Source organism: Drosophila eugracilis, unplaced genomic scaffold (genome assembly GCF_018153835.1).
Source record: "Drosophila eugracilis isolate 14026-0451.02 unplaced genomic scaffold, ASM1815383v1 contig_2088, whole genome shotgun sequence".
NCBI classification, from domain to species: domain Eukaryota; kingdom Metazoa; phylum Arthropoda; class Insecta; order Diptera; family Drosophilidae; genus Drosophila; species Drosophila eugracilis.
Genome location: NW_024572964.1, coordinates 5,533,595 through 5,765,241, shown reverse-complemented (window position 1 = coordinate 5,765,241; position 231,647 = coordinate 5,533,595). Strand labels below are relative to the sequence as shown.

At 39.0% G+C, this 231,647-nt stretch overlaps 20 protein-coding genes across 30 annotated transcripts; 13 read left to right on the top strand and 7 right to left on the bottom strand.

The window, feature by feature from the left end:
- The first annotated feature begins 11,046 nt into the window (after window positions 1-11,046).
- On the top strand, window positions 11,047-12,364 carry LOC108108235 (chromatin modification-related protein MEAF6). Its single transcript, XM_017216202.2, has 4 exons — window positions 11,047-11,258; window positions 11,327-11,540; window positions 11,601-11,732; window positions 11,893-12,364. Exons 1-4 carry the CDS (start codon window positions 11,112-11,114, stop codon window positions 12,096-12,098), a joined length of 699 nt encoding a protein of 232 aa, XP_017071691.1. The 5' UTR covers window positions 11,047-11,111; the 3' UTR covers window positions 12,099-12,364.
- LOC108108234 (probable G-protein coupled receptor Mth-like 2) lies at window positions 12,176-14,731 on the bottom strand. Its single transcript, XM_017216201.2, has 7 exons — window positions 14,064-14,731; window positions 13,847-14,003; window positions 13,613-13,789; window positions 13,291-13,539; window positions 13,053-13,224; window positions 12,808-13,002; window positions 12,176-12,689 (listed from the first exon to the last, which is right to left on the bottom strand). The coding sequence occupies exons 1-7, from the start codon at window positions 14,556-14,558 to the stop codon at window positions 12,566-12,568; spliced, it is 1,569 nt and encodes a 522-aa protein (XP_017071690.1). The 5' UTR covers window positions 14,559-14,731; the 3' UTR covers window positions 12,176-12,565.
- Window positions 14,732-15,269: 538 nt separating this feature from the next.
- Window positions 15,270-18,403, top strand: LOC108108146 (transmembrane 9 superfamily member 3). Its single transcript, XM_017216075.2, has 5 exons — window positions 15,270-15,586; window positions 15,647-16,204; window positions 16,337-17,070; window positions 17,198-17,428; window positions 17,493-18,403. The coding sequence occupies exons 1-5, from the start codon at window positions 15,461-15,463 to the stop codon at window positions 17,635-17,637; spliced, it is 1,794 nt and encodes a 597-aa protein (XP_017071564.1). The 5' UTR covers window positions 15,270-15,460; the 3' UTR covers window positions 17,638-18,403.
- A 1,432-nt stretch (window positions 18,404-19,835) lies between these two features.
- On the top strand, window positions 19,836-20,972 carry LOC108108194 (collagen alpha-2(VIII) chain). The gene is made up of 2 exons (XM_017216146.1): window positions 19,836-19,942; window positions 20,000-20,972. The coding sequence occupies exons 1-2, from the start codon at window positions 19,906-19,908 to the stop codon at window positions 20,902-20,904; spliced, it is 942 nt and encodes a 313-aa protein (XP_017071635.1). The 5' UTR covers window positions 19,836-19,905; the 3' UTR covers window positions 20,905-20,972.
- Window positions 20,973-21,937: 965 nt separating this feature from the next.
- Window positions 21,938-23,793, bottom strand: LOC108108193 (membrane-bound alkaline phosphatase). Its single transcript, XM_017216145.1, has one exon. The coding sequence runs from the start codon at window positions 23,778-23,780 to the stop codon at window positions 22,227-22,229; it is 1,554 nt and encodes a 517-aa protein (XP_017071634.1). The 5' UTR covers window positions 23,781-23,793; the 3' UTR covers window positions 21,938-22,226.
- Window positions 23,794-24,096: 303 nt separating this feature from the next.
- Window positions 24,097-26,632, top strand: LOC108107601 (alkaline phosphatase). Its single transcript, XM_017215166.2, has 3 exons — window positions 24,097-24,236; window positions 24,998-26,142; window positions 26,272-26,632. The coding sequence occupies exons 1-3, from the start codon at window positions 24,152-24,154 to the stop codon at window positions 26,611-26,613; spliced, it is 1,572 nt and encodes a 523-aa protein (XP_017070655.1). The 5' UTR covers window positions 24,097-24,151; the 3' UTR covers window positions 26,614-26,632.
- An 838-nt stretch (window positions 26,633-27,470) lies between these two features.
- On the top strand, window positions 27,471-29,458 carry LOC108108047 (cytochrome P450 307a1). Its single transcript, XM_017215921.1, has one exon. The coding sequence runs from the start codon at window positions 27,525-27,527 to the stop codon at window positions 29,142-29,144; it is 1,620 nt and encodes a 539-aa protein (XP_017071410.1). The 5' UTR covers window positions 27,471-27,524; the 3' UTR covers window positions 29,145-29,458.
- Window positions 29,281-35,974, bottom strand: LOC108108046 (serine/arginine repetitive matrix protein 2). The gene is made up of 3 exons (XM_017215920.1): window positions 34,992-35,974; window positions 30,882-34,937; window positions 29,281-30,823 (listed from the first exon to the last, which is right to left on the bottom strand). The coding sequence occupies exons 1-3, from the start codon at window positions 35,678-35,680 to the stop codon at window positions 29,797-29,799; spliced, it is 5,772 nt and encodes a 1,923-aa protein (XP_017071409.1). The 5' UTR covers window positions 35,681-35,974; the 3' UTR covers window positions 29,281-29,796.
- A 6,620-nt stretch (window positions 35,975-42,594) lies between these two features.
- On the top strand, window positions 42,595-53,304 carry LOC108107861 (putative uncharacterized protein DDB_G0268364). Its single transcript, XM_017215628.2, has 6 exons — window positions 42,595-42,808; window positions 42,996-43,099; window positions 46,279-46,476; window positions 50,634-50,878; window positions 50,985-52,222; window positions 52,587-53,304. Exons 2-6 carry the CDS (start codon window positions 43,004-43,006, stop codon window positions 52,607-52,609), a joined length of 1,800 nt encoding a protein of 599 aa, XP_017071117.1. The 5' UTR covers window positions 42,595-42,808; window positions 42,996-43,003; the 3' UTR covers window positions 52,610-53,304.
- Window positions 53,305-53,507: 203 nt separating this feature from the next.
- Window positions 53,508-54,923, bottom strand: LOC108107864 (bladder cancer-associated protein). Its single transcript, XM_017215633.2, has 2 exons — window positions 54,773-54,923; window positions 53,508-54,618 (listed from the first exon to the last, which is right to left on the bottom strand). The coding sequence occupies exon 2, from the start codon at window positions 54,533-54,535 to the stop codon at window positions 54,296-54,298; it is 240 nt and encodes a 79-aa protein (XP_017071122.1). The 5' UTR covers window positions 54,536-54,618; window positions 54,773-54,923; the 3' UTR covers window positions 53,508-54,295.
- Window positions 54,924-55,446: 523 nt separating this feature from the next.
- On the bottom strand, window positions 55,447-56,634 carry LOC108107863 (CAAX prenyl protease 2). 2 transcript variants are annotated; one of them, XM_017215632.1, is made up of 3 exons: window positions 56,173-56,634; window positions 55,603-56,110; window positions 55,447-55,540 (listed from the first exon to the last, which is right to left on the bottom strand). In XM_017215632.1, exons 1-2 carry the CDS (start codon window positions 56,576-56,578, stop codon window positions 55,608-55,610), a joined length of 909 nt encoding a protein of 302 aa, XP_017071121.1. In that variant the 5' UTR covers window positions 56,579-56,634; the 3' UTR covers window positions 55,447-55,540; window positions 55,603-55,607. The 2 variants fall into 2 exon arrangements, with proteins under 2 accessions (XP_017071121.1, XP_017071120.1); XM_017215631.1 differs by having other exon boundaries at window positions 55,447-56,110.
- A 230-nt stretch (window positions 56,635-56,864) lies between these two features.
- Window positions 56,865-58,761, top strand: LOC108107862 (succinate--CoA ligase [GDP-forming] subunit beta, mitochondrial). The gene is made up of 4 exons (XM_017215630.2): window positions 56,865-57,058; window positions 57,144-57,273; window positions 57,341-57,440; window positions 57,673-58,761. The coding sequence occupies exons 1-4, from the start codon at window positions 57,008-57,010 to the stop codon at window positions 58,640-58,642; spliced, it is 1,251 nt and encodes a 416-aa protein (XP_017071119.1). The 5' UTR covers window positions 56,865-57,007; the 3' UTR covers window positions 58,643-58,761.
- A 175-nt stretch (window positions 58,762-58,936) lies between these two features.
- Window positions 58,937-61,065, top strand: LOC108108185. Its single transcript, XM_017216130.1, has 2 exons — window positions 58,937-59,759; window positions 59,824-61,065. Exon 1 carries the CDS (start codon window positions 59,013-59,015, stop codon window positions 59,751-59,753), a length of 741 nt encoding a protein of 246 aa, XP_017071619.1. The 5' UTR covers window positions 58,937-59,012; the 3' UTR covers window positions 59,754-59,759; window positions 59,824-61,065.
- An 8,784-nt stretch (window positions 61,066-69,849) lies between these two features.
- On the top strand, window positions 69,850-82,834 carry LOC108108090 (cuticle collagen 1). 7 transcript variants are annotated; one of them, XM_017215986.1, is made up of 13 exons: window positions 69,850-69,892; window positions 70,105-70,230; window positions 76,084-76,213; window positions 77,306-77,634; window positions 77,826-78,054; window positions 78,116-78,760; window positions 79,966-79,971; window positions 80,130-80,270; window positions 80,336-80,389; window positions 80,452-80,595; window positions 80,657-80,725; window positions 80,977-81,049; window positions 81,393-81,484. In XM_017215986.1, the coding sequence occupies exons 2-12, from the start codon at window positions 70,207-70,209 to the stop codon at window positions 81,000-81,002; spliced, it is 1,797 nt and encodes a 598-aa protein (XP_017071475.1). In that variant the 5' UTR covers window positions 69,850-69,892; window positions 70,105-70,206; the 3' UTR covers window positions 81,003-81,049; window positions 81,393-81,484. The 7 variants fall into 7 exon arrangements, with proteins under 7 accessions (XP_017071475.1, XP_017071474.1, XP_017071472.1 ...); XM_017215985.1 differs by having other exon boundaries at window positions 79,966-80,004; window positions 80,073-80,270; XM_017215983.1 differs by having other exon boundaries at window positions 80,657-82,834.
- Window positions 82,835-85,358: 2,524 nt separating this feature from the next.
- LOC108107586 (prisilkin-39) lies at window positions 85,359-87,165 on the top strand. 2 transcript variants are annotated; one of them, XR_005993672.1, is made up of 4 exons: window positions 85,359-85,512; window positions 85,583-85,688; window positions 85,812-86,345; window positions 86,409-86,705. XR_005993672.1 is itself a non-coding variant. In XM_041817948.1 (4 exons), exons 1-3 carry the CDS (start codon window positions 85,483-85,485, stop codon window positions 86,075-86,077), a joined length of 402 nt encoding a protein of 133 aa, XP_041673882.1. In that variant the 5' UTR covers window positions 85,359-85,482; the 3' UTR covers window positions 86,078-86,099; window positions 86,676-87,165. The 2 variants fall into 2 exon arrangements, 1 of the variants encoding a protein (XP_041673882.1); XM_041817948.1 differs by having other exon boundaries at window positions 85,812-86,099; window positions 86,676-87,165.
- A 5,105-nt stretch (window positions 87,166-92,270) lies between these two features.
- LOC108107597 (RYamide receptor) lies at window positions 92,271-110,138 on the top strand. 2 transcript variants are annotated; one of them, XM_017215161.2, is made up of 8 exons: window positions 92,271-92,351; window positions 102,583-102,788; window positions 104,383-104,585; window positions 106,045-106,193; window positions 106,280-106,401; window positions 106,479-106,705; window positions 106,776-106,967; window positions 108,437-110,138. In XM_017215161.2, the coding sequence occupies exons 2-8, from the start codon at window positions 102,716-102,718 to the stop codon at window positions 109,127-109,129; spliced, it is 1,659 nt and encodes a 552-aa protein (XP_017070650.1). In that variant the 5' UTR covers window positions 92,271-92,351; window positions 102,583-102,715; the 3' UTR covers window positions 109,130-110,138. The 2 variants fall into 2 exon arrangements, with proteins under 2 accessions (XP_017070650.1, XP_017070649.1); XM_017215160.2 differs by lacking the exon at window positions 92,271-92,351 and adding an exon at window positions 97,935-98,216.
- Window positions 110,139-111,509: 1,371 nt separating this feature from the next.
- On the top strand, window positions 111,510-118,586 carry LOC108107624 (fatty acyl-CoA reductase wat). Its single transcript, XM_017215193.1, has 11 exons — window positions 111,510-111,578; window positions 111,640-111,998; window positions 112,111-112,239; window positions 113,757-113,876; window positions 114,341-114,439; window positions 114,561-114,717; window positions 115,909-116,098; window positions 116,522-116,665; window positions 117,093-117,212; window positions 118,007-118,270; window positions 118,445-118,586. Exons 1-11 carry the CDS (start codon window positions 111,557-111,559, stop codon window positions 118,554-118,556), a joined length of 1,716 nt encoding a protein of 571 aa, XP_017070682.1. The 5' UTR covers window positions 111,510-111,556; the 3' UTR covers window positions 118,557-118,586.
- A 4,643-nt stretch (window positions 118,587-123,229) lies between these two features.
- LOC108107519 lies at window positions 123,230-125,375 on the top strand. Its single transcript, XM_017215060.1, has 2 exons — window positions 123,230-124,127; window positions 124,197-125,375. The coding sequence occupies exons 1-2, from the start codon at window positions 123,230-123,232 to the stop codon at window positions 125,087-125,089; spliced, it is 1,791 nt and encodes a 596-aa protein (XP_017070549.1). The 3' UTR covers window positions 125,090-125,375.
- Window positions 125,376-140,094: 14,719 nt separating this feature from the next.
- On the bottom strand, window positions 140,095-143,715 carry LOC108107626 (mucin-2). Its single transcript, XM_017215195.1, has 2 exons — window positions 143,659-143,715; window positions 140,095-143,524 (listed from the first exon to the last, which is right to left on the bottom strand). Exons 1-2 carry the CDS (start codon window positions 143,663-143,665, stop codon window positions 140,115-140,117), a joined length of 3,417 nt encoding a protein of 1,138 aa, XP_017070684.1. The 5' UTR covers window positions 143,666-143,715; the 3' UTR covers window positions 140,095-140,114.
- Window positions 143,716-181,526: 37,811 nt separating this feature from the next.
- Window positions 181,527-200,158, bottom strand: LOC108108143 (lachesin). Of its 2 annotated transcripts, none has more exons than XM_017216072.2 (12): window positions 199,905-200,158; window positions 194,516-194,994; window positions 192,556-192,662; window positions 191,040-191,244; window positions 190,802-190,963; window positions 190,470-190,598; window positions 188,551-188,641; window positions 187,819-187,902; window positions 187,466-187,575; window positions 186,124-186,186; window positions 184,480-184,761; window positions 181,527-184,415 (listed from the first exon to the last, which is right to left on the bottom strand). In XM_017216072.2, the coding sequence occupies exons 2-12, from the start codon at window positions 194,628-194,630 to the stop codon at window positions 184,354-184,356; spliced, it is 1,410 nt and encodes a 469-aa protein (XP_017071561.1). In that variant the 5' UTR covers window positions 194,631-194,994; window positions 199,905-200,158; the 3' UTR covers window positions 181,527-184,353. The 2 variants fall into 2 exon arrangements, with proteins under 2 accessions (XP_017071561.1, XP_017071560.1); XM_017216071.2 differs by lacking the exon at window positions 199,905-200,158 and adding an exon at window positions 199,846-199,862.
- Between the last annotated feature and the right edge of the window lie 31,489 nt (window positions 200,159-231,647).

Below are 231,647 nucleotides of genomic sequence, written 5' to 3'. Positions count from 1 at the left end.
ATCCGATGATGATAATGATGGTTGTAGATGATGCACAATGCGTTGAGAATTCTAATGTGGGTCTTTCTTTCTGCTGTCTCTTTCCCGCAGTCTTTCTTCAAACGACAGCAGGTTGAACCCGATGTCTTAGAGGATAAGAGCTGGCAAGCATTCTTCGAATGACTGTTTTGAAGTAGAACAAAACTGTGCAGAAATTATAGTGAGATAATCTATAAAGTCAAAAGGAAAGTCTAACTAGTTGAGACAATTGTGGGTCTCGGGGAGTCATGATAATTGTTTGTTCTTAGCCTCTGGAGGGATCTCAGGCGGCTGCCTTTTAAGTTTTTATTGCCACAAGATCAGATATCCATAAGGAAATGAAGTTCTAGCCATAAAAGTGTCTAGGAATAGCAAAGAACGTGCTGAAGCTAAGTTCCAGCGGTTTAAGATCATATAACTTGGAGGGTATGGAATGTATCTTGTCGCATTTTTACTGTCAATAATATTGCTTAAGTAGATACTCAATGGGACCTTATCATCTTTAATCCACTTAATCCTTTTACTAAGTCAACCCAAACATCCTAGAAGTAATCATATAAATCATCTTAGACCAACCAAAGGCGAAAAAAGCCTCCTGCAACTAGTGGTGGCCCACTTAGCTTGGGGAAATTCCCCCACTCATCGGTAGAATTCCCCAGAATGTTTACGAAATCTATCAAGTTTTCTTCTGGACGGCCTGCAGTTCACTCACATTTGGCCCTAATCAAAACGGAACAAAACAAATGAGTCAGAGATCTTGTTTACATGGATGTTGTTATGGTGGTTACAGTTGTTAATGCCATGGTCAGAATTAACATGCTGAGCCAAGAAGGGGGTTTCTTGTTTGTTGCTGGTTTGTTTGTGACTTATTTTGGCCAGTACACTTTCAGTTAGTTGGCTGCAAGTCTGAGTCAAGCCGTTAGCCCAATTCCTTATGCGCGATATTCCCCAATTCCGATTCCAATGAAAAGAAACTCTCAAAAATGAGTCAGTCGCTGTGTTATCGCAAATGGTGATGATGAAGTTGTTGATCAGCACAGAAGTCGTTGACTTCATGAGGCCTCCGTTGGTTGTTTACACGCCAAATTATTACAGATGAACAAAAGGCGAAGAACCGCAGCTCCAGCTCCAGCTCTGAGAGTTGGAGTTTTCAAGTCTTTAACGGCAGGTTCAACGACCGTTTTTGTAACACGAACGAAAAGAATGGCTCGAAGAGAACCTTCTTTCTTCTGTGCAACGTTTGCTGTTGTTGCGAATAAGAACGCGAATATAACGCAAAACAAAGCGGGCGACGATGGCCAACAACTTTCACCAATTTGTTTTGCTTTCGCAGTTCTGGAGACGTCCACGACAACGACGACGACGTCAACGACGAAGACAGCAAACGAAAGACTTCGACGACAAACAATTGACAGGCCAAGTCAATGAGCCAAGTTGTCAGTTGGCCAATGCGAAAGGCATCTCCCACGAAAGAGTTCTACATGGATTATAGGTACATAGGCTAATGCACTGTGGAAATGTATTATAAAGGAAAATGCTTACTAGCTATAAGAATTGTCATCAAAATATGTTTTTTTTATTGATATAAAAAGTTAAAATCGGCATAGAAAAGTTTTAAGCTACTTTTTTTATATATTTGTCTTTGCATCACCGATTCTAACCTACAAAGTTTCTAAAATTAATTTACAAATATTTATTTATAAATATATTTTATTTTTAACCACATCCCCCACAAGTTCTTTGACTTTAATAACTTTCCCATTAAAAGCTAATAAAGCCGCATGCAACTTCCGCTTGGGTCTCGGTTTGCCTTCATTTGATTAGCAGACAAATAGAACGTCACGTTCTGTTCGGGCCAAGTCAAGATCCACCCCCTTCGATGATATTTTTACCCATGCTCGAGGCCGTGCTCACTAATCAAATGCCTCGTTCAATGTTCTGGAAGCCTCGTCTTCATGCGTAGCGGTTAGCTTACGGTACTTTTCGTTTTCATTGCACGTCAGCAGCAGCAGAAGCAGAAGCAGCAGCAGAAGAAGAAGCAAAAGCAGCAGCAGAGGAGCTGAGAATGTTTAGCCTAGATTCGAGCGCAGGTTCGTTGAACTGACTGCTGACTCTGATGGCTTCGTGCGCCTTCGCCTCGACGAGTTCGCGTCTGCGGCTCTGGTTCTTCTTCTTGTTGTTGTTCTGCTTCTTCTTCGTATTGCCGCCTTCTGCTGCCGGTGGTTCGGCCAAGTTCGTTGCCTAAGTCTTTTGTATTTGCTTGCGTTTCGAGCGGAAAATTAAAGGTAATCATTCGATAATTTAATCAAAGCGGTTAAGTGGTAGGGAGATGGTAAACAAAACAATTTGGAAAAATTAAAAATCGATTTTCAAAATAATTTGTTTAATAATAAACCAGATTTACAAACCTATTCTTCTTTACTTTTCTCGTTTTCCTCTGCTTTTACATCTAACAAGTTCATCGCCTAAGTCTTTTGTTTTCCAAAGGATTTGATACACTTGAAAATGAATAATATAGTTTATAATTTTTTCATTCTTCTCAGCAAATCACAGAACTAAAAATTATAAAGCTATATTTTGATTCTTTTCATGCGATACGTTTATCAGTTAAAAAACAAAGTTAAAACATAAAATTCCTATTACTTTTCGCTGTCCACGAAACCAGCTCAGAATAGAAAGAAATTTGCAAAAAATGCAAACCAAAGACGAGGCAGAAGGAAATGCAGCATAAAAATAAGTTGAAGCAGTCGGCCGCAAATGCAGTTGCACTCGAAGAAAAAGAAGAAGCTGAAGTCCAAGTCAGCAGAGGAAGAAGCAGAAGCAGTTAAAGCCAATGACCGCAAGTAACTTACATTTGAAAAATGTGTGCAAAAAGCACAGCGAAAGGAGACTTGCATACAGATGCATTTCGCGGAAAGAGGGAGAAAGGCGAACGGGGGGAGAAAGAGAGGCAGAGAGACAGATGCAGCAGAATATAACAGTACTCCGCGGTAGCTTCGCGATTCTTTTTGCTGCCCAAAGATGCAAACCGGTCGCCAAGAAGCATTTTCCAAGAAAATTATTGAGGGAAAGGCGCATAGCAAAAAAAAAAAAGAGCCAACAACAACTTTTAGGCAAACGTCGGAAAAGTTTTCCAGAGCCAAAAGTTCTTGGGGAAACATTCACCTCGGCGCGCTGATGATGGCAATCTCCGAAATGCAATTATGAAATACATTCCGCTTAATGAGCTATTTATAAGTTTAGATGATGTTTTTAACTAATCAAATTATGTTCGTCCGTTGGGAGAATGTTCAGGTTTGCTGAAAGTTCTTTCAATTGGTTTTCTTTGGCTACGTGCATTGGGAATTGGAAGGAAATGCAGAAAAAAGAACTCTATGAAAATCTATAAATACTTCATTAGTAATATAAGTTTTGATATCAGCTTAGAAGTTCATTCAAAGTAATACGGCATTTAGGATTTTTAACATTTAGTTAAGTAAATTCATAATTCAAAATTCATTAAAAGTCCTTACGATATTTTTGTTTTTATCAAAAGAATTTAGAACAAATATCGACTGAGTTGGTTTTTCAAAATGACTTTTGTCTCCTCCATCACTTATAGTTTTCCAAAGATTCCAGATACAACCTTCATAGAAGACCCTCAGCGAAACTCTTCTAGACTTATCTATCTCTCCCAACCACAACCCACATATCATTACTATCTCCCGGCAATCGCACATCTTCATCTTGGCCAAAATAACCTTCCAACGACCGCAATTGATGTCAAAAATGCATTTTGTTAACCACAGGAAAGGAAAAGAAAAACGTTAGCAACACAAAAAAAATTGCAACTAATTGAAAATTGGCAAGCAAAAGATATTTCTTGGCCATAATCACACTCAGTGCAGAATGCAGCTGGGAACGCTTCCCAAAACAGCAACAGCAGCAGCACAACAACAACGTTAGGAAAAAAAACGTTCTAACCACAAAAACAACGGCGCAGCAAAATGTTGCACAAAAAGAATTCCCAGTGACCTAATTTTGCACTCAGATGCAGTTGTTGTAGCTGTCGCTTTGCCATTGTATTTGTTGTTGTGGCTGTTGGCGTTAGTTGGCCAATGCTTCCCATTGCTGTTGCCACTTTTTTGTTGCCATTTTTTATTTCTATTTTGTGTTCTCGGCCCGGAAGTTCTTTGCCCATGCGCATGAGAGGCCGAGGAACTTGCAGCTTGCAAATAACTGAAATTATGCCCACTCTGCTCCAACCAATTCGACTTTTCTACATCGACTTTTACGCCAGCTAGCAATAAAATTATAGAGTACAGGAACTGATCGAATCTGCGGGAAGAGGCCAGGTTTCCATAGAACGTTTTGGCCATTGGCGCTTTTGGGCAATGCACAAACGTGAAACTGTTCGAGTTTGAGTTTCCTTAGCAGCAAATTTTCGTTGCCCGCGGCCAGATATGGAAAATTACCTTTTACCAAACAATGGGAAATAGGAAGAATATTAGTTTGGTATCGTCAGATGAAATATTGTCATATGCTGAAATTTGGCAACTGATTTCCAAAAAGGAAACTCAATCTCTCTGGCCGTTAAGTATAATAAGGAGTAACTTTTGAGTACCTTGACTCAAAACCCTATTAATGTTCTTAATCACGTGATATCCAATTGATGTGCTTAAAAGTCTTTTTAATTTTCTATAATATATCCTTTAAACTCTTAAATACCATTAGCTATAAAGTTCTATATGATAAAGAAACAAATGAAAAAATAAACAAATTAATAATCATTTCCTTGCTATTCTTGAATATTTCCAAAATAAAATCTTTATCGTTACAGAAAAGCAGCTAAAATGGTACATATTTTCTCTGCCTGCGAACCTTTCTTCTTTTCCCTCTCTCATCCCCACCTTTCTTCCTTTCTGGCTTTCTTTTGATTTTCCCCTCGATTTTGAAACCCTCGCTCTCGTCTGTCAATTGTTGCCCACTTTGTATGCTGTAACAGGAGCGTAATAAACACTCGCCTAACGGGGCTTTTCTTTATTTTCGCTATTTTTGCCAGAGAGTGTGCAACTGCAACTGCAACTGCCACAACAGCAAAAACAACAACGAACGAGCACAGCCAGAACGAATGGCTGGAAAAGCCAGAGAACCGATCGCTAAGTGAAATGCTGCAGCGAAGTGCATTATAACCGTACTTTTTTGCACACAGATACAGAATCACACATAAACTAGCATAGACGAGAGCAATGCAATTTTCCACTTTTTGCTTTTAGCGTGGATGGAATACGGATTCTGTTTGCCTAGAGCTGCGGCAAGGAAAGCTAAAACTACTCAGCTAAGGGATTTTTGGGAGTTTGCAATGTATACATTTTATTATCATTGATTGCCTTAACTAAGACATATAAATCTTATATTCCCAGAAATATATTTCTTAATCCGAGATCGTTCTGTATTGGGAAAAATATTTCTGCATGTTTTTATACTTTTATCCAAATAGATGTTATTTTCGTTTCTTTATTAACTGCTTTTTGTCCGACAAATGTTAAAACCAGTCAACGAATTCGGTCTTTTCTTCTTTTGCCAAAAATCGATATATTTTGTATCTTTGTTTAGTTTAAACTGCAACTCCAACTTCATCGTAAGATACCGAAACATTTTTAAACCACCATAATCAGAAATGTAGAAAACATTTTCATGCATTTCTTGCAGAAACTTCTTTTGCTTGCTCTTTGCCTTAGAAGTTTGCCATAAAGTTTAGCGAATTTGATTTTGGACTGCAAGAGAAAGCAGTTTTTTTTCGCTTCTTTCTTTCTGCAAAGACTGCAACTGCAGCTCCAATACCACTACTAATAGACCATCGGATTTTGTGCTGCGCATGCGCAACTCTGTTAGAATGCAATTTTCTGTTTCGCTTCTCTTTCTCCGCGACTGTGTGTGTGTTTGAGTGTGCGAGTGTCTGTGTTTGAACTTTGAAAAGTGGGTGAATGTACAGTAATGTTTGCTGCATGCTCAATTGCAATGCTGCAAGCAACAACAGCAACAGCAACAAAACGTGGCAAATTCGTGATGTTCTGTCAGGGCCAAAAGCGACTCAGGAAAAACCCCAAAGTGTAGAGGGCCACAAAAGGAAATGATTTAGGGCTACAAGAAAATACATTCTCCCAGGAAGATAATCGAAATGGTTGAATGATAATAAGAATTAGAAATTTATAATTCTTTAAGTTTTTATTTACTATTTCTGAACCATTGATTGAAACGTTGAACGTTAATAGATTTTGTCAAAGAATTTTCAATCTGCAGAGTATAAGAAAAGCGGTTTTTTAATTTCATGGAAAACCCTAAAGATTATGACTTAAATCTAAGTTTCTTGCAATAATGTTATTATTTGATATTCATACCTCTTTGGCATTATTCGGAAATCATTTTGGAATAGGTTTTCATTTATTTTGGACATTCTATTCTTTTTTAATCTGTGTACTGATAAAGTTTATTATCAATTATTGGTAGGGTTTGTATATTTATAATAAAGTTAATTAATAATATTATTACTAAATTATGATACATAAAAACACCTTCACAACGAATTCCATTTGTTTAATGTGAAAGTTATGAGTGTGCTAATAGTATATTGTTGCTATTTTTTGTACTCTTTGTGTTTATTGTGTCCCGTTGTTGCGTTTGTGTTCGATCTGGTGTTGAAGGCCACGTTAATCTTGAACTGTTTTATAAATTGGCACACTTATGCAAAGTCAACGACTCGTCGGCGCTGCTTTCCTCTCGCCATCTCCCTCTCTCTTTTGCCTCCTTCGTCACTTGCTGCTTCCTCTATCCGCAAAACAGTTAACTGACTTCGTAGGGGCTCGTGTAAAAAGCCGAAAGCCGAGCTCAGTCTCTGTGTAAATCTGAGCGAGTGTGTATGTGTGTGTGTGTTGCGTTGCATAACTTTCATGCCAGCGCGCAGACAGCATTAAAACAGAGCGCCACGAAAGTTCATTCGCCTCGTGCACTCCATTCGCTTCGTCTTTTCCCCTTTCTCCCTCCCGCACTCTCCACGTCTTGTTTTCCTCTCTTTCTTTTGGCCGTCTGTCTCTCTGTTAACTGATTCTCAGCCTCTTAACCATGCAGGCGAAAATACAACTGCGGTCATAAGAATAGCAGCTTAGGAGTAATTTACTTATTTATTGGCTTTAACTGGCTTAAGGATTAGCAGAACCCACAACATTTTTAAATCACCTGTAATAATGCCTAAAAGCACGCTATAATATACTTAGGCACTTAAGATATGATCTCAATGAATTTAATATAATATTAATATATTTCTTTCTTTGTGTCCTTGACTGTCTTCATATGCCTTTTCTCTTTTTACTGAGCTTGGCTTTCGTTTGAGTTTTTGTTGGCTAAGTCGCTTTTGCCTTTGGCGCGTAGCCTGAAGAAGTTTTTTTGGTGTGTGCGTGCGTTTGCAGTGTTGTCTCTTGAAAAAGGAATGTTTGTTGTTTGTCAGCGGCGACGTTTTTGGGTGAATGTGTTTTGGATTTCGGGCGGAGAAAGAGTGAGGGAGATGGGGGAAGTGAAAGAGCTTGGGATGCGATGCCAGAGATGATGACGTCGATCTGTGCAGCATTGTTAAAGGTCAGTTCTCTTACCTAACTCTGATTGCATTTTTTTTCGTTTTTTCGTTTTATTTTTCTCCGAAATGTTTGCGCTTGTGCGTTATTTGTTGGTCAACAGTTTGTTTTTTGGGCAAACAATGAAAAAAAGGGTTTGGTAAACCAAAGACTCGGATAATAATTAATAGTTGGCCGTGGGCAATATCCAAAAAGTGCGAAGTGCAAACAGAAATTCAAGTGTCCATTAGAAAATTTTCAAAGAATTGCTTAGAATTATTTTTGAATTAACCAAAGGCGGCACGCACAGAAGCGGATGATTAAATATTTAAACATCATATTCAAAGACTTTTAAATTTATTATATTATTTAAGGTAGGGAAAATTATTCCTTAACAATGGGTAACAAAATATTTAAAACAGATAAGTCATTGAAACCTTTTTAGAATCAAGATAAATGTCAAAATGCATTTATAAAAAAATATAGAAATAATAATAACAATCAGGAACTAACAAAAATGCATGCGAAAAGCGCATTTACCATGAAAAGCTTTCAAATCGCTTAGAACAAATCTAAAATCTGAAATGCATGCGAGCCCACACAAAATAAAGGCAACAACAAAAGCACGACGAGTGCAAATTGTGACGCCCCACACACACTCCCACTGACACACACCCACATGTGCAAGAGGCGCTCTCAAGAGAGAGAGACGGAGAGAGCGCCACAATGGCCGCGACATTCAACTTGAACTTTTTGCGCATTCGCGTTCTCGCTTGCTCGCACATAGAAAATAATCAAGATCAAGTTTCTTCCGGCATTTTGCTTTGCCCAACAACAAAAACTAGAGCTTTGCGCAAAGAGAGAGAGAGAGAGAGAGCGGAAAAGAGAGACAAAGAGAGCAAAGCTAAGTCGTTTAGGAAAGCTTTGTCACATCAGTGTGTGTGAGAGTGCACGCTAGATAGCAAGTGCATTTCTGTTATCAGCACTATGATGTCACTGCTGCCGCCGGTTGCCCTCTAAGGGTTAAGCTTAAGTGATTTCAAGACAAATTCCATCTGCTTTTATTTTAAATTGTTTAATTTTTCCAATTTATTTAGCTCTTGGAACATGTAATCTGTTGCTTGTTATTTTTTTAAGACTTTATTAGTCTTAAGACTTTATTAGTCTTAAGACTTTATTAAGACTTAATAAAAATGGACCTGCTTAGTAGATTTGAAGCATTAACATTAGACATGTTTAAAATTTAGATAATCGACCAAACAATACTATCTTCTTAAGTGAATATCTTGTTTAAGTTTTTAAATATTGAATATCAATTTCTTTGCTTGACTAACTTTAATATTAATAAAGAACATATTAACCAGATTAAAATATGATCAATAATTCCAAGACAATGTCGTGGCTTAACTTTTCATTTTGCAGTTTTCCCTAGCTGCCCAAAAGTGAAGCAGACTCATTTTCACTCGGTTGGCGTTGGGAAAGCGCTGCATCGGCCTATGTATGCTATATGTGAAATTCTCGGAAAAGTCGAAAACATACTACGAAGAGAGCAACAACAACGTCATCGTTGCAAGCATTGAACTCGATTTTGTTTTCATTGCCGCCTGAATTTCTAAAACGCAGCTAATTAGTCGAGAGTGTTTGAGTTGCTGCTGCCACTGCAGTTGTTGCACTTGCAGCCGTTGCTGATGCTTCTTTAGCTGTGTTCCACTTTTCTGGCAGTTTTCCACTTTTCCACCGGCCAATGCTGCGACTGCTGCAGATTTCACACGCGGCCAAGCAATTCATCATAAAAATTATTGTATACTGCCATCAATTGGCTGCACTTGTCAAAGTAAATCGTTAGAAAACAACAAAACTATTTCATCTTTTAGCTAAATATATTCCTCATTTAAATTAGAATACTTTTAATCATTGTGATAAATAAAATTAAAAAAATAAAATACAAGAATTTTTATGGAATCCATTTTAATTTTTTCCAGTGCAGACCAGAAGAAGATGGCTAATACCGATCGACCGTCGGAGTTTTCATTTGGCAGATGTTTGCTTAAAACCGAATGAAAATAAGTTTTTCCAAGTCTAAGCCCTGGCCGCGCCTTGTGTGTTTGTTTAAATAAAATGAAAGTTTTTTTGCTGCACTTTTTGTTGTTTCGCGAATACGCGCGCGCCAATGTTTGACATACATAGAAAAGACTGCAGTTTGTGAGTCGGTCACTTAGTCACTAAGTCACTCAGTCACTAAGACGATTGTGTTAGTGGAACGTGGCGGAATAGCAGACTTTGTTTAGTCAGCGACTTGCAACGGTCGTTGCCGTTTCGCTTTTGCTGGCCGATGTGGCCGCTGCATAATGATTTCATTTTCTAATCGAGTTCGTCTTCATCCGCAGCCTCACTTTATATTGCCTTTGTATATGGTCAACATGAAAGGCGATGTGCTGCAAAAATAAAATCACGCATACGCCGCGTATGACGAAAGTGAAATAGGCGCGACAACGAAGGCCCATAAAAAGCGGCAGCCAAAAAAAAGCCAAGTAAAAGAGAAAGAGCAAGCGGCAAGAGAGCGAAAGGCGGAATAAAAAAGACAGAATGAGGGATCGGAAAGAAATAGAGAGCTGGAAGAACGGTAGCTTCACTTTTTTTTCGGCAGTTCAACAAACTTTGAAACGAACTTGGGTCAATAAACTATGCAAGAGCCACGGGAAGATCATTAGATGATCACCATCATCATGACGATGGTAATGGTGATGGCGCTTGAGGTGAACCGAATCTTTTGTCTGTGGCAAACGCATAAATAAAAAAGAATAACAAGACGAGAGGTCAATGGCAGCCAAAATGAATGCAAAGTGGTGAAGGGCCGATCGGTATAATAAAAAAAATCGGTGGAAAAGGGAAAATAAGTTTTCTCGGTGAAGAATAATCTTACAAAAAATAGGAGAACAATTAAGGCTCTTAATTTAAGTAATTGCGGCCTGCATTTATTATACTTTTAACTTCATTTTTATTAGCGATTTTATATATTTTTTTATATTGTTGGGTATTTAAATATAAATAACATTTTTGCGATAATTAATTATTATGGAACTCCTTCACCTGCTAACTCCTTAAAACTGCAAAGTCTAAAGAACTGCACTAAATGATCTTAGAAGATAAAACAGCACCACCTATACAACCAAGCAGTTAACTAATATGTGTTAGGTTTGAGTCACATCTAAAAATTTAGTAAGAACAGCAACAGTTTAGTCATTCCAACAACCGCCAATAGTTCAATGCAAAAATTACAGCCATAATAAAAATATATTTAAAAACTAATATCATAAAAATGTTGAATATTATAAGATTAAGAATATTAAATGAAAAATAAACGTTTTAAAGTACAATTTTTTTTTAATTGGACCGCGTTTCAGTTTGTCCAAAACGCTTTACAATGATATTTGACATTACACCATCTGGTCACACTTATCAAAACAAAATATAATTTCTTGAAATTTTGTGAATATTTATGAAAACATGAGCTCACCCACAAGTAAAAGTGTCACCGAAACTAATGGAAACAAGCCAAAAAAATCTGGCAAAACAAATTCTAATGCTAAAAGTGGATCCATGGACACACGCGCTGAATTGGCCGACCTCATCAAAAAGAAGGCTGAGACATCGGTGAGACACAACATAAACAAACACGAAACTGCGGTATAATATGCTTATTATTATTGTATGAATGACAGGAACAACTGGCCAATCTAGAGCGACAGATCTACGCCTTCGAGGGTTCCTATTTAGAAGACACACAATTATGCGGAAACATAATCCGCGGATGGGAACGCTACCTGACCTCAAACAAGGCTACCAATTCCAAGGCCGACAAGCGGAATCGCAAGTTCAAGGAGGCCGAACGGCTCTTCTCCAAATCCAGCATTACCTCAATGGCTATATGCAATCGTAATATATTTTTTAAATTAAAACCAATCAGTCTATATTAAAATATTTATTCATTTACAGCTGAGCGCGCCAGCGAATCGGATTCCATTACCAATGAAGACTCCAGCGACAATCAAATCTCCATCAATCAGAACACGACGACGGCCCACGATGGAACCACGACAATTAAGAGCACGCCGAAAGATGAAAAGGGTAAGGCAGATCAAAAGTTCATAGAACTTAATCTTAAACTTCAGCTAACATATTAATGATAAATATTATCTATATGAAAAATTTCAAAAAATAAAATAGTATTATTTTATAAATCCGAATGTTTTTCAAAAACCCCACGAACATATGCGTGACGTTACAGATTCGCCGTCACATCGGAATGATGGAAGTCTGATCAGCGGAGGATCCGGAGTAGTTGCCGGATCTGCCAGCAGCGGAGGTACCGGCTCTGGAAACAAAGATGTCCTTGGTACACCCACATCGAATACAAAAAGCAAACTATCCACCAACTCCAGTGCGACAGCCAAGAAAAGCGGGCACATAAACAAAAAGATTCGACATCGATGATGACTGGTGCTGTAGGGTTCGCATTATATAATCTGCTCTTTAATTACAATTTTTACAAGTAATAATACGAATGAAACTGTACAACTATCTAGATTTATTTATCGTAACACAAGTTTTCTGATTCATGGACCGGAGTCCTAAATGATATTTACTGCACTGAAGCGGAAAATATTTTGATGATAACGAATGTAAAACTCCCATAATTATTACTCGACATTTTCTCTGAAGATTCTGAGTATTTAACTAAAGATTTAATTTTTGAGTGATGTATTTCTGAGTTATCACTACTGAAAATACATTTTTTTTAAACTTTGGAAATGGTACAGGAAATTATAAAAAAAGAATGATACGACTTGCTTTTGTGTTTTCAGAACTGATTAGACTACTGGAATTTTCATGAATCATTACTTTTTGTACTTCTGTTTGACTAACAAGTCATATAAAAAACATTAATTTTTTGTACTTCACTACAAACAAGATGAGTCCTGAGAAGTTGTTCTTTGGGTTGGGCGCTTATTGCCGCATCCGACAATGGAATTTTGAGTTGCTCTTGATCTCATACTAGACCTCCATGCGTTGTTCGGAAAGATTCTAGGAAGAAAGTATCGTTAAAAGTCGGACTTAAAAATGGTTGACACTGAACCAAAGTTTCGTTTTTGGAGACAATTAAGGGTCACTCTAGTTTTTTACTGAGTTGCAGGATACTAACTCGTTCTTTATGAGTTTTAGCGTTGATGGCTTTAGGATAAACAGCACAAATATGAAGATGCCCTGGGACCAATTAACGTAGTCAGCTACCAGAAACACTCGTGCCCAAGTTTCTTTGTCTTGCACCGTGTAGGATATTATTTCAAAAATCCACGACACTCCCATGGCAATGAAGAGCATAAGAAAGACTGTGTAACTGCAATGGATTCTTGAAAAGCACTTCAATATTTTAAAATTATAGCTTACTTCCGTTTGTCCGATTTGAGTTTTAGATCTCTGCCATCCTTCATGGCGGTATTCCTGATATATGACTTCGAACTGAATATGTAAAAAGCTGTCGTTACAAACATGATTGTGTTGAGAACAATCAGAATTAACATTGGCCCGAAGAAGTAGATCATGGCCGACCATTTTTCAGCTGTGGATGGAAGAAAAACGTTAAAGGATATCTGCCTACAAAGCTAAAATAGTATTTGAAACAGACTGGAGATCCAACATTGTTCGCCCATATTAGGCTTAATTTCCTGGTTTTCTACGACCTTATCAGCAAGATAGACGATTCCCGTCATTGCCATCGGAATTCCCCAGGCGTAGCAGCTGTAGCCGATAAACGGACGTTCTGAACTGAAGCATTTTATGGATTTAAAGCTATTGGTCATATTTTTGCAGAGATATTGACTGATGACAGAGAGCCAAAAGAACGCGGCTATTACGAAAAAGTAGCCCATGTAAGCTAAATAATAAATAAATGAAAAGTGTTAAAACGTTAATGTTCCATTGATCATAAAGTCGCTAACATCTCTAACCTGCTAAAGTGCAGAAAGCTTCTGATAAGTCCCACAGCTGAAGTAGATAGAAAAGGAAGCCGAAGAAAAGGCTGATCATGTAACAGATCAAGCATTTGCCGATCAAGATTCTCAATTTCTTGATAACGAGGTATATTGTGGTCGTGAGAGCCAAAGATGTCATCGATATGATCAAAACTACAAGAAGAAAGGGAAGTCAGAGTATGCTTAAGCTTGTAATAACTATTAAGTTACCGACGGTCCTTCCGGTTATATTATCGGGTTCTATTTCGCAGTTAAAGGGTGCCATTCGGATAGTTTGAGCACCATCGACATTGAATGTTTGATGCTGGAAGCAGTAGTTGTGCTTGTTAAATACCTTGCCATCGAAGTGGCGTTGAAACGTTCCATTCTATGGAGGAGAAATTCAGATTAACTACGAACTTATGGCATAATCTAAAGCATAGTAAACCTCAAAAATTGTGTACTGTTGATCGTTATACCCGACGTCAAGGAAAAAAGTTTTGTTACAGGCCATTGGAAAACCCCATTGCACTATTAGATCATTTTTAAAGTGCATCTTTGTCACGGATCCGTTGTTAAGGGTTATGTTTACGAAGGGGTCAAGAATTTTCATCTCATTTTTAGACATGTTATCATAACAAACATTTTTATACATTATGTTGTCATGGGGGCAGCAAAACCTGATGCATGTTTTTAGTTTGCAGACACATCCTCTAATGTGGCTATCTACTTTCTCTTTCAATCCGTTTGCCATAAGAATGAAATCATATTCCCCAGTCAAATCGTCGGGAATGAGTAAATCCTCATAGATATATGACCCGTTTGAGAGTTTTGTAGATTCGGTTATGTTTACAGTGTCAACAAAATCACATCCGATTATCTCCCCATCCGATTTCTCTATCATCAAGTTATATGTGACAAGCACTATTAGAAATAACCGCATTTTTCTTTTTTATTTGTATTCAATTTTATTTTAAAATTCGGAAAACCGACAAATAGTTTAAATTTATTTAAAAAAAACAGTTCTTTAAAGTTAAAATATAGATTAAAAAAAACAGCGCGTTAAGCTTGTGTATCCGACCACTGCTTCTTAATGACTGATCGGAAACATAATTTCCTCTTAGTGTTCACTTTATCAAGGTTGATTACTCAGTCTTACTCTCACTCTCTTTCCCTGAATTTAGAACTAGTTTTATGATTAAATTCATTTCATTCATTGAATTAAATTCTAATAATATTTATTATCATTATGTTTTCTTAAGTTTTTAGGATTTCTGAGGCTTAAAGAAAAATAAAAAATGGAATCCAAAATATAATTTAGTATAACAAATCTAAACTTAAAATTGGAATAAGTTTTTTTACTTACTTATTTACAGTTATTAGTAAAACAAAGTTATTAGTCAGCTCAAAAAATAAATTTTGATAATCCAATCGGTGCTGCTACTTAATAATTCTAAATACTTGCATTGTGTGCAGGTTTAGTTGATGAACCATCTTAAGCTAAAAATGTCATACATAACTCCTAAAAAATAAAATGCAGTACATTATTTCAAAAAACCAACTGAATTTTGAAAATGGTCACATAGCCTCTCCGAAACAGTGTTGTACAACGTTTGTTTGAGCCAAGTGACGTGTGTTCTAGTTCTATGATTTAGTTCGAAAATTCGGAACTAGCACAAATGAGCTGACTTTACGTTTACGAGATATTTTTTTCCGCTGTCGGCAAATCTGTGTTTGCCACAAAACTTTTTGAAAGGCAATCATAAAAAGGACTCGAGAAGCACGCCGGCAGAGCGAGGTCACGCCAAAGTATTGCAATCGAGGTCACTACCTGCAAAACCTACGATGGGCAGAGCCGCCGCAGCCAGCGCAAACACCATAGTGGTTCAACCGCTTCGTGCAATTTGTTTATGTCTGCTCATCGCCAGCTGCTACGTGTCGCACTCTCAGGCGGATGAGCATAATCACAAGGTACGTTTTGGCCCTTAATATCGTGCAAGTTTGAACTAAATCTGTCATTTCTCCTCATAGTATAATGACCGGGAGGAGGTGGTCCTTTGGATGAACACGGTGGGTCCGTATCACAATCGTCAGGAAACCTACGCGTATTTCTCCCTGCCGTTCTGCAGTGGCCAAAAGTCATCTATTTCGCATTATCATGAGACCTTGAGCGAAGCACTCCAAGGTGTTGAACTCGAGTTCAGCGGCTACGAGATGGAGTTTAAGATCGATGCTCCGCGATCGGTCATCTGCATGGTAACATTGCAGGAGGAGAGTGCCAAGGCGTTTATATATGCCGTTAAGAACGAATATTGGTACCAGATGTACATCGACGGCCTTCCCATATGGGGAAAGGTCGGAGAGCGGGACGAACGAGATGGAAAATATTATATCTTCACTCACAAAAAGTTTGACATTGGCTACAATGGCCAGCAAATCGTCGATATCACCCTGACCACCGAAGGTAGGGAGGAACTCAAACCGGGATCCCACATCAACTTCTCCTACGAGGTCAACTGGAAGTCTAGCAAGGTGGAGTTTAAGAACAGATTCGACAAGTATCTGGACCCTAACTTCTTCCAGCACAGGGTGAGTATTAAATATAGTAAAAAAAAAAAATAGAAGATAGTATATGACATAGTTAAAGGAAAGAAATTTAAAAATAAATAAAGCGATTCAATTGAGGATACATAAACATATTATTTTCCTGAACTCCTTTAGATCCACTGGTTCAGCATCTTCAATAGCTTCATGATGGTCATCTTCCTGGTGGGCCTTGTGTCAATGATTCTGATGAGAACGCTGCGCAAGGATTATGCCCGCTATAGCAAGGACGAGGAGGTCGACGACATGGAGCGCGATCTTGGTGATGAATACGGATGGAAACAGGTTCACGGCGACGTCTTCCGTTCACCACCCAATACGCTGCTCTTTTCTGCATTGGTGGGAGCTGGTTACCAACTGATTTCGGTTGTTTTCTGTGTAATTATGTTCGCCATTGTCGGTGAATTGTATACGGAACGCGGTTCTATGCTGTCGACGGCAATATTTGTATACGCGGCCACTTCTCCAATCAATGGTTACTTTGGTGGATCTTTATACGCACGATTGGGAGGACGAATGTGGATCCGACAGATGTTAGTGTCCGCTTTTACAGTTCCAGTAGCCGTGTGTGGCACTGCATTTCTGATCAACTTTATCGCCATCGGTTATCACGCCTCGAGAGCCATTCCCTTCGGAACTATGGTGGCGGTTACCTGTATCTGTCTATTCGTGATCCTGCCTTTAACATTGGTAGGCACTGTGGTGGGTCGTAACCTGGACGGTCAGCCAGACTTCCCTTGCCGAGTCAACGCTGTGCCACGACCCATCCCCGAAAAGAAGTGGTACATGGAGCCACTGATTATTGTTCTTCTTGGCGGCGTTCTGCCATTTGGATCCATCTTTATTGAGATGTAAGTATTGTCTTGTCATTGGTAACTTCATTGTATTAAAAAACTATATATAAAAGATTTGGTGGAAATTATATTATTATCGCTCTTTTAAAACATTTCACTAACTTGCCTACTTCCTTCTGCACAGGTACTTCATCTTCACCTCCTTCTGGGCGTATAAGATCTACTATGTCTATGGCTTCATGTTGCTGGTGTTCAGCATATTGACTGTGGTCACAGTGTGCGTTACCATTGTGTGCACATACTTCCTGCTGAATGCTGAGGATTATCGATGGCAGTGGACGAGTTTCATGGCAGCAGGCTCAACGTCCATTTACGTTTATGCCTACTCCTTTTATTACTTTTTCTTTAAAACCAAGTAAGTCACGCATTAGTAGTTTTAATTATAGTTATGCTAAAGAATCGTTTTAATTATGTTACAGAATGTTCGGTCTGTTCCAAACGGCCTTTTACTTTGGCTACATGGCGCTCTTCAGCGGCGCCTTGGGAATTATCTGCGGTACCGTCGGCTATGTGGGCACGAATCTCTTCGTGCGCAAAATCTATTCCAATGTGAAAATAGACTAAGAGCCGTGCGACTCACTGCGCCGCAACCCGCCCCCAGATCTGTATATCATCCTAATCGATTTACACTTGTATTTATTGAGTAGAGTTTTAGTTCTGTGTGTTTACTTTTGCTCCAGTTGGCTCTCCTCTATCCGTCTCTTTGCGTTTCTCACTTCTCATGTTGGTGTGAAAATGAATGCCAGTCCAATGTATTCGCACCAAAGATTAAATATTCAGTTTATCGATGTATACGCAAGGCACATATATTACTTAAATAGTGTTTTTCGGAATTTGTTGATAAGAAACTTAAGACCGACAAAAATTGAATTCAATTCTGGAGAAATTTAAAGGAAAGTAAAATTAAGATATATTTGTAAATTGAAATCGGATTATTTTGCATTTACTTTGATTAGATTTAAGCGTCAATTACTTATATACACAATTTTAATTGGAATCTCTTTTAATTCCATAAAATCACTAATTACAAAAAAATATATATATATTCTCTTCTTTGCCTTTGGAAATCTTAAACAACTAAATTTTTTTTATCACATTAAATATGTAGTTCCGAAAATAATATTTTTGACATATATGTGCTTTGGCATGACGTGTACATCAAGTATTTTATTTGAATTGTTTGCCTAGAAAACTTATCAATCTATGCAATTGCAACAAAATGTGACTTGAACTTGTTTGCGCCAATTAAGTTTATGTACGATGCAAAAAATGTGCTGATTAGCAATAGTCGATAATCTAATAATAAATTCAATATATAAAACCAAAAAAATTGTTTACTCCTTTAGATGTTACCCCCATCACGGGCATTATCAAAAATCATCAAGATCGTTTAACGACTAGTGATCCGCTCAGTAACATTGACCCTCAAACTGCTCTTCAGTTTTTCGGAGGCAAACAACTTCTGCGGTGTTTCTATATTTTTTATTGGAATTTAATTGGTTTGGGCGCCTTATCTGCCCATTTATTAGGGTGCCAATTGCTAATTTTCGCATTCTTATTATTTTCCTGTGTTTTTTTAGGGAGAAACAATAGAAACAATGCCAAGAAAACACCAGGTTGGATCAAGTACTTTGGGATTATTCCATGACAACACAATTGATAAAGCTTTTTAGATTCCTGTCGTTAACTGATACAGTTTGGTTTTAGCTTATGTACTTGAATTATGATTATTACTTAATCACTGCAGTGTTTACAAAGTGTTTTATACCCTAAAAAGTTGGGGAAGGTTCCCGCAGTGATTTATTATATTTCAATGAGATTAATGGTATCAAATATTTATGTCACTTTAATTTAAATCTCTTTTTTGCATTTTATTTGTATTTGAATAATAGCTCTTTCAAATATTGTTATAAAATGTACATTTAAGTTGTTTTCAACTTTAATACCGTATTTGATAGACTATGGAAAATCGTTTCCTAGTGTATTTAAAGATTGTGGCTAAAGAAACCAGAAATCCTTTCATCCGGTTTTACTTTTCTGGTTATCTGGGCTTGTCAAGAGGCCCAATGTCACCAGTTCTCAAGCGAATGGCGCTCGTTTGGAAGTGAGCACTTACAGAGTGGACGAGTGCCACTAATGACGCGTGTTTTCGGGGGCTTTGTCTTGTCAATGGAATTCTCAGATAAGTCGGAAATGTCGCAGAACCTTTTCATTTCAATCCGTCGTAGCATGGTACCTGATTAAGAACATATTGATTTTGTAATTTATGCTAATTTCGGGGGAAATGGAAACTGTAACGGCGCTTGTGAAAATGTTTTTCTAGAATTTCTGTTTCCCCACAAAGGTGATGAAAATAATTTCCTGCAGCGAATCAAAAGTCTGGGTGTCATTTTGATGGCTAGCGCCCACATTTAGTGACATAAATTATCTGATTTAATCACAGTTTACGACTTGATTGACATTTGATGCATTTTTGAAGTTTTACTGCTGATTGTTAACCAAGAATCCAGAACCCTGCTGACCCAGTTTAAAGGCTTGTGTTCAGGCCTAATGATCTTCGTGTAAAGATTGTTGCATAAATTATCATAAATGTCAGTCGACCGCCTTGGCGATGATGGCATTTTTCCATTTGATCGCATAACATTTCCCTTTCGATTTTGGGCTAGGAACAGTTATAGAGACGCGGGAAATGTGTTTTGGGTTCGATCTTCAGATTACTTCGTTAATGTTATATGCATATTAAAATTATTCTAGAGTTTTCCAGCTTATAAAAGCAGCTGTCAAGTTCTTGGCTCAGCTCAGTCTGTTTTGGGTTGATTTTTCAAGAGCACTATGGATTTCTTGAGTCTCTTGGCTGTCTTCGTTTTGGGTAAGTTCAAAAAAATTCCTTAATTATAGTTTCATATCAACACACATTTTCCTGTAGGCTTTTCTACTACTGCCCAGGCTTCATTAGTGAAATGCTCCTGTGATCCTGGTCCTGCGGGTGAACGAGGTCCTCCTGGTCCACCAGGTCCACCAGGAAATTCGAATGGTCTTGCCGGCAGTGGTTCCGGCTACTGGGGCTATCCACCCACTGGTCCCTATCCTCCAAATCTTCCTATTATTCAGGGACCTAGAGGATTACCAGGTCCACCGGGTCCCCCCGGATATTGCTTCCCCTGCCCGGCGGTTCCACCATTGAGATCTTTTCCACCTCCCGGAGTTCCTGTTCCACCTTTTGTTTCTACTCCAGCTGGCGGCGGATTTGGGGGATCCTCTGCTTTGACCTCCGCAGTCGGCAATATTATAGTAATTCCTGGTGGTGTTGGAACCGGATTAGCTGGTCGGGCCCAGTTCTTCCACATTTCTCCCGATGGCCAGGTAATGCAGATAGATAGACCGCAAAATCTGCCAACTGAACTATTCGATTCAGCGGTGAATCAAGCGGCAGCTCCAATTCCACCACCTCAACCCACATCGTCATCTCTGTCGGCGATTACACCTCCGGCAGTTCAAATGGCACCCACTCAGCCCACACCTGGAGAACTGGGAGCTGCGCAGACCACATTACTTCCGGAAAACATTGAGGAAACTGTATTCGCGGTAGGAAATCGCAAGGACTTCTTGAGAGGCAGCTCCGATGCAAGCGATTGGCGGAGAATTCTCCTCTTGGGCGAGCGATCCCACGATGGCTTAATGACTGCCAAGGGTCACTCCGTGCAACAGCATAATCCCAACCAGCTGGAGAACAGCATGGAGAACTTTCAGAGGGCACTGGTTGAGCTGAAAGAAAAGTATGCCACTCTGGTACAACCTCGTAGTGCTAATCAATATGCAGTCATCATTTGAGAAGAAATGTAGAGATTGGAGTTAGTTGAATATTTTAATAAAACAGTACTGATAATGTCTAACAAGGAGATGATTTTGGGATTTCCCAAGTTTGTTTTAGCTTTATTTTAAAATTAAATGAATAGTTATGTGAAAGTTTTTATAAATTGATAAGAGATTTTTATATATATTAGATGGTAGAAACCCGAAGCTTCATTCAGTTGACTCTAACGTGTTAATTGTTTAGTCGCAAAGTAAACAAACTCAAAGACAAATTTTCTTGGAATCGATGATCAACGGCTAACTAAAAATAGAAACACTTCCCAAAGGGTATTTCCCAACAGAAATCCGCAATGACAATTGTCAACAATTATATTGCGTAAAATATAGACCCTAAATATAAAAGTTTCTCAAGAAAAATTCAATTGTCATAAAGCCATGCGATATCAAGAACTTGATTAGCATAATAAGCACAGGTACTTTGCATTTTATTAACTGCCCAATCATCCTGACAGCCAATTGCGATAATGGGAGTTCTCAAGAAAAACAAAATTGATTTAAATCAAATCGTTTTTAATTGCCTACAAAAATGGCATTGCTTATCATTTTTTGATACACCGAAATCAGATTTAATTTTTAAATGGACATTTCTAAGAATCAGTGGCCAAATGATCAATAATGATAATGATCTCAATAAATTCACATTACAAACAAAGGCGATAATATAATTTCTTAGTATTGATTAGAAATATAATTATAAGAGATACTGCCCCAATTATTTGTCAACAAATATATCTCAAATATCTTTCTAATATCTAAATATATTTATTAGCCCTTTCACCAACGTCATCTTTTTGCGTCAGACAAAATAATCCATTTTATAAAATTAAAGTCTTTATCAGAAATAACATATAATATAATCAATATAATGACGTACAAGCTTAACTATCTAGACTGGAAAATCCACTAATGGAAAGGTACTCAACCGATAGATAAACGTCTTCAAAGGCAATTCTTTAATCACGCCACATCCATTTCAGTCAAAGTCGAAAACTAAGATGTTACTTATTAATTTAATCAGATTTAATCGGATTCTCTAAGTCTGCTCATAATCAGACAATACAAATAAGTATATTTGGTTCTTTATATTGATAGGAAAACACTTCTTGTAGAATGTGCGAGTAGTCCCCGATCGAAATTCCTTATTTTCGAGGGGCGTGTGTTCCAGCACCTGTCAATTTTTGAGTATTCATTTAAAGCGATAAAGCGTACGTGAGAATTATTTTAGTGGATAAGCTAATGAAGAGTCCTTTGGCATGTCAATCAACTGCCAATTCCAATTCCTAATCGCAAGCGGTTAATCCATCACCCACACAAGCAGCAAAGGCCATCATATGTGGAATGGTGTTCTGTTCATAGACTCCGGTGAAAAGATGAGCCCAGGGCCCCGAGGCAAAAACACCGACATCTTCGCCACCATGAGTTTCTGATTCCAGGGGCACCATAGCAGGGAAAAGCTGATCAAAGTCTCCAATGGTGGGCAAACTGGTGGGATCCTTACGTTCATGGGTCTCGATGTTGTAGTAGTCCTCGAAACTCTTGCCATTCGCATAACTCAAGGCCAGATATGGTTTGCCATCCTGGCCCTTCGCCTTGGCAGCTCCAAAGATATCGCTTCCTCGTGGTTGATAGCCGGAAACACTGAAGGTGTGCGAGTGATCTGAGGTCACCACAATGAGGGTCTCCTCCGGATCGGTCATCTCCCTAGCCTTCTTAACAGCCTTCGAGAGTTCAGCGGTCTCATCCAATGCAATTCGTGCCATGGTAGAATGATGGCTGATATCAATCTTACCGCCTTCTACGAAAAGGAAGTAGCCTTGTTCTTCGGTTTCTAGTACTTCAATAGCCTTCTGTGTCATCTCCTCCAGAGTGGGTTCATTGTTGTCCGGATCGGCAAGTTGTTCCAGATGGTAGTGCATATGACTTTTGCTGAACAAGCCCAACAATCGTCCAGTTTCGGTGGCATTTATATTGAGCAGTTTCTTTTGTGTTTTCACAAAAGTATTTCCCTTATCTAGGGCCTCGAATTCCTCGACAAGATTGCGACCATCAGTTCGACGACCCTTGTCGTAATGCTCCGGACTGTAGAAGCTTCGCTTGCCTCCGCCTAACATCACCTTGAGTTTGCTGCCCACTTCGCCGTGGATTAATTGGACAGCTATATCCTGGAGACCCTCTGATAGCTCACCACAGTCTTCTTCCAGAACAGCATTATTCTCCCATTCACGATCGGCCACATGGGCATAAACTCCAGACGGGGAAGCGTGAGTCACTCGGGTTGTGGTCACCAGTCCAGCAGCTTTGCCTGCATCCATGGCCCACTTTCCCAAGGAGAATACATGGTTCGTTTCGTTAGCCATGGCCAAACAGTCGCCTCGCTTAACATGGGCATTGACGCCAATAGTTCCGTAGTTGGCTTTCACTCCGCAAAGATATGACGTAGAAGTACAGGCACTGTCGGGGACTATTTTGTCCACGGAATAGGTTTTCGACAGTCCGGTGAAGGGAAACTCCTCGAAGGAGAGCTTCAGTTCCTCACCTCCAATGTAACTCCTAGCAGCTGCCAGAGTAGCCAGTCCCATGCCATCGCCCAAAAACAGGATAATGTTCTTGGCCTTCTTTGTGTTCCTCACAAATTCCAACTTTTCACGGATCAGTTTCTTACTGGCTGAATGCCAGAACTCCTGGGTTTCCTCTCCGGAAATAGCACGAAGTCTGGGAGTACTTGGCAGATGGGGGTGCATTCGCTCCTCGTCCACGGGAGCTTTTCCAGGCACCGCTGCGCCCCAAGCGACGGTCAGCAAGCCCAAGCCAATCCAGAACTTCAGACTCAGCATTTTCGAGATGCTTTCACTGTGCCAGCCAAGTGAATACTGTACTTCGGAGTCACCTAGTGCCCATTAATATACCATCAGGTGCAGCTCGTGTGAGGAGTCGATAGGGCAGTTTGGTGGGGATCGGGTAATTTACGACACCTCCTTGTCCAGACCGTGATACTCACGTTTTTAGGCACTTGAGATAATTAATCGATCGCCACTTTAGATTGCTCAAATCACAAAAACAATCATATATAATGCGTATGTATATTACAGGAAGACCGCTTTGAAAATCGGAGGCTATATAACCGGGCCAATTCGTCTAATTTAGCCAGTCTCGCGGTCACTCTCGAACCGAGCATTTCTCAGTTTTAAGTTACCGCCCCCTCAAGATGGTGAAAAGTTTTCTGATCTTGAGCTTTTTCGCTCTCCTGTTCATCCAGGTTCAGTGTGATCTGACCGATGACCAAGAACATGGTAAGTGGAACCGAATAACGAAGCCGATATAACGAAGAGCTCACCCGAACGAATCCGATTTGTCGAGAACCCGGCTTATCTACAGCCAATTGAAATGGCCCACTCGCCTTATCGCAAATCTTGTTAGCTCATTAGACTTGGCTAATCTAGATCTATTTTTAAAAGGTTTCAGTCATCGACGAGCTATATTATGATTTACGAACCATTTGTTCACGTGACATGAAGTTGAGGTCGAAGAAAGATTAAAAAAAGAAAATATTTTGTGGTAGTAATCAAACAGTTTACTTACTTACTTAAAAAATGGTAACTTTATTTAGTTCAAATTGATTTCTCAGATAATCAAAGAAGAAACTGAAACGGTAACCAAGACTAGAATGTTAATTGATTAAGCGAGTGAGAGGAAAGGTTAAATGAAAGGGATATTAATTTGACAATATTAGGTATAACATAAACTAAAGTCAAATACTGTATGCATTAAACCCTAGAAAAAAAAGTAATCATGACAGCACTTAATTTTAGTGATGAAATCATTAATCACTTCCAGAGGTTGAAACGTTTTTAACACGTTTTATTAAGGCCTAATCAGGTGCGATTTTCCAGCGATAAGACGGTAGCCCAATACCCATAAATAGTTATAATTAAAACTGATTTATAGATCTAATCAAGATAGCTAGAAAACATGTTTACCACTTGAGAAAAGCAGTTTTATTAGACGAATTTTCCCGCCGATTAGTTGCTAACCCAAAGTCCGGACTTTACAGCCCAACATCCCCGTCTGCAATCATCACGCGACTTCGAGGCCCTCGACGAGGAACTGGAAACACGATTCTGGCACGATAAGGCCCAATCGATTTTGGCCGATAAGCTTGCCACCCATAAAAAACTTAACGAAAATCGAGCCAAGAACGTGATCCTATTTTTGGGCGATGGCATGTCCATCCATACGATTGCAGCCACACGTGCTTTTATGGGCGATAGCAACAAGCAGGTCTTCTTCGAGAAATTCCCCTATTTGGGTCTGTCCAAAACTTATGCCGTGAATGAGCGTACTCCGGACTCGGCCAACACAGCTACGGCCTATTTAACTGGAGTCAAGGCCAACTATGGTACCCTTGGAGTCAACGCGCAGGTCCAAAGAGGCGATTGTGTCACAAATTCTAGTAATCATGTCGAAAGCATTGGTAAATGGGCCCAGGACGCCGGCAAGTGGGCAGGTATTGTGACCACCGCCAGAGTGACACATGCTTCTCCAGCTGGTGTTTATGCTCATGTGGCGGAGAGGGAATGGGAGCACGATGGTGAGATCATTAGCTCCAACTGCAGTCCCGAAATCAACACGGATGTTGCCCGTCAGCTGGTGGAATGGCCAGTGGGCCAAGAACTTCGTGTTATAATGGGCGGTGGTCGGTCGTACTTCCGTGATCAGTCCCAGCCCGATGAGATTGGAGTTGCGGGTCTGCGATCCGATGGTCGCGATCTGATCAAGGATTGGCAGGAGATCAAGAAACAACAAGGAGCGGAAGGCAAATATGTCTGGTCCCTTAAGGGTCTTAGGGATACAGATATTAGCAAGACCGATTATCTTTTGGGACTCTTTGACACTTCCCATCTGCCCTACCATGGTGATCGTCGCCGAACCCATTACGAGGAGGCAGAACCATCTCTTTCTGACATGACAGAAGCAGCCATAAACTTGCTCAGTAAGAATGACGAGGGTTACTTCCTGTTCGTTGAGAGCGGCAGAATTGATATGGCCCATCATGCCACCAAGGCGAAGAAGGCTCTGGAAGATACTCAAGAATTCGCGGCAGCCGTGGAATTGGCCAGGAAAATGACCAATGAGGAGGATACTTTGATTGTCGTGACCTCGGATCACTCGCACACCATGTCTATTAATGGCTATCCGGTGAGTAATTTAAATAGAAAAATTTAAATAATATTAAATTAAAGGAATATTAATTAGTTATACACATCAAAATAAACTATTTCTCACTAATAACTATTCTAAAATATTTTTTTTACTATTATTATTTAGTACCGTCGTCAGAACATCCTGTCCCTGGCTCCCAACCTCGCTGATGACGAACTGCCTTTTACCGTCCTGTCTTATGCCAATGGTCCAGGATTTACCGATACCTACAACTCGGAAGACGGACGTATTGATCTTTCCCATGTGAACACTCTGAACGAAGAGTTTGCTTTCCAGGCCACGGTTCCCTTGAGCAGTGAAACTCATGGCGCCGAAGATGTGGGTGTCTTTGCTTCTGGTCCCTTCGAGCACCTTTTCACTGGAAATTACGAACAGAGTTCCATTCCTGCCATGATGGCCTATGCAGCCAACATTGGACCTTTCGCTAAGGATAAGCTTAATGAATAATAAAGTCCCGATTAAAGTTCCATACTCACACGGAATACTCAATAAAAATCCGTTAGTTTAAGATAATACCCTAGAGGAGTGTACAGTCGATATAATTAAGGAAAAGTGATAGCAAAATAAAGTAAAAATGCCAAATAAATGGAAAATGTAAAAACAAATTGTATATGTATGTATATGTAATTAAATTGTAGTCAGCCAGATCCGAGTCGTTGACCACACTTATATCCGAAAAATAACACCGTCCGATTTGCTGACCCAGCACAGACGACAAAATACAGAATATTTGCTAAGTCGCTGTGAGAATATGTTAGCTTTCAACTAAGTTAAGAGTTAGCCAAAACTCCATTGACATCTCGGATAATTCTTTGGTTGCTTTATCGGTAAATTAAGCTATGCCTTAGGGTACCGGTACAGACATGATTATTTAATGACCTGCGACCTTATCCCACGATCAGCGGACAAATGGTTCTTGCACTGACCGCATGGTCAGCACTATCCGTCGGCTTTTCGCAATTCAAAAAGTATATTTCCTCATCAATTTCAGTTTGATTTTGTTTATAGAGGAATAAAGAGCAGACGCTTTTAAATTATAACAACGACTACCGTCAAAAATTAAGAAATTATTATTACATTAATTTGTATAAAATATATTGCTATAAAAACAGAGCCTTATCAGTTTTCATCCTGATGATTCATGTTGTCCTTTAAAAGGGAAAAACAAATCATTAGGACCAAAGCAAACAGGTAGCAGCCCACTGAAGTGACAGATAATTTCTTAACCCACAGATAACGAAGCAGATTTTCCAAAAGATGTTGAAAAATATCAGCCTTCTGCTTACCTGTTTAAGTGATTCGCTTTGTCATTGTTAGTTGTGTTTTGTACATCGACATTTCAAGAACCTCGCGAAAAGATGTCTCTTTTGGTTTATACTGTTTTGTCCATTTTACTGAGTGCTGTGGTCACGTCTTACATATTCATCATTTATGGAGTCAAGCGTCGAGTTATTCAAGCTGTTAAAAGCAAAAATTCAAATGAAACAAATAGGACAGTTTGTGAAAAATTTAAACAAGCTCCAGGACCCCGACCATGGCCCATTATTGGCAACCTACATCTGCTGGATCGTTATAGAGATAATCCCTTTGCGGGATTCACTGAGTTGGCCAAACAATACGGTGACATTTACTCACTGACTTTTGGACACACCCGCTGTTTGGTGGTAAATAATCTAGAGTTGATCCGAGAGGTCTTGAATCAAAATGGCAAAGTAATGAGTGGACGGCCGAACTTTCTGCGGTATCATAAATTATTTGGCGGCGAGAGGAGCAATTCATTGGCCCTCTGTGATTGGTCACAATTACAGCAAAAAAGGAGGAATCTCGCCAGACGTCACTGCTCGCCCAGAGAATCGTCTTCGTTCTACATGAAAATGTCCCAAGTTGGCTGCGAGGAAATGGAGCATTGGAATCAGGAGTTACGCAAACAACTGGTCCCTGGAGAACCCATTGAACTGAAACCTCTGATTCTCAAGGCCTGTGGAAATATGTTTAGTCAGTACATGTGTTCCCTGAGATTTGAATATGATGATTTAAACTTCCAACAAATGGTTCAGTATTTCGATGAGATTTTCTGGGAGATCAACCAAGGACATCCACTAGATTTTCTACCCTGGTTATATCCCTTCTATCAGCGACACCTTAATAAAATTATCAACTGGTCCTCGACCATTCGGAAATTTATAATGGAGAGGATTATCAATAACCGAGAGCTTAACATCGATTTGGACGAGCCGGATCGAGATTTTACAGATGCCTTACTAAAAAGTCTCATTGAGGATAAAGATGTCTCTAGAAACACGATTATTTTTATGCTGGAGGATTTCATTGGCGGACACTCGGCGGTAGGAAATCTTGTGATGCTGGTACTCGCCTATATAGCAAGGTATCAGGATATAGGAAACAAAATCCAAGAGGAAATCGACGCCATTATATCGGAGGAAAAGAGAAAAATTAATTTACTGGATATGAATGTGATGCCCTATACGATGGCTACAATATTTGAGGTACTGCGGTATTCATCCTCACCAATTGTCCCCCATGTGGCCACCGAGGATACAGTGATCTCTGGCTTTGGGGTAACAAAAGGCACTATTGTGTTTATCAACAACTATGTGCTAAACACAAGCGATAAATATTGGGTTAGCCCCAAGGAATTTAATCCGTTAAGGTTTTTGGAAAGACCGAATGAGAAAAGTCCAAAAAATACGAATGGCTCTGATTCGGGCATCGAAAGCGATAAGGAAAAGTACCAACTAAGGAAGAATATTCCACATTTCTTACCCTTCAGCATCGGAAAACGTACTTGCATTGGACAGAACTTGGTCAGAGGATTTGGTTTCCTCATCCTGGTCAACATAATGCAGAGATATAATATAAGCAGTCACGATCTATCAACCATTAAGATTAGTCCAGAGAGTTTGGCACTGCCTGCCAAATGTTTTCCATTGGTTCTGACACCCAGAGAAAATATTTAGATTTAGTAATAATATAATACAACCGACATTTACAAATATTAATAATAAATTAAAAAGATCATCCTTAAATTCTATATTACCAAGACTAAATCGAAAAGTAAAACTATTTCAATTGTGAGTTTAATTTCAAAGATTCTTTTAACGCATATACGTAGTTTTTATTTCATTTTTCTGCATTTTGTACGATAACATTCACACAAAGCCTTATAGTTTCACACCACACTATAAAAATCTCACATACATTCGACTTATGAGGGCTTAATGCTAGATTAACTCGTTATGAATTTCGTTATAATAAATGACTCATATATATATTTATAATGTTTTTCAATCTCTATGCCGAATGGTAATTCATGTTTAATTCTTAAACACACTGAACTATTTACAATTTTATTTTCTTTCAGAAATCAATGATCTTGACCAAAGTCGAACCGTGTATAAATGACATAAACTTAGAGCTCAGTAAACCTAAAAAGACTTCTATCAATAAATGCAATTTGTTTACAAAATGGTCAATTAAAAAAATTTAAAAGCAAGCCTTTTAAGAAGTAAAACTTAAAGTAAGGGTACAGGGTTTCCGTGTTTATGACTTAAGAGAATTATCTAAACAAATCTATTGGCTAAAGAATCAAACTATGCAAAGATGGATCTACTACTGGGTCTCGACAAGGAGCTGCGGCTTAACATCCACCATTGGTTGTTCGCCTGAATCTGCTTCAGCCTCCTTGAGATCGTTACCGGCATCTTCCGGACTAGCTTCTTCTCCTCCATCATCTACATCTAACGTTTTTGGCAGTGGTCCCAATTTCTGCAGTATATCCACTGGCATTATTTCCGTAATATTGGGCACCGAATTTACATTGAATTGAGATGACAGTTCCGATAAAGATGGCAGATCGGGCAGAGGTGGTGGTGTGAAATAAGGAGCTATCGTTGCAGGAGGTGGCGTAGGATTAGTTGGAACAGGCACGGGCACAGGTAGCGGCACTGGTAGAGGAATAGGGACCGGAACTGGCGATGGTACCATGGCAACCGGCTGAGGGTAACTCTGATAACCACTTCCATCCAAAACGGGAATGGGCTGCGGCAGCACATTAATAGGTACAGGAGAAAGAACAGCTCCACTTGGCATTGGCGGCGGCGCACTCAGGTAATTGGGTATTCCATTCGACAAAGACATGGGCATAGATAGCGGCGGCGGTGGATGTTTGCTGAAGAAATCTTTGAGGATTGCTGCCCTCGTTGCGGGATCCACATGTGCAGGAATTATTGGCGGGCGGTGGCGTAAGAATCCGACCGGAATCTGTGGCAAACGGCCGGTCTTCATCAGCATTGCAAAATGCTTTGGATCGAATGGCGGGCGTAGTATTCTTGTGTGCGTCTTCACTATTGCACATTTGAAAGGATCAAAATGGAAGTATCGCATCTTAGGTTTTTTCTGTACCAATACAGGTTTCTCTAGATTGGCTGGCTTCGGCGTCAGAGGCGGCGGTGGCGGAGGCAATGCAAGCAATTCTTCTCGAACTTGTTGTAGCTTGGCTGCGGCTTGGGAGCGTCGCTCCTGATATTTTCGTAGGGCGCGCTCCACAGCCATTCCAACGACGACGCGATCTTCGTTGTCGCTCTCGTAAGTGGGCAGCACGTTATCCACGAAATTAACGCTCTTCCGCTTAGGTTTACTAAAAAATATATATTGTTAGGATATTTGATTTTGGAATTTTCCTGAAAATAGCATACCTTGTGTCCTCCATTGGCTCTTCTGTTGGAGCTGGCAGTGTGTTATCCTCCGTTTTTATAATTTCCTCGCTGGAGGGCACTATCTCCAAAACGTTTCCCTTTTGGACAGCCACCGGCATCACCGATGCCATCGTTGGCATTGTACCCGTAGATGCCATAGGCATATACGTTTCCAAGGGCACCGTTGGTGCCATTGGAAGTTCCCTGAGAACCGATCCAGTTGGCTGAGGTGAAGAAGCAACTTCACCCATATATTCACCATAATTGTAATAATCTTCGGAGTACTGTGCATAAGCTTGCTCCATGTTGTATGCAGAGTCCATGTAGGCGGCATATGCATCATAGCCATCACCCATATCCTGATTCTCCTGCTGCATCAAAGACATGTTGTAGTAGTAAGCAGCGGCTTCCATATCCTGGTTCTCCTCGAAATAGTTCATGAAGCCTACGTCTGCGGGTAAGCAAGATCTGGGAGATATAGAGCGAGATCTAGACCGGGAAAACGATCTCCTTCTAGTTGGTGATCGTGTCTTGGACCAACTGCGTCGCATTGGCGGCGATGGTGGTTTGAAGGGCAGTGGTGAACGGGATCGGGAGAAGCGTTCGCGTTCCCTTTCACGATCCCTGTCGCGACTAAGTGAACGACGCATGCGGGAAGGAGGCGGTGACCGAGGTCCAGCCGTTTTAGATGGGATAGGAGACAACGAATTTCGTTTTCTATTTCCAACTATTGGTGGTGGACGTCTTCGTCTACTTGGACTCCTACTGCGTGTTCGACTTCTAGATAGACTCCTGCTGTGACTTCTTCCTATTTTAGTTCCTCCGGCTGTTTCTGCTCTCTTGGTGTATCTTGAACCTCTTCTCGGCGATGGAGGGCGCCAACGTCTGGGGCTAGGAGAACGAGACTTGCCTCTCGAACCACGACGGCGGGCTCTATTTCTGGATATTGAACGCGAACGAGACCTCCGACGATTTACTTCTGGCGGCGGTGGACTCCTCAATGACCTAGACTTCGACCGGGACTTGACTATGGTGGGTTTCACGATGGCAATCTCCTTTGGTGGCTTTTTCAGAGGTGCCTGAGGAGGCTCCAACGCAAGTTTGGATGTTTCCGGTTGGTCTGGTTCATCCTTGTCAAATATTGCCGATTTCCTTGTTAGTTTTAAAGGCGAAATTGTAAGCTTAATAGCCTCCCGGTTGGCATTGAATATATTGTTCACAGGTAAGGTAGACTGTTGAACTTCCACTTTTTGCTGCACATGTTCTTGTTGATCCATTGACTGTTGATCTTCACCTGCACTACTCTTCAGTTCTTGTTTGCGATACTTATCCATTATTGCATTTCGCTGCATAAGGAAAAGGGATTCCATTTTGAGCAATTCCTCGGATATCTCATCACCAGCATCGTAGTTTTCACGCATCATCTGAATCCTGGCCAGATTGTCTTCGAGGCTTTTCAGTTTTCGTAGATCTTTGCTAACATTGTTCTTCTTTTGCTGCTGTTCTTTGCCAAGGTTATCATCTTGGTTTGTATTGGAATTACCTGATGCCGCGAGGGATTCCTCATCCGAGGCGCTTTCATTGGCATCATCGTCTTCGGAACTGGAATCCTCCTCGCTTCCGCTACTACTGCTACTTGTTGAGGATGTCTCTGTACCCGAGGAACTTTCTTCGGCAGTGGAATTACTTAATGAACTGTTCTTAGACGTGTCTAATGGTTCTTGCTCCTTATCATCGTTAGACATTTTAATTATATTCATGAATTTATCATATAACTCATGGATATTGCTTGTTGGCAGGTTCGATTCTTTCGCTCGAGGAGGTGGCGTGCTATTGGCATTCCACAAGGCATTCGAGTCCTCATCATCATCATCGTCATTAAATTGAGTAGCTGGTGGTGGGAGAAGCTTTTTGGGGTTGGGAGCAGGTGTTGGAGTGGCAGGAGGGGCGTTCTTCGGCATACTGGCCATGGAGTCGTCGTTTTCCCAGTTGTCAATGTAGTCATCGGTATCAGGACTTTCCTGCTCTGAAGATGGTGGCGGGGCATTGGCTGCCACTGCACCATTTCTCACTAGCACCTCTTGCTCTGCTGACCGGGGGGGCGTGGCATTGCGTTCAATTTTGATGGTGGTCAGAGAAAAGGCTGATGGTTGAGAAGGAGGCGTAAGATCCTTTTCAATTTTTATGCTGATTTCTTTGTACTCATCATAGCGACTTTGATGACTAATTGATTGATCTCGCTCTCGTTCCAATTCTTTGTCCCAATCCTCTTCACTTTCACTGTCTCTTCTTTGAAGACGCCTCTCCTTGCTTGAGGGACGCGAGTGAGATTTTCTCCCGCTTAATACTGATTCACGCTTGAACGGATTTTGATGTCTTGGTTGAGTTTTGTGATGATCCACCTCTGCCCTACTAACATCAGATCTGCTATAGCTAGAATTTGACAGATACTCAGTTTTTATCTCCTTCGGCGCCACTTTTCTTTCCTTGTGTTCATTCGTCCTTCGTAACAGCTGCTCCTTGGTAGCCAATAAGGCCTCCAAATGTAAATCACTATCATCAAGCAGGGCGCCAATTCTACTGTGAATCTCGCTGGCCTTAAGCAGTGGATCCATTTTTTTGGACTTTAATGTTTTAGCAATAGGAACTGCAACTGGGCTAGCTTTTAATGGGGGCGTATTACTCCTTTCGATAAGTGCAGCTGGTAGTGTAACGGCAGTGTTTGGTCTTGGAGGTGATTCAGCGAATATATCGTAACCCTTGGGTTTCGAGGTTTCATTAGTTGGAGTTTGATAGAGTTCACTTTGGGGCGGCGTCGTTGGTGGTGTTCCTTCTCTGGTATCCCAAGAGGAAGGCACCTGACTCTTTTTCTTCGAGTTGTCTATATCGACGGCATTTTTGTTGGTGTTATCATGCGCTCTTCTGGACCCCTCCAAACCCTTTTCCGTGAGACTTTTAAAATCATTATCTTTTGAAAGGTTCTTGCCTTTTTCATCCGTCCTTTCCTTGGGTTTTTCCCTTGAATGCTCCCTATATTTTTCAGTGCCGCTTTCTTTTGAGCGCTTCGTTGTCGATTTTTCTCTAGATCGGTTCCCTTGTGAACCATCGTCAAATGATTCGTCTAATTGACCAGACAGGTCTTTTTTACGATCAGCTTCCCTTTCCTTTGCATTTTCTAGTACATTCGTATTTTGCTTTACTTCCGATCTTTCCTTAGATAGTTTTCTGCCTTTTTCTTTGGATCCTTCGCGATGCCTTTGGTTCCGGTGTTCCTCGTGCGTTTCCTTATAGTTATCCCTAGATTTCTCTGTATGATTATTCGATTTATCTTTCGATTTCTCCTTAGATAAGTCTCGCTTCTTATCTTTTTCGTCTAGCTTTTCTCGACGTATCTCTCTGGATCTGGACCTTTTCTTTGATTTTGCTCTGATGGGGTCTCTGTCCTTTGTCCTTCGCCCGGTTTGATCTCTGGCTTGTGATATTTGAGGTGTTTTCGCCCTAGTTCTATCTCTCTCCCTGGATCGGTCTTTTGTTTTGCCTCGGGATTTTCTCCTTTCAAACGTCCTAGTTTCACCTCCAGCTTGATCTTTTTCCATGGATGTATTCCTCGGTTTTTCTCTTGTCTTATTCTTTTCTTGTGATCGTTCCCTAGTTTTTCCTCGAACTAAATCTTTTTCTCTCGACTTTTCTCTGGTTTTTACTTTATTTGAGTCCTTGTCCCTGGACTTTTCACTCCTCTTTCCTCTGATTGAATCCCTTTCCTTTGATCGCTCCCTAGTTTTCCGTCGGGTTTCATTCCTGTCCGCAGATCTTTCTTTAGCTTTTCCTCTATCTATGCTTTTCCCATCGCTGTGCTGGGACTTATCCCTGGTTTTGCCCCTGGATCGATCCAATTCAGTTAACTGTTTAATGGACTTATCCGTTGTTTCGCTAGGGTCTCCTTTGGATTTGTTAACAGCATTTTCTACTTTACTCCCACAATTATCATGCTTTGAACTAGAGCACCCGGAAACCAGATTGAAAACAAAAGACACTGGCGGTTGTAGGGCTGTCCACCTGAAATTAAATGGTTATACCTTGATTCCTAATATAACTATGGTAGTCACTTACACAACTTCTGATTGGGGTATCTTGGGGCGATCTGAACTGCTGTTACTTACAGGTCCTAACGAGTTCTGTGGTCCATAGCCTCCCGTCGGAGGTCCTTTAGTTGGCAAACCACCAATCATGGGTGCTCCCACATGATTTTGCATGGGCGGGCACCCAAAGAAAGGAGGTCTCATGCCTCTTGGTCCACCTCTGCCCATTCGGGGCATGAAGCCCATGCGGGGGAAGTCAAAGCAAGGGGCTCTCATGTGAAATCTAAGTGGATTAATACCTACAAAAGGGGTTGGTGGGGCTTGAGGAAGGGACGCCGCGGCAGCCTCTTCCTGCTTTTCCTTCCTAGCCTTTTGCACATCTTCCACATTCTTGAGATCTTCCCCAGAGGAATCCGATTCCGAATAAAGACCTTCACTATCGTCAGCCTCTTCGGTTTGTTTTTTTGGTGTACCCAAAGAGCCGTTCTCCTTGCGAGACTGTTCCTGTATACAACCTGATAACTTTCTTAGCGTTTTGCTTATTACCAAGTCATTGGAAAGATGCTTCTTTATTGCGGGGCTTTCAGAATCATCATGGGGCGGGGTCACTACTTCGCCCGGCTCCAGACTGTTGGTGTCATTGTCCTGGAGATCCTCCGGCGGTTTGCCTGTTGTTGACTCCTCCATTTCAGTGGTAATTCCTCCAGCTGCTTGCGACATTTTCACATCCGGCGACCTCAAATCGGTTTTCCCCTCACTCCACTCCCTTTTCGTTGATTTTTTCTTGTTGTTTGCGGGAGCACACGCTTTTCTTTCTGTGCTTTCTCAATGGCGGCGCCGCGTTGCTGAGTTTCCACGCTACGTTTTCCCTCGCCGAGTGGTAATATCGATTGGGCGGCGCGGGCGGACGTCCTCGTCGGTTGCAACAGTGCACCAGCTCGGCGTTTGCGGTTTCATGTACGTTTCCGTATAATGTTTATGCCATCATGAAAAACCAAATAGAGCTGACTTCAGTGTTACCAGATACTGAAACGGTATGAAAACTAAATGCTCTCGACCAACCCTGAGGTAGCGCTTGAAAAGTACCATTTTGCTCCACTTATTCGAACCGTCTATTAATGAGCAGGTATTCCAAGCTTTTATAATTATAAATAATTAGTAATTTATAAATGGACAATAGATAATAAGTAGACATCGACAAATAGTTAAAGTAGTTTAACGCAAGTATGAGATGTTATCGATTACGACTCTCACCACCCTGAAAGTAGACTATCGATAAGTCAGGTGCCCTTTTTGCGTTGCCACACTGACAATGACGATATGGCAACGTAAATTTAAATTTAAAGTTAATCAACTAATGTTTTCCTAACAACGGACTTTTACATGCTCGAAGAGTTTTAGTAGCTATGTGAAATGCAATCAAACACCCCAACGCATTTTACCGCTGCTGACTGCACTTATTTCCGCTTCCTCCTAATGTCGAGCGGCAATCACTCAAATGCGAAGTGCAAATAAATGACAAATTACGATTACCGTTGTGCCCGCTAAACAAACATAAACACAGTAACTAAATATTTATATATATATATATATATATACAATAGGCTCGCAGATAAGTCAAGCGAATCGTGGAAAACCCCGCTATACGCAGAGATTATGACATTGCCCGTCGGTTAAGGGAGATTTGAAAAAGACGGAAAAGTTTCCATCTGGCATTTTGAGATGCATCGAAAAATGAAAACAGCCTGCTCTGGATGCTGCACTTTTCCAGTCACGTTATACTGCTACGGAGCACTGAGAAAAATATTTAGTTATGTAAGTCAAAAAGTAAATGTGCACTTTACAGGGTCGCAACATTTGTAAAGAGGTTTTTAACTTGTAAAATGGACTTTAATATTGCTTATTCATTGTATCATATGACTGAGGTTGATATATATAGCTTTATAAGTGCTTGGAAAAATCTTTTAAGAAGTCACATTTTTCATTATCTAAAAGGTTTAAGTCATAATAACTAATAAACAAAGCAATTTAAGTAATTTGGGCATTTATCTTTAAACTATGGATAAATCTGATCTTTATTTATTTAAATTTCTATATCATATTCCATTTAATTGCAGACCGTACTTCTGTGGCATTTTCATCTCAGTGCAACAAAGTCGCCTTTAATTGCCGACAGCGTTCGCAATTTTTCTTTCTTTTGTAGATTTGCATGTGCAACTTTCACCGCTGCCACGAAATCTGTCGACGTCAACGTCGCTGCTGCAGCGCTGCGACAGAGGCGAAAGGTGCAAATTAATTCGTGGCGCCCCACGCCTAACCTTTTTCACTTTTGTCCCCATCATTACGCCCGGCATAATAACTTGCGTTTGAAATGAATTTTCCATCGTTTTCTTCTCAGCTTTGTCAAGTCGGCCGGCAAAAGCTCAGCCAAAAAAAAAAAAATAATAAAAACCCATCCCAAAATGTAAGGTGTTATCTCATTTTGAAAATCTTCAACTGCTAAGTGGATGCGCAATGAAAAACAAGGCGAAAAAAGTGCCACCATTGTTTGAGAATGTTGAAAAATCAACTTGTATGTCCCCGAGCAACATTTGACTTAAACCTACGTACAAAACTCATTGTGTCTTCAGGCAGGGCTTTGACTTTGGATTTTCATGCGACGGTACATTGGTGACCACGAGACTTCTCAAAATTGGCACCTGGGTGCGAAAGCCTTGGACAGTATAGTATCTTTGGGGTTGCTTTGTCCTGAAGATCAAATGGGGATAAAGGAGGGACAAAGGTTTTTATGCGGAAGAAGATGATATATAGTATACCTTTTAAAGAAAAGGGTATAACAAAACCCCTTAACGATACTTCCAAAACAAATTACTTTAAGGTCGATGTGCATCATTAATCAATTGATAACTTCCTGTGTCCGTACAAAATGTAAAACAACTTATCGTATATGATCTGTGAAATATAGGTAAATAATCTATAGTGATCTGATAAATATTGATTATTCATATCCTTAAACTCCTCTTAATAAAGTAACCCGGTTAAAATCTACTTTTCCAAGCATATCTCATTCTTCTCCTTGAAAACTTTCATAAATCACTTTCCTAAGTAACCCACACCTACAAAACGGAGCTTCCTTCATTACCGTAACTCTTTTCAATTAACATTTTTAAATACCGCATTAAGCCAAATATGTACGGCTACAAATGGAGTTAATTTTTTCTTCTACGATCATATATATATTTTCGTGATCTGGACGGCAATTAATACCTGAGAAGCGTTAAAAGCGCAACGCTCCGTGGGCATTGAGGGCGGCACTTTTGTATGTACTTAGTTGTACTTGGAGCTGTTATGCCGGCGTTGACAAATGAGAGCGGTAAACGCTTCAAACAGCGGCAGTTCCAATCCAAAAAGCTTAGAGCAATGACGAGTCATTGACATTCGCTGGCTGAACTAGAAAACTTACAAATCCGCATTCGAAAAATGTGATAATTGCAATGGAGTACAGTGTTAACGAAAAATGTTATTTGAGAAGCGAAAGATATGGATAGTTAGCCGATGGTGGATATACTCTATAATATATATCGATTTTATTGTTGATTTATGACAAAAGATTGGGTTTGTGTCGATTTTTTATCGATCTCGATCGAAAATATCTCCTAAAAGTAGGCAATCTCTTTTAGAAACTAGTTAAGGATCATAAAACATTATGGGTTTTCTCTTATGTAATTTTGTATCATATATAAATATAGATAAGGATAGAATGTCAAAAAACTTCCAAAAATGATTTGCTTTTTAAAAAATGTAAAAACAATATTTGTTTGGTAATCAAACCAAAGCCCATGGTAGCCTTAGCTAGGGTATGCCAGAATCCATAACAATATCCGTTTATGTCCATGATAATTTATATATTTTTGTATACCCAGAGGTACACACACCTGTAAGCGTTGCTAATTGGCAGATTTAGAGAAACAGAGAGGAAAACACGAACAACACAAATGAAGATCTCTGTCAATTTACGGACTGCTAGGCATACAAAAAACTTCTATTGTTCCTGCCCAAATTGGCTTAATTTATTTGGGCATGCTTTCATCACATCCCATTGCCATAAGGATGATAAAGAGCTTGAGGGGCAGCTTTCAAGACAAGTAACTCCGGATGAGCTTAGTTTCTAACGATGAGGTGTTAATCGTCGGTCCCACGTTCGTTCCAATATAGCAGGCACAAAAAAGCGGGGCAAAGATGCTTAATTCTAAGAACGCAGTTTCTCTGAGAGACACATATATAGTATACTAAAGTATTGTATATGGAAGAACACGTATGAAAAATTAAATAAAATCCCCTCGGCAATCGTTGAAGCATTTGAAATCCAATTGTAATTACTGCTTCGTTCACTCTCCCGTGACCAACTCGCATCAAATGCGATACAAATATCTGCTGCGGGCCTAGGAAGTTGGGATCACTAATTGAGTGGGGAAAAGTTGTAAGCAAATGAAGTGGAATCTAAAGCGAATACTGTATAATTTTATAGTAGAACCTTCTTGAAAGTAAGGTGGATTTATAATGGGGTTAATAACTGAGTATGGTTATTAAACAAAGTTTATTTTTAGATTTGAAAAAGTAAGTTTAATATTTAAATGATAGCTGATTGTAATTTTAAGAGAAAACTATTGTTTCAAATTTATAAAATATTTCTTAAAAAATTTAACTTACAAATAAAATGTATAATAAGGAAATATTTCAAAAATGTAGTTAAAATCAAATAGCTATATATTCCAACATTCAAGATAATCAGCAAAAATTTGCATTTCCCTCTGCTTTTCATATGCTTGTAACTTTTTGGGTTTATTTTGGTTTTCTTGTTTACCATTTTTTTTATCGTTATTAGCTAATTTTAGCCAGTCCAAAATGGCGAACTACGCTAACGACCGAAAACCTTTGTTGTTGTCGCTGCCGTTGTTCATTTGTGTGTGGCTATTATTTATGAGCTTTTTGTGATTTGTTTTGATTTTATTTTGCACATAGACACTCGAAATCAACTTGTGTTCAGTTATTAGGCACCGGCGCATTGTATTTCTGAGATACTCGCATGTATCCGTCCGATACCTGCATTGAATTTGCTTTTTTTCATTCATTTTTCTCGTTTTTAGTTTTGTGTTTTATGTGTTTGTTTTTCTGTATTTTTTTTTCTGTATTCATTTTACACAATTCCCAGGCCTAAGACGGTGCCAGTTCGCCGCTTGGTACCTGGTAGCACCCGGCATTCCCCTTAAACCCCTTAGCCAGGCCAGTAAATTCGCAGTAGTTCCAGCCGGAGACGGAGCCAAAATCCAAAGCCGGGTCGCAATTTGCGAGTCTAGCTAAGCGCATCTTTCTCTCTTATTTTCCCATCAAGCTTAGCTTCAGTATATGTGTTTATATTCGGCGAAAAATCCCCGATCGTAAAGTTTTAAAGCTTCCGAACCTTAGGGTAAATAAATAAATATCGCAGTATATATACACAGCTCTAATTTTGTTTACTTTAAAAAGACTTATTTGCACTAAACTACAAATATTTCTTAAGAACTAGAAGTCGCTAGTTATATATTATAAATACTGGTCCATTTAAGGGAAAGGTTAATAAGATGCTAAGGCAGAGAACATTAATATTTAATCTGTTTTAGTAATATCATCTTCGTTTTGAAGAACCTGAAAGTTTCAGTTTGGAATTTCCATTGAAATAGAATGCTGTTTTGCTAGGTTTTGCTGTAATAGTATCTATAGAAAACCAGCAGCTTTACCTACTTTTCCACCTTTCCAAGCCACATTTTCAATTGGATCGCACAATCAGTGATGCAATGAGAAATTAATTTGGTTGTTCATTGTGCCATGCAAATTAGGGGACCCAAAAGACAAACGCAAAAAAAAATACAGTAATTAATAATGTGGTAGCAAGAAGTGAAAGAAAAACTAAATAAAAGCCATTGGATTAGCTGTGGGATGATCGCAATTAGAGGGATGCTGTAGCCCATCTCCACTTTCATGTTGCATAAACATAAAGATAAACATAAACGTAAACAAAGAAAGCCACTTCGTTTTATTGACTAATCACTTGAGTTTGACCAACTTGAAGCGAGGTTTTTATATTTCGTAGGTTGCCCGTTGTTGGTTCGTTGGCTTGTGACATTTTAATCATAAACCCTAGGAATTATGCAATTAACGAAGAGAGTCGGAAAGACAGATCTTCGGCTGGTTATGTAACCCGAGGCGGGTCCACTGTTGGGTCACCAAAAAAATAGATAATAAACGAGCATCTAGCATGATTCAAAGCCATGGAGAAGGTAAATATCAAAACAAAAAATCAAAAAACAAAAAAAAAATGAAACTGGTTCCCGGACAACATGGCGTATGAGCAATGTCCGACTAACAGAACTAACATACAGAGCATCGAAAGTCTTATCAATCAAGACCAGACTTGGTATTTATTATTTGTATTAAAAGCGATTCCCAGAATTGTTCAAAATAATGGGCAATGCAAGCAAACAGCAGGCGGCGGCAGCTGTTCGAGCAATCAAGATGATCGTCGGCCGACTATATAGCATAACTAGTGCCCAGGTATTCTGCATCTGTGTTTGGGCAAGTGCAACGCTTTGGCCAGCTACAATCACAATGGAAAAATTACAGAAAAATACTACAAAAAAAAACGTAATGTTTTTTTTTTCGTAAGCAACTTGAAGTGGTGCAACAACAACAACGGCAACAACCAAGTTGCAGCCAGCAACTTTTAAGTCGGGGAGCAAGTTATACGAGGTCTACATCGTTTGTTAATATACGAGAGTGTGTGCGTGTGTGTGTGTGTGTTGGCGGAGTTGTGCGAGTACCTTTAATTTTTTAGTGTGTCGCGAGATCTTTTTTTCCATACTCTACTTGTATATATATGTGGAGTACATACCCTACATATCAATGGGGCATATTGTTAGCTTGGTATTAACTTAGCTTATATGTTTCTGCCTCTGAGCCACATTAGCTGCTTCTAATTGCGGGAATGCCTAACGAACCGCTTGGTTCTATTTATAGTTGTGTGTGTACACAAACTATTAAATCATTTAATATAATTTTATTTTTAAATTCAATTTAATTCACATTCAGCTAATTGGTCAGCGTCAACGCACAATCACGTGTGTAGCTCAATTGCAAAGTCCACATCAGCCGAAAGCTTTTTCTATACCTGAGCTGGGCTTCCAAAAGGTGGAGTAGTTACTCGATAAGATGGACTATAATAAGTTAAAGTTAAATAAATGAAAATGTTCTTAAAATAAGTGGTAACTTGCTTATAACAAATAAGGCAATTCAAGGCAAAGTTATCTTCAAAAGTTTGCACTTCGTGAAGTATCACTGTACCCAAGCTCCCATGAATGTAGCACAATTGTATTAGTAAGCCAGCCAGCCAGCTTGAGTGTTATTGTTGATATATTTTTCTTATTTTTTGTAGTTTAAACTTTTGTTTTTCGTTCGTTTTTGTTCGTATTTCAGCTTCGTGTTGATCATGCAGCTGCTGTCTCTGTCTCTTTCGGTTTGTTGGTGTGTGTGAGAAGCCGCTCTGCCGGCGTCGCAGCCGCAGTCGCGTTGAAAAAAGTTTTAAATCTGGTAGACAAATCTGAAATGAAACGCGTTTGTGGCTTCAGACGGCGAGTGGCAGTCGTACAACAAAGACGTAGTAATCCAAAGTTTCCAGAGGCCAAAAATCCCTCCTGCTGAAAAGTTGGTCAGGCAACTTTTTCAAAAAAAAAAAAACAACCAACAAACCCGCTGCTTAAAAACGTACCAAGAAATTCCTTTTACTTTTTGTCCAATATTTGGAAAATCCTCTACGTAAGTGAAGGAATATAAAACTATATGCTTTGAATATTACTAAAGCAAGTGAAAAGTGATGAAGTGTGGATAAAGTGAAAAATTTGAACTGTTTGCTTGCCATCAGTTTATCCTTGCTTGGAAATTAATATTACGTGGATTTCAAGTCCTTAAGAGAGTTAACCGATTGTTCCCCACTATTTTGTAGTGCTATAGATGACCGAGAAGGATACCGTCTCGATGGCTACCGTGCAAATGAAGCCTGATTATGCGGCTAGCGAGGTCTACAGCACCGCCAGCGAACCGCCACCGGTGAGTACAGTAAAGCTTTGATATGTTCGAAGCGTTCTCTTTGTGTGTGACAAATGGCGAAACTAATTACAAGCAAAATTCCTCATTTTGTACGGCAATTATTTGCGGTAATTACGGCTATGTACCGAAAAAATGTTAAAATCAGAAATAGCGATAAATATTTTTGTTAATAACTGCGTATATGATTAAAAAATCATCTTTTAGCTTTTAAAAGTTTTAATGAGCTTAGAAAAATTCCTAAGTGATCTTTTAAAACAGATCCACATTTTTTGTTTCTGCGCAGTTACTATTTCTACTAGCTTAACTGACCCGTTGAACGTTGATTGGTCGGCAGCCAAGTGGGTTAGAAAATGCCAGGGTCACCCTTTGACTTATTGCATCCGCTGGCGGACAACAGAGCGTATGCGCAATGCGGACTCTTTTCTGCAAGCAGTTGCAAACGTGAGCTGCATTTTCACCAAATCAGTCTGCATTGCATGCATAAGCAATTTGCACAGCCCCCACCATTAATGTGCAATTTTAAAAATGATTATTATTGTCTGACAGCCGAGAGGGAATCGCATGCAACGTGAGCGGCTTTGACAATTTTCTGCGGCTTGACATTTCCCTGGGATAGTCCATCGTATACTCATTCGTATCTGCAAGATACAAGATATATATATATCCATATACTGGTATTCATTTCTCGGCAAGGTGTGAATGGATCTGTGTATCCGATATGGTTGGACAAATAGAAATCCGCCTCAATCCCAATCTCGGAGAGCTCTAATGTTATAGTCACGACACGCTAATAACGCAAACCTAAACAAATACCATATCTATATAGACTGCGCCATCGCCGAGTACTTTGACTTGTTCAACTTGTTTTCCCTGCCATATATATATATATATAACCATACTTATTAGATCTCTGGGTGTGATTGAGAGTGTGTGTGTGGGGGTAAAATTAAAATAAAAATAAATGAAAATTTGCATAAATTGCACTGTAAGTTTTGCATTTGGCATTCAACAGTCAGCATCCGCATCACCCATAAAATGATTTGTGCGGTTCCATTCACGCGAGGGTTTTCCCCTTCCATTATCATCGCCTTACCAGCGGAGTACAGTGAAAGCAAATAGTTATCTAACAGGCTCAATTGAAGTGGCCGCTTCCATTAACCCCAAAGCACAAATGCGGCAAACCTGATTGGTTAAGGTACTAAAAGTGGAGTTAGAAGCTTTAAAAACTTATTAAAAAGATATTTATGCGTTATGGAAATTATTTAATCTAGTAAATATAGTAAAGAGCAAGAGGATAGATACATTTTTAAAGCACTGTTTAATGAATGTATTTATGAAGTATTTGTATAATTAGCATTTTTTGTTGCATTGTTAAACGCTTTTAATACGTCTTTGTGACCATAAGCCAAGCCATTAGAAAAGCCATTAGGCATAAAACGATCAGCTTTTAAAATCAGTAAAATGAATTATCATCATTATTATTTTTAATGAAAAAAACTATATATTTAAGATGATCTTTCTGATGGGCAGTAAAAATAATTATGCACTACTATATACATTTTATAGATTAAAAACAAAGCCAACGACTTTGATTTAATATAGAGCCTATGGCCTGACCTTTCTAATAACTCAATCCATCAATCAATGAGTTACTCAATACGTCAATAGCTCTGTCCTAGCCTTCACAAATCGACCCTTGACCAAAAGCTTTCCCTTTTGTGCATTATTTACGTTTAAGTCATAAGTGTTAGGTTTTTACCTCAAGTATTATTAAGCGACACCACACAAATGCAGTAAAATCTCATTAACTTTTTGTCTTTTCTTGTTTTTTATGTACTTTTCCCTTAATATCATGGTATATGTGTGTGTGTTTGTGTGCCCAACACTCGAATCAAAAACCACAAAAATCGTTTTTCTTTCATTTGGTTGTGAATGCAAAAAACCAAAAAAAAAAAAAAAAATACTAAAAACAAAAACCGAACCCGAAACCGTGATTGACAATATGAAATTTTCTCTATTTCCCCCGCACTCGCCACAACACAAAAACCAACACTCAAAACCAACCACAGATGGGATTTTTTAACTTTAATCATCAGGTTTGTCGCTCAAGTCTTTTGTCTGCACAAAAATCTTCACAAAACAAAGAAAAAAATAATATTAAAACCTCATCAAGTAGAGTAGAGTAAAAAATAGAGTGCCAGGCGATCCATTCACTTCCACTTCACTTTGCCTGGTGTTGATGATGATGATCACTCACTCCGATCGTAGCTCACTCACAATTCACTTTCGCAACTGCATTTTGGGGCCACACCAGCCACGCACGTAAAGGTGTTAAAAAAAAAAACAAGAAAAAAACATTGCACATTTCGAAAAAAAGATATAGATATAACCGAGAAAAAGCTGCCTCACCTGACTGCACCCACACTTCGGTGTCTTCGTCTTCAGTTTTCTCTCTTGGGCCTGCCATTTCCTCAATTTCGGCTTGGGGTTTCCTGTTACGTAATCGTGGGCTCCAAATGCGGAATCCAAACATTTTTGTTGATATTCCTATGCTGCGGCTTTTTGCATTAACCTGTAAATTTTTGCACCTTACGCGGAAAGCTTTTGTACATATTAGTCACGGCTAAAATCTGCTGGCAAAGTCAAATATTTGCGATGATCTAAGACGCAGTTTAGTTGATTGAGGCACTTGCCAAAAAACTTAAATGCGCTTAACAATCACTTATTGTTTATTACCTCATGTCTCTCGCCTTTTAGCTGACGGCTGAGTTTCTTAATGATTAAAGTACAAAGTCACCTAGAAATTACTCTACTTTTGAATCACAGCACTTTCAAATCATCGATAACAAATTGTTTAAAAACAAAATGCATGATCCATCTTTTAGAAGACTTAACTTTTCTGTAAATAAGCTAGTAACTCTTTTTGCACCTAGCACATCTTTAAACTATATCTAAAACTTCAAAATTTTGAAGGGGAAAACGTGCTTGGTCATGTTAAAGAGTATTTTGTGGAGTAAGGTCGACGCTTTTACCTGACCCCCAAACAAAAAACTGACACACTGAGAGGTCATAGACAAAAGAGCACGTAGAAATATTAAATTTCATACACAAAAAAAACTAAATCTGAATGTGCAGCGATAAACCTAATGGCTAATATTATATTTTTGTACTTTTTCTAGGCCTACAAGCGTCAGGCGAATTCGGTGAAAATTGCCAAGATCACCGCCTTCACCATCATCGTGTCGTCCTTCGTTCTGGGATCCTTCATCCTGGCCTCATCCTATCTGCAGGCCAAGGCCTCGTGTGATCAGGTTCAGGCCCTCGATTCGGTGCTGGAAAAGGAGCTGATGCTCGAAACTCTGCAGCAGGTGGGCAAGGTAAGTCCAAAATATTATACATATATATATATACCGATATGCCAATCTCAACGATCCGTTGTGCTTCAATGATCCGCTGCTATGGCAGATTGGTATCGTGCTCGGGCTCTGGGCTTCAAAATTATATAGTTGGGTAATAATGGCCCGCATCGTTTGGCTGCACACGCCACAGATTGGAGTGAACTCCCAAAAAAACTTGGAATATTAAGCCAAATTAAATATAATTACCGGAAAATGTAGGTTTAATCTGAGGTAGCCGAAAATATATTCGCCGTTCGTGTGGATTTGATTGTAATTTCCCTGAAATGTTGTTGACTGCACGCGCTATTAGGTCCATGGTATCGCATACTTGTGACAGGCACTGTAAGGGGTGTGTTTAAACACGATATATGATATGAGATATATATGTACACGTATTAGCTTTCCATTAAGTGGGAATTCGGTTTGGTAAATAAGTAAACAGTTTTTACTAGAAAGTTTAATGGTTAATAGTTTTAATAGGTTTTAATATATAACTTAAAGCTATGTTAAATCATTTACGAGCTGAACTAAATCTAAAATTTATAAGCCACTGAGAAAATTGACCTGTCTAACTAACAGCTGATACAATTATTGGCACATTTGCTTGGCCGTAAAGTAGAGTTAAGTGTTTCCTGGACATTTTCTTATACACAAATCTTGCCACATAACTGCCAGTTCAATCAAATTGATTGAATAAGCACCTCAATAGCAATTTCGCATATTCACATGTAACAGCGGGTAACAAATGTTCAATTGTTAGCTTCCTTGAGAAATTTCACGCATGTAACCGTAACCAAATGGCCATTATAAAAAAAGATATAGACACACCATAAAACTATGGATATAAAAAAAAAGTCTGATTGATGATTGGATGACTGGGCAAAGAGCATAATTCAAAATTAATGACTTACGGTCGTATCATTTGCATTCGTGTCATCAATATTCAATTAGCCGATATGGAAAGTGCAAAATGAAACAAATTATACAAACATATAGCTTATAATGATCGGTAATCAGGTTATTCAACCCGATGTGCAGATGGCTTATGTAAACGAATGAACGAACAAACTCAGCGAATGCAACGATAAATTCAATCAAGCGAAATTCCCATAATTTGACGCTTAAGTGGACACCAAAATGGTGGAGTTCGCTTTTGGAGCTTGCGACATAATAACCAGAGAGCAAACAATTGCGAATCAAATGCCAGACAAAGTGAAAGCAGCAGCAGCAGCAGCAGCAGCAGCATTCAGTAGTAACAAAACATGTTGCAAGCCACATACAAAGATACGACTATTCGTACAACAACAACCAAAATCCACTCAACCGGGCGTGGGCGCAGCAATTGTTGCTGCTGCTGCTGCTGGGGCATCCAAAATGCCAGAGATCATCAGCTAAAAGAGCAGCTGCAACTAGAGATGGTCGGAAAATCGTGAAAGTGATTTTTCCCTATACTACTTCCCTTGCTGAACTGAATGCAATTGTTATGTGATCACCCAAAAAGCCAAACCCCCTAAAGTACACCTTTTTATAAAGGCTCATTATTGGGAATATATGATCCCAATTAATTTGATTGTGCGGCGATTTAATGGATAAGAGTGAAAGCTACCAATAATTGCACAGCAATCTTAATGAGCCATTGTTGCACTAAAGTTTGAAGTACACTATAAATTACTTTTTTTTTTAGAAAAAATAATATCAAATTTCGTGCTTTTTTAACAGTAACATTTATCATATAAAGGTAGAATATTATGAAAGGCTTTCTCAAAGGCAAATCTCAAAATGCCATTTCATCAAGACAATTTTGTTTCCTTAAGATTTGAAATGCAGTCAATGCACTTTATCTTAAAAGCCTCTCCACCTTAATGGTATTTCTCAGAATCCAAACGGAGTTAATAAATCCTCCACCTTCCAAAATCCAATTCCATACACCTCCACTGGCGTTGATATCTCCTGCTGATGAAGATCTTCTCACGTGGCCATCGCTTGCAACAGCCGTTCCATAATGCAATTTTGCTGTCATTTTGTGTCTTTTTTTTTTGGTTGGTTTCTTTTTGCCGGCTGGCGCCGCTTGGTACCGACCAAAAAAAAAGGAGAAAAACAACCTTTCAGGCAAACATCCCAAGCATCCAACAAAAAGCCATCAGCCAGCTCTCAGAGACCAAAGACCGAAGACCAAAGACCGGAGTTCCATTGTGGTTTTGGCCATTTGCCGTTGACTGTTTGCCATTTAAGGCGAGTTGCGCGCTTGAGTCTTTCGTTTTTTTTTTCTCAGTTTGTTTGTCGTACTTGGTTTTTTTTGTTATTGTTGTTGTTGTTTTTGGGACACAGCAAATGCTTTTTGGCCTGACGATTATGTAATGTACCGACATACAGGCAGACAAACAGCCAGCATATAGGTAAATATAATTTATCTGCTGTTGTGCAAAATCGTTTGGCACTTGGAAAGAAGAGGCACAGAGAGGAAAAACTTATTATGCTGGCTAAGCAAATGGATTTTTTTTATGGATGATTTCCCTAAAGAAATTGCCGTGAGCCGCCTCTAGAATTACAATTGCAGCCGGCGAGTGACGTGCGTCAGTCATTCGGCGGGCTATAAATAAAAGTTTTGCAAATTAAATGCCTACCGTCTGAGTTCGGACGGTTGTCTGTCATTTTAATTGCACAGAGCATTCAATTTGTAATCATTTAATTGTCATCTTAATGCGACTCGAGTCGATTCTCCACATGTCCCTCGCAATAAAAAAATTAGGGACAGACAAATGTTCTCTTTGTATTATAATAGATCTTATCTCCAGACGCGACTGGCCTTGAAATTCAACTACAAATGCGAAAAATAAACAATCAAATCGAGCGAACTTGTTTGCCGAACTGGTTGGGGTTTGGTTTCGATTTCAGCTGATTTTTTTTTCTGTATTTTTTCTTACTTTTTTGCTGTTTTCCTCTTACACATATGATTTTAAAGTGAAATTTACGGATTGTGTGTCACCTGGTTGGAGAGCACATGACTCAAGATTGACTCAGTTTTTGGTCAATTTTGCATATAGACAGGTTTTTGTGCGGCTTTTCTGAGAAGCTGTGGAAATTTTGTGGCATTCGTCACAGCGCTAAATTACTTTTGAAGTTGGAGATAGTAAAATAGTCATAAAGAAAATAAGCAATTAGTTATTATCTTAAATATTTAAAATATACACGACAGCATCCCCTTTCTGAATTTCCATTTTAAGTTCTTTCTTTTCCGTCTAAAGTGAACGGCAAACATCCAACTTTCAGCTCTATAAACTCAGACTTCCTGTTATATGAAAACATTGAAGAATCTTTAAAAATCTAAATACATAACTCAACCATCTAGAGGAAATCCGAAGAGAACTCGTCTCAGTTCAATGTCAACATCTTTTGTCAAGTACACGGTGACCTGCAAAATAAGCCATCCACAAACCGGATATATAAAACATTATCCAAATCAGCTTTATCCCGCTTTAACTCCACCCAACTCCTAACTCCCCCTCATTCGCCGTGGCTTGGCATTAATGAGGTTCATATAATTTAAATTTATTTTTCGTTTGTTTATTTCTGCGGCCATTGTGGCTGGGCATGAATTTTTGCTTAGCCACGATCCACTCGGTTACAGCTCAGATATAGCCATTTGTTTGAGTGTGCGATTATGTAATTTCGTGGCTGTTTCGTTGTTTTGTTTAGACTTCTCGAGCCGCGGCAACAACAAGTTTATTCCGATGGCATTTTACTTTTGGTTTCCAGCCAGTATGTAGGTTGGGGTCACATCTCCGCCGGGCAATTGACTGCGATGACTGCCACCGGGTCGGGTCTCTGCCCCTCATTGTTTCGAGCACGAAGAGCTGGCAAGAAAACCAGTAAAAATCACAGTCAAGAAAATAACGAAAACAAACAGAAACTCAGTTTCAGTTGAGGGCCTCGAACAACTTTGACAATTTTACGACAAAACGGTGGAAAATTGGGGGATATAAAATCGTACACGATGATCTAAGACTGAAAATTGGGGTTCAGTAAGAGTTGGTGATGTAGGGCTGTTTGGTTAAGGAAGTGACGTAAGCAAATAAGTACTTAAAGTTATTGATTTTATTATATTATTTAATAATATTATTATCTTTGCTTTTCAGGAACTTCCCCGTGCTGAACCCCTGCTGGGCGCTGCTGCTGGATCATCCGATGACTCCGAACTGCAGAATCTGGAGCCAGAGAGTCGCAAGACTGTAGCCACCCACGATACCGAGGAGCACTCCGACAAGGATAACTCCTACTCCGACAGCGATGAGACCGATGAGCTGCAGAAGTACCCCGGCAAAATGCCGCTCGAGCTGGACTTGAGTGACCTGGCTGCCGCCATTCTGCGCAACAACAAGAAGTAAGTAACAAAAAATGGATAATAAAAAATAATATTTTAAACTATTATTAGTTAGATATCCTAATGACATTTCTAATTTCTATAAAATTATTCACTTTCTCTACAGATCTCGCATGAACTGTGTGGTGGAGCGCAAGCACGCCGAGGAGATCGTCGACTCGCCCTCAAAGACGGTTGCCCTGCCCTTCGGAGTCAACCTGACCACGGATCCAAAGAAGGCCCGCATCACGGGCGAGCGTATCTCGATCTTCTGCGACGGCGGCGATGACAAGGAAAAGGAAGAGAAGGAGGCCAAGCGTCAGCGTGAACAGGAGGAAGAGGATTCCGATGAGGATGCCGAGCCACTGAGGCCCATGTTCATTCCCTTCCAGCGTGTGCCCATTCCCTTCGGACGCATTCCCGATCAGATGCCTCTGACCCATATGCCCCAGAGAATGATGCCTCCAGCCATGCAGATGCACCAGCAATTGCCTCAGCAACAGCAGGGTCCCATCATCATCCGCCAGCTGCCTCCTCCATTCCAGCATCTGCCTATGCGTCCACCAATGCCACCACAGGTGATCCAGGCCCCTCGCATGGAATCCTCCGAGGAGATGCAGATGCCCAAGGTCCAGACTCTGCGTATTCACATGCAGCAGATCCCCTTCCGTGAGATCCATGTGGCCGATGATGTGCCCGTCCAGATTCCCGCCCAGCAGCAACGTCAGGAGATGCAGCAGCGTCAGGAGATGCAGCAGCGTCAGGAAATGCAGCAGCGCCAGGAGATGCAGCAGCGCCAGGAGATGCAACAGCGTCAGGAGCAGCGTGAGATTCCCCAGATCCAAATCCAGCCCATGCCTTTTGGAATGGCTCTGCAGCGTGTTGGCATCACCGCCGAGGATCTCAGGAACATCCAGCGCATGGCTGAGGATCGCATCACCGATGAACTGCGTCGTCTGGCCGCCGAAGAGGGTGCCGAGTCCAACGAGGGCAGTGATGAGGATGTCTCCAGCTCTGCCGAACAGGCCACCACCGAGGCCCAGACCACAGTGCAGCAGCCACAGCAGACCACCCAGCCTGAACAGCATCAGCAGGAGGAGCAGCACCAGGAAGTCAGCCAGGAGCCGCAGCAGCCACAGGAACAGCAGGTGCCCCAGATGCGCATTCAGCGCTTGATCCTGCAGCCCCTGCCTGAGCAGCCACGTGATACCATGACCCCGCCCATGCCCGATCAGCCCCAGCAGCTGCCCTTCGGACGCATGGTCTATGGCCGTAGTCTGGCCCAGCCTGTCCGCATCCCGGTGCCCATGATGCAGGCCATTGAGGGAGGAGCCGCTGCCCCTGAAGAGTCCCAGCGACCTCACTGTGAGTACTTTTTCTGTTTTTAAATTAAATGTTAAATTAGCAATTTTTACTTTTTTAACGTAATCAATTTAATGAATATTTATAAAAAAACAGATTAGACTTGAAATTAAATCTCATTTTTCATTTTTTACTTAGTTTTTTATCCAAAGATTGGAAATTGAAATTGATTGAATTTTAAACCAGATTTAAGAATTAATAGTCTTATTAATTACTGCTAGCAAATGTAATTAATCTTTAGACAGCATTTTACCTTCATTAAATCCCTGATAAAAATGAGAAAAAATATAGATTAATCACCGAATAAATATGTATTTTTTTCTAAATCACAAATTAATAATCACAAATTGTTAATTTGTATCCACAGTCGTCCAGCCTCGTTCCGTTTAAGTAACAAGAAGACCACGCCTGTGATTGCTGCTGTGCGAATCGAATCTCGACGAGAGGGTAGAACGAGAAGAACTAGGAGAAGGAGTCATCATGTCCCCAAACTAAACCCCAAGAATCTATTGAATTGTAACCAGGTCGTCTCGATTTGTTTTGTTATTAAAGCAGCTTAAAAAAGTAAACGTAAAAACCAAAACAAAATCAAAAAGTTTTAAATATTCCTTTTAAACATTTTTGGCCTTCTTCTAAAAACGTTTTCTCTATATATCATATTTGTATATTTTATAATAACTGCGTGTATAACATTCCAAAACAACAACAACAACAACAACAACAACAAACACAAAAACGGAAAGCAATATCCTGTGAAAAAAAGGAAATTTTGAAAATTTTCTAAGTGTTTTTTTTTCTTCAGTTTTTTTTGAATTGTCTACAGTTTTGTTTTCACATACACACGAATAAATCCGATGGAAATTTTTGTACATAAATTATTATCGTATTTTTAATTAATTAATTGTCTTGTGTAGTTGATAGTAAATTAAGAAAGAAGCTGAAGCTGATCTGATCTTGATATAATCAAATTCTAAAACCAACGACAGCTAAGAGAAATTTGTACATTTTATATGAATATATATACTATATACACACAAACACACATTTTGAAGCGAATAAAATTGTGGATAATTGGAAATCAAAAATGAAGTGTTTTTTATTTAGTTCAGGGGAGGAAACTTAAAACTCCTACAAGAACTTTACTCACTGCTTATTCATTCTCGTTGTTATAAAAAAATATATTCAAACACCCTTTGATTTTTTAAATATTATTTTATTACCTATTTACCCACGATTTTGATTCTTTGAGGTATCACCCAAGTCATGCAAATTCGCATAAATCGAACAATGTTTTTTGTATATCCTTTAATCTCCCGCATTTCCTCGTTTTTACATTTTTGTGCTTGTCTCTCGTTTACAGTTTATGTATATAATATATATATATATATGTATATATATTGATCAGTGTAAGTTATATGCTTGTATATACAGTGTTGCATGTGCACAAGACAGGGTAATAACAACCGATGTCAGCAGCTTCCGTTGGCTCAGCAAGGATGCGCAATGGATTTGTTTTTTTTTTCTTCTTAATTTTCTTTACAATTACTTCTTGTATAATATAACATATATGACTAATCGTATGTTGCATTGACAAGTGGGGTGTGTAGCGGTTTGTTTTGATTTTTAGAGGGTTAGGGTTAGGGTTTTGGGTGGGGTGATGTACAATACGTTTTCGTAGCGTTATTATTTTTTCTTTAAAACTAAATTTGTCTAGGCCTTAAAAACAACAAAAAGACACGCTTGAATACAATATTACATGTTCATAACCAAAAGAATTATGAAGGAAACATATATACGGCGGTGGAAATAATATAATGGATCTAAACGCACAATCTTTGTTCCTGGTCGGACTCACTCATCACTTGTATCACTGATTTCACTGATTTAGTCAAGTTAACCATATCCTCTATATCTGCCTTTTCTCCGCCGATTTTCTCTGATTTTTTTCTAGGATGTAAAGCTGTAACAACGCGAACGTAATTCCATAATTAGGTAGTTATTATTATTAGCACTTCATCTCTTCGTTGACTATAACTACTGGGGTACTTTAATAATGGTTGAATGGGATGACTTCTTCTAGCCATTCTCACATTGATGACCCTCACAATTGCCCCAAAAGATGCAATTTCCGACGCCACTGTAGCATATAAGTGATACGGCTGTGAGAAATACAAGGCTGCAGATGGTGCAGGGTTTTCGCTCGAGGAAGAACCCAACCAGGTAGAGTACTATAAACATAACGTGGGTTTCCATTAGCGCCGGATTCGTGGGTTTCGGTATCAGTAATACGGGTAGCAGGCATTGTAGGCAATACATTCTGTGTGCGGGTGGGTGTGTTTTTGTTTTGTTTAGGTTCTGGGTTCTAGTCGCGAGAGCTCTGACGTGGTCTTCCGCGCGGCCTGCAAGAGTCCCAGGAAAACCCAGGGGGTCGAGGTTAGTCTTAATTGTTCTATAATTACTATCTACAGTAGTCCTGGGCAAAGACCAAAAACGTCAGCAGTCGAAAGATGTGTTTTGACTGGTCTTAAATGGATCTTTTCTCGCTGGGATTACCTCTTTTTGGGCCTCCTGGCGCTGACCTCTCGGTTTTCGGCTCGTTTAGTCGTTGGCTTGTTGTGCGTCGTTTAAAATTATCACATATTTACCCAAAGTACCTTAAAATCTCTAAACATTGTAAAGGTCAGTGTTACCAGATTAAGTCAAATGGTTCACTTATTACCCCTAAAAAATCCGTATTTGCCTCTAAATTCAAATGAGCACTGTTATTGCGTCAAAAGCATTTTTATAAAATTGCAGTTCATTATATAATTTATTGAAAATAATTAGTTAAAAAAAAAAACAAATATAAACTATTATGTTAGCTTCCACGCCAATAAAAATAAGGACAATCCGTCTCCTTATAAATAAGTGTTGGTAAATGACCGATTCTAATTCATTGGTTCTGAGGAACCAGTGGTACTTCTGCTGCCCGCCAAGAATGTAAATTTAAAGTCAACATTTTTTTTTGAAAATTAAGAATTATTGCATTGTTTTTTATAACAAAGTAAAAATACGGCATTTTATTTATTAATAGATAATTCATTTAAAACAGAATATAGACCTCATCCACTTTAAATTTTCTATTTGATAAAACAATAAAACTTAGTCTTTTTTAAGTCCAGGTGAAAACTGCTTAGGACTGCATGGACTTATAGTCATATATGTAGCTATCATGAAAAGAATGCTTCTACAAATGCATTTCGTTTTTATAGTTCTTACTACGGTTATATTGTGCATACTATCAGCTTGTTCCGATATGAATTTCAGCTCTGGCCATGATACCTACAAGAATATTTCTGTATATTTTAATTTTCTTTATGGCAGCGGTTGATGAACTCCCTTACTTAGACTAAACATTCCAGTAGAGCGTGTTTTCGTACATCGAAGGAACAGTAGCCAGAGGCAGCAGGAAAATCCATCCAACAAATCCAGCTATGTAAAGGACAATAGCCACAATTCGGCGCCAAAGATCCTGTTGCCACAAATCCTGCAAATCTGGAAGACCCATGTGATTGCAAAATGCGTGAACCAAAATTGGTGCCACAACGTGACCCGTTCGGGCAAATAAAAAGGCGGAATAGAATCCAAACAATGTGGTGTAGATGAACTGAAACAGTCCTATTAACAAGGCAGTGCTCAGCTCAACTCCCAAACTTAATCGCTCGGCTATATGATGCAGATGGGCAACTCCAAAGAAAAGTGGAGTTATAAAAACGGCGACCAATGGGGAGAAACTCTGCAGGATCAGGGGCATCATGCAGGCTCGGAAGACAAACTCCTCGCTTACAGGGGCCATCACATGGTTGCGCACCCAGATTATGCTGCTAAAAGATCCTCGCCAGTAGTCCAGATCTAGGATAAAAAAATTGGTTTCAGTCTCTTGTAAATAGACTAAGTATATATTATTAACAAACCGAAATAGGAGCGAATTGACTCATTTTGCATGTTGACAAAGATGGGTCCAATGAAGAGTAGCACTGTCAGACTATAAGGTATCACCACAGCCTGCCATAATCCTTCCAATCGGAATCCCAATAACTTGGGAAATGACTCCCGGCTAAGAAGTTCTGGTGATGAGAAGTAATAAACAAATAATGGTGCCACAACCATCACCATGGAGACACTGACAAATCTTCTTTTTATCGTAGTTGGATGATCCCGGTTGTGTTTTGTGCTCCAAATGTAGAGGCTTCCCACGTAGAGAATGGCTAGCGCCAAGCAGCAGATCACCGAGGTGACCACCGGGATCTGGGGCAGCGATTCGTAAACTACACGTTCCGTCATGGTAACTGCGGCTTCCACCTCACTCAGGTTTTGCATTCAATATAGGTTATTGCTCATTCTTCGGTGACCATAAGCCGAAAAAAGTACACAAAGCCAGCTGGGATAAACAGCTGATATCAGAATTGAAATGGTATTTACTAGTTCCATTTTGGTATTTTTACTAGTTAATAACATAATAATGTTTATGAAGAGAACATTTTTTGTAATAAAGAAACTACTTTATTTCTGTTTTAGGATAAAGAACAGCTTCATGGCAATTTAAAAATAATTTACGTGGTGAATTTAAATCACTTCGTACAAAATTGAATGTACTTGGTCACATTGAAATCTGATAAGCATCGTGGGGACGGCGGCGACTTTTGGTTGTGTTTTTAAACAATTATTGCCGATAAAGTGGGCCGGTTATAAAAATAAATTAATAAACATTTTGCAAAAATAATCAGTTAACAGCCAAGAACAACCGAGATGTCGTTCCTAATTAAAGCAGCCGCCGCAGCCCGTCAAATCGTTCATAAGGTTTCCGAACATATGTTCCCAACTCTTCACAAAAGAGAAGTTGAGTTTGACCTTTGTCTTCGCTTTGTTTATCTTTCCACGATAGGTGCCCGTTCGTCATCTGAATCTCCTGGAATTCCAAAGCAAAGATCTCCTCCAGAAATATGGAGTGGCCATCCAGCAATTTAAGGTTTTGGATAACTCCAAGGCCGATGCAGAGGTGGTTAATACTTTTGGTAAGTGGAGGAACCATGCCGGTGTTTATGTAATCTCTTGACTAATTTATGTTAAATGGCTTTTCAGAGTGCCCGGAATATGTGGTCAAGGCGCAGATTCTTGCCGGTGGGCGTGGAAAGGGAACTTTTGACAGCGGTTTCAAAGGCGGCGTGCATATTACCACAAAGTAAGATAAATAGTATCCGTTCCGGTTTCACTTCAGAGATTTTCTTCAAATTTTTTATATTTTAAATATTTATATTAAAAGAAGTTTTCCTGAAATAATAATCAGTTCCTAATATGTTTTTATAGTAACTTGTTTATAATCGAGTTTATAATTTTATGTGAAGCCGAGAACATAAATAATATAAATAATAATAGATAAGGCGAGCTAATATAATTGATTGTACTTTCGGCAGCAAGAGCGAAGTGCTTTCGCTCACCCAGCAGATGATTGGAAACCGGCTGATAACGAAACAAACGCCGAAATCGGGAATTCTGGTCAACAAGGTCATGGTGGCACGCAGTATCAACATCACCCGGGAGACTTATCTGTGCATCTTGCTGGATCGCGAGCACAATGGACCCGTGTTGATTGCTTCACCTGCCGGAGGCATGGATATCGAAGCAGTGGCCGAAGAAACCCCAGAGAAAATTAAGACTGTCCCCCTGAACATTGATAAGCCCATTCCGGAGGCAACGCTCTTGGAGGTGGCCAAGTTCTTGGAGTTTAAGGGAGATGCCGTGAAGCGTTGTGCCGAGGAAATCCAGAAACTCTATACGCTCTTCAAGGCGGTTGATGCCGTACAGATTGAAATTAACCCGCTGGCGGAGACCGATAAGGGAGAAGTGATCTCAGTTGATGCCAAGCTTAACTTTGACGATAATGCCCAGTTCCGTCAAAAGGATATTTTCTCCATGGACGTCACCGAGGAGGAGTCTGATCCCCGTGAAGTAGAGGCTGCCAAATATAATTTGAATTACGTCGCCATGGATGGTAACATTGGTTGCTTGGTGAATGGCGCTGGTTTGGCCATGGCCACCATGGACATCATTAAACTGAATGGCGGCGAGCCCGCCAACTTCCTAGATGTAGGAGGTGGTGTCAAAGAGGATCAGGTTGCCAAGGCTTTTGAGATCCTTACCGCTGATCCGAAAGTCAAGGGAATCCTTGTCAATGTCTTTGGCGGAATTGTCAATTGTGCCACAATTGCCAATGGCATTGTGGCTGCCTCGAAGAAGTTGCAACTGAATGTTCCATTGGTAGTGCGATTGGAGGGAACCAATGTGAATCAAGCTCGAGAGATCCTGAAAAATTCGGGTTTGCCCATTCAGACGGCCAGTGACTTGGATGATGCCGCCCACAAGGCCGTGGCTGCCCTTAATTAAGGGTAATTTTGATCAAGGAGAGAATGTCTTCCAGATTATCACGACGCACATTAGCATTTAAAACGGATAGGCCTTTTTAATATAAGTTTTTATTGACAATATAACCAAAATATATCATATTTTACAAGTGTGATTTTAATTTATGAAAATAATTTTCAAATATAATTTATACATGTAAAAGTGGCGCCCTCGTGTGTGCAGTACCTGAACCCCGTAACAGAGCTCGGCTCTGTAATGTAGCGAATGCAACCCTGCTTGTTATCGATAGCCAGCTTGAGCCAATCCGATTGCCAGTCCACACCCAAAACAGCAGCCAAACAAACATTTCAGGGAAGCAGTGAAATTCCAATAGAATTTCCTCAATCAAAGGATGCAAAAATCGTCACACTTTGCCCGCGAAGATTCCCAGGAGCGTCTACCCAGCAGCCAAACGCATACCCACATTGTGAACATGAAGAGACGTACTTTATCCGGAAGTTGTGGCGTTGGCGTCTTCGTGTTTGCTTTTGCCTTCATTGTGATTGCATTTGCAACGCCCAGTTGGTTGGTCAGTGATTACCGCATCACGGGCGCCAAGTTGGATCGCCTGGGATTGTGGGTGCACTGCTTCCGGTCGCTACAGGATGTGAATGACGATAGTCAACGGAGGTTCTTCGTGGGTTGTCGCTGGGTGTATGACCCATTTACCCCGGGCTACGATGAGATTCGAGGATTCCTGCTGCCCGCTTTCATGATAGCCACTCAGTTCTTCTACACCTTGGCTTTCATTGGAATGTTACTGTCTGCAATTGGGGTGCTCATATTCGTCCTTTGTGCTGGTCCGGATCAGAAGCATTTCATAACACTGATCAAGTCAGTGGGATACGTGCTACTTGGAGCCGGGGTAAGTGCAGCCATTGCGGTGATAGTTTTCGCTGTATTTGGCAACCGGAATGGTTGGATGCCGGAGCATGCAAATAATTGGTTCGGCTGGTCCTTCGTCCTGGCATGTGTGGGTACAGTGTTTACCCTGGTGGCAGCCACTTTGTTCCTTACTGAAGCTCATGTTCAGCACAAAAAGAGGATACAGTTCAAAGAATCGCAGACGCGATTCGAACTGGTGCGCGGATAGTCGCAGGTGAGTACTTGACTATATTAAAGTCAGGGTCAGTGGCTTAACCTTCTTGCATTGTCTCTTTCAGTCGCAGCAACTGGCATACTTGCACCAAGGAAATTACAAGCAAATTAAGAGGAAAACAAAACAAACACATTCCGTCCCCACGAAGAATTCTCACCCCAATCATTACAGTCGAACTTCTAAAAGACAAAACATCCAAACTCACATTTTCTGAAAGTTAAAGTTTCGTTCTTAAATGTTATATGTTTTTATGTTCTTAGCTCGAAAGTATTAGTAATTCTTCTAATTAGTTTTTCTATAATTAGAAACCTCTTAGGAAGATATCTTCATAAGGCTTGTCTTCAGTTTTTCATAAACTTAATAACTATAAAACTGTTTATGCAGAAGTGTGTGTTTGCCATATATTAGTTTCAAAAAAGTATTTAACCCAGAAATGTAAATTAGTTTAACTGAAAAATGTCATGTCATGTTTCGTGCCTAGAAACCTAAAGAAAATTGAGTTCAGAGAAGTTCGACTGTAAATGTAGTTTTTAGATAAGAAAGTTTATGCAATTGACAGTCGCACTCATATTACAAGCCTTCAGTTTTTGGTACTTATTAATCATCCATCCAATCGACCAAATCAGTTCCAAACGAAGACTGAATGTTTTTCCGAATGAAAATCACAAGCACCGCTACCATCAAACGAAGACGCTCAACCAGATGACTCATGTTCATGTAGAGTATTCTACAGTATTTGCATATCAATTTTCGCTCAATTGACGCCCTGAGACAACCACCACTCCCCCCTCAACAATTGTACGTATTTTTTTTGCAAAGTCGCAGGCTAGTTGAAACTAGCAACGAAATATTACACTCGTGCCTTAATTAGAGAGAACTATTTTTGTATAGTTCATAGTGCCTAAAAACCATTTATTGTTATATACCTGATCGGCCTGCCTGCGATGATGCCCATAAAACCCATTGGATTGCATAAACTTCAGCTAAGCTAGTGCCTTAATTAAGTGACCCAGAGAAAGCTAAGCGAATTCTGTCCCTTATCTATAAGAACATTCTCTTTTGTAATCGAATATTCCGCACAAAAATGCCTTCTTTTAAAGGTAATTAATAAGTAAGTTGTACTTTTAACCGTCCAATGCACAAAACTAGTATTTGTAACATATCTAAACTTCAAGAATTTAGCAATGTTTTTAAAAGCAATACAAACATCTTTTACCCCCTTTTACAATAATATTTGTAACATGTTTTATGTACAAACGACTTTTAGCTAAAGCGAAGAATAATAAAGTTTTTATTGTATACAACAGCTGAATGCATCTTTAAAGCGGGTTCAAGGCAGTTTGGGTCCAAAACTAAAACCGAAACAATGCATCTCATCCCCACTTTGGTGCATTCGACTTAGTTTTCCCATGGCGTTTGCATTTTGGGAAAACCGAAACAAACTTTTTGTTGTCAGCTTTTGTAGCAGCTGAGGCAATGAGTCGGATATGCATCAGTTTACTGGGGTAACAATTGATATGCCAGCGATTGTGGGCTGCACCATGTGTCAACCCAACGATTTCGAAGTTATCTTTTTGTGTCGGATTATTTGTTAATGATTGATGAAATCAGGGTATCTAAATAAAAAAGATATACCAAATTGTAATGGCTTTTGTATAAATTTAACAATTCTGATTGTTTCTAATAGGATATTGTTACGATTTCAATGGGCTGAAGGCAGTCTACTTGGTAAATGTATCATAGATTAGATTACTTAAGACCAGATAAATTTAAATGAGTGTGTCATCCAAAGCAGGAAGTAAAATTTCTAAGAATCATAAATTTCTATAAACGAATTCAAAAAATCCCCGAGAAATCATTTTAGAACAGTAAATGTCATCTCAAAAAATTATTAATAAGAACTAGTTTTAGTTTATGATATGTTATACTGCAAAATAGAAGGCATATTAAATTTAATTCAATAATCGATCTTCGGCAAGGGTGACTTTCAAATATCTTAGGCTTGCGACACGGACATACGTGATTAATGGTGCATTTAAAAAGCCATGGAATAAAATATTTAACCTGCGAAGGTTTAAGGCCTTTTTAAATCATCCGAATACCCACTAGACTATTAGATCATTTTGTCAACAATCTCTGACTCAACTCACCCGAGTCACTTAAAAAAGTCTTTTAAATGGAAACCATAACAAAATGAAATATATTAATTTGTCAGACTTATAAAGGCATAATTAGTAAGGCAGGTGGTAAGAAATATCGATCAGAAAAAAAAACCCCACCCACGATTTTGAGACCCGACTTGGCAATGACATTCAGGGAAGAGACGGAAAGAAAAATGGATCTTTTAAGCGATTAAGATTGTGAGGACTTGGTGAAGCGTGAAATCTCGCCGAAGATAGTTCGTTCGGATTGATGATGTTGATGGATGGATTAGCGTGCACATTCGCTATAGATCTGATTAGCGCAAAATGAAGTCGATTCAAACCGGATGCCTCGATGCCACGATGCCCCATGACTGACTCAGTCGCCCGTAGCCTTGGTGTTGAGAAAACTGCACAAAAATATGTGCTAAACGCAAATTTATTTACGGTTTTTATTATTATGGCCACCATATCGAGATATATCCACTACATCGGTGGTGACCTCACTTTCCGTTAGACTGGCAAACAAATCGGCTTACTTCACTTATCACACGGAACGGATTAAGAACTTTTGAAAAAAAAAAAAATAAACGCATCTTAAACCAAACTGACTGTGTGTGAAAATTGTCGAGTTTTCGCCGCACGGATTTCTTGTTCAGGGTTCTTCTGCTTTGCACATTCAATTTGATTGACTGACAGCTTTGAAATCCCCTTTGGGAGCAAATCGCTGATTACAAGTGATTTAAAAGCCGCGGTAATTATAAAATGTTCATGGGAAATTAACTTAAACACCGAAATCATTATTATTTATAATGTGGCCAAAGTATATGTCTTAACTAATTTATACATGAATTCATCAATGATAAATTAAAATTAATATATTAATTTAATACATTTTATTAGATAAAAAGAAGAATCAAACTAAAGGAGAATAAATTTTTTCTTAATTTGTTTAAAGAGGTTTCAAGATTTTCCATTTGCATAAAATGCTGCCATCACAACATATTCGTACAGTAGAACATGATGAGAGGAACCAGAATCTGAAGTTAATTTCGTGCCCGCGACGGGGCTTCATTAACAAAAGGCAATATACCTGTTCTTAGGCGCTGGCCAGAGATTAATTGCCATCGCTTTGGCCACAAAGAAACATTTTGCATAATATTTTCAATCAAATCGAGCGTCAATGAACGCTTATACACATTGAAATTAAGAGTTGTCGGTGGTATTTATTTTGTTTTGTTTTTGGGAATAAGAAAACTTCAAATCGAAACTGAGAGTTTGGCCTGCGATTACGCAAAAGTCACAAAAATAAACTGTTTATAATAAATAAGCAAAGCCATTAGATTGATTACTATTTGCCACACGCAAACTTTCCTCAAAAACCACTCTCTTTTTGTGGAGTTTGGTTAGTGCGGCTGCTGGTCATCAATAAATATTGATTGAGTCTGGGCTCATTAAAACTTTATGGACATCTCGATTTAATTTTATTTTCGAAATAGAACAACTTTTATGGCACTTTACACAAATTGGTCGGAGGCATTTGGAACGACTTCTGCCGGATTACCTTGTCCAGTTAATGGGTTTCATCAGTTTTAAGAGCTTTCCTTTCTGGTATTCTGATCTTAAATGTTTAAATGGTTTTTTTTTTTTTTTGTTTAAAGTCCAAGAAAAAGGACTGACTGTCTTGTGGAATCTTGATAAACTTGTGACTGCTGCTGACGTGGGTAATTAATGAGGAATTTATTTAATTTCTTGTTTTGGGTATTTTCAGTGTAAATCCTAAACGAGATTAGCATGCTTATAAAAGTTTCATAAGACCTGCGATAGTGTTCATAAAAAAAAAGCAAGTTTGCATCATGAATATGCAATCGAAAAGCTGGAACATTTCTTTATGGAGTTGAATGAATCTGATTGTCTGGTTTATTTAAAAAGGGGTTTGTTCTTTGAAGCCAAACGAAAGCGGAAAGATAAAATGAAATAACTTGTATTTATATGTGTTAAGACAAGGAATTAACTGTTTGGCTTATAAAAAACCCCAAAATTTTAAGTTTGATTTATATGTTAGGGTATTTAATGATTTCTATTTATATTTTCAACGAAAGTTCTTAGGGAAACAAAAGTGAAAGTCTTTCTTCAGAAATTTTGAATTATTCAAATTTTTGTTCTTTGCCTTGCAGACTTTCGCTGAAATCAAATGAATTTTTAAGCAGATTAGCGTTTCTGTAAATCTTCGTTGGCCAAGTTTTTAACATATGTTAAAACACTGCTTGACAGGTGAAATGTCACATCCAAAAATAAATCTTGAGAATCGTTAGGACCACCCGTGAAGTTAACCATTCAAAGTTTCACCTCTTATTTGACACCATCTTCAGAATAAGTATATACGAGGGGCGTGCGTCAGCAAGTTCCTTGAACTTCACACAGTTACCTAAAATAGACGAACGTGGCAGGGCGTCTGAGACAGTTTGGTGGCTTTTAGTTTAACTCGATGCTTAGTTATTATAGAATATTATATCACAGCATAACCAGTATCCTCTGGCTGACCATAATTCTGTCGCTCTTAGATATTATCATTCAAATGACCCAGCCCCAATAGCCACAAGTGGCCAATCCGGACACGCAACTTTGGCGTCACCAAAATAGTGCTGAGCCAACAGATCATTAGATATGCCTTTAAACTTAGGAAGGATGGGTGGTTTTCGGAGGGGGCAGCAACCTAATACAAAAACCTGAGACAATGCCATAACTTTTATGTAAAAGACACTTCATAACACTTTCAGATAAGAAACTCGTCTTAGTTATGGAAGAAAAGTCCTATTAACACTCAATGGCGGCCAAAAACAAGTTCAAGCTTTTAAAACTAAACTAAAATTTCATATTCTAATTTATGCGCACACATTTTGCCCGCATCAAATCAGACAATTTTTTTTGGCAAATAAAACCAGCTACCAAACGAACTTTGATTAAAATCAAAATCACAAAATCAGAAAGAAAAAAAACGAACAAAAAATAGAGAATGTGGTTTTGTGGTCCGCCCATCGAAAAAGTTCAGTTGTTTGCGACTGTTCTTGATTGGGTTTTAAATTTTGATATTTTGCAAGATTTTTTTATGATCTGATTTAAAGTGATCTTTGTGTGCTAATGACAAACCTGAGAATGGATCAAAGTTACCTAATTGAATTATTTCTATGCTAATTTTCTGTTTTTCCTACCCGAAATAGATCGTAAAATGTTTGCTGTTGTTTTATGTATATTTTTGCCTTTTCGCTCCCCATTAATATCAAAATGTGACAACGGAGATGGTCAACTTTTTGGGCCTCTAAAATGTTTTTTAGTTTGAAATCTTCTTTACTTTAGTTTAAATTAATCTTTGCTTTTATTTTGTGCGAAGCTTCAATGCCACCGTTTTTATATGTTATTTTGCTGGTTTTTTTAGTTCAGGTTTAAGCGTTTTTGGGCTTGTATTTCCTGGCCAGAAAATAATATCTAAGCAACGCATTATATTTCAATAAATCACAAGATAACAAATCTAACTAGCAGGTGAGGCGTTTGAAAGGTATTTTAAGTGGTGGGACCCAAGGAATCCTCAAGCTTTGTAGACAATCTCTCATCTTTAGGTATTTCTGAATCTTGACCACTTAAAGTTGCGGCTTATTTTCGTGTGAGCTTAATTTGGTGTCATAATTCAAACAAATACGCTTCGCTTATAAATTAATAAATATTTATAGTTTTAATGCCGGGCTTAGGCAAATATTAGCCCAAAACGTAAGCCCACATAAGCTCTGGTCAAAGTGTATCTCCAGTTTTTGGGCACTCGAAACGGAAGTAAAAAATTAAATTCAATCCATGGAAGTGAATATATTTCGCAATGGTGTTGACAGTCCAACGAAACAAAGGTGTATTGATTGATTGCAACATGTGGAAAGAAATTTGTTTGCAGTTTTGTCTGACCATGTTAGGCCTTGAAATGTGCACCACCCTCGGAGGAGGTTCCCTCTACCACAAATTAACTTGGCTACAAGAGGTTTTAATGTTCCCCTTAGCGTTTGGCAACAATTTGTATGCAAATGATTTGTTTATATGTTACCAGCTGCTACTACAACCTCCACCTTGGCCAAACAAGTTCTTGGTGTCTGATATCATTGATAAGATGGCCAGGCGGATTATGTTTCTGGCCAACTGCCTAAGACAATTGCGGGCTGTCACTCCATCAGAGCCGGTCCTCATTTGTCTTGGCATTATTTCAACTCTTAATTGGCCGCGAATTCTTTTTCACTCTCGTGAATTTCTCACGTATTGTGTGATGACCAGAGCTGTGAACAGGGGCGGATTGGAGGTACTAATTGGGGGCTTTTAAAAGGAATAAACCAATAGTAATAATAATAAAAAGAAGAACAATCATATTTTTAATAACAGTACCTGATATGTACGCCGTAATTACTATTTTAACACATTTTTAAATAAAGTAACCCAAAACGAACTCCGATCTTTTGACTCCGCTCCTGTTTTAGCCGAAAACCACATCATAGGCCTGTTATTCTTTTGATTATTACAAATTTGACTAATGCATTTATAATGAAACATCTTAGATGACATCATGCAAAATTAGTTCGTCTAGAAAAATAGAAACTACCAGAAAATCAAGCTAAGTTATGCCGGTTAATTAGTCACTCCTTAAATATGAAATCCAATCTGCTCTTGAGAAATTCCAAAAGAATTTCATGATATAATTACGAAATTATTCTCAAGACCGTCAATTGGGCAAAATACCCAGCTGTCATTAAACTCTGCGAAAATTGCAAACGGATGTAAATGTATCTTTTGCTTTGCATCTCTGACGCATCCGCGAAGATACTTTTTTGCCTTTCACTTTGGGCAGCCCCTAAAAAACTTCTCCTTTCAACGGTTAGCCTGACATTAAAGGATTACAGGGCGTTCTTTTTTTTAATCAAACTGAAATTAAAGTCCACACGATATGCCCGGAAGTGGCGGGAGAAGAACCATCGAGAAGGGGCGATTCAGGATTTCATAGTTGATTTATTTTTGGGACCAAGATTGCACAAGGGCAACATGGAAAAGTCATTCAACTCCGGTTACATAAGCATCGATGCGTGCGACTGCAGGATGGAAACAGCTGCTGGAGATGGGATGGAGATGGGAATATACGTTAATATCTGATATGTGAAGGTCGTCGTCGTCGAATGCAACATGCAACATGGCCAGGGATCAAGGGACTTGCCCTGCACACAACCATGACTCATTGGCTGTAGATCAAGCCATTCGACTGAACGATTTATGGTAACGATTCCCCCCATCTTGACGCAACATCTCATCTCATCTCATCTCATCGACTTGAGTCAGAGGCGTTGACTTTTGGTATTTTGTCAGTGAGACTGCAACAAATTGGTTTTGGTAGGCTTTCTAAATTTGGTGCTCAATGTACATATTCTGTGTGTGTACCACAAAAATGTTGGCCATTGCGTAGCTCACTCACTCACTGACTCGCCTCGGATTCTTTGTTCGGATGAAATATTGATCTCGGGTTAAAGTTGCTCATTTCTTGTTCCTTTTTCCATATCGAACTTGACTTGGGCTTGTTAAAATTGTATATTTCTATTTATATTTTTGATTTCTTGATAGTTTCGCCGGCATATGAATTTGATTAACAAAAATTTAACTTGTTTTGCGACTGATGATAGCTAAAAGTTTTTCGTTTTGGGGTTTTGTTCTCTCAAAGGTCGTTTCCAAAAAAAAATAAAAAGAAACTCATGTATTGTGTGACTCGTTGTGGTCATAAAAAATAAATTTTGTGTGGGCTAAAATTTGCAAAAAAAAAAATATATATATATATATATTTAAATTCGACGGAGCTCAAATTTGGATTAAACTCAATTTAAATATTTATGTGTAAAATTTCTTTGTGCCTTTTCACTGCTTGAAAATTACTTTGCCCACTTGCTGTTTTTTGAGGCTTATCTCGAAATTATGTTTAATAATTTTACTGTCAATGAAACGCTGTCAAAAATGCATTTACATATGAAATAAAATTAAAGCAAAACAAAAGCAGCGAGTTTTAAATGCTTCATTTCGTTTTTCCTTTTTTTCGGTCAACTTAAAGCTGCAAAAAAAACCAAAAAAAAAAAAAATCTTAATAATGCTTTGAGAATGTCGAAGGCTTTGGAGGATATAGATATACCCCGATTACTAAGCGATGTCAAGGTCATCATTCTTGGCCTGTAATTTAAAAGGAATGCTGAGAATGCATTTAAGTATTTGACTCTTTTTCATGTTTTTCTCAGTGAGTTGCGTGAATTAAGTTTTATTATGCATCCTTGCTTAATATTGCCTTTGGCATATTATTTAAAATTTATATGTTTTAATTTTTAACTAAGCCCACGTAGATATATTTTTCAAAAAGAGACCCAGCTGCGCTGGAAGATTGCATGCTGAGCCAATATTCGATTTCACTGGGAATGCTCTTTGGTTCAGAAGGGTATAATAAATTTATTAATTAATTAATGTAATATATATGGTATTAAAAATAAGTATTTCTAATATGTTTTAGGTAATAAAAAGGCTTTTTTATATAATTTAAATTATTTTATCATCTTAAAGAGCTTTTTAAGGGTATTCAACTTTCGTTTTCTATCCAACAATCCTTACTTATTTTCGTTTTTATAGTCGAAAATACTTATACATTGTCTTCACTTGGTGGGCTTTGGCCTTGACTTAAGCATTGTCATTAAATTCATCCTGTTTTAATGTCCAAGAGCGAAGAAGCTGATTATTTTCTGTGTCAATTGCTGCATTCAAGAGCAAGCCAAGTTTTCGTATTAAGCTGAAATTGCTTCCCCGTTTTCTGCCAGTCGAGCCATTTAATCCGCAAAATTTGCTTTAAATGTCAGCAACTCTTAAAGAAAAAATGCAAAAAAATATATATTGAGAAACATTCTAACTAAGCGGATCATCAAACGGAAGCGTTTCGCAACTAAATGAAAAGGTGTCTGAATTATGGCAAATGGATTGGTAATCCTATCTGACATTGGGTTCGTGATCTCAGAGATTAATTTCTTGGCTACTGTGTGAGTTCATTTCAAGATTTAGAAATATCTAAATTCTGGCTCATTTTGTGATCAATGGCTAGCAGCAAAGTTATTTTAATTATGCCCACTCCCCTCCCCCCCTGCATACACAGGAAGAAAAATTAGTATATACGGAAATCATGCAAAAACGTGCGTCAAACATAAACTTGCCTGGTTATTTCTTTTTTTTGCAGAGCTTTAATTAAATCAATAAACCATCTAAATAATTTTTAGCAAAGTATAAAACCTCAACGTCGGGAGCCAGAAAAAAACAACATTCTATCTATCTATGTATAGCTAAGATATCGCTCTTCGATTAACGATAAAATTAAATCAAAATAAACACGAAAAACTCGAATTTTCAATTAAAGACAAAAAACGTTCTTTGAACAAACAAAAACGCAAGACAATAAAACATAAAAGAGAATAAATAAAATAAAAACAAACAACAACAACAATAAGAAGAAAGAAAAAAATCAATCTTTTAATATTAATGAACCCTCAAGAACCTGAAAGTGAACTTAAATTCTTGAGACACGCAAGCAGATCCTAGAGATTTCTCAGCGAGAACATATCGAAAGACCGAGCGATTCGAAGAGAGTGATCAATATATCACGTATACGACCCGCGTCTCCGTTTCGTGGCTTAGTTCAAGCTCATCTCTCCGGCGCTTGGCCAAATAAATTAACGAATCCGGCGAAAAAAAAAGCAAACTCGTTCCACTCACACACTCACGCACTTTAAGCCAGGTTCGTGTATTGGTTAGGAGCTGCTCTCAAGTACGATTTTTAGTCTTTTTGTGTCGAGTTTGTTTTTTTTTTTTTTTCGCCTTTTTGTTTCGCGTCTGCCTCTGTTTATATGGCTAAGACCCGATGCGTTCATCTTCAGTTCGTCCACATCGGTCACCACGGTATGAGCTCTAGTTTAGGCTCCTAAAAGTAAATACTAAACAAAATCACTGTGATCAACGGCCATCCGAGCCTCAAGCGAACTGTACTAATTGCAAGGATAAACAAGACGGAATATTTTTGCTAGATTCCCAATCTTATAGTGCTAAAACTCTGTGTGCCTGTAATCTTCGATTTGAAAACAACTAAAATATCAATTTTCTTCTTTTTCAAGATTGGAAAAGGGATAACTGAGTTTATTCCGTTGTTAAATTCTAAATACCTAAATATTTACTGGCGTTTCTTGTGTCAAATAAACCATAAAATTCATTGCAAAATGACGCGTGCAGCTCTTTGCATGGTAAGTTAATCTTAAATAAAAAAAAAAAACTATTATTGAAAATGAACAGAAAATAACACCACTAGTAGGTTAATAAACCATTAAAATAACATATAGACAAAAAAGCCTTGTAGCCTTTGAAATGGAAATAAGCTATAAACTTTATGAAACTTAATTCGTGTTATTTAAAATAAATTGATTTCTTCTGCCGGAGGCTGGCTACCGAAATAGCTGTTATTTAATTTCCTATTTTGTAATAACATTTAGCACCTGGCTAAAAATAATGTCAAACATGAGATGCCAATAAATACGTGAGAGATATGTCTGCTTCGCTTGTTTGATTACAAACGAATAATAATGCATGGCAACCAACCAAGTTTGAAGGCCTCGGGCTCGAAACTGCATATAGAATATTTGTAGGCAATATTTAAGACGGAATTCCTCGTTTAACGAGCGTTAACAAGTCCGGGTCAAATTATAACTATTTCGGTAACTGTTTTTGTTTGCCAAAGTGCGGAATTGAAGGCAACTTAGTAAGGGGGGGTTGATTATAGTAATAATAATAGGCAACCGGCATTTTTCTAGGCAAACAAATACAAATACCGGCAATTTCGTAATCAACCGATGCAAACGCAGGTACTACTATTTGTTTAGCCGAACAACGCAAAAGCAAAAGTATTGCCCAGTTTTTTATTTGACTGGAATTTTTTTTCGATGAGCTCCTCACTTTGCTGGATTTTATTGTTGTCATTCGAAATCGAATCGATATTCGTAAATTCTGTTGTTTTAAGTCAGACGAGAAGTCGAAGTCAACGAGTCAGCGGACAAAAATGTGCCATTGGGGGAAAAACGTTGTTTACCAAAAATAACGAATTTCTGGGTATCTAACTAAGATTCAGAGAGAGAGTTAAATGCAAATTATTGCCGATTTTGTTATTGTCTGCACTATGCAAATTCGTTTTTTGTATCATTTGTCACGTTTTTTGCCAAAGGGAACTATGCTATATAATATATATGTGCGAAAGTTAAGGCTAAATTAAATCGTGAGTCAAGGACTTGCTTCATTACGAAAGACTATCACAAACGAGTGCTAATTTGATTATGGCCAAAAAAAAAGAATTCTTAGATAATATTCAGCCAAAGCTGTTAATTGTTTTTTTGCTACTCTTTTTTATGGGCACCCAAATTCCCCAAAAGGTGCCATAATGATGCTCTAAGTGAGCGCCGATATAATCTCGATTTTGGGATAGAAAAAATGGTTTCAGTCTGGCGCTCTGTCACCTGCCAAAATGACCCCTTCTACGGTTGGTCTTTTGGGGTTAAGCTTTTGGGTTTCGGAATTTATCACCGTCGCCTGCGGCTTAAGCCTCAGTTTTGGGCCAAGATAGTCTGTCAGACACGTACACTGGGCAAACAAAAAAAGTTAAGAAAAAAGTCCAAGAGACGGGGGCGAAAAAATATTGTTAATGCCCAGCGGCACGGCGTTGACAGGGCATCTCATCTTGGCCCACAATTCTTTTTATTATAAATTTGTTCTCCGACTTTGTTTGTGCGGAATTTTAAAGAGTCCGCGGAATTTTCTTCATCCACGCTTTTTCTGCTTAGTGCAATTTGAAGAGATTTAATCGCCCAGTAGGCAAGTTGAGTCATAAAATGGAGTAGCAAAAGTCGAGTTTGGCATGACAAACAGCGTTGGCTGCTGACTTCTAGGCAATTGAAATAAATTACCGCATTTATTTGGTTGTAAAATAGAGCGTTAAGCGTGTCGAATGAATAGTTAAATCTTTACAGTTACAAGGGGAGATGGGAAACTCGAAGAGAACATAAAAGATTTTACACTAATTGGGTTGATAAAAAAGTCCCTTAACCAATCGGCAGGATTAAACTTTCCTTTGAAGTAGAAAATTCTTAGCCAAATAACTTTTGGCCTACCCTTTAATGAACTTCTTTGACCTGGGCAAACTTCTACTCAGAACAAACTTACATAAGAGTTCAGGGAACTTTATTGACTATCCCATTCACTTTTATGGCTCATCAGTTTTACTAAATTTTTTGCTACTCCTCGCTTGACTTTCGATATTTAGAGGCCCAAAAGGTCTAGTTTTTTTTTGTTGTCGCATTAATTTATGGAGCTCCTTTGTTGGCATATGTCTATGGCAAATTTTTAATTTGAAACCTATATAGAGGGGGAGAGAGATGAGTGTGTATCTAAAATACAAAATCTAGAAATGCAAATTAGGTCTTGATCGCTTGTCGGTGATTAGAAAAAGACAATCGCCAAATGCGGCGGCTATGGAGATATTTATGGAGGCGAAAATAGAGGAAGTCTTCGGGGCGGGTTTAAGTAAAAACGAAAACGTTATACAAAAAGTATTTATTAAGCACCAGCCACCACACAAATGCCAAAAGTTGAAAGTAAAAGTTTTTAAAAACGAAATGATGTCATTCGGGATGTTCGAGCGTGCCAAGCCCAACGGTTTATTTTTTAATTGCTTTAATAAATCAGAACAAGTCCAGTGGAAGTTCACTGACAGCTGCAATGTTAATGAGCTACATTCAGTGGACAAATTCTCAGCTTTGTCTCAGATCAACCTGGCTAATTCATTTGTCTATCGATGACGACGAATTGGACGACTGTTCATTAGCACGGTTCTGCTCTCAAAGAATTCTAGATACGGTGCTAATTAAATTCGAGTCTGGATTAACTGGAAAATCCGAACCGAAAAGGCCATCGCCCATAGCTGGTTAGACTCGTTTCCCACCGAATTTTATCGCTCGAATCGGAATTGAATTTTTTAAACCAAAGTTTGCCATATTCTAATAATTCCTTTTGTTACTGAGGTGAATTTTTTGGTTCGTTGCCGGGTAGGCTTTCATCATGAGTGTTTGTTAGCCATTTTTATTATTGTCTAACTTTATGTAAATGTTTGGCGGGGAGTGTAGGCATATCTTGAAACAGGAATTTCACAATTCCCCAACAATGTTTCGTTGGAAAGAAATTTCACAATTTCATGCAGCCCGAAACTGCATCCCAAAAACACATAAAATAAAAATATAAAGATGTCATCGATTAAGGTCGCCGTCCCACAGCCAGTTGCATTTTGATTCGATTTATAAAAAAACAAGCAACATACATATTTTCTTGTTCAATTTGTTGGCCGCCGGCAAAAGATCGACCTTGAAAAGTATAAATACTTACACGAAAAAAGTTTCGCTCCAACCGCCAAAGGGCAAAAGCAGTCAAGACACTTCAGCGAAAAGTGTGAGGATGACTAAACCGGTTACTTTTCGAATGATGGTTATTATGACTATCGTGATGATTACGATGAAGAAGACGATGTACACGAGAAACCATGTAAACAGCCATAGGAACAACCGTCTTGTGCGTGCGACTAAGTCGATTAATAAATTGTTTTCTCAGATGTGAGTTATGCAAAACTCTTCAAGATTCATTGGCTCATTGTGCATGCGCTCATAGAACGCTTTGGTTCTCAAGGCGTAGCTGCATGCGTTTTTTGGGTCACAACGTCAGTTGCCACTCGGTTGCGCATGATCTATGCGACTTGGAATTGATTTACTGCATTCGCAACTTGAAAATCACCTCTTCGCACTTCTTTTATGGGCGACGTCATGTATACATAAATTTTGGCCCACATTAGTTGTTTTTTTTTTCTTTCAAAGTTTAATTGATTGGCAATTGATGTGCGGCTTTGTGCAGCGATCAGCAGCTGAGAAGCGGGCTTGGCAGCCCCTTCACTCAATCTGATAGTTTAATTACCATTTTTTGGGCTAGCCCAATTATGAGATCAGGGTAAAGTTTTGAGGGCTTTTCAATAGAGAGCAATTGGCTAATAAAGATGAAATAAATATCTTTAAAGAAGAAGATGGCTTTGAAGAACTTGATTCAGGAAACCATAGTCCAGCCATTTCTGATCAATTTAGTTGGATTTATGGCTCTCCTGTCACAAAAGTTTCTCACCCACTTCATTGACAATTCAAAGCTCCTTGTCCCACCTTACCAAAAAACATAAACGACATCAATCAATCCATCACTTTTTCCTTAATGTCAACGAAAACAGTTTTCCTTGACTTTAAGTAAAGGGAAAACTTACACAATATGTTAGTTTCCCATGAGTGAAAGACAAAGTTTCGAATGTAATCAACTTCCATAATAAGTTAAAAATCAATAAGGATCGAATATACGGAAAAACTTTTGTAATTTTAACCAACAGTTTTCACTTGTCTTTCCTGGCCAGACACGCAATGGTGAAATTGTTGAACAAAAAATGCAAAATGGGGAAAAAAATAAAATTTATTTATGAAAAACTTGCCCTCCGGCTATGTGGGTGAGATGGAAACGCGACCTTTTGTTGTCAGCAGCTGCTAGATATCATGGCATAATAAATTAAAAACAGAAATGTATTTTTTATGAACTCTCAAAAATTTCTGTATTATTGATTAGTGGTGGAGATTTTGGAGCAGGCGATTTGGCAACAATTTAAACTTGGAGATATGCCAATCAAAAGACAGTTATCCGTCGAGCCACCGATTTGCATTAATGAGATTTCATATTTCTTTTGCCTTTTTGCTGACTTTGGAATCTCAATCAGAAATCTCGAATTTCGAGCCGTTTGATGGCCGCGATAGGCAAATAAATTTGTTTTATGAGAAATTCATTTGTTTTGTCGCCGCATTTTTTGGTTTCCTTCACATGGTTTGGTTTCCACTTTGTTTGCACCCACAAAAAGACGCAAAATTATTGACCTTATCGCAAAGCCATTGATAGATACGAGTAGATGGAATCTATGGCGGGTGTTAACCATAAAATGCCATTGTTTCCCATTTAATTACTGCAATCCCTCTTTAACCTTAAGCCAAGCACACCCTCATCGTCGCATTGATGGCGGCTCAATTTGGCTATGAACAAATCTATCAAAAAATTAAATAACGAATTGATTGTTTAGCATATTGTGAAGGTCATTTTCCGCACCTGCTTTTTTTCTTTTTGGCCACGAATTAAGCGACATATTTAAGAATTATGACTCGTCTTTTGAATTCTATATTAGGATGGGGCTTTTAAATAATTAAAATTTGGTAAAAGAACTCGTTTGTATAAGGAAGTCTTGGCCATACCGGAACTTGGCTTGATTTTATTAATTCTATGGGCAATTTATGCAAATTAATAAACGAAACAATTTCGTAATCTCAGATATTAAGGCGGAGATCTTCGGCCACAGAGATGATCCAACGATTTTGTGGCACAGTTAAGAGCTAAAACCTGTTGCCATTGGTAATCGATTTGCTGCTGCCACTCCGAATGCCATCAAGTGCATTTAGAACTAAGCTAATTGTCCATTAATGTCAGTGGAAGCCAACTAGTTTTTCGTTTTTCGAACTATGACAAATCTTGGGAAATTAGCATCTGCTAAACAAAATTTCAAAAATCCAGTTCCAGTTCGCTAAAAAGTCCGTCAACATTTGACGAGCGGGCCAAGAATGCGTTGTGGTTTGATTATTATGCCTTTGACATTTTGCCAACAAAATCGGTGAACGGTTTTTATTTTTTTTTTGGTACTTTTCGCTTTGGTTTCGAATCGAACCGGATCTAAATGGCTGCTGATTTGCTTGGGCCTGTCGGAGATACAAATAACCAAAAACGAGCTCGAGTTTTTGACTCATCTCTGGCCATACAGTATGCAAATTGAGCTGCGGTTAGCCGAGCCAAGCCAAAACTTTAATCTTTGAGATACTTTTGTGGGGGCGTGCCATGAATGTGACAAATCTTTCGACAGTTGTTGTAAGTTTTGGTTATTTTGCTAGACACATTAATTAATCATTCGCCTTCGTGCTTTTTTCTTACTCTATTCATTTCAGGCCGTCGCTTGCATCTTTGTGCAATGCGTCTACTCTGCAAAGTTCGACGAGCAGAACCGTCGTCTTATTCTCGACATTAACGACCAAAAGACAACGAACCGTCAATACTATTCGTCAAACGTTGACACAAGTAAGTGATTTTGTTTAACAATTTTCCTATCCGTGTCTATCTAAGCCGCTTGAAACCATTCCAAACATCCGAAAAAGTAAAACTTAGAACAATCCCAAAAAAACCATTAACTATGTAAAAAATCAGTTGAACTTTGTACTGTCCATCCATTTTTGATATGACCCATCCATGCAGTTAGTTAGTCCTTGTTTTTGTTATTTATATACCACATAAGTAGTTAATTTGACCAACCAACATTGTTATTGTAGTTGTTAGTAGTACCTTAGACGTAAGTATTTGTATTTACAACTCCCCCGAAAACCCACCCCTTTTGATAGCTCAACCAACTTACATTAATTAATCTATATCCCAAAATCGAAACAACAACCAATTGTAGTACCCTTCTATATATATATACATTTATATATATCTCCGTAGCAGCTTTACTAAACTCACCCAGTAGAAACCGTAGTATGCGTCGTAGCTATACTCAAATTGTAAATATATACACGCTCAACAATCAATCAACCATTTACCTATATCTCTCTCTCCTCTCTCTCTCTCTCTCTTATTCTATGCTACTTTCTCCTTCTCTTACATACAAATATATACACTTCTTTCAACAGTTTTATGTAGGCATTTGCGTTCTTCAGTGGCCAAAAGTTCTACATGAAACCTCTTTAAAAATGCTTCGCATACTCATAACTCTACCTCACCACCTCAAAATTGTTTACTCCAACAGAAATCCAGAAAAAAATGATAAAAAAAAAAATTAAAAAACAAACCAACAAACAGCACACAACAAACACCAACATCTTCTTTATACAAAAAAACTCATCTGATTAGGTTCTTTGTGAAACTTTCAGTTACAGCGCCCTTTAAGAGATGTTAGTTCAAAGTCAGTTAGTTGAGAGTCTTAGGGTTATATAAACACCACATTTACAGGTCCTCACAGCACTACAAAAACTACTAGTACTCGTCCTACTTGTACTATTCAAATTACACCAAACAAAAACGTTATACTCTAAACATTACTCTTCCAAAACCCAAACAAATCCCCAACAAACCACCAAAAACCAAACCAAAAACGACACGATCATGATCATCCAAAAGATGCCTATCGGTATGGCTACGATGTCGGCAAGACCGGCAACTTTCATCACGAGACCCGTGGTCCCGATGGAGTTACCTATGGCTGCTATGGCCTCATCGATCCCTACCATCTGCTCCGGGCAACACACTACGTGGCCGATGCCCACGGTTACCGCACCGTAGAGCCAGAGAAGCCAGTGGAGACTTTCCCGCCACATCTGTATAACGAGACTGACGGCGGTCCCTCACAGCCGGGTATTCTGCTGCAGTGGGAAGAACTGTATTTCCCCATTGGATGTGGAAAGTTTGCGAATGGCGCCCAACACGGTGTTCCATTCTTCCTCGAAGATGTAAGGGTAGCAGGAGGAATTCCCTCGGCGGTTACTGGTCATTTCCTAGAATTCTACTTACCAAAAGGCAACTTATGGTTGTTTGCATGCATAGATGACAAAAGAGTTGCCCTTTGGATAAGACCATTCTGGAACATGACCAAGATTACCACCTGGGAACCCCTTCTAACCGGCCAAAACATATTTTACAGTTCAAGAACAAGGGCGGTAGCAACGATGCGATACCATCGTTCTCAGCTAACACAATTGTGATCAAGGGCTCCGACCAGAAGAGTCTGCCCATCCACAAGCCCCTCGGGCCATTGGTGCCCCAGGGCACGGGAATCTTTGGCACGGATAAGGGTCATTCGGATCTCAGCCATCCCGGCGATCAGGCGCCGTCGTTCCATTCGGTGAACACCCTGCTACCGGGCAGCAATAGTGAGCAATGAGCTATAGAAGGATCTACGGATCGGAAACTGCAAAGTTTGTGTCCTTTTAGATGATGGCCAGTACGTGCCGGACAATAATCCCTATGTACATGTGATTGGACCCAATGGTGGTAACGGAGGCAGCGGCTCTGGAGGCGGTTTCGGTGGAAACGGCGGATTCGGAGGCGTTGGCGGTTTCGGACCCAATGGACCGGGTGGTCCTAATGGACCAAAGGGACCAAATGGACCTCCGGGACCACCGGGACCACCTGGCGGCTTGGGTCCGGTCGGCGCGGGAGGAGGAGCCTCAGGAAAACCGGTCTACAAGGACGGCGATCGCACTGGCCTGGGCAGCGGTTCCGGAATCGGTTCTGGTGATCGCATTAGCACCGGTAACGGTGGCGGTGTTGGTTCCGGCGATCGTTACATCACCGGAAACGGTGGTGGAGTTGGCGCCGGTGATCGTTACACCACCGGAAACGGTGGTGGAGTCGGCGCTGGCGATCGTTACACCACCGGAAACGGCGGTGGAGTTGGCGCCGGCGGTCGTTATACCACCGGAAACGGTGGAGCCGTCGGTGGCGATCGTACGGGAGCCGGCAGCGGTTACGGAATCGATGCCAGTGGCCAGTATCGCCCGGACAATGAGGGAACCTACACGAGCACCTACACGCAGACTGAGACCGGTTTTCCTGGGGCCATTCCATATCATCCAGGTTAGCCCTCCAACGATTTCTCTATTGGCTATCGCATGGAGAGCAAAATTTGAACGAGCTGCGGATGGAGCGGATTAAATGTAACCTCATATTAAATTATCCAATGACAATCAAGGTTCCACTCAAAAATATCGAAATATATAAATCATACTAATGCGCGATCAGTTCGTTCAAATTTCTCTCTTCAAGGCTTTTAGTTTGTAAGATAGGAATATGTCTATTTTACCATAATTCTTACTTAAATTTTAAACTATTTTAAGGACTTTTCGTTTATTTTCAGCAAAAACAAAATGATTTCGCACCTAATTTCCAATATTTTTTCTATAATTTTATTTTGCAATTTTCCCAAAAAAAAAAAAAACAAAAACCAAAGAACATACTCGTACACACACACATATAAGTCAGGCAATGCTAGGGCACGTTTTTTGATTTTTAGTTATCCTCTACAAGAGCACCTCTCCCAAGAGCGCACAATCCCAATCTATATCTATATACCTCTATACCTCACTCTTTCTATCCCTCCTGCACCAAAAAAAAAAGTTATCGAACGAAAAGAGTTATCGAACCAATTCCAATTCGATCACAAATCCTGTTTCTCAGCACCTTCATTTGGCTGAGATCCATTCACAGTTATTTCACCCATGCTTGCACCGATCCTTCATTTCTACACCCACCCACCCACACACACACACCCACACACAGTTACACCCACACAAAACTCATATTTATTGTAAAATAATAACACGGCACATACAACAGAAAAAAAAAGGTGAAACAAAAACCCGCTTGAGCAATGACTATTAATCAACTCTATAACTGCAACTAACAATTAATATCTGTGATTTATTTTAGTCTGGTTTTCGGTGTTCCTGATCCCCCTCCTCCTAAACTAAACCCATAGTTTAATACTAATTCCATTCTACTTGTTTGCTTTTTGTTGTTATGATTTTTGTTTACTCTGGTGGTGTTGGCCTAGATCGATTAGCATGTAACCTTTGAATGTACTCTAATGTTATGTAATTGTACTCGTATATAGAACAGATTTTAGTAAATCCATTGTTGTAGTTAATATATTGTTTAATTTATGTAGTTACTAGTAGCTAGTAGCTGTAACTGTAGTTAAATCGTGAGCATGTAGAATTTAAACTTTATGCTGCACAGTTTCTAATCGAACGATTTTTATGATCTTCAAATCTACTCTCTAGATAACGGTAAATATAACGATAACAGCGGACGCTATAACGGTGAGTTATACTAAAAGGTATAAATAGGAATATGAATACTTATGTTTTCCCATTTACATCATCATCAGGTATTAACGATGGTCGGTATTATCACGATGATTCGGGCAAATATGTTCACGTTGAAGGCCCCACTGGACCACCGGCACCCCCATATGTCCATGTTGTTGGACCCGAAGGCGGATACGGCGGTAACGGCGGCAACGGCGGCAAGGGAGACGGCGGCGGCGTAGGCCCCGGCGGCCCAGGCGGACCTAAAGGACCCGGCGGTATAATCCTCGATAGATCTTTGGTTTAGAAATTACTTTACTAATATTTGTTGATCGCTTTCTAGGCCCCAAGGGACCCAACGGACCTCCCGGACCTCCCGGCCCACCCGGACCACCTGGTAAGTTTTGGATAGCTAACTGATAGATCACAGATCTTACAAACTTCATTCTAATCATCTAGGACCTCCCGGACCTAAGGGACCAACCAAGCCTGGACCATTCGGACCCCCGGGACCTCCCGGCCCACCCGGACCCACTCGTCCTGGACCTTATGGACCTCCCGGACCACCCGGCCCACCCGGCCCAACTCGTCCCGGCCCACCAGGTAAGACCCCTCCAAGAAAACAGCTAAAAATTCTGAAACTAAAAAAACTATTAAATTTCAGGACCTGCTCCCAACGATCCCCGTTACTCGGACAAGGAAACTCCCGGCTATCTGCCACCAAACCAACCGGGTAAAATCTCCAAGCCACCACCACCTCCATCCTACTCACAAACCATTGAAATTGAACCACCAAAAACAGTTTTTAAGCCGAATTACGAACACAATAATGATTATGCTATTAAGAAAGTACCCGTAACGACAAAGCCACCACTAACCTATATTCCTCCTTCTTTCCCAATCACTCCAAAACCCTATGTTCCCGTTCCCGTTCCTGCTCCTCAACCTCCGCCATCCCAAAAAATAACGACGACGATCGTACAGCCAAAGGTCCCGGCTATCACTATTGAGAAGGATAAGCCACATAAGAGCGTTACTTCACCGCCAGTGACAACGGGTAATATAGAAAACCATACGTACTTGCCACCACCACCACCGACTCCCAAATACGTGACCAAGACTCCGACTCCGATTCCGACTCCAAAACCTACTCCGAAACCTACTCCAAAACCGACTCCTATTCCGATTTATTACGAACCCTCGACACCACGACCTTTCGAAAAGGTGGTTGTGACCTCACCACCACAAATCCAGTACCATACACCACAGGTTCCCAATGTGGTTATTCCCAAACAACCCGTGACAGTACCGTACAAACCTGTGACACGACCTCCTCCAGTTTACGTTGAACCCAAAGTAACGCCACGTCCCTCTCCCCCATTACATGTGCCATCGATCAGCGATCAGTCCTGTGTTTGTAACGCCGATAAGACACACTCATCGAAAAGCACCCTTACCTCAACCACAACCACAACCACCACGAACTCCTATCCCAATCCCGCCTCCGTTGACTTTAACAAACAATTTTCCGGGTTCAATGGACAAGCAAACTTTGGCAGCATAATAAACGCCATGTCACTGACCCAATTGCCAGTGATACCTCAGGCACCCGGACAGCCGGCCTTCTATCCGCCGGACAAGATCCCCAAGGGAGCTGTTATCGCTTTAATGCCCGTGGTGATCCTGCCGCAGGAGTACTATTCCAACTGTGAGGAGAACTCAATTAATCAACACTCGAACATCGATCCCTTCCCGCTGGGCGTTCAGCCTGGTTCATCATTTAGCCTTCATTCGGTGCTGACGGGTTCGGCACCCAAGGATCAGTGCATGTGCCCATGCTCATGCACCCAGAATCTGCCGGGAAGATTACACAAGAAACGCGAAGCCACCGATGCTGAGGCTCCAGTGGAGGCCAAGGCAGCCGAACCCGTTGCCGCTGCCTCTGAAGAGGTGAAAGTTAAGGCTGAACCCGTAGCCGCCGCTTCCGAAGAGGTGAAAGTTGTGGTTGAACCCATTCCAGCCGCCTCTGAGGAGACCAAGGTTAAGGTTGAACCTGTAGCCGCAGCCCCCGTAGAGGTTAAAGCCGAGGTTGAGCCCAAGCCCGCAGCATCTGAAGAGGTTAAGGTACAGGCTGAACCCGTTCCAGCAGCCTCCGAAGAAGTCAAGGTAAAGGCTGAACCCGAAGCAGAGAAAACTTTGGCTGACTCAAAACCAGAAATAAAGGCTACTAGCGAGACGAACTAAGACAAGGACAAGAGAGGACAACCCAATACCCAATCCCAGATCCCGCTTAAATCCCATCCTAACCTCGATCCTACCTCTTCCCAACAAGAAAAAAAACTAAACCTAGTCTAAGTGTTTTTAGTGTCTGCCAGGCAGGGCCAAGCCAACCAGCATTTAAGAAGGGCAAATCGAATGGAGAGCCCAGCTAATGTGTTCGCATTCTTGTGTTATATTTCGAAATCGATGATATTGTTTTTAAACTCCTTTGGTAAAAATGCACTCCAGACCGCCTGTCCACGATGAGTTTCGGAGCTCTCTTATGTAATATCTCCTTTAAAAACTATTTGTAATCTAAATGTTTCCTTTGAGAGAGCACTGCAAATTGGCAAGAAAGAAAAATGAGATGAGAAAATTGTTTTGTGACATGTTGTTTATTATGCATTTGTGTATTGCTTTTTATTTTTTTATGATTTTATTCAGTTTTATTTCTTTATGATTTTTTATCAACTTTAGTTCTTAGTTTATTTAATGTCTACTCTAATAATGATTGAGACGGAATAATGAATTGTTATGTCAAAAGAGAAATATTGAAATTAAATAAAAATTAAGAAAAAATGCATTCTGGCCTTATTAATTTATTTAGCGGTTAAAAGGAAAACCTTTGGCATCATCTGCTTCGATTGGTTTGAATACTAAAGCAGCTTTAGCCAAAATGGATACCGAAATCAACGTATTAAATATTTAGCAAGCATAAGGGTCAAGTTTCTTCGTGTTAACTGTATATTAACTTATTAGGTCAAACTTTTTGGGGTCTAGACTAGGGCCACTGCCCCTCATGAAATCATGGCCTACATATTTGCTCTCTCATAGATATATGTACATGGCAAAGGACAAATTGACTTGTGTTACAGATTTTCCTTTCTTTCAGGGTCGTTTCAAAATAACAAACAATAGAATAGTCGACCATGTAATACTTACGACACAAAATATGTTGCATACCCAAAGGTCGTTTCCGTTGGCTTAATTAAAAGCAACTAATTGTGGTATGCTTTTGGCAAGGGGTTTAATATCATAGTCTACACTGGCGCCACTCGGTAATTTTGTATACCTACTTCTTACGGCACATAGTTATGCCTAAAAGTATGCTAGTAACCGTGATATACCTTACCCTGTTTCGGATTAACCGAATTGTTTCTCCGCTTAATAAATAATTATACAAAAAAAAAACGAATTTTTATCTTAAAAGTAATCTCTTTAAAATTGTTTCACGTCCTAATTACAATTTATTAAGAAAAAGCTTTGCTAGCAAATCCTAGCCGCAATCGTGTTAACATCAAGTTAAGCCTCCGCCCAAACAAGTTCAAGAATCCAATTTGGAAATTAAATCTTTATAAAAAGTAAGTGGAAATGATGTTTATAATGATTGGTGTATCCCGCAATCATCAGTACTTGCCACGAATTACACGGTAATAAATGGGTATACAAGGCTTAACAAGAAGCTTTATTAAAAAATAAATGAAAATAATTTAAATATCTGTTAGAAATTTTTGAATCATCTGAATTTTTATATGTAAAATTTTCCAGGGTTCCTTATAGTCGACTCCTATTAATTACAATGTATCTGTCGCTTATGGTGCGTAAAATGGCTGTCGGCATGAAATATCTGCTAACGAAATTTCCCATTTGCAAATATGTGAAAGGCTCTTTTTCTCCCTCTTTCCCTTCTCCATTTGACTCGGTATTCAGTCAGCTCCTTGGAAAAAGACCCTAAAATCAATAGACGAACAAAACAGGGAGTGAAGCCACATTGAAATGGAGACTTTTGTTTATATTTTTTACTCTACTGTTATTGCTCTTTGTTGTTTTCAAAGGTATGAAATGGAATTCATGCAAATGAAATACCTTTAAGGTCGCAAGGCTTGGCAAAATTTTGCCGAAAGCTTAAAGAAAACATCTCTTATTATTAGCATTTGTATAATGAAAATTTCATAGCATTCCGAAAAACAAAAAATGTTTTAAGAATGTAATATTGTCTAAAATTCAAGAAAAGATGACCCACAATCTTGTGGGCTTGTAATATTTTTATCTTGGGCCAATTTGTAACCCAGTTTTGGGATCTGTTTTACGACTTTGTTAGGTAAATAGCCAAAGAGTTGCAATATACCCGCATGTCGCAAAATACCCGATACTTTTCACACATCGTATCTTCGTCTTTAGCTGTGAACTCTTCGGTTGGTTTAGGGCTTAGGTGGAGGTCAAAATTCGGGTAAATACAAATACACTTTGTGATTATTTTCAAAGCTTTCTAGTTCGAGTCGGAACTTGAGTTTTATGAATGAGTTTACAACTCCTCAAGGTCTTTAAAGATTATGAAACACTTTGCGTTCTGCCACGTTGTGGCACGATAGCCGGCGATTATGCAAGAAAATAGTCAACGAAAAAAATTCAGAAAACGCAACAAAAAGTCAAATAAGTTAAATATTTATACAGCAAACTCTCTGTGGATAATTGGAATTAAAGATATACTAAACAAACACGGCCGGGCGAGCAGCGTTTTGGTATTCTCATTCATTGCGGGATGGCGGTGAAACTTGAAAGAAATGCGATCTGTGAACTAAGGGTAAATATTCAATGGTTTACCGGGGCGGGGCTTTTCACTGTTTTCTGTTTTCATTTTTGTTTTTGCTTTGGCTATTTGTGTTTGTTAAAGTTTTGCAAAGGCAAATAGCTAAAATTAAACTCAGCTCACGCACTGGCAAGATGGGCATTTATTTTGTCACCTGCCTCGTATAATTGAGAATATTACTCGTATTATTTAATAATAATCCATAATCACTGACAGAAAAGGTCTGCCCAACTGACTGCTCAAAATTGTTAGAACTCTTTAGGGCTGGATTCCCACCTTCTGTACTGAAGTTTCGCTTTGGCCACACCAACGTGTCGTATGAGTAATAAAACCAAGCTTGACTTCCAAGTGAGATGCAAAAGTGCGACAAGTGCGAGAGTTGGGGGCTTTGTTTTGTTTCTGTTTTTGTTGCGGATTGTTTGTCTCAGCGACGTCGACAGCGACTTCAACTTGAGCGTAGCAACTCAGCCGGAAAATGAAAAATATAAATTGGCCCCTCGTCTGAGAAACAGAATTATTTAACGTCCAACAACCGGGCCAAGCAGTTGTCTTGGTTTCCAAAAAGCTCTCTTGCCGGGAAGTTTCTATATTTTGATTGTTTTAAAAATAGTTAAAAAAAAAAAATAAGAAAAACCAGAGCCATGTTCATCGTCAAGCTATTTACTCTAATGGTGAGTTCTCGGAGCGATATCCAATTTGCGTAAATACCCGAAAACAAAAGCCCTTAAAATGGCATTTCAGTTGGCTGTGACTGGAGCCTGGAGTGCCGCCCTCCCGGAAAATCAGGTGGCAACTGCCAGGACGACGGCAACAGGTGACTTGGCCACCGCGGAGACTTCAGCTAAATGTGAGTATAAGAAATGAGGAAGAGGAACAATTTAAGACATAGTTACCTTAGGGGGGAAATATGTCTATATAGGATTTGAGTTTATTTAGCATCAAATTCACATTTTCCCTCTCAATTTTGTAGTGCTAAATCTCTTTGGAACCGGCTCTGGATATCCCAACTATGGCTATAGCTACAATCGTCCGACCAACGGATACTATCCCGGCTATAATACGAACTACTATGGCTCATCTAGTTACTATCCAGGCTCGGGATATGGCTCTAGCACTTACTACCCAAGCCAGGGAAACTACGGATCTGCGAACTACTACCCTACCCAGGGCTATAACTATTATTCCACCAGCAGTTATCCCACCACGAACATTTTGGGAACCCAAGGAGGAGGCTAAGGTGGATATGGAGGTTACGGAGGTAATGGAGGTTTGAAGCAGTATTCGGGATATTGGCAGCGGGACTATCAGGGTCAAAGGAATAGGGGCTATGGCTATTACGATGATACAGATCGTTATGGGCTGCCCTTTTCCAGAGATCGTGGATATGGCTCGAGTTCCTATCGTGGCTATAACTAAGATTCTGCTTTTGTGTGTTGTTATTGCATTTTTGTTACCGCTTTTACCCCTTGCCACCCTGACTAATAATAATAAACTAAAAACAAAAGTGAGTCTCAAGTGCTACTACTAATTTAATGTGTAAGTTGTCGCGTAATTAATTTGCTTCTAGGTTACATTTCCATGAGGCATTCAAATTACCTGCGGACACGCCCAATTGCACACTCAAAATTGCCCATTTGTCATTCGTTCATATTCATGCTCTCAGTGCTGGTAGAAAAATGTGTGTTATTGTCTCGTCCGAAGCCTAAAATTAAATGCATTTTTGCAGCTTCAACCTGAAAGTAGACTACATATATTTTTTGTTTTGTTTGGCTGCCTCGCGTTGCCAACTTTTTCATATTTCTTTTTTTACCAAAAACGCTCTCTTCATTTTCAGGCTATTTGCGCACCACTTTTGGCTAAAACCACAAAAGAACTTAACCAAATGTTACGCTCCGGCACGCATCAAAATCAACGCACAAAAAGATCGTAAAACTTATATAAGCAATTTATTAGCAAACCCACACACATCTCCAAAGGCGAAATAACCTCTGAGCCGGAATATTTGGCGAGCCACTTTAACTGCATCGCCGCCCAGAAAGTCACTTCAAGTCTCTTGCGGCGAAAACAAAGTCTGTGCAGCATCTTGACTACTAAGTCTTAAATTTTAAGTAAAGTAAAGTCATGTTTATGTTTTCCCTTTACCCTCTTCCCCTTTTTGGCTTCTGTTGCTTCTGCATGCTCGTAAATGCAGTCGAGCAAACTTTTCAGTGAAATTTTCCTGGGAAAAGTGCCCGAATCCCTCTGCCAGTTGAGCATGTGCTGAGAGCAATTTGTGATAAGTTAATAGATTTCCCTTGTTAAATAAAGTAATATTTTCCAACAAATTTATGTGGGGCTATCAGAAAATTAATTAGGCTTAAAAGAGCTGTGGAGTTGTTAAGGTTTAAATTTTGGCTAAGGAAAATGGAAGAAAAATGCAGAAACTCAATAAAAATATACATTTTTCAACAATCAAAGACTTTTCTTCAAAGCAAAAATTACATTTTTGCAAACATTTAAACCATAAAAAATCATCAAATGAAATTCCAATATTTAAAAGCTAACAGAAAAAAAAACAATTAAAATGTAGATCTTGATTTTGCTTCGCATTCCTTTCAACATAAACAATTGCAGATGACAAAAATGCTGAAAAGCATTCAACATGCCGAGAATTTTCCATTCATATGCGAGTACAATCTGTGAATGTTTAATCTATTTGCTCATTCATTTGTCGCTTTTGGCTGGTTCCATTGAATGCGCTTCTTCCTTCCGTGCAGCCATAAAAATAAAAACAAAACTGGAGATACAAGATACAAAGATACATAACCCGATGAGAAATACAGGCATTTCATATGGAATTTTTCTTAAATTTATCGCCAAATTGTTTAGAATAGGTACCGGGGCATAAAAACAGAATTCCTAGGTAATTAAAGAACAAAAGTTATGATCTAATGGAATTGAGAGAATATGTTCTTCTTTTTGCTTTATTTTTATATTGTTTTGGTGTTCATTTATTCTCTGCTGTTTATTATGACCCGGCTGTACGCTCTACATTAACAGCAAATAGAAATAATTAAGCGGCGCAAGCTATAATAAATAAAAAAATAAGGAAAAGTGATAAAAATTTCTGGCCCAAGGGGGGCCAATGGGAATATTTATTTGCCAAGCGGATTAAATGCCGCATCGGGCATACAAATCTAATGTTAACAACATTTTAATTAACGAACAACGCCGGCAAATAATGCAAAAATTATTGCACATAATTGCTGGATATTGGATAAATGAGCACCGCGTCAGTTTATTCACAGTAAATATTTGCCTGGCATATACAAGGGAGACCAATATTTTTCGTTTTTCCTGCCGCTGCTGCCCTTCGACGGAAAACAAAAGGGGGGAGAACAAAAGAAAACTGAAAGAGTGTTCAATAAATACGCGAATAAAATTGCAATTTCTGTAGACATTGGTTACACCATCGAGTCTACGCAATTCCCCAGTTCAATATTAAAGGGTAAAGCAAACTAAAGGAAGCCAAAGGAAACTTTCAAGTGGAATCAAAAGGAAAAGGGTCGAGCTAAGGACCACTTACTGAAATTGTTGTATATTTTAAAAATTTTATCAAGCCAGCTGTCTGCAGGAAATAGTCCCGGCCAAGAGTTGGGTTTCGTCACGTCCTTATCAGTCTGGAGAAAGTCTTTCTCTTCCTCTTTTGCTGAAAATGGGGCAACTTTTATATGGCAGTTCATAATTTGCCACAGCTGCTGTTGCTACTACTGCTGCTTCTGCTGCTTGAAACCAAAACTAAGACCAAGTGTGGTAATTGCTTGGGAAAACTTGCACAACAGCTCAAATAGCGTGTGAAGGTGGCACAAATTCATTGGAATAGTTGTCAAAGGACAAAGTTTCACACTTTACCACAAAGATTTACTTTTGCCAAATGTTGTTCAATGAAAAAGTTAAGCCACCATATAGGCAACAGCTTTAAACGGAAATATCAGCTAATAGGAAATATTTTCCTACCTTTTCTGTACTGGCAGGTTGGAAATTTAATCTGCCAAATTTGACGTTTGAGTAAATAATAGACAGCAGTTGGCCTAAGTTATCCATCTAAACGAAATTTTCTCAAGAAAAAGGGTCAAAGCTTGCTTGTTAAATTTATTATAGACCCATATGTCAGTTTCAATTTCGATAACTGCACTGCGGCAAAGGGTTAAAATCAATTTGTATAACTGAATTATTTACAAACTTGTTGGCCAGCTTAGAAAAGAAAGAAAAGACAGTAAGCTCTTGAAAATTAACAGCTTTTCAATGCCAATGGCTAAAAGGGAATATTGTATAATTTTAGCTTACTGACATACCAACAAAATGGACACTTTTTCGGATTGCCATAAAAACCTCTGCTAATCAATAATTAGATGCCTTTTTTTCTGGGCGTTTCAAAGCTTTTGCTCCAGATAATCTATAGTATAAGCCAAAAACTCGCTTTCATCGCATTTTGTTTAGATCGTGGATTTTTGGCTAATTTGATATAGAACGCGCCCGCCTTTTGCATGTTTCGTTTTTCGCCTAAAGCGAGTTCATTATATGGCATGCTTAATCAATTAACACCTGAAACGGCGCCACGTGCTTTATTTATTAAAGCCCAGAAAAAAAAGTGTAAGTCCAAAGATCACAAAAACCGACATTGGAAAACCAAAAACGTGTAGAGTGAGAAAAACCCAATTTGACTGACTGATTAGGCCAGAAACCAGTCATAAATTCGTGTCTGCAAAACACACAAATGCAATCCCTGTTTCGGAATGATAACTTTAGCACGTGCCGTCGGAAGGAAGCCAGACTATAAATGATTCAAAATCATTATCATATCGCACTCCGTGTTGTTTGTATATCCCATTAACAGAAAACAAGGGTAATATTCATAGAGAACTGAAAGAGATCGATAAATGCGAAGTGAAAGAGAGAGAGAGAGAGGGCAAGCCAACGCCGATGGCATCAATTTAAGCTATGTAATTTATTACAGATAAATCAAAACAAATCGCTTGTTAACATTCGCCGTTTTGCATCGAAGCGGAATTTATGCATAAATGCATTTAATTATATGCATAAAAAACGTAACCCAAACAATGAGTAAAATCGATGATTGCTGGATTTGAGCGGTGATGCCGATTTAATGGGCGAGTTTCGAAATGGATAAACCTCAATTTGGGCATTTTCATTTTGATTCATTCATTCGATTTCAGGAAGAGGAGGCCATAAAAAACACACTTCACAAGCCAAATAATCAAAGAGCAAAGCCAAAGCCCCAGCCAAAGCCAGACAGGTAAATCAATCAATTTGTGTTGTGTACATTATCAAGGAGAGAAAAATGTTTTATATACTTTTTTTTTATATTGGCTTTCAATGATACATATTGACAAGATGCCGAAAATGAAAATGTTTTCGGGGCAAAACACTTAAACTTCGTCGGTGGGCTAGGCTATAAGCAAAAATAAAATCAAGCCATAATTAAATTAATTTAAACAATTAACAGGTTCTCGGGCTAAGCAAGAGACCTGTTGGCTGGTTCAACTCGGCTGCGAGTTGGGCCAAACTTTTGTGGTCTCGATGATAATGCGAATTTAGTTAAATTAGTTTGTATTTAATTCAATTCGCACACGAGCTCTAATGGACGCCATGATGCCACCGACTCCGAAATCCGTTCAAATAACAGCCTTAACTATGTGTCGAACTTGGCTGTGATTTCCCTGTAAGAGCTTCCAAACTAAACTACATTTTTAAAATATTTTTTGTTAATTGGCCAGGAAAGGGCTGGCCAAACAAATTTATTGAAGCCGAAACTTCAAGCCTAAGCTGTGTTGAATTGCAAAATCGATTTGAAGTAATTGAAAGGCAATTAAATTGATTACTACTCAATGGGAAATCTAATTTGGCTGTGAATTGAAAAGCCAGTGTATATATCGGAATATATATTGTAATGAAGTTCACTTTAAATTAGTTGAATAGTTTTCCTGCAAGGCTTAGGCTGAGAAACTCTTATACACTTACCCTTAAATCCTCTTAACCTTTGGGTTCCATTACTTCTAGGCCTTTCGATTTTCCCAGTCTCGTTTGCTATCTAAAAAGCTCGTTGCCTTCAGGCGGCCTTTCTGTTTTTCTATGAGAAGACAATCACTGCTCGTTTGGTAGCCCAAAGGTGGGTCAATGATGGACATTGTCTTGCATGTGTCTCCCTTGATGTGTTTTTGTTCTCAAATTCAATTTGCTCAGCTTTAAGGAAAACATGAACATGACATTTGAGGAAAATTTCATTGTTCAAAGATTTACAGGCATGTCAATGTAGGTTTTGCAAATTAAATTTTAAGTAAATATGAAAAGCTGAGAAATTTACCAATTATTCTTGATATAAAATTAGTATTTAAATGAAGAAAACCACTGTCGTTCTTAATCAAACTTAATCTGTGGGATAAATTAATGAAACACTTGGCCAAGTTCTAATTGGTTTTGTCTGGCCTGAAACCACAAAATCACATAAATCATTTAAAGCCAGGTAAGTTGGCCTAATACTTAACAAACAAGACTTGTTGTCTGGGCCGGATAGAATCAGTGGGCGCGAAAAACTCCACTAGAAACGCACTTAATGCGGCATTTAATGGTAATTACTAATTCAACAATACTCAGACATTGAAACTTTCACTTATCTGTATCAATTTTGTTGAGGGGGAGGCAATATAAAGGTAAGTATGACTTTGTTGTTTTTGCTGTTTTGGGTGGGTGGCAGCTCTAATCAGTAAGCAAATATGCGAGTGAAACAGTCGAGACACGCCCAGACTCCCAGCTGAATTGGCGTTGGATTTTTATTGATTTATATTAACAACACCGCGAAAACAAGGTAAATTGATTAAGATTTCTTGCGGGGCTGCACCTGAGTTTTTTTTTTCTTCATGCCTACTCTGACGTATGCGTAATTCTGCGAGAGATAAGAAATGAAAGAAAAAATCATAAAAAAAAGGGGGGTTATGTGTGTGTGTGTGTGAGTGCGCCTGCCCCTCTTGGCATCTGTATGGTGGGTATCAATAGAAGCCGGCAAGCAAAGAAAAAAATTAACAGGCTGCCGAGTTTCCATTGGCATTCAGTTGGCTCCGGGAGCTTTTATCGTGCGGTTGTATCTCGCGATCGAAATTGTATCAAGCCAAAAATTATAATCAAAAATATTCGCAAAAAATTTGTTAGCAATAAGTTCCTAAAATATATTTCACAAAGAAATGTTTTTCAAATTAATGTAAATAAAATCCATCGAGAAGTGTGTTTATCGAAAAGGCTATGTAAACATAGATAGAATTCTGTATTTGTTCACCTGCTGATTAAGAAAAATGACTGCGGAGTCAATAGCAAACTAACCAGAAGGCTAATTGCATTATCCAATAGTGAAAAAATAAAAAATATTAACAGTCATCCAATACCAATGTGTATTAATTAAATTAAAACACAAAAAGCGCATTTACATCCATCAGACAGAGTAATTAATTTTCGAGGGGTAAGTTGGTGAATGACACCTAGCATTAAATGGGTTTCCTTTACTCGGAAAATGGTAAAAAATTCATTAGCATTACAATGAAGAGCATTTAATGCACACTTTGTTGGCATATTAAATAGTTATTGGACAGGCCGAGCTCTCGCCTCAATAAACAAATAAAAAATCTATTAAAAAGCCATACACTCCGTCGATTTGTTTGGCAATTGAGCAATTCAAACGTACTCTCGCGCTGTCTGCCAGTAAATTTTTCGTTCTCTGTGAAATTTATCAATGAAATTTTAGCATCCAATAGACTTGGATCACGTGGAGCAATAAAAGAGCTCTGAATATAAAGTGTTTTGTTTACTGGCGATAATCAAACATTTTGCTTGGAAAGTTTTCTGTTATGATTGACTCACCTTGAACTTGAAGTAATTAATTAATTACTCAAGTAAAATGGATATATCTTATGAAACGAGGAAGAGCAAGACTTAAAATTTCTCCAGAATTCCAATACTAAGTACTATTTTCATTGGCATGACAGCCAGAATCCTGTTCGTAATGCCCCTGCTCCTCATTGAGTGTTTCAAATATCAGATAACAAACTGTAGAGTCAGCTTGGTAAGCTGTCTGTTGGTTTTCCCTCAAGGGTCCAGCAGTTCGGGAGAGTTCTTCCGTTTTAATCTGTTGCTTAAATTGCTCAAACCCTTCTCCCAGACTCAGACCCAGAATACATTACTTAGTGAACTTTGTTGCCAGGACCAGAGAATTTCAATTAGAGGTGGCAGAACGTTATTACAGGTGCGACAAGCGCAGCCTTGACAAGGAAATTAACCAGCGAGAAAGGAAAGGCGAAAATAATAAACAGAGCAACAACCTTCTTTGTTAAAAATGATAAAAAACAGACCAAGTGCATGAAATGTTTATAAAAACTTAAAGCAGCTTGCTGGCATTTCATTTGTCTTGCAAAAGAGCAAGCTCATTGTACATTTTAAGCCAAGAAACAAACATGAAATATTTAAAATTTCAGTTCAGAGAATACAAGCAACAAATGTGCTTTTCCTGTTCTGCTCTGTTTGTCTTGTTCTTGCTAGAAGTTAATAAAATGAAGACATATAGCCAAGAATTCTACTTGCCTTTCTAAGCCAAAACCTCCGCCTTTTGCTTTGCTGTTTAACCCTTTTGGAATTTGGTTACTAATTGCTAAGCCACTAATTACTAGAGATAATGACGATGTCCATTATGGGCTGTCCATGTTGTTGTTATTGTTGCTGCTGAAGTGTTTGATTAAATGTATTTATCTCAGGTTGGCCTCTGTTATCTTACCCCACTCGGCCTGTCTGTGTATCGCATAACACAATTAATAACATTATCCGTTGAGCTTTAAGGTCTGAAAATATTGGGCGAAAGCAGCGGCGAGATATTTCTACCCACCTTGTTTCATAATTTACTGGGATTATTAAATTCACTTTTTAATTAAGCTGACGATTGAGAGAGAGCCGCGCACAAAATGCCGGAGGTCATGGCTTTTACTTTACGGGATTTTAAAGGTATTATCATAGTCTACTTACGAGAGCTTCAATATGGCTTTAACTTTCAAAAGGCTGCGTAATAATTTGGTTATTAAAACACTTTTTTAAAAGCAAAAATCTTTAAAAACTTACAAGTTCTGCTTTCATTTTGATAGGCTTTTCTCTGCCTTTTCAAGCCATCTTTTATTTATTCCCTTAGCCTTTGTTCCAGTAATACCAATATTGTCATTGCCTTTCCACACACACACGGGAGATTTTGTCATTTCGAAAAATCCCAACAGACCCGCTCATCAGTTGGTAATGCTTTGTCAGGTTTGCATCGTTTAATTGGGCCATTGGGAGGGGTTTTCCCATCTTGGTCGGCTTTGTTGTTGTTCCACCTTCTGTGGAACCTCTGCGACCTTATCATTGTTTGGCTGAAAAGGTCAAGGAACAGCTGGAATTTGTAATGGCAAATTGCATTAGCTACGAATGCTTGCTCAAAAATTAGCCGAACTTGTAGAGATGAAATTCAATTGAATCGAGCTCGAGTCAAGATTGTTGCAAGGTTCACTGAACGGGTAGCAAATGCTTTAGGTAATTAAAGAGTTTTTCCTTGGCAACCAATATATATGTGAGAAGAGGGCTTAAGGAAAAGTTTAAAAGACTTTCAAGGGTGGGCTTAATCAGAAGTGCACAGAACTCCAAGTGGTTGCAATTTAACAGATGTTGAAGGCAACTTGAAAAGTTGGGAAGAAGTTTAACTTAAGGTTGGGCAAAATTTCAATCTGATATGGTAATGATATTAACCGCTATTTTCGCTTTCCTTGGAAATTTAATTCTCCTATAAGTGCTTGTATCTATCAACAGGCTTCTGTTTACCGTCTGCCAAAGTGCTGTTCATGCACATGCCGACGCGAACTCAGACACCTAAACTTGTTCTTCCGCTTGTTGACTTTTATTGAAAAAATGCCATTTTTCGTTTGCTTTTTTTTTCGTTTATTCTAACAATTTTGGAAGGAAGGGTTCTCCCTGTCACAGCTCTAGGCCAATGCAAATTTTCCACCCTCCACTGCCAGAATCCCTCTACTTAAAATGTCTGTAAAATTGTAATATAGCAATTATTTGCAAATCTTTGACATTTTTCGTCAGGGGAGGGATAAAATCTTAACAGTAGCAGTCAGCAGTAGAAACTTTTCTTCGATGCCTCCCCTTTATGCATACATTTTTGTTCTATTTTTAGTCGGTAAATGGAAATCTTTAACTTAAAATAAACTTGGCCAGCGAAGCCTTAAAGTGACGTCTTTCAACTTTGTTGAGCGACAGAAGAAATCCTAAGCACTGATGTAAACATTTTAGCCAGAATTCATTCTGATAGAACACAAATTGACTAAGGCCCATGTAAATCAGAATTATTAATACATATCAAAAGGATATTTTGTGAGAAATTAATAATAATAAATATGTCAAACTGATGGACAGCGTAATAGCTCTATTGAATTAATCCCATAAAGGGCAAAGTTCATTTGGTTTTGCAGGGCAAATATGTTTAAATATCTACAGGGTAATGCCAACAAGAATAAGTTCAATTAAATTCGTAAATGTAATTATTCAATATGAATAAATTGTCCCCCAAGAACGTTCTACCTTCAGGTTATTAACAAAACCATTTCTCAGTATCTCCCCTTCATTATTTCAAATAAGTGATTATCTTCACGTGATTAAATATTGATTGTGACCCTTGTCAGGTATTCATTTGACCCAATTTTTGATAACTCCAGCGAATGTCATTAGCGACTTGACTTGCTGAATTGAAACATCCATCAAGGTCTAGACAGTTTGTGCCACAAAATCTATTAATATTTATAACATTTGGACAATAATTAGCTGCATTCAATATTTATATTGTGTAGGTATAGTCAGGCACCGAAATAAACTGACAATGGACTATGAAAAATGTTCTTTCTGGTCGTCTGTCTCGGAGTTGGCCATATACCACGTGGAATACATTTTTGGGGTTTCTTTTCGCCACTTGAGATGTCCACTGAGATATGGGTTTTCTTTGGCTTTTCTTGTGGCTGGGAAAGAACGTGCCAAATGGTATCTTGTTTGGCTTTGTGCCCTTGATGTGCATTTAAATCTGCTGATTATCTTGATTTAGGTCTTCGATTGCCACTGCCATTGCAGTCCCTTGTCTGGCATTAAGTGCTATGAACTGTAAGCTGGCAAAATTAGATGCACTTCAATTGCTTCGTCGATTGCCAAGCGATGCAAGTAATATGTGCCCGATATGCAAATCTGCTTAAGTCAACAGTGTTTCCCAGACAGTCCGTACTAATTTTCCCTATCAAAAACTAAATCTTAAATTCAATTAACTAAGCAAACTGAAATGGCGGATAGTAAATACATTTTTGGCATATTCAAAAACTTTAATTGCATTTTTCAGAGCTGTGTTTGGCATATTTGTATATTCCGACATTATCTTGACGCTAAAGGAATGTGTTTTAGTTTGAAATAAACGAAATGCCAATCCATGTGTGTGGGTTCAGGGGTCAAGTCTGGTGTGCGGCCATCTCATGCTGAGTATGCGTGAAATGAAATGAAATCAATTTTTATCGGCCCAAATATGTTTCAATCCCCAATAAGCACACTTCAATAGCAACATTTACGGCCTATTTGCACCTGTCGTGTGGTAATTTCGTTTGCCAAAAAGAGGAATATATATGAATTTTAATATGACGAGGCAGGCACCCCCCATAGACAATGATTTTTTCATAGCCTGATTTCCAATTTGTGTCGCAATCATTTCCAGACGTGTGACTGCTGTCTACTTGTTACCTGTTTAACCTTCAGTTAACTTTAAAGTGCCGCCAAAAGTTAACCAGAATCTCATCAAAAGGTTTTCTATTTCGTTTGATTAAACTAGAGAAGCGCACGTGGGCTTAACTTTTTTTTGCTGATGATGTCTTGGCCTGCCTTCAATCTCAAACTTTTACCAATTTAATTAAGAGCACATGTCCTTTGTCTAAAGGGTTTCACATTTTAATGAGTTTGGAGAAAACGTGATATGTTTTGATAAAAAGCTAAACATACGTGCTTTAAAGTAACAGCTAGAAATGTGTTAAAATTTGCTAACTTTTAAGTTAAACTCTCGTTAGGAAAAGGAATTTCCGGTTGAAGGAAATGTTAATTGCACTCAAATGTATTTCCAAAGATTTCCGCGGTTCATTTGAAATGATTTTCCCACACCGTTTGACATCCATCAATGGGAATTATTCTGTTGTGTGCCAAAGAGCACTTCTCAGATTATCTGTTTTCAATTTCCGCCACATTTTCCACGAAATTTGCATATGTTCAGTCAAACAAAAAAAAAAAGAGAACCGAACAAGAATGGTACAAATTTTGGCATTTTCCTTCCGTTTACTCAGCATGATATGTAATTTAATTCCCATTCAGAAAACGCCAGCATCCCACAAAAGGTGTGTGTCCTTATATAGTAAACATAGTAGGTATGCAAATCAGAATGTGTTCAGCGATTTGGATTTAGTGGGCGATGTCAAGGTGCCGAGAAGCGTTAAAGCTGATGACATGGAAATGTCGAGATAAATGGAAAAACAAAAAGAAAAACCACAGACGAAGCCTTATAGTACAAATTTTTGTTCAACTTATTAGAGCGTGGAAAATTCCCTTTAATTGCTTATTACTTTTCTTGCTAATTTTTCACTTAGCTTCATCAGCATAAACTTGCCGGCTGGAATGGAAATGAGCATCATAAATTTATACTCTTATATATAAAGAAGGCGAATTACTCTTTTTTCTTTTTGGCCATCTAACTTTTAAGGCGAACTTTAAAGATAAACGGAACCATGTTCGATGGCCAACAGGTTTGAAGTGCAACTTGTTGTGTTTTGAGTGCCAAAATCCCCAACTTGAGTTTTCCTTTTGACCCGCCGTCGTCGTTTCTTGTCCTTTTGGTGAAAACTCCGGCATCGGCTGTGGGTTCGTACAATTCGGTTCGTGTGCGTATTGCCAACAGTTCAACAGTTGTGCCAGCCGAAGAAGAACCAACTGCCAACAGTTGATAACGGGAAGTCGTGCGGCAAGGATGCTTAGCTGCCTCATCTAAGCCGAAAACTGAAAACCAGAAAAAAACCCAGTGAAAATACAAGAACTAAAAACCTACGAAAAGAGAAATATTCAAGCCAACTCGCTAACGGACTTTTAATTAGATTTTTACATGGCAAAGTTTATTGTGGCCCATGGCTTAGTGAACCGAAATAAAACTATATTAATACAAATTTTCCTAGAATCCCCTGTTTGGGACGTGAGTGCCGGAAGGCGGTTTTCCTAATTCTCGGATTCACAGCACCTGCGGGTAACGCGCACATTTATTACAATTAGACTTTTAATGGCTGAGAGAGTGTCCCCTTTCTCTGCTCACCTTTTCGAATTGTATTTTTATGTTACCTCCTGATGAGGGGTTCCTTTCATTCGATTGTGGTTAAGATGATCGCGTGACGTGAAAAGGGGTAGTAAAAACTCTTTCACAAGAAGTTATAAAAGTTGAAAGGGAAGGTTCTAATTACTACTCTAATAACGTTATTATAATCATGGTAGTTTGCATGGAAAAACGAAGGGAATGCCAATTTGATGTGTTTATGTGTAAAAGGGAAAGTTTTTTCTAAGCGTAGAAAGTTCGTAGAATAACGAAACGAAAAAGGTTTATATAATATTTTGATACTGAAATTAACCCTTCTATAATTCCCAAATGTTTTCAAATCACTTGGCATTTCTGTGGTAAGCCCTCTTCCATTTCCATTCAAAGGTCGCGACCTGTTCAATAATTGCTCGCCGCCATCTCTGTTATTTTTTACGAGGCACGTGTACAATGGAACAGGACACCTGGGACTCGTTGTTTTTCAAATTATTTTTACAGAATCCTTGCCTGTAATGCGCAATTTAATGCCTGGCCACAAAAGGTAATCGGTGTCCAGACATAATTTGGTTATTAATTTTAAAAGAATTTTAGGCTGGCTAATTTTAGCATTTGTAAAATTGTCCTGAAAAAACGGCAGGGAACCATAAAAAAGGGAACATAAAATAGACAGGATATTACGAACACAATGTCAAAGGAGCGGCGACCATAATGAGAGACACTTAACAAGGTCCTTTGATGGACACTCTTGGGCGAGATAGCCCCCGAGGCATAGAAAGAGAATTGTATAAGAAGCCAGTTAAATGGACTGTGGGAAAGTTCTTTTCCCCGCCTGACAGCTAAGAGCATTTTCATCAAGTGTTTTGAACAGAATTCTTGATGCCTTGGCCAAGCCTTTTTTGGTCAGCGATTGTGCGAAAACATTTTATCTGGCATTTTGCAAATTAGCAAGCAAGCCAAACAGCATTTATGCTTAATGAATTTTTAATTGATCTGACTTTAAGTCCTGCCGTGAGCCCAGACTCGAGTGGCCTTCACTTTGACGTTTCCTAGAAGAGGGTCAAGTAATTTCCGGTCTTCTTGAACTCCAAAATGTCAATTCCACGAAAATTAAGTTCAACAAAGCCAAGTCCCAGGCTAAATAATCAGACACCAAAAGGTTACGAAAAGTTTCTTTCAAAAACAATTACGTCAGTGAAAAGCCAGCTGTAAAGATTTCCATGTCCATGGGTTTATCGAGACTTTGTGTGGCATTTACTTAAGCGGTCATAATTTATCACCACTTCTTTGACACATTAACTAAAATAACAACATTCTTAATTACAAACCTCGCTCAACCGAGAGATTATTTATTAAAAAAAGAAAAGAGCAGACAGCTGAAAACATTTGTCCCAAAAGACCAATCAAACCAGAAACCGTAAACACACGCCGTCTAAGATCAGGCTTAAGTCCAAAGTCCGTTGGCATTGTAAACAAAGAGAGACCCATACGACCCCTGGAAATTACACGCTCGATTCCTAAGCCAAAAGCTTGTCCCTTTAACTCACTCGCTCGGTCTAGAATAAAATATAAACCAGAAAAGGGAGATAAGTTCTTTGGGCCGAAATTTCAAATACTCTTGCATATAAATTAGTCCATTAAAATGGGTTTGACTGTGTCTTTAACATTTTAAATACATAAAAGGAGATAAACTGAGCTAGGTTTACTCTGTTTTGCATTTCAGTTTTAACTTTTAAGTATCTGTATAAAGGTTAAGTAATGATATTCTTATAAAAGGAGGGTTAATGTATGATTTCTGGGCCTATAAATAAACAGGGAATGCAAATTCAATCTTATTTGGATACCTTTAAGTTGAAGAAAAGCTCTATAAATTATAAATATATGCCAAACCCTCTCCCAATCTCATTATACCCCAAACAAGCAGAGGGTATCAAAAAGCGTCGGCCTACAGTTGCGCTTTTATTGGACACGCTGTCTTTTCCTTTCCTTTTTCATTATATCTGATGCCTTTGCTTGGCGATGGTATAAGCCTTGCCATAATGTGGCTGTTGTTGCTCGGCTTATGTGTCGTATGCGCAATGTTCAATGATATTTAAAAGGACGAGAACGTGGGCGCCACATTTCGTTGTCAACTGGCCCGGTGATGGGCCAAAACTTTTTGTTTCCTTTTTTCTTTTTTGATGCTGCGCTACACGTTGCCATCCAATATGAATTTTCACTTTGATGTCCTACGCCCCACTGGCGGTCTCTAATAGGATACACTTTTAATAATATTCGCTGCTTGAACAACAATTTTCATTGAAAAATTTGTTATTCAATTCGGCCAGGTCTCAATTCCTGAAATTTCTCCACTCTTCCCTATGGCATGCACGTGCGAGCCGTGTTGCTTGTTTGTGCCAAGTCAAAAGTCTGTAAATTTTCGCAAATTAATGGTTACGTCCTGGGTGACATGAATCCCTGTTGCTTTGTTCTCGAGTGTGTTTCGATTGAATTTCATGGGAAATCTACGGCAGCACTTTTCCCGCCAGCTTGGGGTTTTAGGCACAGAGGAAAAATATTAGCCGTTAAGAGATTAAAGTATAAGTTTGGTAAATAATATTTCTAAGGAACTTTACTTCGGAAACGACATACTTCACTTTTTTATTTGCTGTGTACATTTTCAAAGCCAGCCACAAGCCAACATATACGTCAGCTTAATGGCCCGAAAATCTTTGGCTCTCAATTAGTTGACCATCAAAATTCAAGCCAAGCAGCAAGAGAGAGATTTTCCTTTGACGTTAATTAGAAAATCTTGGCGTCTCGCATGGCCAGACTAATTGCACTCACTGTGTACCATAAACGGATCCGACAGTTTTCCCGATTTTTCCTCCCCCTCTTTAGCCACTGAAAAATTGTATACAATTTTTCAAACAGCTCGCAGCGATTCTTTGCATGGGACAACCCACATGCAAACAGAAAACCACTTTCTGACTTGGTCTTGAACCTTTAAGCTGATGAAGCGTCAACTAAATGAGTTAGCGGTGGCGATGATATGCCACACACTGGCACACACACACGCACCCAAGTCACTTCAATGGAAATTTCAACAATGAACCAGAGTCACCATTTAGTTTTCACTTGAAAAATCGAATTAGGTCCTAAGCTGGCGTTCTTTCTGCTTCCCCGGCTGAGCCTCGCAAATGGGTCTAATTTTAGGATTTTGGGACTGCCAGCTAAAGAGGATTGGAGAGCAAATGCTAATTCAAGTGAACGCCTCGTTCCAACTCGAATTCCTGACCATAATACCTACGAAAATATTTCCACATATGTTTGCCTGCAACTACAAAAGAAGGAAATTTATGAGTGGTTTTTGGAGATTTTGTTGTCTTGCCTCAGGGTGGCTGCTTGTAGTTTTTGTGTCCGGTGTAATAAAACGATAATGTTTATGTTTGAAATTAGCTATATAATATTTCAGTTTATTTTTATATTCAGTATGTAAGAGGTAATGTGTAACTTTTATGGAAGTTAGCAGGATACGTTTGTGGATTTCTATTGGTTAAAAAGTTGTTATGATTTTTATATTATTTGATTAAAGTAAAGTGGAATGAATATTTCCGTTTATTAATAAGAAAACAATACTATTTTTATCCCCTACTACAAGCCTTCAATTTTTTATATAAACCCCCCTTTAAATCAATCTATAACAATGCCCTCTGACGATAAAATAAACATTTAGTTGCCCAATAAATTAACAAGTCTTGACAGTGTTTACACAATAGAAGATAAATTAACAAGTCCCCCGATGTTAACAATTCGATAAATGGTCAATTAACCGCACTGAGAATTTTATTCTTCATCATTCAATGAACTCTGCCAGTTTTTTTTTGTTTATTTTTAAAGAGCCACCCTAACACGTTTAGGCCAGTGCGTTGGCGTGACTTTCTAATAAAAACAAGAAAATATTATTAGTAGAGAAGCCGAACTGTTTTTCTGAGAAATGAAAATCTGTTGCAATGCCCACGGTGAGCAAACGAAAAGTGCTGGATTTTGGTGCACTTTCAATTATACAAAACAAACTTTTCACATGAGAAAGCTGACAGGTGATGCCACCTGAGCCATTACTCATGTCCACCCTCGCTGGAAGTGGTCAGTTCCTCGAGGGAAAAACTGAGATTGCTTGTGTTTTGACTTTTCAATGCTATTGCGGATCATTTGTTTTTCTTGTTGTCTGCATTCTTGATTTACACCGACCACAGACAACTTTTTACCAATTTCCATTGAAGTTGGAAATAAATGATGTAATTTATAACTTCCTTTTTCTTTTCAGATTGCAATGTTGCCCAGAAGTCAGTGAAGATGTACTGCACACCATAAACCAAGAAAGGTCGAACTTAAGTACAAGTTTTGGAGTATATTATATCCTCGTTAGGATAGTACAAGCGAAACAAAGAGATAGTGCCATGGCAATGGACCTAATCGAGCAGGAACCCCGCCTGGAATTTTTGCCCGGAGCAGAGGAGGAGGCGGAATTCGGTGAGCTTCTTCCCTTAATCCCTTTAAGCAGCTGGGGACACGAATCATTCACTTGGATTAAATTGAGTTGGCGTATCATCAATCAAAAACATTGACAAGTTTGTTTTTGTTTTGACAGTTCGCCGTTAGTTCCTTTGATCTTTGAATCATTCATGAGTTTCTCGCGTGCCGAATTAAACTCCAAATTTGTTCATTTAAATTTCATGAATTTTGTGTGAGTTAACAGGTGATATTCGGAAAGATGAAAAGTTGATTTGGTCTATCAATATACTATCTGGCTTATATACGAGGTGTGTTCAAAAAGTAAGGTGACTTTTCAAATTTCGCGGGCAACATATTTTCGATTATCGTTTTTTTTGTTTTGTTATATTGGTACACTCTTCCCTAACATCTGTACCAAGTTTCAATGGAACATCCTCTTTTGTTTGGTTGTGAGAGGCGTAAAGTTACAAGTTGTTTTGCGAGCTCGGCGATTTTTTGCTTTTTTCGGTCTTGGCTCGTCTGGGCTCTTCCATTGGGACGATTGGGCTTTGGTTTCGATATCATAACCATATACCCATGATTCGTCACCAGTTATGACCCTTTTGAGTAAATCTGGGTCGTCGTTGACGTCATTCAACAGCTCTTGAGCGATGCTCATGCGACGGTTCTTTTGCTCAAAATTCAGCAATTTCGGAACAAACTTCGCTGACACACGACTCATACCCAAAACGTTTGAAAAAATTTCATGGCACGAGCCAAGCGATATACCGACATCTTCAGCAACTTCTCTGATAGTGATTCGACGATTTTCCAAAACAATTTTCGTCACTGCTTGAACGTTTTCATCAGTTGTTGACGTGCTTGGGCGTCCAGAGCGAGGCTGGTCATTGGCATCTTCCCGGCCATCTTGGAAGAGTTTGTACCACTTGTACACATTTTTTTTACTCAGAACAGTTTCACCGTATGCCACTGTCAACATTTCAAGTGTTTCAGAGCACTTAATTTTATTTTTTACACAAAATTTGATGCAAATCCTTTGATCCATATTTTTCGATAGCAAAAAATCGCCGAGCTCGCAAAACAACTTGTAACTTTACGCCTCTCACAACCAAACAAAAGAGGATGTTCCATTGAAACTTGGTACAGATGTTAGGGAAGAGTGTACCAATATAACAAAACAAAAAAAACGATAATCGAAAATATGTTGCCCGCGAAATTTGAAAAGTCACCTTACTTTTTGAACACACCTCGTATATTTACATTATTTCTATCTCTGTGGGATTTTAAATCGGATTCAATTTCCTTGACGTTTGCCACTCAGCGGGGATGTCAATGTCGTCTGCCCTGCCAACGACTGACTGACACATGACACTTGAATTAATCTGCTACTGTCATCCTACCGAGATTTTTCACAACTTCAGCACTGAAACTCGGGGTTTTAAAAAGTCAAAACGGGAAAATGGTTCTTATTTTTGTGGTTAAACAGCGAGTGTTTTTGCGCAAATATAAATAGATTTCTATTAATATTTAGTCGAAAATGAGAAGAAAATTATCCCTTTTTTAGAGTGATATCCCATCCATAGCCATAACTATTTTTCAATCCACTTTACAGAACGCTTGTACGCTGCTCCCGCTGAGATTGTGGCCCTGCTGTCCATCTTCTATGGCGGAATCAGCATCGTGGCTGTCATCGGCAACACTCTGGTCATCTGGGTGGTGGCCACCACCAGGCAAATGCGGACGGTGACGAATATGTATATTGCTAATTTGGCCTTTGCCGATGTGATCATTGGCCTCTTCTGCATACCCTTTCAGGTGAGTTAGCTCCTATACGGTGTGTAATTGAATTACAGGTAACCAGGCCTACGTTAACTGGCTATAAAGTGAATGCATTAAAATGCATTATGCTGAGCTGGTAAATGGGTTTTGACTTAAATGAATTCTGTATGGGCATAAATCACACAAGCCAGCAGCATTAGCATTAGTTTTCACTTATTTTCGCCCCTATAGATATAGGTAGTTGTCCTTAATGGACACAAACACACAGATACCGCATTGCACAGGGCTGAGGGACATCAATTTTGGACATAATCCAGCATCAATTTAATTTCCGGATAGCGAGCGCTCATGTTTGGAATTAGAAAATTGGCACAGCCGCCCCCCAATCTCATTTCAACGCAATGGCAGTGGTAATGGAATATTACCTACATCAAATTTAAATGCGATTTTCGGTTTATGTGTTAATGGGATTAGTATTCGGTATAAGCCACTGAAAATGAAGTGCTAAAAGCCAAGTGACCAATTTTCTCAGCTCTCTTTTTCTTTGGCGGCAGGCAATGAAAGCGCTTTGAATATTTTGTATGCGATATTGGGAAATTGTAAAGCGATTATCAGCAATTCCATTCACTGTTGTTAGTCAGGGGAAAATGCATACAAAGTTGGCTTTGAAAAAATGCTGGTAAATAGTTGATAGAGCAACATAGTTGCTCGTTTTATAGCATTTTTTTGTTTGTTTTTATTTACAAACTTAATGACCTTTAAAAGTTATACAAAATAAACAGCTTTAGTAACTCATTGTTAACAATTTTAGTTAAATTTTCATAGACTCTTTTTAATAAACCCTTCGAGCCTTGCACTTGACCCCAAGGCAGCCTTCACTTTCCGCACATAATTTTTATTAATTCCGCAATCAAATACAACTTTGGCCCTGTCATAGCCGTCAGTGAGTGTCATCAATAATCTAGCGAGAAAATTGCAATTTGCGGCGGCAATTAAGTGGAGAAAGCGAGTTCCTCAAATATCCGCAGTAACCACACGCACACGTTTCCACTCCCAGCCACGTAAATCAGAGTCCAACAATATATATATTTGCTCTCAAATTGCTGGGACAGGGCCAAAACAAAACATCCTCCAACGATTCCTGTTGTTTGGGGTCCAGTGTCCATTAATGATGTTTGCCATGTGACTTGAATGGAGTCGCAATTTCGGGTTGATTTAATCATCGCGCATCGCACCGACAGTCGCACGTGCTGGCCCTTTTTATGTGCACTGAGAAAAGCGAATGGGAGGTGTGGAAAAATGTTTATAAAAAATCATATAAAATTCCTGATATAGAGGCAGAAAAGGGTTTAACCTTAAAATATAGGCTTAAACCCTTAAAGGTAACTTTTTAAAATGATTCTTTCAAAGGTTAACCTTTCTTGCAGAATTTCCTACTTTAAAATAATAAATGAGAATATGTAGTAATATTTTCTGTATTTTTTTCCCCATGTAGTTCCAGGCTGCTCTGCTGCAGAGTTGGAATCTGCCGTGGTTCATGTGCAGCTTCTGCCCCTTTGTCCAGGCCTTGAGTGTCAATGTCTCCGTATTCACGCTGACCGCCATTGCAATCGACCGACATCGAGCCATCATTAATCCACTTAGGTGAGTAGAGCCCTACCCGCCCCCCACATATCCGAAATGCGTTTCGAGATTGGAGAGAATCATTAAAAATCGGCTTACACATGCAGGGCACGTCCTACCAAGTTCATATCGAAGTTCATAATTGGTGGAATTTGGATGTTGGCCTTGCTCTTTGCTGTGCCCTTTGCCATAGCCTTTCGGGTGGAGGAGTTAACCGAAAGGTTTCGTGGTAAGTTAATATGATTTGCATGGATTAAGTGCCCACGACCTTACCTTAATTTTCACCTTGTTTTACCCGTTAAATAGAGAACAATGATACCTTCAATGTGACGAGACCATTTTGCATGAACAAGAACCTATCGGATGATCAACTGCAATCCTTTCGGTATACCTTGGTCTTTGTGCAGTATCTGGTTCCATTCTGCGTCATCAGCTTTGTCTACATTCAGATGGCTGTACGTTTGTGGGGCACTCGTGCCCCTGGAAACGCACAGGATTCACGGGACATAACCCTGCTGAAAAACAAGAAAAAGGTGAGTTTCCAGCACGGGAATGGCAAATCCGTTTGGGATTTAATTTCCTCTTTTGCTCTTCCCCTCGCAGGTCATCAAAATGCTGATCATCGTGGTCGTTATCTTTGGCCTGTGCTGGTTGCCACTGCAACTCTATAATATTCTGTATGTTACGATACCGGAAATCAACGACTACCATTTCATTAGCATCGTCTGGTTCTGCTGCGACTGGCTGGCCATGAGCAATAGCTGCTACAATCCCTTTATTTATGGCATCTACAACGTAAGTAAGAGTCTGAATGATGATGATGATGATTGTGTGTCCTGTTTGTCGAGTGTTTGAATTTGAATTTGCATTTGCCTGTCTGGTCTTGGATTTGCGTCCTTTTGGCTCACAGTTGTTCCACAGGGACACGTTTTTCTGGGGTCACACTAAAGGGATATGAGTCTATAAATGGGAACTAAATTTGCCAGGGAATAGTGAGGATTGATGTGGGACTTAAGGCTGTTTTTCGTTTAGTTTTGGGCATTTGTGTTTCTTGGGCGGGGAGTCAAATATTGACAATGGGATTTGGCAAATAAATTCCAGGCACACGGGAAAAACCTTCTGACCTACTTCGACTGGCCTTTTCCCTTGTCAATATAAATGTCAAATTTTCTTAAATGGTGAAGTTGTTTTCCAGAATTGGAAGTTCTAGATAGCAATTTATCCTTTATTAAAAATGCATTTACTCTTTAAGTATTTTCTTTTTGACTATTAACACCAGATAACTCAATTTCTATTCCTCATCTAGAAGTAAAATAACCTTCATTGGCGTTAATTTTGTAATTTGGCTTTTCCTATTATCTCATCAAATCAAACACAAACAAGCAGCGAAAGTAAATGAAACTTTTATGGAAGTTTTATGGGCTCGCAACTCAAAAAAGCAAAGGAATGAGGAAAATTCGTCTCACTTAATTTCATTGTGAACGAATCGATTACTTTGTTGATTTTTTCCCCATTTTCCTTTTCACTGATTTATTAGCATCCGCGTGGTTTTCTTCTTCTTTTTTGCAAAAATAAAATCCGCCTTACTTTGAAACAATTTCCAATTTCTTTTCACCGTAAAACCAAAAATAGCTGACACAAGAAAATACTTTGTGAAAGTTAATTAAAGCATCGCTCCACTGTAGCCAATAAACAAACACCTACAGTCTGAGCCGCAAAATGTAGGCAAATCCACAAAAATCTTCGAAACGGCAAAGTGGCAAACCGATAAAAGCGAGGAAAAAAACCCCCTCGGCTGTTTGCTTTGTCACTTAAATTGTCTGTAAAAGATAGATTGAGAGCGAGATCTGCGAATCTGCTCGTAAACTTTTTCCTCAGCCGGCTGTTCGTGGAAACTTTGTCAACAAATATTCTATTTTACTGTCAGCGCAGAGACAAATGGCATTTGTCAACGGAGGTTGAGGGTTTTTCTAGACCACGTTCATTAGCCAAAAATATGCCTTAGCTGGCGGCAAGTTTTCGACTGTCTTGAAATTTTTCCTGCCACTTTTTCCACTTTTTAATTAGCCAGAACGAAGACTAAAAGTTTGATTCAGCAGCTTGTTCAGCGAAGGCAAATATCGAAAAACTTGAGATAGAAAGAACTTTTATTTTTGGCATATGAAGAAGTTTTTAAGGAAGATTATTTAAGCCTGAGACATTTCTAGTCTAAGTATTTTGAGCTGTAACATACTAACTCTATCGCATTTTCTCTCTCTGCACAGGAAAAGTTCAAGCGGGAATTTAATAAGCGCTTTGCCGCCTGTTTCTGCAAGTTCCAGACAAGCCTGGACGCCCACGAAAGGACCTTTTCGATGCACACCCGCGCCAGTTCGATAAGGTCGACGTATGCCAACTCCTCGATGCGAATCCGGAGTAATCTCTTTGGTCCAGCACGGGGCGGGCTCAACAACGGAAAGATGGGTTTGCATATGCCGCGAGTGCATGGTAGTGGAAATGGAAGTACCACTAACAGCGGGATTTACAACGGAAGTGGCGGTCAGAACAACAATGTCCATGGCCACCATCATCATCAGCAACAACATCAAAGTGTGGTTACCTTTGCTGCCGGGCCAGATGTATCGGGACCAGGTGGTGTTGTTTCAATGCCACCGTGGCGACGAAACAACTTTAAGCCACTGCATCCGAACGTAATCGAATGCGAGGATGACATGGCACTCATGGAGTTGCCATCAACCACACCACCGAGCGAGGAGATGGCCTCCGGCGGCGGCGGAGTTCAGCTGGCCTTACTTAGCAGGGAGAACTCCAGCTGTATATGCGAACAGGAGTTTGGCAGCCAAACCGAGTGCGATGGCACCTGCATACTCAGCGAGGTGTCGCGAGTCCATTTGCCCGTCGGATCACAGGCTAAAGAGAAGGAGACGCCGGGCAAGTCCCTGTGGCAACCACTTTAATTTTAACAAGAGTGATTTAAGTTGTAGTCGTGTTCCAATGGCATGTATTTGAAAAATTGTTTCTAGGGGAAAAAACTGTTAGCTGGCAGGTCAAAGTTGGAGTATATAACTTTAGTTTCCAGTCATTGTATATACATATATATTTCTCGGCTAAGAAGAACTTAAAACCAACTTAATTTGCCATTGGAACATGACTATTAACCTCTGTGATTTCGTCTTAATGAATTGTGATTACAAGTCCCATTGCTGATAATTGGTTTGCAGAAGGATAGGTATTGATAGAGTGTGAATGCTGGTCGTGAACCATGTACAGTATTATAATAATTCTAAACTTCAAAGAGCGTTCCTTAAAGCAGAAACTAAAGAACTTTTATTTGATAGTCATTCTTGCAAAGCCAAAACTCACCAAATTCGTATTAAAAGCAGAACAAAAAACAAAAATATTCAACTTAAATAAGCACCTGAAATCAATTAAGTAGCGTTAATTTAAATTATTTAAATAGTTATTTAACGAAATCCGATTATGTATTAAAAAACTGCACAAGCACCCAGCTGGATGTTTGCAAATGGAATGTACAATATTTGTCATTAAAAGAATAAAACAGAAAGGCTAATTAATGTAATTATTATTGTATTAAACTACCAAACGAAAACGAATAAACATTTCGAGTCATTAAGCAGAATAAAACCTCTTTTTTTTCTTTTTTTTTTTTGCTAATTACAATAAAACGCAATTTTTATTGTTTATGCGCGGGCCATAAATTGTGAAAATAAAAATGGTGGGCTATTTCCGCTTCATTTCATTGGGTTTAATTTATGTGCCGGGTTAAGCTTTTAATCTTTTTATGATGCTGCTCTGCCATAAATCTAGGAAATTAAGAAATTGAACTTTTCAGTTTTGAGTTTTTTCTACTTTTTACTTGAAGATTTTCAGTTAGCGGAGACTGCAACCGGAAATGGCCAATCAAAAGCTTAAGATGGTGGAAAAGCTTTAAAGTTTCTTGTTAGCGCAGCGAAGACATGGTTAAGCTTTAACCCTTAGTTGGTGCTGATTTTACTTTAAGTTAGTTTTTGTGGTGTAAAAAGGAAACTTCCTTTGCCTTAAGTTAGGTAAAAACAAACTTCACTCCGTTTTGGTAAAATAAATTGATCTTAAGCTGAGCTTTGTTTTACATTTTTACATACTTAAAAAACAAAGAAAGTCACGAATTTTTTAGACTATTCAAATTAAACCTTTTTACGGACTAAACTAAACTCCAGAAACTTATAACTTATTAAGGACAAGAATAATATTAACAAAAATAGAATAAAAATATGTACATGTTTTTCATAAATTTTTAACATTCCACTTAAATAGATCAAATGCTCTTTTCTAATTAAAATTTAAAGTCCATTTCATAACCTGCCCTCCTCCATTTGACCAACAGTTTTCCCCTAATACCCAGGCAAACAATAGTAGACTGAATGTGGACACTGACAATTGGCCACAAATATATGACGGCTGCAGCAACAACCACAACTATGTCACGCAATGAGGTATGCAGTTATGTGTGTGTAAGCAGGGTACACAGAGAGAAAAAGGAGATAAGTTACAGTTCATAGTAGCAGAAATGGTAAGTCTAACTCTTCTAGTGTCTGCAAAGAAAGCTGACATTGGTGATTTTTAATACCTTAATGTAACATATAATATTTTAACTAGTAAATAAGATGATCAAATAAATATTAACATGTCATAAGATCATCATCTTTTCTCTCACTGTATATGTGTATGTTAAAGTTGCGCCTCATTTTTGGCTTGCAATCAAACAACATATGCCGTGCACTATGTCACGCGACGAGCAAAGACCAACTGTGACGGAGGATACGTTCACGCACACACACACACACACACACAAACACAGACAGGACCACGCACACTCACACTCAAACACACACCGTCAGTTAGAAGGACACATGGTCACATGGACATGGCCGCATTGGCTGTTGATAATTGAATAATTAACATTGTTTAAAATGGCTCAACAAGCAGAATGGAAAGAGAGTGAAAGAGCAGAATGATCCACCGTCTCCCCATCGCCAGACATCCGGCGGGCCAGGTCATCAGGTCAAATGCAACCACAATGTCAGCCATGCCCCGCAGTCCACATTTCATGCTTTATATATATTATATATTTTTGTTGGAAAAAGTGCAAGGGGTTGTTGTACACACAAATAGATATAGTATAATTGGGTTAGAAGGGATATATATCGTGTGTACTTCATATTAAAATAATTGACTTGCGGTGGGAAAATCTTTTCGATACATGTCTGCCGTTTATTGATTAAAATCCCAGTTTTTAGTCGCATTGAAATTGAAAACTTGTCAATGTGCTTTTTACCCTTGAAGTGGACGGTTCGATTTTTGGATAAGCAAAACTATTTTCAAATATGCATGAAGGAAATCCTAAAAGTAGGTTAAGTTAGTAGTTAAGATAGATAAAAAATAATATTCTTTATTAAAACCCAAAAAGCTACTCGCAAGGCCTTCTCCTCAACCAGCTCATCGCGACGCAGCAGCAATGGCTGTGCCAGTGGCCATGAAGTTGAGGAGGACGAGGAGGAGCAGCTCTTCCAGGAGGCGAGCTCCAGTACAAGAACAAACAGCGTTGATGGGAGTGGTACCCAGTTCACTAGCAGTGTCAGTGCTACACCGGTTACGGATTTCTATAGCAATGCCACTGTACTCATTACGGGCGGTACGGGTTTCGTGGGCAAAGTGTTAACAGAGAAATTGCTTCGCTCGTTTGGATTGCGTAAAATTTACATGCTGATACGCAGCAAGGACAACATGAGCGTGCAGGAGCGCTTGCAGGGGTTTTTCAATGAATCGGTAAGTGTCAGGACAGGATGCGGGAGCCTGTCAGTTCTCATGCTCCATGCTGGCAAGGACAATGTCGGATAAAATGCCAACCGCCCAATACCCATTACCTATCCCGTAACAGATATTCAATAGGATGCGCGAGGAGTCACCGCAATTGTTGGAGAAGGTGCATCCGATACGCGCTGATTACAGTGCCATCGACCTGGACATTGATTCCGCCGACCGAGCAATGCTCTCGTCTGAGGTCCAGGTGAGTAAGTTCTGTTGATGTTCCACCAACTGTCTTTCCTCCCACCCCCCAATCACCTGTTCCTCGTCCTTATCCACATCCACGTCCACGTCCAACTCAACCACTCCTCGGTTGGCAATTCAATCAATGGACTTTTTGTGTGAGAAACTTTTCATGGGCCTTTGTTGTGTTTGCCTATCTGGATGGCTCCCTCGATTCCTGTCTGTTCCGTATCTATGTGCACTGTGAAAAATATTTGGTCGAAGGAACTTATTTTTAAAGACAAAATGTACCTAAAAATTTTAGGAATTTCCAAGGGCTTTATGTATAAATACTACTAAAACGTAAATCTAATAATTTGCTAACATTTTCCAACGTGTATCGTAACCTCCCTCTCTACACCTTAGTTTCTGCATTACGTATACGTAAAACGTTGCATGCCAAAGGCAGGCGCAATGTTTACGACAACACCAGCCAGGCAGTCAGTTTATTTCTTTCGTTTCTCGCCCAGTTTATTTTTACATTTTTTGCTTTGTTTTGCTGATCACAAGAGGCAAACGATATGTATGCATGGGCATCTATATATAAATATATATATATGTATATATTTTACTTTTCAACAAAAATTGAAAAAACCCGCCGCCACGTAAAACTGTGAAAATGTGTAGAGGCATCCTGGCGGTATTGCTGTGTTGCTCCTCCTGCTGGTTGGTTATAAAACACAATATATAAATAAATGAAAATTCCTGTGCATGCTTCAAGTGCTTGGCATGCGCGAGCCATTGTCCTGCCATCCGGGCGCATCCGCATCCGCATCCGCATCCCTATCCGCTTCCATATCCGTTGGTCGTTTTTATTTTCCTCTCTCTCTCTCTCTTCCTCTGTTTGGGAAAAACATTTTGCATACAAGTCACTCAGGCCTGGACGGTCTGCTTAGAGTCCGCTAGCACTGTTTTAAGCTGAAATTGCTTTGTTGTCGATGTTCAATGCACGCGTGGCACTGCAGAATTCCCGCCACCGCGTCCTATGGACAGGGCCTGCTGCCATCTGCCACAGCATCTTTTTCTGCATTTTGTGTGCTGACTTTGAGGTTATCATAGAACGCAGGCCAAACATTTCCCAGTAGAGCGCTGTCTAAGCGGTTGGCAGTGATGGAGGAGGTACAGTTTTGAGATAGATTACAGATTTTATTACCGACATAAGTTAATATTTAAACAAAAGTATTGAAAACTAACTTAAAGTTAGTATGGAGAAAGGGATGAAGTCTTGAAGAAGTAATATTACTATAAAAATCCTAATTAAATACTAGGAAAAGTACATGGCCTTAAGAATACAGTGTACCTAAATCCCTTTTCGTAAAATGTATCTATTGAAAAAGTACTACTGCCTTGCCATCACTGACTGCTGCTGTTTTGCATGCACATCTCTTGTGCATTTTGCATGAGATTCTCTCTGTTACTGGGCCCTCGTCTTTTTGTTCTTTTCATTTTTAATATGCATTACAATTCACGGGTCTGGTTTATCTTCTTCGCCTGTAGATTGTCTTCAATGTTGTGGCTTCGGTGAAATTCAATGAGAAACTGAGTGACGCTATTGACATTAATGTCCTGGGCACGAAAAAGATACTCGACTTGGCCATGGAAATGAAGCAGTTAAAGGTAAGGCTTGGAAAATCAACCAAAATATCAACAGTCAACAAATTGTCATTCACCGCTGCATATACATTTAAAGCCGATTAAAACCACCCACTGACATTATATGCCACCCACTTATCATGCCTGGCATTGGCCGCAATTCCATTAGTGAAAATAAACAACGATGAAATAAAAGTTAAATATTCACATATCGCGCTTTTAAGTAACCAAAATACATAATTCCCATGTCTGAATGCATGCGAAAATATTTGAGTATGAATTGTAATATTGACGAACTGTTTTCTCTCTTTTTCAACGCAAATTTTCCCCATTTTCCCCCCGAAACTTATTTGAATGTTGCATATTTTACGGCGTTGGCGGGCAAACAATTTCCAACACAATTCAATCAACATTCGACATGCGTGTTTCCCTACCGATTTTGATGTTCGCCGTTCACAATTTCCATTCTCCCACGTGGGTACCCATAGTCCTTCGTGCACATTTCAACACTCTACTGCAACTGCAATCGCAAATTCATCAAGGAACAAGTGTACGAGAACGAAATTGGCTACGAAAAAATCATGCAGGTTGGTAATGCTTACATAAAAATGTATAAAAATAGTTTGTGAATATCATATTTGATATGCAATATGACAGTTAACTTAAATTGGAATTTGTTTTTCCTCCGCACAAACATTTTTTTTGCAGATTTATCGCACTTTCGACGACGAAACGCTGGAGAAGATGCGGCACTGTCTAATTGGCCAGATGCCCAACACCTACACAATGACCAAGAAGTGTGCCGAGAATCTGGTAAATCATCGGGCATTCCACATGCCGGCAGGCATCTTTCGACCGCCCATAGGTGAGATGGTTGGGATTGGTTGGTTGGGCTGGGCTGTTGCATGAAATATTTATTGCGGTTGCAGACTTGACTTAACAAACTAATTGTCAGATAATTAGCACAAATGCCCAGGGGCAGGTAATGTGTAAACAAAAAACACACAAGAAACATTTTCTGCTCCTTGCTTGGATAGATCCCCTGGAGGATCTCCGTTTGGCAAAAAAGGAATATTTAAAATTTTGTGAAAAATGGCCAACAGAGTTGTCTTCATTCCATAGCAGGAGATATGGTGGGGAGGGGGATTCTCAGGGTTTACCAGATAAAATGCATGTGGAAAAAGTTTTTATATTTCGGGTTCGTTTTTGTATCTTTTTTTTTTTTGTGTGATTTTGTTTGCTTCTTTGTTTGTGCTGCTGCAGCAACAAAACGCAACGTAACGTAACGAACGAAACGTAACAAAAAGTCAGAGGATGGCTGACTTGGTTTTCGCATCGTCTCAGTGCTCAGGGGAGGGGAGGAGACTGGTGGTTGGTGGATGGGAATGGAGATTCTGGCTGCCGAAGCTCTCGAGGAACAAAGCACAAACAAATTTTCATTTATTTTAACACAAAAATGCCAAAGCATCGTCCTCATGCAGCTGCAACCTAAGCTGCCTGTGCAAACGAGAATGGCAATGGGAAAAGACAATTTTCGGTTGATCTGGTTGATATTAAAATGCCCTAACTTGATATAAAGTTGATTAAATTTGTTGAATTTTACAATAGGTTAAAGAATTACTTTATTAACATTTGAGTTTAAGTTAAAACTACAGCAAACTTTTATTTTAGTAAGAGTTCTTAACCTTAAACTGAGATTTTAAGAAAAGGAAGCAGAAATAATATTTAAAATATTCTTAAAATATAATTTCCCATCTTAACGTATTAACTTCAATATCAAAGAGAAGATCGGGGAAAAATCAACTCCAAAACTCACATATGGGACTCAGGCATATCAGTTAGGAAATGGCAAATGGAATGAGAAGTTCGGAATGAGTTGGCGGGGGAGGGGCGATTGGTAGCAGAGAGTGGTTGCAACCATTATCGCTTTGACGTTGGCTAAAATCAACAAGGATACACCCGCAGTCGCCAGAGCGAAAAAATCCTTCGCCAATGTCTGCGATTCTATGGCCGAGAATCCAGAACAAAGCAGCCATTAATTCTTATTTATTCGCAGTAATGTCAACGTACAAGGATCCATTTCCCGGCTGGACTGATAATTTGTACGGGCCATCAGGTTTATGCACTTGGTCTGCCCGGGGACTCGTCCGTTGCATTTACGGCACGGCCAGCTGCAAGGCGAATATGGTGCCCGCCGATTATGTGGTGAATGCCATGATAGCAACCGCCTGGGACATATCCCGAAGGTTAGTCCACAAGCACACACACTCACATATATTTATATATAGAGAAGCTGAGCACATCCTGCTGAAGCGGTGCCAGAGGATGTGTAAAAGTTGTAAAGAGTTCCACCGCAAGCTGATAGCAGTTTTGGTTGTTTGCAAACGGCAGGAAGAAGGTGAAATTTTGTAAATACCAAGAGCAGAGAAATTAAGAAGGGCAAAGGTCAAAAGAGATAGTGTGGATGATGCAACTTTGGGGATTTTATTTTAATTTTAAAGTATTTTTAAATTCATTAATAAAAGCATTTAGATGAGGCTTAACGAATATTTATCTAGCTTTCTTGTACATATTTTATTATCTTTTTTGTAATAATAATCCTGCTTTGATACAGCAGCAACTCTAAAATATTTTTATTATATTTTTTTACCATATTTTTCCCCCGTCAGATTTAAGATCCGTGAAAATAAATCAGATGGCAAATCCGAGCTGCCCGTTTACAACTACGTGTCCGACGTGAACAATATAACCTGGGGCCAATATATGCATCTGTCGCGGAAAGGATTTCACGAACCTTTCGACAAGGCGCTTTGGTGAGTTTAACACAAACACGCACCACTCTGCCATCCTATCTCTGTGGTATCAAACTAAATATTTTTTATTGAATTTTTACCACCTCGTTTCTCGTTCGGCTACCGTATGGATGTCTAATCCAACGCTTAAATATTGCCGAATTTTTGTGAATGGAAAATATATCTATGCCGTGCTAATACCTTGAAACAACGAAACCTGAACAAAATTCCAAACAAAAAACAAAAAAAAAACTCCTCTCAAACAATGTTAAAACCACCGTACACAAACTGAAAACACAACACGAACTGGGGGATTGCGCCAACTAAACCAAATCGAACCCAAATGCCGCACGAAATCGTTGGAATCGCTGGAATCGCTATATCCATGACCCCCTACCAAATGCTATCGAATGTATATATCCTTCGATCGACCGCATTATTGTCACAGGTGCTTCTCGTACGTTATAATACCATCGAAGCCTCTGCATTGTGCAATTGCATTTTTCTTGCACAATATCCCAGCTTATATTTTAGATTTAATTGCCATGGTCACCGGACAAAAGCGCATGTAAGTACACTCACACATCGATTCAGCTGCTCTCACACAACCTACCCTAACCCCTTCCTATTGAGAATATGTTCACCAAGTTGGCATTGTATTGGTGTGTGGGTTTTTTGGGGGTGTTGGCTACATTGAATGGATTTTAAATGGTACATGGAAAGGCAATCGAATGACCTGTTCAGGGTATCCAACGGGGGCTTATTTTTTGACATCGAATTTGTTAAGGATAAAGAAGCAATCAAGGGAGATTAAGTTGGGAAAATTCCATAAGCAAATGAAAATATATATATTTTGTAAAAGCAAGTTTCCTATTTTTAGCAATTAAAAATGCAGCTAAAAGACCTGAAAAGCTCTTCATTTTTAGGAAGTTCATATAAGCTTACATCTAAAAGTAACAAAATACTTTATTTTCTTAAAAAGATAATTAGTGTACATAATGTTCGTTGCTTCCGTACTTTTAACCCTCTTGGCAAGCTTCTTAGTTCCTATACGTATACGTAATATTTAACAAATTGCAATTAGAGCGCATTAGCCTCAGCATTTGCCATTTATTTATGTAGGTGGACCAAAGCCAGAGTATATAGCCTCACTGGAGCCCAACCCAATTAGCAAACATATTGACAACAATCTCTGCATCCTTGGTATCCCTCAGTGCCTCCTCTGTCACTTCTGGCATTTGTACATAGAGAGAAATTATTAGTTAAATCAATTTGATATATTTTATAAATGTCAAATTATGTTATAGAACCCAATTTCTCATATAAAATGCCTTGTAATCCCACGTTTTTCCCTTTCTGCAGCTATGTGAAGGCATACAGAAAGATCTCCCGCATAATCGACATGATGGCTTGGTTCGGATTGAAGGAGTGGAACTTTGCCCATAGCAACATTGACGAATTGAACGAGCTGCTGCCGCGTGAGGAGCGTTCGGTGCTGCAGTTCAACATTGCAACGATTAATTGGAGCGAATATTTCCGCTCATACCTCAGCGGCATCAGGCGCTACTTCTTCAAGGATAGCGCTAACGATAATAAATTACAGCAGCGCAAAACTATTTATCGCAGGTGGGTCTGACTCGGCAGGAGGGCAGAAAGCAGGCAGGCGGGGTCCTTCGTCCTTTGCTAAGTAGTTTTTAATTACACTTTGTTTACTCCCTTTTTGCATGCTGCTCCTTCTACTCCTGATGCTCTTACTGCTCCTGCTGTTCCTTAAATGCATCTGTAACTGGACTCGTTCAGGATGCTCCTCTTGCACACGCTGCTGAAGACGACATTTGGTCTTTCATTAATTATGTGCATGCTCAAAGTTTATCTCAGGATTTTCAAAATTATGCCAAAGATTGCGCTCTAAGCGGGCAGCCATTACAAATTATAATCAAACGCGTGGGTTCTTAATAAATTTGTGCGATTCTTAAAGTATATCTGACTGTTGTCTGGCATTACTCATACGCCGTGTGGCATGAAACTTTTGACAACTTTTTTCCCTTGCTCGTTCGCTTCCTCTTTTTTCGCGCTGACAGACGTCTTAGTTGGCCCCCTCATGGTGCCAGGTGAGTAAAGTTACCTTTCCCGAACTTTTATTCTCTGCTGTATGTAAGAAAATATCTTACATATATATACTATATGTATGAATTTTCTTGTCACGCTGAGGTCCGTGAAATATGATGCAATTTCTGGCGCGATAAAGTTGCAAGGACGCCACGATCTCGAAGCGCATCAAAATGTGAGCTATATATGTTGACTTTGAGTGCGGGAAAGTTTAGGAATCCTTGCGGGTGAAGTTGCTAGATACTCTAACGGAAAAAGGTTTAGGAAAGGAAGGTTATTCAGCTGAGGGAAATATACGATTTTATAGAAAATAAAATAAAGGAATTTAAGTAATATAATATTAATATTTAAAATGGAAAATAAGGGATCCCATCAAAGCAAAGGTTTTCTGGAAACTCAACTGAATTTTTAGGTTTTACTTAAACTGATTTCCTGAAAAATGGAAATAAAATATCGAATTAAGAAATAAAATCAAAGTTAAGTAAATTTCTTATTTACTAAAAACCAATCACACATCTTCAGGGTATTCTACCAGTAACAAACCGCTTCGTCTACCTTCGCATGAAAGAAATATGGTTAAGAAGTGAACGTAAACAACATGACAAATACAAACAGACACACCTACCATAAGCAACATATGTAAGTGGCTATATGTACGCTGCACGCTCTATACATATATAATTTTAGTTAAAAGTTTTATTTCTCGCATATTTCATATTCTTGGCTGAAACTTTTTTTCACCTCGAGCATTTCCTTCTTTCATATTTCATCCCGAAAAAGAAGGACAAAGAAAGGGACAGGGCAGGCAGAGTGCGGGAATCTAGTGAGAGAAAGCGAGAAGGGCTTGGCGGCGCATTCATTATTGTGTAATATTTTTACATTATTTTATTATAAATCAACAAAATGCACTCAACGCGCCAGAACAAACAACAAAAAAAAAAGAAAATAACTTAAAAGTTGCATCTACGTCGACGCCGGCAGCGACTGCAGCTTCTGCCTCTGACAGCAGAAACACATTAAACGTCATAAAATGCACAACGCAGCGAAAAGTCGCCGACAACGAGAAGGGGGGTTGGGGGCATTCAGGCCCTTTGCCTTTATAATTTATTTTTGCTTGAATTAATGTGAATACTTTTTACCACTTGGCTGCACAGAGTTGCCCCAGCTACCTGATAGTGCGGCATCCAGTTCGCAGTCTGTGCCTCCTGATAAGGAAGGTGCTGAAGGGGAGCCCCGAAAAATACTTAAAAATTATCAGAAGTGCATCAGGAGGATCCTTAAAGGATGTGTAAGCGAAGGCAGGACATATAATATTGCTAATTGAGCTAATTTAAAGTTCTTAATTGACTAAATTGGCAGGCTTAAACATAAACTCTCCTTTCATGACATGTTCAAAGCACAATCGCAATGAATACTTTTTCCACAAGAAATACCATATCAGTTTTAATACCCAAGCTTCGCTACCAGCTATGCATAATTAGTCTGGTCATGCCAACCAACGAGATTTGGACTGTGTTTAGGGGGGGTAGCTGAAAACTCACCGACCAGTGGGAAATGTGCAACATCATCAGCTGTCAACTGCCAGCTGCAACATGCAGCATCAGATGCGAGCATGCAAGATGTGCAGCGACTGTTGATAATCAAGTCAACATTAGAGAATATCCGCTCATGTGGACACAGAGCTGCGCTGTCCGGGCATTGTGGCATGTGAGTAATATTCCACTACCACCGCCAGCAGCAGCAGTAGCAAAATCAGCTCTAAAACTCGTACAAAACCAATAAAATTATTGAATGGAAACCAAGCATAAATCACAAAAATTCAGAACAAGCATGTAAGGAATATTTAGCATGTTGCTCGCTCGTTCTATGTATTTTTACGTTCGTATAGATTTTTAATTTAAAACAACCTGGCTGAAGGTAAGCCCGAGCACCTGTGACCAGGAAAAATGCCCTCGAAAGGCCATTAGTTGTTTGTTCAGAGCCCAGCCTAATGTCCTCTTGTCAAAGTCCAAACGCAGACAAAGGCAGGGCACCCATACTCACGGAGGGAAATACAGACACTAAAAAGAAATTTTACTAAGAATTAATTTTTAGGAATAAAGCTATAAGAAGTTGTTTATTTATTTTATTAAAAAAGATTTAAAGATATTTCCAACTATTAAACTCATTAACATTTTTTTGATTATTTAGTAATTGCTTCTACACTATTTTTCTCAGTGTTACAGGTCAGTCTGTGCATGCAAAACGTAGCAAGCAATAAAGAAGATTTGTGTCGCCGTCGCATTTTGTGGATATATTTTGACCCCTTCACATTCTCCTCTCGTCTGTTTCTTCTTGTACTCTCCTTTTTTTTGCAAATTCTGCAGAAAATCTCAGTCCAGAGTAGAAGTCAAGTTTGGTTTGGGCTAATGACCACAGAATGGCTGCTGGTTGCAGTCACTCAGGTTGGCCCAAAGGACAGGTACAGCACCGACTTTGTTGGGCTTCTGCATATGTAACTTAGGTTTGAGGCAAAGAAATAGGAAAGGAGAAAGTTCCTGTACATGTTTCGCCCAGGTGATGAACAGGTCCTACAGAATGATGACCGAAAATGAAATATGTTGACCCATTGGTCGAGTTAAAATCATATTAAAGAGGACTTAAATTAGATTTATGTGGTAATAAAGTTTGGTTTATAGTTTCTAGAGAACTACAAATACTCGTTTGAAAATATTACTTTCTATATATGCAGTTTTAAGTTCCAGAAATCATCACGAGGCTAATAGCATTGACCAACTTCTGGCCAAAAACCAAAACTTTATGATTTCAATTAAGGCATAATGCAATTACCTTTGCGCCTTTTCAATTAGCTTTCTGCAACATGTGGCTTAAATGCGATTCCACCCACTCAAACATTATCGATTGGGCTGCCATATCTATACCTTTTAGCCCCGTTTCAAACTGCCAGCCAGTCCAGTCTGTTCCGTTTTTGAAGCCCATTAAATTCTCCGTTTGCCCGGCCAACTCAACTTCCAACGTTTGCTCCCCAAAGATTACCGCAAATGCACAATGGTAAAATAATCATAATTGCATATAAAATGTTAATGGGCAATGGACCAGGACCCAAACGGCAGCGAATGTTTGGCCAGCTCCGCCTCGCCCTCTCTAAAAAAAAAACTGGAAAACTTTTTAATACACCAAAGGACACATTTGGGCCCCTCCTCTCTACTCCGCCCATCGAATGTGAGCGCCGCAAAATGCAAAAACAATTACGAAAACTTTGTTGCCCAGGCCCAGGCCGAGGACCTGGAAAAACAAGGGAAAACTCAACTCCAAACCAAATGTGGGAATTTTCCCAAGCACAACTTCACGCTGTTTTTCCTTCGCCCTCTCACACCCCCGCAAACTGGCTCGTTGCTTGTTGCTTTTTATTGGTTATTTGTTGGCATCTTTTCAGCGTTTTCTTTTTTTTCGCTGTGTGGATTTTTGCTTTCATGTTTTCATTGCTCAAAAACGAGCGGTGGGCGTTGGTGTGTGGGGCGGAGTAGCAGCGGCCAACACTTAAATTTACATAATTTCCGCTCCAAGTCACCAATGTAAAAGCTTTGGCCAGAATCAGCTGCTCTCTTGGTCCAAAGGCAACCGTCCTAACTTTTCCCCATTCCTTTTTTTTCGTTGGTTTTTCTTTTCTAAAAGCGCGGAAATGTTGGCAATATTTTAACGCTTCTATTTTAGTTGAATTTTGCGCCGTGTTTTTTGGGTGCCAGCTCTTGTTTTTGTGGTAGACCCAACACGTTGCTGACTTTTTGGCCTTTGGCAAGTGCATGAACCAAAAGTGCAGCCCAACTTGTTGTGGGCCATAATACACCAAGGGCAACTTTATAGACGCTTAGCAATTATGGCCACGCCAACAATTTTATCCCCATTCCAAGCCTTGTATCCCCTCGCCTTCGGGTCACGTGAACTATGAGTCCATCGAGTGGTTCGCCAAATGATAAACGATAGGGGACAACGGGTTCAGCGAAAGGGAAAGGGTTGTGCTCTATCGATCTGCTTGACCATTTGAAGTGTAAAAAGTGCCCCAGGTGATGGAATCGTTTAAAATAAAAGCTGTTCCAATTGGGCTCGATGGTGGAAGTGCTGTTAAATATCCCATTTTGCCAATCGATTTGACTAGCTAATTTTAAGCTATTATGACTCTCACTAATCTGCTTAAGCAATAGTTGATTTTTATCTTTTATAGTCTCATAGTTTCAATATCAATTAACTTTGCCTTAAGCACAACATCAAGGGCATTCTGAAAAAATAAGTTTATTTCGATATCTTCTTAGTGTGAACGTACCAAAAACTTGATGTATCGATGTAATCGATAATTTCCAAGGTCATACTAATTCTGCAAGATTTTTTTGACATAAGAAAAAAAATAATTCGTAACAAAGAGACTAAGTAAGACTAAGAATGAAGCGATCTTGTGGATCAAATTATCCTTTAAATAAGATGGAAAATCCGAAAACAACCAAATTAGTGCTATCGATTGGGTCGCTGATGGATAATGAAGAAGCGGTTGTGGCTGATGAACCTCCACGAGACTTTGAGGACTCTGCAGTGCCTTCTAAGCCACCAGCTCTCTCCCCAGTTGAGAATATTGATATGGATCTTGAGTCAGCAGAGACTATCTTGGCAATAGATGCCCAGGCAGAAAAGCACGGCTTGGTTTTGGAAGCACCCAATTTTGAGCCATCGATTGAGTCGCTTGTGGAGAATGGAAAAACTTCTGTTTCTGCTGAACTTCCACGACGCATTGAGAACCGTAAAGTTCCTTCAGATCCACCAGCTTTGACCGCAGGTGTGCATAATGATCCAGCTAAGACTATCTTGGCCATAGATGCAGAGGAGAAAAATAGTTCTCAAGGAGATAACCAAGTCTTGGTTTTGGTAACACCCAAATTGGAGCCATTGACTGGGTCGCTGATGGAGTATGAAGAAGCGGCTGTTCCTGCTGAACTTCCACGAGACTTTGAGGAGCGTACACTTCCATCTGATCCACCGGCTCTGATCCCATGTGTCAATAATGATGTAGATCCCGAGCCAACCAAGACTATATTGGCCATAGAGAACAATAGTTCCCAGGGAGAGAACCAAAGCTTAGTTTTGAAAACACCCAAATTGGAGCCATCGACTTGGTCGCTGATGGAGACTGAAGAAGCTTTTGTTACTGCTGTACTTCCACAAGAAAATGAGGACCGTACAATTCCCTCTGATCTACCAACTCTGACTCCAGGTGAGAATAATGATAAAGATCGTGAGCCAGCCAAGACTATCTCGGCCCTAGATGAGAATGAGAAAAATAGTGCACAGAAAGAAAACCAAGGCTTGGTTTTGGATTCAACAGCAAGTAAGTTTAATGTTCACATCCGAAATTTAAACTTGTATTTCAGCAATATTACATAATATAATGTTGCAGATACCATGCCCCTTGAGAATGCTATCGAGAATCAAGATGTTCCTATCCCAAAATGTAATCCTGTATCATCGGAGGAAACGGAGGAGGACTGCGGCGAAGAACCTTTTCTAGATATTACCGAAGAGGATCTTGACTCCATCTTCTCTGATAACACCACTTCCACGGAAAACGAAAATAGCAAAATCCCATTCAAGGCAATCTTCAGGAACCGAAAGAAGGATTCAGATCGCCGCCGGCAGTCGAAGAGCAATCTGAACCACTATTTGTGCAAGACATTGATACCCAAGAATGCCCTTACGATACTAAATGAATTGAACGGTGTGATTATTTACAACACATCCGTTAAACGCGACCACGAAGAACAATTCAAGGCTTCTATGATTATCAACTCAAAGGAATATGTTGGACAGGGCCCTTCAAAATTGTCCGCCAGAAATGCGGCCTCCGAGAAGGGCTTACGTGATATTTTTATAGAGAAAATTAATGACGGTAAAGATTCTCTACCCATGAAGCAACTGGCCTCATACGCCCTTTACAAACTTTTTAAGGAGTGGCAGAATGAAGGTTTCAATAATACAGCTTTACTTAGTGATATGCAGTGTGGCCTAAATGGTTTTCAACAAAAGCCGCTTTTACGCACAGAATTGCCCAGCAAATGGAAGACCATGCATCCCTGCGCTATTCTCCACCATATGCGCCCTAACTCTTCTTACAAGTTTTTGGGACCTACTGTCTGTCAGCATACTATTATATTCAATATGGGAATGAATGTCGATGACCAGGAGTTTAAAGCTAGCGGAACATCCAAGAAGATTGCACGCCACAATTTGGCCGAGCTAGTGTGCAACAAACTGTTTGGAACCAATCTGCCTGGAATAGATACTGAAACTTAAAGAATTTTATGCTTTTAGAATTTTTTTAAATTTAATTTATTACAGAATGTCCTACCAGTGCTTTCATTAAGAAGCTTAAGACATTTTAAGCTATCTTGTAAAGTATTTGATTTTACTGCCAGCGAAACTTGTTCAATCTTTTCTCATTACAGCACTCAGAACCTATGCAATTATTTGCATTCAAATCTCACCCCTCTACTCCACCCTGTCATCATAGAAAGACAAACAAAAAAGCGACAGAACAAAGATCTTGGATATTGAATTTAATTAAAAATGTTCATGACAGTTCAACCAGCTTATTATCCTGTCACACTGAGTGAGCTTTGCAAAATTAAACAAAAAAAAAATGGTTGTAAAATGAAAATGGAAAAATAATTTCAACGAACTTAATTGAATTCGAATTCGAATTGTTCAGCTGGACTGGGAAGTTGTCTATACTGACAGAAAAAGGACACCAAAGAGTGTTAATTTTATTATACGCTTCATCAATATCCAGCTAACTTCCGTTTGGGTTTATTAATGCCCTTCTTTCCCTAATGGTTATCCCTGGGAAATGGGCTGGGCAACCCAGTTTAATGACAATTAACATTTTTCTAATGGCCAGCAATTAGAGGAATCCCCGGGCTTTAAGCAAGATTTATACGAATGAGGGAGGCGGGGCGCTCAAGTCGAAGCCAAGTTCTCGCACAATGTTGGCCTTATTATTACATTGTTTATGAGAGCGCCTTCTCCTTGACTTTCTCCCTGCTCGATTTATTGTTTTGTGTTGCGTTGTTCTTGTTGCTGGCTTGTTTAACAAGACCGTCTCGCCATGTTTACTAGTGCAGGTCCCAGGTCCCAGAGAAACTCCCAAAACTCCCAGAGCCACCCTCTTTTGAGGTCGCAGCATCTTGCGGTCCGCCTCAAGTCATATTTCCTTATTATCTGGGCGGTTTTTGGCTTTGTTTTTTCGCCGCCCCTTGACTTTTTTGCGGCTGACCTAACGAAAAAATGGAATTATTAATGGCCTCGTCCATTTGCTGCTAAGTGGCGCAAATTGTGTGTTTGTTTATATCATTTGACAGGCCAGGGAATCTTAAAGCGTTTTATTTTTTCCTGTCTTTCGGTCTTCCGGTACCTTTAGTTAAAATTTTGTGAGGCAGTCGAGGGAATGGGGTACAGTTTGTCGAGAGCATTGAACCTTACACTTTTTGGTCCTTAAAGATGTTACAAGAATCAACATTAAAGTGATTATTAAAGAATCTGTTAAAGGATAAATAATAATCTAAACGTTAAAAATTCAGACCTTTGAAAATATATGCAGTATTTTGCCTATCACAAAGCCAACAGTATGCCCATAGGTATTATGGCCATAACTTAGCCAATAATGGTCCGAATATGGAATTTCATACCTCGTTGAGCTTGTATTTTAATCTATATTCATAATATTCAAGTGCCACTGAAATCTAAGCCAAAAAATATTTTTGCAAATTTTTCGAAAAAATGACGATGGTACCCCTTACAAAAAATTAAAAATTTGAGAAAAAATTAATTTTTGATAATCAGCATTATAATGATACAGAAAGTTTGTTCGGGTCGTTAGCTTCATAAAACAGTTTTCCTTTTGTTTGTGCCTTTTAATTTGACCAAATTATAAGCATGACACTGGGGGAAAATATTTCAAATTTAACTAAAAACCCATAATTTTGATGTTCCACCCAAAATATCAGTATTTTCCACATTACAAAGCCAAAAATAATCATATCATGGAATGTTATAACTCGTTGAGTTCCTATTTAAATTCCCCGTCGAACTGTGTACCACACTCAAAAAGTACATTTTTTGAGTAATTTCGTAAAATTTTTCGTCTTTCAAAAAACGCGAAAATCGGTCTGTCCCGATTTGTGTCTCAAAATATCAGTATTTTCTTCATTACAAAGCCAAAAATGGTCGAAATACGTAGTGTCATACTTCGTTGAGCTTGTATTTTTATCCATTTTCAAAATATTTAACTGTAATTTAAATGTGAAGAAAAAAATATTTGTTAAATTTTTCGGAAAAATGATGATGGTACCCCTTACAAAAAATTCAAAATTTGAGAAAAAATTAATTTTTGATAATCAGCATTATAATGATACAGAAAGTTTGTACGGGTCGTTAGCTGCACAAAACAATCCTCCTTATAGCTGGGCGACCTATTTTGACAAAGTTATAATATTAATGCTGGTAAAATTATTGCAAATTTTACTCAAAAGTCATGGTTTTGATTTCAAGCTTAATATATTAGCAAATTTCCTACAGCAACTCCCAAAATTGTCCAAATATGGAATGTAATACATCATTGAGGTCGTAATTTAATGAATATTAAAATTGCATTCAAATCTGGATAAGTAAATTTTTGACCGATTTTATCAAAATTTTCATGTCCTGAGTAAGAAAATGGGTTGATCTTGATTTTTACCACCAAAAATCACTATTTCGTCCAAATAAATCCAATAATGGCCAGAATGTGGAATGTGATATCACGTTGAGTTTGTTTTTTAATTCCTAGTCGAATTGCATTCACAGTTTAAAATGTTAAATTTTTGGCATATTGAAAGAATAAAGAATTGGAAATATTTATGTAGAAACGTAAATCAAATGCCCGCTTATTCAGGCTAACTAATTAAAAGTAATCCTCCAACTTGAGTCCCTCGTAAATACCAGCTTAAAGTATCTGTTATCCTTTGCCCCTCTATTGCATAACCTGGTCAATACCATAGACATGACCAGCACCTTTCATATAGCGGTAGAACAAGCCTTGCGTAACTTTTCCACCGCCCACTCACTTCATCCCACCCTCATTGCATTAATTACCGCATACTTGGAGAGCATCTAGAGGGCAGAAAGGGTAAGGTAAATCTGTGGCTGTGCTAAATTGCACTTCAAAACGAGAGCAGCTTCCCTCTAGATGAGGATGTGGATATGGATGTCCTGGATGTGCGGCTCCTGGAACTCCACCTCGATATCCCCTGCCCCTTTGAAAGTTCCTGTCGTAAAGTGTTTGCACGTGAGTTTGTGGGCGCCAACATGCGCTGATTGAGAGTTCCTGCCCCTCCTATCCCCATCCACTCACACACTCTCAATGGAGAAAGGATAAATGAAGGACGACGCTTAGATCTGACGTTGAAAAAGAGAGCAACCAGCTAAGCTATATGTTTTCCTGACACACTCAACAAAAATTTAATAACAACATTAATTTTAGATCAATAAAATCATAAAAGATAAATACAGTTTTATATTAAATATAATTTTTGAAGAATTCTATTTCTGCTCACTTTTATTAATTTTTATTTAGTTTTTTAAGAACTCTTTTCCTGTGCTGCTTTCCATTTTTGTTGTACTTTTTTTGAGATTTCCGGTGAAGTGTTGTTCAAGCGCTTTGGCAAATATTTGATTTTAATTTTTCCAATTAATTGGTTTTCCCTCAAAAATTAAACGTCCCAGCAGGCCGGGATTCATCTATACTTTTTTCCTGCCACCTCAACTACCTGGCATCATTTACATGCCACAAAAAAATAGAGATTTTATTTGCTTGTTTTGCTCCTCTCAGACTTTAAATGTCTGACTTTAAGCAGGAGGAGAACGAGTTGGTGGTATAAACACAAAAACTTTGTCCTGCAACCGCAAAGTGTGGGGGCGGAGGGCGTGGCAAAATGTCAACTACAAGAAAATTGTCACTAATGAGTGGTTAAAAGAGCGAGTCGAGTCCGAGTAGGGACTCTTTGTTTGCATAGGCCGACAGAGCCGGAAATAAGAGGGGAGAAACTAAGAGGCGGCTGGAAATTGTATAAAGCGAGTAGCTGGATGTTGGTGGTCCACTGTGTACAGTCAATATTGGCAAATGTGTCCGTTGCACTCTGCTTTGAGGTGGGCCAAAAACGGAAGGGTTGCTGCGGCTTATAAGCAGCAAAAAGCCAAACGGCGAGGGATAATGAAACCACGACAAAAGCGCAAAAGTTACACAGAACAGAAAAGTAGCCAGGAAAAGGACATGAAGGACTCTCGGCAACAGTGACTCTCCACACATTCGGTGTATTTACATGCAAATTATGTTGGGGGAAGTGACTTCCTGTACTTGGTACAGGATTCTTAAAGTAAAGAAGGGAACATACATCTGCTTATATCATAACCAGAGCAACATTAAGTTTGGGTATCTCTTAAATAAATCCAACCTCTGGCCGGAACTCTAGTGTTTCGTGTTAATGAGATAAGCATGCAAATGCCCTAATAGAATGAGCTGCTTCAGCTTCAATTTTCCCGCCCCTTTGTCTTTTATTCAAGGTTCTGATGAGCGAGAAGGAAAATGGAAAAACGTTGGAGAGCTGAGCAGTCAATTAACAAGCCGAACTGAGCTGCAGGTGGATAACCATAACCCAGACAGGGTTCGGGGGAAGGTGCAAAGGGGAAAGACAGCTCCGCCGTTCATCATCGTTTATCTTAATAAACCGCGCACTCAGTCAGACATTAAGCCGTCGAAACCAAAAAGCAGCCAAAAGTCCTTTGGAAAATTGCTTAATTTGCAGTTGGCACTGCCAGCCAGAAACAGAGTAAGGAATATCAGATTCAGATGGTAAAGCTTGGGGCCAGACGAAGTGAGTGTGGCAGATTCAGTGCAGCGTTAAGGCAAACTTGAAGCGCGGCACGTAAAAATGTTGATAAAACGCACAAAGCCAGTTGATGATTTCAATTTATATTTCCAAGTGGAACTCATCTTTAGTGCCGGGCGGAAGAGCATAGCATTTTCCAGTATTTTTACCACCCACTACCACCCCCACCCGCCATTACGCGTTACATGTAGCGAATTTGCTGAAGCATATCACGTGCAACATAATTTTTCCAAGCGACTTGCCACTTGCAAGTAGAAGTAGGTAGGGGCGTGGGGGCTCAAAGCCTGGCGACTGACATGAATGCTCGACGTCACCCAAGTCTTTTTCCCCACATTTTCCCCTTCTCGCTGGAGATGTGTGGCATTATGAGCGTAAAGTAGACTAAATAAATTACGTTTGAGCACCAAAGGTGTTATGCACTGGAAGAAACTAAGTGCAGGGATATGTTTCGGAAGCTTTAAACTAGAGAAATTTTCAGGATGGATAAAAATGTGTTAATAATCTTTCAGATATGTAACAGATTAACATTAGAATCCTTTAAGAAGCAAATATTTAACGTTATTAAAAGTAAAACAACTTAATCTACAAACATGCAATCGACTTTAAAGTTCCAGAGAAGTTCCATCTATTCCGAACCAGAACCCACCTGGTTACCTTCCAGAAGTCGTAAATAGTTAAAAGTAGTTAAAAAATGCTAATAACCATAAAGTAAGTTTAAAAACTTTGCTCTGCTGGAACAATTTTCAATACGTTTTTCGACTCCATCCTTATTTAAATTTCACATCGAAGACAGCGCCACGCCCAAACTAGAGCCGCCTTCCCTTAACTTCAACTTCAACTTCAACTTGAAGTTGGGAATGCATTTGGTCCTGGTAAAAGTTTTTGGCAAGCAAATGGAGCAGGAAACAGCTGTCCCTTCATATCTTTTGCATATCAAAAGTATCGACATAAGGAAAGGAGAATCTAGGGAGAAGGATGAAAAGGACATCTTTCCAGCACCTTCTCATTCTCTCTCACTTGCACTCTGTTGTAAAATATATGCAAAGTTTGCCCAGAACAGAGTGAGACGACGAGAAACGCCCAAAAAATTCTTGAAATTGCATTCGACTTTTTTTATGCAGAAAAAATTGTATGAATGGTCTATTCTAGGGATCGAAGAGGGTTTTATTCTTGGGGATACACATGAAAATAAAAAAGGATATAGTTGCTATGAAAAGGTTATTTGTAGAAATTCAAAAAGGGAGTCTAAAAATATTAATAATCATAATTACTAAACATATTATACTTTTACAGCCAAGAGAGGTATACAGAAAAATATTTTGGGGTTAAATATTTAAAAAAATTCCCAAAAGGGCATAGAAATGTCCCCATACATGCCAATACACATGCAGGCCGAGGGTGTATGTTTGTATAGATGAGTGCAAAGTTACATTCAATTTATATGCACTTGCCGAAAAGTTTACACCGAAAAAAGTTTGAGCTGGTACGAAAACTAAACATTTTGTTATCGCTTTGATAATGGACTTCAGATTCCCACCCACACTTATACACATATCCAAAAAGAAGGACTTTATGTATATATGTATGTGAATGTATGTTTTTACAAGACTTCCCGGGACATTGTTGGTTTTTGTTTGGATTTTCCGGCTGTTGTAGTCAAAGTTTATTGCATTGAGGACAATTGAATTGCCGGCATGAATTTGGGCCAATTTTTCACTATTTAAATGCAATTTGCAAACTTAGGAAACACACTTTTAAGAGGCACTCTCAGAAAATACAAAAAAAAAACTATAAAAATCGAAATTTACACCATTTTTTACTTTCAACACTAGTCGTAAAGGCACTTGGGCGTGGACTAACTGCCATTTGGGGACTATTTTACTTACTTCAAGTCATTAACCTAACCACAAAATGTGTATGTAAAATTCCCGTGTGAAGAGACTGTAAAAAAATCGCAATAAAATTCAAATTAAAAGTACTCGGCGATTATATTGTGCAATTAAGAAAGCTCAACTGCCAGGCGATCAAAAACGTCAGCCTTGACTTATTAACTTTGCCGTGGGCTCAAAAGTTGAAATTTCAAAGGAATTTAGTAAGAACAAAAAAGAAAAGGGCTTTCCCTTGCCTCACCAAGAACAAAAATGCATCGATTATGGAAAGTCAGACATCAAAATTAATAATCTCAGTTCGCAGTTATGCTGAGAAAAAATGCCAGACGACCGAAATGAGTTGCTTTGAAGTTTTTTACTGCAAGAAAACGGAGCCCAAGGCTAGAGATAGAAAGAAGAAAGAAGGCAAGCTAAAGAGAAGAGGGTGATGAAGAAAGTGGGAGGAGCAGTAGCAGCAGGAGAAGAAAAGGCGCTTCATTTTTCGCATCATTATCTTCATTTCTAGGATGAGCATCCTCATCAGCGGCAGCTTCATCAATGTGGATTTTATTTCTGTCCCTCGGGGGAAAATGCAGCCACCTCCCGCTCACAAAAAAATATGAGAAAAATTGCGTTTAGAGCTATCAGAAGATGGGAATATGCTTACAGATCAATAAGATGCCATTAAGATGAAAGATTTTGGAATACGATCATGAGAAGTGTAGTCGTATGTTTCTGAATTTTTAATAAGCTTGAATAAAAACCAACTTAAAAAGTATTGTAGGTAAGGATATTAAGTATATTAAAATCTTATAAAAATCAATATACCCTCTCCAAGGATATAAGTAGAAGTATAAAAACGGAAGCAGCAACAGCGGACTGCAATTTAAGTGGCGAAAAAACAATGGAGCATGGCAAATGTTGTTATTGCCTTCAAACGATGTTCTCAGCAGATTCCCTCTTATTTTCCCGATTTTCCCAGATGGCAGCTTATTAAACATCGGGCAACTTGCCACTAACACTAATGCTTCAATAGACTGCACCACCGAACTGCATATCTGTGGAGAAGAGGAAGTAAAAAGCAAGGTGAGCAATACCTTTACCATTCGTTTTTGGGTTGGAAATGATAACAAAAAGGGGAAACTCTTAAAGGGTGAAAATCGAGAATCAAGTTATTTCTTTTTATCTTAAGTTTGAATGTTTAAAACAAATAAATATAAAATGTTTAGCAAAGCAAACTACTTTAGGAAAATAGAAAAAAGCTAACATTGCAGCAGTATTTGAATATTTGATATTTAAATGAATTAATATCCGAGGGACCACTGTAGAAGCTCGACTGCAGTGCTACCAAAAACTCCCCCCCTCTGTTTCGGATGTTCTCTTTAGCGGCGATGCTCTGCTTGCATATTACTCATGTGTGCCTGGGGCAGCGAGTGGGTGGTGGTGCTGTTGCACAGAGGGTGGTGGCAATGCAGCTGCTGCTTTTGTTCTTGTTGCTGGCCCGTGGCTGGTGCTATATACGTTTTTTAATAAATTATAAATTTCTGCAAATATATTTGCAAGCAGGGATTACATTTATCCCATAGCCATTCCTCTTTACCATCCGTTTTTCCCCATCTTTGCATTTCACAAGTTTTTACCCAGGCCCCATGAGTGTGCCACCATACCACGCCCACTTTTACCGCCCAAAAAGCCCCCCATCTGATTTTCATGTGTGCTTTTGTATGCACTTTGGAATTTTGTATTCATGCTTAAGTCACGTTTCGCACATTTGTTAAGCGAAGTTCTTAAGGCGATTGCAATGTCGCTACTATTCGTCTCTCCCATCTCACTCAGGCCTTCTCGCTCGTTCGTGTTTGTATAGCAAACGGAAATTATGTGAAAAGTCTTAAATTAACTGCAAGTGGCAAACGAAACGCCGGGAAGTGGTTAAATGAAAGGGTTCGTCTCCCTTTTTTTTCAGATATTGCGTAAATTGTCTCGGAGATGAAAGAACGTATTTTTTTAATCAATCACAGATCCGTTTAACTCAAGTCGTTTTGTAATCCAAAGAGGTAAAGTTAAACCTTAGGAGAAAAAATTCTATACAGACAGCTTTTCTTTCTGTCAAAGTAAAAATATACAAGAATTGTTTCAAATTTTGTGCAAAGCTTTGTTCAAGTTCAACATAAAAATTCTTCTTAGACTGTCAAATTTAAAAATGTGTGGGCGCAGACTAAAAAATTCCTTAAATTCAGCCGAGCTCGACAATAAAAATGTCATTTTAAAAATGATATATGTGGACTCATATTCCCCCTTGGAAAAAGCTTGGCACAAGCAAAAGTTGCTATGTACCATTAAAATCACGTAGTAAATTTTCTTTCGTTAAACTTGAGCCGCTTCCGATAATTCGTTGTGAGTGAAACATTTGCATAGGTGAAGTTTTTCCGCTTTTCTCCGGAACTCGCAAATATCTTTGCTGCATATTAATATGAAATTTGTAGCATACTTTTGAGCGACCGTAAATGTTTTTTCGAGTATGTGGGGGTGTATGGTATTAACATAGTCATAAATTTCCACCAATGCTGACAGTTTTCATATTTGACTTTTCCTATGCATGTTCAACAGGAATTGTTATCCCAAAAAATAAATTGGGGGAATGGTGGCTTTCTGAGTTTAAAGGGGATTGAGGGTTTGAGGTTTCCACCTGCATTCTGACGAAGGTGTGGAACAACTTTTTCTCTAAGTAAATGGGAAAGAATGGGAAGAAATGTCTTGCATATGAAATGAAAGTATTTTCGGAATTTCCTTATTTTTAGAGGTTAAATAGAAGGAACGGAATGATTTATTGCACCTAAAGAATCTTTTTCATGTATGGGGGATCAACTTTGTAAAAATACTTAAAAATGTATTAAACAATCCAAGTAACGTATTTATCTGCAAACTGACAAAGTGTGTCAGTCATTCTTTCAAATTGACAAGCCGAAAACAGAATCTTGCTGTGAATTCGGGTACGACAGATTTTACCATTCGAATCTCAATCAGGGGCACATTCAATCACACGCAGACAACCAACTAACACGGCCAAATAAACGCACAAATATTTACTGAAATTGATTTACTCCTTTTTTTTTGGGGTGTTGCATTGAATTACATTTTCATGGGGCTGCTATGGGGCTTTTCCGACAGCACGAACCGAAAACTTTTCAACTGCAGCTCCAGTTGCAAAGCTTCCAGAAAACTTTTTACGCCATTTCCGGCGTAACGACATTTTTTGGCCAAATTGTGTGTGAAATTGAATTGCAATTGTCAATAATTCGTTGCCAAAAATGTATACACATAGGTATATTGAATGCATCTTATGTATAAACGCTGTGAAGGAGAACTGATTCTGGCAAAGTTGAGTGCGTGTGCAATGTGATTACCAAAAAGTTGAGCTCCAGGTTTCCAACTTTTCCTCGCTCAAGATGGGGACTCGTGACTCTAATTAAAATCCAGCAATTCCCTCAACTTGATTGAATGCCACAAAGTCCTGAGCAAGGGGGAAACCCTTGTTCAATTTTCAACAATGCTCAGTGGATCTAAATCATTTTTGTGCCTTTTTCCCCATTGCTGCAGTAATAAAAACCAATGACGTGTGTAAAATTTATTTATTTTTTATGTGCTCACAACTAATGTCATGCACCAGGAAAAAAGAGAAGAAAAGGAGACACAAAACACATCGAACACTAGAGGTCGAAGGCAGCTGCAACAACTTCGTGCCTATCCAAAGTGGCACGTACCGAAAAGTTCCGCAAAGCAATTTTTGAGTTTCCTTTTTGTTTGAGGTTGAAGAGAGGGTATGTTAGATTGATGAATGGGAATTTTTAATTCATAACTTAAGTTTTAAATGATAGTTCATTAAAAAAGTTTGCTCCTTCGTTGAGTAAATAATCAGGAATCCTCTTTTATATATTCACCTAATAGGTATCTGCAAGTCTGTGCCTGAGGTTCAACTTTTCTTATTTATTTTTTATTCTAAGCATATGGGCGAATTCAAACGTTTCTGTGTGTCTGCCACAGTTTGTCATAAATTTTGGAAAGAGAACGAGGGGCAGTGGCAGGTCCTGGGTGTAACTGACTTTGCTTTTTCTTTTGGCCGCAACATTTGACACCTGCTACTACTGCCCACCTCCTCTTCTCTTTTTTTTTTTTGGCCTGGTCCTGTTTCGAATTTTATTGTTTGCTTAAATATTTACACAACACACGAAGCATATGTTTGTGTACACTACCGAAGGGAAGTGTTTGCGGTTCTTGCTCAACTTACAAATGTTTTTTCCATGGCTTTGGGGCATGTGATTTATGTTGGCTTGCTATGTGCCCCTGTCTGGCCCCCAAAGGTTGAGCTTTATGTATTTATGATATTCTATATTATACTCAATTGCCAATTATGAGCTGTTAAGGTAACTGGGCTATGATAAATGGGGCGTTTTTCTCGAGGCCAATTAAAGTAGGGCCAAAAGTTTTGCCTAAAATGTGTGTGGGCCAAAAGTGTCTTCGACAGCGAAGGCAACACTTTTGCCAATTTGAATATTTCATGACATTTGTCACTCTCTGCATGCAACAGACACTCGTTTCCTGTTTACAGACCGATGTGGATGACACAGCCAACTTTTCACTCCATTTTTTCGTTTGCCCAACCTGCTGGGTTTTCCACCCTGCCTACATGACTCGCGTTTTCCTCTGGCATTCTACAAAGTTTTCTTCTCGGTTTTTTTTTTCATTTTTTTAGCGTGTTCAGCATGTCAACTGCGAAAACTCAATTTGCCTAAGTAAATAAACGGAATATGAATGTTTAATTTATTTTATAGATATTAAATAAACACACGACTCCTGACAGAGTTGAGAGTGCACACACATTCAGAGGGTAAAAACTTTGACTTGTAGCTGAACTTCGTTGGGTGGCAAGGAAAGAAAGCCAATTGTGGGTGGCCTGGCTTGTAATAACAAAATTTTTAATTCCCCAACTTCCAGTCAGTTCTTAAAGGGGAAAAATGTATGTGGTTAACAAACCTCAAAGCAAATTGCAGTCCTGGTTAGCAGTTTGCTTAATCTTTTACTCCTCCTCTTTGGAAATCTATCGAAAAACGGTTTAATTAAAAATGCGCCACGGAAAGCCAACGGAAATCAATTCAATTAAATTTGCACTCACTCTCGCTTTCTCCGCTCACTTTCTTCAGTGACTTATTTTGGTTTCGTTTGCAAAAGCGAATCACTGACAAAGGAATGTTCAGCATGCAAAGAAGGAGAAAAACTGTAAAGAAATGTAAACAGTTCAGGGATTTTTAAGACCAACAGGAACCACCTGCGGGTAATTTACATTTTGTACTTTCTCCTTAATTAAAATAGTCTTCTTTGCCTGAAAACAGCAACTTACGTAATGGCAAGGCGAAGATTTAAAAACGTTTTCAGAACAAAGGAAAAAGATCTCCTTCTAAAATATAATAATATTATTATTTTTTAATTTAATTCCATTTATTGAATGCGAGTTAGTCTGAACTCTATAAACTCTATAAATTATATTGAAACCACACGCTGACTTTTAATTAAGCCACAAACCATCACTCCACGTTGCGTATACGCAATGCCATGGTATCCTTTTTTCTCGTCCCCTTCAGTTCATAAAATTTTATGCGTGAGTCATGATTTTTGTCTTTCGCTTTCTTTTTTGTTGACTTGTTTACATGCACCCATGACAAATAATGATGAGACGCTGCCTTTTATGAATATGAATGCTGTGGATGAGGTCCTTCAAGGGCCGGGCCATAAAAAGCTAAACGTCTGCCTCGGAGGCATTAAATTTGTGCAAATTTTGTTTTTATATGACCGGATCGTGTTATGACAACGCTTACATGCTGTTATCACACTCAAAGTGGGTGGAGTTTTCAGAAAGGTTGAGCTTTATCTTAAGTGGTTGGATTGCTGTGGGTATCTGGTGTAAGAGTGTGGATAACCTGCAGGTGAAGTTGTTCCAAAAGTCCAAAGAAAGTTTGCCAAATAATTGGTCAAGTATTTTACGATGCCTTCAGTTTTGGAAATTCGATCAATCTGGGCTTAAATGTCATCATAACTTCTTCTTGACTGAAGTTAGAAGCTGGTTAGAAGTTTATCCTATATTTATGGAAAGCAACTTAGAACTTTATCTTCCTTTTATCTTTATAAATCTTTATAAATAAATACCCATAAAATCCAACATAATTTAAAATTACCCATAAAACATCGATTATTTCTAGACCATTTGCCTACGTTCTTAAATAAAAACATTTAACAATAAGCAAAAATATTTATTTAAAATCCCAACAAAGTTTTCAGTTCACTGAACTCAAAACCAAAAGCCAAACTAACAGTTAAGTGCATTTTCCCCCATCCGTCTAAAAAAAACTCAGCGCTTGCCCCTAACTGGCCATAGCATTTGATTATGTTTTCATAGACACGAGTAAACCATTTTTCCGGCCTTTCCATACCCATTTATATTGTATAAGCTTTTTATGAAATTTTTGCGAATGTAAATATTTCAAAGTTAACAATATTCGCAAGTGAATTTTTTCTCTATATTCAAAATGCCATTTAATACAGCATAAGCAAAACAGAGAAGGGCCAAAACTTTGGCTGTCTGTCTAACTAGTGGGGCATGCAACATGGAGTTAAATTCTCGCGGGAAACATAAAATACATTTTACATAAATGGATGGAATTGCACATTAATATGCGCAAAAGCCAAGTTTCATAAGCTAAAACCCATGCAGCTCCAAAATGCCAACGAAGGGTAAAGGGATTGCCACAGTTTGGGGAATGGCAATTTGATAAACCAGCATGTGTCGAGTGCTTCGAAAATGTTTTCGTTGCGATTTGTCTCTCCTTCAACTGCAACGCTTTGAGATTTTGATAATTGTTAGTTATGTCTGGATATCGTTGCAAGTTGAGAGTTTTCGGTAAGTTTTCCCTGTAGCCGTCCATTAGGTTGGCTTCGTTGGGCAATTAGTTGGGGAATTCCTACCTGTAATTAGTTTTAAGTGTTGTTTATGCCCCCGAAAACTTTCACTATAAAATTGTAATTCTACTGCATTCTTGGCACAGATTATGCATACACTAAATGGTACATTTATGAGCTTTTGGAATGGTTTGGCCTTTTGCCAAATGTGGGTTTTGGTGCCTTCAGGGAATACTTTTAAGTTGAAAAAGTTGTCTCGCCAACAAATATAATTTTTAAAAATAGTAAGTTAATAAAATCTTATAAGTCAGAGATCTTGTGGGATCATTCAATGTATTACAAATATTCTATAAAAGTTTCTTCTAGAAAAGAGTGTCTCACTTAACGGATATTGCCTGTTCAACATTTTTTGGCACCACTTGACTTTTGGCTGTGATTCAACTAAGCCCAGCTAGGCAAATCTAGGCGAAATTGTTTTTTTATTGCCCTGCTTGGCATCGAGATTCAGTTTTTCAGGACACCCAGCCAATCAGCATTTAATTTACGAGCATTTAATAAGAAAATCACAGTTTAAAGTCATTTAATCTTGTCTCAAAGGAAAGTCTCATTTTCAATTAAATAAAATTCTTGTGACTTGTTGCTCAATTTTGTGGTCTCCTCTCCTTGATTATCCCTGTAGACACAAGCACAAATCCTGTTTATCCTGGGGAGCTATCAAAGCGTTACAAATCACTTGAAGGAGGGCCTTCGCGCGTGTCTATCGATTGAAGTGCGACAAATGGAACGCATTAAGTTAACATTATTGCCAAACAATTTGCTCGAATTGTGTTCATTTTGTGTCGTTACTGTCATTGCTACTCACATACATAACTTGCTTTCTTTTCTTCGATTTCTTCAGCACCAACAGCCATATAACAACAAAGCTGAACAACTTATCCTTGTGCTTGTTATATTTACCCCCCAAGTTGTATATGTGCTGGCTGCCACCTCACACTCCAAGGATAATTCCATGGCAATTGTGTTTTTATGTGGCCAACCCCAAATCTGATTAGACGAGTTTCCGGGGGCTTTGAGCTTTGGGGCACGAAAGGCGGTATCAAACTACGATAAATGGCTGAAACTTGTAAGCGAGCAGATATTAGACGTTGGCATTGTCATGGGGAAATTGCTTTTAGCCTGTTGCTAAAAATCCTGTCCCGTGCTTGAGGCCCCTTGAGGGTCTTCATTGGCAATCCTTTCGCCAGGAGGCTCTACAATTCCAATCGGCTTGTTACCTGTCAGGGGAGTTTACTGTGTTAAGTGGTAAATTATCTTTTTTTCTCTTGCTGGTTTGGTTTTCATTTTGTTGCGACAAATTACGGAAAAAGGGTTTGCATGTAATTGATACTGCAACCAAGTATATGTGAAAAAAGTTGAACACTTAAAAAGGACTTACAAAGCCTTAGAAGTGAAGGATGAAAGGAATACATTAAGCGATTCTCAATTACTGAGCATTTGTGCATTTACACAATTGATTTTGAGGGTAAAAAGGAAATAGTTAACTTAGTATTGCTTTGCTTTTAGCTTTATTAAATCATATGTTTAATAATCCACGTACAGACACCTTTCACTGGTCATAGCTGTGCATTGGAGAAGCTTCTCATCGAAAACTGTTCCCTCCTCGCAAACCACCGCATATGGAATTGGATAATCACAAACGACATAACGACTGCAATCATTGGGGTAGGGCAGCAGAGTTCCCAAACGCTGACCACAACAAATATTGGGGGTATAGGGATCCAGAGTTGTGGGGGGTGCCACAGTTGTTGTAGAAACGGTGGTGTATTTTGTTGTTGTTGATTCTGTGGTAGTTGTCACTGGCGTTGTTGTAATTGTTGTGGATTCTGTAGTGGTTGGTACGGGCGTTGTTGAAACGGTTGTTGATTCTGTGGTGGTTGTCGGGGGTGTTGTTGAAATTGTGGTGGATTCTGTGGTGGTTGTCACGGGTGTGGTTGAAACCGTTGTTGATTCCGTGGTGGTTGTTGTTGATTCTGTTGTCACGGGAGTTGTTGAAATTGTAGACAATGGTGTAGTTGTAGGCTCTTCAGTGGTAGACGTTTCTGTGGTCAATGTTGTCGGACCGGGTGTGGTTATCTTTGGACTACAACCAGCTAATTCAGGATCCATGCAAGTTAGTTCCGTGGGACTAAATTCCAAGCCATCTGGACAATCATAACCAACGGGTATCGGATATTGGCACTTTATATACTTGCTGCAGTTTTTCGGATACGGAACCAAGGAGTCGTCTGTCTTGCCTTCACATACTCCTCCCGAAGGTTTAGCTGTGGTAGTTGCTTCCGAGGTAGATGTTTCCTTTTCTGTTGTGGAAGATTCTGGCTCTGTTGTTGTAGAAATGGCTGTCGATGATTCAGTTGTTGATTCTGTTGGAGGTTCAGTAGATGATGTGGTAGATAATTCTGTAGTTAAATCTGTTGATGAGACTGTAGATGAGTCTGTAGATGATTCTGTAGATGATTCTGTGGATGATACAGTAGAAGATTCTGTAGAAGATTCTGTAGATGATTCTGTAGAAGCTGCTGTAGATGGCTCAGTCGTCGGTAGGGGTGTTGATATAGTAGAGGACTCAGTTGTTAGTTGAGAAGTGGTTGATGAAGGCTCCCCGTCATTTGGTGTCGTCGTCGTATCTGATGGCTTAGCCGTGGTGGTAATCGAACAATTGGCCAGCGAAGCATCCACACACATTCCCAGCTCCACACTAAACTCATCTCCCTCATCACAATCGAAGGCTACCGCAATGGGTCTATCGCACTTAATATATTTGGAGCAATCGTTTGGATAGGGGACCAAAGCACCATCCTCGACATCATCACAGGGTCCTTTTTGTGGTGGTGGCCTAGTGACAGCTGTGGTTGTGGTCGGCTCACTGGTAGTGGAAGTGGTTGATGTATAATCCCAACGACAGGCATCTGATGGGACATCTGCTCCACATTTTTCCGTTATAGGATCGTAGTACTCCCCGCAATTACAGACGTCCATCATGTAAATATAATCATCCACACAGCGTATGAACCATTGACAGTTATCCGGATATGGGAAAGTATCCCGACTGCTATTTGTGCACATGGTGGGTTCAGGGGGAGGTCTGGTATAGCCTGGTTCTATAGTCGTAGTGCTCTGATCTCCCTCACAATCACTCTCTTCCCAACTCTCGATGCACTTCTGTAACTTTGAACTGAAGAATGTGTCATCCGGACAGAAGAAGGCTATGGGGATTGGAGAAACGCACACAATGTACTTGTTGCAGTTTTTGGGGTAAGCTATATTCTCGTTCTCATTCCGACCACCACATATTCCAGTGGTTGCAGAAGGAGTTGTGGTTGTACTCGTAGTGGTTGAAGGTTCCTTAGTTGTGGTTTTCGGTGTGGTAACCTTTTCGGTTGTTGTAGTTTCTGTAGTGGTTGTGGTGGTGGTAGCCTGTGAGGCTTTACAAGCATCGGGTGACACATTAGGTCCGCACTGTCCTGTCGTTGGATCGAAATAGCTGCCATATATGCAAGGTGCCAGAGCCCATTTTCCATTGCCCAAGCAGAGATAATATTGGCTGCAATCTTGCACATAAGGAAAGGAAGCTCCCACCTCTTGATCGTGGCAAAGCTGATCAGGTCCCAAAGTTGTTGCTTCTGTGGTGGTTGTTGGAGTAGTCTTCTCAGTGGTTGTGGTTGGTGGGGTGGTTGGAATCGGTGTGGTGGTACGATCTCCAAGACAGACAACATCATCTGGATCATCGCAGACCAGCCAATCGGGATTGAAGAGCGTAGAGGGCGGGCAATGACCCATTTGCACTTGATCGTCTTTACAAATCAAGTACTCCGAGCAATTTCCAATGTAAGCGAAAATAGTGCCATCTGGCTTACCCTTACAATCATTTGGATCAACATCTGAGGGAAGTCCAGGTGTGGTCGTGGTAATCGCTTCTGTTGTACTGGTAGTACTTTCAGTAGAAAAAGTGGTGGGATCGAAGGGAGTTGTAGTGACTGGAGGAGTGGTCGGCTTATCGGTTGTTCGTGGAGTCGTGGGAAAAGGTTTGGGATTACACCAAACCGAGTTTGGAGTATCGCAGATGTGCAGCCAGTCATTAAAGAGCTTATCCGGCTGGCAGTAATCCAAATCCGTGCAGCCATTTCTACATTCCAAGTACCCTTTGCAATCGTAGGGATACTGATAGAATCCATTGGCCAATGTCATACAATAATCCTCCTCTATTCCCTCTGGAGTTGGTCCACATTCTACATCCTCCTCGGTGGTGGAAGTTTTTGGTATTTCTGTTGTGGTTGTGGGCAGGGGCACTACCTCACATTCCACTTCATCGGGAGTATCGCAGATGCCAAGGAATACATTAAAGAGTTTATCCTCAATACAATATTGCAGCACTGGCCAGCCATTAGTGCAGTTTATATAGGCCTGGCAATCATAGGGATAGTAGTGTACCGAACCATGCTCAAAGTTACGGCAGTAATCCTCAGAAATTCCAGGAGGTGCCGGTGGTGGATCCCAACTGGAAGTTGGAGGAGTACTTCCAGTAGTAGACGAAGAACTTTCCGTCGTCAACTTTTCCGTGCTGGGTGTTGGTTCTGTTGTGATTTTGGTAGTTCCTTCTGTAGGTCGCGGCGTTTCGATCGTATAGTAAATGCAATCCACAGCTTGGGGGTAATTACACAGCTGAGTATCGTTGTCCCACCAGAGATTTGCTGGGCAGTTCTTTACCGTTGGATATAGGCAATCGCAGACCAGGAATAAACTACAATTATCCGGATAGGGGACCAAAGCTCCAAATTGCTTCCCATCGCACATCACCTGGTTCTCGTATCGCTGCTCATTGTTGCAAGTTTCATGGCGAGGTTCGGCTCTCGGCAGGGCCAAGACATTCAACTGCCAGCTCCAGAAGAAGGCTATAACCAGCAGAAGCCCTGGCAAGAGGTTCGAGGTCTTAGCTGAAAGAAATTAGAACTCAAAAGATTAGAATTAATTACTCCACTTCATGATGCTTTGAAAGATAGCTAAGCCAATTTAATGGTTTACCTATTACTTTCTATGTTAAATGTTGTTACAAAATCAAAAACTTTACCTGGCATAACAATTTTTCTTTCCAAATTTTAAAGTATTTTTTAGAAGTCTTTCCTCTTCCGCTGTTAAATTCAAACTAACTTAACTTGGCCCGCCAGCTTGTCTATATCTAGAGCTGTTTTTCTGATATGATATGTGGTTGGTTTGTATTAATGACATCTTGATTAGATTTAATTAGAAATTTCTTGAAATTCATTAGAAATCGTTTTTGGTGGCCTTTCATTATTAATCATTGATTGTGTGTGAATTTTCGTTATCTATAAGTTATGAATTATTTAGTTTAAATACTATGGTATATCAACACGTGCGTAGGTGGAGACGTTGATTGATAAACCAATTACGTAGAGAAATCTAATCTTGACGTCATAGTTTTGTTTGCAGAAAACAGACAGACATTTCTTTAGACCTTTCCAGACACGTTTCGCTTTGAAAATGATTGTCATTTTATATTCTTTCATTCGGAAGGTAAATCATTTTATCCTGTTCGCATGTGTTGAGTGTATGCGCCCCCTTTGTGACTCTTATTACTCTTGTTATTACACTTATTGCTCTTGTTCGAGTTCCTGCTTTTGTTGGGACTTTAATGAGCCAACGTGACCTTTCCGACACCGGAGTTCGTGTCGCAATTTATGATCAGCACTCGTCGCGTAAATTACACAAATAAAAATGCGAACATAAACATAAATGGAGCTAGAAGCTTAATGCGCAACAAGCCATTAAAATTAAGCAACAGAACATGAGTGGCAAACAAAAAGAGCCAGCATAAAAATGTATACAAAAGTATATTTATTTGCAAATAAATATATAGAGATTAGAGAAAGTTCTAGCTTTAGATGGAGAAATAAATGCAAGCTGCAGTTGGGGATTTTCAATTTGTGTGGCAAATTACTTAAAAGCATAAAAATCTATTTGGCTGAAAGCTGATGTTTTTATGCCAGCGTCTGGCTAAGCTGTATTCCTCGCCTCCCTCAGGCGCCATTCAGTTGACAAACGCTCACGAACTTGGCAAATATAAAGTGCAGCCTGAAAGGCCAAAGCCATTAAAATAAATATGAAGTTGCATAAAGGAAAAATGAGTGCGGATTTTTAAAGAGTTCTTTAGAAGACTTTGTTTTGAATAAGTTTCTTTCCTTTTAAAGTCTATTTAATTTACAATATTTTAATCTTATTTAATATATATATCTAAGATTATCTTAACTAGTTTAAGCATGACCTCAACCTCGACCTTTATTTAAATTGAACGCAACAAAAGGCGAGCTAAAGATACCCATAATCAAATGTTAACCCCTCTCTCGTTTTGGCCAAACTTGGTCTTGGGCAATTTTTCAGCTTGATCTGTTGGCTGCTGTCAAGCGTTTGATCTGCAACAGATTGAACTATCAATTATGCCCCAGCATCCGACGTGACCAGCAACTGACATTCGCCACATGCCCCAACCCCATCCAAAATCCAGAAAGTAAGGACCAGGACCATCAGGTGGCAATGTTAAAACGGACGTTTAGTTACAGCTGAGCACCTGCTCGCTCTTTCTGCCCGCCTGGCTGCCTTTCAAAGGGAAAAGCTGGGGAAAAGCGATGGGAAATCATGGAAAAACGAGTGAAAACGTGTCCTCCATGCAAGAAAGCTGTTCTTAGCCCCTGCCCCGTCGACCCGTAGTCCCCTTCTTGTTTGTGTTGCATGAAATTGACCCGGTGCGTGTGTCGCTAGCGACTGGAAAGGATTCTCGACGGGCTGATAGGGGATTGTATGTGCCGCAATGCATCCTGGGGGCCTTGATTCATTGCCGAGTCTAGCGGCACTCGTGAGTTTTTCCAGCATCCAGAGATTTTAAGTAAGCCCCTGTGATGCTTATAGAAAAACGTTGAAAAACGATCAGAGGGGCCGTTTTTTTTAAAGAATATTGAAGGCAAAAAGTAAAAGTGGAAGCAAAATTAATGTTTTTTACAAGAATTTTGTCAATTAAATTTAGAATCTTTTATTTTTATGCATTTACAAACCATTTCCCAACTTAAGCTGCCAAAGAATCAAATGCCTTTTCTGATTACCGCTGACTTTAAAATCAGGTGAAGGAAAATTCCACAAAAATGCAATCAGGCAGTGAGAGGCCAAAATCATTGACTACAAACCAAGAGCCAAAGTCACAGAGGAACTAAAAAGACAAACAAACATCGAAATCACAAAGTGCACATAATATGTGTATCTACTTTTTTAGCAATGCCAAAGGTCCTTTGGCTTTGTTTCCGGTATCTCTGCCCCTATCCCATTTTTTCCCAATGTTAATTAAAATCCAATGATTCCTGCTTTGGGCTTCTTTTAATTTCTCTTACGTTTGTTTTGCTGAATTTACATGTTTTGCTGGTCTTGCCCCAAAGTCTTTCTTTCTACTTGTTTCTTATTTTTTGTATATTCTTTTTTTTGTATTTTTTTGGCTGTTGCATGCTGAGAGTTTTTAATTGCACACATTTTTGCAACGCTTGATGATAAGAATTTCTTCGTTTACCTTTGTAGCTGTACATATTGTTGTTGTTGTTGTTATAGGCAACTACAATCAGCAAAATTAAAAATATTTTTTTACCCTATCCAGATTGAGGAATTTTTATCTCTTCTTGTGGCTGTGAATAAACGTTGAGATTTATTTTTCTAATGAAAATATTTTTATATGGTTGAGATGGAATGCAAATTGAAAAAGGAAAGAAAGAGCTAGAAAAGAAAGTAAAGAAATTCATATATTTCATGAATTCATGACCTAAAAGTTTTACCAATATATAAAACTAATTGAGTAAAAGCTGTGTGGCGTGTAAATATTTTTAAGCCGCAGGGAAAGTTGGTATATTGAATTGCAGAATGTGTTAGGAGGATCAAAATGCATTTTAATTGGAAAACCGAAACTAGGCAGTGGATTTATCTGTGTGTCCTCTTAGTTAATTTTGGTAATATTCAAAAATATTAAATTGCCTTTTTATATTTCATATTTTAAAATATTTATATAATATTAGATTACCAAAATAGTCGAAATCTTCGTCAGGGTTTGTGGACATTTTAAAAAAAAAACAAGTTTTCCCTAACCAAAGTCTTAATTAAATATTTTTTGTTAATAAATCATCAAATTTTTCATCAATATGGTGCAATATTAGACTATTGCAAGTCATAAATCTCTTACTGAGCTTTTCTAACATTTTTGTAGAGATTCTCTCGGTTTTCGAAGTTGGAGTCCGCGCCTGCGTCTCATTTCAAAGGGAGAATTTCATCGTCGGCTTTTTGAGCGGCTGAAACGAGGCAAATTTTATTCTATTTAGCCAAATAAGAAATCAGTTGCTCTTCAGCTGAGACCGAAAGCAAAAGGTCCTAGAACTTAGCTCTACCTAATATCTTTTTAGATTTCTCTCTACCCCAGAATACGTAAATTTTACTTCGAATGAGGGTCAGCTTAGATAGACCCACAAATGCAGCGGCAATTAAAATTATCTAGGTAGTAGATATAACCCAGGTTATGTCTTTCACCTGCAGTGAAAGCAAAAATTTACATATTTATAGGTGTGAAAAGCTGAGGCAAAGGCTGAAATTGCGGCATTTCGTGTGAAAATGCAATTAAAAATGCTTTCTCTACCGGAGACCAAACATATTAATTGCCCGACAAGGCGAACCCGAATTTCCCCCCCAAACTGGAGCAATTTTTTAATTGAGCAAGTACATGAAAGGCATACAAAGGATGCACTTGCCACTTGGCCAGGACGAAGATTAGCTGCATGCAGTAGGAGGAGCTTGCGGGACATGCAAATGCCAGCCATGATTTATGCCGGAGTCAGGGTGAAATCCAGAGCTTAGAGAGCCTGCACAGAGGGAAATTCTTTGGTTGTTTCAATATTTAAATATAATTTTACATAATCTAAAACACATTTTATTTAAATTTAGTTTTAGTTATTAGAATAATTATTATAAATAATGAGGATTTTTTCTCTCTTTCTGTACACTTTTCTTTCTCACCGTGTACCGCCTGGCAGGCTGTTATGCACTCGAGGCATTTGTTGCATGCTGACAGCACGGCAGAGTCTGGGAAAGCGGGCGGGGAAAGTGGCCAGGATACACGGTGTCGGATGTGCATTCCTTGGCTCCGGGGGCATACTGTGCTGATGATTGTTGTTAGCTCGTAAGCAAAGTGAAACAAAACCAAACCAAAGACCTGCCCCAGGAAGCTTCTCAACACGGAGCTTCAATCACACTTCATTCGGTTTTCCCGGTTTTCCGTTTTCCCTTTTCATTATGTTAAATTAAAGTGACTGCGAGAGGTCTCCATCCATTCATCACTCTCTCAAACAGCTTGACGTTGACAAAAAAAAAAATAAAATGAAAACAAAAAACAGGTTGCGAAAATGCGCTGTGGGAAATGTGTGAAATTTCCCAGCTGCAGCAGCAGCGACAGCGCCAGCAAAAACTGTGGCAGCAAAACTTTCTGGCCAGCCTGCTCGGCGTTGGTTAAAAATTTAAATTTTCATTTTCTGCAGCAAATTGGGAGGCAACAACAACAACAACAAAAACAAAAAGAAAAACGAAGTGGCAGCAGTTTTCTGCTGAGAAAAAGAAAAGTGGAAAAGCAACCGCGGGAAGTTTTTTTTTTTTGTTTCTGCCACAAAAGTATGCTTGTTGTCTCCATCTCGCTCTGGCAAGGATCTTTCCTTTGCATTCTGGCGTTATTGTTGTTGTTGCCATGGCTGTTGTTGTTGGTGCCACAGAGTTTCAAGTGCGAATTGCATTCTGCTTTTGTCGCATTTGCGGTTTTTGTTGTTTTGTCGAATGGAGTGAAGTGGAGCGGATCACCGGAAAACGGGGAGGAAATAGGTAAAGTGAACTAAATGTTGCTGCCACCTGAAAACCGATTTTCAGCACACTCATGCACTGAGAGAAATGTGTTTGTGTATCTCAGAAAATATTAATAAATATGCTTAGTTTAGTGAAAGTGTCTAATCCTTCTTTAAAGCTTCGTAAAAAAGATACAGAATTTTATGTATTAGTTACAAATATTTCTGTGGAATTATAAGATATTGAGTTCCTTTAATAAAAATATTTATTTTAAGCTTATTTAGAGACAACTTTCTTCAAGTGCACTTCTTCTGTTGCACCTCCCCCTCTCTTTTACCTCTCCCCTCTTAGATGCTGTCTTTATCTATTTGCTGTAGGCAGTCTTCTTTCCAAGTGCCTGGCACAAGCGAATTTTTTCGGTTTCAATTTATGAGGCAACTGCTGCCGAAAGAGACAGATAGAGGGTTCAAAAGGGGTCTATGAAAGGGGATTCCAAAGGGGTTTGAAAAAGGTCGGGGGATTCTGAAGTGCCGAGAGGGGGGAGGGCAACGAAATGAAGTGCACTTGCAGCTCCTTCAACTCCACTTGACTCGAGCAAACGACAAACGACAGGAGACGATAGCAACGAGAGGAGTGTGCTCTGTTTTTGTGGTCCAACCGCAGTTTTCCGCTCTTCCCCACCTCGAGTTTTCCAACCCCTTGGCATGTCATTTACAGTTTTTCGTCGTCTGTGCCTGTAAATGTTTTATTTGAGTATTATTACTTCTACTCTTTAACCCCGCACAATGCTGGAAAATTGCACAAAAAGCGACACAAAGGCGAGTGGAATAACATTTTTTCATCGCTTTATCTGAGTTTTTCAAAGCTAATGTAGCAAGTTTTGGAAATAACAGGCTAATTAACAAAGCTTTGTTGAAAATACATTTTATTTTTAAGCTGTTAAACTTTAATTTTACCATTTTTTTGCCCGAAATCCCTTTGGAAATATCAGGCTTAACAAGACTTAAAGCCTCCACACATTTCATTATTGCATTAAGCATAAAAACAATTTACATTTATAATCAGATTATAGAAAATGTTTAACACTTTCGTGCCACTGCATTCATAAACAAATTATCGAGTGTCAGATTAGAAAATAATTTGCATATTAACTTTGCCCAGTCCTAGATTAGACTAATTAAAGGTTACCAATTTAGCTGAAAATTCACTTTTAAAGTACTCAATCACTTTGTTTGGCTTTTTATTAAATCAATTAAGGAACTTTAGCGCCGGGCAAACGAGCAAAAAACTGAAAAAATACATTTTTGGCTAATACCTGCCTATAGTAAATTTCCCTCTAATCCTTGTTAGCTTGTCTGCTTTGAGGTTTCCTGTTTTTTTGGTTATCTTTTTTGTGATTTTTTTGGGAGTGTTTTTTTAATTTAATTTGCATATTAACTTTGCCCAGTCCTAGATTAGACTAATTAAAGGTTACCAATTTAGCTGAAAATTCACTTTTAAAGTACTCAATCACTTTGTTTGGCTTTTTATTAAATCAATTAAGGAACTTTAGCGCCGGGCAAACGAGCAAAAAATATATTTTTGGCTAATACCTGCCTTTAGTAAATTTCCCTCTAATCCTTGTTAGCTTGTCTGCTTTGAGGTTTCCTGTTTTTTGGTTATCTTTTTTGTGATTTTTTTGGGAGTGTTTTCCGTTTTATCAAGGCCCACTTCCACCTGCCCCATTTGCTGATGGTGCTGACGATGGCGTTGGAGCGTGATGAGTGCTGTTGTGGTTTGTTGGCACTTATATTTAAACTTTTATTGCTGCTCACTTTGCCAAAAAGGTCAGGCCAACCAGCCAAACAGCCAACCAACCAGCCGTCCAGCAGCTGGGATTGGTATCGAGCTGCGGGTGGCGATTTCCAGGTCATGACCCCATCATGAACCTTCGAAGCGTGTGAATATTAATGCTTAATATTTTATTCGGCAACCACTTCATGGTTTTTAGTTTTTACTTCCTGCCCATGGTCGCAATTTGCTATGCCCTCAGACCATTTAGGCAAATGTTTATGATTTTGATTATTCAGTTTTCTGCTCTTTCCTGGTTTACTGGTTTCCTGGCTTATGGGGTGTGGAAAAAAGGTTTTTCGTTGATTAAAGTTTACTAAGAAGGAAGTGCTTTGCGGTTGTTCTTTAAGTTTGTTTTTAAGTGCTTATTTTCGTGGTCAAAATGGGAATACTTCTGAAATTTTAAGCTGATTATGGCTAACACCTTAATATTTTGCCTTACGCACATGTAAAAATCGCTTTTCTCAGTTTAAGTTACTGAAAATATTCCTTTTAATAGTTTTCTGCAACTTATATATATTTTCAATCGCTGTTTAAATTAAAATATATTTATAGTAACCAAACAATCCCAGTTTGCGATTATTTATAACGAGTCGCAGTACAAAAAAAGTGAATGCATTTTCTTTATTATTTGCCAAGTCAATTAAAATCTGAATGCAGATGTAAACAAGAGTCGGCACCAATTGCATGGCACATTCCGCTTACATATGTTGTTTAATTTATACGCAAATAAAAACGAAATTTTAATTAAATATGTATTTGGCAGAGCATTGTATTTTAATCGCATTTCATTTGCCGGGATTAATGCCGACGAAAGATGGATATATGCACCGTGAACGTGAGCCTTCAATTAAATAATATTACGAGCACTTTTGTGTGCAATTTTATGACTCAATTTAAAGTTTGTAATTTGAGGAATTTACGATCCTTGTTTGTGGATGGGGCAGGGGGGTTGATAATTGAACTTTTTAATGACAGACAACAATTTCAGGGACACAAATGTCATTTTGATTTAACGCAAATTTATTACCCAACTGGGATAAATGCATTTAAAATGAAATTTTCCAACGCCCCCAGGAATCACTTTTGCCTAGCATTGGCATTGGCAATTTAATTGATTTTAATAGGTAGCCGCAGCGTTTCGCTTTCCATTGGACATTAATCGGCTTAAAGTTGACATAAATATATATATTTTTTCCATATCAATTTTTACCACTCTCGGCGTTTATTTGTTTTTGCCGTTTCGTGTTAATTGGAATATGCGGGTTTATTCAGTCAGCGCCACCTGCTAAATAAACAATTCATTGAATTTAATCGTTTTTTGTCCAAAATTATATACATGGATACATTCGGTAGTGCAAATTTACTCAACGACCGAACGGCAAAAGCATTTTGCTTAATGGAAATGAAATTCTCAATTTTACTCACAACCTAACATAGTAATCCCCCCCACAAAAATGTGATAATCTTTTCCCCATACGAGTATATCTCTCAGTTTTGCTTTAGTTGCAGAAAATTCTGAACTGGCGGCCGTGGGTTAATTGAAAATTGCACCCTCAATCCCGCATTCTGTGACACACTCATTATCGAGTTAATTGAATTAATTTCCAATGCGAAATGTGAACTTTGAGCATGGGATACATTTGGCTAATTGGCTCTTAAAGATTTCTGCTGAATTTCCATTTTGATTATGTTCCAGCCGAGATATTAACGAGTAGCGAGTTGTCCCTCTTAATTTAATAAACACCAAAAAATAAATGCCTTAAAGGGTTAACACATTATAAGTTTAAATAACAATTAATTATTTATAATGCGATATGGTAGGAGAAGGTCCTTAATGGCTGGAGTTAGTCCTAAATACTTCCCGCAGGCCCAAGTTTCAAGCACTTGAGCTTGGGCCTAATGAGTTTCCCTTTTGGATATTAGGCCAGGATATTTTAGCGTTGGCATTGCGACATGGTTTAAACAGCTCACATGCATTTGCTATTTGCCATCTGCTGTTTGCCATTTGCATTGACCTGCTACTAATTTGATTAACACTCGACTCTGCGAAATCCCGGGCCTGTGTCAACACGAATGCAAAATGTTCATCCGGCGCTCTGGCTGAGATGCCAGTTCAAATATTATTTGATATCCTGCGGTGCGTGCACAGATAGAAAAATATACTTATATTTATTTAGATATATCAAAGATTTGTAAAAATAAAACTTTGCATTATCTTTGTACTTGCTTTACCTTTGTCCAAGAACAAACTGGTCGGAAAATTCTTTGTTTAAATCATTTTATAACCATACTTAGAAAATAGTTCAAAATTATTGTAAAATCGTAAGATTTTCTCTCTCTGCCGTTGGCACTTGCAATGGTAACACTCACTCACTCATTGTTTGCCCTGCTTTCGCATTCAACTTTTGATTTCTGAAGAGGAGTGACTGCCTGCAGTCGGCAGGCACGCAGAGATTGAGTGCGAACATCGCTGGGAATTGAAGCTGCTGCTGGGGACTCAAGGATACTCTTGACACTGGGACATTGTTGTAAGCCGGCCAAAACGACGAGCTCTAAAGGAGAAGAAGACTCCTGTCCAAATATATATATATATATTCCACAAGTGTTGGCTTGCTTTGAATGTTAATATTTGCACTTTCAATTCAAGCAACTGGCAAGTGACAATTTATTCGCTTTCGGTTTGTTAGATGTTGGCTTTTGGTTTCAATTTCGTTGGAATTTTCTAACACTTAAGTGGGAAAAACTAAATGCCATTTGCTCTTTTCCTGTTATATATTTTTAGGTTTGAACTTTTGCTTGACAATGACAATGAAAGGCTTTCAATTGTCCTGAAATTGATGTAATTTTGTTGGAAAAACTTGCAGTTCTACATGATAAAAGCAACAATACTAAAGGTTTGATTGAAGAATATATTTTTTCTCCTAACAAGAAGTACAGGAAAGTAAAACTAACATCTATTTTGTTTAATTGGTCCTCCTACTTGACCAAAGTCCTCAATGAATTAAAGTTAGATTTTGGCTTTAATTGAGTTCGAGAAATCTCTTAACACACAATCGAGCACTTGGCCACACAAATGCTTGTTCAGCTGGCAAATGCACACACATTTTCCACTGCCAACCCCTACTACTCAGTTAGTACTTCAGTCAGTTAGTAATTCATTCAGACTGTCATTCATTCAAGCCCTAATTGCGGACAAAAGTTGCTGCTCCTTGGGCTTAAGTGTTGCCGCCGCTTCAGTTGACATTTGTTCGTTAATTAAACCTTTTTGTTGGTCTGCCAACTGGCAACTGGCAAGCAGCAACCAGCAACCAGCAAGCGGCAACTGTGCAACAAGCAAATTGATTTATCTTCTCAACACCTTTCGAGCCCAAGGTCTGTCAAGTTTCGCCCACCTCTTTTACGACTACGCTGCCTTTTAATGGCAAAACTTTTTCACTTAACGTTTACTCATAAATTGATTTTTACTTTTTAACGACTTGCACTGGTTGAGGTTCTCTCCATGTGGCAGGGTGACTAAGGGATCAGTGATGGCAACTATATTCTTTCAGGACAGGGAAATGATTTCCAAAAATAAGGGTAATTATTCTCCTTTTTGGTTAAGTAACTAATAAAGTTAGAAAGAGGTTTCTTACTATTTGCGGAATTAAAATCATAATAAATCCTTTTATGATATCAAAGATCCTATTAAGCTTTCATATTTCTTATTAAAATCTACTTAAAACTTATATTCCTTATCAAACTTAACTTACTTGACATCACTGATAAGGATGGTTGCTTGCCATTGGTGAAGTCTTCAGAATCCAAAGTTGTACACTAATGTGTGGAAGTCAGCAGGCAGATTCTGGAACTTGTGGGCCTTGCCACATTATCAGGAGACACTTGGAATTTTCAATTAGTCAAGTCAAAGGTCTTGGCCTGAGGTCTGGTCAAGTTTACCCCCCACAAAATAGGACCAACGTGTTTGGTAAACAAATTATGTGTTAATTTCGCTTATGGAAAGTTTCCCATCTTTGATGTTGTTGTTGTTTAATTATGACTTCCTCCGGCTTCTAATCAATGTGCAAATTTTCAAGGCATGCCTGGGCATTCGAAAGCAGCTTTTCCTCGTCTTGTCATCATCTAAAGTTTTGATGAGGCAAGTGCAGAATTTATGCAATCCCCAACTCTGACCCCCATCCTTTTAGCCATTTTGGGGGAAACTCCTTGTCATCCTCTTTGGGGGAAACTTGTGCGCAATTACATGAGCATTTTGTGGCTGCACATATGAAATATGCATGCAATTTTGAATTTGCCATTCATTTAAATGTTTTCTTGATTACATTTTACGCCAAGGCGAGCGAAGGCCATGCCATGGCAGGATATCTCGAGCGAAATGCCATACCACACCACAACACAAAAACAGGACCTTCAAAGGCTCACAAGTAATTTTATGAAACATTTTCATTGTTTCTATCCCTCTCTCTCTCTCTGTTTATGTGTTTTTGTGTGCAAAGGTTGTGGTTAAATTCTAAGGATATGTTTAAATGAGCAGCAATGCCTTGAGGTTGAAAGCTGAGAAGACCAAAAGATAGCTAGGAATTGGGTTGAAGATGTTGCTAAAAATAACTTTTAGTAAAATATTTAACTGCTTTCCAAACTGTAATTACATTTGTTGCAACATATTTGCACTTTCAATGCCATTTCTTGGTCCCAACAAAAACCTGCCAGTCAATCAATCAATTGTTCTCACTTACTCGTTTAGACTTTCCTTCAATGTCTTTGAACATTCTTTATTTTTTATATATTGATATATATATTCTTTACTGAGAAGTTTTTCCGTGTCTGGAGAAAAGTTTGCCGTCAGCAAAGGCAGCGAGCGACAACCCTGAAGCGAGAGGCTAAAGAAAATTGAAAGTTTTGATTTATAATCCGTAAAGTTTTTCACTTGCTTGCGCGAGCCCGACTTGGCGACCAACCATCCTCCACCATCCATCTATCTAACGCCATTCAAGTGCATAAATATTTTTTATTCAATGGTAATCTTTTCCCCTTCTCTGGGCCAACTTCGTGACCAGGGCCTGCAATCAGATTAAAAGCATTTTCGGTGGCCTAGAGCTGTGGCTTTTGAGAGTCGAGTGGATCCCCCTGATCCCCCCGGATATCATGTCAGCGGGAACCGCACCCTCCATCAGACCATTATTGGGCAATCAATAAATTCATAATAATTGCCGCTGGCAATAAGAACGAAACGAAACTATCCGCCAAGTTCCTTGACTTGGCGGATTCATATTTATGGCTCGAAAGTTTCGCTCTTCGTGGCTTCATAAATAGAGTGTGGCTATAGTAGGAAGCTGGGTATAAGGATATTACCCAGAATGATGTGCAACGTATCTCTGGCATGGAGTGTGTCATTCTCGATGCCCAACAGAGAGTATATTGTGCAATCGGCCTTTTGGCTCTCGTCTGGGGAGATGCTGTTCCATCCTGTTCGGCTCTGTGCTGCTGCTTTGGTAGCTGCTTTCAACTGACGTTGGCAGTTTTGCGGCACTGAAAGAAATACTACCTTATAGTACATATAACATATAATTTCATTAATAAAAATTAACCTAATGATTAAACTAGTAACAGCCCCTGCTTAAAGGTGTATCTCTGTAATATTATTTATTCTTTCTAGCTTAAAGTTGACCAACTTTGTTGCCGTGTTGATTCCTGATTAGTCAGTACGCGGCTCTTGTGTCAGGAAATCGATAGTTTTGACATTGTATGAAGGCTCATTATTTTGCATTTATAATGAGAAACATGGCACAATAGATAAAATTCTGATGGATCAAAATTGTACGCAAAATAAAGTAAAAAATGTTTAGGATATCATTGAATGAAAATGAGAAGATTGAAAATTAAGTAACCAGAGCAGGACAAAGATTTCCCTTTGTTGTTTCAGCTGTTTTATGTTACAGAGTTTCCAATAAATCTCCCATGTCCGGATTTCACATATGCGTTTCTTTTTCCAGACCCAAAATTTAGATTTATTTCGTTCGGAGAAGCAGTTGAGCCGCAGCAAAACTTTTGACATATTTCACACAGCCGCAAGACAAATGCGATTTTAATGTCAATAAATTTGTTGAACCGAACTGTAAAAAAATATTTATTTGTAATACAAAGGTAGACTGTGTTAGACGTAAACAATTTCACAAAATATTATTTTATTTCTATTCTTTTTTGCTTTTATCTCTGAACTGTGAAACAAATGCGAGATATAGAGCTGCATGTAAATGTCACTTTGGCTGTTGTTATCGAAGCTTGCGCTGTCACGAACAGCACAGAAATGTTGAAATTATTTAGTTCTAGGTTCAGACACATAAAAAATCATTTTAAGCAAAAGGGTCAGGGGTTAAAATTATCTCCTAAAGTTACTTTTTACTTTTTAAATAGTATAATTTAAAGCTGATATAGGAAGGAATAAAAGGAGTATGATAATACTCTTATGCTCTTTATGTATGAGAAAACATGCAGCCTGCACTCTACCACATTCGTTGGACATTTTCATGTGTCTCATCGTTGGTATGTGCGGAAATTTCCCAAATCCCCCTGTGCCCACCTAAATCTTCTTGTTTATCTCTTGTGGGGCAGACCAAACAATGAAATTAAAAACATATTTTCTGCTCATTCTGTTCGGGCACAGTCGGGATTTAGATTCAATTAAACTGTCAACGGGACAGGGACTCTCGCAAGAACCACAAACAAGCCGCACTCCTCCTCATCCTGCTCACCTGTCGCCACTCACCTGGCAGACAGGACACGTGCAATGCTTGTCATGTTGAGCAGAAGCCATTAAATTCGAATTAGCAGGTGGAACACGAAGGAAGTCCCCCACTTAAACTAAGCACTTGGGAAAAAATTGAATTCTAACACCGCCCAAGATTTATAGGTATCGATAGAGGAGAAAAGGAGACCTCTCAGCGGGTACAACAACCACAAAGGTCAAAGACTTTTCAGGAGGCCATTGAAGGACAACAAAGTGAAAATTAGGCCGCGAGGATTTCGCAGATGGCGACCGCAATGTCTGTCAAGGGGAAGGACAGCCGAGGACGGCAATTTTCAAAGGGATTCGAGGCAAGGGGAACAGGACTTGGAACATGGACACCTGTGGCTTTTGGCGCGGCAATAAATCAATTTGCTTTGACGTCTTGACATTGTGTCTAATGGGGGGAGGGGTCAGAAGCAGCGGGGATGTTTGTCCAACCGAACTTTACTCAGTTCGTGATGTTTGTCCTGGGAATTTGGTTTGACTCTTCCACCATTTGCATTCGGCTTTCCCAAGAACAAACATCCGAATATACCCAAAGGTTTCAATTTCACTTTCTGGTTGTTGTATGGAACTGATTCTTATAGTTCCATTACAAAGAAATCCTTGATCTCCGAATATAGAACCACTGAAAAAGAATTCTCGTTACGGTCAGAAACTGTCAATTTCAATGAACTTTCCCCTCTTTTCCCATTCTGATACTGTTTGTATCGTATTTAGGTTTTGGTAAGCGGAAAGCCAGAATCCGGGAGACCAAACCGTTTATTCTGGCCAAAGTCAGACAGAAGTGCGAGAAAGTTTCACTCGGGAACTTGGCCTCTGTCTGCCCCCTTCCACATTAATAAAGCGCTTTAAAAGCATCCCCCACTTACTAGGATTTGAATTTGAATTCGAAATTGAGTCTCCCAGGGGACAGATCCGATGCCTATGAATGCCAACAGCAGGCAGAATGAAGTGCACACTCCGGCATTAGCCGCTCTCGATTTATGACCCCCACTTGACCATCCTGGCCAGTCAGCCTCCATGTGCTCCTCTGCTATACATAGACCGACATCCTCCCAAATGTTTGCATTGGCGAGTCCTTTGTCCACACTCTCCAGCTGAATCATCCTCCTCCTGTTCGCCAGTGCATTTCGGACATGTAATGAGCCGCAGCGGGTCTTGAACTTTGAATAGGCCACGCTACGTCATCTCTCCCAGTCAATGCAGATTCAGAATGAGTCCTGCAATTGACATTTATCGCTGCTGGCTGAGCACCAGACAATGGCTAAGGGTTAAGGTGCGTTCAGGCGGGGTCGAAAGAGTGGGCGGACCCTTTCGGGGAACTTAACAACTCATTAACACGCTCCGGACAACAATTGCTGTCACTGCCATTGGCAATTGGAGCGCTTAAAACGCTGTAACTCACTTGTATCGCGCAATTATTCGCTCATTTGTTGGATAACGAAAACCGGATGAAGGTAAAAGCGCGACCCATGTCAGTTAAATTTAATCGGAAATGAGGATTGTACTCAATACAATGAGTGAGGGGCAAATAATCCAACCGAAATGCCTGAAGGCTGCTAGCCAAAGAGATTCGAGCAAGAGGTAATGGCTTCATTGTCTTAGCCATTCAATTGGTTGTGGATTTATAATAATCCATCAGGAAACAATGGAAAATTGAGGTTATTAGAGGAACATCTTCTCAAAACTTGGACTTATATCAGATTAAATCATTAGGCGAACCACAATCGAATCGGTTCCTCTGAAAGCTCTTAAAGCCACCCGAATGGTCAGCAACTGCTGCAAACTGAAAACACAAATTTCCTCTTAAGGTCAGGTCACCATTTCTGCCCCTTGTCATTCTGTTACTCACCAAGATCCACATGTGCACTTTGCTTCTGGCCCAGGACAACCCAATCCGTCCTGACACGACTCCAGTTGGGCTCCACCTCTGCCCCCCCTCCATCTGACCATCTCTCTTCCGACCTCGACAATTTTTGAATAACTAATGAAGGTGCCAGTTAAACGAGGGCATCAGCAGGATGGCAACAATAAAACAATAACTGGCAAAACACTAGGAATGCGTCAGCGCTGAGGGTCGAGTCCTAGAAGTCCTGGCCTGAATATGAAATTCGGATTCGGATTTCATCCGACTGTCGACATTCATCTTGCCAACTGTCTGTCTGGCAGTAGGAGTCGCCGTCCAGGACTTATGCATCATTGTCAAAATATTAACAGCTGGCACATTCCAAGAAGGATCCTCCCTGTCCCTCCCCCCATGTGAGCTCTTAAGCTCCGGGCTGATGCAGATGATGATGAAAAATAGAAATGGAATTTAAGTATTTCGAGATACATTTTACTGGGCAAACAAACGAATTTCCGACTGGCCAGCTGGACGGCGGACAAATGGGTCAAATCCTTTCTGACTCGGACTTGCTTTCGTCTGAGAAGCGTCAAGAAGTTTGCTTTGCCCTAACCTCTGCCTTGGCCCTGCATCTGGAGTACATAAATCTGCGAGGAGGAAGGTCCTTGACTAAAAAGGATATTTACGCATTTGCATGGGCATGTGGAAAGCTGCTTAACTGTGGGCATAAATAATAACAGATCTTTATAAATCAACACTGGGAGGATTTGTGAATGGGAATCAGAGAGTCTTCTAGCATTTCCAAGGAAACTCATTAGAACGGAAAAGTTAAAGAGGGATGGAGTATATCTTTGGAAATACAAAACAGGGCGATGTATTCCGACTCCTCCTTTAGGTTTAAGTCGATTTGAGTGCAGTGTCGGTGGCAGGACTTCATCCGAATATCGATTTCCATCAATGGAGTGCATCAGACGGCAGCTGAAGGGGACTAATGGGCGGTGCTAGGGGGAGAATGACTTTCATCTGCTGCTCATGTGAGTAGGGATGTGAGCTGGGCATTGCTAAACAAATTTGCTTTCGAGTAAATTAAAAATAAACAACAAAATCAAATATTAATGTTCTGTAACGCGTTCCAACGATATTCAATCGGATCAGTAACAAAATAAAGACTGCCGAACAGGGAAAAAGTGCAGAGCAAACAGAGCAATTTAGAAAAATCATTCAGAACTTTGGTTCAGTTTTTGTTTGTTTGTTTGCTGTCTGCGAGTGGAAACAACTGCGAAAAAAGTGTCACTTATCCACTCAGTCGCAAATGAAGAAACACTCCCCCTCCCAATGCCTCCAAATAGAGTCGTCTACATTTCCATTTCACTGCGACTTCTCAAGCCTTTTTCCTCATCCCCATTCTCGTTAGTCTGGGAAGAGGCTGAATAAAAACCTTTCTGGTATTCAAATGTTATTTTTGGCGCAACATTTGTGGAATTCAACCCACTTTTCCCCTTAGAAACTTCAAGCCTGGGAAAAACGTGTGAAATGCGGAAGTGTTTGTTGCTTGTTGTCACTGAATTTGGGAATGGAGGACCGCAGCCACAAAAAACGCCTTCAGACTCTTCCTTTTTTTGGATTTGCGATTCTTTGGATTGAGATTTCTTGCTCCTAACATCCGGGTTAAATATTCCTCCGGCTTAGGAGGCCACTTGAGTGCTTCCCTGATTGATGGAAGTCCTTAGGAGGAAGGAAAGGGCACGTTCCTGGTCGCAGCTCCTAATTTCATTGTTCATTGATGAGTGGCCTGCACCTGATGAGCTGCACTATCGGCCTGCGACTCGCATCTAATATATATACACTCTGGTATCGGGCATTATGCGACGATTTCTGGCACAGAGAGCCCAACAATAACTTCGATTACGGAATGTGTGGCCCTAAATTCGGGCAGCCGCAAATGCAATTAAATGTTAATCGATTGAGTTTGTGCATTGGGGGCGGTTAGGTAAGCAGCATACTTGAGTGAGATAATCAAAAGGGGGAGAGGACATTGACCTTTGGCATCCTAGACGGACGAAGGGTGTTGCTGTATCAGAGACGTAATTAATTGTAAATAATTGTGCACGTATCACCTGCAATTTATTTATTTGCCAAAGACATCCGTAAACAACGAAAGGATAATGGGAAAATGGGAAATAAAGTTTAGATTGATCTCTAAAGTCAAGTTAAAGTTTCCCAGCTCATTGGTATGCAGAGCACTCTCTGGAATATTAGGGACATCTTACAGTGACCCTCATCTAGTGATTCCCCTCGAAGGAACAACTTATGGGTAGCATATTGCGCATACGCCACGTTGTCTGCTGTAGCTGTAATTGCCAGCTGGGAGAAGCAGTATCAACTTGTTTCCCGATATTTGCATGTCAAACGCGTGCTAATTTCAAATTACTGCGACACTTCAACTTCCTCTGCATATCCTCCTTCGCCTACCACCTTCTTTATACCCCGTTTCCACCAGCTCGAACGCATTATTTATGACTTGGACGCTTTCTGCGTCATTTTATAAACATTTTCCAAGCATGTTCGCCGACCTCGGAAAAGTTGTCGGAGGCTGCAGTCTCGTATAGAATGTATAAAAATAAAAAACGGGAGACTTTATGTTTTATTTATGAGCCACGCACAAAGTTTGCACGGGACTCCACAATGCGTGTCGCCTTTTAATGTGGCCAGATCAAGGAAACTGGTAGTAAGAAGAAGAAGGAATAAAGATGCTACAAAGTGGTAAGATTAGTTGAATGGCTCGTCCAATCGATATGCAGATGCCTCATTATCCCACAAGTGCCCGCCATATGTTCGTGAAAGGGTCAAGGGTTAAGCACTGGCCCAAGTCGAGATCCCCGAGCAGCTTTAGCTAACCGCAAACCACAAACCACAAATCGCCGTTTAAATATTAATACATCAATCCACTTAATATGCGAGTTTGTGCCATCGAATGATGTAATAAATATAAAAGAAGCAGCCCGCAGACACTGGCATAAAGATGATGCCCATATGCGGATGCTGTAAATCCTTCTCCAGCTCCATCTGCAATGTCCGTGGGAATGGGCGTCTCTCATCCACTTCACTTTATGATGAGTTTTTCACTGGTTGGGTGATGAATGCACAGACACACACGCTGTAAAGGGACCTCAAAGCGATTCTCCATTAAAGTTACGGCCAAACTTCAATGGGTTTTCATACTCTTCCTGGCCAAACCACAAAATAGTGGAATATTTCAGTCCAGTATATTACGATTCTAATGTCCTACCTCAATAAGTTTTTTTCCGTACCATTCCCTTGGTTTTGCTCTCTTCGTATTTGCGTTGCCTTCTAATTTGTGACATTTGTTGGCCAATGAAATTTAAGATTTTTTTCTTTCCTTCCTTCCTTCTCTTTTTACATTTTCCTCTGTACTCACAATATGTGTGATTTTGGCCTAAATCATCAACAACAATATTGTTTTGATACTGCGAGAGCTCAACTCTCCACAAAATGTTAACTCTCACGCTTGCGCAGAAAAACTCTTATACGAAGCGGTAAACTCAACGAATATAAACCCGAGTGGAAAATGGTTCTCTGAAAATGAAGTTTAGTTTGTTTCGAGCCTCGGAGCAAAACAGTAACAAATTATCTTTTGTTAAAAAACAATACTTTCTTTTCATTAAAAAGAACGTCAAAAATATATATCTAAATAATTTAATATTTACTTTTTTTATAAATAATTTCAGATATTCAAAATAAAGCTTCTTTTTCTACATATCAAAGAAAAAGTTTTATATTCTAAGATGAAAACTTTTATAAAAAAAAGGATTTTTCGTCTCATAAAGTATACCAAACTAAAGATAGTTTAAAAAAGAAACAAAAAATTAAGGAAAATTCAACACGCTTCATAAAAATTTAAAGAAACCAAACAGAGTCTCTGCCAGCCAGGCTGACACTCAACTTCATCCTCCTGCTGCCATTTTTCCACACATTTTCCCCTTCTTTTCCCAAACCCCTTTTCGCGGGACCAACTTCTGCTACTCTTGGATAGTTGGCGGCAGCTCGTTGCCATAATTTACTCAACTGTTGTCTCAGTTGCATGAAAACTGAATTTAATGCATTTTCCAAGGCACTTTTCAAGTCGGCCATCCTTCTTTTCTCAGCGTTTCAGTTCGTTTGGCTGTGGAGAGAAATTTCAATGGCTGTAGGAAATGACAACCATAGAGCCATATTATTCCGCAGCACGGCTACCTTTTGAATAATTTACATTTTATTCGCTCGGGCATTGTCTGGAGATTTCGTTGTCGTGGCATCAGCTTTCCATCTATCTATGTTCTTAGTTATTTTCCACCTTCTGCGGTTGAGAGTTTGGGGAAGTGCAAATGAAAGTTAATTGCTAGTCCAAGCACTTTCCTCTTTCGAAATCCGCTTATGACCGGAAAATCGATTTGATTCCGTTGGTCAAAAGAGCTTGAAGTATGGCTGGTTATTGGAGATTACTTTCCGTGTGATTAGCACTTCAATTTGCCCAGCTTTGTCAATCAATTTGTGATTTTAAGTAATATGTTGTAAGAGCTCTTTTGGGGAAAAAGCCTTCGTTAAACTTGCACTACCATGCAAATATTAAATCTTTAAATTCCCCCTTTAAATTCGATTATAACACATCCCCCCAAAAAAATCGCCATATAACTTCATCAATGCTGTTCAATCAGGCTTATATGGCAAAAAAATAAATAGAATTCTTTCGTTGCCTGGAAAAAACTCTATCCATCAATCTTGGCCAAAGAAAAACAATTGGAATCGCGCAAAAAATGAAAAATATTTCATGTTGAGAATGAAGCATTGCTGAATTATTTGTTAATGAAACAGGCAACAGGAGCTTTGTATTTACATTTGAATGGAGTCAAGAAAAAATGTATGAAATTATATATTGACAGTGCTTGCTGAAGCTGCATTAAAAACAAAGCTGAAAAAATGAATATTCTGAATAATTAAACGAGCCGAAAAAGCTTTGTTTTAGTAACCACTTTAAGCAGTTTTTTGGCTTTTGTGTTTTAAAGTAATCAGCAAAAAGGTAATTAAAATTAAAGAAAAACCCTACAAGCAATATTAATTTTGGTAGAAATCCCTTATGATTTACCGATTTTGAAGTTAAAGTCCTTAATAAATTTAAAAACAAATTTATTAAAAATGCAAATATGAAGAAGACTTTATTATTCCCACAATACTCACCCGAACTGTACATAAACAACTCTTTAAAATGTGACAACAGGCCATGAAAAGGGGCTGTTTAAATAGCTTCTTTGTCACATTTCATAAATAGAACAATTTCATATGAATTATGCGAGAAATTTGCATATTTTTTATGCCTCCATCTGCCTTGCTCGCTTCCACACGCCAGCTATCTCGTTCGCTCTTCGAATATTTTGATGGTTTCGTTGGTCTGATGATGTTTCAACTTCTCCTTATTGCCAATCTATATGCAAGCCTTTTTGCCATCATCATCATCGTCGTCGTTGTCGACGTGGGCCTGGGTTTGGACCCTGTCCCTTTCTGAAGAGTCTCTTTTATTCTATTTCTTTATTTTTGGTTGCCAACAGTTTGCCATGCGTTTTGACTTTTAGTGCTTTTTATATTTTTTGATAAAGTGTTGCCAATTTAACCGGCAGCCATTTGCAGTCGCCCCATACGAACACATACACACACACTCGTAGTCACATACTGAGTCAGCCTTTCTGTTTGATTGCCTTGTGCCCCATTTGGGGGGATTCCCCGTTTTCAGCTTCTTTTTCCGCCTCTACCTCTGCCGCCATTTATGGGTTTTATTTTAGTTGAACGCCTGAGGAAGGGACCGCAGGAGCACAAGGAAATATTGGAATTTGTGGCTAGCCTTAAATACGCTTTCTCATCAAGTTTATTTTCTAAAGAATTTATGGTAAGAAATGTGATTAAAAAGTAGCCTTCAAACTTGATATAAATGAAAATGAAAAAGACAATATTTTTTGTAATATTTATTCTGAATATAGAAAATCTTAGGAAAAGCTTTATACCTTGAAAAAGAGTATATAAAAGAGCTGGCAGAAAATATTGATGGTCCAGACCAAGCGCCTTTTTAAGGCTTGTTTATTGTATGCCATTGAAGACCTTTTTGCGGCTTTAACCGAATAAAAGAAAAGCGGAGTCCTATAATCAGCTATTGATAACATTACCAGAGCCAATAATTGACTGACACAAGTTCAAAGGAAGAATGTTTGCCTCAAAGATAGACTTAAATACAACTAATCATTCTCGCCCACTCCAGCACCAAGGGTAATCTTAATTTGTGTTTTATCATTCGTGAAATTGAAAGCGGCCGAAACAAAGTGGAAACAACTTAGACAGGTGTAATTATGCCCGAGAACTCAGCAGGCTCTGCGTCAATATCTTCAATTAAACTTTCGCTTCGGCATAATTAATTTGAAATAACGGCGTAGGCAGGTAGCTCAGGTAGAGATGGTTTACCAGGTAAGCAGGCTTTAATTTATGGGAGAGGCTTTAAATTTTATGCTGACCTTTCACCCAATGACCTCTCTCACCACAGATTCAAGAACTTGGCTAAATCAATTTGTACGCTTTTAATTAAATTCAAATCAGCTTTGAGGGCGAGGGCTTTTCAGGTTTGGGGCGGCTCTTGTTGATTAGAACCTATGATATTTGATTCCAAAAACGAGTACGAGTTTAATGAGCTTGTGGGAGGATTTACCACTTGTAGTTTAAAGCGGGTAAAGTTAACTTAAAGTAGAGGTTAGGTATAAACATTATTATTAATTTATTCTATGTAAAATTGACTGATTTTAAGAATTTTTTAAAGTATATTTAGTGGGAAAACATTCCATAAGTTTTTAATTAATATTTGTTAGTCCACTAACATCATCAGTTCTCTAAATTAAATATTCCACATAAGCGATGAGCAAACATAGAACTGAAACAATTTATTTTCAATACTCGACTGTTTAACAATTTTCCAAGCAAATCACTTCAGTGGCTCAGCAAACAGATCGCCATTGCTGATGATGGCGGTATGTAAACAAAGCAAATACAGGCAGAGAAAAAAGCTTTAGCAAACAGCCAGCGAAACACGATTTGATGCAAATGCAACCCAATCGAAATGTGAGACAAATGCTGCAGGGAGTAAAAATGGGATCCTCGTTGGGGGAAATGGAAAAACAGGAGGTGGAAATAGGAAATGGTAGGGGGTACTCTTTTCAACCCAGAACGGAAATTGGAAATTTCACACTTGATGATGGCCCACAAATTGGTCAACAGCCGTTGCCACGCACAAACGCAAACACACACACACAGAGAACAACAGGCTGTCAGCCAGTGGCATTAGTTTCTGCCGCCTGCCACTAACGGGACAAAAAGAAAATAAAATTGACTGGTTGTCACATGGCCGGACTGGATTCTATATCTATTCTATATCGCTAACGGAGTGTATTTGGTACAGAAAAAGGTAGCCTGACATTTTGCGGTTGCCGATTGTGAGACTTTCGCCAACGGCTATACAGAATCAATGGCACTAACGACCAGTGAGCTATAGAGCCCAAAACCAAAACTCACAATGTTCTTTGTTACCACCACTGGCTTTGATTTCCCACTACGTTTTTCCGATATCTCCGTTTTTGTGCCAGGTTTTGTCTGAATGATACCTGCGGTTTTCGTTAGGCGGTGAATAGAATAATTGCTAGGCGTTAGAAGGATTTAAAGGATAGTTCTGAGACTTTTTATAGGAAAACTATTTTGTCTGAACTGCATATAACATAAAGAACACCTAAAATATAGAAATACATATTTAATAAGTTAAATTTTTTCGTTTCTATTAATAACACATTTACCTTTCGTCTTCTCCCAGCCAGACAAATAAAATCAATGAATATAACTAAGCCTGTCTCAGACTTGTCTGGCTTACTGTTACGAATATGTCATAAAATGATGCACCTTAGAGCCACAGAAACCCAGGATGTTTGGCCTGTGTAAATAAATATTTATGGGCTTTTAAATTTCGAGCATCGTGTGGGCGCAGACGTTCCCTAATTTACTTAAAATAGAATAGAACCCGACCCGCTGCTGGGCATGTAAATTCTTTTTCAATTTTATTTCAATTCAACATTTAAATTCAATTTGAGCGCACACTAACACAGAAACAAACACACACACACAGATACAGGAGGCAGACGGACAGGAGGAGAGGGACATGCATATGGCGGCTTTAACTTAATCTGATTGTAATGCGATACACTTTACAGTTTGCAGATACAAATCAGCGCCCACATCTCAGCTGCCATCCCAGCGTATCCTTTGCACACATACAGGCAGACACACACACACACACACACACAGGCGCGCACAAACATACACATGCTCACAAAAGGACGAGGTCCTCCATCAACGCAGCTGTTGCTTCCATTGTTGTTGATATTGTTGCTGCTGTTGTTCTACAGCTTGCGGGGGTTTCCAGGATTCGCGCGTACAAATCAAATAAATTATCTGAGGATTTACAGTAATAAAGTAGTAGATAAACCAAGCCAAGCTGAAGCGCCAGCATAGGACAAGTGCTATGCACTAAGAGAAAAAGATTAAGTTTAAATTTGAGAACAAATGGGTAGATTTGTAAATTTCCGTTTAAGAACTTCCATAAACTTAAAAATTATTACAGAATAAGTTAAGCTACTTGCAAACTACTTCTTTAACTTGTTTCTTTTAGTGTAAGAACATAGCATCTTGAGGTCTAAGCAAATGGAAATTTAGTTCAGGGTTCACTAAGTTCACAATGAGTTGTTAATGGGGTGGAGGTCTACCCAGAAGTGTTACAGCAATGTGGGTGTAGGCCACCGTATAAAGATAAAATCATTTGATACCCTTACTCAATATTTCCTCAACTTAACTCAGGCCTTATCAAACTCTGTCCAGCAGGACAAGATGAAAATGCCCGTTGAAATGAAGGAAAGTCGCCGAGTAAAGTCATCTTCATTTCGTCCAACTTAATGACAATGACCGACAATTGCTGTTTTGGAAGGACGAAATGGGTCTGGGGCCTTCAAGTTCTACGGTGTCTGGCATCAAATGTCTTCATCTTTACGCCGCTTAAAGTCAAATACAGCCACTCAGAGAGTCAACAAACGTGTTTAGCAAACAGCAACAGAGATTCGGGAATATCTCCCACACAGCGGCGAATGTAAATGCCGTAATGGAGATTGTGTTTGGGAAATAACCGCGCTGCGTCAACAGTATTTATTTTATTGACATTCCCGCCCTTTTCTTTTCCCTCCTTTCCCGCCTTTCCACAGACATACAGACAATGAAAAGCTATTTTCTGTTTTCTTTTTTTTTTTTGGGCGACAAACCAACCTGACAAAGTCAAAAGGGAGACGGGGCTTTCCCGGCGAAAATGAGCGCGTAAAAGTTTATGAGGCGAGCGTCATCATCGTGATCCTGGCAGCAGGAGCATTCAAGTGATTTGCCTGTGTTTGGACCATCAAAAAGTTTTCAACTTGCATTACAGAGAACTTGAAAAGCCAGCCAGGATTTGAAGGAGCAATGCTCCCCGGTGACCATGGCCAAAATACCGAGACCAGGACCAAAGAGATTAAAACAAAACGAATGCCGGCCGAACGACGGCCAACTTGTCAAAGTCAATTCCAGAGCAGTTTTGGAGTTTGAGGGCTAAATAATACAATAAGTGTGCTGCTTCTGCAGGACGAATGATAGCCGCTGGCTCCCAGGACATTTGAGTTGTGCCGGCCAAGAATCGGAAATGAATGGCATTTGTTTTCGGCCAACCTCCAGGGAAACCCGTGACGGGCTCTAGACCATCATCTCCCCGAAGAAGGAATACAATTTGTTTGGCTAATCAATGCTAGAGCAGTCAGAACCACTGAACAGGATTAAAATAAATGTCTTGAGGCGGTTGAAAATTATCTTTCTTAGGAAATTAAGTTGGAAAATATCCCAACATTGAGTGTTGAGATTTATGTCGCTTTTTGGGTATATAATAATTTATAAATATTAATTAAGATTTAGATAATTATTTTTAATGAAAACTAAGTCTTAAAACTTTACAGAAAATAATTATTAAAAGTAATTGGTTATATAAAAAATAATAAAAACAAAATAAATACTAATATTATTCTAACTTAAAGGATGAAATAACTTACACATTATTTTACTTTACTTGAAATCTGAGATTAAAAGTCTGAAAAATGCTGTCAAAATAAATGGTAAGAAAATCAAAACGAAAAGTTATTTACACCCAACAAGATTTTGTTGCCTGCAGTCCTTTTGACCAGGACATTTTCCTGGTCCCGCCACCTCAGACCTTTTCTGTGTGTGCATCTGCTGGTTCATGTATATTTCATGCAATATCCTGTTGAATATTTAAATTTGTGTAGACAATTTCCGTAGCCGATGGCTTTGACAATGGAATCATTAAGACAAGATAAACCGAAATTCCCGGCCAGCACTGAGATAAGAATGGCTGAGTGAGCATTTCGGTCCAAAGGTTGTTGGCCCAACCCAAGAAGCTAGAACCAATTCGACTGCATTTCATTTTGGCCTCTTAATTGCGGCTTCAGCAGTTCAGATGAACATAATTTATCAGGCAACAGGCAACTGGCAAAGGCATGGCCAGGAATGGCAGGGAGTAGTCGTCAGACACACGCCGCAACAAATTGACAATTAAATAGACTGAGGAGCGAGTGCCGAGCGGCGTGGCGAGAAAACTTGATTAAAATTTACCAGGGCAACGGGGTAACGAAGGCCCTCGATTCGAGGAGTCGTGGAGTTCCTTTTCCGGGCCAGTCACGTGCGTCAAAGGCAGCTGTTGCACACTGTGGTCATCATCCCTCTCAACCGTCTTTTCCTACTACTTTTACCCCTCTCTCGACCAGCAGCCAATATATGGCAGCCCCGACTTGTCCACGTACGTGACCAACTGCAAAGCTGTCAAAAGTTGTGAAAATTAAAAAATAAAGTCGAACAAATATGCGCACAAGACAGAAGAAGCTGCTGCTGCGAAAAGAAATTCATTGTAATGCGGAGCCCAGTCAATGGATGATGTCTTCGTAACTGTCCTTAAATAATTTTGTATTTATAGCTATTGCACAAAAACATCTAGGTTCTACAACCCAATGGCGGATTCAGTCGGCCTTACAGATTTTGTAACGCCTTTTGAAATATAAAATGGACAAAATTAATATATAAATGGACAAAAAAAAATATATACAATAAATTACGACCTCAACGAGGTATTACATTCCATATTTGGACCATTTTTGACGTTGCTGTGGGAAATTTACTGACATATTAAGCTTGAAATCAAGATCATGACTTTTGAGTAATATTTGCAATATTTTTACCAGCATTAAGATTATAACTTTTTTAAAATAGGTCGCCCAGCTATAAGGAGGATGTTTTGTGCAGCTAACGACCCGTACAAACTTTCTGTATCATTATAATGCTGATTATCATAAATTAATTTTTTCTCAAATTTTGAATTTTTTTGTAAGGGGTATTTACATTGACATTTTTTTCCAAAAATTGAAAAAATATTTTTTCTTCACATTTTAATTAAAGTTAAATATTTTGAAAGTGGATAAAAATACAAGCTCAACGAAATATGACACTATATGTTTCGACCATTTTTGGCTTTGTAATGAGGAAAATACTGATATTTTGGGCGGGAAATCGGCACAGACTGATTTTCGGATTTTTGGAAACACCATAAAAATTTACGAAAAATCTCAAAATAATCACTTTTTGAGTGTGGTACACAGTTCGACGGGGAATTTAATTACGAATTCAACGAGGTATGACATTCCATGTTACGATCATTTTTGGCTTCGTAATGAAGAAAATACTGATATTTTGGGACACAAAGCGGGACACACCGATTTTCGGATTTTTGGAAAGGGGTAACATCATAAAAATTGACGAAAAATCTCAAAAAAACACTTTTTGAGTGTGGTACACAGTTCGACGGGGAATTTAATTACGAATTCGACGAGGTATGACATTCCATGTTACGATCATTTTTGGCTTCGTAATGAAGAAAATACTGATGTTTTAGGCCACAAAGCGGGTCAGACCGATTTTCGGATTTTTGGAAAGGGGTAACATCATAAAAATGTACGAAAAATCTCAAAAAAATCACTTTTTGAGTGTGGTACACAGTTCGACGGGGAATTTAATTACGAATTCAACGAGGTATGACATTCCATGTTACGATCATTTTTGGCTTCGTAATGAAGAAAATACTGATATTTTGGGACACAAAGCGGGACACACCGATTTTCGGATTTTTGGAAAGGGGTAACATCATAAAAATTGACGAAAAATCTCAAAAAAACACTTTTTGAGTGTGGTACACAGTTCGACGGGGAATTTAATTACGAATTCGACGAGGTATGACATTCCATGTTACGATCATTTTTGGCTTCGTAATGAAGAAAATACTGATGTTTTAGGCCACAAAGCGGGTCAGACCGATTTTCGGATTTTTGGAAAGGGGTAACATCATAAAAATTTACGAAAAATCTCAAAAAAATCACTTTTTGAGTGTGGTACACAGTTCGACGGGGAATTTAAATACGAATTCAACGAGGTATGACATTCCATGTTACGATCATTTTTGGCTTCGTAATGAAGAAAATACTGATATTTTGGGACACAAAGCGGGACAGACCGATTTTCGGATTTTTGGAAAGGGGTAACATCATAAAAATTTACGAAAAATCTCAAAAATATCACTTTTTGAGTGTGGTACACAGTTCGACGGGGAATTTAAATACGAATTCAGCGAGGTATGACATTCCATGTTACGATCATTTTTGGCTTCGTAATGAAGAAAATACTGATGTTTTAGGCCACAAAGCGGGTCAGACCGATTTTCGGATTTTTGGAAAGGGGTAACATCATAAAAATTGACGAAAAATCTCAAAAATACCACTTTTTGAGTGTGGTACACAGTTCGACGGGGAATTTAAATACGAATTCAACGAGGTATGACATTCCATGTTACGATCATTTTTGGCTTCGTATTTAAGAAAATACTGAAATTTTGGGACACAAAGCGGGACAGACCGATTTTCGGATTTTTGGAAAGGGGTAACACCATAAAAATTTACGAAAAATCTCAAAATAATCACTTTTTGAGTGTGGTACACAGTTCGACGGGGAATTTAATTACGAATTCGACGAGGTATGACATTCCATGTTATGATCATTTTTGGCTTAGTATTTAAGAAAATACTGAAATTTTGGGACACAAAGCGGGACACACCGATTTTCGGATTTTTGGAAAGGGGTAACACCATAAAAATTTACGAAAAATCTCAAAAAAATCACTTTTTGAGTGTGGTACACAGTTCGGGGAATTTAAATACGAATTCAACGAGGTATGACATTCCATGTTACGATCATTTTTGGCTTCGTAATGAAGAAAATACTGATGTTTTAGGCCACAAAGCGGGTCAGACCGATTTTCGGATTTTTGGAAAAATAAAATAAAAATTTACGAAAAATCTCCAAAAAATCACTTTTTGAGTGTGGTACACAGTTCGACGGGGAATTTAATTACGAATTCGACGAGGTATGACATTCCATGTTACGATCATTTTTGGCTTCGTAATGAAGAAAATACTGATGTTTTAGGCCACAAAGCGGGTCAGACCGATTTTCGGATTTTTGGAAAGGGGTAACACCATAAAAATTTACGAAAAATCTCAAAAAAATCACTTTTTGAGTGTGGTACACAGTTCGGGGAATTTAAATACGAATTCAACGAGGTATGACATTCCATGTTACGATCATTTTTGGCTTCGTAATGAAGAAAATACTGATGTTTTAGGCCACAAAGCGGGTCAGACCGATTTTCGGATTTTGGAAAGGGGTAACATCATAAAAATTTACGAAAAATCTCAAAAAATCACTTTTTGAGTGTGGTACACAGTTCGACGGGGAATTTAAATACGAATTCAACGAGGTATGACATTCCATGTTACGATCATTTTTGGCTTCGTAATGAAGAAAATACTGATATTTTGGGACACAAAGCGGGACAGACCGATTTTCGGATTTTTGGAAAGGGGTAACATCATAAAAATTTACGAAAAATCTCAAAAATATCACTTTTTGAGTGTGGTACACAGTTCGACGGGGAATTTAAATACGAATTCAGCGAGGTATGACATTCCATGTTACGATCATTTTTGGCTTCGTAATGAAGAAAATACTGATGTTTTAGGCCACAAAGCGGGTCAGACCGATTTTCGGATTTTTGGAAAGGGGTAACATCATAAAAATTGACGAAAAATCTCAAAAATACCACTTTTTGAGTGTGGTACACAGTTCGACGGGGAATTTAAATACGAATTCAGCGAGGTATGACATTCCATGTTACGATCATTTTTGGCTTCGTAATGAAGAAAATACTGATGTTTTAGGCCACAAAGCGGGTCAGACCGATTTTCGGATTTTTGGAAAGGGGTAACATCATAAAAATTGACGAAAAATCTCAAAAATACCACTTTTTGAGTGTGGTACACAGTTCGACGGGGAATTTAAATACGAATTCAACGAGGTATGACATTCCATGTTACGATCATTTTTGGCTTCGTATTTAAGAAAATACTGAAATTTTGGGACACAAAGCGGGACAGACCGATTTTCGGATTTTTGGAAAGGGGTAACACCATAAAAATTTACGAAAAATCTCAAAATAATCACTTTTTGAGTGTGGTACACAGTTCGACGGGGAATTTAATTACGAATTCGACGAGGTATGACATTCCATGTTATGATCATTTTTGGCTTAGTATTTAAGAAAATACTGAAATTTTGGGACACAAAGCGGGACACACCGATTTTCGGATTTTTGGAAAGGGGTAACACCATAAAAATTTACGAAAAATCTCAAAAAAACACTTTTTGAGTGTGGTACACAGTTCGACGGGGAATTTAATTACGAATTCAGCGAGGTATGACATTCCATGTTACGATCATTTTTGGCTTCGTAATGAAGAAAATACTGATGTTTTAGGCCACAAAGCGGGTCAGACCGATTTTCGGATTTTTGGAAAGGGGTAACATCATAAAAATTGACGAAAAATCTCAAAAAAATCACTTTTTGAGTGTGGTACACAGTTCGACGGGGAATTTAAATACGAATTCAACGAGGTATGACATTCCATGTTACGATCATTTTTGGCTTCGTAATGAAGAAAATACTGATGTTTTAGGCCACAAAGCGGGTCAGACCGATTTTCGGATTTTTGGAAAGGGGTAACACCATAAAAATTTACGAAAAATCTCAAAAAAATCACTTTTTGAGTGTGGTACACAGTTCGACGGGGAATTTAATTACGAATTCAGCGAGGTATGACATTCCATGTTACGATCATTTTTGGCTTCGTAATGAAGAAAATACTGATGTTTTAGGCCACAAAGCGGGTCAGACCGATTTTCGGATTTTTGGAAAGGGGTAACATCATAAAAATTGACGAAAAATCTAAAAAAAATCACTTTTTGAGTGTGGTAAACAGTTCGACGGGGAATTTAAATACGAATTCAACGAGGTATGACATTCCATGTTACGATCATTTTTGGCTTCGTAATGAAGAAAATACTGATGTTTTAGGCCACAAAGCGGGTCAGACCGATTTTCGGATTTTTGGAAAGGGGTAACATCATAAAAATTGACGAAAAATCTCAAAAAAATCACTTTTTGAGTGTGGTACACAGTTCGACGGGGAATTTAAATACGAATTCAGCGAGGTATGACATTCCATGTTATGATCATTTTTGGCTTCGTAATGAAGAAAATACTGATGTTTTAGGCCACAAAGCGGGTCAGACCGATTTTCGGATTTTTGGAAAGGGGTAACATCATAAAAATTGACGAAAAATCTCAAAAAAATCACTTTTTGAGTGTGGTACACAGTTCGACGGGGAATTTAAATACGAATTCAGCGAGGTATGACATTCCATGTTATGATCATTTTTGGCTTCGTAATGAAGAAAATACTGATGTTTTAGGCCACAAAGCGGGTCAGACCGATTTTCGGATTTTTGGAAAGGGGTAACATCATAAAAATTGACGAAAAATCTCAAAAAAATCACTTTTTGAGTGTGGTACACAGTTCGGGGAATTTAAATACGAATTCAACGAGGTATGACATTCCATGTTACGATCATTTTTGGCTTCGTAATGAAGAAAATACTGATGTTTTAGGCCACAAAGCGGGTCAGACCGATTTTCGGATTTTTGGAAAGGGGTAACACCATAAAAATTTACGAAAAATCTCCAAAAAATCACTTTTTGAGTGTGGTACACAGTTCGACGGGGAATTTAATTACGAATTCGACGAGGTATGACATTCCATGTTACGATCATTTTTGGCTTCGTAATGAAGAAAATACTGATGTTTTAGGCCACAAAGCGGGTCAGACCGATTTTCGGATTTTTGGAAAGGGGTAACATCATAAAAATTTACGAAAAATCTCAAAAAAATCACTTTTTGAGTGTGGCACACAGTTCGACGGGGAATTTAAATACGAATTCAACGAGGTATGACATTCCATGTTACGATCATTTTGGCTTCGTAATGAAGAAAATACTGATGTTTTAGGCCACAAAGCGGGTCAGACCGATTTTCGGATTTTTGGAAAGGGGTAACATCATAAAAATTGACGAAAAATCTCAAAAAAATCACTTTTTGAGTGTGGTACACAGTTCGACGGGGAATTTAAATACGAATTCAGCGAGGTATGACATTCCATGTTATGATCATTTTTGGCTTCGTAATGAAGAAAATACTGATGTTTTAGGCCACAAAGCGGGTCAGACCGATTTTCGGATTTTTGGAAAGGGGTAACATCATAAAAATTGACGAAAAATCTCAAAAAAATCACTTTTTGAGTGTGGTACACAGTTCGACGGGGAATTTAAATACGAATTCAGCGAGGTATGACATTCCATGTTATGATCATTTTTGGCTTCGTAATGAAGAAAATACTGATGTTTTAGGCCACAAAGCGGGTCAGACCGATTTTCGGATTTTTGGAAAGGGGGTAACATCATAAAAATTGACGAAAAATCTCAAAAAAATCACTTTTTGAGTGTGGTACACAGTTCGGGGAATTTAAATACGAATTCAACGAGGTATGACATTCCATGTTACGATCATTTTTGGCTTCGTAATGAAGAAAATACTGATGTTTTAGGCCACAAAGCGGGTCAGACCGATTTTCGGATTTTGGAAAGGGTAACACCATAAAAATTTACGAAAAATCTCCAAAAAATCACTTTTTGAGTGTGGTACACAGTTCGACGGGGAATTTAATTACGAATTCGACGAGGTATGACATTCCATGTTACGATCATTTTTGGCTTCGTAATGAAGAAAATACTGATGTTTTAGGCCACAAAGCGGGTCAGACCGATTTTCGGATTTTTGGAAAGGGGTAACATCATAAAAATTTACGAAAAATCTCAAAAAAATCACTTTTTGAGTGTGGCACACAGTTCGACGGGGAATTTAAATACGAATTCAACGAGGTATGACATTCCATGTTACGATCATTTTTGGCTTCGTAATGAAGAAAATACTGATGTTTTAGGCCACAAAGCGGGTCAGACCGATTTTCGGATTTTTGGAAAGGGGTAACATCATAAAAATTGACGAAAAATCTCAAAAAAATCACTTTTTGAGTGTGGTACACAGTTCGACGGGGAATTTAAATACGAATTCAACGAGGTATGACATTCCATGTTACGATCATTTTTGGCTTCGTAATGAAGAAAATACTGATGTTTTAGGCCACAAAGCGGGTCAGACCGATTTTCGGATTTTTGGAAAGGGGTAACACCATAAAAATTTACGAAAAATCTCCAAAAAATCACTTTTTGAGTGTGGTACACAGTTCGACGGGGAATTTAATTACGAATTCGACGAGGTATGACATTCCATGTTACGATCATTTTTGGCTTCGTATTTAAGAAAATACTGAAATTTTGGGACACAAAGCGGGACAGACCGATTTTCGGATTTTTGGAAAGGGGTAACATCATAAAAATTGACGAAAAATCTCAAAAAAATCACTTTTTGAGTGTGGTACACAGTTCGACGGGGAATTTAAATACGAATTCAGCGAGGTATGACATTCCATGTTACGATCATTTTTGGCTTCGTAATGAAGAAAATACTGATGTTTTAGGCCACAAAGCGGGTCAGACCGATTTTCGGATTTTTGGAAAGGGGTAACATCATAAAAATTTACGAAAATTCTCAAAAAAATCACTTTTTGAGTGTGGTACACAGTTCGACGGGGAATTTAAATACGAATTCAGCGAGGTATGACATTCCATGTTACGATCATTTTTGGCTTCGTAATGAAGAAAATACTGATGTTTTAGGCCACAAAGCGGGTCAGACCGATTTTCGGATTTTTGGAAAGGGGTAACATCATAAAAATTGACGAAAAATCTCAAAAAAATCACTTTTTGAGTGTGGTACACAGTTCGACGGGGAATTTAAATACGAATTCAGCGAGGTATGACATTCCATGTTATGATCATTTTTGGCTTCGTATTTAAGAAAATACTGAAATTTTGGGACACAAAGCGGGACAGACCGATTTTCGGATTTTTGGAAAGGGGTAACATCATAAAAATTGACGAAAAATCTCAAAAAAATCACTTTTTGAGTGTGGTACACAGTTCGACGGGGAATTTAAATACGAATTCAGCGAGGTATGACATTCCATGTTACGATCATTTTTGGCTTCGTAATGAAGAAAATACTGATGTTTTAGGCCACAAAGCGGGTCAGACCGATTTTCGGATTTTTGGAAAGGGGTAACATCATAAAAATTTACGAAAATTCTCAAAAAAATCACTTTTTGAGTGTGGTACACAGTTCGACGGGGAATTTAAATACGAATTCAGCGAGGTATGACATTCCATGTTATGATCATTTTTGGCTTCGTATTTAAGAAAATACTGAAATTTTGGGACACAAAGCGGGACAGACCGATTTTCGGATTTTGGAAAGGGGTAACATCATAAAAATTGACGAAAAATCTCAAAAAAATCACTTTTTGAGTGTGGTACACAGTTCGACGGGGAATTTAAATACGAATTCAGCGAGGTATGACATTCCATGTTATGATCATTTTTGGCTTCGTATTTAAGAAAATACTGAAATTTTGGGACACAAAGCGGGACAGACCGATTTTCGGATTTTTGGAAAGGGGTAACATCATAAAAATTGACGAAAAATCTCAAAAAAATCACTTTTTGAGTGTGGTACACAGTTCGACGGGGAATTTAAATACGAATTCAGCGAGGTATGACATTCCATGTTACGATCATTTTTGGCTTCGTAATGAAGGAAATACTGATATTTTGGGCGGAACATCAAAGTTATGGCTTTTTAGTTAAATTTGCAATATTTTCCCCCAGTGTCATGATTATAATTTGGTCAAATTAAAAGGCACAACCAAAAGGAAAACTGTTTTATGAAGCTAACGACCAAAACAAACTTTCTGTATCATTATTACGCTGATTATCAAAAATTTATTTTTTCTTAAATTTTGAATTTTTTGTAAGGGGTACCATCGTCATTTTTTTTGAAAAATTGAAAAAATATTTTTTGGCTTAGATTTCAGTGGCACTTGAATATTTTGAATATAGATTAAAATACAAGCTCAACGAGGTATGAAATTCCATATTCGGACCATTATTGGCTAAGTTATAGACATAACACTGTCCTCCAAAGGTTAAAATCTGAAATAACAAATTTTCGCACTAACCATACTCAAGATTCATTATCGGTTCATATACTTCCGCTAGAAGGTAATAAATAATGAAATAACGCCATTTCTCTTTCCTTAAAATAAATGCTAATAACGAAAACCAAAATTTGATTCATAAAGCTGTCACTCATGACTCATTTTCGCTCTCCGATCCACACTTTCCTCTTAAATTGCGGTTGGGTGACAGTTCTCCTGACCACAATGTCCATATACAAGCTGCAATGATGTCATTGCCCTGGCCTCTGCATAACACCGAAATAAAAAGGATCTGAAACAAAAAATTGGACAGCAGAGTTTCAGCGCGCTTGTTGTCACAGCAGACCCATCAATGGGTCCCCACACAATGCAACATTTTTAGAAATGCCAAAAACAGAGCCACACACTCAGACGCACTCGATGTATTTTTTTTACTCTGCCCTACCCTCTCCTCATCTAGTGTCATACAGCCATCAAAGTCCATTCGCGAACAATGTACGATGTAATTTTTATGCAGCAAACACAAATTTCTCTAGGGTGCACTATGTAAAACTGACAGATGAGTTTGCTCTCCTTTCCACCCTTGCCAAAAAATGGTGAAAAACAAAGAAAAATATAGAAAATGGGTATCCTGGCTGTGTGTAAATCTCCAATATATCATCCAAAAAAAGAGTGTGGACCCGGTAGACCAAAAATGTTAAGCTGTAATTTGCGGCAAAAACTGTTTATTGCACCAAAAAAAAAAAAAATGCACACAAAACTAACTTTGAGCTCAACTCTAACTAGGGGAGAAGTTGTGATTTCGTAATGACTTTCGTTGCTGATGAACTTTGACAACTTTGAACAGTCCGTGGACTGAATAAGGGTCGCATGTTTGCAGTCAAAATGATGGATATGGCAATGTAAGTTCGCTGAAAGTCGGATTTATTAATGGAAAATGAAGCAAGAAGATAGAACCCTTTCAATTATATCTGTTTTAAAGAGATATAATCCAGTAAATGCATATTATTACTATTTTCAATTCCAAAATCGTTATAAATTAAATTTTACATTCAAAAAGTTGTGATTTAATTTAACCGTTTGCTCCAACTTTGCCAAGTCAAACTCATTAACGCCTTTCTACTATTTTTACACCCTCTTACTTCGAAAGTTCAAAGTACACATGTACGAAATCTCAGCCAAAAATAAAATAAAGACTTTTTTGTACAGCTTTCACCCGACCAAAAGAACTTCAACCAAAAAGATTTCTATCAGCATCCAGCCCAGCATCCCGCCGTAAACCCCTCGTTTCACCACTTCATTCAGAGCTGGGGAAAGCTAACCAAAGTGTTGCACTTACTGCATTTAAATGAAATTAAACATATTTCCTGCAGCGACAAAGCCAGAATTAATTTGTTGAATGCGTTCTCAAAAGGCCAGGGGCGTAGAAGAAAATGGGGCCTCCGTGTATTTTGTAAGATGAAAGTTTTTCGCTCCAAGCTTATCTTAAGTGTGCTCCACGCTTTTGCACTCAACTATTTTTGCAATGTGGATGAGAGGCTGGCTGTAGGCAAAACTTTGCCGACAAATGTGGTTTCCGCTTCTGTCTCGCTTGTCTCCCTTCTCTCTGCCTTTCCCCCAATATAACACAGATATATATATGCTATATAGAATATATATATATGCGGCTGTAAGTGGCGTCTGAATCTTCGTCTCGCCATGGCATAATTTTCGCGCTTTTGTGCGCATAATTTAAATGACTTTTGAAAAGTTTCTCGAGTGCCGCAAAGCAGGCATTTCAGATAAGAGTGCAAGGTGTCTCCGGTCCCCATTTCCCCCCACCCCTACCCACAATGAATCCTTATTCCCCTCCTCAAGCCCTGTAATTATGATAATGTTAGTGTGCCCAAGTGGTTACCACACAAATGTGTGAGGAACTTTGGGTATGCTAAGGAAATATTGCGTATACGCAGCGGGTTCTCGGAGCGAAACGTTTTGTCATTCACAGTGTTGGCAAGGTTATTGTTTTCACTTCCTACTATTAAGTTAGAGTGAAAATGATTTATTTTGTTCCCTTTTTTTAAATAAGGTACTCATTTATATTATAATTTTTTGAATCTTATTCTTATTTTTCTTCATTTTAACTTTTTTTCTCTTACCTAAGTTTATATAAGCTATTCTCACAAATTTGCTACTTTCTCATCACTGCTTATCCAGGACCTTTTCTGATAAGTAACTCTGTGGTAAGCGGAGAGTTTTGGCTGTGCGTGTCGAGGTTAATTGCTGAACGTCAACGCTCAAGCTGCTGAAATCTATGCAAATAACATTAAATTATTAAACATTTTTCTTGTGCGGGGTCCCAGAAAGTGTTTAGCATATTTTGTGTGAAATTTGTTTGCGTGACTCAAACAATTAGTAGACGCGTTTTGGCGGTCTGCCGGCTCTGCACTTAGCGCAAAAACAGCCAAATATATTTTTATGATTAAATAAAAGTTTATAGATGAAACTATAGAATTTTCCAAGATTATTTTCAGTGCACACGTGTGTGTGTGCTATTTGGCTGCTCACGTAAATAAACGCTCTCATTAACGTTGTGTTTTTTTTTGGGGGCGCAATGAGAATTGCTAAAACCAACCGCCGAATGTAAAACACCCCAAAAAGAGGAAATTTGCATAAATGCGAGACCAAAAACCAAAAGCCAACAACATTGGGCATTCTTCCGTGTAATTGAGAGCTAAAATTAAATGCAAATGGTTAAATGAAACAACAGTTATTTATGTTCATTTAGTTTGTTTGTTTGGTTCGATTCGCCACTTTTATTTTTTGTTCTTTTGGTATCAATCAACCTAAAGTTTTATTGTTTAATTATTATCGCATAATTATATAACTGCTTAAAATTTAGTTTTATCAATCTTAATCTTAAACTTGTATAATTTAACTTAATTTCGGGTTTCGCTTTGGAGATTGTTTATTTTACAATAGTTTAGCATTAATAACTCCGATCAGTTTAGATTTGATTAGGAAAAAATAACAAAATGTACATAAAATATTAATAAAGAACTGGTCCGCCAATTTTAGGGAAACAAAATTTAATTTTAATTTACTAACAATAAACATTTTTCGTTGTAATGATAAAATAAAGAAACTATTTAAAGTAATTTCTGAAAAATATATTAATTATACAGTAAACACTTTTATAACTTCATTTTCAATATATTCCTTTTATTTATTTTACAAAATGCCAACTTTTTTATAGGAAAACACATCCGTTCTTATCTTTTTTTATTCGCACAAAAAGCTTAAACATTTTACGTTTGATGTTCAGCTAATTTTCGAAGTACAGGCAACGAACAATACAATTACTTTGTATAGGCTATATAGTTTTCATACATATATTTTTTAATTTATTGTTTTACTTGCCATGTTTGAGTTAATTATGTCTGTCCTAGCCTTTGCACAATTCCCTTTCGGTTTTTGCTTAATATTTGCCAGAGTTTTTCACTAATATATTCGTTATTATTTTCTGGCTGATTCAATTGTTCTTTTATAAAGTGAAATGTTTGATGGTTTAATTATAGGTTCTCATATTTACACGCAACTAATAGGGTCAACATTTTATTTACATTTACATTTAGTTACATCAAAAATGGCGTGACCTCAATTAAAAGGTTTTATTTACAATTATAACTGAAATTTTAATTAGCGCAATTTACTAATTAAAAATAAAAAATGTGGTTGCATATTGTAAACATTTGACAAGCAATTTATTGAAGCCCCCAAATGAACACTGAAAATTAGTTCATTATATTCCTGGCAATTTAAATAAATAATAAATGCATCAAAAAGTGATAAATATGGGAAAGGACAGGAAAACCTACGACTCCCTAAAGATTGGCCTTCCAGCCTTGGCCTCTCGTCTTTTCAGCTGCATTCATAATGCTTAATTAGCTGCATTGTTCGAGTTAACAGCACTCGGCGACCTTCTTTCTCCAGCTGCCCGTCCAGCAGAACAACGGGGGATGGGAAATTAAATAAAATGCATTAATTTTGTTATTGTCGGGTAACGGCGACACATCCAGGACTCAATGTTGATTATCAATATTTTCAACGCTCTGAATGTGCTTTTCTTCTTTTGACATTAACAATGTTAATAAACGAAAGGGCAAGGAGAAAGGCAATTTTGCATGCGGTTTTCCATCGTTCATTATGTTTATGTCAATGCAAACTTTATGCAACACAAGTTGAATTATTAAAATGCCATGCAACGTTGCCGGGGCATAAATACAGTAAATTGGCAGGCCTTTAACCTGCAACTTTTTCTCGTATATGTATATACATATACATGAGCCCATATGCAAATGGGCCATATATCTTCTGGCCTTAATGTCATTTTTCTTTGGCCCGTCGATAGCGTAGTGTTGTCTGTCTCTGGATTGGCCCTGGATCCATGGAGCCATGGATCCTTCTCACTCACTCCGTGTTCCCTGTTGCCGGGGCATGAGTTATGGCCAATAAATTGGACATGTTAACTGTGTGTCATTGTGTGGGGCCAGGGGACCGCAGGCCACGCAATTTTATGCTGAAATTAATGGCAAGTATTTCGCACGGCCCGGCAGCGCCAACGAAACAGACACGCGAAAGGACACATGGCAACGGGTCGTATGAGTAATAATATAATTAGCATGCGCATTTATTAAAAAGTGATGGAAGTGCACAAAAGCCGATGACGGCGCTGACGAGGCGGTTTCCGAAAGCCAGGAAACGGAATCAAGGTATTGCAAATTATTATTGCAAATTTTTTACCATATCCACTGACAGCAGGAAAACTGTTAAAACGAACGACATTTTCAAGGCGTTTAAATGTCGCTTGGCAACACGGCCATCGCAGCCATCGATGGGTGGTCTGAGGGAGTGAATGACTTGAGTAGTCGCCGAATTTTTCTTTCATTTATTTAATGGGAAATTATTGATGCAGTTTGGGAAAAGGCTGAAAGTTTGTCATGGATTGAAAGATGAAATACTTTTTGTTTAAGGTAGGAATTGAATTAAAATATTTGAAATTTCCTTCTGAAAAAAACCAAAATAAAATAGAATTTAAGCAAGGAGTACAGTATTTAAAAAATACTGGAATATGAACTTTAGATATGTCAAATTCTAAACAGAATGGACAAACATATTTTCGCTTTAAGAAAGCTTTGCTTTGGGCGCATTAAGTAAAACTTCAAAATTCCTATACCCTTCCATCTTGATTCTACATTAAATTTTAATTTATAATATAAATATTGTACAATTCATTTTTAATACCACTTTGAATGAATGATGTCGTGGCTTAGCTTAAGTTTAGAATTCCTTTAGTACTATACATAGAATGAGCATTTTATTGTTTTTGCAAAATACTTTTTCTGTTTTTGGTTTTCGTTTTTGTAATTTTACAAATTCCCATAGCTTTTAAGTGAGCCAAGTTTGAAGCATTTTCTGTTTGTTAATTCATATTATTGGGTTTTTTTTTGATATACTTTCAGCTATGAAATATGATGATGTACCTAAACTAAGCCCCACCCTGTTTTTCTAGACCCCCTTTGGCTGCATTTTCCAAATGCTTATTGTGTAACTCAAACGATTTATTGATTTCAAAGCAGAGTCAGATAGATTCCCGAGCCAAACAGCAGTGCTCTGTGGAGTAGCAGGCCAGCTAAAGAGAATATGATTTACATATATGGGAATTGTGAGATAACCAAGAAGTTTTCCAGACTTACCCACTGACGAGGCATACTCATTCGGTGGTCGTTCGGTGTAGAACGTGCTCTTTCCTATCGCCAGGGATCCCTTGGAACCCACAGACGAAAGACTATTGCCCGCCGTTCCTCCTGGCAATGCAGAGGTCTGCATCGAGGTCGAGGATGAGGCCACCGATGAGGAACTGGCCCCCGAAGATGATGAGGAGGCCGAACCAGGATATAAATCGTTCTTCATGGCATAGCCCACATCCGTTTGCAGGGATTTCGTTGTGTCGTTGCGTGACGAGGGTATGATATTGTCTAAGGATTAAAAGTATTATGATACAGTTTTTTAGGCATATACAGTAGTCACTCTATTACATTTCCTAGCTATTAGTCATTGAATAATATTAGCTTAACTTTCTTTCTTTCAAGAACTAAAATATTCTGTTTATTATTTGTTTTAACTTTTGTTAACACAAAAAACTTTTCCCAACCTTTCCTAATATTGTTTCTGTCTTACAAAATTAGTCTCCGAAAAGTTTAAAATTGCCAGGAAATCGACAAGAAGTTCACTCGTTTGTCGTCCACTGTTTGTTCACTTGTGGGTCACTATTGGCTAGTAAAAGTTGCGGACTCTTAAACAAAACTTAACCCCCAGCCTGACATGGTTTTCAAGTTAAATTGCGTGGAAATCTTGGCTGCGATACAAAAAATTTATATCGCCACACAATGGCACAAACTCACATATGTGCAACAACGACTCGCACACACACACACATACACACAAACAATAACATCCTTTGTTGGCTGACTCCTGGATTAGGTTCCGTTGCATTGCTCGCGCGCTGCTTTGCCAGTCACTTTAAATAAAATATGTTTGGTCTTTTGCTCTGCGCTGCGGGCTCTCTCCACTTTTCCAGCTCCCGGGCTCAAAGTCTGCGGCAGTGTTTCAAATGTGTTTCCAACCTAATGCCCCCGAAAATCCTCCTCCGTCGCAGCATAATCCCCAGCATATTGCTTTGCCCGGAGCCGGAGGACATAGACATGGACATGGGGAATGGGAATGGGAATGGGAAAAGGACACGGCCACAAAACCCGGACGGAGACTTGAAAGTGTGTGTACTTTTCTGCTCGACTTGAATTTCAACAGGAGCTGCAAAGGAGTACACTGAGAGATTTTTATTTAGTTTTGTTAAATAACAAAATTTGAAATATTTGTGATAATCTTGAAAATGTAACTAAACTATGGCTTGAAAACACTTTAATCTTTTTATTAATCCTAAAAAACTTTATGGGAAAAGTATCTTTCAGTGCAAAGGTGAAGTCCTTTTCTCTGAATGTGATTCAGAGAAGAAGAGAAGCGAAAAACCCCGTCGCTGAAATAGTCAAAAGTGCTTTACTTTATCTCTTGGTGGGCGTGTGCCACACCTCTAACTCCCCCCTTCTCATTCCCTTAGCGCCACCCTGTTTGTGGATCTGTCTGGCTTAGCTGCTACTTTCGCAGTTTTGTTTGTGGCTCGCCGTATCCTGTATCCTTCCCCTTTGTGTGTGTGTGTGTGTGAGTATGGTGTGGTGTGACTTTCACGCTCAACGCTGAATGTGTTAAGCGCAAATACGAAGCAGCATTCCGCACATTTCCCCCGCTTTTCCGCCCACTTTTCCGACTGATACTATACTTACTCTCCCTGGACTCGACTGTGGTGTGGGTCACCTGCTTGGATGGCGTGGATGGCAAGGGTATTTCTGCAAATGGAATTGAATAACATAGCATAATTAATAATTAGAAAGGCATTCACAAGAGCTAGCCAACGCAAAGGCGCCGCTCGGAAAATACATATATATATATAGTTAGAAAATTATACAAAATGGTTTTCCATTACATTATGTTGGCAGAATTTATGTCGGGTTGCTGTTCATTGGTTTACCATGTCAAGTATGGGGTTTCTCAAGAGCTAAGGTCAAACATACACTTTCTGAGCTTCAGCTGAAGTCGATCTCGACATAAAGTGTGCAGAAATTAAAGAACATTTTACTTTTAGTTAAAAGCTATGCGGGCTGAAGCCATAAGCCCAATTAAGCTGCTCAGTTTAACTGGGAAAAATCATAGTAATTACGGAAAAATACGTTGCTCCTTGCTTTTGCCCTTCAAATGCTGTGTTCTTTTTGGAGTAGAAATTAAAAGATAATTATGGTTTTTAACCTTTTATATATATAAAACAAAAATGTTCTTCACTCCATTTCTTCTACTATTAATAAACTGCATTTCAAGCGGCAAAAACATTCCCCTTCTTTGTGGTTTCCGATAAAGTCAACATCTGTTTTCTTTACAAAACTGTCTCCATAATCTATTGATATTGAATTTAAACTTTTTTTAATAGACCCCAAGGTAAATGAAAACAACCAAGAAGCCAAGTTCAGCGTGTGTTTGCGATAACCTTAAGGATAGTACATCTCTCTCCCAACAGCACGAGCTGAACGGCAACTTGTAAACAGAAGAAAAGCCCCCGAAAGCAGGTAAAGTGCATAAAAAATAAATAAATAAATGCAGCCAGAGTTCACATACATACATATATACAATGGATATGTACGATATATATGCTAGAGAGGCGACTCCTTGGGCTAGTAGCAAACGATACAAAGTCAAACAATTCCGAAATTCACCTTTATTTTCCGTTTACGTTTATGGTGAATGTGTCTCCGTGTTTGCCACGGGGTATGATGATACTGGGTTTTTGGGAGAGGGAGATTCGAAGTACTAGATACTGGAAATGGGGTGGTTAGAAGGGAAGAGGGGGAAGATAGGGCAAAACACCAAGAGAGCCACCGCTCGTTTAGTTTTACGCTCCAGAGGACAACGTATAGTGCACGTATAGGGTCGTGTGGATTCCGGGTCTATAGGTAAAAGCTTTTGGCAAAATTGTGCCACAAAGGGCGAACGATATTGCATTGCTAGGGGTGTGTGTGGGTGTATGTGTGTTTGCTGTAACTAGTGCACTTAAGTTACCAATACAAATGCACTTACCGTAAACACGTATGGAGCCTTCCGTTTCCCCCAGCGAGTTCTTCGAGATGCATCGATAGTTGCCAAAGTCACCATATTGTAGGTTTCTTATCGTCAGCTTCATGTGGGCACTGCAAAAGGATACGTTGAGCTTAAGGATATATCCATGGAATAGTTTTCCTCTAGCCAGCTTATCTAGCCAACTGACTTTCAAGGGGTAAGAGGGCTTTTGGCAAAACATTTGCACTTGCACCTGACCCCCAAAAGGCAAGTGCAAATGCATGATAAATATTTAACAACACAATTTTCGATGTTAGAGCTTGCAGTTTGTTTTTATATATTCCTTATTCTGTTTTTGTTTTAAAGTGACTTACCGATAGGAATTCTCCGTGTAGTCGGTTTTATATTTCTTGCTTGGCAATACCATCACCGAGTTGTATACCCAATAGATGATGGCTCTGCAGGGAAGGAAAAAATACATTTCAGCACTGCCATTTAAACTCAAATCGAATGTAAACGAAATTGTGATATATACACACACACACACACACACACATGTGAAAATAAGAAAACTAATCAATTCGCAAATGAAAGTAAATATTTTAACAAAATCAAAGGGAAAACGAATGAACACAGTTCAGCAGAGAGGGGACATCCACAGATTCACATCAACTAACTGCAATCAGAAGAAATGTTAAATCTGGGAAATCCAATAAAATGAAATTGAACTAACGGGGATATTGAATAAACCAAAATAAGTTGATGAATATTTGGATTTTTTGAAGTTCATTGGATTAAAAATAAATTATTTAATGGAAAAACCTTAGCAAAGTTTATAAAGTTTACAGCTTTATTTGAAGTTAAGAATGCATTTTACAAGCATTTAAATACACAAAAATATTTTTTAATTAAGTCTTTCTTAAGACTTTTATTTACTGACTAACAACTTGTACCCAAAATTAATTAAAAAAGGATATGCAAGGGAAAAGTCAAAATAAACCTCCCTCAGACACACCGCTTAAAAGTATGCTACATAAAAATGAACACGAAAAACTAAAGTGAAATGAAAACTAAAAGCAGAAGCAGAGCAATCTGAGGAGACTCACTTGGGATGTGCCTCCGTGTGGCAATCGATGGTTACATCTGTGCCGGATGGAGCGCCAACAAGTTGATTCGGCACCCAAATCATAGGCGAGACTGAAGAGAAGAAGAGGAATGGAAATGGAAAAATAGGTTGATATGGTACGTTAGCAAATGTAAATGGCACCTAAGGGAGAAAACTCAGGTGGCAGGTAGCAAGGTAGAGAGGAAAAGTGTCGCTGGAAAGCACGCATAAGCGCCCGAATTACGCCTGTTCAACAATTTCCCAGTCTGACTATCTGTTTTTTTTTTTGTTCGCCAGCTTAAAATGAAAGTGCAATGACAAAGCTGGAAAACTTAGACGAGAGAACGCAGACAGCATGTAAGTGGAGCGATATATAATATGGCTAAGACAACACGTCAGCGAAACAAGGGTAGCAGCGAAAGAAATTAAGTTTAGCGGGAAGTACGTGCTGCGGATGGGTTTGTCACTGTGTTTCACTTTGCTTATAGAAGAAGTTTTAAGTACCTTTACGTTTATTTTTAAGAATTTATTACTTCCTCTTAGTTAAAGAATAGGTCAAGGGTTATTCTCTTCCAAAAGTTCTCAAACTACGTTTAAATCAAAAAGAAGCTGAGAAAATCCTGAAAATATCGTCATCGTTTCACTTTAACACCAAACTAAATCGTTTTTGCTTTTGCCTCAAGTTTTCACCGTACAAACTTAACCCATTTCGCCCAGCCCTTAACCCTAATCGTTCAACATCAGTCTTTGTCTCCGTCTCAATATATTAAGCCTTCCATCTCACTTAACACAAAATATGTGCGCTTTTTTTTATTGGAAGCCAACCTCAACGAGTCTGTATATTAGGTTGTGCATTTGCAGCCACCCAACTCTGAACGTGAAACCGAAACCGAAAACCCCTTTTCCAAACGAACAACAAAATTGAAAGGAGCAACGAGCTAGTTGGAAATTTTAAACGCTCCTGACAATGCCTATACACCTGCAATATGAGGTTTCTGCTGCTCCCGCCCCCTTTCAACGCCCCCCTTTGGCTCAGCCACGCACAAAACCGTTCATAATAAAATAGAGAGAAAAATACACAGGCAGAGAAAAACGCCGTCAAAGTCATACGTGCAACGCCGGCAAGTGACTTTATTGCAGGTACGTGACGTGAATTATTGTCAAGGGGGGGTTGGCTGAAATTGGTGGATCAGGGGCGTGGTCAGGGGGCAGTTAGGTGGGCGGAGAGGAGATGGGCAAAGGCTGGCTGAAACTCGTTAGGATTAACAAGCGTTTACTGGCGCACGGCGTGCAATGGCAGCGTAACTTTTACGCCCAGCGACAGGACACCATATCTCCTTTTTCCAAAATGGCACTGAGAGAAATTTAAAAAAAGTAATCCAACATATTCCCTTCTGTTAAAATCTAAGTTCAAACAATTTCTTCCAGTGTATTCTATACATGTATCCGCTGTTATATATATCGACTGCATTAGATGGCGGCAGCTTAGCTGCGTTTGTCACTCATTGCCAGAGCAACGAGCGTGCAGTTAAATTGATGAGCAGCAGGTACAAACAGGAGGCGATGCGCAGCTCCATGAAGGAATATGGCACGAAAACCAGATAGCTACGTTGGCTGGTTGGGTGGATGGCCTGGATGGATGCCAGTAAGCCGGTATGGCCGGATAGATAGATAGATAGATGGATATCCTGGCTGGATGAATGGCCTCCTCGCGTTCCGGTAAGTACTAGCGCGTGTTTCAAACTAAACTGACAAAGACAGCCAACTACGGATCTAATATAATATGCACCCTCCTAAAGGATTCTCCCTCCCCTGGATTGGCACAGTTTTCATTTCTCATTTAGTTGAGGAATCACCCTAACATGGAAGAGGGGGGGTCATGGAAAAGGGAGGTCATGGAAGAGGGAGATTAATACTCACACTCTACGTCGAGAATAATCCGCTTGGATACGGAGGGCGGTACTCCATTGGTGGCGATGCATAGATAGGCCCCCATTTCATTGCGACTCACTTTAGTCAGCGGCAGGACATCGCCATCGTACACAAGGACTGTGGTTTGGCAGGCAAATGTGCGGAACATGAAAATATAGGTAAGAAAAGCATTACGATTTTGTATATAAGAACCAATTGATCATCTTTCTAATTGCCTGAAAAGAATCTACTTTTTTTTTTAAATTTGTGGAAAACAAACTTGAAAATCAACCCAAGTCACTTTATTTTTCCTTAACCTTTTCCCCTTTCATAAGACTCACCTTTTTTCTTTTTCTCGACAGCAATTTCCTCGCCATCCTCACGCCGCCAAATAATTTTCGGGGCCGGGAAGCCATCGGCCCGGCATGTCATGTTGATGTTTTGATTTTCACGCACTGCCACCGACGACGGCGTACTCTCAATGTCCAAAATGTTTGGAGGCACTGTTGGCAAATGGAAATTCCATTAAAATCTGGTTGACTAAACAGGCTAAATGGGGGACTGTGGGTGTATACTCACCTACCACCTGTAGATAGCCAACTTGGCTAATCATTGGATTCGTGTTGACCTGGCACATATAGTAGCCGCGATCATCCTGATGAGCCTGATTCACGTGCAACAGCCACGTGTTGTCCGTGTAGGTGATGCTATATCTGGGTATCCTGGATATCACATGCCGGTGGATTGTCAGTATCATTTGCCTGTCAATATGAATCCAAGCCACCTGAAATTTATTGGATCATTTTCAAAATCAATACCCATCACTCGCTCAACATTTCCTTAAATGTCGAAAGGCCTTTAGTCATTCCTTAAAGACCCAACTATCCAGACTTCAAGCTCGATTCTCATGCTAAAACACATGTGGAGACCCTGCCATTATAAATGAACGTCATGTTGTGACGCAAGACCCAAGGATAAAGCCAGTCTGACAGCTGTTTCCGCATTTTTAATACACTTTTTTTGTTCCTTCTGTTCGCACTTTCTTTGGCTTTCCTTTTGCCTTCGCAACAGGAAGACAAGATACACAGAGATTACAATCCTGAATAATTCAGGGCTTTTGTTTAAATATTTTAAAACACGTTGGCGAAGATTTATAATGGTTTTACTATAACTACAGTTTTAGATCATAATATACTCACATTTTTAACCCTTTAAATACAAATTTCCCCCCCTTAAAGCCTAATTTGCAATCATTTTTTTGCACTCTGTGATATGGAGACGGATTCTTTCTGGTGGAAGGATTTTCCCGGCCTTGAGTCAGCTGCAAACTTTTCAAATTTGCCCTCAGCACAGGCACTGACAGCAATGAGTTTCTCGCTTTACTGTCCTCTGCCATTTTCCTCATGTCCAGGCCAATGTTGACAAAAGTCCAATAAGAGCAAGGAGCAAGGACTTGGCCCTGTTGGTCCTGGGGAGACAGTGTTTTATATGAAGTTGATATGGCGAGTAAATATTTGTGATTTGTTATGAGCTCGCTGTGGGCCAGCAGCTGAGGGAGATAAATGATAAGTGATTTTCTAGCCATTTTGTTTGGCCAAAAGAGAGAGAGAGAGAACACCGGAGGTCCTCTATCCTGTCCAGAGTGTATCCTTAGCTTATTGTAGATTACTTGCATATATGCAGGCAGCCCCAGCCAAGGCTCATAAATTGTGTCTCCAGGCAAACAAAAGTTCGACTTGCTAATGACAGCTAAAAGTCATCGACCAGTGCGCTCAGAATTTCCATTGTGTTTTGTAGTATTATTATGAGCAGCCTCCTTTATCTTTAACTGCCAATTGAGTGCCCAAAAAGTCTGACATTCTTCCCAGCTGTCAGTTAGTCATGCAGTCAGTCAGTCAATCGCTTCGGTCCTTTTACAATTTGTGAAATTGATTTTTGACAGTGCCGGTCTCGATTGCAAACTCCTTCATCAAGTGACCGAGCTTCGTCCATGGCGTTCACTTTACGCACGATTTATGACACTTTCCTACCAGTTTTCTCTACCTCCCAAGGGGGTTTCTCCTTCCTGAATTTTCCAATTTTCCCTACTTCTCACCTTGTAGCCGCCCAAGTGCTCCACAACACAGGGCAGATTGGCATCTCGACCCACGGCGACGGTGACGTTTGGTATCGGCTGGGCAAAACGTGGCTCATCCATCATGACTGCGAATGAAAAGTGGCGGGGAAAGTCAGTTAGTTAATGAGTGAAAGAGTCAACTGAAGAAACCTAATTCTTCGCCTGTCCAGAGAATTTTCCTCTGGCTATAGACGTGGCTGAGTAATGACTTTAATAATGCTCGAATTACGATTGTAAAAGGGTTTCTGGGGAGATAATTGAAAGCTTCGGATAACTCATTACGCGGAAAACTGAGCCAGCTGGCTTGGATTGAAATAGAAAATATTTTGGAAAATAAAAGAAGGTCCTTTAAACTGGTAAGCATACTTCGGCCAACTTTAGACTAAAATATTCACACAGTTTTCGTAAATGAATTTATAAATTAAAGTAAAACTTAAGCTCAAGAATTCCTTTCAATTCTTCCTTAAACTTTCACAACACTACTAAGCAAAGTTTGTGCTAAAAATAATTGGTGAAAAACCTCTAAGTACGTATGAATAATTTGTATGGAAGACAAGCTCGAGAAACCATCTCCTGCCATGGAAACCATAACGAAGTCATTAAAGCCCAGCGGAGTGTGCCGGGTAATAAAAATAAAGAAGTGCAAATGTTGATGGAGGAGCAATAGCAGCTGTTGCCGGAAATCCCTGACCCACAGGCCAAATATAATCAACAGCAGCTACAGTGGCAACCGCAGCGTCATTATGAAATAATTAAACAAAGCAATTTTTTATCTGGCCAGGAGGAGTGAAACGTGAAGGGTGGGATGGTTCGAGCCAAATGGCAGCACGTACATTCTGCCTGTTGGCTGTTGGGTCTGCCTGATGCAACTTTTGTTTCTGGTTTCCTTTTCTATACATTCAGCTCGTGTTCGTGACGCTGTCTTTGCAGCGGAAGTGCTGCACAAAAAGCAAAAATAATATAAACACTACTTCACTAGCCAGCAACGACTATGGGATACCTGGCTTATGGCTTATACGTCGTGAAGTTTAGGTATTCCTGATCATGGGGTTTTTATAATTTTACTTTCTACAAATTCTTTGCCTACTTATGGGAGCTGAAATCTTCTTCTTCATTAGAAAATAATATTTTATTTACACCCAAAAATATAGTTAATATTCACCTTTGTATTAAAACATATTAAAATTCTTGAACGAATATTATTTCTCTAATTTATTATAGTAATAGATAACCTCCTGATATCCAACATACCCTTGTACCCTACCAGCTTTGTGTATAAAAAACATGGTCTTCCTCCTGGCCACGTTGATGGTAGCCGTGTTGCCGTGTTATCTGCGTCATGCAGTCGGGGCACAACACTTTCCCACCAAACTCCCGCCCCCTTCTGGCCGGTAGGCACCAGCATTGCACCTGTCTCACGGTTCACGGCTTTTGCCTGCGTTTGTGTTGGAGTTTTGGGTTCGCAGCAGCGAGGACAAGCGGCGTTGCCAACGTTTGGAGGTCTCATTTTCTTAATTAAATTATGGCCAGATCTGACAGTTTCAACATGGGAAACAACACGTATTCGGTGGCAGGAAATATGAGCGTATGGAAATGGTAATTAAAGATTTTTAAAAGGAAAAAGAAGTAGCCAATAAAAAGTATAATAAAAAAACTTTTAAAAACACATAAGTTAAACAAAAGATATTATCTATTTTCTATTATTTATTTTAAAGTCAAATAGGCAAGACTAATCCCTGATGAAATTTATTAAAGCCAAATGTAATCTTCGACTAATCCCAAACTAATCCCCATATTAACCAGCTTATATATTTCAAAACAAATTTTTCTAGAAAAAAAATACAATTTATTTAGTTAATTTAAATGAGTTGAATGTTATTCCCATAGCTTTAGCATATAATTAAAATGAAAATCAATAAATTAGCAAATTTATGCTTACCGTGCGTCACCAGATTTGTCATGTAGATGAGAAACATAATCCGTCGGTTTGTGAAGCGACTGGGAAATATATTCAATGCTATCAGCAGCAATTTAATCACCGTTAAAATAAACATTTTATTATTTTGGCTGTTGTTCCGTTATTGTTTAATTCTATGTTTAATTTTATCTATGCTTGCTGCTAAATTTATTCGTTGAATTATTTACACTGTAGTTGCTGAATTTTGTACAACATTTTCATTGGATTTTTTCTCTATATTTATTTTTATTTCGGTTTTCGTTAAAACATTTATTTGATTTGAGTAATTTAATTTGCACACACAAGCGAACACTTTGGCAATTCAAATTTCATTTAGCGTAAAGCTTTAAAAATCGCTTAATTCACTTCACGCGTCGAATTGCATTTGCCCATTGTAACTGCTGTTGTTGTGGTTGTTGGTTTTGCCACAGTTATTGTTGTTGTTGTTGCTATAGTTGTTGCTGCAGACGAAACAATGAAAATGAAAATAAAAATACAGCCAACACACACACACACGTACTCATGTGGAGAAAGCGGAGAAAAGGGCCGTAGAAATGGCCACAGAGGAGCGCCGATTTCAGGGGATTATGGCATTTATTATTATTACGGCAATGGTCCTGCTAGTTGGCATTGTGCTCTCCTGCCGTAACTGTTGTTGCCTGGGCTTTTCAATGTTGTATGTTGACTACAACTTACAACACCAACAGGCATAGGTAAAGGAATCGAATGTATAAGTACCCTAGAAGTTGCCAATTGAAAATCTTTTGAAAAGATTTTATCCACCCAATTTAAATGGAAATATAATGAAAGTTTAAAACAAACAAGTAGAAAGCATAAAAGTTTCAATTATTAAAATCTGAGAACTATACTGATCTGTCTCTGGGGACTTTTTCGAATGATTTCCAAGTACTGTAGCATATTTCAAATTGCAATCATGATACCCACGTTACTGCACAATGGGCGTACGCAATGCAGTTTGGTTTTCATCGAGTTGGCGGGTTACCCCTCTGCTATAAAAGGGGTTATGACTGGTCGGTTGGTTGTTTGGCCCTGGTTGGTTGTTTTTCGGACTCTCGGTTTGCCAAGTTCATTTGCCCTTCTCTCTCCCCTCGCCTTTGCCCACTGCCAATGCAACATTTATTATTAATAGCACTTTATTCCGGTCAGTCGACGTTCATACGCGAATATGGCCACGTATGAATGCGTTCCATTGATGTTACTATTTTATGGCTCCAGAAATGCATTTCACGACGATGGATGGCTGGCCAGCCAGACCAGGCAGTAACGGCTGTGTCATTGTAGCAGTTACTTTTATGTTTAACGTCATGGTGACCGCTGATTTCTGTTGTTACTGTTGTTACCAGCGGTATATGACGACATTCCCATTGCACTTCAATTGCCTTTGTTGCATTTTTGAAAAGTTTTTTTATGGCCGAATATTCACATGGGAAAAGTTGTGTTAACTTTATTGCAGGAGAATGTTTGTGAAAAGTAATCAAATTTAAAATGCATTACAAGGCAAGATGATTCTTTTTAAGCTTAAGATTAAACTTTAAGTAGTTAATTTCGAAATGTGAAGTAATCCCATATCCTTTTCCCTTCTGGTTTTTCCACTGAAATGCACTTCAACCCACTGGTTAGGCTGACATTTCAGCTTTACTCTTCTGACTTCGCGAACAATTTCGCAAAATGAAATATGAATGAACATTCCATATCAGCTTCCTGCATTGCCAGACTCATCCTGACTTCCCGCCCATCCTCACAGCCATCCTCTCCAGCGGCCGTGATTCAGTTGATCCACTTACCCAACTCAACTGAGTTGGCGCTTCGATATATAAATATTTCATCTTGCCCAAAAAATAAAAGCAATAAAAGTTCTTTATATGCTGCGAACATTTTTTTGTAGCTTATTGTTGGCTGTCTGACAAAAGGATTTAAATATTAATGCTCATGAATTTATTAATTTTGTGAAACTATTTGGAAAGTAGTAGTTACATCTATACGTTTGTCTGTGTATTTATAGTGAAATTTCAATAACACGATTTTTTTATTAAAACCACTGAAGCATGAGAGTATTGAGTTGGATTTATAAAATAGTGAAATTCAATCATGTTGACATTGTCTGTTGCCATTTCATTTGACATGAAAGCAAGATTATTCTGGCAAATATTTACTAATTGAACTTACAAATTTAATTATTAAATTGAAAATAAGTTTGTCAAATGCAAAAATTGTTAAAATAATTCCAAAATATATTTCCCGCATCATTATGCTAATTATACATTTATTAATTTTATGCAACTTTTTTAATTAAATAATAAAAATAACCCAACGACAGGCGTAAAAATCAATTGAAGTGACCTAGAAATGGCTGTCAGATCATTAACATGTGTCACCCGCAAAGGACACAAATCCAAAATCATGTGCGTGAGTAGGCGTGGCCTTTAGGCCTTTATAAGCTTATACGCTTGTGTGTGTGTGTGTAATTCAGACGAAATGAACGTTTTGTTGCCTTGCTTTGGTTTTTGACATTTTATTGCCGACAACATTGTTTAGCCTCAGCCTTTCCCCTTTCACCAGGGCTTGAAGTAATTAGGTTGAAATTACAAATTATGGGGTCCATGTAGCAGATTATTACGACACAATTTGGAGAGCGGCTAAAAGGGAAATGGCCATGACTACTGTTTCACTTGGGGGAAATTACGATGGCAAATCAGGAGAGCAGTGCGGGAGAGGAAAAACAAATGTTTGAAATGTTTTGCTTTTCCATTTTGCGGGCCTTTTTTCACAACAAACGGACAACAAACGGCAGCAGCCAAACCGAAGAGAGCTCGTTAAAAAGCACTTAGGGGCCAAAATCAGGGACGGGGGCAGTTGGGTAATTATGATGCAATCAGTACGCCAGAAGTCCACTTTTAGGCAAGAGAGCGCAATCACAACTTAACAAGCCCAAGCATGTATAAATTGTAGCTAACCAAAGTTTCCGCTAGCGCGGAACTCAAAGAAAGCCTTTCACTCGCAAAATTCCTCAGATTGTGACAAGTGAAATTTTCTGTTCCCTCTTTTCCACTGAAAAGGGACACGGATAAGAGCTGAAGGCTTGGGAATCCAAACGAAAACCGAATCGAGCCAAGACAAACCATAAAAGACAGCCTCAACTGCACACTCAACTTGGAATACAATGTAAATTTTGCTCAGAGGTAGCAGAAGGAATGGCATTCATGGCTGTCATCTCCTTTAGCCCGTTCGTTTCTTTCTTCTTCTTACTCACACTATCTCTTTCTGCACCCAAAGGCTGTCTCTTTTCTTCGCCACTCAGGCTGTCTTTTTCTGCGACAGGAGAATTGTCGGCCAGGCAGCTGAGCAATTTCTGCAGATCTGACAGCCAGCACAAATGGAATTTGTTTGCAGATGTCGAAGTACGGATACACTACGCCATCAATTTCGCAATATTAAATAATTTGATATAAAAAATAATTTAAATAATAAAAAACTGAAACCTAAATCCTGATATATTCTAAAGGAAATCATTATAAAGTCAATAACCTTGCACAACCAATCATAAGAAAGATTTCAGTTAGAAAAGCCTTTTAAAGACAGATATAAAAACTATAAAAATTAGTTTAACTTTTATTAATCTTCCTTTAGAAACAAATTTCTTTTAGTGTAAAACCAAAGATAATAAAATATTCAGAGCAATGTCATAAAGTGCAGCAAGAAAATGCATTAAAATTCGTTTTCCTTTCGCTGCCATGAATACGTCATTCTCATCCCCCAGAACTGCTACCAAAGAATCTTTTCCTTTATTTTCTTATTATTAATGCCACAAACAAACAAACAAACAAACAATAAGAAAAGGCAATGGAAAACGATTTGATAATTTTACATTCATTGTGTGCAGCCTGGGAGTGCTAATTAGTAAATGTTCTTGTTTTTCCCTTCATTATCCTTTTGTTCCAGCGAAGGGAAAAATAACAATCTAGTTGGAAAAGCCCCAAAGCAGTTAATGAGCTTGAGGCGAGAACACACAAGCTCACATTTCCTTGTGGTCCATTTCGGTAACCAAAGAGCTCATAGTTAGATTCGCAGAATTACAAGATTGTTTTTTTAGTTGGTAATATTTTGGCTCATTAAAAGTGTTCGAAGGTTAAAAGGAAATTAATTAAAATAAATCAGAACACTGAGTGCGGAATTTTTAATCATTTTTGGATGATTTTTCCATTCACTATCCTATGTAGATTTGTTAATATATTTCACTCATACTAAACAGATATTATTTGCATTAATAAGAGCTTCTCAGCTAAGCAGCATTTCCACCGTTTTACTCAAGGTTCCTAATATACTCAAGTACTTAACCAGCAAATCTTCCATAATTCCTGCAAATTTGAAAGTTCTTCGCCGCTCTTATTCCTTTTCGCTTAAGAACTTTCCCAGTGAACCCAATTAGAGTTCATTTCTTGGCAAATTGCTTCGTCTGACTGCGATTACATTTCAGATTTCCGAACTGTCAATCCCTGGAGCACTGCCAGCTTCTCTTTGAGATGCAAAAAAAAAAAAACAATTGATTTATTAATGCACTCGATGGGAATAACACCGCGCTCCTTGTTATCCCTACTTTACCGCATCCAGTGCAATGAACCAGAAAGATGATGATGTTTGAATAACGAGGCAAATGATGGGAAATAGACGAAGCAAAAAACAAAAGAAGACTATAAAAAAAATGGGGAAAAACCAAGGGCCGAATGCCGTGAGACTTCAGTTTTCTCTTAGTTGTTGCCGGCTTGAGGAGTAATTCCTTTACAAGCTGAAGGATATTAAAAACAAGAGAGGAAAGTCTGGTGGGGCTACTGTTGCAGCTAGCTAGGAAGCTGAGAGAATGTTGCATAAACTTAACATAAATAATGGAAGCAATATTTCAGCTGCAGAAGCCAGGATCCTGCAGGACGAAAAGCAGAGCACAGAAACGAGAACCCAGAAACGAGAACCCAGAACCCAAGTAGCAACAAATGAAGTTTGGATGACTTGCAGCGCCGGCTGATTGCCGTGAAATTTATGTGGCACAGGGCTGAGTGAGCAACCGTCTCTCGTCTTGAGCTTCAGCTGTATTTTTAATGAATTTTCCCCCGAATGCAAATTGCTCACAAAAAAAAAAATGGAAAAAGAAAAATGGAAAACTCCTTGCTCTCATTCGCCTTTTCCTTGGGTCCTGCTGCATTCAGGTAAAACGAACGAAATTTTTAACGATCCAACCGCAAAATTTATTGTCGCCTGCTGTTGCGGCACGAATTATTTTTATGACCAACCGCACTCACACAGGATTTATTTTAATTATTAAACACTTTCGCTTTTAAGTGAATTTCAATTACTTTACTTTTATATATCAGAGTATGAGCACTTAAAGTAATTCCTTCTTTGTAATTAACTCCTTTTATTTGGTAATTATGTTGTATTAATGATTTATTTATTGTGTTCAGTTTAGGGTTTTCCCTTTTTCTGATGGCAACTCGCGGGACTGACTTCTACTTCCGGAGCAGGTTCGAGTCAAACTGATTTCAAATCGTGTAGCTCAATGGCTCGCTTCATTGGCATAGGGAAAAAACCTTCGGCTTTCTCAAACCGAAGTTCTCGTTTCGTATTCACTCGTTTTGGAACTTCGTTTCTGAGTAAAAGGCAAAAGTTTCGTTAAGTTTCGAAAATGTTTTCAGCGCATGCGTCGTTTCTTTTTCGAACGTAACACGTGCTCGGCTCTGGCTGAGTACGGAAATTCGAAAAGAAAGCGGAACCCAAATCAAAACAACATTTTGCGCCCTTTTTTATATCGTATATCCCCCTCGAACTTTGGCTGTGTGAGACCAAAATGTGGGTGAAAAGAGCGTTGAGAAAGTACAACAACTGGAACAACAACTTGTAAGCAACGCATAAATCTCATTGGCCAAGAATGTGTAAGCCAAAATTAATTCCAACGAGCGAACCGGCAAATGCTGTTCCCTCGTTTGGTTTACGCTGCGGTTTTTAGGCCTCCATAAGGGTTGACTTGAACTTGAATGGGGATTTATGTGGGGATTGAGATTGCTTTTAGCCGGGCAAAAGGTAAGTTAGATACAAAAATAGCGAAAATTACAGGAAAGTTAATGCGTTTTCTGGGTCGGCATACTACACCTCTACTTCAGAAGATACACATAATCTTAAAATAATGATACCCAAATAGTGATCAATAAAGTAATTTTTAGTCCAATTTAAAATTTATTCTAGGCCCGCCCAAGGAAATTATTAAAGAAAGGATTAAATATGCTTCTCCAGCTTACCAACTTTGAAAGTCCCATGAACATGAGTTTCCCCAAGAACAGGAAAATGTCCCTAACAAACCTCGTAGGCGTGTCACCGCCTATCACAACAAGACTTCTTTTTGGCCTGGCTCGTGCCATCATAACGCACAAGCGCATCCACAGAATGTTACGCAATCCTTGGCCAAGTTGGATATATCCATTTCCCTCCCTTATCTTGGCTTCCCTGCCTTCTAAGAGCCCTACGATTTCTTAAGTTTTAATGCAAAATTTTGCTTTGATATCTTCTTGTTTGGTGGGTTAGGATGCTGTAGACGTTGTTGCTTTCCTGGTATTGTGGTGCCCCTTCCCCAAGCCAGTTGTGTCGGAAATCCAAGTTTATGTTTTCTTTATAAGTTCTTCAAGTAAACAAGGAACCCACTTCCTTTTTGCCAGGACCACCGCAGCGAAGGCCAGTTTTACTATGGCTGAGGGGGGTTTTCAGGAAGTGCGCGCTTATGCCAGGAATTTGTTTTGTCTTCGGAGTATTACAATATTGTTTGCTTTTCTGGCATATTGCGGTTGACTTTTGCCAGCTGCAATAAAAGCAAAAGTCAAGAACCAGATCCAAAAGCCCGAAAAATATGAAAAATCCATTGAAGTCTGGCTGTAACTTTAATGGAGAATCGCTTTGAGGTCCCTTTACGGTGTGTGTGTCTGTGCATTCATCACCCAACCAGTGAAAAACTCATCATAAAGTGAAGTGGATGAGAGACTCCCATTCCCACGGACATTGCAGATGGAGCTGAAGAAGGATTTACAGCATCCGCATATGGGCATCATCTTTATGCCAGTGTCTGCGGGCTGCTTCTTTTATATTTATTACATCATTCGATGGCACAAACTCGCATATTAAGTGGATTGATGTATTAATATTTAAACGGCGATTTGTGGTTTGTGGTTTGCGGTTAGCTAAAGCTGCTCGGGGATCTCGACTTGGGCCAGTGCTTAACCCTTGACCCTTTCACGAACATATGGCGGGCACTTGTGGGATAATGAGGCATCTGCATATCGATTGGACGAGCCATTCAACTAATCTTACCACTTTGTAGCATCTTTATTCCTTCTCCTTCTTCTGGCTGCCAGTTTCCTTGATCTGGTCACATTAAAAGGCGACACGCATTGTGGAGTCCCGTGCAAACTTTGTGTGCGTGCGTGGCTCATAAATAAAACATAAAGTCTCCCGCTTTTTATTTTTATACATTCTATACTGGGCTGCAGCCTCCGACAACTTTTCCGAGGTCGGCGAACATGCTTGGAAAATGTTTATAAAATGACGCAGAAAGCGTCCAAGTCATAAATAATGCGTTCGAGCTGGTGGAAACGGGGTATATAGAAGGTGGGATGCGAAGGAGGGGATGCAGAGGAAGTTGAAGTGTCGCAGTAATTTGAAATTAGCACGCGTTTGACATGCAAATATCGGGAAACAAGTTGATACTGCTTCTCCCAGCTGGCAATTACAGCTACAGCAGACAACGTGTCGTATGCGCAATATGCTACCCATAAGTTGTTCCTTCGAGGGGAATCTCTAGATGAGGGTCACTGTAAGATTTCCCTAATATTGACCATTCCAAAGAGTGCTCTGCATACCAATGAGCTGGGAAACTTTAACTTGACCCTAGTAGAGATCAATCTAAACTTTATTTCGTATTTTCCCATTATCCTTTCGTTGTTTACGGATGTCTTTGGCAAATAAATAAATTGTAGGTGACACGTGCACAATTATTTACAATTAATTACGTCTCTGACACAGCAGCACCCTTCGTCCCTCTAGGATGCCAAAGGTCAACGTCCTCCTCCCCCTTTTGATTATCTCACTCAAGTATGCGGCTGTGGGGCGTGGCATTTACCTAACCGCCCACAATGCACAAACTCAATCGATTAACATTTAATTGCATTTGCGGCTGCCCGAATTTAGGGCCACACATTCCGTAATCGAAGTTATTGTTGGGCTCTCTGTGCCAGAAATCGTCGCATAATGCCCGATCCCAGAGTGTATATATATTAGATGCGAGTCGCAGGCCGAGTGTGCAGCTCATCAGGTGCAGGCCACTCATCAATGAACAATGAAATTAGGAGCTGCGACCAGGAACGTGCCCTTTCCTTCCTCCCAAGGACTTCCATCAATCAGGGAAGCACTCAAGTGGCCTCCAAAGCCGGGGGGCAATTTAACCCGGATGCTAGGAGCAAGGAATCTCCATCCAAAAAATCACAAACCCAAAAAAGAAAGAGTCTGAAGGCGTTTTTTGTGGCTGACAACAAGCAACAAATACTTCCGCATTTCACACGGGTTTCCCAGGCCTGGAGTTTCCAAGGGGAAAAGTGGGTTGAATTCCACAAATGTTGCGCCAAAAATAACATTTGAATAGCAGGAAGGTTTTTATTCAGCCTCTTCCCAGACTAACGAGAATGGGGAGGAGGAAAAAGGTTTGGGAAGTGGCAGTGAAATGGAAATGTAGACGACTCTATTTGGAGGCATTTGGAGGGGGAGTGTTTCTTCATTTGCGACAGAGTGAATAAGTGACACTTTTTTTGCAGTTGTTTCCAATCGCAGACAGCAAACAAACAAAAACTGAACCAAAGTTCTGAATGATTTTTCTAAATTGCTCTGTTTGCTCTGCACTTTTTCCCTGTTCGGCAGTCTTTATTTTGTTACTGATCCGATTGAATATCGTTGGAACGCGTTACAGAACATTAATATTTGATTTTGTTGTTTGTTTTTAATTTACTCGAAAGCAAATTTGTTTAGCAATGCCCAGCTCACATCCCAACTCACATGAGCAGCAGATGAAAGTCATTCTCCCCCTAGAACCGCCCATTAAGTCCCCTTCAGCTGCTGTCTGATGCACTCCATTGATGGAAATCGATATTCGGATGAAGTCCTGCCACCGACACTGCACTCAAATCGACTTGAACCTAAAGGAGAAGTCGGAATACATCGCCCTGTTTTGTATTTCCAAAGATATACTCCATCCCTCTTAAACTTTTCCGTTCTAATGTGTTTCCTTGGAAATGCTAGGAGTCTCTCTGATTCCCATTCATTCCCATTCCTCCCAGTGTTGATTTATAAATATCTGTTATTATTTATGCCCACAGTTAAGCAGCTTTCCACATGCCCATGCAAATGCGTAAATATCCTTTTTAGTCAAGGACCTTCCTCCTCGCAGATTTATGTACTCCAGATGCAGGGCCAAGGCAGAGGTTACGGCAAAGCAAACTTCTTGACGCTTCTCAGACGAAAGCAAGTCCGAATCAGAAAGGATTTGACCCATTTGTCCGCCGTCCAGCTGGCCAGTCGCAAATTCGTTTGTTTGCCCAGTAAAATGTATCTCGAAATACTTAAATTCCATTTCTATTTTTCATCATCATCTGCATCAGCCCGGAGCTTAAGAGCTCACATGAGGGGAGGGACAGCGAGGATCCTTCTTGGAATGTGCCAGCTGTTAATATTTTGACAATGATGCATAAGTCCTGGACGGCGACTCCTACTGCCAGACAGACAGTTGGCAAGATGAATGTCGACAGTCGGATGAAATCCGAATCCGAATTTCATATTCAGGCCAGGACTTCTAGGACTCGACCCTCAGCGCTGACGCATTCCTAGTGTTTTGCCAGTTATTGTTTTATTGTTGCCATCCTGCTGATGCCCTCGTTTAACTGGCACCTTCATTAGTTATTCAAAAATTGTCGAGGTCGGAAGAAATATGGCCAGATGGAGTGGGAGGCAGAGGTGGAGCCCAACTGGAGTCGTATCACGACGGATTGGGTTGTCCTGGGCCAGAAGCAAAGTGCACATGTGGATCTTGGTGAAGAACAGAATGACAAGGGGCAGAAAGGATGACCTGACCTTAAGAGGAAATTTGTGTTTTCAGCTTGCTGCAGTTGCTGACCATTCGGGTAGCTTTAAGAGCTTATACAGGAACCGATTCGATTGTGGTTCGCCTAATGATTTAATCTGATATAAGTCCAAGTTTAGAGAAGATGTTCCTCTAATGACTTCAATTTTCCATTATTTCCTGATGGATTATTATAAATACACAACCAATTGAATGGCTAAGACAATGGAGCCATTACCTCTTGTTCGAATCTCTTTGGGCAGCAGCCTTCAGGCATTTCGGTTGGATTATTTGCCCCTCACTCATTGTGTTGAGTACAATCCTCATTTCCGATTAAATTTAACTGACATGGGTCGTACTTTTACCTCTATCCGGTTTTCGTTATACAACAAATGAGCGAATAATTGCGCGATACAAGTGAGTTACAGCGTTTTAAGCGCTCCAATTGCCAATGGCAGTGACAGCAATTGTTGTCCGGAGCGTGTTAATGAGTTGTTAAGTTCCCCGAAAGGGTCCGCCCACTCTTTCGACGCCGCCTGAACCCACCTTAACCCTTAGCCATTGTCTGGTGCTCAGCCAGCAGCGATAAATGTCAATTGCAGGACTCATTCTGAATCTGCATTGACTGGGAGAGATGACGTAGCGTGGCCTATTCAAAGTTCAAGACCCGCTGCGGCTCATTACACGACCGAAATGCACTGGCGACCAGGAGGAGGATGATTCAGCTGAAGAGTGCGGACAAAGGACTCGCCAATGCAAACATTTGGGAGCATGTCGGACTATGTACAACAGAGGAGCACATGGAGGCTGACTGGCTAGGATGGTCAAGTGGGGGTCATAAATCGAGAGCGGCTAATGCCGGAGTGTGCACTTCATTCTGCCTGCTGTTGGCATTCATAGGCATCGGATCTGTCCCCTGTGAGACTCAATTTCGAATTCAAATTCAAATCCTAGTAAGTGGGGGATGCCTTTAAAGCGCTTTATTAATGTGTAAGGGTCAAACAGAGGCCAAATTTCAGAGTGAAACTTTCTCGCACTTCTGTCTGACTTTGGCCAGAATAAACGATTTGGTCTCCCGGATTCTGGTTTTCCGCTTGCCAAAACCGAAATGCGGTACAGACAGTATCAGAATGGGATAAGAGGGGAAAGATCATTGAAATTGACAGTTTCTGACCGTAACGGGAATTCTTTTTCAGAATCTATCTATAAGAATAAGTTCCATGCAACAACGAGAAAGTGAAAATGAAACCATTTGGCATATTAAGATGTTCGTTCTTGGGAAACCTGAATGCAAATGGTGGGCAAACATGGAAGAGTCAAACCGAATTCCCAGGACAAACATCACGAACTAAGTAAAGTTTGGTAGGACAAACATCCCCGCTGCTTCTGATCCCCTCTCCGCATTAGACACAATGTCAAGACGTCAAAGCAAATTGATTTATTGCCGCGCCAAAAGCCACAGGTGTCCATGTTCCAAGTCCTGTTTCCCTTGCTTCGAATCCCTTTGAAAATTGCCGTCCTCGGCTGTCCTTCCCCTTGCCAGACATTGCGGTCGCCATCTGCGAAATCCTCGCGGCCTAATTTTCACTTTGTTGTCCTTCAATGGCCTCCTGAAAAGTCTTTGACCTTTGTGGTTTTTGTACCCGCTGAGAGGTCTCCTTTTCTCCTCTATCGATACCTATAATTCTTGGGCGGTGTTAGAATTCAATTTTTCCCCAAGTGCTTAGTTTAAGTGGGGGACTTCCTTCATGTTCCACCTGCTAATTCGAATTTAATGGCTTCTGCTCAACATGACAAGCATTGCAAGTGTCCTGTCTGCCAGGTGAGTGGCGACAGGTGAGCAGGACGAGGAGGAGTGCGGCTTGTTTGTGGTTCTTGCGAGAGTCCCTGTCCCGTTGGCAGTTTAATTGAATCTAAATCCCGACTGTGCCCGACCAGAATGAGCAGAAAATATGTTTTTAATTTCATTGTTTGGTCTGCCCCACAAGAGATAAACAGGGAGATTTACGAGGACGAAGGGGATGTGTGAGAGAAAATTCCGCATACCCCAAGACTGTGCCTCGTGAAACCTGCATTAAATGAGGACAAGTGAAGTCTGCCCCTTTTCACAAAAATAAAATGCATAAGTGTATTTTCATAATGCAAAAGAAAAACCATGGAAACTTCATGTTTATGCCACAATTTGGGGTATAATGCCGGACGGCTTTGTTTGCTGAAATAGGAAGTGGTCATCGATAACGGGGTGCGCATAATTTATGGACATTAAAAAGGCATTTGTCTTGCGGCCAAGTGAAATATGTCAAAAGTTTTGCGGCAGTGGCGGTCCGAAATGTATTTGCATACGCATTGAAATAAATCTAAATTTGCCCAAAGGTTCGCACATGTGAAATCAGCGCAAGGAAGATTTATCGCGTGTCCAGAAAAATATCCAGATGTCCACTCGGCATACAACAACAAAAAATGCGGCTTAAGTTGAGGGTGTTTGTGTGTGTAAAAGGCAATTTCCGTGGGTCAGACGCTGCGTATGAGCAATATTAATTATACGTTGCACAGGCATCTTCCCTCTTGTTTTCTGCTTGTCGTAATTGGTACGAAGGGTATTTTACATTTCAAAGGCATATCGGTTGGGCAAAAGTTGTTAAAGAAGTTTTCAAAAAATGTACCTTGATATCCCAAATTTGGTCAATCTTAAGTTTGCTCCGAAAAAGACAGTATTCTTTCCATAACCTAGCTAACAATGGTCCTAGCATGGAAAATGGTTATCTCAGATTTTCCCTTTAAGATGATAGAATTATGTCTATAACTTAGCCAATAATGGTCCGAATATGGAATGTCATAGCTCGTTGAGCTTGTATTTTAATCCATATTCAAAATATTTAAGTGCCACTGAAATCTAAGCCAAAAAATATTTCTTCAATTTTTTGAAAAAATGACGGTGGTACCCCTTACAAAAAATTCAAAATTTAAGAAAAAATAAAGTTTTGATAATCAGCATTATAATGATACAGAAAATGTGTACGGGTCGTTAGCTTCATAAAACAGTTTTCCTTTTGGTTGTGCCTTTTAATTTGACCAAATTATAATCATGACACTGGGGAAAAATATCGCGAATTTTACTAAAAAGCCATAATTTTGATGTCCCGCCAAAAATATCAATATTTTCCTCATTACATTACCAAAGATGATCATATCGCGGAATGTTATACCTCGTTGAGCTCGTATTTAAATTCCCCGTCGAACCATGTACCACACTCAAAAAGTTCATTGTTTGAGTTTTTCCGTAAAATTTTACCCCTTTTAAAAAACTCGAAAATCGGTCTGTCCCAATTTGTGTCCCAAAATTTCAGTATTTTCTTCATTACGAAGCCAAAAATGGTCGAAACATATAGTGTCATACTTCGATGAGCTTGTATTTTTATCTACTTTCAAAATATTTAACTATAGTTAAAATGTGAAGAAAAAAATATTTTTTCAATTTTTCGAAAATATGACGATGGTACCCCTTACAAAAAATTAAAAATTTGAGAAAAAATTTATTTTTGATAATCAACATCATAATGATACAGAAAGTTTTTACGGGTCGTTAGCTGCACAAAACAATCCTCCTTATAGCTGGGCGACCTATTTTGACAAAGTTATAAGCTTAATGCTGGTAAAAATATTGCAAATTTTACTCAAAAGTCATGGTTTTGATTTCAAGATTTATATATCAGTAAATTTCCTACAGCAACTCCCAAAATGGTCCAAATATGGAATGTAATACATCGTTGAAGTCGTAATTTAATGAATATTAAAATTGCATTCAAATCTGAATAAGTAAATTTTTGACCGATTTTATCAAAATTTTCATGTTCTGATTAAGAGAATGGGTTGATACTGATTTTAACCACCAAAAATCACTATGTCGTCCATAGCCAATAATGGTCAGAATGTGGAATGTGATATCTCGTTGAGTTTGGTTTTTAATTTATATTAATAAATTCATTTATATTAATTATTAATATTATTAATTAATTTCATTATTTCCCTTTACTGAAAATATTAAATGGGTAACTTGTAGTCTGTTTAAGCCGTGAACTCCAGTTTCCTTTTATTATTATGGCTTACACTTTACAATGAAATATTGCATCACCCTTGCGCCCTACTCATTTTAATTTGTCTTCTCTTTTTCACATTTTCCCATCTTTTTTACTCCCGCTGAAGTTGAGGCAATTCATTAACAAAATGAATGATTGCCGAAGTACCTGGCTCCATTTTCCCTGCATCCTGTACCGACATGCACATGTAAATTGATGTTCTTGCTGTTATTGTTTATTGATGTATGCAAAAGGAAGCTGGGAGTAACGAACAACATAAACAGAACTTACTTACTTAACTCGAATTTTCATTTTTCATTATTCCCCAATAAGCTAAGAACCTCGGGCACTTGAAAAGGAGCTTAATTGAAAGAGAAGGGGGCATATTGCATTAGGCAAAGAGCTGGTAATTAATTGCCTGATAGAAGATATCGATTATCGCGTTGCTGAAACCTAATATTCACAGCTTCAAATGGAGTTTTGATGATTTACGGGCTACATGAGCCATGTTAAATTGATTCGGCTTAAGCGTGATATCATAGATTGCGATGGTGTTAATGTAGATTAAATATTCGTCATTTATCAATTCTGAAAACCAGCATCATAAGGTTTAATATTAAATTTAAAGCAAGCTATAGACCAATATTTTTAAATGAAAGAAATTTTAATCTTCTTGCATTAACCCCATAACCATTAAATTGTGTTATTTAAACTTCTCCTGAATAACTTTTCCTTCTTGTAAAGTTAATTTCCCCTTTAGGGGCCAAACTTTGTTTAACTTTAATATAGCCAACATATTACATAATTTGTCAGTAAGACTCTTGACTTTCAAATACACCCAGTCAGCCAGCGAGACAGACAGCAAACTTATGAGAAGTTTATGACACCAGCTTAGCCTGATATGGGAAAGAAGAATCTACATACACTCATGTTTGACACGCATGTAAAGTCATTACTCAGTAGGAAGAAGTTTCTGCTGCAAGTAGAAAGTCGTTAAAACCAAAAAAAAATAATAAAAATGAAACGAAATCAATTCATGACTTAAAGTTAAGTGAAAAAGTTTTGGCATTAAAACTGACAAGGTGACGTAGTAGGGCAATACACTTTGGTGTTTTGGTTTTTGAATCAATTTGCAAAGATAATATACAAGTAATTTGACTTTTGAACCCCTTAAGCTAGATACAAGAATAAATTTGGAAAAGATAATTGTTATTCTGAATAAAATACTTTAAGCAAATATTCAATTTCCTAATTTACCTAACTTGTGATTTAACTTAAACTTTACCAGGCAAATATAAAGTTTACTTTTGCTTAGATGAAAAATGTAACTGACACTCCGAAGGACAAAAACTGTCTTCAAATATTCTTTGAGCAAGCTCCGCAGGACATCCGAGAAGGACTTCTAGTCATAAATCACTGTGGCAGAGCTTGCAAGTTTTCCCTTACACATACCATCTCGTATCTCATACATGAAACTTAATTAAATGAAAATCTCGTTTGTAGGTCAAGTCAACAGGCTTTCTCGCTAGAGCTGAATAAATTTGTTGGTTTGCAGATAATGTGTCTGATTTAATGCCCAACCAGATCAGCTGCGAATTGTTGAAACCATTAATGGTTTAACGAAAAAATCTGATTTTAAATGTGGACAGGAAAAACAGTTGCTGCTGTTTACACAGTAATTGTTTTTCCTTTTTATTGCGTGCTTTTTCCGTCTTTTTTTTTTTATCTTTTTGCTTTTAAATTTATAAATGAGCTGCGGTCACATTTCTGCATGTCAACGGCAACCACAAAATATATAAAATTAATATTATTTCATTCAGTTTTAATTTCTAGGCAATTTAAAGGCTTCCCTGCAGCACTTTTACAAATCGTTGGCTTTTATCGACCTAAAGTTTGTTCAATTTGTAGCTGCTTTAAGCCCAGAAAAGCATTCGATTCGTGACCACAGTTCGTTTCTCTTTAGCTGCGTTTCTGTTCGCCATGGCATTGGAAAATCCCTGCACTTGGCTGCCACCGGAAGCCCCCAGTAACTGCAACAACAACCTGGTTTGGACCATCAATAACCGACTGCAGGAACCAAACACAAACAAACGACGAACCGGAGAACCCCGGCCACGTATTTATCAGATTAAGATACAAACACATGATCGACGGACTGGCAAGGAGGTGGAGGATGGAACTGGAACGAAGGTGAAATGGAGCAAGTTCAGACCAGCTTCTAATTTTGTGGTAACTGGCAGACATTTAGGAAAATTCGTTTTATTTATTCGAATTGAAAGGTAAATTTACCAAAAAATCATAACTTAAACATGCTAATTCCCTTAAAATCAGCTCTTAAGATCTAACTAAGAAATTCGTATTCCCTTTTTTATTTTTCCAGTGTACTCCCGTCTAGCCGTTTAGCTCCGACTGTTGTTTACGTGAACGGTTTAGCCGACCAAAAGCGGCTGCGGTCTGGAGCACTCTGCGAAGCCTGCGGCTGTCTAATGAACGGCGACATTAAATAAAATGTCGGTCAATTGTCGTTGTGGCGATATTAGTGCCAGACATGATGCGTAATGCCAGGACAGGGAAACCATCCAGGATAGTTAGATAGTGGAAAGAGGCCACAGATTCCCTGCTTTATGTGTGTGGTAATTGATTTTCCGTATAACGCTGAGTTGGCGAGGACTTTTTATGCGGCTGGCCCAAAGTTTTTGGTCCAAAACTTTGCCGGCTTGATGCACTTGTTAATGTTTAAGCACTACCAAAACTTGTTGTTGGCAACACAAGCAGCGGTGGCAGCAGGAGCAACAAGCTAAAAGTAACCGCCAGAAAAGTTGAAAATTTCGAGGCCATCGTAGTTCGATGCTTGAATGCTCTAAGAGATTAAAATTTAGTTGAAAATTCAATGGAGCCGAAAGAGTAATCAATTCGTGGCATAGGTTTATCGAATCTCCTTAAACACTGCTCGACTGGCTTTCAACAACGTGTACTTTGGGAAATGGCCAGCAAGAGCTGCAAGTGAACACGGCTTAGAGCAGAGTAGCAAACAAGGGAGATCGAAAGGGGATAAGTTTAGCTTTTCTCTGTTCTTGGTTCGAAAGGTTTAAGCAACATGAAAGTTTTCCAAAGAAGACAGCAGTTTGGAATATTCAAAATTGGCCATTGATGTAATCTTTTTGGTTTTGAGTAACCATTTAAAATATTTTCTAAAGCAAATCTAAGGGGCTTCATAATGAAACCTCGCTGAAAGGCAAATCAATATTTAAAGGGCTTTTAACACCAACCATCTTTAAAGGAAAAGTCAAACCCAAACAAAATATTGACAAAAACAAGACACAAAAAAACACAAACCCAGAGTCAGTCAGTCAAAACAGACATCTAGGAATAATTCAAAGCGACTCACGCATTAAATATTAACACTTTAATCTAGCCGATGGTTGTGTTTGTGTTTGTGTTTGTATGTGTGTTTATCCCAGGACCTTGCCAAGTTTCTATATATTTGTGAACCCAACTGCGGTAGGAGTCATAAAGATGGCAAACTTATACAATATCCTCTCCGAGCGAAACACTCACGGACTTTTGTGCGCTGCATGCTAAACAGTTTTTGAGAAAACACAGCAAAGTCGGCAATTGAAAAATAAAACAAACCGAAAAAGACATAAAATCCGTTGGAGTGCGGTTAGAAATGGGAGAGCTATTCCCGGCCAGCACGCGACTGGGCTGTCCGTGGAACATAAATTTGCCCCAAGAAACATTGTGGAACACGCCCATTTGCAAAATAATTATACGCCTTTAGATGGAACACCAAAGAGCAAGGAAAAATGTGGGTGTGGGCCACAAAATTAAATCAACAAGCTCAAAACTCGGCGGCTTTTGGCCAAAATACGCCCACCACAGAACACAAACTTTTCAAAAACCGCAAAATATGAAACATTAATATTCACGCCCATGTTAAAAGCACATAAATAGGCGTGGCATACGACCAGCACTTCCTTTGCCTGCCATTTATGTTCGAAAGTTGCATATAATTTTCCAACGAAGCCCATTAACCCGACCAATAGACAATTGGTCGAGGAAAATTGCTTGTGCCTCAGCTGCGGCTGGGAAATCGAGCAAGGCGTTTACCAGCATTGAAGCAAAAGAAAATATAAATAATGTAAATATTTGATTTATTCTTGAAAAAAGTATTTAAATTTAGCCCTTAAATGTATGCTATACATTTTAAATTTTCTAGTAAAGTGAAACCTCCATTTCATAGATAACCCTTTTCCAAACTTTCCTACGAAAAAACCCGTCTGCTCAGTGAACAAGTAATTAAATATTTACCAACGTCTTAAAGTGCAAAAAAAAAAACCCCAAGACTTCGACTTTCTTGAGGTCAAGCCACTCCTCTGGTAGCTAATTGAAAAGATTAAATTCTCACTTTTTGACTCTGCGCTGTTTGCTGAACCCTCAAGCCAGGTACATTGAATTGTGATTTTTATTGTTATTTTTCGGCTTAACCCTCCTGACTTTACACCCTCAAGGTGTTTTGTCTTTGCTGGTAAAAAGTTTTCACAAAAAAAAAACCAGAAAAAAAAATAAACACAAAATTGAGCTGGGCTCTTGTTTGTTTGTGTTGTTGGCCGGTTATCTGGTTTATTGGAATGGGCACTCGTTGCTTTTGTGGTTGTCTGGTTACAAGCTTAACTTGCCATGTTTATCTTTGCTGAACTGACCCAGAAACACATAAATTTCGGTACAAAGAGTAAAGTTTTCAAATGAAATTAAAGTCGTTTTGGGAAAAGCATTTACATAATTTTATTTAAAGGAAATTGTTTGTTCTAAGCATGGATTTTATGCCATTTAAGAATTACATTTTCTTTTTAAAAAACCCATTAAAATAATTGATATTTTTCTCCTCTTTCAAAAGCAACTTCTCAGCATAATTGTAATTTGTATAAAATTGATTAATTAGCAACGATTTTTCAATAGCTCAGCTGCAAGGCGGCTCATAAATGTTTAGAAATATTTAATTATAAGGAAATCCCTTAAGCCCTAAGATATCCTCTTAGCTTTGACAAGACTGTAAGGTGTTTTGGATTACTCCCACCGATTTCCTCTGCTAATCTGCGGTTAGGTAAAGCAATTTGACTGAACTTGATTCTGTTTGCTCAGCCTCCAATGAGGCACTCAAACCCTGGCTGCCGTGTCAGGTAAACGAATTTTCGTTGCCTGTTTTGGCATCATATTACAAGGCCTAACACATAAATTTCCTTTGCCCCGAAACGCTGGCTTCCTTCCGTCACTTTGTTGTCATCTTCACGTATGGTGGGTAAAATCGGTGTGGATGTTGAGGGGAAGATTCCAAAGAAATGTGATACGGATGTGGGAAAGCAAATCACTTCCCACCAGCAAGCAAGTAAAATTGTTAAGCTCTGATCAAGTTGTAGTCCCACATATTGACAGAAAACCTGAATTTTGTCTTTAATTACGCTACAAGTGGGTATTAAGATAAAGCCCCCCTAAAGCCACTTTTCACACGTTCTCACATTAAACTCAAGGCCAAAGGGCAGCATTTATTTTTATGGGTCTTAAGTACTTTCCTTCAGTGGACCACTTATCCCTTAACTGATTCAATTAGCCCTAAGCTTGAATCTTTCATTGCTGATTTCTTGAGCAGATATTAAGTATGTACGTACGCCCAGTTTTTGGACTTTGTTTCGCTGGCCAGGGCCAGGAAAACTTTATAATTTCATCAAATTCACAACCGAAATTGCGTGCGTAATTTTATTATTTTGAAAGCACTTCAGAGAACTTTATCTAAACATGCAGAAATCAGTAACCCCGTTTCACGTTCTCCTCCAATTTTGAGGCTTTGGCCAAAAAGTTGTTTCAAACAGCAATTAAAATAAATTACATTTTGCGATTTTAATTGCGTCTAATTGCAGGTAAAAGCCGGCAAATAAGTTCAAGCACAAAACTTGGAATGGAAAACTGGCAGAGGCGGAGCGGGGGGCGTGGCAGAATTAATTTCCACAGTTGTCAGTTGTTATGAGCTGCCGCGACAGCAACAACAAACTTTTCTCAATGGCACTCACAAATGGACAGTGCAACAATATTTGGAGAACGACAGGATGAGTGGGACTCCGACCAGCATAGAGTTATAAAATGACAATCTAAAATGAATGACAATCAGCGTCCACGCTGCGTATACGTAATTGTCAACATAAAACTTTTATGAGTGACAATTTTGAAATGGTTTTCGGTTGGCTACGGGAATTTGGGAGATGGAAAGAGGACTCCCATGGTGTCCAAAACTCATAACAATGTGCATAAATGATAATGAGAAGTGCTGCTAGTCGAGTTTAAATTGAGATTTTATGGAGAAAATTGGTTATTTCTGCGTACAGATAATTGCAGATGATAAACAAAGATTAAAAAACAAGATTAAAATAATAAATACTCATAAAAATACCCTTTCAACCTGAAACCTTTTAACTTTGTTTATTCATCCAACCATATTGAGTTTACACAGTTGACATATGTGATTGACCTTTTCTAACCTTCCCTCAGGTTTGATAAATATAACACACATATAAAGCTAATGGCTAAGTTAATGCCGTGCAAATTATGCATAAGGATTAGTTTAAGAATTTTAAGTTGTTTGATTGCATGATGAAGCTGGTCACATGTGTAAATGGAGTCCGGAGATTGTGTCAAGCGATCTTGGGCGTAAGTCACCCGAAAGTGTCCCACTTATGCAGACATATATCCTCAATCCTGGCCGGGCTGTCATCATTAGTTTACTTTGTCCGACACTCGTGTGTCAGCAATGCTGGCAAAATGCTCTTCAGGTGGCTGCCTCTTCAATGTGCAAAGTGCCAGAAAGATTGAAGCTGCCAGGCCTGTCTACGCAACTTGAGTATGAAGTGTGCCTTTTAAAGAGTTGCAAATGTATTTAAAAAATGGCAGGCAGGTTATCCTGGCAGGGGAGAGAAAAGCGCACAAGCTAGATCAAAAGCTTGCAAAACAAATTAAAGCCTGAGGCTGTTACCTAAGCTGAAACAAAAAGGAAACTACCTTTCTCTGTTAGGTCGATATAACAACTGCAGTAAAGCCTTTTCTCTTCCTTACTTTTTTCCTTTAAGCAACTGCATTTCAACTTTGTTTCTGAGATTATTTAAATTTATTTCTGTTCTGTTCTAAATGTTAGTTTATTTTTCTCAAACACCTTTGGGCGAGAATTGCTGCTCAATTACATTTCAAAGAAATTACCTAACATTTAACTTTGTCCATTACAGAAACATGCCTATAGGAAATGCCCTGAAAGAATAATAAATTTGTAGAACTATTATTTTGACTTTATTGCAGACCACAAATTATGTAAGTACATACTGGTAGTAGTGATCATTCCATCATTATTCATTATGGACAACCTGAGGCTCTTAAAAAATCCCAATTCAATTTTAGTTTTTTGTAAACCCAAAAAAAAACAAATGCAACAATATAATATAGCAAGCAGAGATTACAAATTGTAAAAACAATTACCAAATAGCAAAAAAGTGTGTAAAAGATGCTGGCCCGCAACTTTAACCCATCCGAACCACCATTTACCTCTGGGCTGACTAGCTCATCTTGTTTTCCAGAGCCATGCACAAGCTATTCCGGAGCAGTAGAAAACATAGAGAAATTCAGTAGAAAGAAAAACACACTTAAATTTACATCATTTCCAGTCCACGTCACTGACGTTGCCCCTTTCCTTTTTTTTATAGAGAAATTGGCTCAGCCAGGTGAAAGTTTCCGCAATTTATTCCCATATTTATTGGTTTAAAGGAGCAGCTGGCGAAACTAAAGCTATAATTGTTTGAAATTAAAATCTATTTTCTCATAGACGACTGGCCCAGGAAGGAAATGGTGTCAAGTGCAGCAGGCAAAACTAAAGTGGCCCCGACCACGCCTCCGTGAGCAGTCAAGAGTTAAAAGGGGACATCGTCGGGATAACAACATTTGCATGCAAATGGCGCAGAATCGCAGGAGCGCAAGAGTTACTTTGCCAATGTGAAACGGAGAACGGAGAACGAAACCGGTAATACGTGCCCATGGCTTGGCAAATGAACTTGTTTGGTAGCTAATGAGATAAGCATGCAAATGCCACTGGCAGTACTGAAAACGGGCTAAGAAAAATAGAAGCCGGAATGAAGTCAAGTTCTTCTGTCAGTGGCAGAAACAGGAACAGTCAATTAACTGGCATTTCCGCGGCGACTTGTTGGGCGACACAAAAAATAAAGGGTAAGCTCTGGCAAAAAATGAGTTTATCCTGAGCTGGAAAAAAGCTGGGAAAGATTAAGTTGAATAACGCAAAAAGACTTGCTTCGACTTGCTATCTCTGAAAAAGTGCTCAACTATAGAAAATACTTTTGCATGAATAATATTTATGAGATAGAATAGTTTATGGCTATCATTTATTCTTCTTTATTTAACATATTTCAGAGTTTATTTAAGTTTCGTTCCAACTTTTATCAGGAAATCTCTAACATAATAATCCATTTTTTAAACAAACTTTATGTGGACATCGCTTTGCATGTCTTGAGCACATAATCATAACTTAAATCACCGCACACACATTCGCTGGCCTTTCATAGATATCATTATAAACCAAAATTGTGTTTTGCTAATGCATTTGTTGCCGCAAAGTAACCGCCTTCCCCGAATTGTCAACAAGTTTTATGGCCTACTCAAATTTAATTTCTCAAAGCACGCACTACACTCGTTTCCCATGTCTTTAACTGATGAATTTTCTTGGAAATTCTATGGGAAAAAGAGCAAGATGTTGCTTGGTGTTTGGTAACAATTTCCTCGATCATTGTATCACAAAGTGGCTGGCACACATTGCGTATGCGTAATCTAGCAGTTCCATTTTTTTGTCCCAACCTTCTTCACATAAGCATTTTGTTGTATTTTTTTATACACATACGTCCTTTTTTTTGCTACTTTTTATGACAAGCAAATACATGCAAATCTAGAATTTTACAAACGATAAACGCCTTGAGGCAAGCTGCTGCTCCTGAGTCTCCTGAAACACTATTGATGGCGTTTTATGGTCTACATGTGCTGCTCTGCCAGGAGATGTGTGTGTGGGACAAATCCTGCTAATGCCCCAATGCGTATGCGTACACATTCGAAGCTCATTTTTCTTCCTGCCGTTAAATCCTGCACAAATCAAATGCGAGAGAAAGGAGCAAAAAACCTTTTAGGCAAAAAAACATACGGGCCATATGCAAAAAAGTATTGTACCTTCTGCTGTCCATTATCCAGATACAAAATACAGCAAAAAACAAAATGAGTATGTAAACTTGTAAAGAGCTCCCTCCCAAAAAAAAAAAAAAAAAACAAAACGAAGAACCAAATTCGGAATCATGTCAATTCCAATTACAACCCGGCATTTGGTGCAGAGTGAACTTATCTAATGCTTAACCACAAGACATGTTCTCCGCTCCTCGAAGATGAATCTATGCACATTATATTTACTACAACATTGAGCGACAAATAAAAAGAAAACATCTGCTGTCCTTCAAGGAGCAGGAAGCAAGCAAGGCTATACAGAGGAGGTCAAAATAATAGGAGTATTTGGAATATAAAACATGACTTTTTTGTCCATCAACCATAGGTAGATATATTCACTGTGTGGTTAAAAATCTATAAATTATCCTTGTTATATTTTTGAGTTTCCCACCACTAATATCTTAACCTCAGCTGTACTTACTGTTGTATAAGGAATTTGCTCCCCAAGGGGCAAAATGCCGGCAACCAAGCAACAGCTGCATTTGAAATGAAAAGCATTTGTTTCTGACACAACTCGTCTTCGCCTCTGGTTGCTGGGTTAGTTTATTCCCGGCAAAAGGCTTGGTCTATTGAGAGAACTCGCCTGAATGCGCTCACTCATTATGTTGATTATCCCAAGCGGCCCCTGGATCTCAAGCATTTCAAGATACCAGCAGTAAAAATATGAATTGAAATAAATGCGCTTACGGCTTGCTTTTCAGACCGTCCGAAAGATTTCATTAGAAATGTAATAAATTCTCTACCAAGAAGCAAGGAAAAAAAACAGGAAAGAGAAATGAAATGTAGGGAACCGCACCATTAACCCTTCTTTGCGGTGGCTTAACACATACGATACGGAGGGACCAGAAAAACATACACATGAAATGTTGTACAATTTTTTCTACTGGTGACCTTACCATCCAGTGGGATTTATGGCCTCTCCCCTTTCGGGTCATCTAATGCCATTCCATATGGCAAACGTATCCCTCTTCTCGACGGCTTCTCTGGATTTTCCCCTTCCGTCTAACATTTTCTGTGGCAATTGATGAGCCACAAAGCCAACAAGCATGAAATGAAGTCCAGCTCCTCTTTCATTCCTCATTCCCCACTCCCCAATTCCCATTACCATTCCCCAATTCATTTTGTGGTTAATGTGATAAATCAATTTTATGCGAAAATCACAGAGCATAAATTTATTTAACTAGCCCATAAGTCATGGCCCTAGTTTTGGCCGAGTGTCTGAATTTGTCTGCCATGTTTTGCCTTAGGTTTATCAATTAGTTTGCTGGCACAGAGATCTTGGTTTAGGGAAGGGAAGGGATTCGGATTAGATTGAGGCAATAAAATTAATCTGTGGTTGCCAACTTCAGCAATAATAGACATCTGAGAATTAATTTGTTTGGAGTTTATAGAATTCCCTGAATATTTCATTAATATTATTTCAATTTCTGAAACCACTTTGATCTCCTTACCATAATTGCATTAATGACATATTTTTAATTCTATACATTTGAATTACTTTTTCCCTTCCATAATACAAATACCATTTAAATGTATGACCATCAAAGTGAACTCTTTTCCGCTCAAATAAAATATATGACTAAAGGTAAAGGGTTGGGAAGGGCGGAGCACGGGTCGTATGCTTAATGAGCATTTAAAATTCATTTAGACTTTTCACCTTTTATCTTTGTGTGCACAATGAATAAAATTAAAATAATCCGCGGCCAGTCGGTCGTCGGCGAGGCCAGGTCTTGATAATATTTTTATACCCGTTACTCGTAGAGTAAAAGGGTATACTAGATTCGTTGAAAAGTATGTAACAGATAGAAGGAAGCTTTTGCGACCCTATAAAGTATATATATTCTTGATCAGGATCAATAGCGAAGTCGATTGAGCCATGTCCGTCTGTCCGTCCGTCCGTCCGTCCGTCCGTCCGTCCGTCCGTCCGTCCGCCCGTCCGTCCGTCCGTATGAACGCTGAGATCTCAGGAACTATAGCAGATAAAAAGTTGAGATTAAGCATAAAGATTCTTGAGGTCCCGGGACAGCGCAAGTTTATTACAGCATCCTGCCACGCCCACTCTAACGCCCACAAATCGCAAAAAACTAAAATTGCTGACATCTCAGGAACTATTGCAGTTAGAAAGTTGAAATTCAGAATGTATAATCTTTAGATGACAGCGCATCTTATAGTAGTACTACTATCCGGCCACACCCACCCATACGCCCACAAGGCTCAAAAGACGGTTTACGGATTTTCTAGAAAAGCTGATATCTCGGTAACTATAAATGATAGAAAGTTCGGATTAAGCATGTAGGTTTCTATGATGCTTCCAATGCGAATTATTTTTTTCCGATCAAGCCACGCCCACCCTAACGCCCACAAAACCCGAAAAACCAAAAATGCAAAAATCTCGAAAACTATAAGAGCCACACAATTTTGCTTAGAAACACATATTTAGGGGATGCCTCTGCAACTTGCCACGAAGTTGCATTTGGCCACGCCCACTCTAACGCCCACAAACCGCGGAAAACTGTGGCGTCTATAATATTATTATGAATGCCTTTGTTTGACCTTGTATAACTTATTTTTGTTAATATCTATCGATTTACCAAAGATTTTTCAAATCGGAACATTATTTCGCTATTTATGAAGAAATTAAGGTTATAAGGCCTCACATTGGCAGTGACGTCACTATAAGCATACTCAACATACTTCCTCTGACAATAGGTGGCGCCTTGTGAATTACCACTAGGAAAATAATATTTTAAAATTTTGTAAAACAGTAACGGGTATCTTATAGTCGCGGCACTCGACTATAGCGTTTCCTCTTGTTTTTTTTTATTTCGCTCTCTTCGCATTCCCAATTCCCAGTTTTTCCACACCTCCTGGAGTCTTAATTTGAATAACTGAATTGTTAAGTGGACTGTCTGAATGATGGACTTGAAAAGATAAGACAGGACAGGGCTGGGCATGCAGCTTCCGACCTTTTAATTAAATTTAATTGCAAATGCCGCGACCTAAGTCGTCGTAGATGAGTTTTGATGATGAAGTTTGAGGGATCTCCCACAATTGAAATGGGAACATGAGTATGTGTTATTACCACAGTTGAGTAGCCACCAAAAAAGCGGATAAAATAGGATCCTCATCTAATGCATTAATTTATCACGCTCGCTTGGAGACACTGGAAAATCCAGGTGCCAGAGACAAGCTACCACGTAACCAAGGCCAGAAAGAAGCTTTTGCATTTCAATGAAAGCATTTGTAAAATATTACTGCATACTCTTGGGGGCTTTGGAGTTACCCACATGCAGGGCAAACAGACATTTGTGTCGCACTCAAGTCACGTTTGCCAACTGGCAAAAGCTTCAACAAATGTTAAGCTCAAGATTTATTGAGCTACTTAAGTTGCTGTTGATGATGTTCTCCGCCTTTCTCCGGCCACTCAGGAACACCCACGCGATGTGCAGAAAAGGTTAACAGTCAGCATTAGTCTAAAAATATATATATATGCGGTGCATGGCATTGAGCAACCATAAAAGAATCACATTTCTTTTGAAAAAGTATTTTTAAAAACTGTCATAAACATCGAGAGTCACTACCAGCAGCAAAAAGCTGTCAAAGTCCATTTTAATGAGTTCGCAACAACTTTAATTCTCCCTCTTTGAAGGGAACCTGAATGTGTGGAATGCACAGAAAATTATAGGCATTTTAAACATATAAATATATGACTAATTACTCCACATTTAAATAGTTTACATAAAGTATTAGTATTGCCAATTTAAATAACAAATAAGCCCCTTTCTTATCTTCGCTTCCTAGTTTCTTGTCCAGCATTTTCCCCTGTGTATAAATCGTCTGTATAAAAATGCAACTTATTCCCCCAACCTTCAAAGCATAAATGTTTATATGGCAGCAAAACGTTTTGGCCATAAATAATGCCTTCGAGCTGTGCAAGCACATAAAAATGTATAAAACGAACATCAAGAAGTTGCGTGCCAAACATTTTAAAATGAGCTTCAGATAATTTTTCAGGGAATGCAGGTATATGGCAGTCACTTCCAGCTAATGGCCAGTTTTCCAGTGCTTATCTGTCTAATGTTTTTCATATGCAAATCTCACAAAGATATTCCTTATCAGTGGCTGTCCGTTTAGTAGAAAAGTAAAGAGAGAAAATTCACCACACCACAGGACGTATGAGCAATGTGCCGCATATGCTTCTCTACTCCGCATCACCGCATTTCTCCTGATCCAATTGTTCTTTTGGAGATACTTTTTTTTGAATATTTTTACAATTCAATTGAATTGTTGCAAAACTGTCCAGAAATATGTACATTTTTTGCTATGGTCTTGGGATTGCCTGGGGCAAATTTGAATTGTCAAAATTGTAACGAGCTTTTCGGGGTCTCTCTCCCATACAAGTGGACGTACTCAAACCTTTTCGCTGATATAAACTGCATTGAAATGTCATAAAAATTGAAACACGTTCCTCGTTGTGTTTCGCTGTTGTTCCCTCAACTCGAAATAACCAAACCTCCTGCCGTTTTCGGGCTGAATGTGAATGGCAGTTGGGGACAATCACTCTGTCCTCTAGGATTAAATGTTCTTGTTCTTTTTAGTTTTGACCCGTTGCTTTGCATACAAATAACGTTAATCTTGAGTTAACCAAGCCCATTTTGAATACCTATACCTCTAACTATTTCTATACCTAACCCAATCTATAACCTCTGGGGATGTTACGTATTTCGCTGATTCAGCAATTTTGCCCTTTACATGTGCCCTTCTGGGGGGCGTTGCTGAGGAGGCGTGGCAGACACGTGTGACTGCCCGGAATATTATGAGAATTTATTGTTTTACGTGCCAGTAGTTTTGTGCAATTTTGAAAGACTGCGCCAAAGGTCTAAATCAAAATGCAGTAAAGAATAGTTTTCGATTTTATTGCCTCTTCAATCGCTCAGCCATTTTGAATTAATTGGATAAATTAATAAGCTGTCTCATGATATCAAAACAATTATTTTCAATTAATTAGTCGAATTAAAACGAGAAGTCTCCGTTTTCCTTTGAGATTAAATGGCGCAAAATGGGTCAAGGAAGTGCACAACGCGAAAATATTTTGATTATTTCGGAACATTAATTTGAAAGATAGTTTCCCTTTTTTAAGTCTATATCCTATCCCTATATTTTCAAAAAGTTATAAAGATCACATCGAACCCTTGCTAAAGGCACAAGATTCTGTATTAAATTTATCAATATGTCATTTTAGATAAAACGCTCTAAGATACCGAATATCCGAATTACATCCAAAATTTCCTATTCAGACAGAAAAAGACTATTTTGTTAGTTTAGCCTGCACTTTATGGCATGATGACACCAATACAAATTGAAGGATTTTGTGTGGGCGTGCCGGGTGTCCCAGGTTTCCTGACGCCCAAAATACAAACAAAATCGATTTGCATTTAATTGCATCTGCGGCTGCACAAATTTCCAGGGATATATACACTCGTATAGTGAAAGAGAGAGAGAGAGAGGGAGAAAAGGTTCAACCGAGCACAAGGACGAGCACATTCTGTAATCAGAATTATTGTTCAAATTGTCGTAATGTTTATCCAATTTGTTTTGTTGGTTTAGTTACTGCATGTGTATGTGTGTGTGTGTGTGTTGAGAACCTATGTGTGTGTGTTTTATGGCCATAATCCGATTAGAGTGTGTTAAGTGCTGTGCAGAACTTGGCCAACACCTTTTGTTAATTACGTAATTGTTTGGGGTAAATATTGTCAACAATTTACAGATTCAAGCTGTGTGTGTGTTTGACCACTTCGCTCGCTCAATCAACTATTCAAAAGCCTCTAACCAATTTCAGAAAGGGCCTAAATCAACCTATTTTGGTATGGCAATCTACCATATGAATTATACCGAATTTCATGGATTTTGGCTAGGAAAATGAGAGAAATCAAAGGTAAAAATTCTATCAAAATGCACATGGAACATAAATCTACTAAATTTGAATATATGAACGAACAAAGTAGCATCTTGACTTTTCTTTGTTGTTTTGGTTGATGATAATTTGCCACTCCCCGTTGCAATCAAGTGCATTAAGTGCCTCAAAGCGTTTCGCTTCTGGCAACTTTGCAGAAACTTCCTGCTCCCTTCTACGCTTGCATTTCAAATTTCCGATCCCAGAGCTACCTCTCCCACTCTACCTACATGACCAACTCTCTTTCTCTCCTTGGATCCTAGTTGTTATGCATTCGCTTGTCGGCACTTTTTTTTCATGGCGATTGTTCTTCCAACGTTGCTGACAACGTCGTTAGCTATTCAAGTTTGTCAATTAAAAACATAATCCCCAATCAGAAGCCAATAATACCAGGCTGTTGCCAGACAGTGTACGCCCTCTCCCTCTTCTGTTCTCCAGGTCAGGTCTCCCAGGCTTCCCTCCCCCCCTATATCCATATCTATATCTGTGTATATCCGCCTGTGGCTCTGCCTCAGATAATCTGGAATAGAGACTCGCACACACCATCAAAAAGTTTGCCTCGCTGGAGACACTGAAACGACATTGTCATGGCAAAAGTAAATATTATTTTCCTTTTTTTCATCGCCGGCCCTTTGGACTCCATTCGACTCCCATTTTATTTTTCATTCCCCATGGTATTTTTTTTCAATGATTTTTATTACAATCGGTAGCCCCAGACAGGATCAGAAATGTGAATATTGGTGGAACCTTGTGGACGCTGCCGGATAATTGCTACGATTTCCATGACTTTGTTGGCCAAGTCCTTTTGATTTTTTTCAGCAATAAAAATATGGCTGGAGAAAGGGAGACAAAGCGAAGAAGTTTTGACTGAATTTTAAGTGGATTACATAATTTGTAATTGATCTGAAAAGTTTGAAGATAAGTTGAGTCATTTTACAGTGTTTTGGTAATTGGATTTGAATTTGAAAAAGTAAAGGAAATATAAATAAAAATGTTTTCATGTATTATGAAATCCATTCCATCCCCAATCAATGACATACAGCAAATATTTTGTTCACCCTTATTACTGATTTCCCATTCAAGCTTAACCCCTATGCACCGGATGCGGATGTGCATTGCATCAAACGATTTGCCCTGGTCAAACACTTTTCAATTATGCCCTTTGAGCCAAAGTAAGCTCCATTCATAAAAAGCAACAGAATCTCGACACTGTTTGTTTGGCTTTAGAATGCATTGAATGTTTGATTTTGTTTGCTTGCTTGTTTGTTTTTAATTTGCGCGCTGGCAAATATATTCAGAAGCACAGGGAAATAGATGCTACTATAAGCTATCAATTTCGACGACTTAAGCTTAGAGCATGAATAAAATAATGAGGATTTTGTGATTTGCATTTGCTTAGAGAACATATGGGGTCCCTGTATCTCGGACATCAATCTAAATCCTGCCAATATTTACCAGCTAAAGTTGCACACCAATTTGAACTCTCGCTCCGTCAACTAGTCATTGTGGATAAGTCCTGGCAAACAATCTGCTCCACTTCATCCGGCCACCAATTCCAAATGGCCACCGCACATTTGTGTTGTTCATTTCAGTGTGTGTGGGAGGTTTTTCCAAGGAAAATGGTAATGGAAACTGTTTACTTTTCCTGCCACAAAACTTGTTTGCGGTTTGACTTTTGACCATCAGTTCATAAGGCGGAAACTTGCAACTTCAGTCATTAGTCAAGTCTTGTCCTTTTGGCTATTTTTGTGGCATAAATAATCCACTCATTCTTCGTTGGATAATGCAACTAATTGCTTCTACGGTTATACCTTTCGTCATCAAGATTGGGTAAGGAAAACGCAGAATTAATTTGTCAGCTGACAAAACAGTTATAAAACCCCGCGGCATGAGAACTCTCGACAAAATGCGAAACAACGCACAAAATAATCAGATTTGGGTAGAGTGAAAAGTGAAAAGCTTTTAATGGCATTTGCGTAAATTAAATGCTATTAAAATTATTTTCATAGCTGCTGCTCCTGCTTTTGCTGTTGCTTTTGGCAGAACACAACGGGAAAAAGCTGTCGGGGAAAACTATCAGTCTTTAAGTGCCGTTCCGGCTGGTGAAATATGGTGAGCTGTGGCAGGCAGAGCTGCATCAACAGTTATGCCATTGAAATAATAATCATTTTGCTTGGCATTTAAATTAAAATGCCAAAACAGCTAGCATCAGCTGAAAGCAAAGGGAAAGGAAAGGGAAAAGGTGGAATAAAAAGGTAATAGGAAAATGTAACATATGAGAGTTAACTTAAAAATGACATGTGATTAGTATTCCCAATGACTTTTAGTTAAGATATGGTTAAGGTCTTATAATATTAATCCTTTAAAACATCTTTAACCCTTCAATCGATAGGAACTTATTCACCTTTCATTCTTTATGTCAAGCGAAGTTCACACCAGTTTAAGAACTATATTTTAATAGAGCTTAACTGGCTGACTATAGCTTGAAGAATTCAAATAAAATGCATGAAGATTTGTTGAGACCAATAAATTTGTCTGCATGTCTAATTTTCACACACATACATACACACACTTACTGAGGAATCTGAAGTTGCATCACCATAAATTATTCTTATCTACTTCGTCATCGGGACTGCGACGAGCGAATTTTACCTTGTGGCCAGCATGTGCGGTCAGCATGTGTAAATTTAACCGCAAACTTTTGTCCAAGTGCAACACATGAGACCGGAAAGGGGGTGGTGTGAAAATTGGGGTGGCAATGCACTGGGAAATAATGTGCAATCGAAGTTCTGTAAGTCAAACTACGCTGTACCTTCAATAAAAGTTTTATTACCAGAAATTTGGAATGTTTATAAGCTCAGAAATTTTATAGATTTAAAGTTTTAGGTAAAGTTAACTAAAGAAAGTCTTTCTTTTTCGTGTTTTCTGAAATATTTTCTTATCTTTTATTTACTTATATTTCTCCAAGTGTCGGGTAACACGACTCTGGATTTAGCCAGGACCAATGTCCATATTGTCGAAAGTACAGACGCATTTATCTGGAATGGCTCTGCGACCAGAACGCAGTTGGGTCATAAATTAAATCAACGAGGGGGGTTCAACGGAAGGCAAAACGAAAAAGGGGTAGCCACTGCAATTGCAGTCGAAGGCTGCAGCATCGATGGAAAGATAGTTAGCCAAATAGATGGGGAGATACTCAGATAGATAGATAGACTGTCTGCAGACAAGACAATGGACTCATGTTCTGCCGCCTCCACTTCTCCGATTTCCCTTACTCAAAATTCAATAGTCTCGGACTACTTACAACCTACAAATGTCAAAGCCAGTTGGCAATCTGTGTGTAATCCTCTTTCTGCATTGTCTATACATGGGCCTTTGAGCCTGGGCTTTCAATTCCACTCCAATTAAGATCTATGCCAGGTGAAATGAATTGTTGTTGTCGTCAGTGTTAGAATTTCAATGCAAATAAGAGTCATTTGCAGGCGAAGAAAATGGAAAACAAAAACCAGAAAACATTTTTCATTATTAATATATATCCCCATTTCCATTAGAGCCAGCAGGGTTTAGGGTGCGTTAAAACTTTGACACTTGGCCTGACCAACTCAAACGATTTGTTTGGTTTCCCAACATGACCGAGCAGCAGCAGCAACAACACCGTTGGCTACAGGGGAAAACCCTTAATACCCAAACACAAATGCTTTGGCAAAGGAGTGAAAAAGAGACACATACTTTAAATGACTGCCAAAGCCTCAAATGGGTGTATAAATCCCCTGCAAAGAACATCAACACAAAACCAGATATCGGGCAGAGGGACTGGAAAAAGGGTTTTGTTCTTGTTTTCTTTTTTTTTTATATATATATTTTGTAAGCCCACAAAATCCCCAACTAAATCCGTGTGTAAACTTTAAGGACACTTTTCTCAGGCTTTTGAATATTCAATTCGGAACCAAACGAAAGTCTGTGATGTTCAAGAGGAAATTTGGGCAAGGGAGGAATCACTTTAGGTAATGTCAAATAAATACTTTAAGTTTAATGACTTTTGGGTTGCTTTGCAGAAAAGCATTTAAAGCTTCACGAAGTTTTTCAATCATGAAAAGATACGTGAAGTGAAAACAAAATTTATAAGTTTTCCATGAAGAAAATTTCCGTTTCTTCTGGGACAAAATTATTAAAGTAGAAAATTCAGACCACCATATCTTTGACAATTAAAATTTGAAAAGAATTTCCGTTTGACACATTTTTTGTCGCACATAATCTCAAATCCGAAAACCACATTAAACTCCGAGCAAAAACTAGACAAAAGACAGCTTTAGTGGGCATGACAACTTAATTTCAACCCATTGTGGGCCAGTCCCGAAAAGGAAAAGGATATGTGTGGCAACCAACACAATGGAACTAACAATTTTCAAGCTCTTTGTTATTGGGCCAAAGTCGCAGAACACAGAAAAATAAACTCGAGGAAAAAATTGGCAGAATAAAATGCATGAGAATTTTAAATGCAATTCATTTTAAATGGCAGGAAGTGCAAGAAATGCTCAAATAATTGCAGCTGCGAATGGCCATTTTGTAACAAAAGAACTCAAGGACGAGTCCTTTTTGTGTTCGTGTGTGTGTGTCATTGTCTGCGTGGCAAATTGAAAGTGCAAATATTAACATTCAAGACGATGTGCCAGGCACACTTGTGGCTTTTGTGCCGTCATGTCCTTGCTGTGCCACTCAATCAGCCAGGACTCGTAAGCCAGGAGTCAAGACTGATGTCCTGGGCAGGCAGGACAACAGCTGCTGACAAGGACTGCACAGCACAACATGTGTATTAGTTGTGCCTTTCAGAACAAAACTTTAATTAAATTTTAGATGTTTTTTGGTCCTGGCCAAAAAGGGAAAATTCCATTTACCTTTTCATATTTCTTGTGACCCCTTTGGGGCATGCATAAATTTATTAAAGTTATTTTCTCTCGCAAAATAAAGCTCATAGAAATCCCTTTTCTATTTCCTAGTCCACGGCTGGCCAAAGTCTTAAATATTAATATTGTCAAATTCAAAGCCCACACACATGCAAGCCCTTGCAAGGGAGGAAAACTGGGGGTAGCAGATATACCAACACATAATTGTTTTGAATGCCTCATTAAGTGTTTGAGAACTTAAGCCCAACTTCGTTGCGCCACCTCTCACATGTGGACGTGTGGTGGCAGAAACAGAAACAGGACCAAAACCAGGACCCAGCAGGAGATTATTACGATTATTATTAACTTTCATGAAATTCTGGGGATGTGATTGCACTGAGAAAGAAGTTTGAAAGTGAAATGAATATTAATATAAAACTAAAATAATATTTCAAAAGATAAGCCCAGTTTTAAACGATTTTGTAAGAATTTGAAGGATTTTGAAGTTTTAAAGAAATCGTAGCATACTTTCGTGCGAAATTCTTATTTTATTTTTATTTGCTAAAACTTACTTTTTTTTTTTATTTCTAGTATTAAAATATATTCCTCTTAGCTTTTATCAGTGCCTGCTTTAGTTCTGCTGCAAATGCTTTCAGCTGCGTCTCTTTAAAGCCACTTCATGGCAATGTTGACGCTAACGTTGGCCTTCTGTTTCGAATTATCTAACTGGCTGCCATAATTGCCTGGTTCGTGTACTGTACCATAGTGCTCCTTCTCTTTCTTCCACCATCCGGCCTCTCTTTCTATAATTCTCCCACCATGTGTGTGTGTGTGTGTTTTTAGGCAAAGCCAATCATTTGGGCGTTTCATTGTCATTATGTCAATCTTGGCGCCACCATTCGACACGGTCACGTGTATAGGATTGTGTGTGTGTATGTATGGTATATCCCTCAATTTGTGTGGGTGTATTAGTATGTGAGTGTGTGTACAGAATGATAATGAGACAGTCGTTATCTTTCCTATGATGCTCTGTTTTTGGTAGTTCATTTCATTGTCGTTAAATACACGTTCCAAGCTAATTGGTTAAGAAGGCAAGCGAGAAGACTTGCATAAGACCCCTTATTATCGTCTTTTAAATATTTATTATTATTTGTAATTACTTTTTAATAGACTACTTGGAGTGTGTTCTTAATAATTATTCAGTTTTCGTCAATATTTTGATTTAAATCATTAAATTCATTCTCACATGCTGTTAAAATGAACTCAATTATCAAAAACTTCTGTATATTTTCACTTATTTTTACTCAATACTAAAATGAGAAACACATCAGCTTTTGTTGAACAAAAACCTACTTTAATTTGGGCAAACACTAGATGCCTTTATTAAAAACTGCCTGAAACTCAATAAGAAACATTGAAAACAAACAACCAAACAACTGAACATATTTTATGGATAACAATGAAGTTCTTGTTGTGGCATTGTTTTTCACCAGAATAGAGAAACTTTTCCTTTGTTTTGCAATCTAATAAGCCAAGTTTTGAGCAGCAACTTAAAGCCATGTTAAAGTGTTTAAATTGTGTAACCAAAAAGGGTTCCTTGACTTTCCTGCTCGGCATCATAATAATAACTCAGGCTGAGCAAATCGCGTGCATTAAATATTTACACTTTAATCTACTCAATGGCAAGAGCAAGGAGGCAGACAGTCTCCGTTTCCCTGTGGGGAGAAAACGCAAAGGAGCCGGATTCCTGTGGCCATAAAAAATAGCAAAATATCTGGGAAATCAGACAATCCGACAGGCCAAATGGCAGAGGAGAGGAGAACCATCCTCCAGTCGAGTCTGTCTGAATGCTAAGAACGTGTTTAGGGCTCAACACATATATTTTATAGAGAATTTGCAAGTGCCAGTGAGCGAGAGTCCTGGCTGCAGGCACTAGCGATGAAGTTATCCTTGGATTGGCAATCGAAACATGTCTGGCAAAGGGATTAAAGCCTTAAAGTCCACAAGTTGCCCATAATTATACGCTTCGAGGGTTCGAAAAATCAACAATATACTCGTACACGCCTCCATTCGTGCCCACACAATCATATTAAAAGCTAAAAGGCACGAAAACCGCCTTGCAAAATAAAATATGATACATAAATATTCACACCGAAAAATGGGAACTGACCTTTTCAGCACTGGGGGCGACGACCAGGACGACGTACTTCCTGACGCCTCAAATTATGCCATAAAATGTTGCCCAAGGGATGAATTCATTTGCACACACACCTACACACACACACACATACTCAACCTACAGAACCATTAAATCACCCAAAAACAATGGGCTTGAGGTTCGGTCCTGATCCAGGCTGGTCCTCCGCATGGGATTTACCTTACGAAATTAATTTCATTTGAATTAAGCACAGGCAATAATGCCGAAATTATTCACAGACACCCTGACCGAGGCACAGGTCCTGGTCCAAAATCTGAGGCCCATGCAATCAACGCTCGATTCCCGTTCCTTGGAACCAAAATTGTTTACCAGTCAACTCAACACAACACTGGGCCCCCTCATACCATCCGAAATCCATTTTGGGGGCTCTTTGTCGATGCTTAAGGGTTGCTGATTGTGTGGTTTAAAGGGAGGTAGTGACTGTTTAGTGGGTGTGGGCATGAATGGTGTAGTGTGATGTGGGTGAAAGGCATTGAAGCGTAGAACAATTTCTGACAGCTAATTGAAAACATTAAA

Excerpts from the sequence above, each read along its gene's own strand:
- LOC108108235 (XM_017216202.2), top strand. The coding sequence starts at position 11,112 with ATGAGCTCACCCACAAGTAAAAGTGTCACCGAAACTAATGGAAACAAG. Across the intron at positions 11,259-11,326 it reads AAAAGAAGGCTGAGACATCG|GAACAACTGGCCAATCTAGA; the intron begins GTGAGACACAAC and ends TATGAATGACAG. Across the intron at positions 11,541-11,600 it reads CTCAATGGCTATATGCAATC|CTGAGCGCGCCAGCGAATCG; the intron begins GTAATATATTTT and ends ATTCATTTACAG.
- LOC108108234 (XM_017216201.2), bottom strand. The coding sequence starts at position 14,558 with ATGCGGTTATTTCTAATAGTGCTTGTCACATATAACTTGATGATAGAG. Across the intron at positions 13,225-13,290 it reads CGAACAATGTTGGATCTCCA|CTGAAAAATGGTCGGCCATG; the intron begins GTCTGTTTCAAA and ends TTCCATCCACAG. Across the intron at positions 13,003-13,052 it reads CTCAAATCGGACAAACGGAA|TTACACAGTCTTTCTTATGC; the intron begins GTAAGCTATAAT and ends AATCCATTGCAG.
- LOC108108146 (XM_017216075.2), top strand. The coding sequence starts at position 15,461 with ATGGGCAGAGCCGCCGCAGCCAGCGCAAACACCATAGTGGTTCAACCG. Across the intron at positions 16,205-16,336 it reads CTAACTTCTTCCAGCACAGG|ATCCACTGGTTCAGCATCTT; the intron begins GTGAGTATTAAA and ends GAACTCCTTTAG. Across the intron at positions 17,429-17,492 it reads TACTTTTTCTTTAAAACCAA|AATGTTCGGTCTGTTCCAAA; the intron begins GTAAGTCACGCA and ends ATTATGTTACAG.
- LOC108108194 (XM_017216146.1), top strand. The coding sequence starts at position 19,906 with ATGGATTTCTTGAGTCTCTTGGCTGTCTTCGTTTTGG. Across the intron at positions 19,943-19,999 it reads CTTGGCTGTCTTCGTTTTGG|GCTTTTCTACTACTGCCCAG; the intron begins GTAAGTTCAAAA and ends ATTTTCCTGTAG.
- LOC108108193 (XM_017216145.1), bottom strand. The coding sequence starts at position 23,780 with ATGCTGAGTCTGAAGTTCTGGATTGGCTTGGGCTTGCTGACCGTCGCT.
- LOC108107601 (XM_017215166.2), top strand. The coding sequence starts at position 24,152 with ATGGTGAAAAGTTTTCTGATCTTGAGCTTTTTCGCTCTCCTGTTCATC. Across the intron at positions 24,237-24,997 it reads GACCGATGACCAAGAACATG|CCCAACATCCCCGTCTGCAA; the intron begins GTAAGTGGAACC and ends CGGACTTTACAG. Across the intron at positions 26,143-26,271 it reads TGTCTATTAATGGCTATCCG|TACCGTCGTCAGAACATCCT; the intron begins GTGAGTAATTTA and ends ATTATTATTTAG.
- LOC108108047 (XM_017215921.1), top strand. The coding sequence starts at position 27,525 with ATGTCTCTTTTGGTTTATACTGTTTTGTCCATTTTACTGAGTGCTGTG.
- LOC108108046 (XM_017215920.1), bottom strand. The coding sequence starts at position 35,680 with ATGTCGCAAGCAGCTGGAGGAATTACCACTGAAATGGAGGAGTCAACA. Across the intron at positions 34,938-34,991 it reads ATACCCCAATCAGAAGTTGT|GTGGACAGCCCTACAACCGC; the intron begins GTAAGTGACTAC and ends ATTTAATTTCAG. Across the intron at positions 30,824-30,881 it reads GAGCCAATGGAGGACACAAG|TAAACCTAAGCGGAAGAGCG; the intron begins GTATGCTATTTT and ends TATATTTTTTAG.
- LOC108107861 (XM_017215628.2), top strand. The coding sequence starts at position 43,004 with ATGACCGAGAAGGATACCGTCTCGATGGCTACCGTGCAAATGAAGCCT. Across the intron at positions 43,100-46,278 it reads CCGCCAGCGAACCGCCACCG|GCCTACAAGCGTCAGGCGAA; the intron begins GTGAGTACAGTA and ends TACTTTTTCTAG. Across the intron at positions 52,223-52,586 it reads AGAGTCCCAGCGACCTCACT|TCGTCCAGCCTCGTTCCGTT; the intron begins GTGAGTACTTTT and ends TTGTATCCACAG.
- LOC108107864 (XM_017215633.2), bottom strand. The coding sequence starts at position 54,535 with ATGTATTGCCTACAATGCCTGCTACCCGTATTACTGATACCGAAACCC.
- LOC108107863 (XM_017215631.1), bottom strand. The coding sequence starts at position 56,578 with ATGCAAAACCTGAGTGAGGTGGAAGCCGCAGTTACCATGACGGAACGT. Across the intron at positions 56,111-56,172 it reads GTCAATTCGCTCCTATTTCG|ATCTGGACTACTGGCGAGGA; the intron begins GTTTGTTAATAA and ends TTTTTATCCTAG.
- LOC108107862 (XM_017215630.2), top strand. The coding sequence starts at position 57,008 with ATGTCGTTCCTAATTAAAGCAGCCGCCGCAGCCCGTCAAATCGTTCAT. Across the intron at positions 57,059-57,143 it reads CCCGTCAAATCGTTCATAAG|GTGCCCGTTCGTCATCTGAA; the intron begins GTTTCCGAACAT and ends TTTCCACGATAG. Across the intron at positions 57,274-57,340 it reads AGAGGTGGTTAATACTTTTG|AGTGCCCGGAATATGTGGTC; the intron begins GTAAGTGGAGGA and ends ATGGCTTTTCAG.
- LOC108108185 (XM_017216130.1), top strand. The coding sequence starts at position 59,013 with ATGCAAAAATCGTCACACTTTGCCCGCGAAGATTCCCAGGAGCGTCTA.
- LOC108108090 (XM_017215981.1), top strand. The coding sequence starts at position 70,207 with ATGACGCGTGCAGCTCTTTGCATG. Across the intron at positions 78,761-79,965 it reads GGCCATTCCATATCATCCAG|ATAACGGTAAATATAACGAT; the intron begins GTTAGCCCTCCA and ends TCTACTCTCTAG. Across the intron at positions 80,596-80,656 it reads AACTCGTCCCGGCCCACCAG|GACCTGCTCCCAACGATCCC; the intron begins GTAAGACCCCTC and ends ATTAAATTTCAG.
- LOC108107586 (XM_041817948.1), top strand. The coding sequence starts at position 85,483 with ATGTTCATCGTCAAGCTATTTACTCTAATG. Across the intron at positions 85,513-85,582 it reads TCAAGCTATTTACTCTAATG|TTGGCTGTGACTGGAGCCTG; the intron begins GTGAGTTCTCGG and ends ATGGCATTTCAG. Across the intron at positions 85,689-85,811 it reads CGCGGAGACTTCAGCTAAAT|TGCTAAATCTCTTTGGAACC; the intron begins GTGAGTATAAGA and ends TCAATTTTGTAG.
- LOC108107597 (XM_017215161.2), top strand. The coding sequence starts at position 102,716 with ATGGCAATGGACCTAATCGAGCAGGAACCCCGCCTGGAATTTTTGCCC. Across the intron at positions 102,789-104,382 it reads AGAGGAGGAGGCGGAATTCG|AACGCTTGTACGCTGCTCCC; the intron begins GTGAGCTTCTTC and ends TCCACTTTACAG. Across the intron at positions 104,586-106,044 it reads TCTTCTGCATACCCTTTCAG|TTCCAGGCTGCTCTGCTGCA; the intron begins GTGAGTTAGCTC and ends TTCCCCATGTAG.
- LOC108107624 (XM_017215193.1), top strand. The coding sequence starts at position 111,557 with ATGCATGAAGGAAATCCTAAAA. Across the intron at positions 116,666-117,092 it reads CCTTTCGACAAGGCGCTTTG|GTGCTTCTCGTACGTTATAA; the intron begins GTGAGTTTAACA and ends TTATTGTCACAG. Across the intron at positions 117,213-118,006 it reads GTCACCGGACAAAAGCGCAT|CTATGTGAAGGCATACAGAA; the intron begins GTAAGTACACTC and ends CCCTTTCTGCAG.
- LOC108107519 (XM_017215060.1), top strand. The coding sequence starts at position 123,230 with ATGGAAAATCCGAAAACAACCAAATTAGTGCTATCGATTGGGTCGCTG. Across the intron at positions 124,128-124,196 it reads GGTTTTGGATTCAACAGCAA|ATACCATGCCCCTTGAGAAT; the intron begins GTAAGTTTAATG and ends ATAATGTTGCAG.
- LOC108108143 (XM_017216072.2), bottom strand. The coding sequence starts at position 194,630 with ATGTTTATTTTAACGGTGATTAAATTGCTGCTGATAGCATTGAATATA. Across the intron at positions 187,903-188,550 it reads CACACGGAGGCACATCCCAA|AGCCATCATCTATTGGGTAT; the intron begins GTGAGTCTCCTC and ends CCTTCCCTGCAG. Across the intron at positions 187,576-187,818 it reads TACACGGAGAATTCCTATCG|TGCCCACATGAAGCTGACGA; the intron begins GTAAGTCACTTT and ends ATCCTTTTGCAG.